General features: G+C 44.9%; 11 protein-coding genes, 1 long non-coding RNA gene and 1 other non-coding gene across 25 annotated transcripts; 7 read left to right on the forward strand and 6 right to left on the reverse strand.

Moving 5' to 3' along the window:
* Window positions 1–1,258: 1,258 nt before the first annotated feature.
* senp2 (SUMO specific peptidase 2) lies at window positions 1,259–9,359 on the reverse strand. 3 transcript variants are annotated; one of them, XM_018726208.2, is made up of 18 exons: window positions 9,056–9,359; window positions 8,563–8,618; window positions 8,262–8,374; window positions 7,477–7,561; window positions 7,180–7,237; window positions 6,931–7,093; window positions 6,522–6,631; window positions 5,742–5,827; window positions 5,535–5,592; window positions 5,393–5,435; window positions 5,182–5,304; window positions 3,639–3,794; window positions 3,330–3,461; window positions 2,865–3,068; window positions 2,678–2,757; window positions 2,493–2,577; window positions 2,309–2,404; window positions 1,259–2,195 (listed from the first exon to the last, which is right to left on the reverse strand). In XM_018726208.2, the coding sequence occupies exons 1-18, from the start codon at window positions 9,226–9,228 to the stop codon at window positions 2,133–2,135; spliced, it is 1,884 nt and encodes a 627-aa protein (XP_018581724.1). In that variant the 5' UTR covers window positions 9,229–9,359; the 3' UTR covers window positions 1,259–2,132. The 3 variants fall into 3 exon arrangements, with proteins under 3 accessions (XP_018581724.1, XP_018581732.1, XP_018581715.1); XM_018726216.2 differs by having other exon boundaries at window positions 5,182–5,271; window positions 6,931–7,096; XM_018726199.2 differs by having other exon boundaries at window positions 6,931–7,096.
* Window positions 9,360–11,828: 2,469 nt separating this feature from the next.
* c14h21orf58 (chromosome 14 C21orf58 homolog) lies at window positions 11,829–16,684 on the reverse strand. The gene is made up of 7 exons (XM_018765881.1): window positions 16,628–16,684; window positions 15,029–15,086; window positions 14,467–14,540; window positions 13,287–13,460; window positions 12,607–12,721; window positions 12,167–12,315; window positions 11,829–12,050 (listed from the first exon to the last, which is right to left on the reverse strand). The coding sequence occupies exons 1-7, from the start codon at window positions 16,682–16,684 to the stop codon at window positions 11,829–11,831; spliced, it is 849 nt and encodes a 282-aa protein (XP_018621397.1).
* Window positions 16,685–30,821: 14,137 nt separating this feature from the next.
* On the reverse strand, window positions 30,822–33,020 carry hce2l2 (high choriolytic enzyme 2-like 2). Its single transcript, XM_018766179.2, has 9 exons — window positions 32,955–33,020; window positions 32,793–32,844; window positions 32,572–32,637; window positions 32,284–32,421; window positions 31,919–32,036; window positions 31,508–31,686; window positions 31,333–31,414; window positions 31,121–31,245; window positions 30,822–30,862 (listed from the first exon to the last, which is right to left on the reverse strand). Exons 1-9 carry the CDS (start codon window positions 33,018–33,020, stop codon window positions 30,855–30,857), a joined length of 834 nt encoding a protein of 277 aa, XP_018621695.2. The 3' UTR covers window positions 30,822–30,854.
* A 718-nt stretch (window positions 33,021–33,738) lies between these two features.
* trnak-uuu (transfer RNA lysine (anticodon UUU)) lies at window positions 33,739–33,811 on the reverse strand. Its single transcript has one exon. It is a non-coding gene; the product is annotated as a tRNA-Lys (tRNA).
* A 2,584-nt stretch (window positions 33,812–36,395) lies between these two features.
* Window positions 36,396–47,524, reverse strand: atg9a (ATG9 autophagy related 9 homolog A (S. cerevisiae)). 4 transcript variants are annotated; one of them, XM_018726124.1, is made up of 16 exons: window positions 47,414–47,524; window positions 46,182–46,229; window positions 45,737–45,888; window positions 45,586–45,629; window positions 44,917–44,981; window positions 44,568–44,717; window positions 44,320–44,461; window positions 43,265–44,013; window positions 42,530–42,683; window positions 41,769–41,948; window positions 41,181–41,411; window positions 40,557–40,798; window positions 39,553–39,670; window positions 39,213–39,417; window positions 38,690–38,835; window positions 36,396–38,569 (listed from the first exon to the last, which is right to left on the reverse strand). In XM_018726124.1, the coding sequence occupies exons 3-16, from the start codon at window positions 45,837–45,839 to the stop codon at window positions 38,561–38,563; spliced, it is 2,538 nt and encodes an 845-aa protein (XP_018581640.1). In that variant the 5' UTR covers window positions 45,840–45,888; window positions 46,182–46,229; window positions 47,414–47,524; the 3' UTR covers window positions 36,396–38,560. The 4 variants fall into 4 exon arrangements, with proteins under 4 accessions (XP_018581640.1, XP_018581650.1, XP_018581658.1 ...); XM_018726134.1 differs by having other exon boundaries at window positions 45,737–45,911; XM_018726142.1 differs by lacking the exon at window positions 46,182–46,229.
* Window positions 47,525–48,352: 828 nt separating this feature from the next.
* Window positions 48,353–58,964, forward strand: ankzf1 (ankyrin repeat and zinc finger peptidyl tRNA hydrolase 1). Of its 3 annotated transcripts, XM_018765497.2 has the most exons (16): window positions 48,353–48,479; window positions 49,260–49,391; window positions 49,523–49,650; window positions 50,752–50,854; window positions 50,993–51,204; window positions 51,330–51,439; window positions 51,751–51,904; window positions 52,229–52,451; window positions 52,757–52,867; window positions 52,955–53,167; window positions 53,754–53,867; window positions 55,090–55,366; window positions 55,470–55,581; window positions 55,695–55,862; window positions 55,988–56,058; window positions 56,315–58,964. In XM_018765497.2, the coding sequence occupies exons 2-16, from the start codon at window positions 49,271–49,273 to the stop codon at window positions 56,439–56,441; spliced, it is 2,244 nt and encodes a 747-aa protein (XP_018621013.1). In that variant the 5' UTR covers window positions 48,353–48,479; window positions 49,260–49,270; the 3' UTR covers window positions 56,442–58,964. The 3 variants fall into 3 exon arrangements, with proteins under 3 accessions (XP_018621013.1, XP_018621031.1, XP_018621022.2); XM_018765515.2 differs by lacking the exons at window positions 48,353–48,479; window positions 49,260–49,391 and adding an exon at window positions 50,551–50,626 and having other exon boundaries at window positions 49,609–49,650; XM_018765506.2 differs by lacking the exons at window positions 48,353–48,479; window positions 49,260–49,391; window positions 49,523–49,650 and adding an exon at window positions 50,423–50,626.
* Window positions 58,965–73,968: 15,004 nt separating this feature from the next.
* On the forward strand, window positions 73,969–163,972 carry LOC108918451 (unconventional myosin-X-like). Its single transcript, XM_018725704.1, has 41 exons — window positions 73,969–74,289; window positions 100,429–100,527; window positions 117,351–117,509; window positions 120,661–120,848; window positions 121,445–121,579; window positions 121,743–121,867; window positions 122,280–122,293; window positions 122,510–122,594; window positions 123,845–123,948; window positions 125,080–125,209; window positions 126,247–126,365; window positions 127,849–127,995; window positions 128,287–128,387; window positions 128,962–129,028; window positions 130,297–130,389; window positions 131,192–131,260; window positions 132,256–132,338; window positions 132,506–132,614; window positions 133,319–133,399; window positions 136,049–136,173; window positions 137,449–137,563; window positions 144,158–144,264; window positions 145,915–146,247; window positions 146,993–147,020; window positions 147,306–148,121; window positions 149,606–149,729; window positions 154,528–154,771; window positions 154,861–154,956; window positions 155,222–155,315; window positions 155,460–155,515; window positions 155,706–155,848; window positions 155,990–156,184; window positions 156,430–156,587; window positions 157,236–157,359; window positions 157,905–158,202; window positions 158,567–158,774; window positions 158,962–159,098; window positions 159,225–159,348; window positions 160,406–160,882; window positions 161,488–161,679; window positions 162,055–163,972. Exons 1-41 carry the CDS (start codon window positions 74,269–74,271, stop codon window positions 162,157–162,159), a joined length of 6,228 nt encoding a protein of 2,075 aa, XP_018581220.1. The 5' UTR covers window positions 73,969–74,268; the 3' UTR covers window positions 162,160–163,972.
* Window positions 163,973–165,444: 1,472 nt separating this feature from the next.
* Window positions 165,445–170,267, forward strand: LOC108942298 (pituitary tumor-transforming gene 1 protein-interacting protein-like). Its single transcript, XM_018765529.1, has 7 exons — window positions 165,445–165,567; window positions 166,797–166,849; window positions 167,649–167,757; window positions 168,091–168,193; window positions 168,522–168,587; window positions 169,134–169,180; window positions 169,828–170,267. The coding sequence occupies exons 1-7, from the start codon at window positions 165,447–165,449 to the stop codon at window positions 169,869–169,871; spliced, it is 543 nt and encodes a 180-aa protein (XP_018621045.1). The 5' UTR covers window positions 165,445–165,446; the 3' UTR covers window positions 169,872–170,267.
* A 3,197-nt stretch (window positions 170,268–173,464) lies between these two features.
* Window positions 173,465–177,723, forward strand: LOC108942489 (small ubiquitin-related modifier 3-like). The gene is made up of 4 exons (XM_018765890.2): window positions 173,465–173,609; window positions 174,486–174,614; window positions 175,551–175,622; window positions 176,334–177,723. Exons 1-4 carry the CDS (start codon window positions 173,589–173,591, stop codon window positions 176,394–176,396), a joined length of 285 nt encoding a protein of 94 aa, XP_018621406.1. The 5' UTR covers window positions 173,465–173,588; the 3' UTR covers window positions 176,397–177,723.
* Window positions 177,724–178,121: 398 nt separating this feature from the next.
* On the forward strand, window positions 178,122–187,153 carry ube2g2 (ubiquitin-conjugating enzyme E2G 2 (UBC7 homolog, yeast)). Its single transcript, XM_018765258.2, has 6 exons — window positions 178,122–178,316; window positions 179,509–179,544; window positions 180,132–180,177; window positions 184,116–184,234; window positions 185,748–185,888; window positions 186,073–187,153. Exons 1-6 carry the CDS (start codon window positions 178,274–178,276, stop codon window positions 186,183–186,185), a joined length of 498 nt encoding a protein of 165 aa, XP_018620774.1. The 5' UTR covers window positions 178,122–178,273; the 3' UTR covers window positions 186,186–187,153.
* Window positions 187,154–196,027: 8,874 nt separating this feature from the next.
* LOC108918594 (thrombospondin-type laminin G domain and EAR repeat-containing protein-like) lies at window positions 196,028–203,611 on the forward strand. The gene is made up of 11 exons (XM_029258076.1): window positions 196,028–196,247; window positions 196,699–196,920; window positions 197,526–197,616; window positions 197,699–197,855; window positions 199,093–199,227; window positions 199,580–199,812; window positions 202,108–202,297; window positions 202,490–202,722; window positions 202,926–203,104; window positions 203,191–203,292; window positions 203,458–203,611. The coding sequence occupies exons 1-11, from the start codon at window positions 196,075–196,077 to the stop codon at window positions 203,609–203,611; spliced, it is 1,869 nt and encodes a 622-aa protein (XP_029113909.1). The 5' UTR covers window positions 196,028–196,074.
* Window positions 196,857–206,119, reverse strand: LOC108918602 (uncharacterized). The gene is made up of 3 exons (XR_001964858.1): window positions 206,053–206,119; window positions 198,078–198,140; window positions 196,857–196,912 (listed from the first exon to the last, which is right to left on the reverse strand). It is a non-coding gene; the product is annotated as an uncharacterized LOC108918602 (long non-coding RNA).
* Window positions 205,588–220,789, forward strand: usp40 (ubiquitin specific peptidase 40). Of its 6 annotated transcripts, none has more exons than XM_018726004.2 (31): window positions 205,588–206,330; window positions 207,282–207,349; window positions 207,498–207,611; window positions 208,080–208,244; window positions 208,338–208,484; window positions 209,056–209,199; window positions 209,308–209,436; window positions 209,625–209,729; window positions 209,823–209,930; window positions 210,026–210,305; window positions 210,506–210,587; window positions 210,735–210,906; window positions 211,122–211,206; window positions 211,340–211,410; window positions 211,499–211,851; window positions 211,972–212,128; window positions 212,233–212,293; window positions 212,461–212,514; window positions 212,617–212,705; window positions 212,934–213,020; window positions 213,162–213,198; window positions 214,095–214,159; window positions 216,374–216,448; window positions 216,606–216,729; window positions 216,810–216,889; window positions 217,111–217,229; window positions 217,345–217,410; window positions 217,523–217,733; window positions 217,988–218,083; window positions 218,229–218,323; window positions 218,945–220,789. In XM_018726004.2, the coding sequence occupies exons 1-31, from the start codon at window positions 206,126–206,128 to the stop codon at window positions 219,060–219,062; spliced, it is 3,762 nt and encodes a 1,253-aa protein (XP_018581520.2). In that variant the 5' UTR covers window positions 205,588–206,125; the 3' UTR covers window positions 219,063–220,789. The 6 variants fall into 6 exon arrangements, with proteins under 6 accessions (XP_018581520.2, XP_018581547.2, XP_018581502.2 ...); XM_018726031.2 differs by having other exon boundaries at window positions 218,948–220,789; XM_018725986.2 differs by having other exon boundaries at window positions 212,461–212,705.
* The last annotated feature ends 976 nt before the right edge of the window (window positions 220,790–221,765 follow it).

A 221,765-nucleotide genomic window follows, 5' to 3' on the forward strand; every position in this document is an offset into this window, starting at 1 on the left:
ATACCCCCTTCCTGCACAGAACATAATCAACACATCCGTGACAGGTGTGCCTTGGCAGCTCTGTTTTATACACAAAAGCAAGCTCCTGTTTTTGGTCTATTGCATCAATTGAACTGTCTGCTCAACACTTCAACTTGCAAGGATGACTAATAGTAATTAAGGATGATGAAGAAAGAGTGATTCCCCATGAAGATTTCATCTGGAAAAAACTTGGATAAATGTAAACAAGCATGAAAAAGTGTCCTACTAGACTTACTTCCAGCTAGAAAAACTCTCATTACCCAAGGAATCAAAGGGTCTTCAGTACACACACACTAAAGGGTAAAAAAGCACAGCATAAACTGTCAATAGGTAAAATAAATGAGATCATTTGTTACATTCCTAAAACCAGAAATTAAGCTTGTTTTTCCAAGAGAGTATTTTCTTCTCTTCCCACGAGCCATCTCACAACAGACCTTAAGGTAGGAAAAACAACATAGCACAATGTAAGTGCAAGCAAATCTGGCCTAAACAGAGTATTATGCAACTGGTAGGTGGACAATATTTCTTTAAATGTTGCCTTTTAGTTACAAATGCAGTGTTAAGTGAGAAGGGGGAGAAAAGAAAAAAAAAAAAAAAAAACCAGGAGCACTTAAGAGTTTTTATTTATAAAAATTCAAAACTTGCATCAAAATTTACAAACTATGGTGGCTAGAAGTCTGATCACTTCCACTATAGAGACATGGAGTGAAAGTATTTTGGTGTGCAATACAGTTGTATATACATACTGTATATATGTACACATTGCAAGAGACTGGAAAGTAGAACTGTGGTAGGAATTGGGTTAAATGTGACTGGCAGCTTAGCAGTGGCCACCCTGTCCCAGCTCCTCCTGATAATTAAGACCACTGTTACTTAAGTGGTCAACTAGATCTGGAATACAAGGCAGTTTGTCTGTAGACAATAGAAATAAGAGTGGGGGGGGGGGGGGGGGGAAGAATCCTGTTATGAAGAGCTCTCTCTAATGACTATTAAATGTATTGTTTTTTTTTAAAAAAAAAAGGGGGGGGGGGGCAATCCTGTCCTCAGTTTTAGTACCCTTTTTCTGTAGTGCATAACTTGGGCTTGTTTAAAACCTGTCAGATCTGTTCACCCCCTTCTACTTCACAATATGCAATTACAGAAAGATGGTGAAAAGTGTTACTGTATCATGCCACTGTAGTCTTAAAGTGTCTCTGCACATTAAAACTAAGCATAACAGAATGTACAAATGTACACATTTTTGAATATCTTTAAATGCAATGACATCCATTTGTTTTTATTAATTTCAGTAATGTTCATGTACACTTCCATGAAGCCTATGGAAAAGCATCACATTGAACTGCTGCCTGAATTCACAAACACGCAGAGGATGAATGAAACTGCACCTCCGCAATACGAAAATACCTCTTCAAAACAAGAGCAAGCATTAACTTAAACCTTGATTTACCTACACATTTATCGCCAAAGGATACTAAACACGGAAAACAAGATAACCAGCAAAATTTTCAGGTGTTTTGTGACATGCTAGTCCAGTCAAACCAACAGTTCAATAACAGGTCTATGAACATTCAGTTAAACTATAAAATTAAGTACTTACACAACAAGCTTCATACAGCTCAATTATCAATGAGAAAAAAAATAACACTTTGTGAGTACACTGTCACCATACAATGTTCACGTCACAAGTGTGTACGTATTGATGTTGGGGGGAGATCTACACACATTTCACACAAAAAGTATATTGAAGAGTCAAGGCACATTAACTAAATCTGGCCTGAGGCACCAAAAATAAGCATCAGCTGTAAGTAAACCAAAATATATATGTATATATGCAGTTCTCAAGTTTAAGAACCTCACCCAGAAGTAATTTTACAAAACCACTCATTTACAATTGGTTCAGTGTTATTCTCTCCTCCATTCACATTCATATTGTTCCATAGCAACTTTACAAGTGGGAAAAGGGAAAAATATGCAAAAATAGCTTATCATTTTCCAGGTGTTGAGATCAGTATGTACAATTTTAGAGAGGATGCAAGGGTGAGCAGCTGACTCGGCAGTCCCTTGCTTTGGTCATACTGTTACTGGTTACGTTTCCATGGTGATACATCCTCTTATAGCAGCCGTTGGTTAAGGATTTCCCAGATCATCCTCCTTCGGAAATAAGGCACATGACTCTGAAGGAAAAGAGAATTTAAAAAACAGGATTACAATGGCAGCTTCTTATGAACAAGAAAGTCCGCTAGTTCAAAGGAATGAGAAGTTCCCCTGAACAGAAGAAAATTAATACCTGAGTAAAAGTGAGAGGTCTGCCCTGGGAAATGTAGTCAGCATATTTACAGACGAAGACTCCGCAATCACTGCCATTGTTCTGTTGAGGAATCTCCTGTAAAGTAAGAGTACCTGAGTACCATGGGAAACTAAAAACCTGAAGAGGAAAATTCCACTATTTTGCTTTACTGCATCATACTAACCTTGGCACTGAAACTGGCTGTCACCCATTTGGAGATATCCAAGTCTTTGCCATTCTTGATCTTAAGCTCTTCCTTCAAATAAAGTCTGAACCATAAGACCCAACCCAATGAGTTCAGAGTAACATAGTAAAGAGTTGCATAAACAGCCAATGGAGCCTTCCCCAACAACACTAAAACAAACTTACAGCAAAAGCTTGCAGATGTCGTCATGTTTCTGGCCCATGGAATCATAATACATCACAGACTTTTCCCTGAAGTCGATCACCTCGAGAATGCAAAGCACACACCCAAAATGCAATTACTTCTCTCAATTTTACCTGCCTAAACAACGGCGCTGTTCTGACTGTTTATACACAAGCAGAAGTAACTTACAGAGAGGGACCAGTGGACTCCCATGTGCAGCGGTACCACAATTATTTCATACTGGAAGAGATCCACTGCCTTGGTCCAGCGGCGCACTGCTGCGTGGCCACCTCCATGCAGCTTCGGGAAGAAGAACGTGTTGAAGGCATACACCTTCCTACCCCTGCCTTGCTCGTTGCGGCACATCAGCAGGTTCATGTAGAAGTTGATCACCTAGAGTGTAGTAAAGAGCAAGCATATTTACAAACTAGTGAAAAATCCCAAGCTAACAACTAGGACAACAAAGGGGTTATTTTCAATCCTGTAAAACAAATGTCATTTCTGAGGACCCCTTTCACCCATCTCTGATGTCTTCCCAATATGAACAGTTAGGAAACAACATTCTACTTCCTTCATGACAGTTACATATGTCCTGGCTCTTGTAGGAAATACTTTCAGATCATCTGTCACTCCAACCTCAGCAGGAATGAGTACCTCATCATTGAGCCAGCCTCCATCCTTCAGGGTGGTCAGGTCCCTCTGAGTGATTCTCAACTTGAAAGCACTGCTCAGCACCAGGTTTGGGTCCTTCTGCACTAGGGCCTGCCTTACCTCCTGCTGCATCTCCTGCCAAAGGCAACACATACCATCAGCTGAGCAACTTTGACTGACTGCAAACCATTTATACTTGTAAGACAGCCAATGAAAACTGCAGACAGACTTTAGATATGGTCTGACAAAACCAGCACTGCATCAGGATGTGCAACTAAGTGACTGCAAAGGCACTAGGCTTCGACAACTGACCTGGGTCAGCCTGGGAAACTCATCAGAGCTGGAATAGCTCTCTTGGACTGGCTGTTGAGTCTTGATTGCAGGGCAGGTTGGGGTCACAGGCGCACAGTCCACTAGGTTCAACCGGGCTGCCACTTCAGCAGACAAGTCCACGTCGACAGGCTGTTTCTGATGAGCAAGACAGCAATATCTGAGATTGCACACCTAAAGGCACAGAATGCCTTGGTACAGCTAATGACCATGCAAGCAGAGTACACACTGAAAGCATCAGTATTTCAGTTTAAATCTCTCAGTATCTTGGGGGAAGAGAGGCCACCTAAGCTTCATAAAAAATAAATCTTTCATTTAGGACAATTTGTGGGTGTGAAGGAAGCAGGACCAAGACAGCTGACTACTTCAAATAACTAAATGTTTTAAACACATTACTGTATACAAAATAAAAGCATAGGGCATTCAAGTGAGAAATAACCAAGGGCTAAACATGCATTTGTCAAATGTACTGCTGCACTGTAGTAACTATAATTTAAATTTTTTTTTTAAACCTTAGAATTTGTGTAGACTGAGAACACTGTACATCAGGCAGGATAGCTAATTGCTGTTTAGAAAAATGGGGAAAATGCTTTAGGCTGGCTAACAGTTTGACAAAATATAGTGTAAAATGCAGTAGCTATTTTTTGTGGCTCTTGAAACATTTTCCACACCCACTCCTAGACAGCATTGCTCTCTTAAGTATACCAAAAATTGCTTGGAGTTTGGTCAGCCCTCCAGCAGAGGTGAGATAATGAGAAAGTGGCATCAGCTGCACAAGCTGCTGCTGATTCAGTTATCAAGGTGGGCAGCAGTCAGGCAAAAATATTCCACCAGGTCTTCCCCATTCTGGTCATCTCGGCCCAAAATCTCATGACAAAAAAAAAGTCTAAAAACTGCTCTTTGCATTTGCTCCATATGAATAGGCAACCATGAAAGTTATCTGAAGCACCTGGAAACAACCACTGCCAATACATTTGCATTCTAGGTGGATAATTTGGTGTGGCTTCTTGACAGTATCAAAAAGCACCATTTGTGGAAATTATCTTCAGTTTAGTTTGCAGATTTTTGGGTAAATGGATAGCAACTGACATCATTATGAAATTATCACTCTCCTTACACATGCTGTGGCTTCTTAAAATTTTTATTTCTGTGCTTTAATTTTTTTTGCAAGAAGCTGAACAGTTGAAAAGGAAGCAACTATTTCCATGGTACTCTAAAATGCTTTAGGTTTTTAGGAGACATACAGCAACAGACTGGTAATATCAACTTTGCCCAGGAAATTGTTTGACCCAGCTTTCAGCTCATGTTCAGACCTTAGTGAAACCAGTGGCAGCTTCTAGGTATCCTAAGAGCCTGCAACCTCAACCATAAATAGAAAAGAATGGTGCATTAGATATATTCAGCAGTTAAATCAAACTTTTTACCAAGGAGTTGTATTTAAAAATAATTAAAACCCTAGACACACACACTGCACTGGTAAGACTGGACCAGAGAAACCCTGAGAAATAGGGCCAGAGGGACTCACCCATGCAGTAGTTTCATGGCTCTTTGCAGCAGAAAGCAAGAATTCAGTGTTGGATGACCTCTCTTGGTGTCTGGCCAGCGTGTCTTCAGCCTGCACGCAGACAGCACCCTGGTCATGATTCTTCTGAGAAGCGGGAATCCAAGTGGTCACAATGATGGATGTTCTCCTGTGCGGATGAACTCTGCATACAGCAAATAGGTAATGTTCTTACCGTTTCTTTTGCAGATCGAGGGCCCACTTTCTCATTTTCTTTTCTGAAAGTAGAAAAGAAATTTGTGAACAACCCGTGGCGGAAACAATCCAACTGGACAAAAGAAATGCTGCTTTTGGTGTGATCACATGAAAACAATTACCCATTTTTACACAATTCAGCTGAGGAGGCCCCTCTCCACACAGATGCACTTGCATTTGCTGAAAAAAACGCAATGAAGAGGGGGGAATACTTTTCATTTCACAAAAGGCTCCAGGAAGTGAAACATTTTACGTTTGGTTCTGTACTTATGCAAACAGTTTCATCCCCTCCTTTCCCAACCCAAAAACTCTTCCATGGAATATTTTACCTCTCAAAGGACCAGCCTTGCCGGCGATAACATCATGGGTTCTACTGAAGAAAGCTGGTCTATGCATTTCAGAAAGAAGAGGCTTTCTGAGGGTAGAGAAGCACAGAAAACAAATCTCATCAAACCAGGAATAAAATGAGACTTCTCATTAAGCACAATAAAACAGAAGGAATATCGTTATGCAGAATACCATCTTCTACTGAGGCAAGACTGCGCTCCATTGCATGCATACAACAAAGAATCCAGGAGAGACAACACATCAGCCCCCTTTCACAAAGATGAATGTTCTATGATGTGCACCACACATTTTTCTTAAAAACACAACTGAACTGAGTCACAGACAGGAGGAGTATACTGGGAATATGCAAATGCATTCAGATAAAGTAATACAGCACCAGGGCTAAAAGTTAAAGAATTTAGGAAGCAAGCCCATGTAGCATTAAGAAGCTCTAAAATAAAAATGGGACTGAATTTTCCAAAGTTTATTACAATTTTGAGGCATATCCAACTGCTAATTAATCTGAATAAAAAAAAGTTGTCAGTCACATTTCTAACAGAGACCTTCTGGGGTACAGTTCCTTACCAAATAAGTACTGTATGAATAATCAACAAATTCTGTATCTTCATGAGAAAACATCTGAGCTGCTATTGAACAGGGGTATAGAGTGGGGCAAAACATCTTGTTAAGGAGCTTTTGAACAGTTGAACATCATTCTGCTAAGCATTTTTGACATACACACACAAATTCCTTGCACACTCATTCTGATCAACAGCACTCACATAATTGGCGGTCGTGTCTGTGCAAAGGGCAGAGGCTTGTTCTTGGAGTATTTCTCCGACACCATCTCCACAAGGAGTCTGTATCGTTCTCTGTCAGTTTCTTTCAGAGCCTAAGGGGTAGAGAAATATTTGTATAAAAATTATTTTGTATGTCTACCTACAGTTGACAAGAATTTTACAAACAATAACATTAAAAAAACCATTTCCAGCTTAACTTCAACATGTGCAAAAACTTCATTCATAAAGCTAGATAATCACAATCCAGAAAGCAGACTTGTCAAGAACAAAACCTCAGCCTACCATCCCCACACTCAAACCAACATCAAGGTCAATTCAGGCCCAGTATCATCAGGCCTACTTGCTACAACACATTACACCACAAGTCAATGACTGACAGATTCTAGCTCACCGCCTCCACAGTCAGACAGGGTTTCTGGCTCCAGTTTGATGGGGGCACAGCAGGTGAATCTACACTGCATGGGGTTGTGTCATTCAGGGTGGAACGATGGGGTAGGAACTGAAGTGACCGCCGGTGGTCCTTTCCTTTGGTCCTCTCCACAAACATTCCTGTCCTACTGTACAAGACAACCTGAGGTGGATGAACTTGTCCAGCTTTTAGCTAATCATTTTCTGACGTCATTCATGAAAGAAAACTTACTTAGGTTTCCTGACCAGTGCTCCCACTTTACCATTGTACCTCACTTCTCTGGGTTTCTCTGGGGGGGGGGAGGGAAAAAAAGCTAAGGGCCACCCCAAAAAATGCAAACTCATCCGATTCAGACCATAACATGGAGCTGAGCACATCATCTCGTTTACATGTTTCCACAATGTTATGTTATGGTTCACATTTTTCCCTATATAGCTCGATGTTCTCTCATTCCCCAAACGTGAACAACTCTGAATGCAATCTGCATCAGCATTACAACACACAAACGAGACATCAACGGTAACTTACCCATCTTCATTTCCACATAAGTTATCCACTTGTTCAAGCCGTTACCCTGGATTTCATCAACTCCCAGCAGCTCCTCTGCAGGAACCTTAAAGATGATTTAAATATTGGTTATCAATTAGTGTTTCTTCAAGAAACATGGTTCAAGTAACAGCCCTCTACATTTCATAATAGTACAACAGGGCCACACCACAATATAAATTCAGAAGAGCACCAAGAGCACATTAATACCTCTGTCCATTTAGTCACACTCCCTCAAGAAGGAATAAGTTAAATGTAACTGAGCAGATTTTTTGTGGTAATTTAAAAGTTACAATGGCAACTGCACCATATTTTTAATTACACACTGCAAGATCTTATCTGATAACACCAATCCATATTCAGTCTTAATTTCTACATTTCAAGTAGACTAAAGCGGTTTTACCGTTTTAAACAGTCTGTTTTTGCATACATTTATTAATTTAGTAGATATTTTTTTTCAAAGCAGTGTATGTGTCAGAAAACACAATGGGGGTCAATGCATACTCAAACTGATTTTATGCAGCATAAAATGAGAAATATATAGAAAATACAGTGGTGTGGGTGCTGAATACACTGTCCTGATCCAAGGTCAGGTCTTTTGTTAAGTCATTTTTTTGCCTTTTTTTTTTTTTTTTTTTTTTATATATTTTCCATTGCAAACATTAGAACAAGAGACAACAAGGCAGCTAACCAATAGATATTCTGACTATGCCTGCATTTCAAATAAATACATACAATAAACATTTTCAGATCTCACACACGCACACCTGGTCTCTGGTACAGGCACTTTGACTCTCCGGAGGTGTGGTAAACGGGCTTTGCAATCGCAGCAGTCCTACGACTCCGGAGAAGGTCTTCTTAACAAAGCTGACCACTACATCTGAACAAAGATGTCAAGTTAAACAATGTCTCCTCCATCCTTCACTGAGGACACACACACCGTGGACCATCAAATACCACCAGTGTGTAGGCATCAGGAACAGGACATCAAATGTTTACGGAAAGAGTGGTGTGTCCCTCGGTAAGACAAAACAAAAGTCACAAACTGTATGTATGATTTACAAATACCTTTTCTGGGCCTTTTTACCTCTCGGTGGTCAGGTTTGAGGTCAGGTGAGTGGACACTGCATGAAGCAGCCAGATCCAAAGGGGAACATGCAAAGCAACAACACTCACATTGATGATGATGGTGTGTTAAAAAGAACAGTTCCTAAAAGCATGACAACGATCGAATATGAAAAGATCAGAATAGCTCCTACACATAATCAATCAATGAAACCTGGAACCACTGAAGCTCCGCCCACCCGTCGCTACAGAATTTAACACCGAATTACGGAGTTAGACTCCGCACACCTGAAACAGTTAGCTAACATCTCCAGTCGTCATGGCTACCACCTCTACGCTGTCAAGTAGGTACAACGTACAAGACACGTGTATCACTGTTTACTTATCAAAAAACAACTCATGAAAAGAGCTTCATCATGATTAAATTTGTAAAGTCCAATTGAGCAGCCCAGAGTTAGCCACGTTAGCTCTTCGGAGACGGAGGCCCCGCACCGACCTCTGGTAGTTCCGCTTAGCCGGCCTGCTGGGGGTCTCCTCCTGCCGCCGAGCGTCCGGACCCGCCGCCCTCGACAACTGAGGGCCGCGGGCCCCCTTGGAACAAGCGGGGGACTTGAGCTCGGCGTGAGGCGCAAACAGCGAAGATATGCCGTCAACTATCCATTCGTACATCCCAAAAAGCCAGGCGAAAGCGGGCAGCCGTTCGCTCGTCAGGGCCAGCTCTGTTTCCGAACCGCGGCGGCGAAACCGGGGAGCGCAACCACCATTCGGGTTTCAAAACGTCGTACGCAGTGCGACGCACAACTACGGCGACAAGCGCTCTAGCTGTGACGTCATCGCTGCCCGTTCCTACGCATTGCACGGAGAGCGGGAGCGCCTCTGCGGTTGTTTTGGCTTTTCTCGTAGCAGTCGCGTGCAGCGCTAAACAGTCCGAATGGCGCATCACGTGTGTCGAGTGCTGATTTTTCATTGGTCGCATCAGCATATCCTCAAAAGTCACTCGAAACAGCACTGGAATGCGTAATTTCATTTAACCTTTCTTGGTATTCATTGAAAAGGCAGTCAGTCAGTAGGAACGTATTAAATGAACTTTATTAAATATTGCAGCGGAGTTGTTACAAATCGCCTTAATTAAACACACTGAGAACACATAAAACTTGCTTAAAATGAAAATATCAGCTTATGATCTTAAAATCTCTAAAGACTCTGACTCTTAGAGTCCTAATTTTAAGAATAAAATTTTAATTTCTTAGTATTAAATGAATTAGTAGTAAAATATTACATGCGGGGGTGCGGTGGCGCAGTGGGTTGGACCGGGTCCCACTCTCCAGTGGGTCTGGGGTTCGAGTCCTGCTTGGGGTGCCTTGCGACAGACTGGCATCTTGTCCTGGGTGTGTCCCCTCCCCCTCCAGCCTTACACCCTGTGTTGCCGGGTAGGCTCCGTGACCCCGTATGGGACAAGCGGTTCTGAAAATGTGTGTGTGTGTATTACATGCATTGTTTATCCTGAATCATTATGTTGTTAACATTTATGTCTACCATGATTCATAACGCCACCTGGATGCAGAAGCCAAGAGGATGCCTGGGGACAACTGGAAAAACTGTCCCAGGACGGAGATGCCTGGAGAGCCCTTGTTGTTGGCGACCTATGCCCCAGGAGGGGTAGTAGGCATAAGTAAGTAAGTATAATAAGTCATAACATTGTAAAAATTAACTTGGTTTGTAACCGGTGCTGTTTGTGACAGTGTCAGCAAACAGGTGTTCAGTATTTGTTTAATAACAGTCATTAAGTTCTTGTAGGATTTACAGCTCAGCACAGGGCACCAGAGGCCAGAGAACTGTAATAAAAAACACTATTTTGTCTTATTGCCCCCCCCCAGGAAGCTGGCAAAGCAAACCAATTCCGAGCTCTTCCCTACTGAGACCATCTCAGGAGAAATTAAAATATATTATTACTCATAATACCTATGAAAATACCACAGAGAACCTTCTTGATATTCAGCATACTTGTAGTAACTCTTTACACAGGGTCCCAGTCATCCCAAGCCAATGACTGTCAGGAGCTCTGGGGACACACCCCATCTCATGGACTGATGGCCACACCTGGGGAAAGACTCTTCAAGATGAATTATGGATGGACCAAGTGCAGCCATTCATGTTTAAATGATAGACATTTTCCACTGGTGTCAAGGTGTTTTATTTATTATTTAGAATTTAAAAATCCACCAGTTGCTGTCACATTCTGGTGTTTCAGGTACATTTGTAGAATTGTCTTCAATATACTTTCTGGTGGGAGACCCAGTAAGTCTCTGGTGTGGAACCTGTTTGTCCTTAAAAAGAGGTAAGAGCAGAAGCAGGAAAAAGGTTGTGCAGTATTGGAATTCTGGAGTTATAACTTATATGGACAATAGGTGATGCATGTTACAGCACTAACATTCAAGCACACTGATATTTTTGCACACCTCTTTCATACAAACCATCCTTTAATGTTTTTCAGCTTGTTTTTCAACATTTCTGCTCTTTATTTAGCTGACACCTTTTGTCAAAGTTACAATTTTAGATATTTATCCTTACAATGATTTACCCATTTACCCAGCAAGGAATTCTTACTGTCAGTTCAGGGGCAGTACCTTCATCAAGAATACACACCTGTGTTTCAGTTTTTCCCCACCTTGGTGTCAATATGTATTAAACTTAAGTTATAAATTACTAACAATTTCTTTTTGAGCATTATCTCCCTACAGTAAGACCTGAGGAGGCCAGCCAGCCATTACAGAAGCACCCCATGCTGACTGAAAATAACAACCCGCCATGATGGACGAGGCATGCCTTACTGAACTGGGAAATCAAGCTACCATACAGCAACAATGCTATTGTTACTTGTAATCTGACTTAGAAGTCCTATTTAATGTAGAATGTCCAGGAGGGGTGGGCAGCCACTGGCACTTGGACCCCCAGAGGTTTTTTCTCCTTCGACTTTCCTCCGTGGCCAGTAGGCATACTTATAGCTTTATAAAAGCATTGATAATGTATTATGCTAGTCTGTAGTTTCTTTGTTTCCTTGTCTGATGCATGTTTCTTTGCTCTGTGCCTGTGTTCAAGTGCTCTGTGTCACTGTGTAAGAAGAGCGCTCTATAAAAATAAATTGAACTGAAGAATATTACAGCAAGAGTGGGGATATAATAATTCCATTACCATACAGTGATCCACAAATATAAAAATTACTTTGCTTACCAAGCCTTTAGATTATGTAAAAACATTACAACATATCCTTACATGTGTAAAGGTGGGAGTGTCACGGGGCTCTTTATGTGATGTACACTTGGCTGAGATGACACTTCCTGGCCAGCTAATGGCATCACCTGGGACCACATGGCATAGCCAGCCAGAGGAAGTGGTGGTGCTACTGCAGGGCTGTAGTGATGGTGGTGATGAACAGAACTTCCTCTGCATTTTTCCACCCTATGAATAATAGGGGCAACTTGGTACTTTTCCTGTGTTTTTACAAGGAGAAAAAAATAACAAACAGTAGTAAGCAGTATAAATCTAACTGAACAAATATAGTTTTATATTGATGAACCAATGTTTGATTAGTAATGAATTTACTGACTTGATAAGCAGTGGACTGGTGAGTTGGGGTAGCTTGGCTAGCACCCCCTACTGAAGAGAATGCCAGAGGTGGGATAGCCTTCAGCATCATATTGTGCATAATGATCTGGTGCATCTGGGCATTCTGCATCAGCATGAGCTCCACCATATCTGGATGAGAAGGACAACACACTTCACTCAGCAGCCTTTAAACACACCAGGAACAATCCATCACACAGTGATATACAAACAACCTGCATTCTCACCACCAAGTCTGAGGAGCCCATCACAGTACCTTCTTTCATGAAAACATGTAACCTTCATAAACAAAATTTAACCTCAAGGATTATGACCAATATAGTACTTTAAGTACTATATACATACTCCTGAGTGGAAACAACATCGGATACTCATGCTGGCATCCAGTTTGAACTGCAGCCCTTGGCATAAATGCACAATTACCTTCTTTGATACTCCCTGATTTGCTGGCTGGGAAAGGCTGTGGGGGTGGGATCTGCGTTATGAGGGGCTGTTGTTGTGGCAGTTGCTGGATTATGGTCGCTGGCTGCCGCGGCACCTAGAAGATGGACAACAAGCTCCTTCATCAGCTGTAAAGGATTTATGTGTTGGTAATATTTTTTGGCCCTTATCACCACTTAAAATAATTCAGGTCTCAGAATTCAAACATGTTGTGTTCTTGTGCGAGTGTTTTTTTTTTACGTTAAACGACACACATATACACACACATTTTCAGAACCGCTTGTCCCATACGGGGTCACGGGGAACCGGAGCCTACCCGGCAACACAGGGCGTAAGGCCGGAGGGGGAGGGGACACACCCAGGACGGGACGCCAGTCCATCGCAAGGCACCCCAAGCGGGACTCGAACCCCAGACCCACCGGAAAGCAGGACTGTGGTCCAACCCACTGCGCCACTGCACCCCCCCGACACACATATAGGTTCTATTAATTAACCAGGTTAATTAGAAGGGAATGTGGGCAGGCTGAATGTAGCTGTCTGTTACGGAGACCAGTAACACAAATGGGAAGTGGTCGCTAAGTGAATGCATCAGTTGCTTCACAAGTATCAGCCCATCACAGCACAAAATATGCATAATGTTGCTATGTCAGAATGCTGCTCACCGTCTGCTGGAGGATGAGAGGAGCCTGAGGAGGGGTTTGTGGGAGTAAGGGGACAGCAGGTGAGGGTTGGTAGAAGTGTAGAGGTAAAGGAGTTGGGAGGGAGTCCCCTCTGTGCCATCTGTTTGCCCCTCCCCATGTGTGTGGATGGCTCAGGTCTTCAAATAGATGTTGCTCCTGCAGGGTTCACAATCACATACAATTATACAAACACATGCAGAATTATTAAAGTTACAAACTAACATGTATCCAGGAAAAGAATTTTTTCTCGTTGATCTTTTGTCTGAATACACCAGTATCTATGCAATAACCTTTAGCATTCATTCTCAAAAGCAACCCATGATGATTTACCAATTTACATTTACATTACATTTACATGTACATTTATTTCTTTACCAGACGCTTTTCTCCAAAGCGACTTCCAATGAGCTCTATGTAGTGCTATCAGCCCACACACCTTATTCACTAAGGTGACTTACACTGCTAGATACACTATTTACAATGGGTCACTCATTCATACATCAATGGAACACACACTCTTTCTGTCACTGACACACAATTTATACAGCCTGGTCATTTTTACAGTATCAGTTCAGGGTAAGAACTTTTCTCACGGACACTACAGCAGGACATGGGATTTAAGCATGCTCCAGATACCAGGTGCCAGCTCTAACCACTGAAATTAGAAAATCCTTCATTTTCGTGATCGGTATTGAAATTCAAGTCCAACAGGACCTTCATTATGTAAAGCTTGTAAATACAAGGCCTTTAAAATACGTGTACATATCTAATACATAAAACTACATAAAATTTTAAAAATGTAAATTCAAGGTTATGACAGTATTATTTTGCTCTGGTCATTCAAACATATTAATTTCTGGATGCACAAGAGTATTTGAAGTACATCCATGTCTAGCAGCTCTTTGCATGAGCAGGGAATTTACTCCAGGTTTAAAAGCAACTGTGAACAAAGCACAATGTCTGTTGTGGCATGTTGCTTAGCAATGCTTGCCAGGAAAATCCTTTCTTTTGCCAGTACGCTATCAATAAGACTCATGTTCCTCAACAATAACAAATCTGAAATACAAAGCTGATTTTACGCTGACACATATGCCAGAAAAAATGCTGTAACATGTTGAAAAAAATATTATGACAAAATAACAGGTGCTGATTAAAATAATACCTTCAGTTCTTGAAGCAGATCATTCTTTCTTCTTAGAGCATTATATAAGGTATTCTCGTGGTCACCAAAACTCCCTTTGCAAAGGAGAGAGTCAATAACAGCACAGCTGCACACTGAAACTCTTCGGCTGTGCTATACAGCTGTTTATATAGAACATTTATTCCTGGAATACATTGTTAAAACCACTACAGACTCACAATATTTGACCTGTTCTTCATTAGCATGTAAGTGAAAACATTAAATTCAATTCAGATCAATTCAATTCAGTTTTATAGAGAACTGAACAAGGCTGTAATGTTAAACAAGGTTACAAAAATAATACAAAATTATAGACATAATAAACATAATTAATAATGGAGAAATATATAATATCCTTTCAACAAGGCTAACCCACTCAGCTTAAAAACATGATTATTTTCCACATCCGTCTGCTTTGAAAGAAATGCCTTTAACTGTATAAAAACTACATCTGTATTTTAGAAATGATCTAGACAGAGGTAAAAGGCGGAATTCTGTAAGATGCTGGTAGAGATGCAGAGACGAGAAGGCGCAGGGCTCTTACATGCGGAGGGGGCTGTTCCTGTTATTCTGTCAATACGATCCTTTTCATTGCTCACCCTCTGTGAAAGACAACAAGTAAAACCCATGAAAATATCACGGCATTGACTGGAATGGAGAGGCACCTGCCTGGAAACAGGCTTCTGTGCTCAAGCAGCCAAGGCAAAACCAATCACTGGGGGTACTTGGTAACGTGGTGGTTGGAGCTACTGCCCTTGTCCCAAAAGGTTGCAGGTTTGAATCTCATTTCCAGCTGTTGTACCCTTTATCAATGTACTTATGCTAAGTTGCTCTATTAAAATTATCTGACTGTATAAATGGGTAACTAATTCTGAATAGATTAACATTGAAAGTTACTGAAGAGAAAAGTGTCAGATAAATCTAAGTGGTGATATTTGTGGGTATAAATTCAGAATGTAAAGAGTTAGGTGATCCTTACTACTTTCTAATAAAAAATAAAGACTTTTATTAAAATAAGCTTACAAAGCTATGTAATGTGTGGAACCACACACACACACACACACACACACACACACACACACACACATACACACACACATTAGCTGAAGCTGGTCATCCCGAGTAGGGTCGTAGTGAGCTGGAGCCTAAACCAACAATGCAGGGTGTAAGGCTGGAGGGTGAGGGGACACACCCAGGACGGAACGTCAAGCGGGACTCAAACCCCAGACCCACCAGAGAGCAGGACCTGGCCAAACCCGCTGTGTTACTGCACCCCAGTATTCTGTATCATATAAATATGAAGTATTTCTGTATACATCTGTATGTAAATATGAAGTATTTCTATGACAGTATCATATACATACTTTGAATTAAACATATAAAATATATACATACTTGGTGTATATACAGTATATAAAATAAATTTTATAAATGTTTTATATATAAAGTGTATTTCTGAACAGCTGATGCATTTCTTTATTGATAAATTTCTTTATATCTGTGGCAGAGCTTCTCAAACGCTACATCACTGGTGGATCTAAGTAAGGAATACACAGTGGTTATGGGTTTACACTGCTGTCAGTTGCATTTTTGTATATTAGTTGTAGCACTGCTTGAGTCTGCAGTCCTCTTGTTGTTTGTTTACTACTTGCATATGGCGACTGTTTTGTATATTGTCATTGTCCTTTATATTGTATTTCAAGTTTGGCACTGAACCACAACTGCTTCCACTATGCTCATACTCATCTCATCGTCTGAACTGCTTGTCCCATATGGGGGCGCGGGGAGCCGGAGCCTAACCCGGCAACACAGCACGTAAGGCTGGAGGGGGAGGGGACACACCCAGGACGGGGCGCCAGTCTGTCGCAGGGCACCCCAAGCGGTACTCAAACCTCAGACCCACCAGAGAGCAGGACCCAGTTCAACCCACTGCGCCACCGCGCCCCTTCTCCACTATGCTATATACTGGAAATAAAGAGTGAAAAGAGTAAAAGTGCTAAAGCGTCATAAGACTAAGCATGACCCAGTCGGTAAAGAAAACAGGCAGCGTGTTTCTAAGCACCGTGGTCTCCACATGTGATTAGACAGTGTGGTGTTGTCCTCTAACGTTGCTGCAGGAAGGATGAGACAGACACAGAGTCACCTTCTCCAGCAGCTTTAGCCTCAGCCTGGTCATCTGATCCAGCATGGGGTCGACCATGGTTGAGTGGACGGCACTACGGTAGCGAAGGCCTCGTCCACACAGCCAAACGGTTGTGTTACACTGCAGAGAAGTCCATGGTTATGGTTATGGTTACTGTGAGTGCAGTCCAGAGTGTAATGGGTCCCTTGGTTTCCAACCGGCCGTATGCGTGTCTATCACCCTTGGTGTGTTGCGCTGATTGTTTCCATGGCACACCCAGCTCACCTGGCTGGTTCCCACACACCTGTCTTCCTCAGAGTAGCCTGACCATTTATTGCAATGTCACAGCAACCTGCCCAAACAGGACCTTTCCAGACAGGAGAAATCCTGCCTTAAACTGTGTACATTCTCAACACCGAAGAATAAAGGGTTTTATTCAACAGGCCCTGAGTTATTCACACATGGGACAGCTGGTAGTCTAGTGGTTAGAGCTGCTTCCTTTGGACCCAAAAAGGTCACAGGTTGGATTCACACCTCTGGCCGTAGTACCCTTGAGCAAGGTACTTACTACTTCGATCCAGTAAAGTTACCCCCAGCTGTTGTAAAATGGATGAATAATTGTAACAATGTTGTAAGTTGCTTTGGAAAAAAATGTCAGCTAAATGAATTAGTGTAACATGGGACACTCTAGTGTCGATGGTATTTATAATAATTTAACTATTCACTGAAAACAAGAAAAAATAATCGCACTTCGATGAAAATACTCCTAAAACACCGCACTCCTCGCTGCCTCGCTGGCCAGATAAATCGTGCAAGTCGCTCGCGAGGGACGCGGATCGCCTCGTGTCGCTGCGTGCGACGCCCTAGAGATGGCGCCAACAGCGCGCATGTTTGCGGTAAAACTATGTATGTGTCTGTGCGAGAAACACTGCGTGTCTCGTTGAATCACGAACAAAATGAAATGGCGGTTCATTTCAAACTCTCTTCCACATTCCTACAGACCTACAAAACGAGCCTTCCTAGAGAAAAATCGAATTTCTGAATTTCATTACGGTGGGCCTGCGGTTTGAGTCCCGCTTGGGGTGTCTTGCGAAGGACTGGCGTCCCATCCGGGTGTGTCCCCTCCCCCTCGAGCCTTGTGCCCCGACCCCACTCGGGGCAAGCGGTTTCAGATATTGTGTGTGTGTGTGTGTGTGTGTGTGTGTGTGTGTGTGTAACAAACCATTCATAGACGAGCAGATACATGCAGACACCCCACAGACCTCTCTTCGCTCTTTCACATATACCTGCTTGGTGGTCCCGAGCAGAAAAGGTAAAGCACGGAGGTTCTCGGTTCTGGCCCCGTTGTGCACGCATTAACCTTGTCCGAAAGAGGTTCAAATGGGAGCCTATGGTGTCTTTTTGAAAATCCGAGCTGAACTGAAGTTCAGAATAAAGTGGGATCTGATTGCCTGGGGGCTACCACGAGGAAAAGGACAGATGGAAAGGCCTCGTGGAAAAATGTGCCTGAAGTGAAGCTCTGAGGATGGACGTCTGCTTTATGGAACTGCATTCTTTTAAAACATATTGTACTTCTCTTGTATATTTATTTTCTTTTATATTTGTTTAATGTGTGTGGCTTTTACCTGTATAGTATTTTATTCACAGTTATAGTAGTCTTGTTTTATTAGGTTTGTGCACTTAACTAATTCATTCTTTTTATTTGTGTGGGTTTTACCCCTATAGCATTTTATTTACAGATTTTAATGGCCATGTTTTATTAGGTTATTCTGTGCACTTCTAACCTTTTTATACACACACACACACTTATGTGTCTGTCTGCTTTGTATTTATTTGTCTGATTTTAGGTTTTGGGGTATGGTAAAGTTTTATACTGCAATTTAGAGTATTTTATGTATTTTGAAGGATTCATGTATGTGACATGATGACTTGGGTTGAGCTGCTATTGGGGGACAGTCCTTTCGTGGGTATATTGGTGTGGGGAAGACATGGGTCAGTTATATATTTTGAAGCCAGGAAGGGGGATTGTTATGGGAAAGACTTTGTCACTGTCTTGACAATATATTTTATGTAATGGCTATTTAGTAAGTTTTGTTAACCAACTGTAGGAAAAATGGTTTTGGGTTTGTTTGATTGTGGATTTTTTTATGTTTGTTTTTGGTTGTGTATTGTATTGATAACTTTAGTAAATAAAGTTTGAATTTAAAAAGAAAAAATAACGACGTCCTCCTCTCACTCAGAACTGCCAAATCTCTGTCCACGTTTGAAAATTTGGTCTTAAACTCACCTCTTCCAGACTCACTTCGGCCATGATCTCTGACTCTTAAGTTCATGTAAGGTGTAAATGCTCATGCACTATAACTAAAAGATCATGCCCGAATAAACCTTTATGCAGCTACAGTGTACATAAATGTTTATATGGATGTCAAAAGATACACACACACACACACACACACACACACACACACACACACACACACACACACACACACACACTTTCAGAACCGCTTGTCCCATACGGGATCATGGGGGAACCAGAGCCTACCCGGCAACACAGGGCGTAAGGCCGGAGGGGGAGGGGACACACCCAGGACAGTACACCAGTCCGTCACAAGGCACCCCAAGCAGGACTCGAACCCCAGACCCACCAGAGAGCAGGAGTGTGGTCCAACCCACTGCGCCACCACACCCCCATGTCAAAAGATAGTAGGAAGGTTATCAGGAATCCTCAATATTCTGCTGAAGTTTTATGCAGCTACTCCTGTGATGAGCATTGGTTGGTTCATATAGTGAAACAAACTAACTACTTACCCCTCCGCAAACCGCCACCTTACTGAGGTGGAGGGGTTTGAGTGCCTGAATGATCTCAGGAGCTATGTTGCCTGGGGCTGTATGCCCCTGGTAGTGTCTCCCAAGGCAAACAGGTCCTGGGTGACAGACGAGACAAAGTGCGGTTCAAAATCCCCTTATGACTATTAAATCAAGGATCTCGTTCACCCCACCCGGTATGGGGTCACCGGGGCCCCACCCTGGAGCCAGGCCTGGGGGGGGGGGCTCGCATGCGAGCGCCTGGTGGCCAGGTCTATGCCCACAGGGCCTGGCCGGGCTTAGCCCGAAGCCATGACGTGGAGCCGCTCTTCGGTGGGCTCACCACCTGCTGGAGAGAACATAAGGGGCTGGTGCGTTGTGATTTGGGCGGTGGTCTGGGCCGAGTGCCCGACCGACCCAAACCTCGGACGCCAACTCTGGCTTTTGGGACTTGGAATGTCACCTCACTGGCGGGGAAGGAGCCTGAGCTAGTGCAGGAGGTTGAGAGATACCATCTAGATATAGTCGGGCTCACTTCCACTCACGGCTTGGGTTCTGGAACCACTCTTCTCGACCAAGGGTGGACTCTCCACTATTCTGGCGTTGCCCAGGGTGAGAGGCGGCGGGCGGTTGTGGGCTTATTAATAGCCCCCCAGTTCAGTCACCATGTGTTGAAGTCTAAAGTACCCGGCCTTTTTAGAGTCCCTGGGGGGCGTGCTGGAAAGCGCTCCCACTGGGGACTCTGTCGTTCTACTGGGGGACTTTAACGCCCACGTGGGCAGTGACAGTGATACCTGGAGGGGCGTGATTGGGAGGAACGGCCTCCCTGATCTGAACCCGAGTGGTGAGTTGTTATTGGATTTCTGTGCTAGTCACGGTTTGTCCATAACAAACACCATGTTCATGCATAAGGGTGTCCATCAGTGCACTTGGCACCAGGACACCATAGGTCAGAGGTCGATGATTGACTTTGTAGTCGTTTCTTCTGATCTTCGGCCATATGTCTTGGACACTCGGGGGAAGAGAGGGGCTGAGCTGTCAACTGATCACCACCTGGTGGTGAGTTGGATTTGATGGTGGGGGAAAAAGCTGGACAGACCTGGCAGGCCCAAACGCATAGTGAGGGTCTGTTGGAAATGTTTGGCGGAGGCCCCTGTCAGAGAGGTCTTCAACTCCCACCTCCGACAGAGCTTCAACCAGGTCCCGAGGGAGACTGGGGACATTGAGTCCGAATGGACTATGTTCCACACCTCCATTGTCAGGGCGGCGGTTCGGAGCTGCGGCCATAAAGTCTCCGGCGCCTGTCGCGGCGGCAATCCCTGAACACAGTGGTGGACACCGGAGGTAAGGGATGCCGTCAAGCTGAAGAAGGAGTTCTATCGGGCCTGGCTGGCTCATGGGACTCCTGAAGCAGCTGACGGGTACCAGCGGGCCAGACGGAGCGCGGCAAAAACTCGGGCCTGGGAGGAGTTCGGTGAGTCCATGGAGGAAGAGTTTCAGTCGGCCTCAAAGAGATTCTAGCAAACCGTCCGGCAACTCAGAGGGGGGAAGCACACACACACACACACTTTCTGAACCGCTCGTCCCATACGGGGTCGCGGGGAACCAGAGCCTACCCGGCAACACGGGGCGTAAGGCCGGAGGGGGAGGGGACACACCCAGGACAGGATGCCAGTCCGTCGCAAGGCACTCCAAGCGGAACTCGAACCCCAGACCCACTGGCAAGCAGGACCCGGTCCAACCCACTGCGCCACCGCGCCCCCAGGGGGGGAGTAGTGTTCCACCAACACTGTTTACAGTGGAAGTGGTGCGCTGCTGACCTCAACTGAGGATGTCCTCGGGCGGTGGAAGGAGTACTTTGAGGATCTCCTCAATCCCTCCGACACGCCTTCCGTAGAGGAAGCTGAGGCCGGGGACTCGGAGGGGGACTCGTCCATTACCCTGGCTGAAGTTGCTGAGGTAGTCAAAAAACTCTTTGGTGGCAAGGCTCCGGGGGTGGATGAGATCCGCCCCGAGTTTCTCAGGTCTCTGGATGTTGTGGGGCTGTCTTGGCTGACATGCCTCTGCAGCATCGCGTGGAGTTCGGGGACGGTGCCTCTGGACTGGCAGACCGGGGTGGTGGTCCCTCTTTTTAAGAAGGGGGACAGGAGATTGTGTTCCAACTACAGGGGGGATCACACTCCTTAGCCTCCCTGGGAAAGTCTATGCTGGGGTACTGGAGAGGAGAATCCCACCGATAGTCGAACCTCGGATACAGGAGGAGCAATGTGGTTTTCGCCCTGGCCGTGGAACACTGGACCAGCTCTATACCCTCACTAGGGTGTTGGAGGGTTCATGGGAGTTTGCCCAACCAGTCCATATGTGTTTTGTGCACCTGGAGAAGGCATTCGACCATGTCCCTCGTGGCATCCTGTGGGAGGTACTTCGGGATTATGGGGTTCAGGGCTCATTGCTACGGGCTGTTCATTCCCTGTATGACTGGAGCAGGAGCTTGGTTCGCATTGCCGGCAGTAAGTCAGACCTGTTCCCGATGCATGTTGGACTCCGCCAGGGCTGCCCTTTGTCACCGATTCTGTTCATTATCTTTATGGACAGAATTTCTAGGCGCAGCCAGGGAACGGAGGGTGTCTGTTTTGGTGGGTGCAGGATCTCGTCTCTGCTTTTTGCGGACGATGTGGTCCTGTTGGCTTCATCGAATCAAGACTTACAGCGTGCACTGGAGAGGTTTGCAGCCGAGTGCGAAGCGGCGGTGATGAGAATCAGCACCTCCAAATCCGAGACCATGGTTCTCAGTCGGAAAAAGGTGGATTGTCCCCTCCGGGTTAGGGGGGAGCTCCTCCCTCAAGTGGAGGAGTTTAAGTATCTCGGGGTCTTTTTCACGAGTGAGGGAAAAATGGAGCGGTATGTTGACAGACGGATCGGTGCGGCGTTCGCAGTAATGCGGTCATTGTACCGGTCTGTTGTAGTGAAGAAGGAGCTGAGTCGTAAGGCGAAGCTCTCAATTTACCGGTCGATCTACGTTCCTACCCTCACCTATGGTCATGAACTCTGGATCATGACCAAAAGAATGAGATCGCGGATACAAGCGGCAGAAATGAGTTTCCTCCGCAGAGTGGCTGGGCGCACCCTTAGGGATAGGGTGAGGAGCTCAGTCACCCGGGAGGAGCTCGGAGTAGAGCCGCTGCTCCTCCGCATCGAGAGGAGCCATTTGAGGTGGCTCGGGCATCTGTTCCGGATGCCTCCTGGACGCCTCCCTGGGGAGGTGTTCCAGGCATGTCCCACTGGGAGGAGGCCTCGGGGCAGACCCAGGACACATTGGAGAGACTACATCTCCCGGCTGGCCTGGGAACGCCTTGGGGTTCCCCCAGAGGAGCTGGAGGAGGTGTGTGGGGAGAGGGAAGTCTGGGGAGCTCTGCTTGGACTACTGCCCCCGCGACCCGGCCCCGGATAAGCGGAGGAAGATGGATGGATGGATGGATGGACTAACTACTTAAGAATCACACATCTGCAAGTATCTCTTTCTCCTAATGTAATGAACACATTGTATTTACTATGAGATGTACTATGTCGCTTTGGAGAAAAGCGTCTGGTAAATGAATAAGTGTAAATATATTGTAACGACCCCGCGTTACTGTTTTAGGAGGGAAACTCCTAAATGTAAATAGTTGCATTATGGGGAATAATGTGAAATGTGGGTGTGCAACCACTGGGGGCATTTCGGGGGAAAATGATGGGGTGACTGTGCCTAGGAGCATATTAAGAGAGAACCAGGGGGTGCTAAGTAGGCTAGGAAGACTGATGGAAGTCTGGCTTCTTAAGCAAAGGGGGTCCTTGGACCAAGAGCGTTAATTTCCTGGTGTTCAAATAAATTGTTCATAATGAATACTTTCTCTGCATCTTTTTTCACCCCATCCAAACCCACAGTGCTGCATGCTACAATATGTATCCATACAAATATGTGATTTATATATATAAAAACCATTAAGTACATCTCATATGTATGTTTCATTAGACACACAAGAAAAAACACATCTATGTAAATGGGTAATTAATTGTTAGTACTAAGGGACTGAGAATAATGTCAGGTGAATGAACTCGTTACTCTAAAAGAAAAACATTGGTTAGCTGGCATAGCCGAGCATGCGTTCGATTGTTCGGCACAGTCCAGCAGGGTCCTTTTAATCTCAGGTTGATTGCATGTGACCAAGTGAGGTCAGCTGATTGCTCTCGAGTTATTTCTGGTTTAGTGCTCGCTGGAGGTTGCCTACATTTTTTCCCATTTAACTTGTATGAAAGAGGAAAAAATAACAACCGGCTTGATGAATAGTCACTATGACAACCTCTCTCCTCGAGTGGAGGAGCTGTGGACCTCAGCAAGATGTGCGGCAGTTGGAGTTGCGCTGCTCGCCCGATTGTCTGACTGACGTGTGCCACTGTGCTCCTCTCCGCCAAGGAGCTCCTTGTGTGGCTGCTTCTCGAACCTGGAGTGGGGTGACAGAGGGGGTGGCCATAGCCGTGTACCTGTCTGACTAGCTATCAAGTGGTGTCAACTTTGGGGGCTGGGAGGATCGCACGGTGCAGATTGTGACAGAGAGTAGCCACCAGGGAGACAGATGAGAGGTGTGTAATGCCCTCTGAGTTGAACCTACTGAACCTGTGTGAGCTCTAACCCGATTAGGGGCTTAAGCAGGTAGATGAAAAGTGGAATTAAATGCAACTTCCTGGGCACGCCATCTCTGCCATCTGGAGCCCTCGCACCGTTGGAGGACCCCCCTTGGAGATGCTGCTGAAGATGCAGAAGGTGATGAGAAACTGGGGAAGAAGTTCACACCACTGATGTGATGCCAGGAGAAGATGTGGAGATAGACTCAAAGCTTCCAGAAGAGACTTTTGAGGGTGGTCAACAAGGCAGCCACTGGAAGATCTGCGGAGATGCTCTTCTCTTATATCTGTGCTGAAGTTTCTGCTCTGTTGAAATTCTCGATCTTTCTGTCAAAGAATTCTTTCCTGGCTGTGATTGTTCCTTCCTTTAGAGCCGTGACACTAAGTCCATCTTTTTAGCTCCTCACTTCCCCTGTGGGACCATGCAAGATCCTTCTTCTTTGCATGCTGCTATGGGAATATTGTGAGGCTTGCTCTTTTTCAACAGGACCTCCTTTGAACCTTGGACCCTGTTGCCTGTTTCCCGTTCCAGCTAGCATGCTGATTCTTGGGGTCTGCTACCTGTTCCTGTCCTACCTGTCCCTCTACCTGTCCTTCAATTTCCTCCGCAGCCTTCTTACGCTGGACAACGAGAAGCAGAAGGTGACGGCGCGCGTCCGCCGCAAAAGGCGACGGAGAGGGAGGACGCGGCTGTCCACGCGGATGGCCTTCCAACGCAAGAGCACCCACTAGTGATGCATGCCTGGCCAACAGAGTGCAGGATGAGACAACCGAAGACCTGAAGAGGTATTGCCATGGTTCTCGTCCTTCAGCAGGGCTGAACGCACCACTGTCTGTGAGTAACAATGATTTGAAATAGACAAAAGTACGAGAGGCAAAAGTATGCGAGAGCACAACATGTCTTTTATCAGCTGTCAAATAAAGTACAGCTATGGCTTTTCAAAAATGAGCTTCTTTGAAACCTTGTAAAATAGAAAAGATAAAACTGTCTTGCATGGAACTTCTTCAGTAGTAATAGTATATATATATATAATATACTGTATTACAATAATATATGTATAAATAAGGGGGGCGCGGTGGTGCAGCGGGCTTGGCTGGGTCCTGCTCTCTGGTGGAGGCCAGCTTGGGGTGCCTTGCGACAGACTGGTGTCCTGTCTGGGGTGTGTCCCCTCCCCTTCCAGCCTTTCACCCTGTGTTGCCAGGTTAAGCTCTGCCTCGCTGCGACCTTGCTTGGGACAAGTGCTTTCAGACTGTGTGTTTGTGTGTGTGTGTGTGTGTGTGTGTGTGTGTGTGTGTGTGTGTGTGTGTGTCTGAATAATATATAAGGTCCAGGTCCGGGACAGTGTAAATACTAAGGCATGTGGTAGTGTAATGGCTAGAGCTATTGCCTTTGGATCCAAAGGTTGCAGGTTTAGTCCCCATAACCAGCTGTAGTACTTTTGAGCAAGGTACTACCCTTTAATTGCACTAGTACAATTTCCCAACTGTATAAATGGGTAAGCTTGTAATAATTGTACCTTTAACATTGTAAGTGGCTTTGGAGAACTGTATCAACTAAATAATATAATTAATAGTATATACTTAATATGATGTGATATATCAAGTAATACATAAAATATTAAGGAATAAATAGATATGATATATCGTATGATATGATGTATCTTAAATGAAATATATTGAATTATACGATACGACATATCGTCAGCATTTTGAAGTGCACATAGTCTAAATCCTTTTTTCTATTACTCCATTATTACAGGACAAGCTAAATATCATGATCAAAGTCGTGATTTTTTTTGTCACTCTATCGTAACCTGAATATAATTCAAGTATTTCACTCGTACACTTATAGAGATCCATTAGAACTCTCTCTAACTGTATGTTGAGATGAAGAATGTACTAGAACTATGTAAGAAGAGTAGGGTTATAGCTGTAGAGAAGTGCTTTCAGGTCCATGTCTCCAAGTGCCCTTGCGATTGTGTGTCTTTAACTGTCGTGTCCTGCTGCCCTCAACAATGTCTGTGTACGAGTGCTGCCCTCAAATAGGCTCTGCAAAATCAGGCTGCTTAGACACTGTCCAAAGACAGACGTTCTGTGCTCCCATTCGACACAAGTGTGACTGTGCATCCCCGATGGATTGCTACTGGGGACACTGATACTTCACCAGGCCCACAGAAAGCTGGAGAGCAGCTCAAACTCAGAAAATGCCATGGAGGTCTCAGGTTTGCTCTGGAGTTTAAGGCAAAGTTGTGCCCGGTAATGAAATGCAGTCCAAGAGCCAGCTCTCCGTTCTGGAGCAGCGAGGAAATTAACTGTCAGCTCAGCTTGACACCCAAATGGTTATGAATCAGACAGCCAGTGAGGTCACTGGTCAGAACACCCTGAAGCGGAACTTTTCCCATGAGCAGAACGAACACTATTAGTCAGAGATGAATAAGAAGTGACAAAGAGCTTGAGAAACAGCCGCAATGAGGGAAGCAGCATCAAGACCAGCTGGTCTCAGGTTGAATGTGTCCACTACAGAGGACGACTACATGCATGAAGCAGTGGAAAGGTGACGCATCTGGAGGCACAGCTTTTACATCTGGAACTGGCTTGTTGCCTTGGTGGTGGAACATACAATAATTTTTGGTGCTGGGGTGTTCTTCTGGCCAATGTTCCAGCGGAAATGTGCTTTGGGAACTCGTCTGTCAGGACAGAGGAACCACTGAAAAGGATGCTAGTTAAAGTGGTGTTAAACTGAACATCGAAGTGACACCTGGTGTTTGGGATTGAGAGTCTTATGAGCAAGGATTCACTGCACTGATTGTGGCTCTAAGTTCTATGCCACCTGCTGATTTTCATCTTTTTTTTTTACAAAAATCTGCAGTACTTACTGACTCAAATTAGGTGGGATGGCCAGAAGGCTGCTCTGAGAAGGCAATGCACCAGGTCCTGACTCCTAAAAGCCACTTATAAGTCCCTTTTCACTGGGAGTAGCAGTTGGGACCTTCTCTGGGTGTTTGCAGTCTACAGTTCTGCCATCAGGTTTCCAATAGAGTTTATGTGAAGAGTTCATTCTGAATTCTGCATGTGTCATCAGGCATCATTTATTAACAAACCACTTGATCCTTTCATTCCTGAATCTGAAATCAACAATTACCAAAATATTACATCTGCAATTAATCTCAACAATGAATGCATTTACATTTATACCAACTAATACTATGTGTATCTGAAGTTAATTAATTCTTACGTTCTTAATGCATATCATATGTATGCCTCTCACTTTCATCCAAGTGACTGTAAGCATTTCCTTCTCAACTACTTTGACAGGGTAAAACAGAACGCTTTGCTGCTTCTGAAAAAAGAACGCCTGCAAATTGGATCAGTCTAGAACAAGCTGTGTTGGACTGGACCCTGTTTTCACTCTTTTGCAGTGATTCAAGTCTTTTTCCTTACACTTTTGTAGGAGAGAGCTAAACTGGATTATTTCTGCTAAAAATACAGTACTTTTGTCATGTCTCGAACCTCAGCATTAGCGCTGAATGGGTGTTCACGTTTGGGGGTGGTGGTGCAGATGACATAACGGCCTGAGTGCTGTTTCTCTGTGCTGCGTCAGGGAGAAAGTCACACATTTAGAAGCTGAAGGCTTAAGTGAGAGAGCAGGGCAGATGACGGCACTGAGCCCTTGGAGAGCCGACATGTACCCAGGAAAACACACTTCCTGTGCGGCACCTGTGCTGTTGTGAGCATTAAAGTCAGCTCTATTACAAATCAAACATTTCCAATAATTTAGTTTTTCCTCTGAAAAATACCTGAATGAGGATTTGTAAGAGAAGAGTTCCCAGTGTCCTTCACCTTCGTCTTGTGTCCAGATTTAATAGCTCATCCGACAGCTCTGATTCTCAAGAAGATGATTGGATTAGCAGAGCCTAAATGCCTCTGTCTTCTTTTTGTGCCTGTTTCTTTCTCCCAGAGAATGGAACTCTCAGTCCCCTGGGGATCCCCAAAGAAGAGTTGAGGGTGACAAGGTAATGCCCCGCTGGTGGCCAAGGAACATATCCCCCAGTAGAGGAAGATAGAAAAACCAAGAGGGCCATTGCCAATGAGGGGTCTTGGAGTTGGTGTGTGCTGGGCCTTTCGGGAAGACCGAGAGCCTTGGAGGAGCGTGTCACGCGTGATCTCTAGGTGTATCGACAAATTCCTAATTTTTAAAAGAATTTCTTACTATTCATGAAACAAGATTCAAAATACACTCATCATGTTCTCACCTTTTCACACTTTTACTGCATGTTATCAGTTTAACCTTTGACCTATCACATTTTTGTTGCTCTAAGTAGTACCAGACCTTGTACTAATTGGTGTTACTACCCAATTTACCCATTCATACATCTGGATATTTAAACTTGAGGAGTTTGCTGCACTCCAGAGCCAGACATTAGCCCCTCAATTGCCCTCAAAGTTAGAAGTCTGTGTTCTTAACCACTTTAATTCCTGCTGGGTATGTGTCTCTATATGCAGAGAGCTTCTGGTGTTCCAGAAGAAGTACCTGCTGGTGTTGGAGGGGTCTCATAAAGGAGATGAGGCTGCTGTGGGGGCAAATCCACAGTGCCACCTGTGTGCACGCTCATCGGGGTCTTCACAGTCACTGGTAAGACTGTCTTCCCATCTGGGCCATAATGTTACAGAACCAGACTTGTAACCAAATACCAGTCCAAATCCAAGCCAAGGGTTGCAGATGTACAAACAAGTTAAATTCCAAGTGTTAGCCTGGTAATGGAATGACTGACTGCACTTCTGAAAAAAAACCTCCTTTTTGGTTTCCTAGAGATGTTCACACTGCTGTTGACATTCCCTGCATCTGCAGGGTTCCGACGTGATAGAGTGATGAACAACAATGCCTGTTGCTGTGGTAAAAGCCACAGGTAGGAGTTGCATGGATGAACTCTGATGGACAAGGATCCACTACAGTGACATCAAGATCAGAGCAGGGCAGGGCATGTGAGATTTTGTATTCCACCGCATTCTCCCAGGAGATCAGTTCCCAGCTATTTGTGGACCCACAATGGTTTCCTGTTGAAATTATTATTATTTATTCATTTAGCTGATGCTTTTCCCTGCCGCCTTACAAGTTCAAGCTTCTTAAGATTATTTAATAATTTATTCAGCTGGGTAATTTGTGCAGTATAAATTCAGAGTAATTACCTTGTTAAAGGCACAATAATAGGAGGGGGGATCTGAACCTGGCTCCTTTGAGTGCAAAGTTGTTTAACCTGAACAGGAGCTTAAAACCTTCAGGGTCATCCTTCTTGGTTTTTCAAAGCTTAATATCCAAGGCTGGAGCTAAGCCAGCATCATCCAGCATCCAATGCCAACTTCACCCAGCAGAGTGTGGTCCGTTAAGATACTGCTTCTCCTGTTCTGCCAGGACGCCCTCAGAAAGCTTCGTTCCTATCAGAGACAAAGGGGCTGTGTGCAGATCACACCTAAGGTCATCCAGATGTGGATGACACACAGGTATGTGACAATGGGACCTTTCTTGATGAAAAATGTATCATGACCAGGGATTTAAGGAACACAACTTTTTAGTACCCACTGGGTTATTAAGTTTATAATACCAGCTGAAACACATTTTGTTACCACTTTACAGGCTCACCTGCAGACTTCCTGTGCCATGGAAAATGAGGCCTGCCTTAATAGCTTCTTGTCAAATCTCTTATTTTAATCACTATGACAGAATGTTTCACACTTTGTATAATTTTGTGCCCTTAATTTATTTGACCAGAATGTGCTAAAACATCTGTATTCCACTGAAGCCATGTTAGTCATTTTGTTACAACTTCAGTTTTAATAAATTCCATTGTATTGTGTATTATGGGTACTTGATTTTTTTATAACCGCATATTTATATTGTTATGTAATGTTTTACATCTGTGTAAATATAACCTTTGTTCTACATCAGTAATCAGTCCTGAAAGGTGCCATGCAGAACAGAGTTGTTTTCTTGTGTGTTTTTAATGTCATTGTTCTTGTGTGTTGATAAACAGATGAGTCATACAAATTTTCCGCCTGTTGCCACATCTATGCCCGCCTTCCCTCCTGCATGCCTCATTGTTTGTACACTATTCACGCAATCCATCAGCAGGGTGCAGTGCATGCAAGCGCATGAGAGCTCTCTCTGGACCGGAGTCTTGTCCACAGCTAGGTAAGGTACACGGAGAACAGGTAAAGCTAGTTAGAGTTAGTATGTATGATAATGCCATCTGGGTGACTCAAGAGTGCACTTGCACTGGCACACATACTGCTGTGAAACATATGGTTTAGTCAACCAAAATGTGGTCAGACTATTAGTAAGAGGAGATGTGTGTTCATACTAGAAGGTATGCACACCAGTGTATACATCATTATAGTATTATGTAACAGTTTTGGTATCTGGTATATTAGAGTGAGTTCTCTGTGATGGACTGGCACCCTGTCCAGGTTGTACCCTGCCTCACTCCCTTCTAGGATAGGCTCTGAAATACCATGACCCTGTATTATCCAACAGGAGACTGGATGGATGATATTAGAGTGAATGAGAGGCCTTATGCATAATTCTAGTGTGCAGTCTGAGGATTTTTACTTTGTTAAAAAACAGACAACAACCTGAGTTTGGAGGGAAAGAGATTTATTTGTGATTTCACATTTGTGACATTGTTCTAAGGCTAATGAGAAGGACCCCTCAGTTCAACCCCCAGCTCTTCAGGGTCATCCGTCTTGTTATCGCTGTGTGCCTAGTTGGCATCTAGTCCCTTGTTCACACTCCTGTTTGAAAGAACAGAAAAGATAATCAGACTGAACAAGTCTGCAGAAAATGACTTGGAAGATCTGAACCGTTCCAGCGCACTCTAATCCAATCCATAAACTGTGTTTATGGTCATTTCTGGTCAAGGCAGACTTTTCTAGGTAGAAGCCAACATCTACATTTGTAATGGATATTTAGATCTAAACTTCATGAACCAGAAACGAGTCTCTTTATCAAATGAAGCTTCTTATCAATTTTGCATGAGGCATGCAACTCACCGCATTTGTAGAGTTTGTTGATTTTGAATTTGTCCAATTCGCTGGGGCCGAACCTTTGACCCAGCTGGGCATTGGGGTTTTTCTTTGGGAGGATGGTAGGGTCGCCATCCTCAGAGTAGGCATACCTTCATGAAAAAGAAATCCATCTGAAGTTCAGAAAGGGAAAGGCATTCTATTTAGCTAACCATCACACCTTGCATATCTTTACTTACTTTCCAAAGTGCATGATGGACCCATAGTCATAAGGAGTGTCCAGGTTGCTTGTTCTGTACTTCTCAAAGTTCTTCACATGCTCTGTTGGAGTTTTGCATACATAGTGAACACATCACATCTTTATACAAAAATTCACTCAGGGACCTTAGCATAATGTGTGACGTCCTTGCTCACCTTTCCAGATGTTGGCCCACTGGATTGTGATGTATTTGTCACGGTCTGCCCGGGAGTGCTCATGCACAAATCCCAGGGCATGCATGAGCTCGTGAGCTGTGACCCCAGATGTGATGCAATCGGGGGCTTGCAAGGACAGGGTCTGAGCCCCACCGTGCACCCCAAGGTAAGACCAACACCTGGATGATGCAGCATACACACAAACACACACAAAAGGCAATCAGGTACAAGGTATGGTTTATCACTGAATTTGAGATTTCTTCCTTAACGGTAATCACATCTGACTCTTATTTTGCTCAGTTTACACAAGCAATATACATCTGAGCATGGCCCGTATATTGTGACATTGCAGTACACTGAAAATACTGTTGTCTCCAAAGCTTACACTCATTGCAAGGATAGGTCTCTTACCCAGACTTGGGCTGGATGTCCAGGTAGTCTACCTGGTGGGTCCAGGGCACAAAGCGTATGCAAGTGCCATTCTCAATGGACTCCATTCCATCCTGGATTGTCATGCGGTCCAAGTCAGCTGCATGGAGGGAAACACAGAATATAAAAGCTGAATGAATAGGAGGGCTTTCTAGCAGTCAGCTTTATAATGTAGGCTACAAGAATTCTTCTGAAGATTCCCAACAAACCATAAAAAAGTTCATAAATACTTTCTGCATGTCAGTTTTATAATGCTTGATGTAGGGAATTGCTCTGAAGTTTCTACACAATGTGGATGGATGTGAACAACAGAGAAATAGAAGCCCCTCCCAGGGGGCAGTGCTTACTGTACTCTGGTGACAGCATGTATGCAATGTACACATGACCATCCACAGATTTGGGCCACAAGCAGCTCCGTGCAAAGCAGCTTCTTGAACCAGACTTGGACACTGCAATGTCGCCTTCCCTAAAGCCGTCACCCTCCACTGGGTAGGAGGACAAGCGCAAAGAACACCATTGTGTCCTGAGTTAGAAAGTGCCTGATAGATATATTGTCTTTAAAAGCAAAAAGCTGCTAATTTAGGATGTCTTAGAATCAATGCTATAGAGAACTGCACCCAAGGCAACAGACTTACCTCTGAACTCATTTGCCATCATGATTTTGTCCATTGCAGTCATCTCATTTTGAAACAAGTATTCTTCTTGAAAAGCAACATGCAGTAAGAAAGTGCGTAAGAAACTTTTACATGGAATTTTAAAACACCAGTGTTCTATACATTTTCATTCCTAAATGCAGTAGCATATTGCTAGTGCCTTCTCTTTCCGTAATGCAATACGATGTAGAGTTCTGACAAACCTGACAGTTCCCGTTCAAACCTCTTTCTCGTTTCATTCATCCCGGGATGACTCTGAAATAAAACGCGTTCAATCAAAGGCGACAGGCTCGGTCACGTTCATCTGTGCCGAAGGCTTTCTCAAAAGCTGAACCACCACTGGGAATGTTACTTGGCACACTCACCAGGATGGGTATGGCCCAGGTGTGGGCTGCCACGCAAAGGAGGACGAAGGTCACAGTGGGGTCCATCGTGGAGCTCCTGGCAGGTTGCTGTCTGGTTCTGCTCTGTCTGCTGTGGCCCCTTATATACTCCACTCGTCCATCTGGACACTCATGAGTAAACGGTCATCAATAGGCAAATAAGCAGGTAGCCACAGCCAACCCAGCATTTGGTAGCATCCAACACTTTGTGAGATTAGCTACCTCTCCGGATGACGCTGGCTGGTGTCGCAAGCGGCATCCTCACCTGTCCCCTGTACCTCATGACAACAAGTTGCAGCGCCAGTGCTGGGACACACTGCAATCTAAGGCTTATCATGCTTGTATGTCCACTGCAACAACCTACTTTTTGGTGCTGTGACTGCGCTACTGCATTTCAACCTGCACACCAGAAGCATTGCTTTCCTCCCTCTTAATCATCAGTCTGGAGTAATTTGCACTTAGTTGTATTCAGAGCTAATAATATTTGTTTGCACTTTAGTTGTGTTTGTGATAAATCCTGAGTCATGTACTTGGGAGGACACACGATCGAATTGTGTGATCGCGTACATTTATAATCAGGTAATGGGCACCCTGCAGGCAGCTCGCGAAAGTACAATTTCAGGCACACTTTTTAACTGCAAATTTTTTGACCCTCCATAAATACACGAAGTGTACTTTAACACAAAACGGGCGCAGCAGAGATGTGCAATAATGTATGAGATCACAGGATAACGTATGACTTCAAGTTAAAGAAAGAAAAATGATTCGCCCGAACAGGGACTTGAACCCTGGACCCTCAGATTAAAAGTCTGATGCTCTACCGACTGAGCTATCCGGGCTCTGGAGAAGATGCTCTTCTGGTATGTAGTCAATGTTTAGTACTTTTATGTGTGGCATGAATGGTTTCTTTCACAAATATAATAAATGTTATCTTAATTAATTACCAGAAACAAAGGTAAACCACGGGGAGTATTCGCTGATCTGAGTCAGCTTTCACTTGTTGTGGAGCAAAACAAAACACGTTTCCGTCATGCCGAGTCCGTTTTTCTTTTTCTTTTTTTTTCTGGAAAGAAACTAACTAGAATCACACGTCTGCAGCTATGTATGTTTCTTTCTCCTAGGTAATGCACACATTGTATTTTCTATGAGATGTACGTCGCTTTGGAGAAAATCGTCTGATAAATGAAATGTGTAAATGCTTTCAGTCAGTGACAGAGTTTAGTCGAAATATTCATTGGGCAACGGTGCGTAGCCAACGGGCTTCACACTTCAATTTTTGGAACAGCGTGGATTATTTCTACTTTTTATATCAAAATAAAGGTGATGAATTCATTTTTAACTAGTAAACCTTAGAATCAGAACTTCGCCTGAAATTCTGAACGAGCCGGTCGCTCGCACGAGCGGAAAAAGGGCGTCGCGCGCTAGTGCCGCTGCAGGTCGTCTTGCGCAGCGTTACGTGGGCCGTTTGTCTAGCGCAATAAATGAATGAATGGATTAATATGGGGGAATTCACTTGCAGCAGCATACAAAGTACAACATACACATAGTATATGCGTACATATACACACTTAAGGAACCGCACATGTAAATAAGTAGAAAAATAGAAATGCTAGCAAGTGAAAATCAGTCGACAGAATAAGCATGAACTAACAACCGAAATGCACGTTTAACAGTTGTTTCACCGTGAGTAATTCAAAGGAGGAGTCGCCATTCCGCGATGTCAGGGTGACATAAAGCCAAGGAAGCAAAACACCACCATGTGTGTGTATTGGGTCACATCAAATTCTGGTTAATGCTTGATTTTAAAAAATAACTTACTCAGCAAGAGTGGACATTAATATCTACCTCCTCAGGGCCACTCCCTGTTGTCAAGATGTAGCCAGCAGGATGAAAATGAGACATGATAACAAAACAATATAATTATATGGTCAAACGAACATTATAAATCATAACTACCCTAGTGTTTAAATGTAGACTAAGGGAGCAGGAAGGTGACCTGTCCATGATAATTCATTCTCTTAGGATCCATGTGATGACAGGAGAGTCACCTGCAGTGGATGGACAGGTGTGTATCAGTCCATGTCATCCTACACACCCTGTGACCCCTGACCAGAAAGACCTCGAGGAACCAAGAGGGACCTACGAATATAACTTTCTGTGATAACAACAATAGCATTCTAGACTTTGTTTTCACACAGCCTGTTTTTTTGCTGTGGGAGACATAGGCCTATCATGCATTTGTATAAAGCTCATACTTTGTTGCCATGAAGTGCCAATGTCTACCACATATATAAAATACAACCAGAATGTTCTGGCCCTCATTTGTGTCCTTAGGACTGAAAGGGCTGTGTCCACTGTCACTGCGACTGAGTCCATCCATCTGGTAGTTTAGTCCACCCTTTGCCTGAGGTGTCGAAAGTATGATCACCTCAGTCTCATCATTTACATTTATTCATTTAGCTGACACTTCTCCTCAAAGCAACTTGTAGTCATGTTGCCATTCATTCTACTGAGTAATTTCTCTTTTCTTACTTGTCCTGGTCATGGTTGCAGTGGTCTGGACAGATCCCAGAATAGATAAGCACAAGGCAAAGGAGGTTCATCGACGGGCAGACACCAGTCCACCACAGGGTAGCCACATGCACCATTACACACTATAGGCAATTTGGAGTGTTCATTTCTTGTAAATTGTATGTCTTTGGACTGCCAGAAAAAACTCACACAGACATGGGGAGAACATGCAAACTCCACACACACTGAGCTAGATTCAAACCTACATGGGAAAGCCCAAGCACTACAAGGCAGCAATGCTAAACTGGGTAATTTCAAGGGAAGTATTCTGGTCAAGGGTATTACAGCAGGCAGTGGGATTTGTACCCACAGTCTCCATATGCGGAGGCAGTGACTTCAACCACTGTGCTTCCTGTTAACCTATTTGTTCTACAACATCCATCTATTTTTCTGTCTCTCCATGGTCTCTTCAGAAAGCCTCCTTCAGCACCACAGTTCAAAGTAGTCTATTTTTTCCTGCTTTGTTTCTTCAGCATTCAGCTTTCACATCCATACAATGCTACAGAAAACACCACTGCCTAAATAATTCTGATCTTTGTTCCTGCAGAAATATCAACACATCTGGCCACTGTTTCCAGATCTTTCACTGAAACCCTGCCAAGTGTTTCTTTGGAGAACTTCTTCACTGTAGGGTACCTTGTTCTTCATTATTGCTCCCAAGGGGCTAAAAGCGATCGAGGACTTCCATGTCCTCTCCATCAACATCAAAGTTTGCGACTGTATCCTGTAAGCCATACTGTACAAGTACTGGTTTACTAAAGGCAAGCAATACATAACTTTCTAAACTTCTTAAATACTTTTTACTAATGGATTTACAACTGTACAAAATGTATAATACAAAGAACTTCAGCCTATAAAAAAGAAAGAACCACAAATGCATACAGTATATGCACAGTTCTACTGGTCTTCACGCTTGAACCATTGAAACTAGTGGAATCGGGCACATGGTAATAACAGACTATGATGACCTACTACTCACAGTCATGCATTTATCTTGGGAACATTTGAAACGACACACCAAGAAGTTGTTTCCAGTTGGAACAGGATAGCAAGGGGAACTGGCCTGTACACAGAGTAAGTTCACTTTTTGCATTTCTTATTATTGAAATGAAAAGAAGCAGAGGAGAAAACCATTAAAAAACAATCCAGATCATCATAAACCACACTGAACTACAGGATCACTGAACAAACCCCACTCAACACAATCACCTGGTGACGCTTGTGCGGTACATGATTCAAGCCCAACATCCCCCTTTGCAGCAAAACAAATGACTACAAGGCAATTTCCACAGCATCTCTGCTCTGCCTTTGCACACTAGTTTTTCCATCTACACCAGTTACAAATGATAGTACCCCCTATGCTTAGCTCAACCTTATTTTAATTTGGAAGTACATTGTACAGTTTAAGTCACAATAATTCACTATAAGCTAAATTCTTTTGGTTCTTTGATTTATAGTAACATAAAGTGCATTGATTTATATGTGTGCAAAAAGTTAGGAAGGCAGGTCCATACTCAATGGGTGTGGAATTATGTGCTGCTTTGAATGTATTTTGTGACTTTTTAGTATTAAACTGTAATCATATAGAAACATCTGTGTTAAAAACCATCCTGTGGTTTCAAACTAAACTAATGCTGGAAATGGGTATAATATGGTAATTGCCCAGATGTTTCAATGACAGGTTCTGACCTTAATATTCCTTCTCAAGTTCAGCCATATGTTCTGTTCTGGTTTAATGAGGAATAACTCAACTGCTTACCACAGAAATTAAAAAGTATAATGCATAACTCACAACATCTTAGCATCATGTAAAAAATACCAACTGATATGTGATGAATTCTTTTCAGATTGGCCTTTTAAAAGCAGGGGCATTAGAATTGTGCATTTTTTAACTAATTTAGTCCTTTTAACACTAACCCTATATATTGGAGGTGCAAAAAAATGAGCAACATGACAAAACATCATATGGACTAAAGAATACTGTGCTTGCTTATCATGAGAATGTCTTTAAACATCCACACTGTAAAGAGTCCACAAGCCAAGCCAACAGTAAAAAGCTAGTCAAAAGAGATGTGATTATGAAAAATACACAGCTATTATCTCACGAACTTTATGTTTTGCATGTGAAGCTCAATTCGTTGTTCATTTTTACACAGAAATGTGCCTGCATGTTATCCTTCGCCTAGTGGGTGTTCCTGTTTGTAGAAGTTTTTGCACATTTCTGTGCAAAGTTACAAAGAGAAGGAACACCAATACTACAGACTCAAGCAAAGACAGAAGTCACCTAAAAGAACTAAAAAGCTTGTCAAGTGTGACAGGCCAGGCGGGCAGAGCACACACCGTGTGGAAATACTCCTGCATCTGGCCCTTTGTAATGCTATCCGTAGGCCCGCTATTACAATGACAGTACTCGTTCAAACATGAAAATAAAAAGAGAAAAGCAAACAATACCAGGCATTGTACAGTGCCTAAATAGATCTGTAAATATTTATAATTGCATTCATATTATAAATATTTATATGTCATATTTCTTTAAAGTATTGTCAGTGTTCCTTCAAAAAAAGAGACCCAGAACCACATTGGAGGAGGACAGTTATTCATATTGGGAGGGAGAGGTTACTGTCTTGGTGCTCAGCAGTCGGTTCCCACTGTTGTAATTTATGGTCTGCTACCAGAGACTGTGAAATAAGATGAGGTACAAAGACACCAGTGTTATGGCCTCTGTATCCTCTTTGCTGATTCCCTGGTGAAATTGTAATTGGCTGTAATGACCATGCGTCAGTCTGTACAGCGCTGGCAGCCGTGTTTGGATTCTCCATGAGATGCCATATTATGACGGGAAAATCGCATGACTTTCGGGGTTGGTGTCTCATGAGGTCGGATAATGAATGCCAGGCGGCAGAGCAGGAATTCATTGCGTTCAGTACAAGCTTGTTCTGTGATGAGTTTACGAGTGTCAGTTCAACAGGAGAATGTCCATTTGGAGACGTCGGCAGTGGATCCCATCATGACATCAGTTATGTCACCTGTAAGGAAAAAGGCAAACATCATTAACAGATGTTTTAATACCAGAAAGACACTGTGCAGATATGATTCAAGGGCCACCTGTCAGCCTGCACGGCCCCAGTCCTCCCTCAGATATAGACCTTGTGGATGTGCGGCGGCAGCTCATCCTCAGAGCCCTCCTCAGGGACTGGGTCGTGGAGCCGGCTGGCCTGAGCTTCCTCGGCCCAGCCGCCCATGGGTATTCGGGAAAACCTCGCCATCGGCCTGGACCCCCCGCTCAGAGACTCTGAAGACACAGAAAGGTGTCAAAGGTATCAGGGAAGACAACGGCAGACCCCCAATGTAGCCCTATTCCATAGGCTCATATACAGAACTATACATTTTTCAGAGTAGATCAAAAATCTAAAACAAGTTATACCCAGTTAGCCGGTATGGGAATGGCTGCAAGTCATTCTCTGACCCACTCTGTAATATGTCTACAAGTATACAAAGATATTGTATTAAATTAAAAATAATATAAGCATTGTATTTAATTTAGTTCTGTCTTGAATGTATTGAATAATATACATATAAACTTCATGACCTGACGCATTTCATATCCAACCAGGTTACCGTGTGGGTGCTTTTCAGCATCTATTCAACTATTCAGCCTGCAGCTGATACCTGTGGTGCCCCCATAGCGGCGCTGAGCAGTGTTGTGCAGCGGTGCCCCCTCCTGTTGGGGCGTTCCAGCGCAGGGGAAGGTGTTGGAGCGGGGCAAGTTGCGGGGTGCCTCTCCATCATCTGGGATGCCCTCGCTGCTCTCATCGCTGTCCTGTCTGTGCCAGGTGTGGCGCGATAGCTGCCCCCGTGACTGCTGCTTGTGGAGCTGCTCATGGGGTGGGCCAAGGGACAGATGTGAGTTCAGCCCACAACACACTGCACTGTAACTGCTCACCTCCTTTGAAGAAAAGCACGTTTACATTTAAGAGAGGAAACCATTATGGGAGCTCATAGCTCCTACCTCGTGCATGTAGACGGCGTGGATGCTCATCTCTGTGGACGCATATTCTGAGAGGACCATGCTGTTCAGCTGGCCCTCCCAGGCACTGCTGCCAGAACTAGCAGTGCGAGCATCTGTTCTGTGTCACAAAGAACAGGAGGGCATGAGGAAGAGCATCGCCATCCATCCGGAACAGAAGGACATGTGGCTCAGTCAGGTGCAACGTTCAAAAACGTTACATATAACCAAAAAACTGCAGCTGAGAACTGGTTCTTTGAATTTCAACATGCAGCTGTGTTATTTGGCTCAGACATCTTACTCAGCACCTTTCCCGAAATTCCAAACATCACACATGGGCAGCAATCAGAAACTACATGATAACATTTTCGTGAAAATACAGTACTGTGCAAAAGTTTTAGGCATTTGGAGAAAAAAAGCTGTAAAGTGAGAATGCGTCCAAAAATAATGCTCTTAATTAATAAACTTCCTACAAAGCTTAGTAACCATCCATCATGAAGAACTGGTTGGCATGGCGGGCTTGGCCAGGTCCTGCTCTCTGGTGGGTCTGGGGTTGGAGTCCTGCTTGGGGTGCCTTGCGATGGACTAGCATCCCATCCTGGGTGTGTCCCCTCCCCCCTCCATCTTTGTGCCCTGTGTTGCTGGGTTAGGCTCTGGTTCACCGCAACCCCCCTTGGGATAAGTGGTTTCAGACAGTGTGTGTGTGTGTACTGTCTTTCTTTAACGACATACAAAACCCTTACTATAATACTGTAACTTTGTGCAAAAGGAATGCTTGGAAATCTAAAATATGCTCTTTCAATTGACACTAATGCAGAAGACATTAAATAACCATCTAAAACAAATATTTTTGTGAAACATCTAAATGCGTAAGAGTTTTGTACAGTACTGTAGTTCCTGATTGGCATGTCAAACAGTACAATCACCTTATTTATTGGAAACTCAAAACAAGCAGTTGGGTTTTTGGAATGCACAAGTGTGTAAGGTAGAAGTACAGGTTCTCTTACCCTGACCCAACCATGGCTCTGCCCCCACCTAGAGCTGCACTGTCGCTCCGGGGCAGACGGGTGGAGGCGTAGCTGCTACGAAGGTGCTGGCTCGTGCTGAGAGGGGAGAATGAGCGCAGGGCAGAGGCTCCATCAGCCAAGCCTACATCCACAACGTGGTTGGTCATAGAGGCCTCCCGGCCCAAATTGAGTGAGGCCAGAGAGGGGGGTCCGACTAGGAGGTTGGCAATCAGGCTGTGGGGCTGAAGCACAAAGATGAAATGAATCACAGAGCTGCACCTCATGCCAAAAGGGGAGCAACTGATCACCAAGTCCATGATATGACTGAGATGAATAAACCAATACACAAACACAACAGGAGTTATTTGGTGATGCTTTAAACTTTAGCATAGTTAAGGGATTAGACTGTATAACACATATGAACTCAATGTTGTCACTGTCATTCTGATTAAAATAAACAAACGTACGTGAGCCACAAAGAGCTACACTGATGCTATTTAGCTGGTGCAGTGGTTCATACAATGGTGTTACAGAAAGCAGAGTGGAAGATCAGCCCATGAGACACAAATGCGTCTTTCAAGACAGCGTTGAGAAGAAACGGTCATGAACATGTTAAAACCACACCTCTGACTCAGACTGGATGGAGGAGAAGATGTGGTTCTCGGTAAGAATGCCCTGCTGCCCACAGATGGCCTCCCGATGGACCTTCTCCTTCAGTTGGCTGATGAAGTTGGTGCTCTCACGTGGAGGCTGCCAGTGTGGGTTCGTGATGGCAAAGTGCATCAGAGACAGCTCCGTTTTGCCATCCTCTGCCTGCTGGTAGATGGAGGCCTCGGTCTTCCCTGCAGACATCCACTGGCAAGGAAGGAGAAGAAATCGCTCTCAACACCTGTATAAGAACTGGCCAATCAATACAGCGTAACCATGGCAACAAGAAAAAATATATATTTCCACTGTACATCTGTGAAGCACTCTGAACCATTAAGTACATGTTTACTACACAACATAGAAACATTTCTGATATGATGCAAACAAAAATTTATTTTAGGCAAAGAGTGCCTTGTAAAAAACAAAGTACTAGTACTTTCAGCACCTGAGTAGTTTTTGTACTTTGAGTGCTCTTTCACAGCACAATTTACTGAATAGTGAATAATGACTGGCTCAGGCCGACTTCCATGTCAGCGTCAGTGTCCCTGCTCCCTGAGGACTCACAGCGGGGTGCCCGTGCTGACGGACGTCCATCTGGGCAAAAGAGCAGGTGTCCCCGACACCCACCACCTCCACAGTGAAGTTGCGGAAGAAATCGATGATCTCTAGGGACTTGCGGCGGAGGCAGAAGATGAGGATGAAGGGTGTGATCACGGGGCTGAGCAACTCCTCCATTATAAACACCTGCGCAGGCGGAGAGCAGTGAACGTCGAGGTGAGGGAGCAGGAAGACCTCTATTCTGGGTGGAGTAAGGGTTTAAAAGATACTACGGCCAGCAATAACCAAACAAGTTCATTTATAAAATACAATATAAACTAATGTAATAATTGCATGTCAAGTAGTGAAATTGGTGAAGTATTATTGTTATTAATTATATAGCTAATGTTTTTCTCTGTTTAGACTTACAATGTTAGTTACACCTACTTACAACGATTTATCCATTTATATAGATGGGTACTTTTTTTTTTTTTTAAACTAGATCAAGAGCCTTAATCAAGGAGACTACAGCAGGAAATGGGATTCCAACTCAGGTCCCTCAAGAGGACGGCGACAATTCTAACCACTACGAAACCTGCTGCCCAGCATTAAACAATGAGAAACCAGATCTTCTCTACAATACATTATATTAAGCATTGTGCGTTAACTTCTTTGCAACACTTTCCCAGGTAAGTAACTTGAGATGTTGTCGTGATACAGAATCCAGTCAAGCAAGCGACTCCAACGGGAAATAGCCAGCCCTGATCCTGAGTCCTCCCGACACTCACAGCCTTGTACTGGAAGAGCTGGGCGAACTCATCGCGGGTCTCGTAGCGATGGGCGTTGCCCTGCCAGTGGTCTGGCATGTAGTGGATGTGTGCCAGGATGACCTTCAAGAGTTGCTCTGGGCAGAACACCAGGTGTTTGTCTGGGATGAAGGAGCTGCAGCAGAAAAACCAAAATTCAACAATGAAAGAACACACACACACACACACACACACACACATTTTCAGAACCGCTTGTCCCATACGGGGTCACGGGAGCCTACCCGGTAACACAGGGCGTAAGGCCGGAGGGGGAGGGGACACACCCAGGACAGGACGCCAGTCCGTCGCAAGGCACCCCAAGCGGGACTCGAACCCCAGACCCACCGGACAGCAGGACCGTGGTCCAACCCACTGCGCCACCGCACCCCCCCCAATGAAAGAACAATAAACCGTATTTGCTCCACACAAATGACCTGAGCTGCCAATTGTAACTTTTCAGGATATAAACCCAAATGCATCATACAATTCTTCCATAGCAGGTTATGGTCAAACCATCAAAACATCCATAGTTTTTTAGTCTCAGCACATTCTCTTTAAAAATTGAACTGTGTTGACATCCTTGAAGTGACACAACCTTTTGGTTATTGTCCTATGTCCTGACTCCTTTCACTTCAACATCACCCCTGTCTCCATACTATAGGGTCTCCAACCTATCCTCACAGATAACTCTTCGATCCCTGGAGTCCCGCTCCTCACCGGCAGACGGTGATACAGACACCCAGCAGCGTGATGCTGGTGAGGACGTGCTCCACAGCCAACACATCCTCATCATAGATGGTGAGGGCGATGAGCACAGCAAGGATGGAGCCAGCAAAGAAGGCCACATTCTTGGCCACTACGGTTAGCAGCGGAGACATGAAGCAGTTCATGTACTTGGAGGAGGCCTTGTAGCCTTTGCTGAGGCGTGACATGAGCTCATGGTCCAGCTCATTGAAATGGCGCAGGTAGCAGCGGCCATACAAGGACCAGCAGCGTGCACCCAGGCTGCCCGGCTCCCGCTTGATCACCTCCGTGTAGCTGAAGAAGGCATAGAGGATCTGCCAGATGAGGATGACGGGGCATAGCAGCAGGTTGGCCACGCCGATCCACAGGATGCGTGTGCTCAGCTTGTCAGCCAGCTCCAACCGGTTACTGCCCCTCTTGTATTCTGGCTTGAGGCTCCACTCGTTTTCGAAGAGTGAGCCAGGCCCCCAGAAGAAGATGAGTTCAAAGTTATATTTGAGCCCACGGGTGTAGAACACAATGTCTCCCAGCAGGGGCGCACGGAAGCGGACAGGGAGCAAGGACTTGTTGACCATGGCCACCATGTAGTTCTTGAAGCGCAGGATGCGATGGTAGATGTCCAGTTCAGTCAGCTCCTTCTTGTGGATGCATATCTGGTGCTCCTTCTGGATTTCCACGATGCGCGCCTGCATCTCCTGCCAGGTGAAATACGGCAGGTCTGCCTGGTTGGGAGAGCAATCAATAAGATGAGCTTCATTTTTTTGTTTCTTCCTGATGGCTACAAGCCACATGAGTCTTGTAACAATGTGGTGTCCACGAGATGATTTCATAATATGCACATGTTCAGGTCTTCTTAGTATTTCTCACCTTATTGAAACCAGCAGTGCAGAAAAAAAAAACTGGTGAAATATTGCTCTGGCAATCTAAGTTATATGTATCATTAAACAATCAATTAGATGTGCCTGCGACTCTCACGGACCCACACTCTACATCTGCTGAGGTAGATGAGCCATTAAGGAGTGACTCACCATGGACATCTTCAGTGCATTGATGTAAAAGGAGCGAATCTCCCAGTAGCAGCAGATATTGTATATGAATTTGATGAGCCGATGGAGCCAGAAGACCCCAGAAATCACCAAGATGAAAATGACGAATACATTGTCACGGATTCTGAAATGGAAAAACAATGGTTACACAAAAAAAAATCTTCTTCAGGAGAAATGCACAGAAACAGGGAGGAAACGTTTTCAAGCACAAAGTGGACATGCAGCCTTACCGAGCACCGCAGACATCCACAGGAAGGAAAGCGTCTGGAAGCGTGACCTTAGAGGAGTCTGTGTGGTTCACCAGTTTGTTGGCAAACAGGATGTCGTAGTCCACACAGTTCACCAAAAACACAGTGAAGGTAACTACAAACACCAGTTGTCTAAATATAGAAAACATATTGGATTGTGTTATTACTTCTCAGCAATTGTAATATATCCACATCAGCATTTTAAAAAGACTGTCGTGTTCTGTCAGTGCAAAGCAACTACTGATCAAAATAAATACCAAATAAAAACAGTCACTGCAATCATTGTTATTTCTGTGGTCTGAAGCTGGTATCACATTATTGTCATACTCACACAAGTTCAAATATTTCCCCAAGCAGCATACAAGTGAAGCCATTTTTCTGGTGCAGATTGTAAATGTGTGAAGTGTTAAGGAGGAAACACAAGTTGCTGTACTGTGCTGTACTTCAAATGTGTTTTATTTTCAATTCTTATTAAATTAAATTGATGAAATTTCAATTTCACAGAATAAAGAAGTACATATGAAAATGAGAACCTCTATTATATACATCATATGTATTATTATACATATATACATTGTATATATATGTATATTATATATATTATATATATATGTTGCCATTTACCAACATTATAATTACTTGCTAAAGACTGGCTTACAAATTGTTACTTTCTAGAATTACCAGGAGGGGTGGGCAACCACTGGTCCGTGGACCCCCAGAAGTTTTTTCTCCCTCAACTTTCAGCTGGGAATTCTTGTTTCTTTCCCCGGTGGCCAGTAGGTATACTTGTAGCTCTATAATAAGTTCTTCATTATGGTAGCCATTAGCTGACTGTCTTCTTTGTTTGTATCAATTTTTCTTGCTGTATGCCTGTGTTAAAGCGCTCCGTGTCACTACGTGAGAAGAGCGCGCTATAAAAATAATAATAATAATAATAATAATAATAATAATAATAATAATAATAATAATTTTTAAATGGCATCAAACACTGAAAGGATATTCTCTGAAAGAAAAGGTCCAGATTCTCTATATGATGCCATTGAGCTGAAAGAATGAAAAAAAAATTAGTGTTGCAAACCACAATTTTCAGCCAGAAATTGTACAGCACACGTTATGTGTGTCAGTTGTGTGTGCATGACGACACGTCTTACATTTGGACCCCTCCGGTACGTGGACCAGGAGGTTCTCCTCTCCAGGTGGAGAGTCGTTGTAGGAGGTCTCGAGACGCTGGTATTCCGTGTCAAAGTGGGCCATCGCAGAGCCTGTTCCAGCATCCTCTGACAGACAATCCCAGTTCTACTGCCTACACACAGATGACAGATGGTGCTGTTTGGGAGCAGAGAAAGGAAGGAAGATCTCCCAGCCATGACCAATCAGAACTGTCATTTGTCTGTTTGATCTTTAATGGATTACTGGAAATAACAGTCTATCATATATTACCTGTACCATGTATGTGAGTCACTGAGTGTGTGTGATTGCCATGCATTAGACTGGTGCCATGTCCAGAGTGTACCCTCCCTTTTGCCCGTTTGTCCGGCCTGGACCACCCCTACATTGGATGGATGGATGGATGGATGGATGGATGGGCAGACATACCAGTGCACTGTGTTACCGGATCCCCCAGCTACTTTCTCCATCAATACGCTGACGGTAAAAACAAAAAAATAACAGCCCCTTTTCATTAAGCAGAAACATGCCTAGTGACACATTAACCACACGACTGCTCCCCTCACTACAGGTTAAATTGTGCTGTAAATGCCATCTTTTCAAAGATACAGTCCTGAGAACATGCCAGATGATTAGTAATATCATCTCCACATCCATTCTGTACATACGAAAGAACACGGTCAGTTACAGCCCTTCGTTTACAGGCATTAATGCGAAAAAGTGGCGGGGGAAGGCACAACCTAAGTGATCATGAGCTGTTACCAGCACTACACTGTAGCAGTGTAACGATACTACAGTGTCACATTGGATGTAACAGTGGAGTGTAACAGTGTAACACTGCGATACAGAACAGAACAGAACAGATTACCCGTGTAACAATGAAACCACTGCACTGGTGATGATGATCATGACAGGTTGGTGCTATTGCGGGGAGGTGTGTAACTGACTGAGGCGCCTGCTCTGCGCAGCACGCCATTTGCGTAACACACAAACATTCGGACATGTTACACACACGTTACGACATCGCGGCCTTTTACTACGGACAGAAATCAGTGCTAAACACTACAGCTTAAATTTCAATCCTCCCTCATTATTATTATTATTATTATTATTATTATTACTACTACTACTATCATCGCTAAAAAATAATCAATAATAATAATAATAAATTATTAGTATTATATTGTTATTATTTTTTATTATTGTTGTTACGCGGTGGATCTGAGAAACACGTGAGAAGGAGGATCGGGACGATTTAGTCATATGTAACCGAGGATGCTGTTAGACACCTGGATTTCCAACTTCGTAGGAAACACATCCAGTCTGATCACACACGTTACACTGTTTCAAACACACGTTACTGCATTCGTGAACATGAACACACACACTGCGGCAAGCGAATACGTTCCACATTCCTTCCGCCCAGACCGGTTAAGACTACCGTATACTATGTTTTCAAAGATACGAGGCTAACCCTGATGGCGGCAGCGATGTATAATAAAGAGAAGTGTATTTCTCAAGTCAACTTGTCATATGACATATTTTCAATTAGCTCACGCCATCGATTGAGGTAAACAAAAACGCTGCATTATCCCGCATCCATGTTCTAGAGAAGTACGTCTGCGCGTGGAATTATACAACTACACCGCATTTCCGCTTACCTTGGTGATCACAAAAGATGTGACTGTCACAATAGGGGACGTTAACTAGCTTGTTTTGCTTTTGTCTCCCATCTTGGTGAGGGGACGTTTTGGTTTCATTTCTTAACATTCCCAAAGCTGTCACTCATCACTGTGATCGACAGCAAGTTTGACCAACTAGAGGCGGTGTTTTTGAAACGTTTGCACGAAAAACCAATCAAAGACGAAGAGGAGCGTCTGATCCTTCTGTGGTCACGCCTTTTAAAAGGACAGTAGCAGGACGTTGACTTGTCTGAATGGCGATCGTTTTATTGGCGCTCTGCTGTCAGAGTAGCTGATATTAGCCTTATCAGACTGTGCTCGTCGTACTCGTCTTTGGAACGAACGCTCCACGTTTAATATGTTATCGCAAAAAACCTATTTGAAATGGTTTGCCTTGGACCTCAGACATTATTGTTTGCTCGCACAGGGATACTCTTAGTTTTACTAATTATAATAATAAAACATGAATGTTTTAGTATAATATACTATAAGCTCCGGTTCCCCGCGCCCCCGTATGGGGAAGTGGTTCAGAAAATGTGCGCGCGTGCGTGTGTGTGTTTTAATGTAATAATAAAATTATGTAATGTTTCTAGGACGGTACTCCCAGCACATGATGATCTGACACAGAAATTGGGCGTATTTGTTTCTAGGCCTATAACGAAATAAACTGAACATGTAAAATGCTTCCATACAAAAAAATGTGACAATAAGGGAACAGAATCACACACACACACATTTTCTGACGGGAACAGAATCACGATATCAATAAATGGTTATCTGGATATTTTACGTGAGCTGCATGTGACAACACCTGACAGGCGGAACACGTGACGACACCTGAGTTACGGGGAAAACGCGTTTCGATAAAACTAAGTGCTTAAAGATCCCCATCGGCTTCCGTAGCGGGACTGACTATCCCAGATGTGACATGTGGTTAGGGAGTGAATCATGGTGTCCGACTGAACTTGTCACGTTTTCGTAATTTCAGACGTGACATGTCGGCAGTGCGAACATGTGCTTGAAAATCTGAGAAGCCTGTCATACGGTGGGTGTTGTCTTGTAATATTAAGCTCGTAAGCCAACGTATGATTAATAAAATTACACGTGTCACCAAGCCAGGTTCATCATCGTACCTCACGAAGTGTAATCTCTCCTGCTCCAGTCAGTCAACAAAATTTGGGACCGGAACACTGCTCGTATCGTAATTTGTTATGTTTTGTAACTCCAGAGTTTCCACTTGTTAGAACTCAGTGACAGAATACGACCCGCTCGATCCATTCGAGTGAGTATGTAAAAAAAAAACTTGAATAACACTTTTTATTTTGCTAATTTTAAAGCTGCGTTAATTTTTAAACTAATTATTCAATGACAGGCAATGAATTAATTAAATGGGTTGTCTCCAAAAACGTCTTTCAGCAACAGTTTCATTGTTATTGAGCGCTCAGGGGCCTCAGGAACACCGAGCACGAGCTGTAGACACCATGAAAATGAGTTACATTGAGGCGGTGGCGCACGCCCTGTTCTCTTTTTGTGCTGCACTTTACTGCCATCTATGGGCCCGGTGGGCGAATGCAGGTCGCGTTCACTGCAAACAATTTTGAGAATACAAGAGTGAAAAAAGAAAGCCTATTATTAAAAATGAATAAGCTAGAAATACTAATGTGCACATATTTTAAGCATTCATTACACAAGTGGGAAGCGTGGTCATTTCCATGTACAAACGGTTTAATAAGAGAAGTGGTAAGTGGTGTGCACATGCTGTTGGTGGAATGTTACCTATGGAACGCTTGTGCTAATTGGCCGATGTCGTGTTCCACATGTACAGGAGTGTTCACCATGACTGCTATACCTGACCATCGTTCGGTGTTTGACAGCCTCCAGGACGAGACTCTCCTGGAGGGCTTGGAGGAGGTCTTCTGTACAGCAGGGCTTCCTTCACCTGCTTTTTCTACAAAAGGTGCCAAAGATTCATGCTCCCATTCGATGCCTGTCATGCAGAGTGTCAGAGGCCCCGAAAGCCCTTATTGACAGCAGAAATATTTTCTCAGCTTTTTCAATGTTCTGCATAACTCTTGTTTCACGCTACAGAAGTGCGTTTGACTGACAGGGAAGAACAGTTGGACAAGAGCCTAAGACAGGGCCTGGCGCTCGGAGAGGTGTCTGAGAAGATGTTCTGCTCCATCTGCCAGTGCCCATTTGAGAACAGAGAGGAGCAGGTAAGATGGAGCAGAACCAAAGGGCCTGACTGGAGTGTGGAGATGTTGCTCTGCTCATACTCAGCTGCGCAGTTGATACTTCCATCCAAAGAGATTTGCATGGTGTACAGTTGGAGACTTTTACATAACAGGAGACAGTAATTGAAGGCGCTCAGGGTGATTTTACTGGAACAGTTTAGGGTACAGACACCTCCACTTACCTAAATTTGACTTATGTAAATCCAGATTTATGTAAAAAAAAAATAAATAAATAAAAATCCTGGCATACACGTTATTTATGGATAGCACTCTTTTACGCGAAACATCTGGAATATGTTATGCGCAAGTCGGCGTAGCCAAAGTAGGAAACTGCATCTTCCCAGTTCCCATGTGTTTTGAGCCGTGAATTCATCTCCTTGTGTTAGTGTAGTGCTTTTTTTCCCCCCATCTTTTTTACGCTTTTCATTATTCACAATGCCTGGTGGTAAACGTGCACTTGAGGAAAACAAGAACCGCCTCGCAAGCGTGCAGCAATGGATTTGGAGGTGAAATGGAAAATAATAAAGAATGAAAGTGGACTAAGATTATCCTCTATAGCATGGGAACCAGGTTTAGCCGTATCGAATGTAAATACGATAGTGAAGGATGTTGTATCTATAAAGGAGCACGTGATGATGTTGAATGGTGGGGAAGGAGAGGGACTCACGTAACTTTTGACTTACGTAAGGGGTTGAAGAACGGTCTATTTGCATAAGTCAAGGGGTGTCTGTACCTTGCTGAAGGGTACTACAGCTGGAGCTGGGAATCAATCCTGCAACCTTTGGGTCCAAAGGCAGTAGCTCTAACCACTCTTATGGATAGCATTACACATGTACAGGCCGAATACATGTATTTGTATGTTTAAATGTATTCCTTCAACAGGCTCCTTTCTTCAGACATCATCCTCAAGAGCACTATATTTGGAGCAGGGAGTGGAGCTTGAATCAGCAGCCATCAAGTTTGTTTTTTTTAACTGCCACAGCAGCCATGCGAATGTGCTTGTTGGCCATTTTACTGCATGCTGGGATGGGGAAGAATGCAGAAAGTGCCTTTACAATTTGGTCTCCTTGGGGTCTTTCGCAGATGGAGCACTACAAGCTGGACTGGCACCGCTTTAACCTGAGGCAGAAGCTGGTGGGCCGGAGCCCAGTCACGGTGGAGGATTTCGAGAAGAAGACGAGTGCAGGTGACACTAGCGCTTGGCTGAGAGCGGAGAGAGCTGCGATCGGGAGGAGTGCTTGAGCTGGCACCGTCGTGAGGGGCTCATCACATACTTACTTGGATTGTGTAGAAGATAATTGATGCCTGCTGCCGATCCTTACAGGAGACATGTCTAGCATCTCTGGCTCGGACTCCGAGGGGGGGAATTATGATGCCGACTGGGGATTTGGTGACGATGACGACTCGACCTCTGTGGATGCAGAGAGTCCTCCTGAGATGGACAGTGGCCTCGGACGGCTGACCAGCAGGGTGCTATTCCGGAACTCTCAGGGACAGTACCTGTCTGTGTTCCGCTGTGTGCTGCACAGCAAGAAGGTAGCTGTGACTAGATGTTTCTGAGATGTCCAACACTTCTCCATGTTGGTAATGGGCAGAAAGAGAATTACATCAGGTCCACACTGGGACTTATGTTTGGCCTCGCTGCTTTGTTTCTTCTTCAGCTGGACCCTGTGGGAGACCTAGCCATCTCTTTACTGAACATCAGCAATAAGTCTGTGTGGGTTGTTCTGATGACTGGAGGGGGTCACTTTGCTGGGGCTGTTTTCCAAGGGTGAGTGACTTCACTATTAGTATTTTACTTTTGCCAGGTGTTTTTTATTCAATTCTATTTAATTTATTCTCATGAAGTGCTGTTGTCAACAATGCAACGCAGTAGTATACAGAAGAACACGTACGGTGATACAAGTGTGAGTAAAGTGTGAAGGCAATTTGCTAATGTACTGCTCTAAAATATGCCATCTGGCAACTGAGGAAAGAAAAATAAAAACTCCCAGGACAAGGAACTGTTTACTGTTTCCACCCACTCCTTTCCTACGGAAGAGGAAACATATCAAATGGGTTTCTCTCACTCTGGTATCACAGGAAGGAGGTCTTGCAACACAAGACGTTCCACCGGTACACGGTTCGAGCCAAGCGCGGTACAGCGCAGGGCCTGCGAGATTCCCAGAATCGTGGCCATGCGCCAAAGTCAGCCGGCGCAGCTTTGCGCCGGTACAACGAGGCGGCCCTTGTCAAGGTAGGACCGCTGTTAAAACTGAGCCTCGAGGCCACTGTCCTGTGTCTCTGTATTTAGGTGTCCTGTTTGTTAAAGCACATTCCTTTTTTATTATTTATTCATTGGAAGAAAAAACATCATTTGAAAGTGATTTCATGTTAGGTTTTAACACTATGCTGTTTACCATGATTTACCCATTTGTACATCTGAGTAATTTGTACTGATCAGTTCTTGCAAAGTACCTTGATCAAGTGTACTACTGCGGAAGCAAGATTCGAACCCATGTCCTGTGACCGCTATGTCAGCTGCTGCTTTTACTCTTATCCTTTCTGCTGTCCATCCCAGGATGTTCAGGAGCTCCTTCAAAGCTGGTCAGAACACCTCAGGGAAGCCAGCGCCATCTTCCTGCGCATCCCCAGTTACAACAGGGCCATGTTCTTCGGAGTTCAGTCGCCCCTCCTGAGCAAGACCGACCCCCGTGTGCGCACACTGCCCTTCGCCACCCGACGCGCAACGTTCCGTGAGGTCAAACGGGTGCACGAGCTCCTGTCCACGCTGCATGTATATGGTACGCCAAGTCTCTATTCTCCCCCTCTAAGGGGGGCTTAAAAGTGCTCTGGGATGCTTTTAATTTTTTTTAAAACCTAGACATTTCTGTCATATATCTAGCTGTGTGTGGACCAGGAGAAGTTTGGGTTAAGTACTCAGCTCAGGGCTTCTACAGCTGGGCCTTGTCTTCTTGCCCTTGAATCTTTAACCTTCAGGTTACAACTCTGTCCGTAGACGCTGTAGTACCTGCTGTCCTGTATGATGCCAGGTGTTTCTGTACAAGGTGACTTTTTTTAATATAAACTGCCAACTTTCCTGGAACAGGAAGAGACACCGAAGTCTCTGAGATCTTAAGTTCTCCAAAGAAAGTATGGAAGGAGAAAATCCCCAGATCAGTCCCACGGACACATGCGGATGCTGGGCAGGAAGTTACAGGTGTGTTTTCCGAGCGCAGGTTCAGTACATTCAACCGCTTCCACCATTTACAGCATTGTCCTCCCTCATGACTGCTGTGCCTTGCAGCACCCAGGGTGGAGAATGAGGAAAGGAGCTCAGAGGAAGAGAGTCCTGCTGTGGACCTGGAGGTGGTAGAGGAGACCCTGGGGACACTGGATCTGCGCGAGTTTGAGATTTGTCCCCACAGGAGGTGCCAAAAGAAGAAGAGGAGGAGGAGGAAGAAGAAGAAGAAGGAGGAGGAGGAGGAGGAGGAGGACAACCCCAGATCCACAGGGCAAGGTGATTGAGCTCAGAGTAGGGTACCGGCACCGGGCACTCGCAGCCCAGTTAAGTTAGGGGTCGGTGCCAAGTGATGTTCCTCAGGAAGAGGTATTTCTTTTATTCATTTAGCTGATACTTTTCTCCAAAGCGACTTACACTGTTAAGTTTCTTACAGTTATTTACCCATTTATATAGCAGGGTAATTTTACTGGAGCATTTGCTATTTGTATTATTCTCTGAGCTGTATGTGGAGAGAAGCATTTACTGAATGAATAAATTTAACACGGCTGGTGAGAAGATTCTGCTAGTGGGCGTCACTAGCACTTACTGTTCCTGTGCTGCTCTAGGGCACAGTATATTTTAGTACCCTGGCTGGTAAGCGCTATAGTAATGAACAGGTATTAGCCCTGTATAAGTGCTTCGAAGACAGTTTTATTCAAACATTTTCAGCTGATTTTCCTCCCTGATTTTTTTTTTTTTGTATTTTGAGCATAGGTGGTTTGGAATTGTCATCCTTTTCCTAGCCAGTACACGCCACTGCAATGTGTGTCCAGTTATGGAGAGCAGCTCTCAGTTTTCCCCTTTGCTGTGGTGATGCGTTCAGAGCCTGGGAGTGAGGAGCTGGAGGCAGAAAGTCCAGGGTTCAAGGAGAAACAGGTGGAGGAGATGCGCAGAAGGCGATCCAGGAGGAGTAAGAAGGCCCCGACTGCAGAGAAGGGTGAGACCCGTGGCTGTCGGGCTTTGGGAGAGTAAGCAAAGCACCTAACTGGACGGCTGTCCAGAGGGAATGAAGAGTGAACAAACAATGTCAGTGTGAGTGTGGGGGAAAAGACAATGATTTAATGACCGTTTGTAAGGAACGTGATCAAGTCCATGTCTTCGGAAGGACTCCAAGAAAATGCACATGCATGTGAGATACCTGATTTATCACGGATATCCTCTCATATAAACCATAAGGTCATGTTAACAATTAACATGCATGAATGTTACATTGTACGATGGGCTTTGTTCTGGTTTTTACTAATGTTCCACGTTGTTCTTGTAAAAGTAATTGTAATGTAGAATAATTAAACATTAATGTAGTATACAAGTATTGTAATTGTTTCTATGCTGTAATATTTTTTTTCACTGAACATGCAAATTTTTTTTTTTTGCTTGCTAGACATTTTATGTAAGAAGTAACTTGAAGGAAATCACAAAAGAAAAGTTTTGCAAACAAAATTCAGTTGCTGCTGAACACCCAAACACTGACTGAGACTCAAGCAGTAAGAAATGTAGCGCCTTGCGGCAGTGTGGTAGCCAAAGTTATCGTATAGCAGATGGAGTGGTCGTTGATAGGCAGGGTTCGAAAATAATACAACTGAGTTGATGGAACGGCCCTCGTAAGTCCAGGCTGTCTGGAATCACGTCATACTCGAGGACCGCCTGTGTATGTACAGTCATGTGAAAAATAAAGTACACCCAAGTACACCTCAACCCGATTGAAATGCTGTGGCGGAACCTTGAGAGAGCTCTGCATAAACAAATGCCCGCAAACCTCAATGAACTGAAGCAACGTTGGAAAGAAGAGTGGGCCAAAATTCCACCACAACGATGTGAGACTGATAATCACAGAGAAAACGATTACTTCAATTTATTTCTGCTAAAGGTGGTTCTGCAAGCTATTGAATCATAAGGTGTACTTAGTTTTTCACACATGGCTTCTCCATTTTGGCTTTATTTTTGTTAAATAAATCATGACATGGTGTAATATGTCATGTGTTATTGTGCATCTGAGGTTGTATTTACCTAATTTTAAGACCTGCTAAGGACCAGATGATTTTTTTTTTTTTTTTTTTTTTTTATGTCCTGATGCGTAAAACCATAGAATTCGAAGAGGGTGTACTTTCTTTTTTACACGACTGTATAACCGTCTGCACTCCCTGTCTCTCACATCTTAGACAATCAGTCTGGCCAAGGAGATGACTGGGGTTACGCACTGCGTGACGCTTTCTTCACGGCCTGCAAGGTGGGAGACCTGGAAGCTCTGCAGCGCCTCCTCCAAGACTTTGCTGATCACCATCCAGGGGGTGGCGACCCTGGCACTCTGACCCTGTCCGACTTCCTCAACGCAGAAATCGACTACTCTGGGTTCACGCTATTGCATGTGGCGTCGGCGGCTGGCCAGAGGGGCGTGGTCAGGCGGCTGATGGATGCCGGCAGTGACCCGGCACACAGGTACCGCCTCTCTCACCTTGATCAGTCTTTTCACGACCGTGGATATGAATTTGTTGCTTCCGGGTGTATCTGTGTGCAGACCTATTCACCCCATGTTTGACAGGGATAAAAAGGGACGGACTCCCTACGCTGTGGCGGCCGAGAGGGACACCAGGAACGAGTTCCGCCGGTACATGGCTGAATACCCTGACAAGTACGACTACAGCAAAGCGCAGGTACGCAGAACATGCGTATCACCAAATGCACCGCACACCTGTGCAGGCTGTCTGGTGGCTTCTGTGAAACTTTGGGGCTGTACGACTGTGTCGAGGTGTTCTGTGCATCTCAGGTCCCGGCGCCGCTGACGGGAGACATTGAGTTGAAGAAGGCAGAAAAAAAGCGAGCACAGAAGGCAACCAAGAAGCAGAGGGAAAAGGAACAGAAGGAGGAGCAGAGGAGGGAGGAAGCAGAGCAGGAAGAGAGGAGGAGGTTCGCAGCCCTCAGTGATCGGGAGAAGGTAACGCGTGCACGTATGTGTAAGAATGAAGACTGCTGTAAACCGGATTCATATCCCACTTTGCCAGCCTAGGTCATCCTGCGTTTGACCTTTGACCTTTGACCTCACGATTTTTGTTTCCACAGCGGGCCTTGGCAGCGGAGCGGAGGCTGGAAGAGCAGCTGGCCTCAACAGGCGGCACCATTTCCAACATCCGGTATGGCGTCCCAACGTGGAACCTTTGCTCTTTTCCTTTCAGTCCTTGTTGGCACATTAGCTATTGTGCTCTGGTGTACCGGGGTAGTGTACAGTGTTGGTGTATTTCCTATTAATCTAGTGGTACTTTCAATCATGATGTTTGCTGTCTGGTGTCCTACACGTGGCCTTGTGCCTCAGGGTGTTTGCTGTAATTTAGGACAGGATTCCCTGTGTTGAGCTGTGTTTCTGCCACCTCCCCACCTCTGTGCCGGCAGGCGCTGCTGGTGGTGTGGTGACTCCCTGCTGGGAAAGGTCCCCTTCCACTACCTGGACTTCTCCTTCTGTTCAACCTGCTGTTTACAGGAGCACCGCAAGTCCCAGTCGTCCAGCACCAAGCCTTGACCTTTGACCTTTCTGATTATGGACTGGGTGGAAGCTGACAAAGAACAGCATGTGGTCAATTCCTCTTTCAGACTTGACCAGTCCCTCAGTGAGCCACAATATTTATTTTTAAGTAAAAATGATGTCTCCCATTTGGATCAGTTTATTCACAAGGTGCTCATACATTTAATCGATCTACTCAGGGTCTCTCAGTGGGGGGGTAACTGTCAGAGTGCCTCCTAGAGGAACATGTGGAGCTTGATATGAGGAATTGTCCATCTGTACCAGCAAGTTTAATGAATAGTGCTATCATGTATGATTATTCATAAGTAAATTGTGTCTTTAAAGTAATGCTATGTTCAGTTTTGTGTAATTTTTCTGCCATGTTTTTTTTTTTTTTTTAAATGTGTTTCACTGGAGCTAATCATTGTTAAAGATATTAAGGGGAAATTCCTTTGCGGGTATTTACCTTGATTCCCCCCCCCCCCTTCAGCTTGCAACATTCAGGTTACGTCTTCACACACACATTTAACTGTTATTCTAGTTGCTAGTATGTAATGTTCAATGTCATCTTCATCTTAAAGGTATGTACTGGGGATGAAGGAGACAGTTAATCACTCACCGTGACATATTTAATTTGCTGACATCTACAGTAATTTTTTAGTTGCCTTTTCACTGTATTATAGAACTTGTAGCCAGTGCAGTTAAAGTTAATTTCCCGGTAACAGTGGCTTTTTAGAAAGGATTGGGCACTGCATGGTGCTCCTACAGCCAGTGTGGGGGGTCATATTAAAGCAAATATGTTGCTATTAGTGCCTGATTCTCATAAGATATAAATGGAAAAAATGGAGGACTTGCATGTTGGTTGAATGCTGCAGTGGTTTGATTTTTCTTCACGTGGAGACAAGTCAGTGTTTTCAGGTGATGAAACTTCATGTTTATGGAAAGCAGTCAGTCATTTTCTGTATGACGCACTTTCGCTGTATCATTCCCTGAGGGTCAAGTGCATGGCTGAAGGATATTCTATAGGTTCAAATTATTAAGAGGAACGGAAGGAAGAATAAAATGAACTTTCAGATAATGGACTATAATGATTGTGAAAACCCTAAAGTGCAGTTCTTTAAGGTTGTGTTCATAAGAGAAATCCTCTGCCTTCTCAGCTGGCTTCTCTGTTGCTATGGAGACTGCAAAGTTGAACTGATTGATTTAGTATTCCAGTCATGAGGACTAAAAACTTTTTCTAGTAATTAAGGTTGTATATCTTGGCTGTATAATGGGAAAATATCCTTCTGAGGGTTTGTTTTTAAACCTTAATTCTCTGAATGTGTGGGAAAGAATACAGCGAGCTGTGAACTGCAGGTGCAGATAAATACAAGGCTTCTCCTTTATTGCCTATTCATTTTACTGACACCTTTCTCTAAAGTGACTTACCTTGTTTACACACCAAGCTTGTGATGATGTACCCCTTTGTAGAGGTACGCGGTTTTTGTTAGTTCAGGATAATGGCATTTATCAAGGGTACTACAGCAAGAGTGGGATTTGAACGCAGGCCCTTTTAAGTATAAAGCAACAGTTCTAACCACTGCTCTATCTGCTGACATCTTGCTTATAGGATGTAAACTCTGTGCCCAAGTATACTTTTACAGACTGCTTTTACGGTTTTTCCCCACTCTAGAAAGTTTTGCCTTTTGTTGATGCAAATGGGTTATTAAATTATGACAACTTTAGTATAATCTTGTGTTATGTCATAATTGCAGGATATGCAGTATATCTTTGGTGTTTTGTAGATACTTTGTTCCCTGCTACTTTCTGTAAGGTAAAAATGAGAATTGGAAGCACATCAGCTGACAATCTAATTCTATAGAAATCAAAGCCCCACGTTTTGAGAACATGTATGATTTTTGGGATCACATGATTCACCTGTGAGAGTAGTAGTGAAAATGGGCTCTTGCTGGGCACCGTGAATACAGCTTACTGTTCTAGTGGTGCTTCATGAGCCCTATTGTTTTCATACTTTTCCCATTTCCAAAAACCAATGGTTCATTTTGCAGTGAACCAAGGAAAAATTATATTTCAGCACTGATTTTTGGGTTTTGTGAACAGGTGAATAGCACAGATAATTAAGTGCTGCTTGGAGCAATGAGGCCATGAATAGTTGGGAGTGGACCCCAGTGGAGAAGGGAGGAAGGCACTAGGTTCAACACCCCTGTCCTGCACAGAACTGGTGCTCTACTGCCATCCTGTGTAGAATCCAGGGACTGCATGATGACTGAAGGGTGTTAACCGCTGTCTCCTGCTACAAGATGTGTTCCTCCCTGGAAATAGGGGTTAATTATGGACTCGGGGGTTCCAGGTTTCTCAGCTCCAGGCTGGATGGATGGATGGACGGACAGCTGACTGAAGGCTGTTCTGTGGACCATGTCTCCAGCACTCCTCAGTGATGTAACGATGTGTGTTTCCCGTGCCCCTGCTGTGACCGCTGCAGGTCCGTGTGCTCGCTGTCTGGCCGTACGGTCAGATTTCCTGTGTTTCAGAGCCGCACAACACACATGGGAACTGAAAGAAGCTTTGATGAAATAGAAGATGCTGTTTTAAAGTTCTGCTTTCTGCTTCCTGTTTCAAGTTTTCCAGGGTTTTGGATTTTTGAAAAAGTCATTCATTTGATGCTGATGTTTACAATTCCTTTTTAAAAAAAAAAATATATATATTATGTGTGTGTATGTGTGTGTGTGTATATATATTATATATATATATATATATGTGTGTGTGTATATATATATATATATATATTCCCTCCCTCCCCAATTTGTAGACCAATATGGGTATTACTTTATATTTGGTAAATCAGTGTTTTTTTGTAACTGGGTGTTTATAATTGGTGTATTATGTATTTACGTAACTTTTCCAAAGTGACTCACAATGTTATGTTTGTACACTAAGCTACTTTACAATGATTTACCCATTTTTACAGCAGGGTAATTTTTCCAGTTTTAGGGTATCATAGTGGTAGGTAGGACTGTAATGTGAGATCTTTATATTGAAAGGTCACCGTGTTGAGCACCACACTGCCTGCTGCTCACATTTAAGTGTATTTTTGGGACTCAAACCTGCCACCTCCCAGTGAAGAGTCCAGTTGTCTATTCACTGGACAGTTTGCTGGCTCTTGTATGAGAATAGTTTGGCTTTTATGTATGATTTCATGTTCAGGTCTACATATGGAGTTCTGTGGCCTTCCTGCAAGGCCTGATGGGCCAGAATTGCTTCCTCAACAAATCACAACTAGACAGTGCAGCACTGACACCAGGACAGAGGGTCAGAGTATGTCTCCAGTAGATGATCTCTGGAAGGCTGCTCCTGTATAAACTTCAAGTTTCTGAGTGAGTCAGTAATGCTAATAAAGGACCCATATTAGATGGCTAGTATGTTTCATGTGAGGGCAGCATGGTGGCATGGCAGGCAGTGCTGGTGCATCACAGCTTCTCGGTCGTGGGTTCAAATCCAGCTCAGCCTGTCTGGAGTTTGCATGTTCTGGCTATGTTTGCATAGGTTTCTTCTGTTACTCTGGTTTCCTCCCACAGACCTATGAATTGGTGACTCTAAATTGCCCCGTGTGTGTTACACCAATCTACTGTACAAACAGTGTTTAATTATTGCAGGTAGTTTAGTGCACTGAATCTTGTTGCTATGAACAAAGCTCTCAACTAAATACTAATTAATAAATTTTTACAACACTTGTCAGGGTCACTTAGGCTGTTTTATTTAATAAGGTGATAATGTAGTGAGACAAAGATGAGCTTTAAATAAAATACTGATTCAGCAAATCGTGTTAAAACTTTGACATCAGGATGTTGCCACTTCTGATGAAGCAACAGCGCACAAAAATAAAGACAAAAACTCCCCACTAATGAAATCCTATTTTATACCCATGCTATACTGCATTTAAATAATGAGCACTAAACAGATTTTTAAAAATAAATATTTATTCCAATAGTTATGTACACCACAGATGAACATTAATGTTCTAATGACACCTCAAGACAAGCCTATGTATTGTCTCTAGTTATACTCATATAGTTAAAAACAATACATTTTTATGGCCATGGCTCTGATACAGTAACACTCTGCCCTTCATCATGTATGTTTTCATCTGTCTAAACTGAGTGTGTGTGTAGTGGGGGTGCTTGCTCTCCTGTAAACACAGTGAAATGCGGATTTGATGCAACATGCCATGCTGTGGAGGGAGGTAGCTGTGACAGCTGGCAGAACTCAACAGGAAATATAAACACACACACACACACACACACACACTGCACCCCGAGCTGGATGCCACAGTGCAGGTGGAGCATCTCCCATTGAACAATACACACCACCCTTTACGTGTGTATTTTGAATGCAGAGATGTTTCAGCTAACATTACAGATACCCTGGCTGTCCCACAACCTCTGCGTGTGTGTGTGTGTGTGTGTGTGTGTGTGTGTGTGTGTGTGTGTGTGTGTGTGAGAGAGAGATACTGGTATAATGCCACCTGCTTGCTGTCTGTCCCAGGTCAGGGAGGACAGATCACAAACTAAACCTCAGCTCTCGAGGGGCTTCTGCTCTCACTGCTGCTCTGATATTGTGACCTGGTCCCTCGCATGGCAGCGGAGCATCGACAAACCAGATCTGTTCAGTGTTTCTTGACAGTGTTTTCTTGTTTCAGTGCTTCCAAGGTGATGATTTTAAGGATTTTTGTAATTCTGAAAGTCTGCTTTCTGGAACCCAAGCCAAGGTGATATGCTGGAAGAGCGTTTGTGTTAATGGGCTCACTGTGTCAACAGAAGAGAGGTACCCTAGTTACACCACTTCACCCCTTCTTGGACAGTTTCATCAAGGGCAATTTGTGTCAATAACCTCTACTGTCAGAATTATGGAATGTAAAAACTGTATCATCTGTGACAAGACTGGTGTCCGATCCAGGGCGTACCCTACCTCACACCCCTTGCCTCTGGGTCAGGCTCTGCACCACTAGGACCCTGCATTGGAAAAGCATTTGGTCAAACCAGTATGTAAAAACTGTGTCCTAACCAGAGTTCAAACAAGGGAGGGATTATTTTCATAAACCCCACTAAACGAGACTCAGCCAGCAATTTGAATCTGCACCAGCAGTCAGACTGAACCCACGGGGACTCGGGCAATTTCTGAGAACCGTTGTTATCATCCTTCCCAGCATGCTTTGCTGACCAGGTTAGGTGCCTTCCATTGCAATATCAGGTTGTTACCATGGCAGCCAATACTGTCGGGAGTCTTGTGAGCTTCATGGCGAGAGATGGGGCGGGGGGGGAGACATCGGCAGGATGAAGTCATCCCCCTAGAGTGTTTAATTAAATTCGACGAAAGCCCCTCCCTCACACCCTTGCCTCGGGCGCTGCAAGATCGTACCTTTGAGGCGTTTCCCCATTATTTCAGCCTTGTTTTCCAGACCAGTGCAAATGCACCACGTAACACGGATTCTCCTGAGCCGCTGGGGCTGGAGCACGTCACTGTCCTGCCTCATGTGCACCGTCAGGGTTACTGTGGACCAGGAAAGCAAAGTGTGAGCATCAAACCTTCCATGTAGATATAGAACTAATGACATGTGCCAGCGAGGGGCTTCATTTCACCTTCCAAAGACACTTTCATACCTTGGACCACGATAGCTGTAAATATGAGTAATGCATGGGAGTCCTCTGGTCACGTCTCTCTGAGGACACATAACCCATCCATCATTTCTTCATGTGGCATTTGGTGAACAAGTGTGATCAGGAAATGATGGGCCATGTCTCCCCAGCTCTTCTGCAGCAGTTCCCAGAGATGTGGGACCCTTGTGTGTTGCTTTGCTTTCACACTTCTGTCCAGTTCATCCCATACAGGTGTTGTCCAGCTGGACTCACACTGTCCACTGGTGCTGCATGTCGCTGTACCCACATGAAGCTGCCCACCCTTGTGCCTAAACCCCACTTCCTCCTTCAGGTGCCCTACAGCGCTGATCTCCCCATGAGCATCTGCAGTGTCCCCCAGACCCACTGAGGAGGGGATCGTCTGCCCTCAGCCGAGGGTTGGGGGGGGGCAAACACAAGCTCCTCAGGGCCCCAGTAAATAATTAACAGAGCTCAAATTTACCACATCATTGCATATTATCTGGCAAACATATTCAGCAGGTGCTAGAAGCAAAATTCAGGGCATGTGAGGTTTTTTAAAGACATGGTGTCCTTTAAATAGCAGTAAATTTGTTTTATCTAAAGCCATTTCTGTTTTCTCGCTTCATCAATTGGCACTATTTTTTCCAACAGTGACACCCAAGATATTTTTATCACCATTTGTTTCTTTTCTTAACTCTTGTGTTTAAAGTGTTCAGGGAGAAGTACTGTGGTCTCCTCTGTGTTCCTGAGACAAATAGTTCAAAACCATTTCAAACTCTGCATTTTTACACTCTTGCAGTTCCCACTTCACTCTGCGAATAGACGTCCTGTCATGTACTAATGACTCAGTGCTTACCTTAACTGCACCCGCCATTTTTATTCAACTAAACCTATAAGATCTATATAACAGAAAACTCATAGACACCTCCATGGTCTTGAAGTCATTGTCATCGCTCATGTGAGCAGTCATGTGAACGCTACAGAATCCAATGGAAGCAGCTCTGTGAAAACCAGATGATCACCGATTACAGGCTTTGCATGTTACTGGAGGTGGTCTTTAAGTGGATCGCACACCCGCTCCGTGTCCAAGGCTTAGATGGAGGACCTTCCGGGTCATAAACCAATAATTCACACCAAGAACTTAATGTCCTCTATTCCTGCCTCGCGGTGGCCCGGCGGGCTTGGCTGGGTCTCACTCTCTGGTGGGTCTGAGGTTCAAGTCCTGCTTGGAGTGCCTTGTGATGGACTGGTGTCCTGTCCTGAGTGTGTCCCCTCCCCCTCCAGCCTTGTGCCCTGTGTTGCCAAGTTAGGCTCCGGTTTGCCACAACCCCGCTTGGGACAAGTAGTTGTAGACATTGTGTGTGAATATATTCCTGCCTCTTCAAAGAATTAATTATACTCTTACATTGTTCACGGTCTTTGTTGATGTTAAGGCAAGCTAATGTGTGGATATCTGAGTTGCACCTGCTTTTGGCCCCAAGGGTTGCCGGTTCAATCCCCGCTTCCAGCTGTAGTGCCCTTTCCAGACCTGGAAACCAATTCTGTGGGATTGCAGTCCCGTCTGCAATTGACTGCGAGGAGATAGCACTTCCTGTGTTCCCACATTAGACTATAGCCCTGGATGTTGTCCCATGGTTTCCCATGGTCAGCACAAGCATGCTCAAGTTCCTTGTGATCCCCCCCAGAGTCTTTATGATGCCCTGCTCTGGGTACAGGACACAGGGCACACTTATCCAGGTAGTCTGTGCACTGTGAGCTGTGTTTGTTCCCACAGCCAGCATTGGTCTCAAAACAACATGCTGTGGTGTCTATGATCATTGCAGGGCCCACACCACGGACTGTCTTGCACTGGTCATAGACATCACAGTGTGCTGTTTTGAGATCAATGGTGGCTGCCATGATGAATGGGGTGTTTCTGTAGAAACAGGTGTGTGAATTATACACTCTGCTTGTGTCCCCGGAGTCATGGGATCATCTGGATGTTTTGGGGAAAATTGTCAATGTTTTATTTCAACTCTGACCTTCTTGAATGGTGAGAAACCCGTGTTTGGTTAGACCAGGGATACCCAACCCAGAGGGCTTTTGGGGGTCTGGGTTTGTTTTGACATCAACTCTAAAATGCGCTATTGAAGTAGTTAATGGAGCTGTATTGTAAGTTATGTCACGTTCATGAATGCCTGACTTGTATCTGAGATGAAAAGTGAACAATACTAAAACATGTATGACAATGGACAAGGAGTCCTGTCCATTATGAAACACTTTTGTGCCTATTTTTTTACCTACTCGCATGAAGGGTCTTTCTGTTCACGTGCAATTTAGCTGGAAACACACATGAAACCTGTCCAAAGATATAAGTCACATACAGTCTGATCTGGGGCCATAGTTCTATCCACAGCCCTGATGTTGTGAGGTCATCAGTGATAAAATGAAAAATGTTTGTTTACGTGTCCGAAGTGTGGGGGTGCCTGTATGCAGGCTAACTTGAAGTCAAGAGTAAAGCATCCGGTTGATTTTTACCCGAAAATTCCAGGCCTGCTCTCGGAGGAGATACATGTTTGAACAAATAACAGAGTAAATAATCCATTCAGAAGAATTTCTGAGACATACTCCGGAACAGTACCATCAACAGGAAACTCCCAAACATAGACCAGTGGGAAGGAAAATGTTGTATGGTGGGGAATATGTAATGTGAAAAAATAAAGTTCACATTTTTACTCTAAATCTGTCAAACTCTATGTGTAGATCTAAGAGCTGGAATCTGAGATCATACATGGAGGTACAGAGAGGTGCTCTTCCGTCTTCCTGCTGGTTCTGCACAAATGCAGAACACTGCAGAGCTTCCTCCTTCTAATTCTCACATCGCACCTATCCTCCACCCTACTGCTGGGAACAACAAGAACCTGCACAGGTCGGTCTTTCTTTCTAGTGAAACATGTCAACATGCACTGTAGAGAACAGCTTGCTACAGTACAAACGTATGTAAATGGTGAGATGGTGATGGCTAAGGCATCCAATAGGACAGTAGAAAAGCCTTGCCCTTCTCTGTCTGCACTGACTCTGCCATCCCCTTCCTCAGGGTGTCCCAAAGTGACCTTGAGTCTGTGTCTGTGCCTCAAAAATCCTATTTTCAGTGCAGCCAATGGAATTTGATCTAACTGACCATGAGGTCATGTGACTCATTAACCGTATCCTCAATATCTCCTAAGAGGGGTTATCTGGTAACCTTGAGTTGATAGCATAAAGGCATTCTGGCTCCCTGTATCTCTGCTAGAGACCCAGACTTTGTTTAGAGGATGGAAATTGCTATCTGTTGTATAAGCTAGGGTTTTGCACAGATCCTGGAAGGAGATTATTGTTCCACAAACATTATTAGAAATGTGTTATTTCTCTGATTAGACTGACATAGGGATCGATCGTTTTCAGAATGAGGCCCCCAATGGAACCAAAACAAAGCTCATTGTCGGGAGGGTACGTCACATCTTTGCGATGAGATCTTTGCGTTTTCACTGGACAAGGGTAGCACTGAAACAACTACTGTGCATTCTGGGAAAGACATCCACAAATGAAGCCCTTGCTTGGTTTACATTTACATTTACATTTATTCATTTAGCAGACGCTTTTGTCCAAAGTGACGTACATCTCAGCAAAAGTACAATTTCTGCATTATATTAAGAGAAGGAGACATAGCTGCAGACATGAAAGCCTCAAGCAAACCTAATTTGTTACCTACCACTTGCTGCACCGAGGTTCATCGTTTGAGTAGATGCATAAGACACAGGATAGACAAATCTCGATACCCTCCCACCAATTTAGTTTTTTTTTTAATTTTATAAATATTATGGTTTACAGAGGAAGGGGAATGCAAAGCAAACATATGTCAGTTGGTATGGGCTTAATGAGAAGGTCACAGCCAAACACTCAATCCCTCATTGTTCTGACTGGTCTTGCTGACGTCCATTGTCCAGTCATTACTTTCCCTTCCATTCTTCAATCTGCTCAGACCTACAAGTGTCATTCATCCAAACCATAGCTGACCCAACTAGCAGTTATTTTGCAGGTGAAGGTCTCAGTTCTGCCTCTTTGTCTGTGGCTGACTGCATGATGTTCTTCCTCACATTGATTCCATGGATGTCTACTTTTCATTTGTCATTGATTCCCCTTCTGCACCCTGACTCAAAACTTCTCAGTCCCACAAGCTTCATCAGGTCTTTCCTTACATTAACAACTTTATTGCTCTAGTTTTTCAACCTTAGTTCCCACAGCCTGCTCAGTTCTATTCAACTCTACTCAATTTAACTCATCTAATGCTTGCACTGTATAATGCCCTTTCCAACAAGTGATATAGAGCAATATACCCTACCAACAGACCCCTATTTTGGTTTTCACAGAAACACATTGGAGGCCAAAGGTGATGTTCCATACTGTCACAGGATGAGTGGAAGACATGAGACACTAAGACATGAAGAAACATCTAGTGTTCATCTCTCTGTGTTCATCCACATCAGCTGTTATGGAAGATGCTCAAAGGTGAGTGGATATTGTGCTGTCCATATGCAATTTACAGTTCATCCCTCCCCTATTTGCATTTGCATTTCATCCCTCACAAAGATAAAGATTTATGAAAGCTTTTCTAATAGCTTGGCTGTCTGTGGCCTTGTCGAGCGAATGAGGTCATCTTCTCATTTCCTGCAGCCACGATCATTATCCTGGTGTGTCTGGTGGTCGTGTGAGCAGCTCGTGGTCCTGGGTGAGTCCATCTCATCAGGGTAGAAACTGCTCTGTACCCGCCATTGTATATTTGCCTCCCAGATGTAGCAATTCTTTGACTTTAAGCATTTCCTCACCTGTAAGCATTCTGACACATTTGCAAAAATAAGGAACTATGTCACATTCATGATTTGCCCTTCTATTGTGACAAAAGACTACTTAAAATGACACACATGGCGAGTCGACATGAACCTGGGCAGACTGTTAATGAGCCTTGTCTGTTTCGCCTCCTGGTCCCTAGAGTCTTCTGAACAAGATGGAACGCATCTTATCGACTATTCAAGAACCCCTCATTTTAATAGTCATCTAACTGTGGAGAGCGAAAGGAAATGCGTCTGACTGCCATGTACTACAAGGTGCTTAGAGCTGCCCATGCCACTGTGTGGAAAAGGCATGAGATTGAGGAGAAGCATGATGGTAGGGGAATGTTCTGGAACTCCCCCCGACCCCTCACTCTCCCACAGGGTTTGAGCTCATCACTGATTACCACCGGGGGCTATCGTGCCCATTCTTTGTTTGTTTACATAAGAGAAGTCTGTGGGTAACAGATGGACTTTTTTAGGGAGGCGGGGGGCTCGATGTGTGGGGGGGTAAGCAGTGTACAGGGTCATTAATGCTAGAATATCAAGTGGCTAATTAGGAAATGAGCTCCATACTTCCTCCTCTTTAGAATCTTCTCTGTGATCCCTCAACACACACACATAAATAAAGAACAGAAAAAAGCCAGTCTCAGTTTTTACCCTGATGCACAGGGTCCTCAAAGACACTGGGGCCACTCAGTCAGGGATGCTCTGTTTCACCACATAAATTCTCAAGTGAACTATTTCCCAAAAGCCTCAGATCCACAGTTAACTCAATGGCTACATTGCTTCTGGAGGCCAGCCACTAGCCCTTGGAGCAGCTCACAGGTTAGCTGCAAGGGATGCATCAGCCAGAACACAGAGGAAACCAGTGCTGCACTGACCAGCCATTGGGTCTGCAATGAGCTCCAGCACTGATCACTGATCACTTTAGAGTCCCTCAACAACACCCTAGAGGGGTCTCACCGGTTGTGTTCTGAGCAATTGACATTTCTTCTATGCTCAGGGGTTCTAAGCTAATTAAAGTGAGCTATAAAATTCACACCTTCCTCACATTTGCATGTCTCTTAAGGCCAATGATGATTTAAGTAATGGTTTGCATCAGCTAATTTACCTTTTGGCTGCAGGACAGACGGGTGATGTGACAGAGCTCAGAACTGAGTTTAAGGGAACTTAAATTCCTCTCTTGAGATCTGCTCCTTCCCTGACCTTTGTGATCCTCTCTGAGCAAGGTATGACAAACGGCCTGCGGCTCTCTTCTCCTCCTTCAGCACCTGGCTGCATCAGCAGACCTGGGGTGGTGTCAGCTCTGAGGGGCTCCAAAAAAGCACCATCGATTTCAATTTTTTGTGCAGTGAAAGCTCACATTGCAGAAAACATCACTCTGGCACTCAAAACTCCTAAAATAGCCTAGTAACACTGAAAAAAGGTTGTATTTATCACCCTTTCATAATAATCAATAAACAACTCTTGGATAGCCCTTAGCAATAAGTACACAGAGCATCTATTTTATACAGAACATAAGCACAAATGGATGTGGAGCACAGAATAAAGGACTCTCTCACTTTCTCCTAAAAATATGACAAGAAAAGCAAGCACTGGTGCAATGACATGTTAAATTGTTTAAATTTTTTACAGTAGCTCATTTAATTGGTCATTGTAGTTTTCGTCTCTGTTCCTCAAACTTCCTCTCCAGGATGGGGAAGTTAAAATGGCATAGAAGTGCTGTTATATTTATCCATTTAGCTGATGCTTTTCTGCAAAGCAACTTCTACTGTTACTCAACCTACAATTATTTACCCATTTATACAGCTGGAGCAATTTTTTAGAGTAAGTACCTTCCTCAAGGGCACTCCGGCCAGAGGTGGGGATTGAACCTGTGGGTCTAAAGGTAACAGCTCTAACCACTACACTACCAGCTGTCTCTCTTACTGCTAGACTGGTTGTGATTGTCTTTTTGTGCTTTGATGCCACCATCTCTAGTGCTGAAGTGTCTTTCCTAAGTGGAGTTCCCCCATTTCCTCAAAAGCATGTTACAGATAGGAGCCGCATGGTTGACGAAGAACATGACCCTTGGGAAAGCTCTTCAATTATAACCAAAATAATATATTAATCCTCTGTTTTCATCGCTCACTTTTAAGCCCTGATAGTTTCTCTATGGTTAATTCTGGTATTTGCAGATACACCCTTACTCGAGGTATTTGACATACAGTACATCACTCTAGTAAAATATTTTCTTGTATTAATGTTCAATTGATAGTCCACATGAAATGTTGCCTCACAGCTCCTGGGCTGAGGGTTTGGAAGTGGGTTTGAATCCGGCTCAGCCTGTCACATGAACTGATGTCCTGTCCATGGTGTACGCTGCCTCACGCCCTGTGCTGTATAGACTACCATAGGCTTCACTGTCTGTCTCTCTAAAACCTCCCGGAGAACTCAGCTGGCTGTTCAGTTGCTCATGACCAGAGCCATTGAGAAACTGTGGATGCCCTTCTCAGTCCTTCACCAAGGCCACTAATCACCGTGTGTGTGTGTGTTCACTGCACCGCGCGTAGCAAAGCCTGGGACACTACCAAGGAGGAAGTGTTTCACATCCGTTTATAGTGATGCATACATCACAGCACTAGAGAACTGCTTCTTCTCCTGGGAGACGGAGGAGCCAGAGGGAAAACCTGAGAGACGGAGACCTCAGCACATCACCAGCAAGGTGCCTCTCTGTCATGCTCCCTCAGCGCAACAGGGATCACCTGCGGCTGATCAGGGGACAACCGCATAAAAGGGCGGTCCAGAGGTCATTCACATGCGGAACCTTGCTTCAACCCTACTCTTTGCTCTTTGCATATAATCATTGCCCTACCTTTCTTCTTCATTCCTCATTCCTTGTTCCTCCAGAGCCCTCCCCTGTTCTCCCACCTCCTCTCCTGCCCTCCTCGTGACTTCACGGATTCCACAATCTCTTGCTTATCTTTTGGATTAGGGCTTTTGGATTCCCCCTTTGGTTTTGTTAGTACATCGGCGACCTTTGGCTTGTTTTTTGACTACGGTACTTTGGATTTCCCTGTAACACTCCCACGCTCCGCGCTTAGGTCTGACAGCTTCCTTCCGGTGCGCCAGCATGACACTCTCACTCCCATAAATCAACACTCATTAGATTTCCTCCCTCGTCAGTGACCCACAGTGGACACAGAGGCCTCTAATACCTTTCAGTGGAGGCCAACCCACCTGGGAATGGACAAAGTGACCTAATATGTGATTAAGACTTGGCGGCATCTGAAATATGATCGGGCTGGGGCTGAAATCTGTCATTGATTTTCTATTGCTGATTGGATGCCAATGCAGGGAACTGGGAAATAACCTTTATTGTTGGAGCACAGTGCAATTCCAGCAGGAGCATCACAGAGGACTCCAGAGACATGCTGAAGGTGAAGTTGACAAAGGTCAAAAGTGTAATGAAGAGCAAGCATGCAATTATGCTAATACTGTTAGAAGTTATCAAGAGCAGTGGACAGCATGCCAGTGAATGAGGTAAAATTGTTGTGATATCCTTAATGAAGCTGTACCATAGAGCAAGGTTCTTAAAATCCATGCAAGTTGGAGATGTTTAACTGCAGAAATGAGTTTAGATTAATACATTAAGATTTGAAAATCACTGGATGAAAAGATCTGCTGAGTAAATAATGAAATAAGATAATGAGGTGTTGGAATGTTATATGACTTTCCACTGACTGTGATGGAACAGCTTCATGGGTGGACAGCAGTGGATTGCACAGGTGGTGAAAAAACTTTTAATATAATTCAATTCCATTTATTTACATTTACATTTATTCATTTAGCAGATGCTTTTGTCCAAAGCGACGTACATCTCAGCAAAAATACAATTTGTGCATTACATTAAGAGAAAGAGACATGGCTGCAGACATGTGAATCTTAAGTAAACCTAGTTTGTTACCTTCCACTTGATGGACCAATGTTCATCTGTTGAGTAGGTGCATAAAACGCAGGATAGATGAATCCTGATAACCTCCTACCAATTTTTTTTATACTAATAATAAGATACACAAAATCACATACAACGCTGGAGTAGCGGCTGTATAAAAGCTTATCTGGGGATGCTCATGAAGTTACAGTGCATGAACATTTACACTGTAATTCACACAATTATTTTTATAGAGTGCTCTTCTCACACAGCGACACAAAGCACTGAACAAAGAATTGCAGCCATAATAGAAATAAATGGGTGGGTCTACATTACATTACTACAACTACATCATTATTAAAGCTTTAAAGAAGCCTACATGGATAAAGGGGACAAAAAAACACTCCCAACTGCAAGGCAAGGGAGAAAAAAATTTCTGGGGGTCCAAGTGCCAGTGGCTGCCCACCTCTCCTGGGCATTCTCGATTAAAAAAGACTTTTAAGTCAATTTACAGCTATTTACAACATTGAAGCTAAGTGCTAATAACTTTATGTCCCGGTTCACATAGGCACACCTCATCCACCATGGCATGCACTCAGTTTCTGTCAACATGGAGTGCTGGTATGACGGCCAGCTTCCTCAGGTGTCATTGTTGAGAAACAATGCTGAACAAGATAGAAATGGTTAGTGACTGATGACATAATGAGATTAGAGAGTTTTATACAGAATTAAAAAAAAACACGTTATACAGAATAAAAAAAAAACACAGCAAACAGGAATTACATTGGTCATGGATATACCAAAGTGAACATAAGTCTTAAGCTTGGATTTAAAGGCTTTCCAACTGAGCAATGTGCTCCTGGGCTAGTTGCTGGTTTAAAGTATATCTGCTGACATTAGTAGTGAATGTACATCCTAGCAGCAGGTCTAAAATGTTTTGGTCATTTTTTAATTTCCAGCTGCAGCTTTCAGAGGAATTCAGAGAAGACCCTTCTGTTCCAGTCTGTCTTATACCCTTGCTGTCCTTTCTCAGTGTACTGTCCCACATGACTTTGAGTGTCTCATCTGATGACCTCTGTGATGTGAAAGCCGTGCTGGTGCTGCACTGTGTTCTAGACCATCCAACTGGGCTCAGAAGAACACTCCCACAGAACTGCCTCCTGACCACCGGTTTTCACACTGACATGGACTGACTTTTTGAAGCTACTGCAGTCCAGTATCTTACTCCCTGATCACAGAAGCAATATTCAAACCTTGATTAGTCCTTTGCTAGTTTTTTTTAGTCTCATGACCCATTCTCTTAATGGACAAGAGGAACACACACACACACACACACACACACACACTTTCTGAACCGCTTGTCCCATACAGGGTCATGGGGAACCGGAGCCTACCCGGCAACACAGGGCATAAGGCCATAGGGGGAGGGGACACACCCAGGACGGGACGCCAGTCCATCGCAAGGCACCCCAAGCGGGACTCAAACCCCAGACCCCCCGGAGAGGAGGACTGTGGTCCAACCCACTGGGCCACCGCACCCCCGTTCACAAGAGGAACATTTACATGAAACTGAGACTGCAGAGTCTAAACTGGTGCAATTAGAAGTGAGTATATAAACATCTTTGTTATCATTATTTTATATTTTATTCAGCCTGGATACTCTGCATCAACATCGTGAGCAGTCCTGCTCCTGAGTCACACACTAGGCCACAAGACACATATTTAGGTGACTATGCTCCTCTGTGAGGTCACCCTCTCTCTCTCCCTCTCTCTCGTATTTACACTGAACCCAGTGTCATTGACGGTTGCAATAACAGTTGCCCTTTAGACTGATCTTTGCATCTACAAAGTCTTCTCTCCACATAAAACACCTCTTCTGTCTATATGTGTTAGGAGTGACATCTTGCGCAGCCATGCTGCTACCATGGAAACATGTTTGGAAAGGAGGGTGAATCTTGAAGCTTTGCCTACAATCCAGTTTGAATGGTTAGACCTCACCAACTGTTTGACTCCTGAGCTCTGAATCTGACTCCAGTCACATGTGTTCAGGGCAATTACAGAGGGTGAGTCCCCATGACTATGAGAAGGAGAAATGTCTCATAAGGGCTTTTGTGGCATCATATAAATATTAATGTATATATTTTACATTTATTTATTTACCAGATACTTTTCTCCAGAGCAGCTTCCAATGAACTCTATGTAGTGTTATTAGCCCACACACTTTATTCACCAAGGTGACTTACACTGCTAGATACACTACTTACAATGAGTCACTCATCCATACATCAGTGGAACACACACACTCTCTGTCACTCACACACTATGGGGGAACCTGAACAGCATGTCTTTGGGCTGTGGGAGGAAACCCACACAGACACGGGGAGAACATGCAAACTCCTCACAGACTGAGCAGGGATCGAATCCACGTCCTCTCGCACCACCCAGGCACTGTGAGAACGCAGCGCTACTGACCGTGCCACTGTTATCATATGGGACACCTGCTCTGTATATTCACTTGGGAATAAATTCAAAAAACTGATTTTTGATCTGGGGCCCTGCTCTTTGGTGGGTCTGGGGTTTGAGTCCTGCTCGGGGTGCTTTGAGGACGGACTGGCGTCCCACCCACGCTGTGTCTCCTCCCCCTATAGCCTTCCACCCTGTGTTGCTGGGTTTGGCTCCGGCCTGCCGCGACCCCGCTTGGGACGAGTGATTGTAAACAGTGTGTGTGTGATTTTTGATCAGAATTAAAGGCCACAATACCTCATGATATAACTTTTATTATGGTGGTGGAGAATGTTAACGGTGAGTTTTGTGATTATGATGGTAGTGATGCTGAAGTTAAAAATCAGGAGCATCACAATTTGTTAGAAATTTGATCAGAAATTTTACCAGTAGTGCTCAGAGGATGAGAACACAGATATAACGGGACCAATTAGGCTTGAACGTTGCGGGCACACATTCCCGTTACAGCAATAACAGCGTACAGAGCAACTGATGATTGTACTGATACTGCACAGAAGGGGCGTGGCAATGGGCGGGGTCTACACGTTGGGCCCCGCCCTGTCATGTTAAACTCTCAGGTCTGGGCGGTAAGCGCAGGATTGGTGGAGTAGTGCGGTATTCGAGAGGCGACCGAGGGAGGCTGCGGGGACGCTGTGCGCGTGACCATCGCGAGTGGGATAAAAAAAAAACATCTATACTTTGTTCCGTGTCCACACTGCTGGCTCTTCGAGCTTTTTCTGCTTTCAGTTTCTGGCTCAAATGAGAAAGATGCGGGTGGGAGGTCCCGTGCGCTAGGCTCGTGGATGGGAAACACCCGAAAACCGGACCGCAGACCGGACCGCACGCGCACCTGCACCGCTCGGCACGCGAGCCTCGGCTTTACCGTCGGTTGAAGGAAAGCCTCGTGGAAGAGAAGCGGCTTGGCGATGGATGCTTTCTTCGCGGAGGTACAGTAATAATGAGAACCGTGTATTTGTGGACTGATATGGTGAAATTGATGAGCAGCAACGATAAATGGTATACAGTACTGAGTACTAGTACTGTTCATACTGCGGTGTCCGTGTCTCGAGATGACGCCCCTTACCTGCTTCATCATGCCTCTGCAGCTAAGACAGAAATACTCACTTAGGTTGATGCTTTTCTAAATATTATTTCGCACAGTTATATATTGTCTTTCCTTCCAGTGCAAGTGGTTTTTGTGTGCATCTTCTCTCACGCATGTACACCTTCCATTTTTTAAATGAAAACCTGTCCCGTGACAGCTGTCATCGATGCTGCAGATGCGCCGCTCATGTACTGGATCGGACCGGGGATCGGGGGCGCGCGAGTCGCCTTGCGTCGCTGTCCCTGCCTCGCGACCGCGCTGTCCGCGCGCGTTCCGCAGCCCCCGCGCGGCCCGTCCGATGGGGGTTCTCCGCAAGGCAGCGTGCGGGTCCACGCGCTGCCTGCTCGCGACATGGGAGCGGCCGGCGGGGGCGAGACGGGCAGTAAAATGACGAGTTAATGACAGAGAGGGATGAGGGATCGATAAGAAATGCTTTGCAAATGCCGGTTTGTCACCCAAAAAGGTGACTCTGACATGGTTCTTTCTCGTGCCATTTAAAAATAGGGACGAGGACAGCCTCTAGCCATGAGGACTCTGGACGTTTGGCAGCAGCACTACAGCGCTGATGGATTTAAATTACAAAATAAATGTGCAGATATATGTGTTTACGGCGCGTGACCCAGCCGAGACTTCATGTTGCAGCGCGCGGCATTGACTCTTTGCATTGACTCATTGCGCTCTGTTGTGATGGCATTCTGATAATCAGTGATTTTTTTATATAAAGCACAGTTGATCAGCTAGACCCATCTGACAGAAGAGAGAATATTCATGCTCCCCCATCCCCCTCTCATCCTCAAATTGTCATTTGACAGACTGGACACATAAAAAAGAGGGTCTCACCTCGGTTTACACCAACATCATTTGTTTCTGTGGAGCCACAGCCCTTCCAGATGCAGTCCCCAGTGGGCTCTTTTTAATCTCATTTACACCCACACCCATGAACTGGGAGGTATCTGATGGAGGTGATCAGGACAGGTATCTGTGGTAATCAGCTCCCTATGAAATTATGCTCTCCTTGTCCACATTTATCATGCTTCCCACACCTTGCAGATAAGGTGACAATATGACCATGAACTGAATCGAGATCCCCCCCCCACACACACACAGTGTAACTGTCCTTCTGCCTTCCCCAGTCAATCACACCTTGACTCCTGCAGCAGGAATCACATTTATGATTCCTCACAGTCCCTGGCCACTCTCCTGCTGTCCTCTGCAGCTGGTGTGTGCTGTGCGAGGCCGGGGTCTGGATGACAAGCAGCCATCTCACACACCGACACAATGCACAGAGAGGGTGGGGCTCTGAGCTCTGCCCCCCTGCTCGTGAGCAAATTGCAGATATCGGCTGTCTCGTGCACAGTCCCCATCAGCACGCCTGTGAAACATCACCTCGTCGGCTGCGAAAGCCTACCGCACCTCCCAGAGCCATTCGTCTGCGTACTGTGGGCTTTGAGCAAAGCCCGATGGTCTCCTGTTCACCTGGGTCTTCAAGCCCGTTATGTTTGGGTTTGGCAGAAAAAAGTGTTATGCACAACCTGCTGAATTTGGTGTTAATGTTGGCTTTGAGCTTTGATCAGATTATTGGTTCCTTACACTGTACAAGAAGGCATATGTTTTGATCCTCTTTCTTAACTGATTCATTTTCAGTGTAATGCGGCAAATATAGGTGTGCAGCAAATTACATTTTGGAAAAATAGCTAAGAATGAGCTTATTTCACACACATGACACTGTATATAATAGGATTTCAACTGTATAACTGTAGGGCAGAGCAGAGGCAATGGTACTGTACTTGGGACCAGAAGATGGTAAGTTCAAGTCCCAGGAGAATCCCTGGTATTGTACCTTTAAGTGGAACCAAGCCTGAAATTCTATGATAGATGTCCAGCTATATGAAATGGTTCATGTTTAAGATGTGCAACAACAAATTATTACTGGGGAGCAGGGAAGAGAAGAGGAACCTTGTGCATGAACTGGGGATGAGTGAAGAGGTTCAGGTCTTTGTGTGCTTTCACCACCGGGAAGATGCTGAAGCACCCCCTCCCCCGCCCTCATAATTCTAAACACTGATTTCTGAATGGGGCCTTTGAAGACGCAGCAGAGACAGGGACGCTGTCCTCCAAGGACATCTGCAGCTCTGGAGGAACAGGGGCTCCAATCTGTGATGCTGGCAGCCCCGTGCGACACAAGGCTGAAAGTGTGTGTTAATACATGGAGAGAGGTTGGCTGCAATCTGTGGCACGCCCTCTCCCCACATCAGGCGTGACTGAAACAACCTATACTTTGTCCTGGTGTGCAGCAGTAAACGAAATTGCGCAAATGGACACAAATCGCTGCTCTGCCAAGGAGCTGATAGAGCGGGTGGCAGAGAAATGACAGGATGACTATTACAGCTGAGGTCTCGACGCATTTGTCTGCTTAATTCATCTCGGCTGAAATGAAAGCTCAACGAAGTGGTGCCGACTGGGGCAGTTATGAGAAGGCCACATTCTATTAAGTGAGGACTTCATTTTCATTTTCACATGGTTCCTTATTAGCAATGCATACACAGATTGGGATGTATAGTACAAAACCAGATCTGTAGCCTGTTGGTGTCAGAGAAAAGGTGCCAATGGCTGCTACGTGCACAGCTCAAGGTACAGGTCCTCTGCCTTTGTGGACAGTTCCCTTACGGCTCACTAGAGGGCACCGGGTGGTGTGAGGGAAGCTAGTAGGTTTAGCTACTTCGCACCTCATAGGCGAAATGTGGTTAAACCTTCATGTTGTCATCCCCACTTGGGGCCACGAGTTCCCCAGCCAACTTCTCAAAAGCTCCACCTGCGGTTGCCTAGGAGATTGTACACTCCTCCAGCTGGCGACAGCACTCTTGCTTGGCATGGTGTGCCTTGATGAGTCATCCGGACTGGTGCCGGGGATGTGGAACACCGCGCTAAAGATGGAAACGAAAAGAATGGAGGTAAAAACGGACACAACCAATCATGCCCCATCATCTCCACCCTAAACCTCTTCCTACTGTGGTCACTGTCTGATTCACCACAGAAACACCCACTGAGCCTGGCCACCCTTCAGTGGCTGTTCTGTGAGTGACCCTGATTCTGAAACCTTCTGTCACTACGGTGCATCCTACAGAGTCCAGAGGCACACTAATTTAACCTTTTGGATGAATATCAGGGATGGCCAGAGGCTTTTTACAGGCGGCTGTGAGTCAAAAAGCTGCTGCAGGCAGAAGGTACGGGGGTGGGGACACAGAGAGCACAGTGCATTTCATTCTTTTGATTATGCATATACATTCATAGGCATGCATGAGAAAAGGCTGGTTGGGGATCTTTTGTGACTTTCAATTCAGTGAAATGCAGTTCTACTGCCAAACCTGTCGCTTGAAGTGTTTGTCAGACTACCATGCAGACGGGATTATTTTTGGCGCGAGAGAGAAGCAGCACTGCTCAGTCGTGGAGTGAACATACCCCACCCTGGCCATCTCTGCATTGTCTGCGTCGACTGTGCTCACTGTGCAGCCCAGGCTGGGTCTACGAGGCGATGCAAGGCTGGTTCCAGAGGAACCGCTCGAGATGCTGACCTACTTTCTCTCTCTGCGGCTTGCTGTCTCCTCCCGTCCTGCTGCTCTCGGACACGGTCCAGCTCCAGGCATCCACAAGAGGAGTGACACCTCCCCGGAACCCTTTACAATGGACAGGATAGCACTGGAGCCTGTGATTCTGCCAGGGGAAATACAAAATTGAGAAGCTTTTAATAGAGCTAGGATTACATTATTAATTTTCCTCACTGGTGCCCTGATCCAGGGTGCTGTACACAGTGTCGAGTTCCAACATTTCTGCAGTCGGGTGTTTTCTCCAGCAAACTGGGTTAAGTACTCTCCTCAAGGGCACAACTGCATTTCCTCTCTCAAAACTGGCCTCTTGGAGACTTGGAACCATTTCCTGAACCCAGACATGACCTAATGGCCTACTTCTGAACTACGTGTGCTTAGAGTTGCTGTACAGTTACAGTGGCCAGCATACAATTAGTTGTCATCTGGTCGGGAAAGTGCTCAGTGCATTGTGGTGGCCTTGTGTGTGTCCACCTCCTTTGCTTTGGTGACTGACAGCTTCCAGATGGGTACCTGAGTGAGACGAGAACCGCACGATTAAGCAGTGAACAGGACCCTTTCTGTGCTACAGTGAGATTTTGCATCTGTCCTCAGAACAAAAGAAGACAACACCAATATACATCTATCATCAGTGCGTCGTGCGCATCATCTGATAGCTCAGTGTTCTGCAGGACATGAGCTTTAGTTCCCACTGTTGGTTTTAGACAGCAGTTGAACGGTTGTCAGCACGCTGCAGAGAACACAACCACCTTTTGGCAGTTTTTCTCAAATGCCGTGAATGGTTTGATGCTCTTTAGAGGGTCAGCGGGGCCTCTGGATGTGGCCCTTGTCCCTGTAGACTAACTCCAAGTGCTGATACTAATGGCCATCATTATGTCCTTTAGTTCCTGTGTTCTCCGATTGCATCCCTTACATTTGAACCCCAAGCCCATTTCTGGGTCTCAGCAGAATTCAAATCCTCCTGCTGTTCTGCGTGCCCTCCATCGGTCTCTTATTTCCTGTTGTTTCTGAAGATGATCCTCTCCAGGGAGTCCAGGAGCACCAACCCCCACCGTGGGTATCCCAGTCTGGCCTGCGGTGCTTCTTCCACAGGACTCTCCTGGTTTGATGTTGGGTTTCATTTCATGCACACGGCCCCACGTTTACTCTTATGTTGACACCATCCTGGGGAACTCCATCCCTGGTGACACCTATGGAGAGATCAGATGCTTGCACTCCTCTCTCAAAGTTCTCTTCTCTGACCTCCTGCTTTCTCACAGTGTAAAGACAATGCAATCACTCTCTCTCCCTCATCATCCTCCTGGATGGTCTTGATGGGAATGGTAGAACATTGGAAGATTAAATTGTCACTTCTCTGAACCAAATCCATGCTGCGAACCCCTCTCTACTTGTTGTCATCATTGGGGACCAGAGAGTTTAGAGAATCTTCTTGACTCTGTTGTATTCTTGTGTTCTTTACTTCCCGAATTCCTCACTGCTTTAAAATAGACAAAATAGTGCAACTTTGAAGTGCTTTCATTAGAACTAAGTTTTCTACCAACCAGCTTGATTCCCGTTTCCAGGCGGTCATGTGAAGGGATCTGTCTTAGAAGAAGACAGAAGGTTTTTAAAGGGTGTTACAGATGCACTAAAGGGGGTCAGAGATTCAGTGTCTCATTAACATGAAGAAGGAGTGTTTGAAATCCAAAAGCACAACAGGAGTTTGATACAAGAGGACAGAGAGCGCACTAATTAACTCACATTTGTTGTGAAGCCAGTCCATGTGGAATAATGGGTTATTAACCCCAGTACAGATGCAGTTTTGCCCTATTCAGTATGATTTCCATAAGACTCATAAACAACACCAAATATGAGAGCAGAAACCTTTTTCTTTGCTCAGCAATCCTGACACTTCCTTCTCTCTGTGTTTGTTCCCAGGGCAGAGTCTCACAGGGTTTTTGTTGATTGGTTTTATAGGTCTAGACTGTAGAGTAAAACAGGTTTAGCACCCTGGATGTGCAAAGGATCTGATGTAAATGTGGTAAATATTTAGTTGAAAAATGGTCCACAAATTTGTGCTCTGCAAGTCTCTGTGGATTCATAATGGTGTTAACGGTGATTTCTCAAGTTGACAATGAAGTGTGAAAATCGGAGACAAATGAGAGCTGAAGAGAAGAGGTTCTCTGTCTGATGACATGATGTCAACTGATCTTGAACTTTGACCTCCAACTGATCACTGATTGATTATTAGGACTGATCTTGAAATTCAGTTTTGTGAAAGGGTACAGCCCCAGTCCTTTCCTTTGGTCACTGTGACAGTTTATGGCTTCACACCTCTCCCAGAAACATGGGTTGTAGGACAGTTACTGACTGGATCGAGTCTTCATGGCTTCCTGCCAGCTAGATACAGTTGAATGACAACTGTCAAATGTAGAGCAATGATGATTAACCTCTTCTCCACTGTGATCACACACATGATCCATAGGCACCCTGCTGCAATACACTTTGTATGGACAAGAAACACAGCAACATACAGGAGGAATGTATGGCAGAACTTATCATTATTCTCCCCCTTTGCGCGCGCACACACACACACACACACACACACGCACACACACACACACACACACATTTGCAGAACCGCTAGTCCCATACAGGGTCACGGGGAACCGGAGCCTACCCGGCAACACAGGGCGTAAGGCCGGAGGGGGAGGGGACACACCCAGGACGGGACGCCAGTCCGTCGCAAGGCACTCCAAGCGGGACTCGAACCCCAGACCCACTGGAGAGCAGGACCCAGTCCAACCCACTGCGCCACCGCGCCCCCGTTAAATGTTAACTATTTCAAGGAAATGTTCACATCCGATATATTAACACAACAACATCCCTGCAATGTACAGCAGAAAATGTGATCATACTTATGTTTCTTGGTTTTCATATGCTGTAGCAAAGTGAGAAAACACATCTCAGAGAAATTCTTTGTCATCTTGATAGCAGCAATATCCCATTGGTCAGCCATAGCCTCTTAATGAGAGATCTGTGTTTATTTCTGCTCTTTCTACTTGTCTTTGCGTGTTTTTATGCCTTTTTTATCACATGTTATATACGATATATATATACATATATACACACACACACACATTTTCAGAACCGCGTGTCCCATACGGGGTCGCGGGGAACCGGAGCCTACCCAGTAACACAGGGCGTAATGCCGGAGGGGGAGGGGACACACCCAGGATGGGACGCCAGTCCGTCGCAAGGCACCCCAAGCGGGACTCGAACCCCAGACCCACCAGAGAGCAGGACCGTGGTCCAACCCACTGCGCCCCCGCGCCCCCTACATATATATATATTTACATATATATTGCTCAAGATGGCAATGCAGTAGCATGCAGTGGCCACTTCAGGTCCTCAAATACAACCCATGTCCTGTGTATTTATTTATTGTCTTGTACTCCTGTTCTGTACTGCACCATGGTCTCCAAAAAAAATGACATTTTGTTCCACTGTATACAAGCTATATAGAGGAATGACAATAAAAACAATTTGAACATGAAATTGAACTTGATATATATGTCCGTTTTTGCATTCCCACTTGGATTTATATATATATGTATATGTATGTATACATCATATGTTCCGTTCTTTGGTTCCCATTATGGTAATTTTCCCACAGTCACGCAAGCCTGCTGAAACCTTGTGATTTGTCACTGATGAGTCCCCTTCCCCCATGTATCCATCAAGGCCATGCGAGATGGATGGCCTGCATCAAGCTATCAGACTCAACACTGTAATTACATGCACTCCATTACAGGTGCCAAAAAAATGCTGGCCTCATCAAGATTGTAAGCTTGACCAGCAGCTTTAGAAAGGAATGATTAACAGTGCTTCACCGTGTTAATAAACTGACTCCTAAAACAGCTTTGGATTAAAGCAAGCGGCCATGGTGTGCAGTCTCCTCAGGGTCTAAGAAAGCCACTGTATCCCTGTTCTAGAAGCTTCCGTTTTCATCTCCTTTCGTTTCGCCGAAACAAGGGCCGTCATGGCAAATCTGTCGGAAAAGTGTGTACGGTGAGAAGAGCTGCAGGTCATTTTCTCATGATAAGAACTAAGTCGTAGTAGCGTCCCGTTATCAAAAGAAGCTTCAAGTTAGATAAGAGGATTTGAAGCCAGGGAGCCACACTGGCGTGTTGTAGGCTTACAGTTAAAAGGGATATTTTTACACAACCTTAAAAACCAGAGAAAATTCTCAGCGTTGTCTCTGTGTAAGGGGTGGCAGTGATCAGAACCTCAGCATGCAGGAAGATGGATTATTAGTTATCTGCACGTTTGGTTTTCATGAGGCCAGCAGTGCAGTCTAAGAAGAACATCAAAGGTCGCTTTCCCACACCGGAATGCAGGATTGTTCATTTTCAGTCTGAAATAGTCAGCACACAACCTCATTTGTGTGTGAGTTATCGACTCGTGCAAATCAGTTATGGGCCGTTCCCAAATCTGACAAAAACCAATTAAGATACTGGAATTGGCATCAAGATTTTGGTTGGTCAAAATCTTGGTCAAAATCTAGTGAAAGGTGAAGAACATGGAAAAACTGAACCATTGTCCAATGCAGGGTGCAGGGTTGCAGTGGTCTAAAGCCTATTGTGGCAGGACAGGGTGCAAGGCTGGGGACAATATGAATAAGACAACAGTCCATCACAGGACAATTGCACACACACACCATGGACACTCATTTTCACAAACACATACACACACAATGGACAAATTAGAGTTACCAGTCCACCTGAAACACATCTTTGGACTGTGGGAGGAAACCAGAGCACCTGGAAAGAACTCACAGAAACATAGGGAGAACATACAAAGTCCAAAAACACTGACTTGGTTCCATATCAGAGTCCACAGCCCAGGAGCTGTGAGATGTCAGTCCGCTACACCATTGTGCCAGGAAAGTGTTACATTTCTGTAGTTTTGTCACATTTCAATGCTTCATTGCTCTCTAGAGGCATCTGCACTGATTTGGATGGGTGCCTGATGGGCAACAGAATAATAGCACTGAATTGATTTAGTCTTTTATGTGGGTTTGTGGTGGTTTTGGAGTGAAGTATTTTAGCAAGACTCATGGTAAGTGTATGACAGAACTAGGTTAAGTAAGTTGTTTTGGTGTGAGGGCTTTCTGGAGGGTGCTGTCGATGGTGAGAAGATATTTAAATACGACAGACAGAAGACAAAAGTGTCAAAAGGCGATGAGACTAAGAATTTTCTTTCTGATCACATGTAAAAAAAAGTTTTTTTTCTTAAATCCTGCAACACTTCTTTGCTTTGCCGCATTGTAAATGGCGAGAACATTTTTAGGACAGTTGCCTTACTGTTTGAAGGTTCCTGGTTTGAGTCCCCCATGTACTGTAGTAGCCTTGATCAAGATACTTAGCCTGAACTGATACAGTAAAAATTACCCAGCTGTATAAATGAGTAAATCATTGTGAAGGTGCTTACCTAACATTGTAAGTGTTCTTGCACAAATAAAGGCACGGTTTTTGTAACAGAACCAGGAACTGATGCATTCCCACGGCTGCTCAGAACTGGGACAGAGGTGTAGCGATGAGCCAAAATTACATGGAAGATTAATGCGTTGTAGAAACTGGCAAATAAGATACACTCAGACTCAATCATTATCAAGCCGTTTGAATTGAAAAGGGCATTTTAGGTGCTTTCGCAGCTCAGCTCTAATGATCTGAGTTCTCAGTGGCAACATAACATTGTTCTTCAAGCAGACTGAAGAGATCTTCTGTCTGGAGTGGCTTCTGGTGCTGCAACGAAGGGCTTTTACTGGCTAGCTTGTAAACTGGTAACATGTTACGAGCTGAGAACACACAATGGTTGTGCTTGTTGTTTTCTATTGGAATTTTGTAAAAACAGAACTTCTGGAGGGAAGCGTTACATTGAATCCCTGGCTAAGCCCAGCCATCTCACACACACACACACACACACACACACACACACACACACAGACTGAAACCGCTTATCCCGAGTGGGGTCGTGGTGAGCCGGAGCCTAACTCAGCAACACAGGGCGCAAGGCTGGATGGGGAGGGGACACACCGAGGATGGAATGTCACCTCGTCGCAAAGCACCCCAAACAGGACTCGAACCCCAGACCCACCAGAAAGCAGGACCGGACCAAATCCACTGCACCACTGCACCCCCCTGCCCAGCTGTCACTCATATATATACCACATATACCGTATATTATGTATACACAAATTATAAAGGTCCCCTAAACTTGATATTCCCATTTGCACGGTTTTCCACAAACCCAGCCCACCTCCTCATCTCTTTTGTCCTAGTGTCCCAGCTGGAGGGTTCAACAACCTCAGTGGACAGTAAGCGCGAGACCCCAGCAGACTCCAAAGAAAGACAAAAAGTACACTAAGCATTCACCCAATTGCTTGATCACAGCCTAATACTCGCAACCCCTGAACAAAGGTTAGATGCAACATGTTATAACAATTCACAGCACACTGTGGCCTGGTGTGGGGTGGCGGTGTCCACATGGACAGGACTGAGGCACAGGACAGCAGGTTTTCCACACAAAACAGGCGCTTTATTTACAAACTGATCCAAATAAGGGAAATGAAGCCCCTTTAAAGGAGATCCAAGAACAGGCAATGAAAAGCAATGGGACAAATGGCCGGTACTAACAGCAACCCCTGGGAGCCCCCCTGCTCCCAGCCAGCACAGTCCCAAAAGTCTCTCTAGTCCTCCGACCAGCTGCCTTGATAAATCCTGGCTAATGAGACTTTACATGCCAGTAGCTGGTCAGCACTAACTTGTTAAGGGGGGCAGGCAGTGGGGAGCTGTCAATCAAGGCCCTCCCTGCCCCTTGCCTGGGGATCCACACTCACCAGCATACTCCCTTTTCACTACAGCTATACGTAGTCCTATATACTTAGTCACACTACTGAGATTCCATGTCTTCCCTTAATGCAGTCCTACTCTTCAAAGGAAAGTTCTCTTTTGCCAAGCATTCTGGGAACAATCCACGTGTTGTTTGCAGGACCCATTGTCCAGCCATCTGTCTGTCAGCCCTGGGCCAATCACGAGCATCTGTTGATCTGCAGAGGAGGATACTGCTCGTGGAATTCCCGCACTGCGTTCCCATGGTGGTTTGCCTTTCATATGCCATCGCCCATCACGAGAGTCGTTGGGGACAGTCAAAGATACGTCGTACTCATGGGCAGCTGTGGTGCTGTTACCATGGAGACGCCAACAAATTGCCTCTTTGGTGTCACCAATGACCTTGGATTTCTGGCGTTGTTGCAACACATGATACACGAGTATTTCTTATTTTATAATGGGAATTTTTTCAAGAAATTCTCCAGTTTTTGAAACGTGTCAAAACTGTAACCAATATCACTTTAAAATATTAGTAATTGTTTCGATTTCAGATCAGTAGTTTCACACTGGTGAGCTGTTCCATCGTATTGGTACTGTAAACTTGTGTGTGAAAACACGAGCACAGATACAGATACACAGCTGGACTGGAGTAAAGAGTACAGAATTTCTGTCCTCTGACAAGATTTGTGTGTCAAATATTAGGTGGTACAACATTATTTTCTTTTTTGTAGCTTTTTCTCAGTCTCACTCCACAACATTAAATACGTCTGTGAGATACTGTGGTGTTCATTAATTACATCAGTTTGTTTTTACTCACAAAACCACAATTCACGATACACATATATGAAATATTTACAGCTCCTTCTATAATCTGCCAATTTTATTACGGGTTTATTTATACCAAATACCCGTGACTTCCTGTTTCCATGGTAGCATGAGAGATAAAGGCATTTATTTGCTGGTGACGGTTTATCTTTGAAGGATTAACACAGAATAGTTGCGGCGGACTGGCGTCCCGTCCTGGGTGTGTCCCCTCCCCCTCCGGCCTTACGCTCTGTGTTACCGGGTTAGGCTCCGGTTCCCCGTGACCCCGTATGGGACAAGCGGTTCTGAAAATGTGTGTGTGTGTGTATGTGTGTGTGTAGTTGCTGCTGGTTGTGGAGGGTTTTTTTTTTTCTGCCAGATTTAGTACAGTAGGTTACATTTTCTGTATCAAAACCTTTGAGCAATTGAGAATTGCTAATGGTTCTCCAGTCTAGTCAAGTCCGGCACCAGCTGGGAAGCGCTGGAGATGAAGGAGGATTGAAGAGGCATCCAGATTCTCCAGCTCCATTGTTGGAGCACATGAGAATGTCACTCTGTGTCCTCTTTCTTCCCATCCAGCTGGAGCTGTGTCATGCCAGTCCAGTCTAGAGAGACCTTGTGTGTACAGAACAAAAAGATACCACCCCCCGATTCATTGTGATCCATTGTCATAATGACACTGAGGTCACCATGTCACTACAGTGCCCTTATTAGATCCATATCAAAAATATTATTTTTTAATACTCAGCACATTTCTACTGCCAAGCACTCACTCACTCACTCACTCACTCACTCACTTTCATTAACAGTTCTTGTCATTTTGTAGCCTTTAGCACAGTGATTGAGGTCTTGGGCACGTACCTGGGAGGTTGCCAGATCAAGGCCCTATCCTATGAGTAGTACCCTTGGGCAAAGTATTTACCTTGAGTGGTTCAAATGAAAAATATTCAGCTCTATAAATGGGTCAAATGGTCTGAAAATCCTTCTGGAACTTATTAGACAGTGCTGCGTGATCAAACCAGTGAAATATTGTAACCTTCTGGCCTTCAGCCGTTGCTCTATGTATGTGGTCATATTTGCAGTTTCTCACTGTACTGTCTCTGTCCACATTTTGGTTATATACTAGACAGATAGATAAATAGATAGATCAGCTGATATACAGTAAGTCACTACGGGATAAGTGTGACAACTTAGCAATAAAATATTAATAATAATGTCGTGTCTGCTGTGCTGTGGTGCCCTGCTAAGAAGTGACCTGTGTATAGTTGAACTGCTAAGCTCCATAGTTGGGAACAGTTGTGTCTTTTGTTTAACGGGATTATTTCAGTAATGAGTTGCTTGTGGGCGGTGTTTTTTGTGGGATTTCACTATTTAGTAAATGTCATTTTGTGCCGAGAGGGTCTCGTGCTCTGTGTTTGGTTTTACACCATTGCGGATTTACCAACCCTTTATGAGAAGGCTGGCTTGGGGTATTAACTTGCATTGAAAGAGTATAGTTCCTGTTTATTTTATATTATATATTATTTTATTCACTCTGGATGTAGCTCTTTGCCACCTTTTTGTGCTAACAAATACAGCTTTATGTTGTACACTTCGAGGTCTCCATTCTCCCCATCAAAATACATCACTATAGTATTTACATTTACATTTACTCATTTAGCAGACGCTTTTCTCCAAAGTGACATACATCTCAGAGAATACAATTTGTGCATTACAAATTATTTCTCATTGTCCCGGACATTGTTAGGGAAATGCATTATAAACTGTATTCATACTGGTTGCTAGATATATGGAGTTAGTAAAGGAAAAAATACCATGTAAGGATGTGAAAGTAATGAAGTCACTCTTACCGATGGAGAAATTAAGTCCACATTAGGCATCTAATGACCAGTTGACAAATAGCAGCAAATTTGCGGTTGAAAAGGCTATGAGTCCAATGAAAACACGCAGTTTTTTTTGGTCACCCCACATGACACACTTTCCTAAATACAGCTCTTATTCCTCTAATTGCCCCACCAGCTGGAGGGGGACCATTGAGGACACTGATGGCTGTCAGTAGACTTGATTGGAGTGGCACCTTTGGAGCAACAGCGGCTGCTTCCGATATCTTCTTCCAGTGTGTGATGTAACATGTGTACCAGTGTTAGCTGTTCTATGGTGCAGGTGGTAGCATAGTGTTTAGAGCTACTTTGGACCCAAAGGTTAGAGGTTCAAGCCTTAACTCCAGCTGTAGTACCATTGAGCAAGGTACTTACCATAAATTGCTCCAGTAAAATTACCCAGATGTAGAAATGGGTAAATAATTGTAAATACTATTGGGCGGCACAGCAAGTAGTGCTGCTGTCTCACAGTGCCTGGGTGGTGCAAAAGGATGTGGGTTTGATCCCCACTCAGTCTGTGTGGGTTTCCTCTGGGTGCTCTGGTTTCCGTCTACAGTCCAAAGACATGCTGTTCAGGATCTTCCATAGTGTGTGAGTGACAGAGAGTGTGTTTCACTGATGTATGGATGAGTGACCTGTTGTAAGTAGTGTATCTAGTGTATCAGTGTATATGTAGCAGTTAATGTTCTGTCATACATTTCTGACATGGTGTGCTGCTCCATAGGAGTTTTTAGCCTTTTTTGAGGGGCTCAGAAGATGATACAGTGCTTCAGCAGTCATCAGTGGTCATCCCTGTTGATGGCTTTGTCAATGAGGAAATATTCGTGTCTGCTGATAAGAAGTGTTCTTGGTTATGTGGGTATGATGATGGAAATCACTGTTCTGGAAGCCAGGATGCAGAAGGCCACAGGCTTACAGGACAGATTATTAATGCACTGACCATGAAGCAGTAAGAAGGCATGTCACTGCTGTCTTACTTCAGGCTCTGCTCTGTGTGTGTGTGTGTGTGTGTGTGTGTGTGTGTGTGTGTGTGTGTGTGTGTGTGTGTGTGTGTATGGCCTGTGGTTCACATCAGCTGGAACATTCTCATCAGGTCCTACTGTATGAGTCTATCTACCCTCTTCCACATTTCCTGTCTGTCGTCTTGTGAAGACAAACAGTATCAGACTCGCGTCTCAGGGCTGTGGGAGGCACTCAGAGGTTCTCACAAGCAGTGAGCCGGCCGATGTGGGTCATGCTTGCGAAGTCGATCCCAGATGGTGGTTAGTCCACATCTAGAAGCGCAACAAAGACACAGATCTTCTTCCTGGTTCCATCACTGTGTCACATTCCTGGGATACCTTCCACATTCCTCCCATGGCAGTCCGTCTCTGGAGGCTGATGAGACAGGAGAGATGTCCATCAAGCTTTTACTGGGCAAATCTTAGCTTATTCATATTCTTTCACAGTCATAATATGAATACTTTCTAAATTGCTGCCAATCGAAAAACTCGGTATATCATGTTAGCTTTTCAGATACCATCTTGCAAAGCATTAAATACAGAATAAGACCACAGCAGTGTTTAGAATTAAATTTGGTTGAAAAGTTGACTTCGAGGTTCGGATCCAGGATTTCTGAGCAGCAATTTCTTCTCTGATGAGCATCTCTCTGTGATTCACTGAGCGCTCGGATGCACCAGGAATTTGGATAATGATGGTTTGTTTTGTCTGATGAGCACCGTGTCTTTTTGGGTAACTGTGACTCACTACCTGTGCTCCAGTGTTTATGCTCTGGTCCCTGGGAAGAAAAAGAGAGCTGCTGCTATTTACAGGCAACAGGTTACCAGGAGGGATTTAAAAATAGATTTTTAAAATATAAATCTATACAATCTATTTAAATAAAATGTATTTCTGTTGCAACTATGGAACATGATGTCATCTCAGCATGACCAAACAGAAGAGGGGCCTCTGTATTTGTGGCTTGATGGGGTTCACACTCAATCAATCTGTAGAAAAGAAAAAAAATGCAATTTATTCTGTGCGATTGATAAAGTGGCCATTAAGATGATTAGTTAATTCTGCAGCATTAAACAAACTACACTTTAGAATCACACGTCTGCATCTAAGTGTCTCCTTCTGCTAATGTAATGAAAACATTGTATTTTGTATGAGATGTGTGTCACTTTGGAGAAAAGCATCTGCTAAATACATACACACACTGTCTGAAGCCGCTTGTCCTAAGTGAGGTTGCAGTAAACCGGAGCTTAACCCGGCAACACAGGGCATAAGGCTGGAGGGGGAGGGGACACACCCAGGACGGGACGCCAGTTCGTCACAAGGCACCCCGAGCGGGACTCGAACCCCAGCCAAACCTGCTGCGCCGCTGTACCCCCCTTAAATGAATGCATGTACATGTAAATGTAATATGGCTTACAGCAGCCAGGATAGTTTGGAGAAAAACAAAACCACAGCAGTTTTTTTGTATTGTCCTCCTGCATTTAGCTCACATTTGCTCCGGTTCTTTGTCACATTAACTGGTTTTACATTAGTATTAGTATTAGTACTGGTTTTATACACTTTTGCCGTTCACAGTGGAGTAGCTGTGTACAATTTCCTACGAGATCAATAAAGTTTATTAAAGTTCTATCAATATGTCTATTATCATTTATGTATTAACTCTATTATGCACCACCTTGCTTTGAAAAATGTGTGTTTAAAAGCACATCAGTAGAAAGCTATTGCATGAGTGGACTGCAGTATTATTACTCTTAATAACAGACATGTCCTAACCCCCTCGAGGCAGGACTGTGCCGCTATGGTGACCATATGCTGATTGACTCTTTCATCTCCAGCAGTCGTCGCATCTCAGTGCAGAAAGCTCAGTTCAGCCTGAAAGAGTCATATCTGAGAGAGCATCGAGCTCAGGCTGTGCCATCCTAAAAGATAAACACTAACACTTGGCTTTATTCAAAGGTGGCCGGTATCCCACTGCGCCGACGGCTGGCCACTCTGCTGAATGAGGGCTGTAAGTTATGACCCATTGGAAAGGGAATAGCTGTGATTTACTCTGACCCTCAATCTAATTCACACATTGCAGCTCTCCTCTTATTTGTTATTGACCCCTGTGGAGATTGAGAGGTTTGCGAGCTCCTGTACACCCACACTGGCTGGCAGTCAGCTGGACATGAGTCAGCCAGGCACAAGAAAAGTTTCTTTTCTCAGGCCATCTACCTCATGAACAGCTAAATCCCCCCGAGAGTGTAAGCCAGTGCAATACACAACGCTATTTATATTTATAATTATATCTATTTATCACATAATATCTCTTACTCACATTCCCTTCCATTTGTATAGAACATACCTGTACATACATATAATGTCTAGTGACTATTTTTGTATGTTGAGTACTTTATATTTTTTATATATTTTTTATCCTTTATTCACATATTCTATCTTCTCATCTCTGTCTTGTCACTGTCATTCTGTCTGTGCTGTGGAAGTTTCTGTCACCAAGACAAATTCCTTGTATGTGTGAACATGCTTGGCAATAAAGCTCGTTCTGATTCTGATTCTGAAAGTGATCTTATTTACTCAGTATGTGATTCAGTGTATTACTACATTAATGTGTGTCTGTATGCTTTTTGAACGTATGTGTGTATGTATGTAAGTTATTATTTGTTCATTTAGTTGCCTCTTTTCTGAAATGAAATTATAATGTTAGGTTTGTACACTAGGCTGCTCACAGCATTTAAATAGCAGGGTAATTTTTACTGTGTTCTAGATTAGTACCTTCATCCAGGCTAGTACAGCAGGAGAGGGATTCAAATATGGGTCCTTCAAGTGCAAAGCAGTAGCTGATACCGGTGTGCCACCTGCTGCCCCAGGTGCCTGTGTTAGTGAAAGTATGAATGTATGTATGTGCAAAGTGTGTGTGTTTGTGCAGGGGCCTGCACACGTGTGTCTGAAGTGTGTGTGTATGATCATTAAGTGCGCTCCAACCTCAAGTGAAGGCACAGGCACTGAATTGGAGCTTATGAACTGCCTGTTTTGACATTTTAAAATGCACCCCTCAGGCTGCTATCCACACAACATTCATGGCCAGCTTTTTGCAAGGGGGGAGGGGGCATCTGAGAGAAGGGGTTAATGTGTCTCTCAGGATTCTGCTGCATTACCTCCTGCTGCCCCCCGCCCACACATGTATGTTGTTTTTGTTTCGCTTTTGTTATGTTCTGTGTTCCGTGACCGGGGCAGTTTGACACTCCCCTGCACCCTCCCCTCCTTCCATTAGCTGATTTCTGATCAGCTGCTGCCTCCATCATTAATTCATGCTCCTCTCCGCTGGCTGGCTCCTCTGATCCTGTAACGTGGCAGTTCGTGGAGACATAATTTGCAGCCGCTCACATCACACACGTGCCACATGCGTGTAATGTGACTGCATGAGGAAGTTAATTGAGTGCCATTTTATATATCTGAAATCATTTAAAAGTGTAAAACCCTCCTCTCCCTGGATTGTGTGTGTGAAGGTGGTTTCAGATTAGAGGGGTAGCCTGCTGGGGGTCTCCAGGTCTCATTGAGGTGAACGCACATGGGGTTGCGTGTGTGTGTGTGTGTGTGTGTGTGTGGGCTGTGATGGTAGAGTTGTTGGGAGAACTGGGTTTAGCTGGATTTACTTTGGAATTCTTCATGGTGCAGGACTGGTGCACCTGCAGCCTTTTGGAAAGTTCAATGTTAATGTCTCAACAGCTTCACGTGTTTTAAATTCATGCTTTACATCTAGAAATGAACCCAGAAGGAACTGATTTAAGTAGCTAAGCAATCATCAAATTCCAGAATTCCAAAAAAATCACAGAATTATGTGTCTCATAGTACATGCTATTATTTCCTTAGTAAGTTACGTGGCTAAAATCAAAAAGGGTGGGGCTGGGATACTGAGAAAATTAGGTCTACAGAGCAGTTCTTTTGGTTGTCTGAACTGCTACACTTTTCCTTATCTTGCAGCAGTGTATGACTTGTGTAGCTGTTCGTAGTCGAAATTGGATTTCTCATTTTTTTTAAACGATTTGTTCACGTTCAGGTCTCACTTAGAGAAGAGGTATGGGATTGTGTATAGCCTGAAGTAATCCCACATTAACTAGGGGATGTAGCTGTGGGACCAGTATTAAGGACAAATTAAATCACAGCACTACAGCAATTTATTTGTTGCTTAGCTGATGTTCCTATTAAAGGCAATTTGCAGTGTCAAACCTATTTAGCATTCAAGATGTTTGTACTGGTGTAATTCATAGTAAGTACCTTGATCGAGGGCACTAGAGCAGTAGCTGCGGTGGTGTAGCGGTGACACAAGTCCATGACCTTAACCACAACAAGATCTGTGAGGAGCCCCAAATACACTGAGATCTGGATACAAAGCTACGGGGTATTTGGCTGCCTCTAGATAGTAGTCACACTGGTTGCTCTTTTTATCTGCATATTTTTAATTTCTCCAACAGTACTTCTTTATGCACTGTTTGATGTCTGCTTTTTAAGACTCAATAGCCTGAAGTGGCTTTGTTGCATAATTCACAGAAAAAAAAACTAATTCAGATGTAATTCATTTGAGGAACAAAGAAATTAGCATATTTACAAAATAGTGTAAATTCAAAATATTCTATGGGTTCTTTATTGTATAGTTCATTTCATACAGAGTTGATTTAATGCCTTTTATTTTGTTAAAAAGCTATACACATTGTCTGAACCATTTGTCCCATACGGGGTTGCAGGGAGCCAGAGCCTAACCTGGCAGCACAGGGCATAAGGCTGGAGGGAGAGGGGACACACCCAGGATGGGATGCCAGTCCGTTGCAAGGTACCCCAAGTGGGACTCGAACCCCAGACCCACCAGACAGCAGGACCCGGCCCAACCCACTACACCACCACGTCCCCCCTACTAAGCTATAATCTTATTTAAAAATTGTGCAGTATGTATTTCATTATGTGAAAAAAATAGATGCCATTGCACCCTTAAATCTCATACATAACTTGAACTGTTGTATAAATAACACATGAGCTGTGTGGATCTTAATTGACTTGTCTGTCATGTAAATGATATGATTAAACAAAAGAAGACAGATGACACTCCAGTTTGATTATACAGACGTTCATTCAAGTGTTGCCTTGGTTGTGGTTTTGTTGGAAATCACATGATTTGTTAGTAGAAGGAGGGTGTTGGATCGGTGCTCTGTCTTCTCTTGACTTATATGAAGGACATGCATATGGGGATTGGATTTGAAAGAGGATTAGCTCTGCAAGATATCCAGGCAGAAGCCTCTGTTCACCTGGCAGATCCATAGTGGGTAAAGAGGGAGTCCCTGCCTTATCTCAGTCTGCCTGATGGGTCCTGCACTCCCATGTCCTTACACCTAGATGGGAAATCACAGTCACTTTGATCTCCAACCTGTCCACCGACATCCCACTCCATGAGTGACACCTCCCTCCTCCCAAAGTCTTCTTCACATGTTTGTCATGTCCGAGGGACACAGATACAGCTCTCCCACCCCCACCAGCGTTAATCTTTGTCGACTTTCTGTGTTCAGTCAAGTTCCCTGTGATAGACCTTAGGGGGGTTTTCAAGGTTCTCCTGCTTGCAGCCAGTGGTTTCTGCTCTGATCTCCGCAGCTGCCAGGCACTCAGATCCTCCAGGCTGCCAACAGCTTATACAGGTCCTGAATGAATCTCTACACATCTCTGCTGTTGCACTTAACCTACATTTCTATAATCAAAATACTGTGGATCAAAACACTTAAAATGAATTATTAAATGGAACCACACTGACATAGACATGACATATCTTGTTTTACCGTAGCCATTAAGAACGTGAACCTCTAGCCTGAAGGTTGCACTAACTGCTGTAGTACCCTTGATCAGAGTACTTGCTCTGAACTGATACAGTGAAACATCCAGCTGTATAAATAGAGCAGGAATTGCTGCTAAACCATATATTAATAATAGTAACATCACTAACCTGAAAATTTCTGTGTTTTTATGCTGTTCATATCCCCATTAGCTACATAGCTACATGGCCAGATTGACAACAAAAATAAGATGAAAGAGCGGCAAAATCACTACTGTTAGTCAATGAGAGTCCAAATGCAGGACATTCCTTAGAAAGAGCACAGATACATGACTCTGTATCTCTGCTTTGTATATCATACTTTGTGATTATCTGTGAGGGATGGGCTGATTAGAGAGGGGGTCATTTATAATACAATAATAAGGCAGACTCATCTGGAACCTTCATGCTCCCGGGGGGGCATGAAAACCAGGAGGACCTAGGATGGGGGCAAGTGGAGGGGTTTCCGTGTTGTCAGGATAATGTGATTAACAGTCTTGCAGTAAATGGAGAGCTGGAATCTCTCTGAACTGAAGTGTGAACAGCTGCTGGCAGAAAACTGCTTTACATTTCAGATTTATACTCACCGCACTGCTGTGCATAAAAAAAAAAAAAAGAGCAAAAAGCCTCTTGTCCACCAAGGACTTCCTCTGGCAGCCTGGTAGCTGTGGTCAATGAGCCCATTCCCCAGAATACAGAGACCTACCAAATCAGCAGCCAATCAGCCAGGGAACTAAAGATCAACCCATGTGAACTATCCAAGCTACTTAACCTTTAATTGGATTTTTGATTATCAGATAATGAGTATTTCTGTGGTTACCTTGAACGATGTATCTAGAGCATGAGGAAGAGGGGAACGGCACTCCACATTAATTTTTTGCTTTTAATGACTCTTTTATCCTAAGCATTTACAGACATCCCTCAACTTACGCAAATAGACCGTTTTTCAACGCCTTACGTAAGTCAAAATGTCAGATTCCCTTTCCTCCCCCACCATTCAGCATGGGCTAGCCTACCATACTCTAGGCATTTGTTGCAAACACGGGTATAAAAAAATTACACAATATCATGCTCTAGTAAATGTCAAGGGGTATGGTGGCGCAGCAGGTTTGGTTGGTGCCCACTATATGGTGGATCTGGCTTTCATGTCCTGCTTGGGGTGCCTTGCAATGGACTCATGTCCTGTCCAGGGTGCTTCCCCTCACCCTTCAGCCTTGCGCCCAGTGTTTCCGGAACAGGCTCCAGCTCAGCACGACCCTGCTCAGGACAAGCGGTTGTTGGCATTGGTTGGTAGTAAATGTCAGACATACTAGATGTCTGTCATGTTATTGTATAATATATTGTTATTTTCATGCTAGCTGTTCCTTTCATGTGCTCCTTTATACGTATAACATCCTTCTCTATCTTATTCAGTCGATACGGCTGAACCTGGTTCCCATCCTATAGACGATAATCTTTGTCCACCTTCATACTTTCTTATTTTCAACTTCATCTCCAAATCGATTGCTGTACACTTGTGAGACAGTTCTCATTTTCCTTCAAGTGCACGTTTACCACCAGGCATTGTGAATAGTGAAAAGGGTAAAAAATATGGGAAAAAAGCACTACACTAATGCAAGGAGATGCGTTCACGGCTCAAAACACACAGGAACCAGGAAGATGCAGCTTCCTGCCTTGTCTGGCTACGCCGACTTGTGCTTAACGTATTTCAGATGTTTTGCATAAAATAAAAGCACTGTCCATAAATAATGTCTATGTCGGGAATTTTTTACAGAATCCGGATTTTACATAAATCAAATTTACGTAAGCTGAGGGGTGTCTGTATTGTATTTGAATCATTTAGAGAGCTTGGTATTTTTGCTGGACTAATTCAGGATAAGTACCTTGATTGAGTACAGCAGGGTACTCTGGTACCTGAGCTCCAAACACATACCTGAATATTTCAGGCTTACTCCATAGCTGAGTCTACATGGTAGGAAGTTTTAACAAGTTGGCGGTAATCTGAGAAAGTAGTGGACTATCAGATGCCTAGAGTGGCTAAGGTTGCCAAGTTCCTGCGTTAAAGAGCAAGCAGCTGCTTTCTAGGCTTCACACACCAGTGGTACCATTGGCCCACAGGTATTTCTTGTTCTTCCCTTGACCTCATCAGTTGTTTCATGTATTTGCATTCCTTTTTAAACGCTATGCCTTCAGCTTCTTTTAAGACAATGTGAAAGTGCTTCTGTGGAGTTGTGTGTCTGTACTGGTAGTTGCCACACTTGAGCTTACTTGGTTGCTCTACCATGGAGTACCAGAGCACAGGACAGTAAACCAGTTATACAGGTAAATAGCAGTCAGGAATGGGCTGGGTTTGTGGGTTAATCACACTGATGGGCATGGTAAACATCCCTTCAGTGCCAATCCCTCCATCCAGACCGCATGCCTACAGAGCTAGAAGCTGGGGTAAGTTGGGGTAAGATGGAGTAAGCTTGGGTAAAGTGGGGTAAGCTGGGCAGCAAATGTCAAAAGGTCAGTGACTCCATGGAAAGAGACAGTGTTGTGACACATCAGCTAAAAGGGAATGGTGTCCTTAGCTTCCACTAACCTTAACTCCACAGCCCTCTACCCCTGTTCTGATCCCAGAGTCAGGTCAACAGGAGATAGAAACCTCTCCTTTTGTCTAATCCCAATGTTCAGGGCTGTGTAGGAGGCCTCCAAGATTCCTTGTGCAAGTTTTCCCTCCATTCACTGCTTTAATTGGCAGCCAAGACAGTGAAAATTGCCCCAGTTGTCACAAACAAACCCTATAACATGGGAATCAGTGAAGCATTCAGACCCACAAATCACTAGTATCATCACATTCATACTTGACGGGATGCCAGTGTCCAGAGGTGAGGAAGATATCTTAGGTTCCTGCAGAGTAAGGCTACAGTGTTAAGGGGAATGCAGTCAGATCTTTGGTATTTAGGGTTCACTACACCAAAGAACCTGCCACTAACTTCTTACAGTAACCCAAAGAAGGTGTCTGAATCCAGGCTGTCCCTATTCATGATACGATTCTACGAGCCTGCACTCTGCAAATATATGCACTTGTATCCACTCAGCTGCTCTGCCCTGAGCGCATCTGGCACTTCTCTGCACATCTGCGATCATGACACATGACGCTGCTGGGGAAAACATGGTGACACTTAAAGAAATGTAGTCTGTCCTTCATTTTTGTGCAGGTAAATTACTCATCTGTAATTTAACACAGGTATCCATGAGCACAGTCTGATGGGAGGTATGAAATCTTGACTTTGGCTTTTTGTAGCTTGTTACACTGGTGTTTTAACGTACTGGAACAACAAGAAAGTGTCTTGCTCATCAGTTGACCTGGAACCTCTAGTGAAAACCTTCTTTTGTTTCTATACGCTTGGCAGGCACCAGTATTGTATTTCATGTTCTTCAGATTGCTGCTGTGGAATTTTCTGAATAATTTATGTTGCAGCTGCAAAGAACCTTTCAGGTCCAGCTATTATAACAATCATTCAACATGGGCCTGATGTTCCCACTTCTTCCCACAGATACTGGTAGTTGCAATAGCACTTGTGTTTCCCCAGTCCCCTCCATCTGTGCTTGAGTCCCACTCACATCTCTCTATTCCCATGTAGGTCCATTTGGATCAAGGTATCATCTGAACACGCACATATATAATCAATTCGGCATGGAAGAACATGCTGTTATTTGACTATGGCCATGAGGGGAAAGGCACCAGTTGCTTCATGTATGGTGTCCATCCATCCATCCATCCATCCATCCATCCATCCATCCATCCATCCATCCATACATCCATCTCATTATCTGTTCAGTGCTGGTTTGCAGCTCTCTGACATCTATCCCAGATGCATGGCACACTGGTCAGTGTACATCCAGAATTCAAAGCCAGGGACATCATAGTGGACCTGGGGTGTTTTTTTGTGCCTCTACAGCACCATGTTTTACAGCCCTTGTTTTGGTGCTGAAAGGGTATAATTTATCATAGAAGTTTTCAGTAAACAGAAGCTGTAGAAGTCAGCCTGAAACTGTGACTCCATCACTTGGATCATTCCAGCACCGCAAATAGCACCAGGATTAATCTGAAACTAAAAGAGGACTGTTTCGTCACTGTGGTGTCCAAAGTTTATGCGACACAATATCCTGAGTGGCTAGAATTTCAGAATCCTTTTTTACATTTACATTGTTATTCTCCTGCCCCTTTGCACAAGTTTAAATCTGCATCCCATGGTCACATCCTTTGCCTTTGTGTGCAGCTGTTGCGAAATGGTTGAATTCACTTGAGGAAAAAGGAGCCTGTGTCTTTTTGTGTTTATGGGGGTGGAAAACACTTCAAAGTGGAGCCTGTAAAGAGACGAATATATTTGTGTTTTTCTCTCAGCACTGCGGCAATGCAGTGCCCTTTCCGAGCTTTTGTGCTTTGAACCTCATATTCCTCCTAACTCTGCTCTTCCGAAGAGCCCACACTGTGAAAAAACTGTGAAATTTTCCTCTTTGCTTCATAACTACCTACAGTATATTGAAATTTTTTTGGTTTAAACAAAGCCCTTCCAACATTTTCCATTCATTAGTCATGTGGTATTGACAGACTGTCATTCCTTCCTACATCGTCTTCCGTCCCAGCGCTTCCTGGAATTGGCTCTTAAGTCAGCGTGACTGGCTGCTTGGATTGATACTGAAAATGGATGGAGCCTCATTTCTTACTGTGTTCAGCTTGCTTCTTACTACTGTGAAAGACAACCTATTGTTAATAGTTAATGAGGATCGGTGTCCGTGACCTCTGACCACATATTGGATTTCCCTGTGGAACCGAGGTCTATCGATCCCCTACACGCCACCTCAGCTGGCTAACATATATGATGCTGTCCAGTCTGGCGGAATAGAGGGTCTGTGAATATTCATGAATCTGAGTGACTTTGAAAAGAGTCAGCTCTCCAGGTGGGGAAATGTAACACCGTGCTGAGAAGATGCTGGAGCACGACTGGGTCACATTCTGAGCACAGGGGGCAGGTGGAGGTCACAAATCAATCATGAGACCCTGTGTCTGTCACTGTATGGTACAGAATTGCTACAGCTCTTCACTATTTAACCAAAACCACGGCAACCAACAAATTATAGTCCAGCTGGGAAAAGTAAACAAGTAAACTGTCTGAATCCATAGGCACACACAGAGCTTTAACAGGATTATGAGGGACATGATGGGTGGGAAAGGGGGCATTATATAAAACCTGGTGTGGAGAGAGGAGAGCAAGCACAGCGACTCAAGAGTTCCCAATGTTGAGAGGGAAATAATAAGAACTGAACAGGAGATACAAACATAGCATGGAGTGGCAGTGATCTGGACCCCACCTCAGCAGGAGTCCCTTTGTGTGTCTATGGGAAGAACATCTTTCCAAACTGGGCTCTCAGATTGGGAGGCCCCCAGTTTACTAACGTTTGTGTTGAAACCAACAAGCAAGACTTCCTTCAGCACTCTGCCATGCCATTTCTGTGACATCACATTCTGTATTTGGAGAGGTGTTAGAACTTGGTGCGTCTGATTACATTATTCACCAGTAGGGTAATTCCTCTCTAAACCAGGGTTCCCTCTGAAGCAGCTTGAATGTTCAGATCTAAATCAGTAATTTTGGGGAAAAAAGACACAGAAGGTCTAAGAATGAGATTGTCTTTTCTTACATTTATTCATTTAGCTGTCATTTTCCTCCCAAGCAACTTACACTGACTTACCCATTTATACAACTGGGTAATTTACTGTATCAATATGGGGTATGTACCTTGTTGAAAGGTGCTGCAAGAGGAGGTGGGATTCAAATGTCCAAGAACAAAGGCAGCAGCTCTAACCACTACATTCCACTGGGCAGTGTTCTTTCAAAGGTGATGTCTCTCACTGTAACTGCCGCTCTGAAGCTCCTGTGTGACTTTCTTGCACCCTCACCAGCTCTATTTGTCCACCATGTGTTGCAGGGTTCCCGCGTCTGGGTGTGGCACCAGGAGCAGCTTCTGCCATCTGTGGTCAACTCCTGCGATGACCGCTCCCTGGTCCTCAGCTCAGACTATGGAGAAGTAAGTGCAATGTTTTGATGGCAATGGAGATTGCAAGGGGCATAATGCAACAAACAGAAAACACATCCAGCTTATTACTTTATGTACAGTACCAGCAGATAGTGTAAGTCAACCTGGACAACACCTGTATGAGATGAGCTGGACAGACGAGTGGAAGCAAAGCAACACGCAGTGTCCTACATCTCTTGGAACTGCTGCAAAAGCCTTGAGAATATGCCCCATTTCCTCATCACACTTGTTGACCAAAAACCTGGTGAACAGGAGTTAGTTTTCAGCAAGTGGACTCTCACTTTCCATGGGTCCTGTATATTTGGTTGTTTATTTATGTCTGTGTGTGTGTATGTGTCCTGCCCTGTCTTTTCTCCACCAGCAGCAGGCATACATGAGATGGCCACATTTGAGAGGATAGGACTGGTGCCTTGAACAGAATAGAAGGAGGGGGGTGGGGTTATTGAGAGAGCAGTGATGTTATTTAACAGATCTGATCATTTGAAAATCTGATGTCTTGCCAGCACAAAGTATGCACAGTGTTGCTGATTCCAAACACTCTTCTACTCCACTGGAGAGTGTATTCAGTTAATGTAGGATAGGCTTTGGTCCATAATCCATATCATATTCCTCAGAGAAAAAAAGAAAGAAGAAGAATGTATTACATTTTGTTCAGTTGTGTGAAGCTGTGAGGTCACATTATAATGGTGTAAAAATGCATACAACTGTAGAAACACGTTAGAGTTTCTGGGTCATTGACAGCCCACCAGATAGAATCAGAAGAATGAAGAACTGCTTTGGTGTTCTAACTGCTGCGTTCACTGCTAATAATGTGGGGTCTGAGCTTGGCCCAGCATTGGCCATGGGAACATGTCTTTGGATGTCAGAGAGTCTAGCTGTGATTCAGATGACCTTGTGCTCCATGGAATTGAGATGATTAGATATGGGCACCATGTCCTATGCGCGACACCATAATGTTCCACACAGGTCAATCCTTCTCAACCACTGCTCAAAAGTGCAGTGATGTAGAATCCAAAAGCCCATGAATAATGGTGGGGTTCTTCTGGCTTAATTACCTGGGTGGGGGTGTTGTAGCTTGGAGTGTTGGCTCTCCACCTCTATTCCACAGGTAAGGTGATGCTCCTCTGGTTGACTGCCAGAACTAGACTCTTGCAACTGTACACTCCTCCTTCGCAAAGGTACTGCTGCACAAAGCACATGCTTTTAGTCTTGGTCATTCTCCCTTTTCCATTCCGACGAGCATTTTCCCATGTCTTCTACACGGGAAAAGGCCACTTAACTGACACCTATTAACCATGTCCAGGACTCTTTCCAGTGGGCTAGAAAATAAAGTTTTACTAGAAATGGGGTGAGAAGTAAAATGTTTCAATGTAAATCTTGTTTTTATTGCCCCAGTGCACTAATTAGACTCTTGTTCCTCTGACCATCAGACACGGAGACAGTATCACAAGTTCAACATCGCAAAGGATCAGTGTTTCCCTGTAAATCAGATGTTGCTGATGGGCAGCAGGTGTCAGAAGTTCTTAGCATCATCACATTATAATCAAAAGGCTTAGGTTTGAATCCCATTCCCTGCTATAGGACCCTTGAGTGAGGTACTCTAAATTGGTTCAGTAAGAGTACCCTGACCCATTCTGGGTGTGTCCTCTCCCCCTCCAGCCTTGCGCCCCGTGTTACTGGGTTAGGCTCCGCTTCACCGCGACCCCACTCAGGACTGGCGGTTTCGGACAGTGTGTGTGTGTGTACCCTGATATATATACACACACACACACACACACACACACACACATTTTCAGAACCGCTCGTCCCATACGGGGTCGCAGGGAACCGGAGCCTACCCGGCAACACAGGGCGTAAGGCCGGAGGGGGAGGGGACACACCCAGGACGGGACGCCAGTCCATCACAAGGCACCCCAAGCGGGACTCGAACCCCAGACCCACTGAAGAGCAGGACCCAGTCCAACCCATTACGCCACCGCGCCCCCCTGTTGGAGAAGTACTTCTCTATAAATCCAATGTTAGATCACTGCTTCTAGCTCATCCATAACTGAATACACATACAGTACAGTAGCTGCCTATGCTTTCTGTATACACCCTATACATATGAAGTACCTTTTGCTCTTCAAAATGCATCTCATACAGAATACCTCACGCTGAGGCCTGACATGCACCACAGGGATCGACAACCCCGGGAAGCGAGAGGGAATGTGATGCTCTTCTAAAATCCCTGAGGCTCAGGAGTTGGTACATGTGCGGAGTGTAGGCATGCTCTGACACCTCATCCCTCCTTAGGCTGATCTCACGTCCACATCGCCTGCAGCAAGACGCTACGCAGAATTGCAGCGGGTTCATATTTTTACCCTTATGTGAGCACAGTGCACATGGACCTTGCTTGGACTAAGCAGGGCAATTAGAAACCACACCACTTTATTAGCATGTGGCTCAGCACCCAGATGTCTGCAAATCCACGCATTTAACAGTGGTGAGACACGTCTGTGGTGTTGTCCATCATGGAGGGAGAGAGCGGTGCTTGTGACCGCACTCGACAGAGCAATGGACCTAGCTCTCTCCTCCCTCCTGGAACCCATCCCTGACTGCTCACTCTTGTGGGCGTTGCCATGGAAACGACAGCAGAGTCAACGTGGCAGCGAATCTGAGTGTCCCCCCATTAATCTTTGCCAATGTGTAAACCAGCAGTCTCCATGTGTCTGTGGTCAACTCCCATGACAGCCTTTCTGCCACTGGCTGCAGTGCATTATGGGAACTCACAGGGAGGCATAGGGGAAAGGAAACGGTTTTTTTTAAATTCCGTGTTCTTTGACACGGATGTGTGCTCAAGGTGGTGTAGGCAGGCATTACGCAACCCAAGCAGTGGCTGTAATCGGGCTCCAATTCAGCACAGTGCTAGTAACCTGACCTTACCTGTTCATCATAACCAGCAGTGACCTTGGGGACAAGGGTAGATCAAGCATCAGTGTGAGAAGCAGAACCCGTGTCTACCTTGTCAAATCCTTTTTTTTATTTTAAGATGAGCAACAATGAGTCACAGTGATATGCAGAGATAGAAAAAGCAGCAAAACAGTAATACTGGAACTGCAACTGCAAGTAAAAATGAAGGATTGCAAATAATAGTGTTACCTCAGAAGAGATCAATTGCCATTGTCCAAGTCGATCATCCAAAAGTATGAACCTATGAGTTCTCATTCAGATCATAACATAATTTTATCTGAAAGAAGGAAATTCATCAGTAAGGTTGTCTACATATAAATGTGAGTGTAGACCACACCTGTAATATGCTATTAAGAGTAAACTACCTTTTCAAGTTGAATCGTTATTGTTATCTCTTCAGGGTTTATTTGGAATATGTGAAGGATCAATTTAGATTTTGGAACTGCATACATGATAGAAAGTCGTACAATGAACATCAGATGTTACACTGAGAATATATAGAGAAAATCTTAATTCACTACCTTTCACAACTGACCTCACAGTTGTCTCATACACAGAAATATGAAAACGCAGTATTTCAGGATGTGTCTGTATTGAGGTTGAATGTTTACTATATCATGGAACATGAGTGTGTAAATCATCTATTATTTACAGCCTTAAATTAAAACTTCAACCCTTAGAACTTGTTTTTTTTCTCTGCGCTTCACCCTGCCTGTCTTTCCCTACCTTTTATATCTCTCTCCCTTCACTCTCCATGGCTGCTTCCTCTCCGTGAATCTGTCACTTCACATCACCTTCAGGGCTTCAGGAGATGGGGGTTATGGGCAGGCATGAGGGTGCATGCAGCTGTTCCTGCTCTTTCCTTCCACACCTTCACTGTGCTGCACCATGGTACCAGTGTCTCATTTCACACAGGGCAGTGTGCAGTAACACGACGACTCTCCTACTGCAGGACTCTTTCAAGTGTTTCCTGCCTCCCTTTGTCTCTCTCTCACTCACTCTCTCTCTCCCAGAAGTCTGTCTCTTTGCTCTCTCAACTGGTGCATAGTTGACCTGGTACTTTGGGGCACAATCAACCTTATTGTGCAGTGTCATGTTTTGAGCAGGTATAGCTGACTGAGAAGACTTACTGTGGGATCGATTTACTGTCATAAAATTTCATTTTTACACATAGTGCAGATGCTGCTGTTAGGTAATGTTATCGACATCTCCTCTAACTTCATTCTTAGTTATAGATGGTGTTCACCACTGCTGTTGGGTTGATGGTGCTGCCCACCACTGTTGGTTGGATAGGAGATGGTGTCCGCCATTGTTGGTTGGGTTGAAGGCTGACTCTCCTTCTGCTAATTATGTTGGTGACAGTTTCCACCACTACTGGTTGGATAGAGACTGGTGTCAACTACTTCTGCTGGGTTGATGATGATGTCCATCAATATTGGTTGGCTTGATGACAGGCTTCACTTTGTTGGTTAGCTTGTGACAGTGTCCACCACTTTGTTTATGTTGATGATGGTATCCATCACTGCCAGTCGGGCACCACTGCTGGTTGGGTTTATAAACGTGTCCTCCACTGCTAATCAGGCTGCTGTTTAGTTTATAAGGAGGAGCTTTCTCTAGCTGCTAGGTGGTCCTCCCCATTCAAGGTTAAAGAAGATGCAAGAGCACACATGAGATCAATCTTGAAAGCAGAATTGCTAAATAACAGCATGGTAAGGAGACTTAACAGGTAGTCAACGGCTGTGTCACTGAAAAGCAGCCAGCAGTGTACACCACAATGCATCCTGGGAAAGAGCAGCAGGATGCTGTGGGTGCTGGGATGAATTATTCAGAACTTTAGCAGTGTGAGGTGGTGCTGATGACCTGTATCAGTGCTGTGTGTTTCTCTAGTAGGCTGTTTGCACATGAGTGCTCTCCACTTCTTAGAAACTGAGGTTCTTCGCTGCTTAGGGAGCTCTGGTGGATTTCTGCTGCAGGGGTTGTGTCTTTGCTTCTGACAGCTCAGCAATACGACTTTGAGCTTTTTCCAACCGGCAAAACACACACAGCACACTCTTTAACACAGAGGTACTCACAGGCAGAGACACACGTAGCCTCTGAGACACACAGAAACACACCCGTGACACTATTACACACATAGATTCTTATGGACCCAGATATAAACAGGCAGAAACACACATTACATTTACATATTCAGCTAACGACCCATACAAAGAGACTATATAGAAGCGTTTACCCATTTTTACCTAATACGATTTACCCAGTTTTTACAGTCTCAATTAGAACCGAGGTTCTTCAAGCGCAAAGCCGTAGCTCTAATCACTACCCGCTGTACCTACACACATACCCTAACTCATTCACAAGCATATAAAAGACATGGCACACACAGTTACACAAATCAGCACAAACATGTACTCATGGAGACAGACAGCCACACACAGGCACACATATAAATGAATACAAATGTGTGTGCGTGCTCACACATATCCATACATGGGCTGTGAGCAGATGATCCACATAGGAATAAGTTCAGAGGAGTGCACATGATACCTGCGTAAAGGTACAGAAAGGCAAAGGTGATACATGGGCAGAGAGGTAACATCACTGTTGAAGGAAATTCAAGGTGACTTATTCTTCCTGTGCTTAATATAGCACAGCCAAAACAGTTTGTGATTACATTTCAGCTATGCGAGCTCTTTTAGGCACTGATCTGGGAAATCTTTAATGCAGCTGTAAGTGCTGACTGGGCACTGAAGCTGCCCATTCCCTCCTGTCTCCTCCCCCTGCCTTCACACGCTAACTGAAATGTCCCCATCGGGTTGTGCACGCGTACGCTTGCCGAGATCACGTGGGCCGCCCCGGCACTGTCACTCTCCCGGTTTGACGCTTAGCGACGAGAGATGAGGGCTGAGGAGGCTTTTCACTGGGAGACACCAAGAGATGCGTGACCTACATTTCGATAGCTAGCGCCGCAGAGCCGTGCCTCCCTCATCCCCATTACACAGAGACATTCAGCCCATCCTGCCCCCACGGGCCGCTTTTCCTGACCCCCTGTCTCTCATAACCTGCCTTCCTGGCATCTGAGATCCTTTGAGCCATCATGGCATGGTGTATTGACACCAAATGGGCCTCCAGAGACCAAACGAGCCACAGGTCTGAAATTACTCCGCTATCTTATGAGCGTCTGCTGAGATTTTCCACAGTCCGCTTGACACCATGAATGCTAAACTGGCTCCTCACACCGAGCTCTGCTGCGTGTTTGTTTTGCACAACATTCGGCTGAAATTCAATAATTATTTCACAAAAAATTGCATGCAGGACTTTAATTTTATTCCAGCATGTCATTTTCTGAAGCCCCGTGAATGTAGGTCAGCAGTGCTTTCAGTCTAAAGTGACAGGGCAAACTGCTAATTTGTCTTCACATTCTAACTACATGCAGAATGATGGCCTGAGAAAGCCAAATTGTGTGTGCGCATGTGTGTATCTACATATTGTCTGGGTACACATTTCTACATGCGTGGCTATGTCAACATGAATGAATGTCCAGAGAGCAACATTTATTAAAATGAAGAAACTTGATTCTAAGAATAAACTGAGAAAAAAATGATGTACTGTTGTATAGATAGATAAGACCCCCAGGGGTGTGAAGTGTCTTTTAGCCTTTTCTTCTTGCCTGCTTCAGTACTTTACTCTCTTTACTTTACTTATGTCATCCAGTGCATGGTGGTTGAACTTACAGTGTTCTGGCCACAAGTCCAGTTCCATGTCCAGTTGACATTGCACAAGCTGTATTATCACAAGAACACATCGCTCACATAGTTCTTATCCATTCACATCTGCTATCGTGAACGTGGTACAGTGCATTGTCTTGGGTTTCAGATTTGTGAAGTTTGACTACACAACAGCTTTTATGTTGCATATTTATTCCGCTTTTTCTTTGTGCAGCACTTTTACTACCAATTAAATAATAATCAAGAGAATTAAGTGCGTGTCATTCTGGAAAGACATGGACTTGGGTGATAATCACATTGGCCATAATGCTGCACTTACTGTTCTTGGCTTTCACTTCTTGCTTCATTTGATTTTCCTTGGAACAAATCTAATTTGTCTGCTCAAGTTTACTGCTCCAGTGGCCCTCCTGGGCTCCAAAGTGTCCATGTCTTGATCAATGTTTCTGTGTCTGTGTGTGCAAGTTTCTGGCATGCATGAACATGCGTGTGTGTGCTTGTTAAATGCACCACGAGTGCCAGCAGAAGATAAGTGCAGCACAAATGAATCCTCAAGACATTAAATCGATGTTCAAAATGCACAGTTTAGCAGCCTTCTGAAGAATAAAGTGTGAAATATAATAGCTATTCCAGGGATTTATATTTATTAAATATCATACATAATTCCAAACAAATATTCACAGCTGGTCTTGAAAATAAATTGCCTGTGACCTTTACCCATCCATCACTGAACTTGTTTTTCATATCGGTAAGCTTCTAATAACATACTTCATTAAAAATCACAGTACGCATAGTAATGAAAAAGAGGATGGAACACAGGGAATGGAAAACATAGGATGAAGCACAAAGGATGGAAGATAGAGGACAGAGCACAGAGGATTGGAGAAAGAGAATGGAGCAGAGAAGATGGAAGATAAGGCACAGAGGATGGAAGACAGAGAATGGATGATAAAAGATGGAGCTTAGAGGATGAGAGATAAAGGTTGGCGCGCAGAGGATGGAATGCAGAGGATGGTGTACAGAAGACTGTGGGAATGGAGAGAGTCTGACAGCCAGAGTGGAGTGGGTCTGAATGGATTAGGAAAAAGAGGGAGAGAAGAACTAGAGTGGGATATATTCTCAGAGTGATAGAAGTAAGAAGAGAACATGGAATATGGTGAGGGGGATACAGGAGGGAGGGGGTAGGGCGAGATAGGTAGGAGGGAAGAAAGGAGAGCAAGTGGATTTCGGAGCTGAAGGGAAGAGAAGATATGTGCACGTAAACTTGCCAACTCCTCCCAAAGGCATGGGAATGAGCCGGGTTTGGTTTTCAGTTTTGGGACAAGGAAGGGCAGTATACCGACAGGGTTTTATGGAAACTGCCATTGTGACACTCTGCCCGTCCCCCACACCTCCTACAGTCACACATTGAGTCAGTCTGCGGCATAGCAGTGAGACCACAACCTCCTCTTGGTTCAACACCCATCGATCAATCGATCATGTAGATAATGGCAAGAGGATCAATGGAAGACCAAATGGATGTTTGCTGTAAAATTAGCATATCTTGTAATTGAGTATGCTGGTTTGTGGTGGGAGATTAATATGACCTGGTGGACATGACTGTGACTTTTTGTCTGAGTGTGTCAGACATGTGAGTTTGACTGAGCTCTCTAAGATGTGATTGTAACCCCGAGCTCCATGTCAGCATCAATGAGCTCTATTCTGCATGGTCAACATTCTTCTCATTGATACTGTAGAAGATTCTCTTAATTTAGTTTACTGCGACATTTTCCAGACAGCAGCAGCTTATTAAAAAGGAACGCACTTTGGCCCTTGGGGTAGATCGGACTGCACAGTTATTATATTTAAAATTGTAAAACAGAGAAGGTTGACTAGCAAGAAAATATAGAAAATGGAGTTTCTGCTGACGTATTATTAATATACAGAGTGTCCTGCTCTTGCTTGTGTGTTATATAAACCCCGTTGGGTGAGCATAATGACTTTGTCCGTACATTGTAGACCATCACTTAGCAACCGGGGATGATGACTCAAGCATCTGGCTTTCTGCCAGACAGTTATGGTTGCTAATGGTTCATAATGGGTTGTATGTACCTGAGATCAAGGCATACTTGTTCAGAGATGCTTTCAGATCTCCATTGCTGCCCTGCCCCCATTATGTGAAGCACTTGTGAGAACACTAATTCATTAATTAATTACTTAATTTTATATTTAATGTGATGGCAGGTTGTTCAAATTGTCAAATTATTAAATCGATTTGGGTTATTCAATTAAAACCAATTATTTTAGAGTCTATCAGCATCCTTGCAGATGCCTGGTGAGAGTGCCCTTCTTTCCATGGGTGTAACTTTCAAATACAGCCCCTCTGCTAGGATGGCTTGCGAGGTGTTTTTTTCGTGGTGGATCTCCACCAACATCAGTATGAACTGAAACCACAGGAGATGGAAAAGAGGTTTTCATTCTGTGGAACTGGGACAGGGCTCTCGGTTGCTCTTTTTCCACTCAAGTGGAACTGTTATTGCTCTTGTGGAACCTGAAGAGAACACAACCAAACGTAGACAGTTACGCTGCATTATTTATTTGCCCTTGCTAACAGTTCTATTCCCAGCTGGGGATGTACAGTACAGTTTAGGTAAAGGCAAAGTTCCCTCTGGGGATTTGAAGCTACAACCTTTTGATAACACAGTCAAAGTCTTTTCCACAACATCGTCTAGACCTTAAGGCCTCTCCCTGTATGGGGCTGTGAGATTTTTGAGTTTGTCTCTTTGTACAAAGTACAAGGAATACTCATCACTTTTATGGAATGCTTCCACAGGTAGCACTGCAGGAGCTGATGTTTGCTGCATGATGCCAGCTGTGATACTGTGACCCTGGGAACTGCTAATTACAGTTTCCGCTTCTCACCCAACTCTATAAAGACTTTGAGAATTTATACAAAGTCACTGTAACCAAACGCATGTTGGCCTCATTTAGAGGGGGAGGAGTAGCTTGCCTTCCAGTACATTCTTCTCATTATGCTGATGCAAGTGACAGGGGCAACAGAGACATCACTTCCTTCCCCTTCCAATGCAGAGCAGGGGCAACTGTGGTAAAGCTTCTCTGGGTGGCCTTGTGGAAATGGACAGATGGACACCACAGCATCCCACCAATATCTCGATCACATAACAGTAGCAACACATGGTTGTGTTGGTTTTAGGGAAAATAAGTTGAGAAGGTCCTTCCAACAGAGTCTGTCCACAGCAATAAAGCAAGTTATTTACCCTCCTCAGTTACAGGCATTTCCAGCTCAGTGTGCACCCCAAGATCGAAAAATCAGTCTGCACTTCAGGACCAAGAGATTCTAACCAACATTTTGCCATGGCTTTGATGTCAGTATGGACTTTAAAGGGACTTTAATTTTATCGGAATTTCTTTTTACACCATTTTCACATAATTTTCAATGTTCCCAATGCCCTAGGTGGGCATTTTCAGGCATGGGTCTCATGTTTGCAGAACAGCTAGCATTTTTGGTTGCTGTAGATACAGTATTTGGAACACACTTTGTGATTTCTATTGAAACGGTGTAATGTGATTTCCATGGGCCCATTGATCATGGAGGAGACCCTCTCCCGCTAATGTCACTGATCCTAGGAGGGGGATGTGGGACACCTTTGGCATCAGACATATTGAATCGCTTATGCTGATGAGCTGAGCTGTAACCCTGAGGTTCGAGTGGAAGCTCTTGAAAAACCACTGAATTTATACAGTATTTTTTCCTCTTGGCTCCTTTAAGTCAGATCTGTTTATTAAAGCGTACAGTTAGCCCCGGAGGAGTGTGAATCCTGCAACATCTCCTGGCCCTCTGATCAGATTAGGGAAGGGAGTTCCAGTAATGGTGCTTAAAGCCAAACACTCCTCCAACATTCACACACACACACACACACACACACACACACACACACACACACACAGCACAAAGTCCATTAACACACACACAAAGACACAGACACAGAATATATAGTGCATAAATCAGAATCAGAATCAGAATCAGAACGAGCTTTATTGCCAAGTATATTCACACATACAAGGAATTTGTCTTGGTGACAGGAACTTCCACAGCACAGACAGAATGACAGTGACAAGACAGGTGAGAAGATAGAGTATGTGAACAAGGGACAAAAAATATTTAAAAATATAAAGTACCCAATATACAAAAATAGTCACTAGATACAAATGCAAGGGAGTGTGAGTAAGAGATATGATGTGATAAATAGTTATAAATACAAATATAAATAGCATTATGTATTGCACTGGTTTACTCTCTAGGGGAGAGATTTAGGTGTTCATGAGGTAGATGGCCTGAGGAAAGAAACTTTTCTTATGCCTGGCTGTCTTGGTGCTCAGTGCTCTGTTGCCCCGGCCAGATGGCAAGGGTTCGAAGAGGAAGTGGCCTGGATGTGAGGGGTCTAGAATGATTTTGCTAGCCCTTTTACTGACTCTGGACGAGTGCAGTTCTTGGAGAGCTGGGGGGGATGTGCCGATGATTCTTCCAGCAGTCCGAACTATCTGCTGCAGTCTTCTGATGTCTGACTTCGTAGCTGAGCCGAACCAGACAGTTATAGAGGTGCAGAGGACGGACTCGATGACTGCGGAGTAGAATTGCATCAGTAGCTCCTGTGGCAGGTTGAACTTCCTCAGCTGGCGAAGGAAGTACAACCTCTGCTGGGCCTTCTTCACAATGGAGTCTATGTGGGGCTCCCACTTCAGGTCCTGTGAGATGGTGGTGCCCAGGAACCTGAATGACTCCACTGTTGTCACAGTGCTGTTCATGATGGTGAGTGGGGATAATGCTGAGGTGTTTCTCCTGAAGTCTACGATCATCTCCACTGTTTTGAGCGTGTTCAGCTCCAGGTTGTGATGACTGCACCAGACAGCCAGCTCTTGGACCTCCTGTCTGTAAGCAGACTCGTCACCATCCCGGATGAGGCCGATGAGTGTGGTGTCGTCTGCAAACTTCAGGAGTTTGATAGAGGGGTCTTTCGCGGTGCAGTCGTTGGTATACAGGGAAAAGAGCAGTGGGGAGAGCACACATCCCTGGGGGGCTCCAGTACTGATTGTGCGAGTATTGGATGAGAATTTTCCCAGCCTCACTATCTGCTGCCTGTCTGTCAGAAAGTTGGTGATCCACTGACAGATGGAGGTGGGCACAGAGAGTTGGGTTAATTTGGACAAGAGGAGGTGTGGGATGATGGTGTTGAAGGCTGAGCTGAAGTCCACGAACAGGATTCTCGCATAAGTCCCTGGTTTGTCCAGATGTTGCAGGATGTAGTGCAGTCCCATGTTGACTGCATCATCCACAGACCTGTTTGCTCGATAAGCAAACTGCAGGGGGTCCAGCAAGGGTCCAGTGATGTCCTTCAGGTAGTCCAACACCAGTTTTTCAAGTGACTTCATGACCACAGACGTTAAGGCGACAGGTCTGTAGTCATTAAGTCCTGTGATTTTGGGTTTCTTTGGGACGGGGATGATGGTGGAGCATTTGAAGCAGGAAGGAACTTCGCACATTTCCAGTGATCTGTTGAAGATCTTTGTGAAGATAGGGGCCAGCTGGTCAGCACAGGTTTTTAGGTAGGCCGGTGAGACACCGTCTGGGCCTGGTGCTTTTCTTGTCTTCTGTTTGACGAAGACCCGACGCACCTCCTCTTCGCAGATCAAAGGTGCAGGAGGGGGGAAGGTGGGGGTTACTGGAGGTGTTAATTGATTCGTGGAGAGAGGGTCTGAATGGGTGTAGGGTGTGAGACAGGGTTTATCAAACCTGCAATAAAACTCATTCAAATCGTCGGCTAGTTGTTGAGTTGACACGGTGCCAGGGGGTGGTGTCTTGTAATTTGTGATGTCTTTCAGGCCTTTCCACACCAATGCGGGATCGTTGGCTGAAAACTGTTTCTTCAGTTTTTCAAAGTAGTTTCTCTTAGCCACTCTGATCTCCTTTGCCAGTATGTTTTTGGCCTGTTTATACAAGACTCTGTCCCCATTCTTCTAGGCGTCATCTTTGGCCTGACGAAGCTGTCTGAGTTTTGCAGTGAACCACGGTTTGTCATTGTTGTATGTTAAACGAGTCCTGGTAGGGATGCACATATCCTCACAGAAACTGACATATGATGTTACAGAGTCTGTGAGCTCACCTAGATCGCTAGCAGCAGGCTCAAAAACACTCCAATCAGTGCACTCGAAGCAGGCTTGTAAGTCCTGCTCTGCTTCCTCAGTCCATCTTTTAAGTCCTTATTACAGGTTTAGCTGATTTCAGTTTCTGCCTGTAGGTCGGTATAAGATGAACCAGACAGTGATCAGAGAGCCCCAAAGCTGCCCGTGGAACAGAGTGATATGCATCCTTTACTGTGGTGTAGCAGTGGTCCAAAATATTGTCTCTGGTGGGACCTGTAATGCTGTCTGTGTTTTGGCAGTTTACGGGAGAGATTTTTGCTTTATTAAAGTCCCCGAGAATGATTATAACAGAGTCCGGGTGTTGTTGCTCTGTGTCAGTGATCTGGTCGCCCAGCTGTTGCAGCGCTGCGTTCACGCACGCTTGCGGTGGAATGTAAACACTTACGAGAATGAACGAGGAAAACTCCCGCGGCGAGTAGAAGGGCTTGCAGTTGATGAAGAGCGCTTCTAGGTCGGGACAGCACATCTTCTTCAACGCTGTTACATCTGTACACCACCTTTCGTTGATGTAGAAGCATGTCCCACCGCCACGTGATTTCCCCGCTGATTCCGCGTCGCGATCCACTCTGAACAGCTGGAAGCCCGGCAGATGTAGCGCGCTGTCCGGGATGGCTTCATTCGGCCAGGTTTCCGTGAAGCACAGAGCAGCAGAGTTTAAGAAGTCCTTGTTTCTTTGGGACAGGAGGAAAAGTTCGTCCATTTTGTTGGGTAAGGAGCGGAGGTTCGCCAGATGGATACTAGGCAGCGCTGTTCTAAAGCCGCGCTTTCGGAGCTTGACAAGCGCGCCGGCTCGCTTTCCGCGCTTGCGCGTCTTGGAGCGCTTGGAGCGCTGCACCTCCGACTACAATGTCCAGCAAAACGTCAGAATAGTCGAAAACCGGTAAAATGTCGGGTGGTGTGTACTGCCGAATGTTCAGCAGTTCTTCCCTGGTAAAACTGATTGTCGGAGTATAACTAAAGACAGGGCAAACTAACAAACACAGTAAAACAACTGTGGAGCTCCGCACCGAGGCGGCCGTTCGCGGCGCCATCGTGATAGAGTATCGTCTAAATCTATCGTATAAATAGATATACACTCACATGTCATTAAATGCAAACAGACTCATGCCTGTGGTTTGGAGTAGTTCGAAAGCCCATTAGAGGATCTGGACACACAGGTGTTACAGTGGACTGTTAATCCCCCTGCCCACAGTGGGCTTGTTTCTCCTCAGTCCTCCTCCCAGTCTCTGCTCAATCACAGCTCGTCACTCCAGGGTCCTCATGTATGGAAAGGTTTGACAAGCAAGATGTTCTGCATGGAACCTCTCACAAGAGGCCCAGGGATGATTGCTTTGTGGTTTCTGCTCATCCACATCTCATCAGTACTTATGGAATGGGACCGGACTGCCTGCAAACTTGGTGTATTATCATTTATTTATTCCAGGCACCTGGTAGAAATATGTGCGTACTCTTTTCCTTCAGTTTAGCAAGAGTGGGTGGGAAGTGCACTAATTATCTGTACCAGGAGCCCAGCTTCTCATCTCCTTGGACTGCTGCATTATTTAGCAGCTCAGCAGATGCTTTCATCTACAGCTGCCAACAGAGCTATGCAGTTTTACTCTGTTACCCATTTGCACAACTGGGCATGTAACATTTTAGGCTAAGTGCTACGATCCAAGGAGTTCTTCACCTGGTATTTAAACTTACAACATTTTTGGGACTGGGACAACCCCTAAACCAAGATGACATCTGCTGTCTCCATGTCTATGGTGATGAATACCTGGCTTCCTGCTCTTAGGTCTTCCTTCTTGACCATGCCAACCCTAGTGTCCTCTGGGGAAGAAGTGTTTTAAGCATGTGTGCTGATTGCTGCTCTCTTGCCCACACTCTGACTACTAGTACATGACCATGGCATTCATGACGGTCTTTAGTAGCGCTAAGAGCTGTTGCCTTGGAAACAGAAGATAGAGGTCAAAGATTCTTGTTAGATTAATGGTACACAGTGATAATGGTACACATAGAGCACTATTAAGGACTTTAGGTTTACTCATCTGAATTTCGCCCAAACTGTATGGCACTGCAGCTGAAAAACTAACATTACCAAAAGCTACGGTTAAGTGCCATTGAGTTGATGTAGCCTCTTAAATAATATGAATAGGGTGCTTCCAGAATGTTCTGTCCTCCTTTTACATCCTATCTGTGGAAAGTTGTATAGCTACAGTTGTTGCAACTGAGTCCATCCATCTGGTTGCTAGATGTCATCGTCCTCCTCCAACTTTCTCAAACAGTACCACCAATTCGAGAAAATTTTCCGATGATGTGTTCGAAGTATGACAACCTCAGTCTTATCATTTGTGCTTCTAGTAAGAACCTGATCCAGGTCTCCTGCAGCACCACAGTTTAAATAAGTCCAGGTTTCTATGGACACAATTTGTTTGGGCTGTACAATCTTATTTCTGAAAAACAGCTTGTTTGTTGTAGCTCAGTGAATCATGCCAACTACTGTATTATCACACATCTAAACAAATTATAAAATATGAATTTGGATTTTGGGTGTCTAATGCCATGTCTAAGGTATGTAATACAAGTTATCTGTCCATCAACATGCCAAGTAGTGCTATGAGTCTCAAAAGGTCAACTTGACAAGCAATTCTGGGCCTCAGCATCAGGGAGGACCGAGTCCACTGCTGTAATACAGTATGGGTCGAACAGTGCTCCTCAGGGGCTCTTCTTGCTTTTGAGTTCCATATGAGGGCCGACTTTATTCCCCATGCAGACTCACTGCTAGGCACCTCTAAGCTTTTCTTCTAAAGGAAGGATTTGTGTCAGGCATTGTGGCACACAAACATGCCTTATCGTGCGAACACAAAGCTTCCTTACTGCAAAGCCTTTTACATACTTCTGTTGGTGGTTTGAAAGGAACCACATCTTTTTGCAGAGACCCCTTTCACATTATGGCAGTATAAGTATAGGAGAGGCTGGCCTGTGGCCTCACTGGGTGTGGGTGGCTTGGTGCAAGGTCCTGGGGGCACATTTGTCTGGTGCAGCCCAGGTGTGTTTGCCAGGGGAAATATCCCAGGTAAATGTGAATAGACTGATGCCATGTTTTTAAGGTAAACAAAGGGCAAAGGAATGTGTTGTGCTTCCAGGTATTAAAGGCTCAGGCATGGACAGGCATGGAAATATCTCAAGGGAATCTGAGGGACCTGGAGAGGAAGGACATTGGAAGGTGAAAAGGAAGTTACGCCCAAGCAGGAGACAGACCCAGCAGGACTGCCGGAGTGTTTGGGCTGTAGTGCCTTTATTACAGGGATAAAAAAGAAAACATCTGACTAAAAAGGTCCAGGTTCAAGACCTTACCAGGCACCTGCTCTTGTGTCATAGGAGCTTAGATGGTGGAGTTACATAAAAATGATATGCTTTATGTTGAATATAAGAGAAAAAAATGTTAAAAATTATTAACCTTTATGTAACTTATACCTTTACAAACACACACACACTTTCTGAACCGCTTGTCCCATATGGGGTCGCAGGGAACCGGAGCCCACCCGGCAACACAGGGTGTAAGGCCAGAGGGGGAGGGGACACACCCAGGACGGGACGCCAGTCCGTCGCAAGGCACCCCAAGCAGGGCTCGAACCCCAGACCCACCAGAGAGCAGGACCCGGTCCAACCTACTGCTCCACCGCGCCCCCCCTTTACAAACAGTAAATTGCAATGTGAGATTTGCATATTAAGATGCTTATAAGTATTTGCTCATTTATACGACTGGATTTTTATATTGAAGCAATTAAGGGTAAGTATCTTGATCAGGAGTCCAACAGCAGGAGTAGAAATTCAAACCCAAGTCATTCGGGTGCAGTGCAATGGCATTAAACACTATGATAACCACTGCGTGTATGCGTGTAACTGCAAAGACTGAAAAGCATCCTACTAACCCTCTGCCTCTGTGCCTCTCAGGTGATCTACCTGCAGATGGAGGAGGTGAACCGGGAGAAGGTGTACCCCATGCACCAGACCAGCGTGGATGGAGTGGAAGATATGTCCACACTGGCAGAGCTGCATGAGGCCGCCATCATGCACAACCTCCACCTACGCTACCAAAAGGACTGCATCTATGTGAGAGCGCCATCTGCTTTGCAGTCCACCAGTCCCTCTGCAGCTTAGAAGCCTGTCCACATCATTTGCAAACTCTTTTAGCAACCTAACCAATAGTAGAGGAAATGCTCGCATCAGAATGTCCATGAAGAGACCCCTATCAGTCACTGACTAGACACTGACTACATCCTAACTTGATCTGGACTGGATAAGAAGCCATACTTATCCCATCCAATCTTCTTGACCCTTGACCCCCTCAGACTTGCAGATGGGAGCATGACACCATTCTTCCTTGAGCTCTGACTGGATATGCTGGAAGAAAAGTCAAATCCCTTTTAACTTTCATTTACCAACTTAAGATGGCAACAACATAGTTGACCTTCGCAAACCAATAGCCTTTTGTACCTGTTTCCATTTCTCTGAAAATGACCCAATCCTTAGTAGTTGTTGTTCTTTCGCAAGATCAACACTTATAGCCATCTGCATGTGACACAGCCATTATTTTTAAACTATCCAGCCTGTGTCAGCTGCTATAAAAGGTCCATTGCATGTGACCCCAATGCCTTCTGTATGTTCACACATGATTGCTTGTATCTCATAGATGAGTTAACTGACTGTGCTGTCTGACTCTGTAAATGGATGAGTCTGATACATACTGTATTTTAATTGCTGCATTAAACTGATTCAAACACATTTAGCTCCTGCTGAGGAAATACAGTTAATTCCACTTAACAAATGACATTCTGTACAGTTAACAGAAGGCAGTAAAACAGCTGGTCTGTTCTTGTGCAGGTATGGGAATTTGAAGTACATACTGCAGTTTATCCTAACCAAGGGATGATCGGAGAACCAGGTTAACAGTGATGAATGGAAGTGGTGTACACTGTGTTGGCTATACTGCCCCACTGTGGGTAAAAGAGATAAAAGGTGTTTCTATAAGACCCCGATGAAGACCCACAGGTGTAGTAACCCAGAGTGTGAAGGTGCACATAACACCATGCTTCCTTTGTTGTGCTCGAGATCTATGTGTGCCTTAGCGGACAGACCAGACAATTGCTTCTCCATCACCCCAACTGCACCAGCCCAACTCCCCACCAACACACACTGCACCTCCCTGTGACTTGAGCGTCAAGGTCATCTTCAAATTGGCATATCCATGCGATCAGAGATCACAGATTGCAAACTGAGGTCATTACATCATAGGATCAGATTGCTTCTCAATCACTGATTCGGGCAGTACAAACCAGATGATTACTGGCTTTTTTAGGAAAAAAATCTAATCTCATTTTTGTGGGTTTTTTTGTAAGCTCCTTAAGTTACATTGTAACACCCGCTCCTTAAGTTACACTGCAGTGTATTTCCATCACATTTATAACCACCCAAAAGGTATTATCACCTTCCTGATATGAGGCGGTTTCCCCAGTGGATTAGACACAGACAAATGTGATAGAGCTATTAAGTAGTAATGATGGAAACGCAAATCAGCTGCTACACAAATCGATTGCCAGGGAATGTATTACATTACATATAAGGTGTTTTGCAGTAAAACATGCAATGTTTTATTCGTCGAAAGCAAGTGGACCTGAAGGTAATCTACACGGGAGGCCACTCTTTTTATTGTTCATTTATTATGGGTTTTGCATCACCATGCAATCAAGATGCTTTTTTTCCAAATATGTATTTTCATTGCTGCTTAATTATTATTGTTAATTTACCCAAATAATTTTCTTTAAAGCAACTTACAGTTTTTAGGTTTTTTTTAAGCAATAGGGGGGTGCGGTGGCGCAGTGGGTTGGACTGCAGTCCTGCTCTCCGGTGGGTCTGGGGTTCAAGTCCCGCTTGGGGTGCCTTGTGACGGACTGGCGTCCCGTCCTGGGTGTGTCCCCTCCCCCTCCGGCCTTACGCCCTGTGTTACCGGGTTAGGCTCCGGTTCCCCGTGACCCCGTATGGGACAAGCGGTTCTGAAAATGTGTGTGTGTGTGTGTGTGTGTGTGTGTGTGTATTTTCATTGCTGCTTAATTATTATTGTTAATTTACCCAAATAATTTTCTTTAAAGCAACTTACAGTTTTTAGGTTTTTTTTAAGCAATAGGGGGGTGCGGTGGCGCAGTGGGTTGGACTGCAGTCCTGCTGTCCGGTGGGTCTGGGGTTCGAGTCCCGCTTGGGGTACCTTGCGACGGACTGGCGTCCCGTCCTGGGTGTGTCCCTTCCCCCTCCGGCCTTACGCCCTGTGTTGCTGGGTAGGCTCCGGTTCCCCGTGACCCCGTAAGGGACAAGTGGTTCTGAAAATGTGTGTGTGTGTGTGTGTGTGTGTGTGTGTGTGTGTGTGTGTGTGTGTGTGTGTGTGTGTGTTAAGCAATACATAAAGATTTACCCATTTATATAGCTGAGGAATTCCTACTGTATCAGTTCAGGGTAAGTACCTTGCTTGAGGGTACTACAGCAGAAGTAGAGACTCAAACCCAGATCCTCTGAGTGGAGGGTTACAACACTGACCACCACAACACCAGCTGAGTTTATTCATGATGCAACTTAGCTGTCCCAAATGTGCCAAGGATTTGTGAAAAATATACATTTCCTGACACCTAAAGATGCTTCAAGACACCATAAAAGTACTGCTGCACTGCAGTAGGTGGAATCCAACTTGCAGCATAGCATGTTGTAGTGTAGTGGGTTTGGACCTGACAGTGTAATGATTTAGGGCCCTGTTGTGTGGTGATTTATGTTGTGATAATGTAGGGGATTAGAAGACAAATGGTTTTAAACTTGGTATCATATTGATTTAGGACCCATTAACATAGAGTGTAAGCACGTTTTAGCGTATAGATATAGATATAGATATACAATCTGGAAGAGTTGTGGTTTAAGACCTGGTGGGCTTGTGATTTTAAACCTGGGCAGGAGGTCATTAGTTATAGATTTGGGCACTGCTCTCTACCTTTAAGAAATGTATGGGGAATTACTGCAGAACCAACAACCAGCTCTATGGGTGCGTGAATCTGTAACAAATTGTGTTGCTTTGACACTGTGGTGATTGATGCCTGGTTGCGGGCCTCAAAGGTCAGCAGTGTTAATTCCACAAGGGACTCTGTTGAAATGGCTAAACATGGAAGAAGCTGAACCATTTTTGATGAAAGAATGATGACAGTAATGTGACTCCCACCCTCGGCAGACCAACATCGGCTCCATCCTGGCAGCGGTGAACCCCTACAAGCAGATCGCTGACCTGTATGACCCGGATGCCGTGGAACTCTACAGCCAACACCACTTGGGAGAGCTTCCGCCCCACATCTTTGCCGTGGCCAACGAGTGTTACCGCTGTCTGTGGAAGAGGCACGACAGCCAGTGCGTCCTCATTAGGTGAGCTGGGGGTCCCACCACTGGGGGTCGTAGGTTCACGTCCCAGAGGAGCCCTGCTATTTTACTTAGCTGACATTAGCATGAGTAAAACCTTCAGCTGTGCATAAACCATTAGATTGCTTTCTGTGTGAAACCTCATTTGTGAGGAGCATAAATAACAGAGTGGTTTTTCACAAACTGTGCTTTAGAACACTTCCTTTGCGTTCTCAGTATGTCTCCCAGCGATTAGACCCCACAGGCATGCCTGCCTATCGATCGGTAGGGTGCAGTTCTCATCGATCGCTGCCTGGCAGCACTGATCTCGATGGTGCTTTTCAGCTGCATCCGCCTTGTCCACCTGTCTGGCTGATGGACGCGCCCCCCAGGGCAGACCACCACACCGTCCATCAGTCTGACATGTAGCTGTAGAGCGATCTGATTGGATAGGACAGTTGGGAGCGAGGCCTGCCGTTGGCGCTGGAGAGGACCTTTCTCCATGTATTTCATTTGGAAGGATGATTTAAGATGTGTCAGTGTATGTTTTTGGTCCCTGTGAGGACTCAGGAGAAAAGCTTTGGGAGTGTTTGGAGGTTAGTGGCATCCCTGTATGTCCACAGTGGAGAGAGCGGTGCAGGGAAGACGGAGAGCACCAAGTTGTTACTACAGTTCCTGTCCGTCATGAGCCAGAACTCGGCCGGAACCCCGCCTTCTGAAAGGAGCACGCGAGTGGAGCAGGCCATTGTGCAAAGCAGGTGAACACACACATACACATACAGATACAGACATCCACAGAGGCAGACACATTTGAAAAGTGAAAAAGAGACTGTCTGGGATCCTAGTCTATTTGTGTGTGTGTGTGTGTGTGTGTGTGTGTGTGTGTGTGTGTGCACACGCATGTTGTCTGTCTGTCTACAGCCCCATCATGGAGGCCTTTGGCAACGCGAAGACTGTCTACAACAACAATTCGAGCCGCTTTGGCAAGTTCATCCAGCTGCACTTCTCCCAAAACGGGAATATCCAGGGCGGCAGTATCATCGACTGTATCCTCCTGTATCTCACACACCAGCACAAACACACACACTCACAGCCATGCAGGAAGCAGCGGGCACATGTGCAGACACACGGGCACACGCTCATGGGCACAGACCAGAGCACACATCCTTGACCAGTTACTGCAAAACCAACATCTGGTCAGTTGACATCAGGGTAGTAGCTATGTTGGTTATCACCATGGCGATATCATCAGTTATCATTGTGGTAGTTACTGTCAGTTATTATTATTCAGTTCACATTTATTGTCATTATACAAGTTTATCAAACTTCAGTGATCCTGGTAGGTACCATCAGGTCAGAGTATTCCATACAGACAGACATATGTTAATTCTGAGAAATTCCGAAAAGCCACATGAATACCAGCCTCTTAGTTCCGTTTTCTTAACCCGCTTCCTCCAGATCTGCTTGAAAAGGTAACCTTCTTCGCCGCAGTGTCCCAATGGCTTTTCCCAGCATGCCGCTGTCCCAGAGTTCTTTTCATCTCAGAGCTTTAAGGATGTTGGAAATGACTGTGCTGAAAGACTGTGGCCGGTGTCACTACAGAGAGGGAACCCAGACCACGGTGTTTCCCAGGTCAGGGGACATGAGCGATTATCGATTCTACTCAAACGCTTTGATCTCCATTGCAGAACCGTGTGGCGCGTCAGAACCCGGGGGAGAGGAACTATCACATCTTCTATGCATTGCTTGCAGGTGCTGACAAGAATCAGAAGGGTGAGTCCCATGCATTGCCCCCCTCACATCCCCCACCCCGACGGTGTGGTCAAAAAAATGATTGAAAATACTTCCATGCTGAGGGGGTGCGGTGGCGCAGTGGGTTGGGCTGCAGTCCTGCTCTCCGGTGGGTCTGGGGTTCGAGTCCCGCTTGGGGTGCCTTGCGACGGACTGGCGTCCCGTCCTGGGTGTGTCCCCTCCCCCTCCGGCCTTACGCCCTGTGTTACCGGGTAGGCTCCGGTTCCCCGTGACCCCGTATGGGACAAGCGGTTCTGAAAATGTGTGTGTGTGTGTGTGTGTGTGTGTGTGTGTGTACTTCCATGCTAAACAACATCCTTCACACACATGTTGTGTCTCAAATAGCCATCTAACCACACAGGGTTGAACTCCGGTCAGAATCTGCTCAGTGGCGTACACTTTCTGCTTTGTTAGCCTCCATATCACCTGCCCACAGAATGAATGCGCTTATCTTCTACTAGAGTTTTACCACAGTAACCACAACAGCATCGATCCAGTGAAATAGGCCATAAAATAAAAGACACTCAGTCCAATGACATCAGTGCCCATTAAATACTTTACATGAGCTGATGCTGTTAGACAGTATTGCTTCACCTGAATTTTTCATTATCTTTAATCTATAAAGTTTAATCCAGGTTTCTTTGCAGTTGAAAGCCCTTTAAATTGGGCTTCATTATGCAGACCTGAAAAATAAGGTTGATCATTACCAGCCTTTGAGAAGTGTGGCCCTGCTGTATGCTGAGGAGATGATCTCATTGCCCCATTCTTTTTATCACTCTGGGTTCTTTCTGTCTATTTTTTGTACGTTCACCATGAGACAACTGCTACAGACATGTCTGTCCAGCTATGCAAATCCTTTGACTCCAGTCATGTGACTTACAGTTGTCCCACATGGTCCTTTGGCACCCGTTAATTCACTTGACAGCAGTTGCTTGTATTTACATATGTTCATTGAGCTGATGCTTTTCTCTAAAGGAAGTTTTATACAGCTGGGTAATTTTTAACTGCAGTATTTCAGGATAAGTACCTTGCTTAAGGGTAAGTTGGAGGTAGGATTCAAACCTGCAACTTTTGGGTTCAAAGGTAGGAGTCCCCTGTTAGTTGGTGCCATGGTAAAGGCACTAGGGTCCCAAGCAACTGGGAAGGAGCATTTTCAAAAAAACTGAAGGGTAGTGCAGCATCTGCACCATCTTCATGGTTGTAACTGGCATCTCCACTGTTCTTCCTGGCAGAGATGTACTTCCTGGAGGAGCCTGAGTGCTACTACTACCTGAGCCAGTCGGGTTGTGTGAAGGACAGGAGCCTGGATGACAAGCAGCTGTTTGACAGTGTCATGGTGCGGGCGCCCTCCGCTAAGGGCAACTTCATTTCCTGGGAATCTACAGCAGATGTTTCACTTGTTGCTTGATGCACGGTGTCCTCCTCCTCCCCTGTCCCCCATTTTGCTTTTCTCCTCCTGGTGAAGGATGTATGGTTCATTAACTTTCTTATTTTAAACAGACTCTTTCCACTGAGGGACACATATGCTATCGTTTGTTATTCTGACAAGAGATTGAAACTGGGAGGGAAGAGGCAATTAAATTGTCTATTTGGCCGTGACTGATAAAACATTTTCCCACTAGAGGGCGAATTTGTTCACGGTGTCTCTATAATTTCTGTGGAAACTGGAATGAGATTTAGTTGGTCCTGACTTACAAACGTTTTGATCATAAGCCCTTTTTGGCTGGTTTACCAACTCAGATAATGAGCCAGGACATCACTCGATATGCCCACAGATACTTTCATAATTGCTTGTCCTTGTTAGGGTAGCGGTGCTGCTGAGACTCTCCTGCAATCATTAGGAACTAGGGTAGGAGGGGTGTACCTGGATGGCACACCAGTCCATTGGAGGATAATCATACATGCAAAGACAGACACTATGGACAATTTAGCGTCACCAGTTCCCCTGAAACAGGTCTTTGCACTGTAGGAGGAAACTGGTGAGAACACAGGAAGAACATACAAACTCCACACAGACTAAGCTGGATTCAAACAGTCCAGGACAGATAGTGATCACGAATAGCAAGATCTGCTTTTAACTTTTCCAAAGGATGGAGAAGATGTAAAAGAACCAGAGTGAAGGTGAACAAGCTGTAGATGAACCTATAGCTTCCACACCACCAGGACTGAGCCCATCAGTGAAGTACTGATTCTCCATCATCCTCCACCTCCATGTAATAGCTCCTGCTCCGAGCTGATGCATAGCAGTGGTCTCTGCTCGAAATTAAATCACTGACACTGTTTATTAAATTTCTTATGATTACGCATTTATTTCTTATGCTTTTATTGGGTATTAGCTCTAGGTCCCAGTTAAATCTGCCACTCGACAACCAGCTGTATATCTTATCATGAACAGGACACACATACTCCAAAGACATGTACACGCTGGAGGGTCTGTGATGCCCCACCCCCACTTTTTCCACTGCAGGAGGCTTTAAAGGTCATGGAGTTCACCGAAGAGGAGATCCGAGACGTCTTCAAGCTACTGTCAGGGGTTCTGCAGCTGGGGAACATCGAGTTCATGACAGCAGGAGGGGCACAGATTGTGACCAAAGGAGGTGCCTGTCCTTCTCTTGTCCTCCCACTCTCACTCATCCATGAGTGATACCCACACCACAGAGTGTGCTGCTGCAGTGTGTGTGTGTGTGTGTGTGTGTGTGTGTGTGTGTGTAAGACTTGTCACAGCAAGTTCACTTTGACGCCAACAAGTCCTGACCCCGTTTCCTCAGAGATGGGAATGAAAAAGGACTGCTGGTATCTGGAACATTGCCAGGTATAGAGCACTCCTGACAGATGCCACCGAGACAAGCTTGGCCCATGATCTGGAGTACTGACTTCAGCTCATTGAGTCAGCATTTGAGCATGGGATCAAAGATAAGCCCTTGACTCAAATCCCTCCAAAATGATGTGGCTCGGACTGACCCAAATTGACCCGACCTGGTGTCGCCTGAGTGCAGGATGACTGAGGCCAAACCAGCCTAACCACACACACGCACACACACACACACACACACACTTTCAGAACCGCTTGTCCCATATGGGGTTGCGGGGAACCAGAGCCTACCCGGTAACACAGGGCGCAAGGCCGGAGGGGGAGGGGACACACCCAGGACAGGACGCCAGTCTGCCGCAAGGCACCCCAAGGGGGACTCGAACCCCAGACCCACCGGAGAGCAGGACCTGGTGCAACCCACTGCGCCACCACACCCCCCCAGCCTAACCAACCCAGTCAAATCCGGTCCATTCTAACCCAACCTAACTTCCCCAACTCAATGAAGACTGACCCAACCCAGACCAACCCAACCCACCCAATCCACTTCAGCCCATTCTGACCCAACCCAGTCAATTCTGACACAAACCGTCCTTCCAAATTCAGGTGATTCCTAACTTAACCCATACCAAGTCAACCTAACTCATTAAAACTTGACCAACCATGAATGACCCATGACAATCCAACCCAACCTAGCTGAAGCTCTCATGTGAAATGATTAGCCTGAGCATCTTCTAGCAGATGCTGCAGTGTGCCTGCATCCAGCTCTGTTCTCCAGAGTGTCTGCATGTGTTTTGTGTGTGTTTCCTGCCTGTTTCTTTGCAGTTGTCAGCATTGTCAGTGACCTGCTGGGCCTGGACTCCTTCCAGTTATCAGAAGTCCTTACCCAGCGCTCCATGATCCTGCGAGGGGAGGAAATTTGCTCCCCACTTACCGTAGAACAGGTGGGGACCGCAGCCTGTTTTTCATCCACCTGTATCCCAGCCTGTCTTCATAATACCCGCCCCCCCCCCCATGCCCAACTACCTTCCTTTCCCATCACAGCCTCGTCCTGCTCAAAACTGTGAGCAGAGGACAAAGGATATGGCAGCTCTAGGGACATTTCACAATTTTTGAGCGTGACTCTTCACCCTTGTCTTCAGCTACCAGCTGAGTGAACCCACTCCCACCAGTAGGGGGAGTCTAACATTTCAAAGAATATAGATATGAATCTTGCTCTGTGTTTTTGTAATGCCTCACAATCCTTTCACGGTAAATTTAGTGTAGTGAATCCATCATCCTTTGTTCTCCTTTGCTTTTTGCTGTCTTCAGCACAGGTCCGGCATGAAAAGAAGTGGCGTTAAGACTCCCGCAAACTTTTGTCAACCCGTGACATGCAGTAAATTAGCGGGAGAGCGTAAAGTTGTGTCTCCTCGGGGTCACGTGCAGAGCTGTGCCGAGCAGTTCGACCTGCCTGACACACGCTCCTGTTTGACAGGACGCAAGAAGCCTTTTCTTTTCTGAAACAAAGGTTCCCAAAGCAGGGTCTCCACAAGGAACCGCAAACTTAGCTCTCCCACTTAATGCAGTGTATTATTCTGGCTGAACAGTCTCATGAGGAGTCTCCAGCTGGGTCAGGCTTTTGAGTCCTGCCCAGCATTCCCCTCTGACCCCAGGACAAATGGGCATTCTCTGAGTCCTATGAGCATGCTCCTGGAATGACCATCACTATTCAAGACCTGGATACTGAATGGTGAATTACAGTCATAGCCTCCCACCCAGCCACCATCTCCCAAGAGCAAGCCTCACCGTCGTCCTGGCAACAATGCCTTTCCTCTGTCCATCTGATTCACCCATTTGCTGGCGCTCCAAACAGTCACCCAGTTGAAATTATTATTTACTAGCTTGGGTGTGGTCTTTCCTGGGGTGTACTTCTGTAGCTGGCATTGATGGATAGACGATTGACGGAGGCTCCGTGTAGTTTGACTGGCCACATGCATCCATATCTGAGTCGGGGGGGCATTCGACACCATACTCTGAGTACATACCTGACTGGAGGGTGACAGAGCAGTGGAGGAGGTCAGGGAGGAGGCACTACAGAGGGGCTCACCTGTCTTCCTGCTTTACTGTTACCCCCCACTGTGTCACTAGGGGCATCAATAGGAATGTAATTTAACTGAAGGCTACTAACTGACAGAGTGGTACACAGCCCAGCATTGTTACTGGTGTTCCACAAACATTGACAAGTCATTTTTGTCACTTGCCACTAAAACAGGTTTGCTGAGGTTTACCCATAACCTCAAACACAAAGACAAGCACAAACATCAAAACACACCAGACATGGATGTGTTTTTACAGCTTTTACTTTACTGATGAAGTGGTTGTCAAGAGCTTGAATTGCAAGATGGTGCTTCATTCTAATGGCATCGTTGGCATCATGATTGACAGGCTGTGGACTCCCGCGACTCAGTCGCTATGGCACTTTACTCACAATGTTTCTCCTGGATCATCATGAAGATCAACCAGAAGATCAAAGGGAAGGATAACTTCAAGTCCATCGGAATCCTGGACATCTTTGGCTTTGAGAACTTTGAGGTGAGGTGGACCAGAAGTTTGCTTTGGTATTTACAGAGGCCATAAGGCTGTATTATGTGACCTGCCAGATTTAAAAAAAAATACTGAATAGAGAATTATGCTGTGATTTCTGACAAGGGATGCTGTGAACAGGCTTGGAACTTTGCAACTAAAATTCAATAAAATAATAAAGCGGAGTAACTTCAGTTAAAATAAAAGTGAACATCATAATTTGTGGAAGTCCTGCTTTTCAATAGCTGAGCAAGTGACTGAGTAAAGGAACAGCTGTCGTGACCTCAAATGGTCTCCTAGGTGAATCGGTTTGAGCAGTTCAACATCAACTACGCCAACGAGAAACTGCAGGAGTACTTCAATAAACACATCTTCTCCCTGGAGCAGCTGGAGTACAACCGGTGGGTGACCTAACCTCAGGACAAACTCAAAGTGATCCAGAACACCAGTTCAGCCATTAAGAAATTGAGCAACATTGTGTTTTTTGTATAGCTCCTTTGGTAAAATTCAAGGTTTTGGTGAAAGTTTGACACCATTTACTGAAGAGATAGACCTGCTGCTGTATGATACCTGCTGAACTCTATGTCTGGGTATAAAGAAGTGAGTCTAGGTGCTGAGGCCTTCAGGATCAGGGCAGCTCTGGGGGTGTAATGCGAGGAAGGCACTGGGGATATGAGCTCTGTTGTGGGAGTGCAGACTGATGTTTGGAGCCAGTAGTGTGAATGGGATGGTTCTTTCCCAGACAGTTATCGTCTTGTGTTTTAAATCTGATTGCTACAGGGAATAGCAAGGCCGGTCACCACTCATTAAGTCACATGAATAGGGAAACAAGACTGGCATTGTGGGCTGTTTCCATTGTGTGTGTGTGTGTGTGTGTGTGTGTGTGTGTGTGTGTGTGTGTGTGTGTGTGTGTGTGTGTGTGTGTGCAAGTAGTGCGTCTCTTCAGCAGCTGTATGTCTTGTGCTCCTCCCACAGAGAGGGTGTGCACTGGGATGCAATAGACTGGATGGATAATGCAGAGTGTTTGGACCTCATAGAAAAGGTGAGAGACCCAGCGAGCAGCGCAGACAAACTGTAATGGTTCACAGGAACATTCTAGAATGTCCACCCAGTACTGATAAAAGAACCGGTTCTGGACTGGTACTGAGATCAATTCACGAGCTTTGGTGAGCCCAAAAAGATGCACCACTAGGGAATTGTAATCCCTAATGCATATAAATGACCTTTTCTGTAATGATGTCATATTTTGGCTTTGACACATATTTCAAAAGTAGTGAAAGTTTTAAGTATTTATTCATCAGTGTATTTAAGGAATTACACACACACACACATTTTCTGAACCGTTTGTCCCATTGGGGGTCGCAGGAAGCCGGAGCCTAACCTGGCAACACAGGGCGTAAGGCTGGAGGGGGAGGGGACACACCCAGGACGGGACACCAGTCTGTCGCAAGGCACCCCAAGTGGGACTTGAACCCCAGACCCACCGGAAAGCAGGATCCTGGTCCAACCCACTGCGTCACCGCGCCTCCCTGTTATTTAAGGAATTATTAAATTGAAATTTTGCTGTAGTTTTTTCTAAACACAAGTAAAATGGTTTTCATTTTCCTTGTACTTCTGTGTCCAGGGCCCTTCATCTGGGGTTCAGGGACCACTTGGACATCTGTGTATGGGCTCTAGAGGGTCCCTGAAGAACAAACCTGCTTTGAAAATAACACAATATATCAAAAAATTACCATGTAATTAGGTTTCACTGTAAATTTCTAGTAGGGGGTGCGGTGGCGCAGTGGGTTGGACCGCAGTCCTACTCTCCGGTGGGTCTGGGGTTCGAGTCCCGCTTGGGGTGCCTTGTGACGGACTGGCGTCCCGTCCTGGGTGCGTCCCCTTCCCCCTCCGGCCTTACGCCCTGTGTTGCCGGGTAGGCTCCGGTTCCCCGTGACCCCGTAAGGGACGAGCGGTTCTGAAAGTGTGTGTGTGTGTGTGTAAATTTCTAAACAATAGTGAAAAAACACTACATTCAGTGCAATATCTTCCTTGCGATTACCGGCATTTTTCTAGGAGAGGTCCTTAGCTTTCATCAAGTTCTTAAAGCTGTCTGAGGCCTAGGAAAAGCTTGAGAGCTTCTGTACTAGTATAAACAGGGTACAGATATGGGTAGCAAAGCAAGGTGTTTAATCCGCTGTGTAATTTTGTGGAGATTAGTCAAAGGTAGGTGTCCCCAGATGACCCTCGCTGCTCAGAACCGGTTCAGTCACTTCCCTGGTTGTGTCACTGCTACGATCTGAGCCGTTCTGCCTCTCTTTGGCCCTTTAGAAGCTGGGCATGTTGGCACTGATCAACGAGGAGAGTCGCTTCCCCAAGGGCACCGACTACACCCTGCTGGAGAAACTGCACAGCCGACACGCTGTGAGTGAGGCGCTCCATGCGCAGGCAGAATGCAGACATGCACACACATACATACACACACACACACACCTCACGCTAGACACACACCCGCAAATGTGCACACATATAATGCACGCAGAAACATAAATGTGGGTGTGCAAACAGAGTAACACCACACACACTCGTGTTGATAAGCTCTTTAATGAACAAACATACCTTTTTCTGTGGCCTGTTAAGCATGTTCAGAGCCTGGGGCTGTTGGGTGATTCAGCCCTATGGGGGTTAATCCCTTCACAGCCCTCAGGGAAATGCCTCCCTCTCATCTCCCTCTTTCTCTCTCTCTCTCTGTCGCTCATCCACGCCCCCACGGCCGCTCACACGCACACAGGCATCAGAGAAAAACGAGCCGCATCCCACAGGGCCGTCGCCCACAAAGGCCACGAAAGCCAGGCCCTCGCCGAACCCGCAGACGGCCCACTGAAAATATTCAAAGCCCTGAAGTGGCTCAAAAAGCCGTTCTGTTCTGTCCTGGACGGGCTCTCTGTCCTTAATGCAGATGACCTGGTGTGAATGTGAGCCTTTGTGCTGAACGTTGGGGACGCCGAGGAGCCAACAGTTGACCTTCTAGTGCTGGACGTCCTGGCGTCCCTGATCTCGCCCTTAACACAGCACTTAGCAGTGAATTTATCATTGTAACTAATCCAGAGTTCGGGTCCAGTGTGACAGGGCACCCAGGACACACAAGGACTGCTCACGCTGTGGAGACCAGAGGGTTTGGGTGTCATGGTTTCACGCAGGGTGCTCATTCTTCCTGTTCCCACAGACTAACCCCTACTATGTGAAGCCCAGGGTCACCGATCACCAGTTTGGCATCAAGCACTATGCTGGAGAGGTGAGTCAGTTCAGGTGCTCACAGCGCAGTGTCCATTTAATCTGCCGTTCGTTCGCTCCCACTCCCCCGTAGAGGTGAGCCTGGTCCCATATTCATCTGCACCACCTCGTTCTAGAGCATTCCACCTGTTTCCGTTTCTTCATCAAGTTCGTTTCCTGCAAGAGGTGATGACGTGCCTCTTTTCAGTAAGACGCATATAACCAGTCCAATCGCAGTCCTTCAGATTGTCCATTAGCCATATCCTGGATGAGGAGCGAAGGAGTTCAGGTCGAAATTTCAGTTGACCAGCACTCCTCAGAGTTTAAAAGTATGAACACTTTGTATAAGGGATGACATCCTCCATATGAATAGGAAATCCACAGATAGGAGCGCTCTCCCACGTCACACTGTGTGTCCAGACCCAGGGTTCAAGAGCCAGTGATGCACCTGTGTGGTTTGTGTGTTCTGACCTGGGCTCATGTGGACCCAAGGAACAGTGACGCATAGAAGCCAACAATCACTGTTCTGTGCACTCCCCCTCATAGAAACACACAAAGAGACACAAACGTACACACACACACACACACACACACATACACATACACACACACACACAAGACCCTTTGTGTAAGGCACACACAGAAGCCCTGGTTTTCACAGGTGTGATATTTATAAAGCATTGTGTTTTTGCTGACGGTGGAGCCCCTATAACCGGACCCCTTAACGGTCCCCACCCGCCTGCTGTTGGACCCTTGGAGGGGAAGGAAATTCTGCAGGGAGGGCTCATGTGGGACAGAACAGTTAAATTTAAAACTGATGAATTAAAATGGCTTTGTTTAGAAATGTACATGTCACAGCCCCTGGTGGCCATGCAGAAGTTCATCTTGATCTTTGACGATTTGCACTGCATGCGCCGAGACCGAACCCTGACCACACAGCGAGCAAGCAGACCTCAGGAGGGGAAATCATTACATGTCCTGGTCCTGAGGAGCATGCCCTGTGTCTTTAACTGCCAGGTCTTGTATGATGTGCGCGGCATCCTGGAGAAGAACCGGGACACATTTAGAGATGACATCTTGAACATGTTGAAAGACAGCAGGTGAGCAGCGCTAATGACTCTTTGGCCGCATGGAAAAAAACAAACAGAAGAGTGAAAAAGCAGCTGCAGCTCTTAATGCCTTTCTTGAAGTACTGGGCTTTAAGCTAATGAAGTCACAGGACTGTGTGTATGTGTGTGTGTACATGTCCTTTGTGTGTGTGTTTCAGGCTGGACTTCATCTATGATCTCTTTGAGCGTGTGGGGAGCCGGAGCAGTGAGGAGACGCTAAAGATGGGCACTGCCAGGCGCAAACCCACAGTCAGCTCCCAGTTCAGGGTAAGTGTCACAGAGGATTGTGGGAAAAGTGGGAAAGTGGATCATGCACATGTGTTGCACACATTGCATACTTTTCTAGGGAATGTGGCACAAGCTTTTGGGTGTAACTCTTACCTACATCAAAGATGAAAAGAATCATAAAAATGCCTCTAGAGAAAGAATGGAACCAACAACTGATGGAAAAGATCAATATAGCTGCCGCTGGGTTGGTTTTGACAAAAGGTATGCTTGTAAACCTGAAAAGCAGGAAGGGACTGGTCAGCTGTGACAATACAGTGACTGATTTTAACATAGTGTGTGTTAAGAGCTGAGTCCTCAGTATGTCGCCACGCATGCCAGTAAAAGGAGACGTGCGGGCAGTTTCTTGCTGTCTGCCCCTCCTTGGGATGGGTCACCCCAGAGCATAGAGGACACATCCGTTCAACATGGTGTGACAAAGCTGGAGCTCGAGATGCCCTGTCTGGTGTTTAGTGGCAAGCCCATGGGTCTTGGTTTTCACGCAGGCTGACTCATTTCATGAGCATTGGCATGTGGACATGGTAATGAGCATTGAGCTGATGGCTCATCACTGGCTGCTTGTTTCTCACATGATCTCAGAACTCATCTGGCCATATTACCCTTCCTTTGTAAGCGATCTCACTTGCCAAAGGAGTTTTAAATGCTATTTTATTGACGCTTTATTGACTGTTCTTTATGTCTCCCAGGACTCCCTTCACTCTCTGATGGCAACCCTGAGTGCTTCAAACCCTTTCTTTGTCCGCTGCATTAAACCAAATATGGAGAAGGTGGGTTCGGTAAATAGGTTTGGCTTAGTCTGTGTGAACTTCACATGTTCTTTCCATGTTTGTGCGGGTTTCCTCACACAGTCCAATGATGTGTGTTTTAGGTGAACTGGTGACTCTAAATTGCCCATAATATGTGTATAACTGAACAAGTATGTGTGATTGTCCTGTGATGTGCGTACCATGCTTCACACCCTGTGCTTCCGGATAAGCTCCAGACTACTGTGACCCTGCAACGGACAAAAAGTTATTGGTAATGGATAGGTATTTGTCCACTTTATTCTTCATTATTCATGCATAGGCATACACTGCAGATTGCTTAAAACACATACACTCCTACCTGATATATTTCTATGTCTGTGACATTCTTTCTGTATATATTGACAATAAATGAAATTCATTGTGTGAAAGAGCTCTACTATGGTAATGCTCAGCTTGTGGCCTTTTGGACTTCTAGCTTTATTCAGTCTCCATCCTCAGGGGTTCTCATGCAGCAAAAAGTCTGCAGTTGTCAAATCTGCTTTTCTCCGATACTTGTTGCATCGCAGCCATGCTGATGGTCTGACTCAACACGATGAAAATCCTGGAAACAGCTAAATGTGAAATTCCCATATCTTAGACCATTCCAAGAGTGTGGCAGAGTGATGAGAAGGACAGGCTGTTCCGGACTCTGTGGAAGGAGTCTCTTTGTGCTCTCCCTGCTGCCTCTTCAACAAAAAAGAAAAACAGGGTCGGAATGTCAAGATAAGACAGCGGTGAAAGCACCAAGCTTGAGGGAATGTCTCAAAGACACCCCCAGTACTCCAGCATTATGTATGCTCCATTGTTCTCCGTTGTTCATTGTGTTTTAATGAAGCCTTTAAATAGGCTGAATATATCAAAGTTGGGCAGCCTCTGGGCTGTGGGTTAGGATGTGGGTTCAAATCCGGCTAAGTCTGTGTGGAGTTTGCTTGTTCTCCTTGTGTTTTCTCTGAGTAAACACTTTTGTTTACTCTGAGCAATGTGTCGCTTTGGAGAAAAGCATCTGCCAACTGATGAATACATGTAAATGTAATGTGAATGGGTTTCCTCCTGGGGCTCTGGTTTCCTCCAATAAATTACGTTACAGTTACATTTATTTATTTAGCAGACGCTTTTCTCCAAAGTGACTTCCAATGAACTCTGTGTAGTGTTATCAGGCCAAACACCTTATTCACTAAGGTGACTTACGCTGCTAGATACACTACTTACAATGGGTCACTCATCCTTACATCAGTGGAGCACACTCTCTATATCCAAAGACATGTGTTTCAGTTCAAGTGTTAACTCTAAATTGTCCTTAGTGTGTGACTGTGTGAGTGAATGAGTGTATGTCTTTGCCCTTCAATTGACTGGTGTCCACTCCAGGGTGTACCCAGCCTCATAGACTGTACTTCTGGGATAGTCTCCGGACAACCGCAACCCTGCATTGGACAGGCAGCTACAGTTCCTTGTTTCTGAAGATGCTTTAGGCAGAGTTTTCCTCACCAGAATTCAGTCTGACTCCATGGCTTCAATATGGGGTTTTACAATCACAAATCCAGCTCTTCTGTCAAGTATGGCTGCAGTTGCTCTGCTTGTGACCGCAACATAAATCCCTCTTCTGGTCCTCGTCCCTGGGCTGAAAACATCAACAGGCTTTGATTTTCCAGGGTGGACTTTGCCAGGCAAGCGCTAATCCCTGGGAATGAAACCCATCCACATACACCTCTACCCACCCTGTCTCTCTGCTCCTGCACCCAGCCCTTCCAGCAAAGTCCCCAGCAGGGATGAGATTAAATGCATGCTGTCAAAGTGCTGTAATCACGAGGATGTACTGAGGGAGGCCAGGTTGCATGATGGCACCTGGTGTTCTGGGATGACTCAGGCACTGCTGATGAGAAAATGCACGCCACACTGTGGTCTCCTGGGCTGATTGGTCGGGCCAGGTGTCCAGGCGATGACAACAGTCTTTGGTTTGGCGGTCCCTTGCTCCGCACCAACGGGGGGTGGTTGAGGGGTTGGCAGTGCTCAGCCAGCAAGAAAATGTTTGGAGGAATTCAATGATGCCACAGTGTGATGAAAAAGCTGAATCAAAACACACACATACACACACACACACACACACACACACACACACACACACACACACAGACCATGGATTTGTTCCTTAGAGCTGCTAAAATAATCTGGTTTCTTATTTTCTTTATTTGAGCACAGATGAGCTAAGGCAAAGGAAAAACAAATAAAAAGAAAGCTGTGAAAATTTTATTGTCTTTCATAATTGACATAATACTGTTTTCCACCAGATGCAGGTACTGGTTCTTAGGGTACAAGGATATTGTAAAAAATAAAGTGCAGGGGACTCAAATGGCTTCACCTGATTAATTCTGTAAAGTGTATTTCAGTTTTAAGCCTTACCTTCAATGTAAGATATCAGTTAAGTCCTAGAATAACTCTCATAAAATCGCTCTTATCTTCATAAAATCTGATTAGTTGAATGTAGAAGTGATTAAATGTAGGACAATTTTAAATCCTGCCTAAGAAAATCATTTTAATTTAATAAAACGGCCATTGTATTCAAGATTAATCTTAATCCTTCTCCTCTGTTCTCCCGGGTGCCATTGAAATGAATTTCTCTCATTTGCACCGTAGAATCCAAACAAATTTGACCCAGAAGTGGTGCTAAACCAGCTCCGGTATTCCGGCATGTTGGAGACAGTGAAGGTTCGTCGGGCTGGATTTCCTGTTCGCCGAACGTTCAAGGATTTCTGCAGCAGGTGAGAGACTGTCCAGTCCAGCCTTTCCAGAAAATATCGTGTCCTTCGCTTAGTGACAGTCTACGTAGGCTCACCTTCATCTATTTACATATCATATTGATGCTCTTGGGGGCACGGTGGTGCAGCGGGCTTGATCGGGTCCCACCGTGGGTGGGTTTGGGGTTCAAGTCCTGCTTGGGGTGACTTGTGATTGGTTGGCATCCTGTCCTGGGTGTGTCCCCTCCCCTTCCAGCCTTGCACCCTGTGTTGCCAGATTAGGCTCTAGTTTGCCGCTACCCTGCTCGGGACAAGTGGTTTCAGACACTCTGTGTGTGTGTGTGTGTGTGTGTGTGTGTGTGTGTGTGTGTGTGTGTGTGATTGGTGCTCTTAGTCATCAAAAATACATTGCTGCTTTACTTGAATCCAGTCCAAACACTTCCATTTTCTCAGCATATCTGGAAGCCTGTACTAATAATTCTTAGGTTTTTAATACAAATAGATTGTAAAAGCCACTTACACTGAATACTATGTAGTGCTACTAGCCCACACAACTTATTCATCAAGGTGACTTACACTACTTGATACATATAAACTTGTTCACATATACTCACATACACACACACTTTCTAAACCGCATGTCCCATACAGGGTCACAGGGAACCAGAGCCTAACCCAGCAACTCAGGGCATAAGGCTAGAGGGGGAGGGGACACACCCAGGACAGGACACCAGTCCATCACAAGGCACCCCAAGTAGGATTCGAACCCCAGACCCACCAGAGAGCAGGACCCGGTCCAACCCACTGCGCCACCGCACCCCCCTTTCACATATACTCACTTAATTAAAGTTTTAAAAACACTTTTTGTACAGTAACTAACAGATTAACTTGTTCAAATGAATCAGTGTATTACTGCTGAAATTATTCAGGTAATGACCAAAGGGTAAAGCTACACAGATTGCACTGAGTTCCAGACCCACTAGTTTACCAGTTTTATATTTACATTTATTCATTTAGCTCACACTTTTCTCTGAAGTGACTTACAATGTCAATATAGGCTACTTACAACTATTTACCCATTTCTACAGCTGGGTAATTTTACCTTGCTCAATTGTATTACAACTAGAGGTGAGGCCTCCAGGTGATGAGGTGAGGCCAGTAACCTAGTAACTTGCATTAGGTGTCCATCGCTGCACCATCCATAGACACAATAGCCATGGGACTGTGTCTGCCCTGCTGAATACCAAAGTGAGGGGGGTCATGTAACAGTTCCACTTCCTGCACTTACTCACCTCACAGGTACAAGGTCATCCTGAAGGACAAGGCCTCCACTGGAGATGATAAGAAGAGGTGCACAGACCTGCTGATGGCACATGACAGGGCCAAGAAGGAGTGGCAGATGGGAAAGACAAAGGTAGAGACTTCACGGTTTCTAATTTGACACTTTTACAGAATGGGTACTGTGACAAGAAAGGGTGGAGGGTGTATCATTTACTCTGACGGTAAAAACTCTCAATGAGTCACCTGAAATTGAAGTAAACCTTTGTCTTTTAGTGAGGTTTTATATATCATAAAAGCCATCCTCTGCAGTTTTTTAATGTTTGCGGTCTTCATTGTAAGAATAAGGAAGATTGTATTTTTAAAGTCATGCCAAAAAAAAAAAAAAACTGGCATAACAATAAATTCATTGCATAATTTTTCAGTTGTTTTCAGAGTAAGACAGAAATACAATACATATACAGGCGTTCCTGACAGAGTTTAAAGCATATTTTCGCTGCATATCGATTGATGTTTAATGCTATGAATTTCATTTTAGGTAAGGAGTATTTGAATTTTCTTTTTGCAGGCAGCATATTTACCTTTTTTTACAAGAGTTGCTCTGTGACTTTTAGACGAATTTAAATAGTTTAAGTCCCTTTCAGGCACTGCGTCCTGGAGCCAATATTTTTTCCCCTGAAATTGGCCATTGGAACTCCGTAACTAGTCTTTGGCAATTAGACTTCAGAGAGGCCATCACGAAAGTTCAAATTCTTGCGGTCTTGGCCCTCCTATGTTTCTTTGCATTGGCCGAGAGCAGGGGAATTATAGGACTGGGTGAAGAGTCCGGAATGTTATAACATTTTAAAGAGAAGCTAAAAAATATGTATGTGAAGTTCTGTTCACTTGTTTATAGTGCTTATAAAATTATCCAATTTCCACTGACTTTTTCACAGAATAAACTGACCCATTTTCTCTGTTTTTTATGTACAAGCTTTCACTGCTGTTTTTCTACCAACATTGCAGTTTTATGGACTTTTATATAAAAAGAGCCTCCCAATGGAGGGACTTCCCAAAATCAGAGCCATTCAGGTTTCCTAGAAATTGTGCTGGGTCCCATTAGAAACTGTACAGATTCAATAAGTGCTTTTAACGGAGTGAACTGATGTATGAGTCTTCATTTGTTTCCAGCCTGTATTTTTTTAAACTGTTATTAAATAAAAGCTGTACAGGCATGCATTGCTTAATGACAGAGAACCGCACTGAGAAATGCGTCGTTAGGCGATTTTGTCGTTGTGCGAACATCGTAGAGTGTACTTAAACGAATCTAGATGGTATAGCCTCTACCATAGAGTGTACTTATACAAACTTAGTTGGTATAGCCTCAATGCAGTCAAGAGACACGGTAAGCACGAGATTTATGGTGCTGCTGCAGGTGTAACACAGCACACTGTTTTACAGTAAACTTTTTTTATAAGTAGAAAGAGTACACTGTAAAAACACGATCAAAACTACAGTATAATAAATACATAAACCAGTAACATACATGTTTATTATCATTATCAAGTATTATGTACCACAAAAAATTGTATGTGCTATACTTTTATTCAACTGGCAGCACAGTAAGTTTGTTTACAGCAGCACCACCATGAACATGTGAATAACACGTTGTACTACGACATCGCTAGTCATTAAGAATTTTTAAGCTTCATTATAATCTTATGGGACCACCGTCGTATATGCAGTCAGTTGTTAAGTAAAACGTCATTAAGTGGCGCATTACTGTTTGTTAATTATATTGTTATTGTTTTTTTCTCATGAGGCCTAATATAAACATCAGCTGTCTTTATTGGCCATAGCCAGTAGGTATAACCAGCTGAACATTCCCTCCACCTGACTGGTCAGTTCTCTGTATAAGGCGTAGCCTATCAGTGTAGCCATCTGAACATATCAACCACCTTATTGGCTGGTGTGTCAAAATGGGATAGCTAATAGACATAGCCAGCTGAGCACACCATCTCCCTCATTGGTCAGCTCTCTAGAGCATACCCAATTGGTTGCCCGCGAGAAATGCCATCCACCCAAATGGTCATCTTTCACAACAGGTCACAGCAAGTCGGAATAGCTAGGTGAATATTTCATCTAGCTAACTTGTCAGCTGTCAGGATAGAGCCAGCTGGACAGGGGATGTTCCATATTGGTCAAGCTTCTCACTGTGGGATAGCCAGTATGAATAGCCAAATGAAAATGCCTTCCACCTTAATGGTTAGCCCTCTATACAGCATAGCCAATCAGTATTTTTTAATATTAATCAACAAAATGTACACAAAAATGTAAATTCCTAAGACTCTGACCTTATGTTACAGCCAGCTGTCTCACAGGACATAGCCAATTAGTAAAACCAGGTAGATGTGCTGTCTACATTATCACTGTGGTCTCTATTTAAGGCATAGCCAAAAGAATATATCCAGCTGGACGTACCATTTGTATACAGGTCACAGTCAGTAGCATATCACTTCTTCTAGCAGTCTTCAGCATAGTCACTTCTTCTAGATCTCATTATAAACTGTGTATGTACTTTGACTTGACATTAAGTGCACATAAAGTGCAAACTGTAGACTCTTTTGAATTGTTATGTGTTTTCCTTATCAGTTCAAGTATAGCCATTCTCTTCATAATCTGTGCTGAAACGCAACAATCTGCCAAGGGTCATCTCTGATGCACTGAAAGCCTTGAGAATGGTTGTATGAGCAGAAGTACTGACAGTAAATATCTAGAGAGACGTCTCTTACATACGAGACTATGCAAGTCATATTGTCTTACCCCTGACCAACTTTTTAGCTTTGTTGAACCAAATGAATTTTCTCAAAGTATCCCAACCAGCTCCTAACGGTGGAGTACAATTACTCAATTATGGTTTTGGTATGTAGGGGCTATTAGAAGTTTTGGCTCTCTGACAGTGACCAGAAAGAGTTTACGAACCAGAAAATATTGTGATGAGGGTGGCTGTTGGTCACGGACACCAGAAGCATGTCCTCGGAGCTTGAGCTCCTTGGACTGCATGCTGTTTATTGACACACATCTGCTCATGCCTTATTTTCGCAGGCATTGTTCTTTTTTTCCTGTTTCAGTCCTGTGGCCACAGTCCGAAACAGTCAGATGGGGATCATAATAAAGTGTGACTAAGAGTCACTACCACAGAGACAATGATCCTACCGTGGCCTAGTGAATGTGCGGCAAATCATGTGTGAGTCAGGGGTGTGAGTTCAGAGAACAGGGCCAAAGTAGGGGGGTGGGTTTGGAGCCAGATATGCATTGTTAAGAGCAACCTGGGGGGCTGTTTTCTAGTTTCACTCCTCATTGCCTCTCTGCTTCACTTTCTCCCAAGGATATGAAGGTGCAAGGGTTTGCGGTTTCGGGTGGGGGTCTGTCAGAGGTCATCTCTGCTGCACTCTGACCTCACGGCCTGGCTGACTCAACCCCAGGCTCAAGTCTCCATGTAAGAAAGGAAGAACCGACACCCTGCTGCTGGAATCTGACCCTGTGGCTCAAAGACCTTAAAACAGAGTTCTGCCTTTAAAACACTGGTCGACTGGCAAAGTTTCAGACCATGAATGATTAACTCCTCATGCTTTTCCTCAGCGGACCGCTGTGTCAGACCTTATTCAGGCAGTCCGCTCTGGGTTGGGTCAAGGTTTTAGTGTAGCTAGTAAAGGCTAGATACTTCAGTGTCATTGAGTTCCTAGAAGCTAATTGGAACCAGGATCTCTTGTCATTTCTCTATGGATCTCCAGCCATCTATATCCCTACATCATTACCACAGACAACCTTGTGAGGCTCAGGTCAAGGCCTTCTGATAGAGAGTGTGATGTGTTCCCTTGGTGACAAACTGATAGCAGTTAGTGGTTCAGTAAATCAATCACCAAACCTCAAATAATCATGTAAAAGAAAGACAATGAACGTGTTGTATGTGGACTTTGTAATAAAATTACAGGGTGAAAAAATAAACACATTATACCCACGCATAGGTACACCTACATGTTTAAACACTCACAGATCAACATGGGCAAATTTGCATGAGCTCACACAATTTCTAATACATACACAGTCATCCACACAATGGTACACACTCATGTGTGCACACACACATACCCACACCCACAGGAACACAGGTCATCCTTGGCTGGTTGTCCAGCTGTAAAATGGCTCTATTGTTCTTTGCGGGGGTCAGCGCTGTGCGGCTCTGCTTTGTGTCCAACGTGTTGGCAGTTCTCAGGCTGTCCAAGGTCAGTCGCTGTAACCCCTTCATAGCCTGGGCAAGTATCCACCGCTGTCACCTCTTGAACCCGTACCTCTGAGCAAATGTTCATGCTGGAGGCTGCATGAGGAGATCACGTAGGGTGCTATCGCCATGCAGTCCACTCACATCCAACAGCAATGAATTTGTCGGTGTATTTTCTCTTCTTACTCCTCCCCATTCCTCGTAGCAGCTCCTCTTCCTGCATATCAGTGCTGCCTCTTCCTTTCAGAACTCTGATTTTGTTTGGCCACTGTTCAAGCAGATTCAAGAAGCCAAACCACTGCTCTCCAAATCTTAATACCAGTTAAGCAGCTGCAAAAAGATCAAAACCTTCCACTTTGTGTTGAACCGTGAAACATTTTTATACTTGAAATTCACAACATGTGTATGAATCAATAGACCTTGGATTTTAACATTCATAAATCACACAACCAGCTAGGAAAGATTCAAACGAAAGCTTTCATTTCATCTGTGTGCCTGTCCAGAGCTATGTCATGGGGTGGCTGGTAGTGTAGTGATTAAAGCTGCTGCCACTGGACCCAAAAAGTGGTGGTTTGAATCCCACCACCTGCTCTAGTACTTCAAAATAATTACCATGAATTGCTCCAATAAAAATTACCCAGCTGTATATATTTGTAAATAAGTGAAAGTCACTTTAGAGCAAAGCATCAGTTAAATGTAAGATGCCTGAATTGTTACTATTTGGTCTGTAGATCAAACCAAAAGAAATACATGTTGTCTGGAATATGTTCCTTGGTTTTGTGTGCTACCTAAATTTAGATTTTTGTCCCCATTTTATGGAGAAAGTCATGTCGAATGTGTGTAGTCTTGAGCTGCATAGATTGATTTTAGTGTTGCACAGTTTTACAGCGGTTCTCACTATGCTGGTTACCACAGAGTGAGTGACCGGGTGTAAATGCCAAAATAGGACATATATAATGGATAGTTATATGTCTTGGCCATTATTTAAAATTAATTATTTTTTATGTTATTGTTTTTGATGCTGATCTATGGAAGACTGAGAACCTGTCTGAAATTGGATGATCCTGAAATTTCACAGACATTTCCAGTGTGTCACATTTCATCAGTCATGTATCTGTGTTTTCATGTGAGTGTGTATTGAAATGGATGTGCTGCACTGGGGACAAACAGAAACGAGAGGGGTCGAGCTGTGTGTTTGAGGGGTGAATGGGGACTGATTCCTGTCTCAAAACAATCTGTGTGTAATTATATCCCGCTGATTGTGTGTTGAGGAAGTGTGTTCCCAGGATCTGGGTTCGGGGGCTTGCGTGGGCCAAGGGGAAGGATGTGGACAGGGAGATTTCCTGTATGGGACCTGCGCCAGGCAGAGCTACGCGTCATTGCTTACGGGAACATCTGGGCAGAGGGTGTGGCATTGTGTGTGTGTGTGTGTGTGTGTGTGTGTGTGTGTGTGTGATTGGTGCTCTTAGTCATCAAAAATACATTGCTGCTTTACTTGAATCCAGTCCAGTCCATGAGGGGGCCCAGGAACTCTCCCTCCTTGCCTGGCACAGACCCCTCCAGGCATGTCCATTCTTCATACAGAACACATTCCATCACCTATGTGGGGCTCACAAACAAAAGCAATGGCGCACTAAGTGTAAATAAGGAAGCCGTGAATGAAAAGTATGGCCAGATGAGTGGTAAACACGGGCTAGATGTGTATCGTGCAGCCAGACATTGTTCTGTGACAGCAGTTCAGTGCTGGCATGTTCTGCAGTCTGAAGCTGAAGTGTGGCGGTACTGGCATTCCTCTGTGATTGTCAGATGCAGATAAGAGGCCCCCCTGGAAAACACCCAGAATACAGCTCAGTGTGTCAGCTTGCTGAGTGAGGTCCGCGTCCTGTATTGTTTGTTTTAACTGACTCGTTGTGCTGCGTCAGGCTCCCGGGACGAGCTCGATTCATATCCCCTGGAATGGATTTGGAGAGGAGGAAGCATGCAGCAGGACTATTGTGGTGGCAAATATAACAGTGCATAGCTCTGTAAATGTGGTGGTATGAACCTCGAGCACTTGCTTTCTACCGTGGTATCAGGCAGGCGAGGGTTAAAGGTGTGCGCACGTGTGTGTGTGCGTGTGCGTGTGCGTGCATGTGTGTGGGTACAACTCTCCAATCCTCCTGCCTCCTTCCTGAGAGCATGGAGAAGGGGTGTGGCTTGTTCTTTGGACCGGGGCCATTCCCAGACTACGGCCCTCCACTGCGTGTGTGTGTGCCCATGCTCGTCAGTGGAGCGGCAGGAGGAGCATGAGCAGGAGCCTTCAGCACAATGACACTCTGCAGCAAGACTCTCACCTGCGCTGTGCTCCATGCTCCTGGGGCATAGCGTGCTCCCTCGGTCCTCAGACACGGTGCATTGGAAAAACAGCCTCCAGCTGAGAGCTCACCTACCTTGCTTCATTGTTCCACCCCCGGCCCCTGGGCCGTGCAGGTGTTCCTGAAGGAGGCGCTGGAGCAGAGGCTGGAGAAGGAGCGGGACGAGGTGCGGCGCAAGGCAGGCATGGTGATCCGGGCCCACATACTGAGCTATGTGGCAAGGTGAGCGGAACAAGCCCTATTCTCTCTCTGTTTGTGTGTGTGTGTGTGTGTGTGTGTGTGTGTGTGAGAGAGGGAGAGAGAGAGGACAGAGAGAGAGAGAGAGAGAGAGAGAGAGAGAGAGAGAGAGAGAGAGAGAGAGAGTGTACCAGCGCATGTATCCATTCAGCCATCTATATGTGTGTATATGTCTGGGCATGTGAATGGTGAATGTGACTTTGTGTTTGTGTGTGTCTGCATGTGCTTCCTCACATGTCTCTGTGTGTCTGCCTGACTGTGTGTGTCTATGCTTCATCTGTGTCTCAGGGTACCTGCCTCGATGTTCAAATTCACCTGTATGTGCATGTGTGTGTTTGAATGAATACACACTGCTGGTGTAGGATAATGTTCAGGAGTGTAGCGGCTTCCTGTTAATCAGCTGTCTTTCAGAACAGCGGTCGGATGCCACTGAGCAGCCAGCTGTGTTTACCCACCTCCGGAGGACGGTCACTTAAGGTCTGGTTTTCGCAATGAGCCGCAGCCGTTGCTCTGGACATGGTGCTAGACCGTGGGGAAAAGTGGAAGTGGCGCTGGAAGTTGGTGATAGTTTTCCGACTGCCACACTGCTCTTCTGCAGACATTACAGAACCGTGGCTCCTGCCAGAGATACCGACCTCTTTGACCAGGGAATGAACCATGTTACACCGCATTCAATTTGTTATTATTTGAAGGAGACGATAGCAGAGCCAAACAGTGACATTTTATTCCTCTGTGGCAGTTCGAGAGGCAGGGCCAGTTACAGTTTCTCTCCTGCCTCTCTTGGCGCTCCCTCAACACCAGGAAAGGCTGATCACCCTCCCACTAAGGGGGTGAGGTGTGACGGTTAATATGATGTCGCCTAGTTCACAGCGGTAGTTTCAGGAAAGTGTCAGATTTCAGACCGTGCGAGAGGGTTAAGAAAACAGACGGGGCCAATAAAGCAGCACAGAATGCAGAGTGGCCACCACTCAGGGAGAAACAAATGCACAGGCAACCTTTTCTTCTTTGAGCTTGTGCTTTAGTATTTAATTCTAAGGGTTAACCACAGCAGATGGCCAGGCTGTTCGTGAATCGCTCATGGAGACGGAAGCATTTTACCAAATATCTTTATGGAATGATGAAAATGAAGGGAATTTGCACACAGATTTGTGGACAGCAGGCAGTATCTGTTCCCTCTTGAAGTCACAGCTGCAGCTAAGCAGGTGGAGTTCATCTTTCCAGTGGTTACCTGTTATTGTTTTTTCATTTAATGAGCACATTTCTCCAAAGGAAGCTTCAAGGTTTGGCTCTTTACAATATTTACCCTTTTATACAACTGGGTAATTTTTACAGTATCAATTTAGGGTAAGTACATTCATCAAGGGGACTACAGCAGGATTTGGTCCCAGATGCTGCAAGTGGAAGGTGACAGCTCTACCCACTACATCACCCACTGGCCTTGTGCTTGAGCTACTTGTGCTTAAGCATTTTTGAGCAAAGGTTGCTGTCACCAAGGGTTTTGGTTCTTATACCTTTTACATTGTGACAAAATTAATGGATTACTGATATCCAATGAGTTTTGCTTCTATTGTTAAGCATATCTTGTGGGGCCACTTGCCTTTTTTCTGTGACCTAACTCTATGGTGCCCCCTGCAGGAAGCACTACAAGAGGGTCCTGTCCAGCATCATCACCATCCAGAAGAATTATCGTGCCCACTACTGGCGGCGAGTCTTTTTGCGCCTGCGTTCAGCCACTCTCGTCTTCCAGAAGCACCGGCGTGGACAGCTGGCCCGCAGCCACTGCCACCGCCTGCGTGAGGAGAAGAGGAAGAGGGAAGAGGAAGACGATAGGAGGCGCCGCGAGGAGGCGGAGAGACTCCAGTGTCTGGAGCAGGAGAAGTTGGTACTAAAGAGGCAGCAGGAGGAAACCCAGCAACGAGAAGCTGCCGTGGAGAAAAAGCCAAGTGCCGCGGGAGCTGGAGAGCCAAGGTATAGCACAAATGTATCCAGTTTGTTTCCTGTTCCTCCACTTCCTTTGAGTTCATTTACTTTTGCTCTACACTATATCTATGTGTTTCCCATCAGTTAACATCCTATTGGCCCACTTCCTGTCAGTTCATATCTAATTGCTCCTCTGCTTGTCCTTCTTTTTGCCGTGTTTGCTTCCTGCTCATCCACTTTTTGCCGGTCCACTTCCAGTTAGTCCATTTTCTATTGCTCTGCTTCCTGTCAGGTTATGTTCCGTCAATTCACTTCCTGTTGGTCCACTTCCTGTTAGTCTGCCTCCTATCATTTCAGTCCCTATTGCTCTACTTCCTGTTAATCCACTTACAATCAGTCTACTCCCTGTAGGTCCACTTTCTGAGTCAGTTTCCTGTTCGTCTAGTTTTTGTTGGCCTACTTCCTGTCCATTCATTACCTGTCAATCGACTTCCTGTCAGTCTGCTTCCTACCATTTTGGCCCACTTCCTCTCAGTGCACATGCCATTTCATTTCTTATCACCCTACTTCCAGTCTGCCTACTTACAATCAGTCTACGGCCTGTGGCACCACTTCCTGTTAGTCAGCTTTCTGTCAGTCTACTTTTTTATTGGTCTACTTCCTGTTATCCAGCTTCCTGTAAGTCTATTTATTGTATTAATGATTTTAATCAGATAATATTAACAACACAGGTAAACGAAGTACTGTTCCAACTTGCAGCACTGACATCTGTCATGTATTTCTCTCCAAACAGGAATAAAGTGGGTGCAGATTTTCTCCAGGTACGTGTTCATACATTTTTCTGAGGATTTAAAGCATGCTTTACTTCCAAAAATGTCTTATACAGGTTGTTTGACACCGAACACTGGCAGCAAAATATACAGTTATTCACAAAGGTGTACGTGACTCATGTGTCATTAACTGTGTACATTTCTGACAATCAGACAGACCCTCTGGATGGGTCTGAGCAAAATAAGATTTTTTTGTGACATAATCTGGTATGTATTGCTTTTTGATGCTCATTTTCTCATGCTCACTGCCTCCTGACTTTCCCACCTGGTCTGCAGGTGAGAATATCATTGACTCGCAGCCCGAGCCCTCACACCACCGAAGAGGAAAGGAGGCAGATGGAGGAGATACTGAGACTGGAGCGGGAGATTGAGCAGCTGCAGAAGCAGCGGGAGGACGGCGTGTCACAGCTCTGCGAAAGTTCCCGGGCCGAGCTGCAGCAGAGGCGCGACGCCGAGATACGACGGTTGAGAGGTGAGGCATCGCGGGTCGCCACCCAGTTCCTGGACATGCTGGACTTTGGAGCGCTGGAGCCCTCCACCTCCAGTGAGGAGAACGTGCAAGACATCAGCAAGACCACTGGCCCATCTGCCCTGGAGGATGTGGACGAGGGCCTCCGTGCCAAGGATGGGCGCATCCCGCTTCCTGATTTTCCACCACCGGCGGAGGGACCCGTGGACCAGGAAATGTTTAATAACCTGCCACCTCCTCCACCTGCTTTTGCAGAGGGCATGGTGTCCCCTGTCCCTGCAGCTGCAAACATCTCTCTAGCTCTCAACCCCCCTGCCACCTCAGACACCCCGACACCCCCACCTCCCCTTCCACCCGCAACTGCTGCCAAGGAAGACGAGGGTCCCGATTATGAGACCATCGACCATGTACCGCCTGAAGGCCTGCCCGACTCAGAGGAGCCTATCTACAGCAACCCCCCAGACGTGGATTCTGACTATGATCATGATGAGTTTGATGAGGCCCAAGGCAGCTCCGGGGATGCCGGTAGCACCAATGATGGTCACATGACGGACGAGGAGGTGCTACGAAAGTCCACCTGCACCAACCACAGCCAGGATTCGTACCGCGGCAGCTCCGACTCGGTGAGTTACACTGGGGTGCTGCATACCCTGCAGTCCCAGTCCCTTCGCTGAATGACACCCAGGGTTGCATCCTCCTCTCCCCACAATGCACTGCTGGATTTAATTGCAAAAAAGGGGCACGTGTGTGCGTGTCGCTAAAGCACACGGCATTCTTGTTTTACCTGTATTCCGAATGCAGCACCATGCCAACTTTATGCAACTACTCATGTGATGTACATTGATTCATATGGTGGAAAGAAACAAACTAACTGTACTTAAGAATCACGCATCTGCATCTAAATCTCTTTTTCTGCTAATGGAATGCACACATTGTATTTTCTATGAGATATATGTCGCTTTGGAGAAAAGCGTCTGCTCAATGAATAAATGTAAATGTAAATGTAAACTTTCTGATGGGCCTCTGAGTCCTGCTCCAATGCTGGCATCCAGCCAACCGTCATTCAACCTACGGAAGTTGTCTGTTACACCCTTATTTCTATCTTCTTCCTGGCTCCAGCTTTAATCATCCTAATGAGATCAACCTATAGCCGTCGTCACTTGTTGGTGAGCTAATTCCTTGAGTTTTGCCCAAACCGCATTCCCCAGCCACATTACCTGAGTCACCAGGGGGCCCATCATTTTCCTCCACTTAACACTAGATACACGGCACAGGCGTTTGTCGCGTGCCCGCCCTTCTGTGTGGAGACTATGTGGTGGGGTGAGCTCAGGTTGAATATTCTGGCAGGTATTTCAGCCACACTGGCTTGACTCTGCCAGTCTGAGCGTCAGATCCCAGACGCTGTTGTTGAATCGCCTCGGGAGAGTGGGTGGGGGAGCTGTCGATTCGGTGCAGGCTGAAAGGCGCTGCTCTCCACCTTCCTGATGCCCCAGAGGCAATAATTAGCCACTTTTGTCTCCAAGAACACACACATGCTCAGAACTTGTTTTGTTTGTTCTGGAACCCACATGGCCAGTAGTGATTTGGGGAGCAGGAGCAATGAAATAAAGCTCTGGTCATCAGTGTGATGAGGTCATGCTGACATACTCCCAACCAGAGCCTCTTAGCAGAGAGCCACCGGCTGTTCTGACCCAAGGCTATAATGTAAGAGCCGTCCCAGTGTCACCATAGAGTGCAGCCGAGACTAGCGTGTGAGCATGTAATGTTGGAAACTGTTTTTCTTCATAGAATAAAATGTGTGCATTTAGCTACTACTTGGTAGGCACTATTTTCAAAACCAGCTTCCTCACCTTACAAGTCTGCACTTAATCCATTCATACATTGGGGAATTTGCTGGACTGGATCAAGTGCCATAACTGGCAGGGTAGAACCTCAGGATGCTTTCCTAGGATTGCACCCAGTAGCCTTCCGATGACAGATACTGGCATGAGGTACAGATCAGAACTGAAACAGCAGCTATTGGTTTGAAGCGTATTTTGGGTTCTGGTTCCAGAATTGATGATAGAAAATGGCCTTTCTCGCATTTCCTCTCCCATGACCCCCCCAGTTCATTGACAGTGATGATGACAATGATGGATATGTGGACACAGATGAAGAGGTATCCAACGGGAGAGTGAATTTGTTGAATGGAAATGGACCTCCGTACTTCCACAGCTACCTCTATATGAAGGGTAAGGAATCCTGCACCTTAGTACCCTCAGTCCCTATACTCCTATCAGAAAGTAAACCCTCCAGTCTCCTGCAGTTATGAATACCCTGATACACCCTGTTTACTGAGAGCTTGTAATGCCCTTCCCTGTTACTCATCGCAAGAAGTATCCTTTCCTCTGCTCTCCTGCAATATCAGAGGTGTTTAAAAAGTAGCCTTCAGTATTATTTAGCAAACCAATACGGAAAGAAATTGTTTTATCTTTTGGTAGCTATCAGTACACCTGGTGGTACATGATGCATGGGGTAGTTCTCTTGTCTCAGCTCCTGGGCTGTGGGTTCCAGTCTGGTTCTCTCTTTCTGGAGTTTGTATGTTCTCCATGTGTTCACATGTATTCCTTCTAGGTGCACAGACCAAAGACATGTTACAGGTGAACTAAAATGCCATATATCAATGTGAGTGGGTTTGCCATCCAGGGTACATCTTGCTTCTTGCCCTATACTTTTAGGATAAGCTCCAACCACTATGACCTTATATCAGCCAAACAGCTATTGATGATGGATGGATGGATGGATGGATACAGTGTTTCCCATCGGCAGTATTTTTTACCTTGGAGTTACCAATCGTTCTGCTTTACCTGTCAGATGAAGGTTCCACACCTATTTTTGCAAAACTGGTCTCCGTCTCCAGGATTACCACCTAAACACAAAAAATGTTGATCTTCATTACCCTCCCCTTTTACCTGTACCACATAAAGTTTTCATCGAGACACAACAAACTACAAGTTCAGATCAAGTTTATAGTAATCTGACCTGCATTTTCAGTATCGTGTCTGGCATCTAAGCTGTGACGCTTGATTTCCATCACCTTGTTGTCCATCCATCCATCCATCCATCTTCCTCCGCTTATCCGGGGCCGGGTCGCGGGGGCAGCAGTCCGAGCAGAGTCCTCCAGACATCCCTCTCCCAGCACACCTCCTCCAGTTCCTCTGGGGGAACCCCAAGGCGTTCCCAGGCCAGCCGGGAGACATAGTCTCTCCAACGTGTCCTGGGTCTGCCCCGAGGCCTCCTCCCAGTGGGACATGCCCGGAACACCTCCCCAGGGAGGCGTCCAGGAGGCATCCGGAACAGATGCCCGAGCCACCTCAACTGGCTCCTCTCGATGCGGAGGAGCAGCGGCTCTACTCCGAGCTCCTCCCGGGTGACCGAGCTCCTCACCCTATCCCTAAGGGTGCGCCCAGCCACTCTGCGGAGGAAACTCATTTCTGCCGCTTGTATCCGCGATCTCATTCTTTCGGTCATGATCCAGAGTTCATGACCATAGGTGAGGGTAGGAACGTAGATCGACCGGTAAATTGAGAGCTTCGCCTTACGACTCAGCTCCCTCTTCACCACAACAGACCGGTACAATGACCGCATTACTGCGGACGCCGCACCGATCCGTCTGTCGACCTGCCGCTCCATTTTTCCCTCACTCGTGAACAAGACCCCGAGATACTTAAACTCCTCCACTTGAGGGAGCAACTCCCCCCTAACCCGGAGGGGGCAATCCACCTTTTTCCGACTGAGAACCATGGCCTCGGATTTGGAGGTGCTGATTCTCATCCCCGCCGCTTCGCACTCGGCTGCAAACCTCCCCAGTGCACGCTGCAAGTCTTGACTTGATGAAGCCAACAGGACCACATCGTCCGCAAAAAGCAGAGACGAGATCTCGCGGCCACCAAAACAGACACCCTCCGTTCCCTGACTGCGCCTAGAAATTCTGTCCATAAAGATAATGAACAGAATCGGTGACAAAGGGCAGCCCTGGCGGAGTCCAACATGCACCGGGAACAGGTCTGACTTACTGCCGGCAATGCGAACCAAGCTCCTACTCCGGTCATACAGGGAACGAACAGCCCGTAGCAACGAGCCCCGAACCCCATAATCCCGAAGTACCCCCCACAGGATGCCACGAGGGACACGGTCGAATGCCTTCTCCAGGTCCACAAAACACATATGGACTGGTTGGGCAAACTCCCACAAACCCTCCAGCACCCTAGTGAGGGTATAGAGCTGGTCCAGTGTTCCACGGCCAGGGCGAAAACCGCATTGCTCCTCCTGAATCCGAGGTTCGACTATCGGTTGGATTCTCCTTTCCAGTACCCTGGCATAGACTTTCCCAGGGAGGCTAAGGAGTGTGATCCCCCTGTAGTTGGAACACAATCTCCGGTCCCCCTTCTTAAAAAGAGGGACCACCACCCCGGTCTGCCAGTCCAGAGGCACCGTTCCCGAACTCCACGCGATGCTGCAGAGGCGTGTCAGCCAAGACAGCCCCACAACATCCAGAGACTTGAGAAACTCGGGGCGGATCTCATCCACCCCCGGAGCCTTGCCACCGAGGAGTTTTTTGACTACCTCAGCAACTTCAGCCAGGGAAATGGACGAGTCCCCCTCCGAGTCCCCAGCCTCAGCTTCCTCTACGGAAGGCGTGTCGGAGGGATTGAGGAGATCCTCAAAGTACTCCTTCCACCGCCCGAGAACATCCTCAGCTGAGGTCAGCAGCGCACCACTTCCACTGTAAACAGTGTTCGTGGAACACCGCTTCCCCTCTCTGAGTCGCCGGACGGTTTGCCAGAATCTCTTTGAGGCCGACCGAAAGTCTTCCTCCATGGCCTCACCGAACTCCTCCCAAGCCCGAGTTTTTGCCGCGGCGACTGCCAGAGCCGCGCTCCGTTTGGCCCGTCGGTACCTGTCAGCTGCTTCAGGAGTCCCATGAGCCAGCCAGGCCCGATAGAACTCCTTCTTCAGCTTGATGGCATCCCTTACTTCCGGTGTCCACCACCGTGTTCGGGGATTGCCGCCGCGACAGGCGCCGGAGACCTTATGGCCGCAGCTCCGAACCGCCGCCCCGACAATGGAGGCGCGGAACATAGTCCATTCAGACTCAATGTCCCCCACCTCCCTCGGGACCTGGTTGAAGCTCTGTCGGAGGTGGGAGTTGAAGACCTCTCTGACAGGGGCCTCTGCCAAACGTTCCCAACAGACCCTCACTATGCGTTTGGGCCTGCCAGGTCTGTCCAGCTTTTTCCCCCGCCATCGAATCCAACTCACCACCAGGTGGTGATCAGTTGACAGCTCAGCCCCTCTCTTCACCCGAGTGTCCAAGACATATGGCCGAAGGTCAGAAGAAACGACTACAAAGTCGATCATCGACCTCCGACCTAGGGTGTCCTGGTGCCAAGTGCACTGATGGACACCCTTATGCATGAACATGGTGTTCGTTATGGACAAACCGTGACTAGCACAGAAATCCAATAACAACTCACCGCTCGGGTTCAGATCAGGGAGGCCGTTCCTCCCAATCACGCCCCTCCAGGTATCACTGTCGCTGCCCACGTGGGCGTTAAAGTCCCCCAGTAGAACGACAGAGTCCCCAGTGGGAGCGCTTTCCAGCACGCCCCCCAGGGACTCTAAAAAGGCCGGGTACTCTACACTGCCGCTAGGCGCATAAGCACAAACGACAGTGAGAGACCGTTCCCTGACCCGTAGGCGTAGGGAGACGACCCTCTCATTCACCGGGGTAGACTCCAACACATGGCGGCTGAACTGGGGGGCTATTAATAAGCCCACACCAGCCCGCCGCCTCTCACCTTGGGCAACGCCAGAATAGTGGAGAGTCCACCCCCGATCGAGGAGAGTGGTTCCAGAACCCAAGCTGTGAGTGGAAGTGAGCCCGACTATATCTAGACGGTATCTCTCAACTTCCCGCACCAGCTCAGGCTCCTTCCCCGCCAGTGAGGTGACATTCCAAGTCCCAAAAACCAGAGTTGGCACCCGAGGTTTGGGTCGGCCGGGCACTCGGCCCCGACCACCGCCCAAATCACAACGCACCGGCCCCTTACGGTTTCTCCGGCAGGTGGTGAGCCCACCGAAGAGCGGCTCCACGTCGTGGCTTCGGGCTGAGCCCGGCCAGGCCCCGTGGGCATAGACCTGGCCACCAGGCGCTCGCATGCGAGCCCCCCCCCCCCAGGCCTGGCTCCAGGGTGGGGCCCCGGTGACCCCATACCGGGCGGGGTAAACGAAAGCCTTGCTTTTTCCTTCATAAGGGGTTTTTGAACCGCGCTTTGTCTCGTCTGTCATCCAGGACCTGTCTGCCATGGGAGACCCTACCAGGGGCATATAGCCCCAGACAACATAGCTCCTGGACTCATTCAGGCACTCAAACCCCTCCACCACGATAAGGTGGCGGTTCACGGAGGAGTCACCTTGTTGTGTTACGCTATAAATCTGGAACCCTTGATTGGCTTTCCAGTGATGCTGGGAGAACTCAAGGAAGATCAATGTCAGTCAGATGGACCAGAGAGCAGATGTTGTCTCATATCGTGCTGAATCCTTTGTGAGGAGTTACTTATTTTTAGTAAAGAGGCTTTACCACTTTGTGACAATTTGTCAGAGAAGAACTTTGCAAGCAGTAGATTATATAGATTGGTATTAGGGAGGGCGCGATAGTGCAGCGGGTTTGGCCTATACCTGCTGTGTGGTAGGTTTGAGGTTTGAGTCCTGGTTGAGGTGCCTTGTGGTGGACGGGCGTCCCATCTGGAGTGTATCCCCTCCCCCTTCACCCTTCTGCCCAGTGTTGCCGGGTAGGCTCCAGCTCACTGCGACCCCACTTGGGACAAGCGGTTGTGGACATTGCATTGCATAGATCACTTTTGGCTGGCAATCCATCAGTGTTCCCGTTCTCTACTGGATCGTGCTCCTCTGGGGTTTGACAAATCATTGACAGTGAGACCAGTCGCAGGTGTCTTTTGTTAAATTTCTCAACCATCCGGCCCTTAGGTGGTTTAATGAACCCATGGCGTCGCCGCTGGTGTGTCCTGAAGGACGAGACATTCATGTGGTTCCGGGCGAAGCAGGAATCTCTCAAGTCAGGTTGGCTGTATAAAAAGGGTGGCGGATTATCCACGCTGTCCCGGAGGAACTGGAAGATGCGTTGGTTCGTGCTCCGTGAGTCCAAGCTCATGTATTTTGAGAATGACAGCGAGGAGAAGCTGAAGGGAACCATCGATATTCGGACGGCTAAGTAAGAGTCCTTCCATCCTTGTTATGCATGTGTTTGCAAGGTATAGTCTGAAACCGAGACCCTCCAGTTGACCATTGATCTGTTTGCAGGGAAATTGTGGACAACCATGAGAAAGAGAATGCTCTAAACATTGTAACTGAGGAGAGGACCTACCAGGTGTTTGCAGAGTCCCCAGAGGATGCCAGGTATGTTCCTCTTGCTCCCAAATTATACTTATTTTGGCCTTTGCATACAAGACTGCCTACGATATTTTTGGAAGATTAATAAAACCTTTGCTGGGCTGAATTCAGGAATGCAGTTTGAAGTGTACATGTGATGGCAGTACCTAAGACAATCTTCTGTTCCCTCAGCAGACGATGGGAGGAAAACAGGCAGCACTTGCACAGTGTAGCTCAGACTGCATGTTCCCTGTTTTTCTGACCCCATCCTCTCCACCTTTCCTGTCCCCAGCGGCTGGTTCAATGTGTTGAGTCGGGTACACAGTGCAGCACCAGAACAGCTGTTGGAGATGCAACATGAGCAGGCCAACCCCAAGAATGCAGTGGTTAGTTTCGCCTTCCTCTCCTGCTAGCTTAAGTAACATGTACCTTAAGGCAGTTCTAACCAGTACTAGTTGGCTATGAGGCAGGGATATACCTCTCTATCTCATAGTATTCAAAGCCTGTTTCTTTCTCCATTTGTTTTGAAGGGAACACTAGATGTCGGGTTGATAGATTCAGTCTGTGCCTCGGACAATCCTGACAGGTAAGACTCCATCTAGCGGCATGTCAGAGAAACTGTAGATGCTTTAGTTATGCAATGGCTTCCTTATTCCAATCTAGGGAGCTAATGTAGAGATATGAGACACAGCTTTTGTCTGACCCAGTAGTTCTATGTGTCATAGAAACATAGTTATATGCCTGTTCTTAACACTGGAGGACACATTTGTTTTCAGGCCCAACTCCTTTGTGATCATCACAGCCAATCGGGTGATCCACTGCAACACAGACACACCAGAGGAAATGCACCACTGGATTAGTCTCCTGCAAAAGCCAAAAGGCGACTCCAAGATCGATGGGCAGGAATTCTTAGTCAGGGGTGGGTGCAGCTTTCGGCATGGGGACAAATGCTAGAATGGTGGTTGGGTTGGGAGATAAGGAGTTCAGGTGAAAGTACGGGGTATCGCTTCAATGTGGAAGTATCTTTGCCCTTTCAATCTGGGGGCTTCTTTTTCCTTAGGCTGGCTGCACAAGGAGATCAAGTCTGGGGGGAAGAGTACTTCACTAAAGCTAAAGAAGCGCTGGTTTGTACTGACCAACAATTCCTTGGACTACTACAAGTCGTCCGAGCGCAGTTCCTCCAAACTGGGCACTCTGGTGCTCAACAGTTTATGCTCTGTGGTGCAGCCTGAGGAGAAGGTTTTCAAGGAGACCGGTAAGTCCATACCTGGTGCAGAAGATTATATGTGCAGAGAGGGATCATAGGTGCTAAACCTGTGCTTTCATCAGTGGATTTTGCAGGGAGTTAAGGCTGGTAGGCAGCTGTTGCCTTATTTACTGGAGGAGTTATTGATATTAATAACCATCAGGAGCACATTTTTCATGTTTTCATGTAAATTACTCTTGAAATGCAGGTACAGTAATTTCCTACAGAGGTGCTCAGCACACTGTTTCTTCCAGGCTACTGGAACATCGTTGTCCACGGGCGGAAACACTCATACCGTCTATACACTAAGATGCTGAACGAAGCCACAAGGTGGACCTCTGCCATACAGGGTGTCATCGACAGCAAGGTTCCCATTGAGACCCCCACCCAGCAACTGATCCGGGACATCAAGGTACAGCTGCCCAACCAAAAAAGTAACCTTTGGTTCAATGGCAGTAGTCTGAGTGACCAGGTGGAGACCTTGTGTTCTCTCCATCGTTCATGTGTGCCATATCTCTGTTGCAGCCTTGGAAACGTGTCCCTTTGCAGGCCGTATTTGTGGACAGGGAGATGTTGTAGCTAAGTGAGGTACAGCTCTTTGTGTGTGATCTGCAGAAGCAAAACCCCTCTAAGATGTATTAGGGTTGTCTCACTCCATATCTCTCAATGAAGTGGTTGCTGAGAACCCCAGGTTCAGTGCAGCACTATATTCTGTTATGGTGCCATGATCGCGAAAAACCTTTAAATAACTTATAAAATGACTTAAAAGTGCTGAACCATGGTTCGACACTGTCTGAAGATCATTCAGTCACATAATCAAGTAGAAGTAAGTCATTATGTGTTTGAGGAATTTCTTGTTCCAGAGGGATCAATCATGGCACCCTGGTTCTCCTGTGATTGACTCTTCTCTGTCTTTGACACTGAGAATGCTTGTGTGAAGTGCTTTTCTGTGTGTGAGCTCTACAGAATGTTGATCCCAGAAACTCAGTCTTGTATAACGCTGACTTTGACAATAACGTTGGCTTTTCCTCCTGTCCATCTCCTCAAACTCCGGCTCCAGGAGAACAGCCTAAACCCTGAGGCTGTGGAGCAGACGTACCGCAGGAATCCCATCCTGAGATACACCCAGCACCCCCTGCACTCTCCCCTACTGCCCCTGCCCTATGGAGAAGTCAATGTCAGCTGTGAGCATCTTTTTCCCTCATTCCAGCAAAATGACCACAGGCCACCTAATTAGAAACAGTGGCCCTGGTTGCATCTCTTTAATGTCTCTGTGCAGACTGGCCCTGATCTACCTTTGCCTTCTCACTTTCACTTGATCATGCTTATTGTTTGGGGCAGCTGGTGGTGTAGTGGTTAGTGTTGCTGCCTTTGGATCCAAAGGTTGTAGGTTCTGTCTCTGGCTGTAGTACCCTTGAGCAAAACACTTACCCTAAATTGCTCCAGTAAAATTACCCAGCTGTCTAAATGGGTAAATAATTGTAATCTTAGCATTATAAGTTGCTTTGGAGAAAAGCATCAGCTAAATGAATAAATGCAATGTAAATGAGATATAACACAAGGTAGTATAACATGCAGCAAGGTCTTGGACACATTCAATAAATGAGGAGAACCAGGCTCTTCCTTTCTTTCTGCCTGCTTTTCTCTTGCTGTCTTTCTCTATGTACACCCCTGTAACCCTAAAATTCTGTTTATATAATAACTCTCCGCCTCCATCTTTGTGTTCCAGTGCAAAAGGAGAAGGGCTATGCCAGTCTGCAGGACGAAGCTGTGAAGATGTTCAACTCCCTCCAGGAGATGGAGACTGTGTCGGACCCGGTGCCCATAATCCAGGGAATCTTACAAACATGCCAGGACCTGCGACCACTCCGTGATGAGGTTTATTGCCAGCTCATCAAGCAGACCAATCATGTGCCACAGTCCAACAGCCCAGGCAATCGGGCACACTGGCACCTGTTGACGTGCATGAGCTGCACCTTCCTGCCTAGCCGCGCCATCCTACGCTACCTCAAGTTCCACCTGAAGAGGTGCGCCCACTCTGTCAGCATATTCATCTCCAGCTGTACTACTTATCTGGGTCTATATCAGTATCTTAGTCAACAGTTCCCTGCATTTTTGGTCAGGAAATTCTCTGAGTCTATGAGCGGCTCCAGCATCATAAGGACATTTGCAATGGGCAATTAACCCTGTGCAAATGAAGATGAATTCCCAATTTGAATTTTTAATTAATGCCTCTTTTTCCTAATCTTCGTGAAATTTACCTTTTTAGTTAAACATATTTTTATCAGCTAATGGATAAAAATCAGGAGCCCCATTCCCATGCCAGGATTCAAATTGCACACTTCCTCAATTGTGGAAGATCTCAGTGTCTCTGTACATGTCATTCCCCAGGATCAGGGAGCAGTTCCCTGGGACAGAGATTGAAAAGTACGCCCATTTCATTGGCGAGTCACTGAAGAAGACCAAGTCCCGGGAGTATGTGCCCTCCCAGGAGGAAATTGCTGCCCTCCTGACGAGACAGGAGATGACCACCACTGTGTACTGCCACGGAGGAGGATCGTGCAAGATTTCTATCAACTCTCACACCACTGCTGGCGAGGTGTGCCTCAACCACAGGCTAACTTGTCTGAAACAAATCAGAGGGGAAACACTGTGCCAGTTCTATTTCAACCATGATATCATCCAGACTTCTTGTCATGCAGACATGCAGCATCGCAACACGCTTTCTCTGAAACCACCAACCCAAATCCAAACATTTTGCAATGTAATTCTTCTGTGGTTTTAAGGTAGTGGAGAAGCTCATCCGAGGTCTTGCTATGGAAGACAGCAGGAACATGTTCGCCCTATTTGAACACAACAACTTCACAGACCGGGCTGTGGAGAGCCGCATCATTGTTGCTGACATTTTGGCCAAGTTTGAGAGGTAAAAACATGGTGTAAGAGTTCCTTGACTGAACCTTGCTTTCTGTTTTTTCTCAAAAGTAGAACAGTGTTGGCTTCCTGGAAATTCTCATGTTATTCCTCATTGCTTATGTTGGCATTCAACCAGGCTGGCAGGCAGTGAGGAAGAGGAGGAGGAAGGACAGTGGAGGCTTTACTTCAAGCTCTACTGCTTTCTGGATGTGGAGAGCATGCCTAAGGAAGGAGTTGAGTTTGCCTTCATGTTTGAGCAGGTCAGTTCTTCCATGTGCATGCTGTGCTCACAAACTATTACAGCTATAGAAAATGGACTGACAGAATAAGAAATGAAAAAGAAAGAAGACACTACATTCTACATATCAAATATTCCCCCATGCCGCCTGACCCAAAAATAAATACATATCTCCCGTTATCTGGTGAAGTCTGGAAGAAGAATACGATTACGCATTCCTTTTAGTAAAGACACCTTTTACATTTGATTTACATTTATTTATTTAGCACACAGTGGGGGGTGTGGTGGCGCAACGAGCTTGGCTGGTTCCTGCTCTCTGCTGGGTGGGGTTCGAGTCCTGCTTGGGGTGCCTCGCGACGGACTGGCGTCCCATCCAGGGTGTGTCCTCTCCCCCTCCAGCTTTGCGCCCTGTGTTGCCGGATTAGGTTCCGGCTCTCTGCAACCCTGCTCCGGGCAAGCAGTTTCAGACAATGTGTATGTATGTATTTAGCAGACGCTTTTCTCAGTAGCGTCTTCCAGTGAACACTATGTAGTGTTACCTGGCTGTATAAACGGACATTGTAAGTCGCTGGAGAAAAGTGTCAGATAAAGTCAATATAATTAAAGAATAGTACTTGAATGCAGTTCAAGAGCATGCAAGTTATGAAATTCAAAATTCTTTCATCTATGTGTTGGAAAAACACATTTACATTTATTTAGCAGATGCTTTCCTCCAAAGCGACTTCCAACAAACTCTATGTAGTGGTATCAGGCCACACACCTTATTCATCAAGGTGACTTACACTGCTAGATACACTACTTACACTCAGTCACTCATCCATACATCAGTGAAACACACTCTCTCTGTCACTCACACACTATGGGTGAACCTGACACCATGTCTTTGGACTGTGGGAGGAAACCCATGCATACTCCACACAGACTGAGCAGGGATCGAACCCACATCCTCTTGCACCACCCAGGCATGCCCCCTTTTAGTCATAACTTGTAGTGTTTCTTCAGTAGCTATTTCACATGCTGGATTTATCATAATATGTGTGATTGTGGTTGTGAGTTCTCTGTAACTTTGTTCTTCACAGGCCCATGAGAGCTTGATCAGCGGTCACTTTCCAGCCCCAGAAGAGACCCTTCAACATTTGGCTGCCCTGCGTCTTCAGTATCTTCACGGGGACATGGGCCGAAGTGGCTGGAACTTGGACACTGTCTACCCTGTGGGCCGCCTGCGAGCCCGCATCCTGCAGTCCACTAAGGCAGGCGGAGCTGGAGTGACTGGTGCAGGTGTGGGGTCGGGTGGCCACACCCTTGAGCGAAGACGCACCAGCTTCCTGGACGGCACGCTGCGGCGTAGCTTCAAGACAGGGTCCCTAAAGAAGCAGCGCGTGGAGGAGGAGCAGATGTTGGAGATGTGGGTGAAGGAGGAGCTGTCTGCCACGCGTGCCAGCATCATGGAGAAATGGTCTCGGCTTCAGGGGCTGCCGCAACACCAGGCCATGCTCAAATACATGGCCATCATTAAGGAGTGGCCAGGCTATGGGTCCACCCTCTTCGATGTAGAGGTGAAAGTCACAGAACAAAAGAATCCTTTTGTCCATTTTAAATAGCAGCGAAATCATACAGGTGTTAAGTTGCTAATAGATTTAAAGAGCAGTATGGGCATCAAGCCTTATATAATTTAATGCACTCCTCTGTATAAATGAGCCATGAATGTTTCTCATTTAGGGGGTGCGGTGGCGCAGTGGGTTGGACCGCAGTCCTGCTCTCCGGTGGGTCTGGGGTTCAAGTCCCGCTTGGGGTGCCTTGCGGCGGACTGGTGTCCCGTCCTGGGTGTGTCCCCTTCCCCCTCCGGCCTTACGCCCTGTGTTGCCGGGTAGGCTCCGGTTCCCCGTGACCCCATAAGGGACAAGCGGTTCTGAAAATGTGTGTGTGTGTGTGTTTCTCATTTACAAGAACAATCGGTAGAGCACTGGGCTTAAGACCAAAGGCAATTTTTACATGTTATATGTCTTTTTTGGAAATGTGGGTAACACTGGATAAATTAAAAATAAATGTGTTATTTTTGGTAATGTTATAAGTAAAACACAATATTAGGATCTTTTACTGAAATTAAGTCATAATGAAAAGATGAGGTGAATGACAGCACTGTGTGTAACTCTGCCTACAGTGTAAGGAAGGAGGCTTCCCCCACGACCTGTGGCTGGGTGTCAGTGCAGAGAACGTGTCCGTCTACAAGCGAGGGGAGCCCAAGCCCCTGGAGACCTTCCCTTACGAGCACATTGTCTTCTTTGGAGCACCACAGCCTACCACCTACAAGATCACCGTAGATGAAAGGGAAATGTTCTTTGAGACACCGCAGGTAAGACACATTCACTGTACTCCACATGTTCTGGCTTTTTGAAGTTCTTGACATCAGAACTACTAATGTACATCAATTCAATGCTATTAACGCATTTGCAGTGGAGTTTTACTTTTCCAGAATTGCAACTCACTTACTAGAGTCAAAGCAAGGGCCTCCTGGTTCCCATAGCTGGGTCTTAGACCTTTAAGCCCAGCAAATTAATGTTCTTACCTGCTGATGTGTGGTTATTGTCATCATGCAAGTCCAGTCCTCAGCTGAACCATGACCAGATGCACGAGGGTATAGGACTCAGAAGTTCTGTTTTTGCTGTTAAACAGAAAGCTAAGAATGTTTCTATCTGTTTTCATTTTTTTGTTTTTTTTGCAATGGCAGGTGGGAGAAATCACCAAGATCATGAAAGCCTACATCAACATGATTGTGAAAAAGCGATGCAGCGTGAGATCTGTGTCGAGCTGTGGTAGTGCCTGGATCAGGTGATCTGCTGAGACCAGTCGCCATTCAGCATCCTAAGAGCATCATAGAGGGGATTATTCTGTGTAGACAAAGATGTACTGAGCATGGAAGACACTAAAACACTGAACTGACTGGGAAACATATCCAAATAAAGCAAGAAGGAAACTCTTACCTTGTTTGAGCAACAGACTGAACAATGAGAGACTGATGGGAACAAAGAAATCTTTGCTACACGTCAGAGACTGTGGCAAACAATTAGCACATTTTAATGTATTCTGTCCTTCGTACAGGTTGATGTTTGTTTTTTAAATAAGTAAACAAAAAACCATTTCAACAAATGGAGCACAAAAGCTTAAACAAGTCCGTTTTTTTCCTGATTACTGCCAAAACTCTAATGAAAGAAGCAACAAAGCCATCTGCTTACTTGACTCCACCAGTCCATCTTCGATGCTACATTGCGTTTATGGCCATATGGACCAAACTATGGACGCCTCTCGCACGAGATCCGAGAGCCTTTAGTTCCTAGTCGTTGCACTTCACTCTCAGTGCCACAGGACCACATGTTCTTCTGGTGTGCCAGTGTTGCAAAGCAGCCTTGTGTGGGGCAGGCATCCCGTGACTGTGTCCTCACCAACCTTCTCTCCACATACACCTTCACCGCTGCATCTTTCTGTGGATTCATGTAGGCCTCTGCACAATGTGTGGCTAGTATTATGGTAAATATCAGTCTGTAGTCCTTAGATGCAAGAGCTAAAGTGTAGGTCAAACACCCTTACTTGCACCTGATATTTGTATTGTGCTCAGAACCAGTAGACCATTAGACTGTTATCTGTACGAATCCACGTGTTCTTCATTGCCATGTAATATCATCTGCTGCATATACAACGGGCTCCTTCGGGTGGGGGGTATTGCAGGTGTTGGGAGGAACCTGTGAGTCTGGATGCAATAGGGGGAGGACCATTCCCACCCCTGAATCTTGATGCCTTAAATGGTCTCGCTGCTTATGAATCCTAAGTGGCATTCCTCCTGTGGGTCTGTTGTTTTAGTCATCAGCATAGGCCATTCTACCGCACAGTGGAAGTCGAGCCAAACTGGTAGTCTGTAGTGATCAAGCACTAGGAACAATTACTGTACTTTCTCACCCTTTTCTTCAGTAACAGGGTTTTTTGTGCAGGCAAAGATACAGTAAGAGTGACAGTCAGCCGTTTCTATTGAACAAATTGATCAGCAATTTACAAAACCCTGAATCATACCATGACATCGTTCACATGATACTTGTGAATCCAAATGTATTTGTAATACTCAGTTCAAGTCTCCAGTATCTGAACAGTACTGTGTAATTTGCTGTTAGACATTCAATTTTTTTTTTAATCGTTTGCGTGATGTGACTGAGAGTTTTGAATCTATTGGTGGAACAGAACTATTGGTGAAAAAAAGTGTTGTTAAGAAACAAATGTAGCAGGGTACCTCTTGTCCTGGGGGTTTGTTATAGATGTGTTTTACAAGAGAGGATCTACTGGTCGGGAGGGGCTGGTTGGGGGGGTATTTATTCTATATCTTTAGGTAACTATATTCAAAGGAAATGGCACTTGGTAAATAGATCTTGCAGGGCAATGCAGACATGGGGATACTGTATGTCTGTGTGTCACCCATGATCACGATGTGTGGACCTCGCACGTGGCACCTCCTCTCCCGTGTCTTAACTACTGTTACACGATGAGTCCGGACGGCTGCAGGCAGCCACACCGGCCCAGAATGTACGCATTTATTATTGTTATAATCATAAACAAAATTGTGCTTGTTTTAAAAGAAGAGAGAAAGAACAGATTTTTTTGTAACTGGCTTTACAAAATGCTTTAATAAATTATTGGATTTAACAACTTTTGTCTTGTCTGTTCATCCAGTAGGCTACATTTTATCCCATGCTCATTAATGAATCAGGAAATGCACCTGAAAAATATAAACGTAATTAAGTTTGCAGGAATTCATGTGTAAGTTTTATTAAAATTGCAGAGTGTTGAATGCAATACAAAATGCATTTTATTTAATTTTTTATGTCATTCAAACTACAGGATGGTTTGAATCTTACTAATCAGGTGGATCTTACAAGGTTCTTTAGCAAGGTGCCCTCTCTGGCCTACAGTCTTTCTCAACATGTGTTCCTCAAGGCTTAGTGCTTGGCTCTTTACACTTTTCCACTCATACCACTTATTGTGGTACAAGTTATGTGTCATTGTCTCACATTGTCTTCAAGACTGTAATCCTAGACCAGTAGCAAACTCTCCATGAAACCTAACAGTTTATCTTACCCGCTTGATCTGTCAGACTATGGGAATAACAATAAACTCAAGTCTCTGCTTCATGGAAGCCATAACCCAATCTTCGAGACAGCTCCTCTATAGCAAGTGTAGAATCCTCCTGTACCTCACACCAGTTTATTGAGCTCTGGATACAAGCCACAACAATATTTTGCCTTTAGTTTCAGCAGCTCCCTCCTGTCTTTGTGTTTTAGTCAAACCTCTTCAAGTGATAGCAAATGCTACTGCATCTCCCCAAGCTGAAAATTCTAATTACAGCCTACAAGACCATCGAAGGATGAGCACTACACTCCTCCATCTCTGATCACACTTGCATGGTGCAAAATCTAAAGTCTGTAGGCTCTCATTTTTGGCTCCAATGTGATACAACAAACTCCCTCAGAACTGCTGAATCCCTTCCAGCGGCTTGGAAAAAAGTCTCAAAACCGTGTCTTGAACTCCTGACAGTAACTTAAATGTGTATAAGACCATCTGCTATGATTATGTATACGATGTCACCTATGTAGGCAGCTCAGCTGATGGTATTTTAATGTGTTTGCGTTGAAATGCTGCGCCTGGGCTGCAAATCCCCGCGTCTGTCTCTCAAGATCGCCATTCGGTGTTGAACTCGCTTTGTTTGTCAAGTTTCTGCAAGGCGAATGAACGTAAATGCGGCGCTGCGGTGTGTTCGGGAGTTACTGCGAAGTCCTGTTGTCATGTCCCTCTTCAGCAGACACACCCAGACTTTCACAACACAAACTGAAATAGTACCCCCCACCGATCTGTGTGGTAATGCAGTAGAAAAGGGTGAAGTCACATGAGGGACTGGAGCGTGGCTCCCTCCCACTGGGGCGGTGGCGGTGGACTGGACGGAGATGAGGACCTGGAAGAACTTCGAGTTGAACTTGGAGAAGTTGGAGGAGAAGCTGTACTACTACTAGCAGTTCTCTAGCGATCGAGGGGTTTAAATTGCGTCGCCAGCCGTCGGCATCATTGTCTTTCCATGCCATGGGGATGATGGGGGAGATGAAGCTCCGGACTCTTCGATTGCACGACTGCTGTTCCGCGCCGCTTCTCCTCGTCGTCACCTTCTTTTTCTTGTTGACCACGACGGTCCCTCGAACCTCCGCTGCTCGTGAGTCAGTCCTTCTTCTCGGTTCAAACGGCGCGAGTAAAAGAGTGTGTCAACTGTCGTCCCGTTGCGTTGGATAGTTGAGCAGCTTTGGGAGAGGAGCTGCTGCTAACTTCTCGAGCGGATGGCAATGAGTGTATTATCGTAATGTGTCTGAACGTTGAAATGTTTGCGTTCCTTTGCTTTGCCGCCTTACACAAGTGATCGAGTCACTGACACACCGTCGTACCGTAGGGAGCCCATGATGCGGTGCTTGTTGTCGTTATTAATGTTTTTACGGTAACTGCTTAGCGTTATACCCCCCCCCCCCTTTCCCATGTGGTGTAATAACCTAGAAAAACTGAAAAATGCCCCACCTAACTGCACGTAACCATTGTTTTGTGTTGCCGAAAACAAATGAATAAGAACAGGCGCGCGCAGCCTCCCTTTCTCACCAAAACACACACACACAATGGAACATTGTTGATTCAACGCTAGACCGGCGTAGACGCCATTAAGATGCTGACAAAAAATATGTGCAGCACTTTGCTGCTGACTTGTACTGACAAAAAGATTTATTCACTTAGAAGCTTTTCTGAGCTTTCAGGCCAGGGCTGCTTTACAAGTTCTGGTAACCTTTGAGTTGTGCTCTGCCATATATCCACATATAAAATGTCACGTGACCTTGGCAACCTGCCTCACTTGGTGTCCTAACCAGGAGGGAACTGTGGAACGACACATTGCTCTCGCATCTGCTCTTCACCTCAGAGCAAAATAGTTCAAATTTGATGCTGTCGTGAACCAGCATTTGCGCTTTGCCAAAACAAGTGTCTGTCCTGCACTTCCGCCTTTTGGACTTCCGTCCATCTGTTTTGTTTATGTATTTTGGACACTTTTATCTCACACGAGGTACAGCTCAGAATGAACTAAAGTTGATCCAAGGTTGTTCGGTACGGTTTGTTCCCTCGTTCACGTGTGGTATTCAAATAGCTACGAAAAGGCAAGATATATGAATAGCTGAGTCATAGATATTATGTAACAGATGGTGATGGGTGCAAAACAGATTGGAAGAGGTCTCAGAATCAATTTTGGAAAGGGATTCAGCAGTTCTGAGGGATGGAGGGAGTTCATTACCCCACATCAGAGCTCTAACTTTGCATTTGGTGGACTGGTGACCCTGGTCAGCAATTGAAGTGATAGTCTCATACTGTCTGCCCTTTAACCCTGTGCTCTGTTCCTCTCCCCATGGTCAGTGTGTGCTGAGAACTCCAACACAACCTGCAAGGAATGTCTGAAGAATGTGTCGGTGAGCAAAGAAGGCCAGTTGGTTAACAGTTTATTAACTGCCAGGTCAGGTTTAGTAAAACACTGAGGGGAACCCCTGTGGCGATCACATGACCATTTCTAACAAACTAACTGGATAGCAGCAAACCCAAGGAGGCTGACTACCTGATGGAAAATATACCCTGTTTTTTTGTGAGAATCAGTGTTAAACTGATGCTGGTAGTAAATGCAGGCTCACTAATGTAGACCACATTGAAACTGGTATATCTGGGACAGCTGGTAGTGTAGTGGTTAGAGCTGCTGCCATTTATTTATTTTTTATTTTTATAGAGCACTCTTCTCACACAGTGACACAGAGCACTTTAACACAGGCATATAGCAAGAAAAATTGATACAAAGAAGACAGTCAACTAATGGCTACCATAATGAAGAACTTATTATAGAGCTACAAGTATACCTACTGGCCACTGGGGAAAGGAACAAAAACTCCTAACTGAAGGCTGAGGGAATAAAAAACCGCTGGGGGGTCCACGGGCCAGTGGTTGCCAAGGCCCTCCTGGGCATTCTAGAAAGTAACAATTTGTAAGCCAGTGTGTAACAAGTAATAATGATAATGGACCCAAAGCAATTGAAGTGATAGTCTCAAGTCTGATCCCCACCTCTGGCTGTAGTACCGTTGAGCAAGGTACTTACCTTAAATTGCTCCAGTAAAGTTACCCAGCTGTATAAATGGGTAAATAATTATAAATACCACATTGTAAGTTGCTTTGGAGAAAAGCATCAGCCAAATGAATAAATATAAACTTGCTCGTTTCTATTAGTGCTTGTGGTGCAGGACAACCAAGAAGTGCCTGGATTACCCTGTGAGGACTGTACTGCCGCCCCATAGCTTGTGTCCACTGGCTGAGGCACGATGGGGGCTCTGCTGGGGTAAAACTGTCTGCTGTTGCTATTCTGGGATGAGAGGAGGGGGTGCAGACCTACAGAAGCTTGACAGGCTGAAAAGTCTTTGAAAAATAGTTCTCGGTTGATATTTCCCATGATGATCACTGCAAATCTTTAAATCGCACAGAGTAACATTTTGAACCTTAGAGAAGTCATGCTCACGCAACACCTAATTTTGCAAGAAAATTTCCAAATAAACAGAGTTTTTTCCAAGCTTTGGACTGTCTTTATAAGGGCAACTTTTTCTGGATATGATATATATTATGAAGTCAAATTTTTAAATGTGGATAATAAACCTTCTTTTTTTTTTATTTTTAGTAAATTTCCAGGCCCTAATAATCACCATGGCAGTTATTGGTGGAGTTATCATTATTGCCATATTCATATGCTGCTTCTGCTGTTGCAAGTGTAAAAATATTGGGTGAGTTTTGAGTTAAAAACAGCACTCCCACCACACACACACAAAATAATAAATGTATCTACCGTGTGTATACCGTTATCACCTTGTAGTGAACCCAATATTGTTAAAGTTTGGACAAACTCTGAACAAACCTCTGTCCACATACTGCTGCTTGATATAACACATTTTTCTAACTCATGTTACAGTTGGTTTGCATTAAAGATTGTTTTTGACTGATGAATTGAACTGCAATTCTTTTATGCTCTTTTGATGAATCCTTACTATCCTAACTAAACCCATTCCTGTATAAGTAGCCTGTTGACTGTGACATGTGTGGTATTTCTTTCAGGTCAAAGAGGACAGAGACCAAGATGGAGATGCAGGAAGAGATGAGGAAGGCCCGTCAGATGGAGAGGTGAGAGCACTCCCCAATGGTGTCCCTAAGGCATTGAGTGCCCTCCATGCACAAATTTACACCTCCTGTCTTGTGTTCGGAGCAACACGGCAAAACCAGACACTGATGCAAGAGACCAGTTTGTCAGGGCTGAATTTTAATTTCAAGTTCAAACTTGCAAAGACCCTCATGTAAACATTCGCAGAAGATGTTTCTCCTGAGGTTGACACAAAAATGGTTGAATCTTAGGCCTCAGTTGTATATTGTCCAGTGTATTTGAGTACATCACATTCACCTCCAAATCACACAGCATTAAATGCCTGATGATTCTCTAAACTAATTGGTCTTCTCTGCTTTACCCTTAGGGGCCAATCCAATTGTGTTTTTGAGAAATAGAATAAATGGTATTGTCAGCCATTTTCTCATGTATGACATGTAGAACTGCATGGTTCTGTTGCTCGCATGGGTTTGAAATTGTCATCATAGTGATCTTCCCTTTTCTATGGGAGTTTGGGAACATGTGTTTATTGCTAAGTCACTGTTCTGTGTTTGTATACAACCCTGTAGGAAAGCGGAGATGAAGGAGCGACACGATGAGATCAGAAAGAAATACGGTGTGTACCTTGTTAAACAAGCTAATATAACCCTGTTGTAACAACATGAAACATTGCCTGGTGCTCACTTATGGAAAAGTCCAGCTGTATCCTGCAATCCAGCCCAGCCTTGACTGCTTCCTCTTTAAAGTGCCAACTGTGGGGGAGTGCTGGTGTGTGTTTCCCAGATGTGTGATCAGCAACTGGTGACTGTGTGTTATATGTGTTGGCAAAGAGCTGACACTGCACCCTTGGAAGGAACACACGAATTGTGTTAAATCAGTTGTGACTGACATCTGGGGACAGCCAGTAGTGTAGTGGTTAGAGCTACTGCCATTGGATCCAAAGGTTGCAGGTCTGATCTCCACTTCCAGCTGTAGTAGCCTTGAGCAAGGCACTTACCCTAAATTGCTCCAATAAAATCACCCTGCTGTCTAAATGGGTAAATAATTGTAACCTTAACATTGTAAATTGCTTTGGAGAAAAGCATCAGCTAAATTAATAAACCTGAGTGGTCAAGAATTTTGAACTTCCCTCTACTTGGCTTTGACGAGTGTAATTATACTAAATCAATATACTGTAAAATTCTGAAATTGTGTGTTAACTTACTTGGCCTCTGTTATGAGTAACAGAGAATATAGTAAACGATATTCATGTTTTTCCCCTAGGTCTGGCTAAAGAAAATCCCTACAGCAAGTTTGAGAACAATTAAATATGTCCTGCTCTGAGGCTCCTGAAGACTTATTCCTCTTTCAGCAAGATTAAAAATACTATCCATACCAATGATGTCAGGACCACATTGTTCCATCAGATATTAGTGAGTCTGAGTCAACGTCTGTTGTGAAGGACAATGAGGTGGAACTGATAACTGGAAATAATGTGTATAATCAGTTTAATACGTGTTTTAACATGCAGTGACTTAACCTTATGTATTTTCACAATTTGTCCTGGGGGATTCTTTTTTCCTTAGTTCATTCAGTGCCCTGGACACACAATTATTTGGCCTATCCCTACTACCAGTTGTTAAAGTAATATAAAACTCTGTCAATTTCCAAGACCTCCTGCAGAAATAAAGGGAGAATCAAATAAAGCTGCCTTTCTAGTCACAGTAACTTGTTCGCTTGCAGTATTTAATGAGCTCAAAGTAACCTGTTGGCTTCATTCCGGGGTTCATCTAGATGATTGTTAAAGCCAAAGCAGACATGTGGTGTATACTGCATTCCAGTTCACTATTTTGGTTCACTCTTGTTTGCTGTATTGCTTATTACCTGCAAGTGGAGGAAAGTGTCACTTCTGTGCCATAGTCTTCTTCCTAGATGGAAATCTGCCAGATTCTGCAAATGTGTCCTCAAAATGTACTTTAATAGGTCACATTTGAAAGCAATCAGTGAGTTTATGCTAAAAATTATTCAGAGTCTGGGAGGCAGTAGGCTGGATGGGTTCATGTGCAATTTATGGGATAAAGATTCTGAATTTTATAACCTGTTCTCTCCACAAGTAAAAATATTGTATGTACTGTTTATGTATTCAACATAAAATGTAAAAATACCATTTTGTTACCATTGTAGGGATTTTTGAGTAATGTAAAATGTGGTAACTCTTTTTGCATAGTGTCAAAACAGTACATTTGTTCCTAGGGACAGTCATTTATACCAACATATGCCTGTTGAATATCCACAAAGAATTCAGTCTAACACCTTGACCTAGTGCACAAGAGTAGTTCTGTTCCCAATATTTGTGCTGGTAATATTTAGGTCAAAGACTGAGCTTCTTAACTAACAGGCTATCTGCTACCCAGCAACTCGTATCAAAGCTTCTTTGTGAAACAATACCACAATCTCAGGGCACTCTCGCTAGGAGAAAGCAAAAGGGTATAAAGGATTTTTAGCTGTGCAAATGTTGATTGCCCTCTTATTAGAAATTGATTACATAATTTGGTTGTCTGCATGTGCTGAATTTATACTGAACACAAGCAATAACCCATAAAGTGTTGATGACATACAAAAAAAATGAGATTTTCTCCAGTGGAAATGTATATACAGTACATAAATTGTACTTGAAAGAAATGCGATGGGTGTGCTTGGCTGTATTGACATGACTCATTTTGTGGAACACTTTATATGCATGGGGTATATCAAAAGATTAAGGATTCAGATTGTTTATGGTTTTGGGTACCACCAATGTCTTCTTTCACGGAAGCTCCAATGGTGGACTCGGCAACCCCACCTGACCTGAGGTGTGAGCCCTCCAGTAAACTTTAATACAGTACTAAGCTCATAAGCATCACCTGATAGCTACTACCACCGTTTAATAGAATTCCTGAATGTAATGTTGATGTAATACAGCTGTTCCATGCATTTATACTGGTAGTGTTTCAAATTTTGCTACTTTTATTTCTGCTTGTATTTTCCAAAGATAAACTGTAGAGGTTCCACATCTTAAAGTGGAACCCAGTTTGTATAGGTTCACGTGGGTTTCCTGCAAGTGCTCTGGTTTCCTCTCGGTCTAAAGAGGTGTTTCAGGTGAATGGGTGACTAACTTGCCCATTGTGTGTCTGTGTGTGTGCGCTTATGGGTGTTACAATTGCTCTGGAATAGATGGGCTAATGATTGTAGGAAGTAGTGTTTAGTACATCTTGCACTGTAAGTCACCTTGAATAGGCTAAACAATACATGTTAATTGTACATTGCTTTGAAAAATTGTCTGCTAAAGAAATAAAGCAAGTTTGTGGACTTTAACTTTTCTGATGAGGAAATGTAAAGTGTGGCTTTCAGTACCTACTTCCTGCAGGAACTGGTTTGTTTTACACAAAGTGATTTATACTGTTACTTGATATTAATGTATTTTCCAAAAGCTTGAGTATATCAAAATGAATTTAAAGTCTTTATTTAATTCTCAAATATATACATGAATGTCAATTTGTGTGTTTCTTCCATCTACTGCCACAAGTGTGCCTATCTTCAGGAGTCTAAACTTTTTATCTTTATATACTTGATCTTACACTTGTTTTCTGGCATTTATTCATTATTTTTATGTACTTATTTAAAATATATTTTTACACCAAACTTTTTAGATTTCTAAATATTTGTCACCTTGTTTATACTTACTGTTCAGACAGTCTTTATTAATAAAAGTTAAAGGTTTTCTAGAAATGTATACAAACGGCTATTTATACAAGTGATACCATATTCCCAAATGGATTGAGAGTGCACCGTCCTGTTGTATCTTCCCACTGGTACCTTCATTTGTGCCACAACAGCTTCTCAGCTTTGGTCCTGAGGTGATGGAATGAGCTTCTGTCCCCTCACAACTGCTTAATCCCTTCAAGTGTTTAAGAAGGATTGTTAAACTCCTCTCTTACTGACCCATTTCTCTCCTGATCTCCTAACATCTACAGAAGTTAGTGCAAGACTTTGCTCTAATTGTCACTGTTATTTGCTATTTGAATTCCACTTCTACAGGGACCTACTGAAATAATGTGCCAGCAAAATTCAATTAATTTTTATAGAGCACTCTTCTCATGCAGTAACACAGAGCGCTTTAACACAGGCATAAGGCAAGAAAAACAGATACAAACAAAGAAGACAGTCGACTAATGGCTACCATAAAGTACTTTTATAGAGCTATAATTATGCCTACTGGCCACTGGGGAAAGGAACAAAAACTCCCAACTGAAAGTTGAGTGAGGAAAAAACCTCTGAGTGGGGGGGTCCACGGGCCAGTGGTTGCCCACCCCTCCTGGGCATTCTAGAAAGTAACAATTGTAAGCCAGTGTAACAAGTAATGATATGGTTGGTAAAATGGCATCTTGGATCCCCAGCTCGTCATGGAACATCTCGATTGTCATGGTGGACATCACCCTGTCAGCACGGATTCGTCTGTCACCACTGACCGGCCAAAAGGGTGGCGTCAGACAACAAGCGGTGCTTTTAATCATTGTACTTTGGAGAAAAGCATCTAGGACATGTTATGACCTCACTGTATGTCCACTTAACTCCACTCTTTTAAAAACTGATGCCACATGATGATGTGAAGAGGGTTTCCATCGCTCAAAGTAACGACGTTATAAATCAAATGGAAATCTAAAGAACGTCGATTTAACTTTAATAATTGTCTAAACCTGATTTCCAGATTTTCGCTGAAGAGCTGCATTAAATAACTGAATTCTGGCACACTTCTGATACTAGTGCCGTTCGTTATCCATTTTCTAAAATGTCTGGATTCCAGGTGCGCGCGACCTTTATTTTTTCCCATGCGCGCTCACGTTTCCACGCTCCCGAGAAAATAACACGTGACGCGATGACGGCCAATCGGTTTGTAGGAACTGCGCGCGCTCCCGACAGCAACGAAGGACACGAAGAGCTGCGGAAAGGTGTTTATCTTCATAAATTTGCTGTGTTTTGGTACCTCCGAGTCAAATTTGACAGACATGTCCGAAGAGAAGCCGAAGGTAAGAGACGAAGCTCTGTAGATATAATATAGTTCAACTGCAAACGGTAACGAGCCGGCGGTGCGCAGCGCCCTCATTTCTCAGCGGGGGAGAAAACGAAGGTTAACGTGCTGTGCGCCATCCGCGAGTTTACTTTTTTGCATTAAAACCCATGTTCTAAGGCCCGTCTCCGGTTCACTGTGTAGCTGTGCTGAAAGTGCGCCGGGGTTTGCGTGTTTCTATGTGGCGCTTGTTTTTTTGCGCTGTGGGATTCAGAGGCGTCTTACGTAGTTTCCGGTGGAAAACGCCGTGGCTCGTGGCTCTCATACGCTATTTACGTAACTAGCTGCGCATTCCGTGGAAAAGATATGCAATGTAGATACAAAACTAACTAGTGTACAATTGTTTCTCTACAACAAGTGTTACTCGTTTTGGGGCGCTGAGTTTGTTCGCTGAAATTAATTTGATGATAATGATATGCCTGATTATTTTTTAATCTTTGAGCGGCTGTCCACCCGGGAGTCGCTAACGTGTCACGTGATCGGTGCAATTCAGAATGAACGTGTTTGGCTGCAGTTTGGTTTTCTCTTCCCCTGGCTTTCCATATGAAAGAGACGTTGAAGCGTTTTAATCTTTAAGAAGGTCTCCTTTCTACAGGATCTGCATGCAACACAGGTTATTAGTGTATAATTACTCTTGTTTTCAGATGTCCTACAGTAAATAATGACATAAATTTGTTCAGTTTTCTTTCTGTATTAACTCATGGGAAGTACCTTACTTGATCCAAGAGTAAGAGAGCAAATGGAGTAGATATGAACCAGGAACAAATAGCCATAAGTGCTACACCTCCCTTGCCACCCCAGTTTTAACATGCATTCCCCTCCTTTTGTTTGTCAGGAAGGTGTGAAGACGGAGAACGACCACATCAATCTAAAAGTGGCCGGCCAAGACGGCTCCGTTGTCCAGTTTAAGATTAAAAGGCACACCCCCCTCAGCAAACTAATGAAAGCTTACTGTGAAAGACAGGTGAGTTGTTTTTGTGCTTGTCCCTGTGCCATCTGCGAATGTGCGTCTATCAGGAGGTTGCGTACCTGTGTCATACCTACCAGGTGGTCTTATTCCATGATGAGTTATTTCTGAGACCAGGTTCAGTAACATATCTATTAGACAGCTTGTTTGGCTATCTATACAGTACCGTTGATACCATGCAGTGACAGTGTGTGTTATGTTTTTTTACTGTGCTGTAGTGCATGGTATTGTTTGTGCACAGTGTTGACCAATTACCACCCTGTTGTTTTTGTACTGTATTAATGTATTAGCAATACAGCCCCTTAAATAGCCTCTGCCAAAGTATGCATTGTGCTGAACTCAACACTGTGACCTACACAGAATAAAAATTTCTAGTAAGATGAATGTTACTTTTGTATTACAGTGCAAATCTGCACTCATTTTTTTGACTTTCTCAGAAAACAATCTATTACAAATATTTTATTTTTCATTTTTGAGAGGCCATCACATAAAGATGGTCTTCAACGCCAGAGTGAGGACCGCGATTTGTTTTCTGCAGAAGTTTAAGACTGTGGAATTGGAGAGAGCATGATCTTTTGAATGTGCTTTAAGCGCGCGCGCGCACACACACACACACACACACACACACACACACCCCCATTGTAAGTGATTTCAGAAACCTAAGGTAGTGTGACAAATTTTCACTCCCACCTGTTTTTTTTTTTTTCCCACATTTAAGGCAAAAAAAAAACCACATATTTAAGTTAATAATAAGTCTGTTTGGGTGATGATTAGCGTACTGCTTATGCTATTAAATTGTTCATATGTAGGGATCAGGTGTGGTGTGTGAATTACTCAAGATTGATTTGGCTTTGGTGTCCACTTTCATTTTTGGAAATGTCCTTAATGATGTGGTAAAATACAAAGTGTGATTGTTTCTTTTTTGTTTTATAGGGTTTGTCAATTAGACAGATTCGATTTAGGTTTGATGGGCAGCCAATCAACGAGACGGACACTCCTGCACAGGTCAGTATACGTTAAAAAGCACCTGCTGTTTTGTAGTTTCCTTCAGCAGTATCTAATAGCTCTGTGTTGAAGAGTTTGAAGATGCTATTAAGATACAATTTTAAATGGTTTTGTTGTTGTTCATTTATCTGACACTCCTTCACTGGGGATTGGAGCAAAAGCCTGCAAGTATGGGAACCACCAAGAAAAATAAGATTCACAGTCAGAGTTTTTACTTGTTAACTATATTCTTGTATAAACCAATCCATCCATTATTAATAGCCACTTGTTCAGGGCAGGGTCATGATAGTCCACTGTCTGTCCCTGAAGCATAAGATGTGAGGCGAGGCAAGGCCAAATGTGATGCTAACCCACCAGAGAGAGGACAGTCTCTCTCTCTCTCTCTCACTCTCACACACACACTCTAACTCATGTACACTGACAACAGGCTGTTTAGACTTTCAGATTTATCTGAAACATTTGTCTTTGCACTGTGGGAGGAAACCCTTGCAAATACAGAACATGTAGACTCCATATACTGAGCTGGGTTTGAACCAGTGTCCAAACCCAATGCCTAGGCACTGTGTAGCACCAGATACACCCTCCGCTTCACCCCTTTTCTTTTAGTGGCACAGATGAATGATTACCAAATCTCATGAGTGGCCCTTACTGTCTGTGTTTTTGGCTGGATTTGTCTTGGTTGAAATGTGACCCAAGTTTACCTTTTTGCAGCTTGAGATGGAAGATGAAGACACTATTGATGTATTTCAACAACAGACTGGAGGCTTCTGCTGAAGACAAACACTTTGTAGGAGGCAGAAGGCTGTGGACCCTGAGAGCATCAAATCTTTTTTTTTTTTTTTTTTTTCTTTTCTTTCCTCCAGATACTACATCAATATTATTTATTTATCTCTTTTTGACAACTCTACCCCTACACGCGCACTGGTTCCGGCCAGCACACACTGCAGTTTGTATGCAAGAAAGGATGAGGATTTACATGGTACAGAACCAGCTCAGACTGTTGATAGTTAGGCTCCCACTACCAAGAATATTGCACCAATGGGGGTAGTTTGAGGTAGATCAACCTGCTGATGTTTTGCTGGGTAGTAGGGAGTCAAGAGATTTGGAGAAAGGGCTGTTTGGATGTTTGTGGAGCTCTTGAACATATTTAGTATAACATGCTGTATATTTTTAATTCTCACAATTTTTATGTGCACTGGCAGAATAAGATATAGTTCTGTTTGTGGGTTTTTTCTCTTTTTTTAATATGTTCAAGAGCCTGGTGTGCCAAGCAGGAGTGGTCTGTTTAATTTTATATATATATATTTTTACATACATACATATATATATATGTATGTATGTATGTATATTTGTGTGTTGTTTGGAGGAACAGCCTGGTTTCAGGACCAAGTATAAAGTGGATAGTGTTCTCAATATTGATTATTCTAAGAGCCTGAGTTTTGTTTTTAACGTCTTTTTGATATTGCCCCCTCAATAAAGATGAGGGGTGTTATGAACATTTAAAAAGCAAATCCGGTTATGTTGCTGGATCAGTTTTCCACACTCTGAAAACCTGGAAAAGAGAAGGGAATGTTCCCTGACCTCAAATATTGTTAGCATTTTTTTTTCTTCTTTTAATCTGAAATCAGAGGAACTGTATTATCGATCTGCATCCTTTGCGTGTCTCCACTTCAGCTCCTTGCTTTTCAGTGTGGTGTGTGGAGGGGAAGGGGAGAGGAGCGGGTGTGAAAATTTGTCAAGAGTCTTATGTTTCTGTACTGATTTGTACATTTATTCGTTTTCCTTTACTGCTGCATACAATAAATATAGTTTGGTACGCATGTTTCTTTCCTCAGCTTGCTTTCTTGATCATGTCTCAGTCTGAATTTGCTTTTTTAGGATTAAGGACTATACCTGGACAGACTGGTTGCTGAGATGTTTATGTAATATACAACAGACCTAGCAACTGTTGATTAAAGTGGGTGTTATGAGAGCAATGTGTGTCTGTTGGTTGGCTCATGCATGACAAACTGCTTTATTTCTATTATCATTCACTCCCAAATCAAAGCTTTTGAAATTCTTAAAGTTTTTGCTTTTATCAAAACAAAATAAAAGGAGAGCTACAACCACTATGTTGTCTTTGTTGTTCAAACACAGTTGATGCATTTTAAATAGGGGTTCAATCCAGATGTTTTTAAGAAGTCACTCTGTTCCAAAAGAGTTGAGGCAGTATTTCACACTACAGGTTGCCTTCTTTTGGCTGCCCTCCCGTGTACAGTGCAAAGGTATTCTGGTCCTTAAAGTATTTTGCACATTACTTGATTACTAAAGAAACGCCAACATCTTCGTCCAGTTCCTAAGTGTTTTTATTGCGCTGTCACATCCTCAGCGGGGACGCGCAATTTCGGTGGCGTCAAACATGGTGCAATGTGGGCGGAGTGTCGCTAGGTGATGCTGTGCTTCCTCGGGCCGCAGCGCATTTAGGGAACTATGTCTATTTGCGCAAACGAATTACGAAACCGGAAGTGGAATCGTGTCCCCGCGCTGTGGACCTGTATTCGTGTTATTAAGGCAACCTGTATTTCCGTTCTGGTGCTGAACTATAATAGACGCCTCGTCGGCGGTGGAATTTCCTGTTGCTTTTCTTTAATTTTCGATAACTTTAGTCAGCGATGGCGGGTACGGCGTTAAAGAGGCTCATGGCTGAGTACAAGCGTGAGTATTGGCACTGTGTGTTAGCAATGAATGTACTGTTAACTCCGAGCTTTGGAACAGTCTGGCAGTGTGTGTTTTTTTTGTTTCCCCGTTATCGTTAAACGGTTAACTCTTGTGAAGTTGTGCGGCGCCTGCGTTTAGAACATTTTTTTCCATTCAAATATGAAATGTTCTGTCTGACTGGAGCAGCTGCTGGTCGATTTGAATCATGCGGAGATTTGAGGTTATATATATTTCGTGAGGAAAACCCATTAGTTAATGATTAAGTTTTTTTTGTCTTGATTTCCGATTCGAAACCGGCGCGAGGCAAACTTCGAGGTGACCTGCTGATTGACGTGCGCCTCCATCCATCGCCTTGCATTAGAAGCAGCAGCGTTTCTCAGTATATCACACAGCAGGCTGACTTTCTTTTCTTCCATGAACAGTGTTGCATTTCATCGCAGTTGGCTCGTCCAGCTTTACTTAAGCTGCAGTTGTTGTGAGTTGTCAGATGCTGTGGTCCAGGTTGTCATGGAAACACGTGCTGCCTCTCTGAACCGAGGAGCCTTGATGCTATGTTTGTGGTGATGAGAAGTCTGCCTACATGTCATTTATGCCAGTAGGTGCCCTGTGTGTTATAGGATTAAGATGAAACAATGAACTGATCCCTTTATATGGTGCAGGATCCATCCTGCATGGAATCATGAGAAGAGACCGCCCGTGTTGTGTTCTGGAAATGGGAAAACAATCATGGTCATTGCTGCATCTCACCACACAGCAGTATAATTTACATGTTCAGCTGGTACTGTAGACAGTGTAGTAATTAGAGCTGTCTCCTTAAAGTCTGATGGTTCTTGGTCCAAATCCCAGAACTGGTGCAGTGGAAATGCACTAAGAATGCTTTTCTGTCCAGTTCATCCCATCCAAATGTAGTACCGGGGTGCTCAAACTTTTCCCTGGGTCTGCAAATCACCTTGGTCAAAGGTGTCAGTTACACTTATTCATTTAGCCGACGCTTTTCCCTAAAGCGAAATTAAGGTAATTGCAATTGTTTACCCACTTATAAAGCTGGGTAATTATACTGGAGCATTTTTACAGTAATTACCTTGCTCAAGGGTAAAACAGCTGGCAGTGGGAATCAAACCTGCAATCTTTGGGTCGAGAGAGAGGCATTTTGCAAGTCCCTTTCTAATGACTTTTCTTCCTCACACAGAGCTGACTCTCAACCCCCCTGAGGGCATAGTGGCAGGTAAGCTTTGTGATAACAGCTAATATCATTCAGTGTTTATATGTTTTTTTTTTTTTTTCTTTTTTTCTTACCCCCTCCCTGTTAAATTTAGATTTGCTGTTTTGTGTGAAAGACTGTGATTGATGGTTAATGAACTTCTCTCATTTTCATGGCACTGGACTACTACCATATACTCTATTATGGAATGTGACCACAATAAAGATTTTGCAACACCGAATAAACATTTAGTCAACCTAAGGATCAGGGCAACCTGGCAGTATGCCATATGATCTATTATTCACAAATCCATAACCTTGATGGGATGTATACCTTATTGAAATACATTGGATGTTGAATGATATGTTCCACTTGCACACATACACGCCCATATGCACACACATCATCTGAAACCGCTTGTCCCATACGGGGTCGCACCCAGGACAGGACGCCAGTCTGTCGCAAGGCACCCCAAGCGGGACTCGAACCCCAGACCCACCGGAGGGCAGGACCCGGTCCAACCTACTGTGCCACTGTGCCCCCCCTCTATGTTCTGCTTGCAACACTGTCAGTTTGGTTGCACCATGTGATGTTGTTTCTCTATTTCACAGGTCCCATTAATGAGGAGAACTTCTTTGAATGGGAGGCTTTGATCATGTGAGTGTTTGTATTACAGCCGCCAAGCTGGTTTTCCAGACCGAACACAGGTCTAAACCCTGTAGCTTTTTTGTTGTACTTCAACAAAGGTGATAAAGAATTTTATTCATCTGGAAAGAAACTGAATCATGATCCAGCACCATACATACAAAAAAGTCACGATAAAATAGAGTGGAATAAATAAATGTCACATTGAGATGTGTAACACATGCAAGTAAAAAGTGCTGATAGTTCAGTACCACCCTGAGAGCAAGATGTCATTATAGAGCCTAATGGCTGTTGGCAGGAATGACCTTAGGTAACACTCTTTGAAACAATGCTGTCTGTTTGTAACGTTTCAAAACATCAGAAACAATTGTTTTCTTTATTTTTACAAGTATAATTTTACAGTTTCCACGCTCTGTCGCCTGTAGCAGTCGCGTGGCTCTGGCCCAAAACAAGAGGCTCAGTCACGTGGCGCTCCGCTGCCCATGCTGACATGCACAGTTTCTGTCACACTAATGCTCCAATGACCCTGAGTGCCCCTGTCCAGTCCAATGGGCATCGGTCTGGTTATGGAAGCTGTAAGCGTCTTTCTGCTTGCTCAACCAGAAAAATGGGCTCTTTTCCAGGACCGCCATTTCTCAGACTGCGTTTTGCATCTGAACTGTGCTGTTGTTTGACCATGACTGAGGATGCCTGGGACGATATTTACTGATGTGAGGGTATAGTACTCCTTGAGACTATTCAGCAGCCTCTGCTGTTGCTAGCAGTGACAGATGCTTCTGTTGTTGATGTTGCAGTAGTTTCTTTAGTGAATGAAGTTATTAGTCTTTCTGGTAGATGTGGGTTGGGTGGTACATACGCAGTGTGTGTGTCCCAAGCCCCTGAGGGATTTTGTCATATGCAGGATTACAAACCACTGAGTTTGTTGAGTAAATGTAAAAAATTCAACCCCAAATATTGCAGGGGGAGATGATGCTGTTCCAGCTCAGGATGTTGTCATGTTGAATTAAAACTGTCCCTTTGTGCTCTGTGTATCACAACTAGTCGAGTGTAATACAAATAAATAAAGTGCAAACAGTGTTAGCTGACAGTCTGGGCTCTCACACATGTGTTTGTAACTCTAAAAACTGTGTGCGCATTTGGATGTTGTGAGGCACAGTGAGCACAAGGCGGCGCCACACATGTTCCTTACACCTCTTTGAGTGTGTTACATCAAGCATCCATCCAGCGTGTATCCTTGGCATGGCTGTTAATGATTTAAATATTACTGGCTCCATGTTTAATTCTTAAATTCTGCATGGTGGTGCATCTGTAGTAATAACACATAAAAGGAATACAAATGTAAGCCAAATGTGCTGATTTGCTGTACAGTATCACTGGCTTGGTTGGCAGTGTGGACTCTGCCATAGACCTATAATTTAATCTTTTTAGCTGATGTTCATTGTCTTTTGTGGAGTGATTTTCCAGGCAGGTTTTTACCAGTTAAAATTTTGGGCAGCATATTCTCCTTTGGCTCCAGAGTCCACACAGTACAGTTGGTGTCCTTTTGTAGCTGGGGATGCCATTGTACTGTATCTTTTTTGTCATGTAAGTTTTGCTCGCTGGTGTTTTGTTTTCTAAACATGTTCTGGGAAGTGTGAAGTGTCTTGGAGCAGCATCATTATCCATGAGACACAATGCAGACACACATGTCTTTGACTTAAACTGCCTTTCAGTGTAATGTGTAATTTGTGACCCGGGGTGGTGATCTGTAATTGGTTTTCTGCTCCCACCAGACACTTTGTACTGTTGCTGTGCTTCTGTTTGTCTTGGGATGTTGCCTTGGAAATGCTGAAATGGGGTTGCTTGGGCAGCAGGTAGGGATCCGTTAACTCCATTCCTGTGCTCTAATCCCCACTGCATCAAAGGCACAAAGACTTTGTGCTACATGAAGGACTAAGAGAACCTTCTCAGAACAAGTTGGTGTGTAAATAATGTTTATGGATCATGTGTTCTGAACCAGACTGCGTGTTTCAGCAGAAGAATGAACAAGTTCAGAGTGGAAATTGCTGTATGATCCAGAGTGATGTAATGAAACAAGCAGGAGGTTCAGACCCTTGCATGTAACAGACGGCAGTAGCGGAAATCCTCATTGTCGCCATCTTTCTGGCTGATCAATCGATCAATCCAAGAGATAGGGGTTTGTTTGAGTGCTGATCACAGGCAGTCAAAACAAGGAAGTTGAGAGTTGGCTTCCTGTCATGTTGTGGTCAGGGCTGAAGGGAAATGAGATGGCTGAAGTGATTTGGCCCTGTGTTGATGACCATTATGCTGATAAAACTGATTGATTGGCTCATATCAAGCAAACACTCTCTTATATTTGCCTTTTAAATGCGGACTGAGGACTTTCATGTGGCACCTGACCCACACTTTGGCTTCTTTCCCAGCAACATTCGTGGTTTGTGAGCTGTGAGGCGGCAAGCCGTGCTGTCAGAAGCACTTTGTTCAAAGACTGGCTGATCGACAACAGAAAAACCCACATTAAGTAACTTTTACTGAGGCTTAAAGAGATTCTAAAGATTCTATTATTTGGTTATTTTTTAAAACAGTCCCTCGGTGGGTGGGGCTTCAGAAGAGTAACAACAGAGTGTGCACCTGTGGTACCTCCCTACCCCCTGGTTTGGAGCAAGTCTCCGTTAACCCAGAACCACCCTGTCTGTCCTTTGGCATCTGTGTGGCCCTCTGATTGGGAAGAGAGCAGAACCCTGAAAAAAAAAAAAACACACACACACACACAGTGAGCTGTGTGTTTCTTTCTGGGTCAAAAACTGCGGTCAGCCCGAGTGTGTTCAGCACTACGTGTCCTAGTGTGTGGCTTGCGTGCAGCCTGCCTGCATTGAGGACAGAGCGTCTCGTAATCCCCATTAGAGGTGGGTGTGTTACCTTTGAACCAGCCCCTACACATGTGGAAAGTAACCTCAGGAAGGAGCAGAAAAAGGACTCGGTGTTTTGCCTCCCCCCACTTATGGTAAATGACAGAATGGAGAGTCCACACTGAGCCCTGTCCTCTGTCTTTGTGAACACTTTTGTCTTTTTTGACACCGAGGAATCTAGCTTCAAACTCGGGCTCTGAAGGGTTTCCCTCAGTTCTTTCTGCTGACTTCTCAAAATAGGTAGCACAGTGGCACAGCGAGTAACGCTGCTCTCTCAGCACCTAGATGGTGGTGCGACAGGACATGGGTTCAATCCCCGCTTAGTCTGTGTGAAGTTTGCATGTTCTCCCCGTATCTATGTGGGTTTCCTCCGAGTGCTCTGGTTTCTTCCAACAGTCCAAAGACATGTTGTTCAGGTTCTCCCTTAGTGTGTGAGTGACTGAGAGAGTGTGTGTGTTCCACTGATGTATGGATGAGTGACCCATTGTAAGTAGTGTATCTGGCAGTGTAAGTCACCTTGGTGAATAAGGTGTGTGGCCTGATACCACTACATAGAGTTTGTTGGAAGTCGCTTTGGAGGAAAGCATCTGCTAAATAAATGTAAATGTGTTTTTCCAACACATAGATGAAAGAATTTTGAATTTCATAACTTGCATGCTCTTGAACTGCATTCAAGTACTATTCTTTAATTATATTGACTTTATCTGACACTTTTCTCCAGCGGCTTACAATGTCCGTTTATACAGCCAGGTAATTTTACTGGCGCAATTTAGAGTAAGTACCTTGTTCAGAGGTACTATAGCTAGAGGTGGAATTCAACCCTGTGAGGGGTCGCAAGCAGTTCTGATATACCACGGTACCAGCTGCCCTCATAATAACAATACACATAGAAATATAGGCAATAATTTTGTTTTCTCTAATGCAAAGCTGTACAAGGAGATGATCTATACTAATACTTATTTTAAAATGCAGGCTATATGTGAATGTATCAGCTGTATTGATCTGTGATAGTAAAGCACATCATAATCCCCTCACCCCCAGGGGCCCTGAAGACACATGCTTCGAGGGAGGTGTGTTTCCTGCCATCCTCAGCTTCCCCTCAGACTACCCGCTGAGCCCCCCGAAGATGAGGTTCACCTGCGAAATGTTCCACCCCAACAGTGAGTACGACTTTGTCCCCCTCCATCTCGACACACTCCCAGCCCCAGTACCCCTCACACGCCTCCTTTAGATGCTCCTGTTTCCGAGCTCAGCAGCTAGGAAGCAGCAGGAGGCAGGAGAGCCTGCAGGAGCCACACATCAAAGCCTTTTAGCAAACGGACAGAGAGTAAAGGTGCTGTTTGGGTGCTGGTAGCTACTGTTGTGTTCCATACCTTTTGTCTGTTTCTCTTTTGTGTTACCTCCCCTTGACACTTGGTGTGGAAGTCTGACCTGTCACTCTGCGTTAATCAAATTTCCATCCTGTTAGCCGTGAGCAGTCAAGGCGTAGCCTCCTCCAGATCGGAGATGAAACACTCCCTTGGCTTGCCATGCTCATCACAGAACCCTCCTTGACTCAGAAGCCAGTGTCAGCAGTGGTTCTTCTTTGATTACTTTTAAGGTTTCTGGTGGTGTTTTTATTCAGAAACTCCTTGTTTGTTATTTATAAAGGCTGCAGTGAAGCACAGCAAGGCAGTTGGACATGAACAGTTGTTTTTGTGGTGTCTGGGGGTAGAGAAGTCCTGTGTGGCTTCCTGTCATTGGCAGCCCCTCCTGTGTGGGAGTCATGTTGAACAGTACCATGGGGTCTGGCTGTGGGGGACATGGCTGTTCAGCCACATGTGACTCCACTATCCCCTGCTGTTCGTTGTCTGAACTCTGGCCACTGCATCAGTGTGCTTCCGCTGTCCTGGTTTCCCCTGCCCTGATTTACTGCCCTGGTTGTTATGTTCAACTGGGGTGGACTTGACGAGGGATTATGAGCGCGTTTGTGTTGGTCAGGTGGAGCAGATGCCCCCATCGCCCCAGTTTTGACATATAGAACAAAGCAGCCTGTTCAGCATGTTGCTGTGCGTTTGAGGCCCCTGTGTCTCGGGGTGGTGGCTGTTTGCTGTGCCCTCTTGGTCCAACCGTGCTGAAGGAAGTGGTCCCGGAGATAAAGTGTGGCTCAGGAAACTCCTTATCGCCCCGCATATAGCAACAAGGACATGAGGTGCTGCACTTATCTGTTCAGCTGAGCATTTGGGTATGGCAAGATCCCTGTTCCAGACTCCAACAAGCGGCCAAGCGCTAGCGAGAGGTGCTGTCCACAGTGGGGTAAGATAAGGCCAGAGGTTGTGCTTTGATTCTGTGTTGACCGGACTCTTGTTGGGATTATTGTTGGGTTTTGGTCTGTTGTTGGAGTTGGACAGAGATGTATAAGTCCTGCTACAACCCCCTGAAACCTGCCTTCTTTAGGGGGATCACCTCCTGTGGTCTCTTCTCCCAGCAGCTGATGTTGGTGGTTATGTGATGGGCTACAATTTCAAAAATAGCCCCTCCATTTTTAAACTGGATGCCACTGGTAAGCTCACAAGTGCCCAGCTGTGATCTTTATATAAAGCATCAGCTTTGGTAGAAATCTTTTTTTTTTTTTTTTTTTTTTGTGGTTCTTATAGCCCTGTCTGTCCCTGGTTTTCCCCTCTTCCCACCCAGTCTACCCAGATGGCCGTGTTTGCATCTCCATCCTGCATGCCCCCGGTGACGACCCCATGGGCTATGAGAGCAGTGCTGAGCGATGGAGCCCTGTGCAGAGTGTGGAGAAGATCCTGCTGTCTGTCGTCAGCATGCTGGCTGGTGAGTGTTGGGTCCTGATCCACCTGGGAATCTGTCCCAGAGGTCAGCCTCGTCCCGCGAGTTGACACAGGTTTCTGCGGCCACTGAGGATCGGGTTTACGTCTGTAGCCAGAGTGTAGTTGTGGTGCACGTGGGCATGGTATCTTGTCCGACATAATGAGTGTTGCTCTTCTCTTTCCTCCAGAGCCCAACGATGAGAGCGGAGCCAATGTGGATGCTTCCAAGATGTGGCGTGAAGACAGGGCTCAGTTTTATGTTCTCGCACAGCAAATTGTCCGCAAGTCCCTGGGGCTTTAATGGTCCAATCCTTGACACCATGTCCCAGGTTTCCCCCTCCGGGTCTTGGACATTCATCCTCTCTTCTGCGTGCCTGTAATCTGGAAGGCTCTGGAGAGAAGAGAAGGCTTTCGGAACTGTGATGACAAAGGCCACAGAGACATTCTCTCCTCTCAACCCAAAACTTTTTCTCTACTTATGCTGTCTTGCAACCAGCCTCGGGTGTTTGTGTTATGGATACAGAGTGTGTGTGTGTGTGTGTGTGTGTGTGTGTGTGTGTGTGTGTGTGTGTGTGTGTGTGTGGGAGGGTATTTGAGTCCTACGTTTAGTTTGTGAAACAGTTTATTCTTGTGTGCTCACTCTCTCCTTGAAGCACTTTAATTTTTCCAAAGGACACTTAATAGCAATACATCAGTATTCAAAACAACCATCAACACATATATTCTGGAGAGGTAAATGCTGAGTTATTATGAATTACTGAATTAGTGTGACCTTATTGAGTACTGATTATGCTACTGTTTGTGGAGGGCAGTGTGTATTAGTTGAATAAGAAAAGGACAGACGGTGCAGGAAGTCAGCGCTCTGCGATGTGCTTCTCGTCCCTGCCACTCTGTGTGCACGTGTTTATGTACTTGTTTGATTGTTTGTCTTCTCAAGGGGAAGCAGAGTCCACATTGCACACTCAGTCTCTTAGATTGTTTCATGCATTGCTGTGCTTCCAAGAGGGGTGTTATCAATTATGTAGTTTTAAAATGCAAATTCATAAATTAACAGAACAGCTGAAACCCCAAAAAATAGACTCTACTTGGAAGTTTAAAAAGTTCCTGGTAAGATGCAGTGGTTTGTGTTTTAGTCATAATTCACAGGTGGTTAGAGTGCAGTGTTTTTCAGTTGCTTTGTTTATTTACCATATGCTTTTTCCATCATGTGGGGTCATAGGAGACAATCACATGGATGGCAAACCAGCATGATCCTGTACATTAAACATCCCCATCAATAAAAATATGAAATGATTTATAAACCAAACTGGTCTGAATCTTCATTGCTGCTTCTTAAAACACACATTTCTGTTCTCCTGACCTATTCATGCTGCTGTGCTGTCTTTGCTTGCTGAGGATGTCCTGATGCTGTCCATCATATCCAGACCTTGATCCTCACTGTAGATGCTACTTTTGGTGGCTGTAGCTCTTACAAGGTGATTCCCTGTGGTTTTGGCACAAGATTGTTCACTGGTAGTTTTAACAATGAAGCAGAAGAAGATAATCCTCTGAAAGATGTTTTCGCTGGAAAGTGTTCAGAACTATTCCTCTTCACCTATAACATGATTGCCTTTGGGGAATAAGAGTTGTTCTTTCGATTTGTGTCCTCTCTAGCTGCACAGTAGGTACCGCAGTGCTTAAGAACAGATTGTTGGTTCGAGTCTCAGATTGGGAGCAACTGTAGAACCCTTCAGGGAGGAATTTAAGTTACTGTTCCAATAACATGGTAAGTAGCATTAACAATGTTGTTCTTTGGCCTTATGACCCCCACCTCCCCATCTCATTAGCAGTCAGCGCATGGCCTGCTTTACTTAAAGACAAAGCTCTTCATTCCCGCAATACTCTGTGTTAACTGTGCCTGTCGTACCATGACGCTCATTTTGCTAATGACTCCATACTGTGGGTTACCTACAGCTGCTGGAGGTGGCTAATTACAGGCTGGAAATGTCCTGAGGTTCCAAGGGAATGAAGATGTGATGTGAAAGCGAATGGAAGAGTAGAGGCTCTGCGAATCAAAGACCCGGCTACTCTTCCACCAAGGGGGTGAAACGAACATGATGTGTTCCTGCTTAGCACCATCGCCGCAGTCATATTTCACACGACTAGCACTTATTGTGACTTCTTTTTGTAGAATGAAGATGTTATCTCAAATCTGAATAGGATTTTCATAAAAGATATTATACGCACTCGCACGTCTGTTTATTTTGTCAATGAGCCGTTAGCAAGATCAGTGCCTTGCTGGTGATGTATGGGAATTTGTGTGTAGCTGCGTTACTGTAGAAGTCTGATCCCCGGTGTTATTTATGCCTGTTGATGTGTTTTATTGCTTTGCTCAAAGTTTGAAGGAGTGTTACAGCAGTCCCCCTGCTGATGTTCACCTGAACACACCTTCCTGATAGAGGAACTCAGGCCTATGGATGATTAAAGGGAAAATCCCCCTGCATGAAGCAAAGAGAGAAAAACCCCCGGGGCCCACAATGACCATGGCTGATGGGTATATGAATGATTTGCATCCTCAGCTGGGAATTAGAGCCCAGATTCGATTCCATTGCAGTGGGCACCCTCAGTACGCCTGCTCAGATAAGCCACCTGGACGGCTCCAAAAGCAGCCTTGCCGCACGGCATTGGCCAGGAAAGGATGGAGAATGGATGGTTTTGAGTGGGTTTGCACAAGGAACAAACAGTGGCCTTACACTGAGTACGTGCTACATACCAAGGACATGCACACACTGAACATGCTTGGAGAGACCTCTTTGGACAGTTCTACTCATGGTTTAAACTGAACAATACTAGACTGTTCAAGACATGGTGCTCCAGTCCTGCAGTATTGGACACCTGAATCCAAAGTTGCCTTACTGAGAGGATGCTTTGATATACAGACATCCTGCTGAGCACTGAAGTATTTGTGGTTTGGGGGGAGATGCCTGAAAACCTCAGGTGTCCTAATTAAAGGGAGCAGAATTTGTCTGTGGTTTTCTGTTCCCTCCTGCCTCTTCGCATCTCTGTCCTTCCAGGCATCTGTTTCACTCTGCTTTTCTTCACCAGCAGCCTTTGGGGTACAAGGAGACTGAAAACAAGGCAGGCCTCTAAGCCCATCTTGTGTTTTGTTCCCTGCTGAAGTTTTCACACAGATGCTTGTACACGTATTACTGCATCCACAAATCAGCCTCAATGTCCAATTCCCCCTTGCACCCAGGGAGCAATGCCATCACCATTTGCACAGCTCAGTCTGCAAAGGTCACCTGAACTTTTACAAGTATTGACAATGTGAGGAAATACACACACACACTTTCTGACCTGCTTGTCCCATACAGGCTCACAGGGAACCAGAGCCTAACCCAGCAACACAGGGCATAAGGCTGGAGGGGGAGGGGACACACCCAGGACGGGACTCCAGTCCGTCACAAGGCACCCCAAGCGGGACTCGAACACCAGACCCACCAGAGAGCAGGACCCGGTCCAACCCACTGCACCACCACACCCCCTGTGAGGAAATATTAAAAAAAAACAAAACTTGGAGAAAAATCAATGGACTCCTGTTCTGGAAATAATTCAAAAATAAACCTGCAGAAAAATCAATGAACATCTGTTCACAAAGCACCAGTGTGTTTCTCATATATTTTTGCTACTACAGGAAAACCATCCAGAAAATCAATTTTAAAGCTTTTTGTTCGGTGTTATTAGAGTCTGCTTTCTTGCTGATAAAGATCTGGCAAAGGCATAGCACACCTTCCTCATCCTGCCCTCACTGGTTTGTCTCTTTGCTCTGAGTTGTACTCCTAGTCCAGCCTCAAACCTAGGGCTCAGGTCAAAGTGGACCTACTATGGGGAAGTTCCACAGGGGTGTGGTAGTCTAGCCTGGATTAAAGGGAAGAGCTCCAGATTCTTATGATGAAAGAGCACAGCGGCAGCTCTCGGACCCCCTCAATGACAGAGGAGCAATCTCTGCTGGCATATTTGTGTCGATCACGGTTCAGCAGAGCACGCTGGAAACAAGTAGTCCATCGGCATTCTCTCTAGAGATGAGGGGAGGCCATCGTGAGACTGAGCTACTCAAATCCCATTGGTACAGTTTAATAAGGCCCCATTTAATACATAATCTATGGACAATACTAAGCCACCATAGTGTTTCTTCTACTTAATATCAACGATCTGTTCTGTCATCATAGAAAATAGGATTGAGAAGTTTGAAGACTGCCGATTACAGGTGGAGATGTGGAAGCAGTGAGCTGTGCTGATTTGTGAGTGGAGAAGTACAATGAAACACCAGAACCCTGCCCCCCCATGCTGAAATAGAAGCTCCAAATGTTAAGATCGGCCATTGGGGATTGAACTTCATCAAGGGTCTCGGGTACCACAGCGGACCTTGGCAGCAGGGAGACACAACAAACCAAGCTCAATTGTGCAAATACACAGCAATTCTCTTCTGTTCTCATGTACAAACATGCCCAAGGTCTTCCTTGTGCTGACGGTAAAAGGAAAACAGGAGTGAATGAGCAGCCAATGTCCAACGAGGGCCCAGAACAACAACACAAACCTCCAACGCAGCTGCCAGCATCACCATGGAAACCAGATGCTTGTGGATCCCACATAGTGGGGACTGTAAGAATGAGCAGGTATTCAGTACAACTCTTGAGCTAAGAAATGAACGAAAGCGGGAACTGACTGAAAAGCTGCTCTTCAGTCTCTTGGCACCAGGAAGGAAGGGACCCTGATCAGGGCTACGCCTCACATCCTGACGCTGGAGCTTAAAACATGACGCTAAAGCCTCTTCTTCCTGTGTAAACGGCGTCTTCCTTTCTGCAGGGAGATGTTGAAAGGCTCCGTGTGATCACACACATCCCCTTCCCACCCCATTCCCATGAGCTCTCTCCCAGTCGCGCATCATCTCCCCGTCAGGTCTTGTCATTCCGTCGCCAGCGTGTCTTCACCTGGATGAACGGGATCTGACTGGAATGTCACTTAAAAGTCAGAATGAACTTTCAACCGCTCCTTCAGCACATCGCTTGGGGGGCCAAACCTGCACACAGGGTGAAATAATTTCACATCTCACTTGCTTGATTTACGTTCCACCCTGATTACTTAAATCCATGATGCTCTGATACTAGATTTTTGCAGCCAGTGTGGTTCAAAACTTCAGTACTGTGTTAGGTCCTCATTAGGAGTTACTCCAACATAGCAGAAAGTGTGTCCTTTCTCCCCTCTCACCTGATCCCTTTTTAATGTTCCAGATCCACCAGTGATTCTTAGGGAAGGATTTTATGGTATCAAATTAGGCACAGAGTCAAGAATGTAACACTGGAACATCTTCATACATCTGTACATCCTGTCATGTGGTTTTGGCTATAAAGCCCTCCTCGTCTCTCTCCACTGGCTTCCTGTAGATGCCTGCATCAAGTTCAAGACTCTGGTTATGGTCTAAAAGACCATCAATGGGTCTGGTCCCCAACACCTGCAAGACCTGATTCCTCAGTACACCTCAACCAGACTGCTACATTCCTCCACCTCTGCCTGCTTGGTGGTCTCATGCTCAGAAGGTCCAAAATCAAAAGCACAAAGGTTTACGGTTCTGGTTCCGATGGTGTGGAATGACCTCCCTCTCTCACTCAGAACTGCTGAATCTCTCTTAACATTCAAAAAGGGTCTCAAAACATAACCCTTTCATACTCACTTTTCCCCTGTTCTTATAAGTCCATGACAACCCTCTAAGCGTTGATGTTTAATACTTTTTAATAACAATTCTTGTAATAGTGGAAAAGCCTTTATGCACCTACTTGTGTGATGTACGCTGGTTCATACGGTGAAAAGTAACAAAATGACTCTACTCTAGAATCGTGTCTGCATCTAAATCTCTCCTCCCATTGATGTTATGTACTTTTTATATTGTTCTCTGAGACCCTGGGTACCCCACGCTGCTGCATGGGACAAACAGTTATTGATCATGGATGGATTAATGAATAAGTTTTTTGATCCAAGGAGAGGCTGGAGACTGAGGCAGGGCTGCATGGGTTATAATTATGGATTCCATGTGGAAAGAGTGGGAGGAGAAATGATTTTCTTGACGTGCAGTTTAGCCCTAATTTAGCATTTGTTTGGGCCGTGGTTTGTTAACACAGAGGTGCGCAAAGCTGATCCCCAAGGTACCTGAATAGCTGTTCTGAACGTGAGCTGAAGGAGCCCCTGCGGAGATGGCGGTGCCCCCTCCACCAACAGGTTTTGTTGACAACCGCCTAGTGTTTGTTTGACAACAAAGGCATTTAATCTCAGTTTCTGGCTAACACAGCTGCAGCACAGTGTCGCAACCGTGCTGACAGATCGACGTTAAGCATCTACAACACTGTTCCAGTCTTTCGGGCCAATTTGGACATTAACGACAACGTTCACCCCCTATGGTGGAGCAGCAGGTCATGCATCTCGCAGATCAGAAGCCACTCTCTGCTTCTCATCCAGGTGAGAGCACTCCTGTAAAGTGGGTGGGCAACCTTTGGGCACGTGACAATGATAGGAATCCATAGGACTGGGGAGCTCAAGGCGGTGGAGGCACCTCGAAGGGAATCTGCTGTAGGACAGGTTTCTTCTCAGGTGGGAAATTCCTGCTCCTCCCCTCCCCTCACAGCTGACTTCTTCCCATTTAAACAAGTCCCAGGGCGCAGCACCTTTCCTTTCGGATCATTCCGGAGCGCAGCTCTACTGTCTCTCCTCTCCCTCAGACGAACAGGAGGGCAAGAGAGCGGCCGCAGGGTCTCCGGTGAGGTGCCAGGGGCATTGTGGGAAAGAAATACAGCCCGAGGACCCTTCAGAAGGCTCAGAAATGAGAGTCGAATGTATATCTCCGGATTAAAAAGAACAAATGACTGCGAGAAACAGCAACAGAGACAAGGCAATCTCCAGATGAGGATACTCATCTTTTATATTCTGGTTCATGATTAGACTGAAAGAAGTGACCAAACAAGAAATACCTGAGGAGCAAACAGAAGGTACTTAAAAGGAGCGTTTGGTCACGGTGCTGCGATCCCTTTGTGGACGACACACACCTGTTCGCCTAAGAATAGTCTCTTCCTCTTTGTCTCTGCGGCGCTTGAGCAGAACCAAACCCAACCACCGCACACTGAAGACATGAGGGACGGCGCCAGGCCACCCAGGGCCGCTTCCGATCAGTCGAGCTTCCTCTGAATGGAGCGCCGTAAGAGAGACCCCTGATGTGGACGCCTCTGGTGGTCACCCTGCTCCTTCTCTCTGGGATCAGCGGGGGTCCGGCAGGGCCTTGGAGACCATGCACAGGTACAACACCTCTCACACCTGCATCACTCACCTGTGCCCAGCACACCTGCCTGCCTGTCTCATTGCCACTGACACTCACGTGTGTAAACTGTGATTGCAGCTTTGGGTGCTGTGCAGGAGATCTGCCGAAAGACTTGGACAGACACCGTTGTACTCGTAGCGTTACGCTGTCTCTCTCTCTCTACTACCGTAAAGTGAAGATGAACCAACACTAACGTTTGACTTGGTTCCCACTATGATATATAAATAGCAGCTACCAAAACAGCAACATGATAAGGCTCACACTCTGCTACTATTTGTGTCTATTACCAGATAAGATCACAGTAAAATGACTAGTGTTGGATAATCTCCCAGGCAGTAAAATCAGCTTCATGGGATGTTCATAGAGTGTAAGTTAAAAAAAATACTTAAAATGTATTTTGAAGTAGGAAGGTGCGGTGGTGCAGTGGGTTGGACCTTGTCTTGCTTTCCGGTGGGTCTGGGGTTCAAGTCCTGCTTGGGGTGCCTTGCGATGGACTGGCATCCTGTCCTGGGTGTGTCCCCTCCCCCTCCAGCCTTGCGCCCTGTGTGGCTGGGTTAGGCTCTGGGTCACAGCAACCCCTGTATGGGACAAGCGGTTCAGACAGTGTGTGTTTTGAAGTGCAGTATTTGATGTGAGAAACATTGTGAGGTCACACAGGTATTGCTTTAACATCAGAATAAAGCCATAAGGAATCCTTGAGGAGCGAGTCACAGCTTGCGTGCTGTGTGTAAACCATTAAAGCAGAGTTTTACCCCACAAGCCCAGGTTAGAATGTTAACAGAGTACACTCTCAATCACTGCGAGATGAAAGGAAACATGCTCCTATTAGCTGAGCAGAGAAAAGAAGTGTGGTTTAGCATTTTTAAAACACTTATTCGGTGCCAAGGCTTTATATAAGGCGATCTCTTTAGATTTGCGTTTTTTTTTTGGTTTACGGACCGCAAGTGCTGAGAAGCCACAGGCCAAATGGCGGGGTCATTCTTCCCAGCGAAGCTGTGCTCATAGGATGTCAACCAACAACGTGATCAAGACTAAGATCTCTGATGGTGCAGAGTGTAGAGCGTATGTCATTCGAGGGGCTGTGTGACCTCCTGGGGTTAGTCCCAAGGAAAGAAAGGGGTCTGGTGGTCTCAGAGCCAATGCCTCCTGATGCCTTAGGGTAAAAACTGGCACACCTAAGCTCTCTCTGCATTACAAAATACAAGAGAAATGACAGATGAGGTTCACGTGTGTCTGCACATTTTTGGGGTCAGCACTCAGTCTCTTTCTATTTCCACTGTGTGGGACTCACAGCCATTCTGCCAGCCCAATAATTCATTTTAATCTCACATGAAGAGGCCACAAATAATAATTATACTGTGGTTCTGCAGACTGTGAGATGCTGAGCCCCTTTGCTGGCCATCAAAAAAACCACAATTTGCTCCTTTAGAAGAGCCTTAGGCAATTACTAAAATAGTGGCAATGACAGCTTTAGGACATTTTTGGCTTCTATATTGGTGGTATTATTGAAAAGGCTAATGGAAACATCACTTACTGAAAAGCCAGAACTTTTGAAAAATGCAAAAAAATTAATTTTTCTTTTAAACGGTAGTATTACCACATAAAGTACCTGATGCATAAGGTGTGTCCTCATGGACAGCAGGTACTATAATGGTCAGTACTGCTGCCTTTGCACTGAGAGGTCGCAGGTCTGAATCCCACCTCCTGCTGTAGTACCTTTGAGGAAGGTCTTTACCTTAATTTGATAGTGTAAAAATTACCCTGCTGTATAAATGGTTAACACACTGACAAGGAGCTTGACGTTGTAAGTTGTTTGCAAAAAATCATCATCTAAATGATGACGCACCTCACGGTGCTGTAGCTGATGTGACTAAAGCTGCTGATTTCTTCACTTAATCACAGGTTCCTTTCTGAGCGCACAGCCAGAGCGCAGTGTCTATAGTTACAGCAACCATGGATTTTGACCTCAGATAAATCAGTATCAGCTGCATTGCCAGTATTGGAGATATGAAGATGACAGCGAAGCTGCGGTAAATGAAGGCACCCAACAGGCTTTACAAGACAATGAAAGCTCACAAAAGCTTGTACACCTGTATGTACACACACCTCTGCCTTTGTAAAGGTGACTGATGTTTTTCCCATAAAAATCCAACCCATAAGATGAGCCGCCCAGGAGCCAGCATCTCTTCCCCATCTTAGAGGAAAGCATTTTTGCTGAAAGATAATCTCCACATGTTCCCCGCCCTTCATTTAATCTTTTTATTCCACCTGCTTTGCATGAATAAGCATTTGCATTTCCAGAAATGGTTCAAAATATCCATCAGGGCAGATGAATGAAATGCGGTGATGTTACACTATGAGTGTACCCCAGGTAAAGGACTCATTGGGAGCTCTTAGACTTTCCCACTTGAACCTGAAGTGCAACCAAAACATCTTACTTACAAAGGGTTGTAAAAATGCGAACAATGGAAAAATACTGCATCATCATATTCATGGTATTACTCTGGTATCACCTTCGGCACATACTTTGCTGCTGACATCTCAAAACAGTCTACTTATTATTGTGCACAGGTAGTGGGAAAAGACTAAGATCGTTTGTTACTGAGTCATCAAACACAAAGTAGGTAATTTTCCTCTATCGAAGCGAACATAATTAATGAAACTGTTACTAATGACAAAAAGACTGCGTCCTAAAAGAAGAAATAGCTCTATCAACGTCCTCATTCCAGAGAACATTCTAATGATTTTGCTAACTAATTAATATGTTCCTGCTGATGGCGACACTCATCCCGCAGATCTGCTGCCTCTCGACTTCCTGCTCCGAGTGCTTCCTGCGGGGGGCCGAACCATGCCTGGATTGCGGATGGTCCAGGAGCGAGGGGCCCGGGGCCTCCGGCTTTCTGGGGCCAGTCGGGCTCTGAGCTTCCCGGCCTCTCAGCTCTTTGTCAACTGTGATTTCTTCCCTGCCGAGTTCTCCTTTGTGGTCACGCTCAAGGTCTCCAACGTTGGTGCCAAGGTGAGGTCTATGTTCCCACGGTAGAACCAGCACAAGTGGTCCCTGTTAAAGCTGGTCAAGGCTGATCCAGCTGAAAGTATCTGCCACGCAGACGAGTGTCTGCTGTTGTTGGCTCTTTTAGTCGAGTAGTGAACGTATGATCTGAAACAAATCAGGGCCAATGCAGTGTTTAAAAGCTGAAAAAATAACAGAAACCCAATTCATTCCATTATTTACACTTATACTTAGAGTTATTCATTTAGAAGACACTTTTCTCCAAAGCGACATACATCTCAGAAAAAATACAATGAGCGCATTACATCGACGTTTGATATAATGTACGTATAATGATGGATTTGAAGTCTAAAGGTAAACTAATCTTATGAAAGTGGTGCCCCTAACTGAGCCATTGGTGTGTCTTTATGGAGCACAATTAAGAGTAAATGGGGAAAATCTTTGCACTCGCTTCCAGAGGAGTGAGTATCTGCTGTCGCTAGTGGAGCAAGCCTCGGACCGGCTGCTGCTGGGCCTGCGTCTCGCCCCTGAGAGGCTCCACCTGCTGGTGCTGAGCCCCACAGGTCAGCGCCGGATCACTTTCCGGGATGTACAGCTGGCAGATGACCGGTGGCACACGCTAGCCCTGGCAGTCACAGGCCGCCACGCCACCCTCACCGTGGACTGTGGGACCACCCTGGAACAGTGAGTACCACAGATGGGGGTGAATGTGTCTGAAGAGTCTTATGACAAACATGACAGACATCAGCTCCTTCACTAAACAAGTAATGTGTAGTTTAGAGCTCTCATCCTGCACCTGAAGAACCTGGGCTCAAATCCCACCTCTTGCTATAATACCTTTAAACAAGGTATGATCCCTGAATTTCTTCAGTAAAAAATTAACCAGATAAAAGAATAGATAAATAACTAGTCACTTTGAATAAAAACATCATCTAAATGTCTGACTAACAAAGTAAACCCTTTTCATTACAATTAGATTCATTTTGTGGTATACAACAATAATGTGTCACTTAAATTGTCCCTAGACTGGACCAGCATGAGATGATTTACAAGGTGAATGGTTGCGGTGCTATGTGGTTGTACTCATTATGGAGGAACAGCCATGAGTAGCCAGTCTCATCTGAATACAGGAAATCCTCAATTTACAAACTTCCAGCTTACCAACTTTCTGAGATACAATACGCATTTGTACAAATGTGAAAAACTGTCTTAGACTGCCTGAGATGAAGGCACCTGCTAAACAAATGAACAACGTAAAAGAACACTTTGTATGTTCTCCCCTTCGATAGAGCCTACCGGATGCCCTTCCCGATCACCCTGAGCACCGAAGGATCCAGGTTCCACGTTGGCAGCCGCAAGGCCTGGAGAGGGCTGTTCTCAGTAAGGCCTGTTTCCCAAATTCCAGCTGTTGCGTGACACAAAGGGCTCGACACGGCCGACTCACACACTTTGTCCCTCACAGGGTTTGATGCGACAGCTGGTTCTGTTGCCCGGGTCAGATGCCACGTCTCGGCTCTGCCCCTCATCAAACCCCCACCTGGCCATCCTGTCTGTGCCCCAGGTCCTTCTGGCCCTACCCGTCAAACCAACTGGAAACGAAGTCCTAATGAATCCATACGGTGAGGGTGGGCAAATGAGTGGGGAAGGTGGAGAACTTCAACAGCATTAATTACAGCTGCTGCTCTCTAACTCTGAACCTGACGGTGTTGAGCCCCTTTTCCTAAGAGGGCTGTTGTGTTGGAGTTGTACATTTCTGACTTGGGTGATGAAAGGGAAAGGATAATGTTTCCATCTGACAGGCTGTGCATAGGACTAAGAAACCTAAAGGCTTTTCAGCTCACCAGGGTGTTGCTGGATCTGGATACGAGGTCAGGATCTCAGCAGCGGTTCAGTAGATTGTGTTTCTGTAGACGGACAGAGAGACAGACTCATGGAGCACAAGAGCATTGCCAAGGTGGACACATTACATTTACATCTACATTTATTCTTTTAGCGGATGCTTTTCTCCGAAGCGACGTACATCTCAGAGAAAATACAATGTGTGCATTACATTAAGAGAAAGAGACATAGCTGCAGACATGTGATTCTTATGTAAACCTAGCTTGTTACTTTCCACTTGATGCACTGATGTTCATTGCTCGAGTGGGTGCATAAAACGCAGGATAGATGAATCCTGATAACCTTCCTACAGTTTTTTTTTATTATAAAGTACACAAACATTTACATGCAATGCAGGAGTAGCGGCTGTGTAAAGGCTTATCTGGGGATGATCATAAAGTTACAGTGCATGAACATTTACACCATACAAGAACTGGAGAGATCTTGGGCGAAATGGGTCCGGAAAAGGTGAGTTTTCAAACTCTTTTTGAATGTAGACAGTGTTTCAGCAGTTCTGAGTGAGAGGGGGAGGTCGTTCCACCACAACAGAGCCAGAACTGAGAACCTCTGTGCTTCACTTTTCGTGCCACCAAGCGACCAGAAGTAGACGAGCGAAGGGGTCTGGCTGGGGTGTAGCGGTTGACACGCGCCTTGTTTCTTTTCTGTCGCCTCTAAGTCAATAAGGCAAATTCAGGCTGCATTTCTATCACATTCCTAAAAATTGATTAGCTGGCTGATAAGATCACAATAAAACAGTGCTCCATTATACCTGTTAGGGCAGTAGGCAGTCGGATGGTTAAGAAGCTGCATCCTCGAGCCTGGTACTTAACGTGAATTGATAAATGAAGGTATTTGGGCCGCAAATATTAACAAAATCTTAACTTTTCCATCCATAGAATTTCATCTCGCTGTTAACTACACTTGTTGCCCTTTATTATGGTCTTTACCTTCTCATCTCTTAATGTGTTTTGCACACAGAAGCAAAGGCACATGTGACCATGGGGATGCGACCACCACCTTGCAGCAAGGAGGAGCAGAGAAAGCTCTGGTTTGACACCCTGGACAAGGGACTCTTCCTGTGTGACGGGTTGGCTTGGGTGCCCATGTTGCAGAGTGAGTCCTTTCCCTCACTCCGCCAGCACGGGGGCTCTATGCAATTGATACTTTGGACCTCCATCATGCACTGTAAACCAACTCTTCCTCTCTACATCCAACCACATTCTAAATCTGGTGAATTTCCCTTCACCCTTTGTTACCTCTCAACTGCTCCTCACCACCTTTATCTCCCTGCTGTATGCTGGTCCTGAGCCATTATCATAGCTCCTGGTCCACAGAACAGAAGCAGATGAATTATTGGATTCTCCTGATCAAGAAAAGATTGAAAGGAGTACTTAACAGTTTATTCCTTTCAAGGGTTTACACACAGTGCACAATCCCAGTACTTCTACTCTATGTACTTCACCAGAGAAGGAGCGGCTGGACTACGTGGAGGACTACCAGGACCTCTACACCCGCTCTGAAACTTTTGACATTGAGATTTTCCACATCCCGTCCGTGGGACTGTTTGCTGCCACAGCAAACCGGGAGTCCAGGCCGGGGTCAGGGATATATAAGTGGACAGACGGGAAATTCAGACTTTACCAGAACATCAGCACATCTGAGGCACTGGCCTGGAAGTTCTTCACTGTGGGCAACAAGGTGAGACATGGGATGTTGATTCCAAACCCAGTTATCATAATCCATGCTCCCTTCATATTGCTTGGTGTCTTACCTGTAAGGATCATAAAATGTCTTAGTATCGGCATTTTCCAGAAGTATTGGTATTTCTAGTATTTCCAAAAGTATTCCAGAATGGGACAGCTGGTAGCTTAGTGGTTAGAGCTGCTGCCTTTGCACCCAAGAGATGCAGGTTTGAATCCCACCGCCAGTTGTAGTACTCTTGAGCAAGGTACTCACTTAAATTGCTCCACTAAAAAAAAAATTACCCAGCTGTATAAATAGGTAAATGTTTATTGGTAGATTAACATTGTAAGTCTCTTTGGAAAAAAGTGTCAGCTAAATGAATGAACAGAAATGTATGACAACTAGGGTAAGAAAATATAGTTACCACATGCACAAAGAACAACACATCCAGACTCCCCTCCATACATTATATATACAGTCATGTGAAAAAGGAAGTACACCCTCTTTGAATTCTATGGTTTTACATATCAGGACATAATAAAAAATCATTTGGTCCTTAGCAGGTCTTAATCAGGTAAAGACAACCTCAGATGAACCACAAACCATGACATATTTCACCGTGTCATGATTTATTTAACAAAAATAAAGCCAAAATGGAGAAGCTATGTGTGAAAAACTAAGTACACCCTTACTGCTTCCATAGGAATTAAGAGGGTAAGTAGCAGGTAGGTGCTGCCAATCAATGCCCCTGATTAATTGCATTAGCAAATGTGACCACCTCTATAAAAGCAGAAGTTTTGGCAGTTTGCTGGTCTGGAGCATTCAGGTGTGTGGTAACACAATGCCAAAGAGGAAAGGCATCAGCAATGATCTTACAGAAGCAACTGTTGCTGCCAATCAATCAATCAATCTGGGGAGGGTTATAAGGCCATTACCAAACAATTTAAAATCCATCATTCTACAGTGAGGAAGATTATTCACAAGTGAAAAACATTCAAGACAGTTGCCGATCTTCCCAGGAGTGGATGTCCCAGCAAATTCACCCCTAGGCCAGACTGTGCAATGCTCAGAGAAATTGCAAAAAAACCCAAGAGCTACATCTCAGACTCTACTGGCCTCAGTTAGCATGTTAAATGTTAAAGTTCATGACAGTACAATTAGAAAAAGACTGAACATGTATGGTTTGTTTGGAAGGGTTGCCAGGAGAAAGCCTCTTCTCTCTCAAAAGAACATGGCAGCACAGCTTAGGTTTGCAAAGTTGCATCTGAACAAACCACAAGACTTCTGGAACAATGTTGTTTGGACAGATGAGACCAAAGTGGAGATGTTTGGCCATAATGCACAGCGCCACGTTTTGCGAAAACCAAACACAGCATATCAGCACAAACACCTCATACCAACTGTGAAGCACGGTGGTGGAGGGATCATGATTTGGGCTTGTTTTGCAGCCACAGGACCTGGGCACCTTGCAGTCATTGAGTCAACCATGAACTCCTCTGTATACCAAAGTATTCTGGAGTCAAATGTGAGGCCCTCTGTCCAACAGCTAAAGCTTGGCCGAAATTGGGTCATGCAACAGGACAATGATCCCAAGCACACCAGCAAATCTACAACAGCATGGCTGAAAAAGAAAAGACTCAAGGTGTTGCAATGGTCCAGTCAAAGTCCAGACCTCAACCTGACTGAAATGCTGTGGCGGGACCTTAGGAGAGCTGTGCATAAACAAATGCCCGCAAACCTCAATGAACTGAAGCAACTTTGTAAAGAAGAGTGGGCCAAAATTCCTTCACAACGATGTGAGAGACTGATAAAGTCATACAGAAAATGATTACTTCAAGTTATTGCTGCTAAAGGTGGTTCTACAAGCTATTGAATCATAAGGTATACTTAGTTTTTCACACATGGCTTAACCATTTTGGCTTTATTTTTGTTAAATAAATCATGACACTGCGAAATATGTCATGGTTTGTGGTTCATCTGAGGTTGTGTTTACCTGATTAAGACCTGCTAAGGACCAAATGATTTTTTATTATGTCCTGATACTTAAAACCATAGAATTCAAAGAGGGTGTACTTTCTTTTTCATATGACTATAGGTTTGGACCACATGCTTCCATGCATGTGACAGCATCTTATGGTCTGCTCTAGATGTATCTTCATAAATGTCTTTATACCAGTATATCTTCATAGCAGTGGGGGTTTTAGGTATGCCAGTGTAGCCTTATTTGACTTACATTGAAAACCACCCACCCTTGCAGCTTGTTTTGTGTAAGTTTAAATCTCTTTACTGATGTGAATGTTTTGGGCTCAGAGGTTCCTGGTGGTGGCAAACTCAAGAGAGGACTCTGAAGGTGGTCAAGAGCTGTCCACCATTTACAAGTGGAGTCAGCAGAGGCAGAAGTTCCTGCGCTACCAGATACTGGAGACCTACAGCGCTCGTGACTGGGAAGCTTTCCACATAGGGGATGAGGCCTTCCTTGCCGTGGCAAATCATAGGCAAAGTGCGAACATGCATTGTTATTTTAATAGTTTAAATAGTTTTTCTTCATAGACCTATTTTAAATAAGTAACAAAGCAGCAGGTTTAAGTATCTCACTATAAAAATATCTTAAAATTTCAAGAGTGAAATTGTTCACTTGTTTTAGGGAGGTGCTGGTTAGGTCTCACTGAAATCCTGCACTTTTACTCTGCAGATGACAACAACCATAATATCAAGAGTGTGATCTACAAGTGGAACCCAGGCAACAGGGTATTTGAGATCAACCAGACCATCCAGACCTCAGGAGCCTACGACTGGGAGTTCTTCACAGTGGGGCCTTACAACTTCCTGGTGGTGGCCAACACCTTCAATGGCCTATCAACACACATAAACTCCAACATTTACATTTGGATGGATGGCATGTTTCAGCCTTTCCAGGCTATTGCGGTGAGACTATGACCATAATGTTATATGATCCTTGTGTATGAGCCCAGGGGTGTCACATGATCATATGATGTCATAGAATCATGGCAATTTAAGCTGAAATTCATGTCTGAAATGCTTGAGGATCTTACTTCCGTCAGTGGATCAGCATCAGGTCCACACATACATATACACATGATCCAAATTTCTGCTCTTTATCCATGCAGACCCAAGGAGCAACAGACTGGGAGATGTTCCAGATAGGCAACAGGACTTTCTTGGCAGTGGCAAACAGCCAGATGCTGTATCAGAAAGGTCCCAGCCTTTATGCTCTCAACTCCACCATCTACGAGCTCAGTATGACCACAAAAACGTTCCTCAAGTTTCAGGACATTGGTACCTACAGGTAAGCAATGCAGTACGATCGAAAAAAGAAACCATTTCAAACATACTTGCCAGAAATCCCTAATCCTCTCTGGTGTTTCACATTAGCGCTGTAGACTGGGAGTTCTTTTCAGTGGGAGATGAAAAATTCTTGGTGGTGGCCAATTCATATGATGGGAAATCCTACTCTTTGAACAGCATTATCTACAGGTATGGGCCACGACACTCCTCTGTAGAACCAATTATTTGGTACAGTGCTAAAGACATATTAGCTACAGCAAATGATAATAAACAAGAGATTTAGAGAAATGAGCAGTTGGATTTTCAGTAATCTGCTGCAGAGGGCTGTTGGTTATTTTTGTTTTGCATTGGCAGATGGCAGGGATATGAGGGCTTTGTTCCCATCCACCAACTTCCAACCACTGGCTGTAAAGACTGGGAGTTCTTTAAGACCACAGAGGGCTCCTACCTGATCTACTCCAGTGCCACAGAGCCGCTCTCCAAAGTTTTCAGGCTGAAGACATATTGAGGCCACATAAAGGATGGAGTCCATAGGAGGACAAGGGTTGTAGCCAAACTAAGATTTCCTCATTAAAATGAAAGGTAGTACTTCCAACACACTAAAGACAAAACCAAAAAATGAATGACTTCAATGTTTCTAGCACAACATAGAAGCATACTGCATAAGCCATGGTTATTAAAAGAGCCAATCGGAGATAGAAGGATACATCATAATTGCAAACCAAAGATCTTTTTTTTACATTAAGTTTAAGGCTATATTTTATAATCACTTTGGTCTTTATAGATATGTGTAAAAGATAGCAAACAAAACTAAATAAATACGCTTCTTTTGCTTTTGTGGCCAAATTAATGGATTGGATTATGTCCACTGCTAAACATGATTACATATTCAATTATTTAATTATCACACTTGAAAACTTTTGAGAATATGTACATAACTAGGTGTTCAATGAGACACATTTTATACATCCAGTTCACTTATTTATGGGAATAAAAAACATAGCTATTACTATTATTAAATATTTATTTAATAAGCATTTATATTTTAATATTTCTACGGAGAGTACCTTAAACTGGTGCACTGGCATAAAACTATTCATGCTAGCAGGCATCAAGTCAGGAAGAAAGAAGCACACTCAATATGCAACACACACACACATTTTCAGAACCGCTTGTCCCATACGGGGTCACGGGGAACCGGAGCCTACCCGGTAACACAGGGCGTAAGGCCGGAGGGGGAGGGGACACACCCAGGACGGGACGCCAGTCCGTCGCAAGGCACCCCAAGCGGGACTCGAACCCCAGACCCACTCGAAAGCAGGACTGTGGTCCAACCCACTGCGCCACCGCACCCCCATCAATATGCAACATGAATTTAAAAATAAAATGTATAAAATAAAGTGTTAGTATTGGAAAATGGCATGTAAACAATTTGTCTTGTGTAACCTACTGTTTTTGTAAGGACTTTGCGTTGTAGGGTTGGGTGCATTAAAAAAGTATATTTTTAATTTTGCTAACATCAGCATATAAAATATTCAGTTAAGAATTTCAGGCTAATAATCAGTGATGAGTTCTACTAATGATGGTCAAGACAAATTTGGACATCGGGTAGCGTGGTGATTAAGGATTTCTCATTCAAGTCCCAGGAGAAGTTCTACTGCTGCAATACTGGGAATTGCTTGACTAACTATATTCAGCTGTCTAAACATGTAAAACTGTATGTTGATTTTGGAAATCTGTAATAATATTTCTTATTGTGACATTATTCCGTCCATTACTGAATTTCACTTCTTATAAAACACCATAGGAGTTGCCAGAGATTATATACTTGGAACAAATAAGGTTCCAGCCTTAATCTTGTCAATGTTGTAGAAACTGAGAAATACTTTGTTTTGAAGGCTACATCTGGTCAGTGCAATTATTTAACCAATAAACCACATATTGCAGTCATACTAATACTGTATTTTATTTTAAAAGTCTTAAGTATGACATTTATTTAGTTTGTCTCAATATTGTGTGGTAGTTGGGGCTACTTTTACAGGAAAACTGGGTGAGACGTGTAATTCCTATATGTGTCATTATATTACGAAAATACATAATTCATGACAATCTTAGCTAATGAGAGGATTTACAGATTATTATTTATTTGTCCTGACCCTGCAGCAAAACATATTGTGAAAGGGCTATCTAAAAATACCCAGATCTGTTTTTGATGTTCATTTATCCCGTTGTACTGAGATGAAAATTTTTCTTCCAGATTCATACATACCAATACAGGATATATTTTAGTAGCAGACGGCGTGACAGGGTGGTGTTTCTAATATCTACCAGGATAATCTTGAAGACCTTTACTTCGACTACAAACTACGAGTCCCATAATGCACATCGCATCACTTGAGATCTGTAGTTTATTGCTGTACGTGTTATAGACGAAAGATGGAGGCGTGAACATGAAACAACGAGTCCCACAATGCATCGCTCGACCCCGTACCTGGTAAAGCATGGCGGCTTAGGGTAAAATTGATGTATTTACATTTGGCGTTTCGACAGCTAGCCGCTTAGGTTGAGCAGAAACGAAAGTGTCGGGCGAGCTCGGGAAAGGCCGTTAGAAATGAAAGTTGTGAGACACGCTGGGGCGACGTAGCAGACTAGCTTTGTTTCTGTGCGACACATGAATTAATTATTAGCTGCGTTCACTCAGCGAGGCGATGCCGGCGATGTGCGCGAATCGTTAGCCGGCGGTGTCAGAGTCAGTCAGTGTTCTTCCCTTTTCTTCGCGACACGACGAGCTAATAACACGTAACAGAGATGGCTGTTGTTTAGAAAAACGGGGCCATGTTTAGCGCTGTACAGTCGGAATATCCCAGGCTCACGCTCCCGAGGGCTGTAAACCGAGAGCTGGGGAAGACAAAGATGAGATAGCAAGGCGAGGGGGAGCGCGCCGCTTACGTCACGTTCCATACATCGCTTTCAGTCAGTGGAGTGGTCCGCTCGAGCGTTTCCAGGGCGACCGCGAGCCGCCATGTTCGGGAATCTCTTCGAGGAGGACGAGGAGGACTCGTCCTTCGTGCTCCCTGGTGGCGGTGGTGGGGTCGAGCCCGGCAGCAAGAAGGCCGAGCCGCCGGCGCCCAGAGGAGCCCTGAACCTGAGCGGCCTCCAGAACCAGGGAGGGACGTGTTACCTCAACTCCCTGCTGCAGACCCTGCTCTTCAGCCCCGAGTTCAGGGGTCAGATCCCACCGCCGCGTGTTGGACACACTGACTGACACTCCTCTCCTCAGGGCTGAGCTCGGACCACGAGATGTCCCCAAACAAAAAGTGGGCCTGCAGGTGGCGTGGTGGTTGAGGACGTGTGCTTGTAACCTGAAAGTTGCTGGTTCGCATCCCTCTTTGTCCCCTGCTGAACGAGTTGTTTGCAGACTAAGCAGAATTTATGGAGGAAACCATTTATATATCTGTCAGTAAATAAAATATGTGAAAAATTTTCACGGGATGGACCAGTTAGCAGTTGGTATTGGATAGGAGATCACGTTTTCATTTTCTGTCTTTTGAAAATTAGTTTTATGTAATTCAACATGTCGGGTGCGGTGGTGCAGCAGGTTTGACCAGGTCCTGCTCTCTGGTGGGTCTGGGGTTCAAGTCCTGCTTGGGGTGCCTTGTGGCGGACTGGTGTCCTGTCCTGGGTGTGTCCCCTCCCCCTCCAGTCTTGCCCCCTGTGTTGCCGGGTTAGGCTCCGGCTTGCCACGACCTCACTTGGGCCAAGTGGTTTCAGTCAATGTGTGTGTGTAATTCAACATTAATAAAATCTAGTTTTGCAAACAAAATGAGTTACAAACAGACTTTCTGCCCCAGTTATGTATGTTAGTCAAGCAACTGGTGCCCTTCTAGTCACTTTGAATAAAAGTGTCTGCTGAGTAATTGATAATAAGACTGGAACTTTATTTGACTTTTTTTGGATTCAGTGCTCACAGGAATGCTGGAATCGTTTTATTGGGAATTGTGTCAACACAGCACATTTCAAGGCTTCACTGAAAGTCTCTAGGCTCACATTTTTTCATACACCCAGACCTCTTTTTCAGCTCAGTCTTGAATTATTAGTGATTTGATAATTATTTTATCTAAAAAAATTGTTTTGTGCAATGATTTATGTGTATTTTCTTGTTTTTTTTCTTTTTTCAGAAGAGCTATTCAGTTTGGGACCAGAGGAATTGGGCTGCTTGGAGGACAAGGATAAGCAGGAGGCCAAGGTGGGGTTGGAAGAAAGGAGTCATCGTCACAGTGTTCATGTTCCCACCCGTGAAAACCATCACTAAACACTTGATTCTCTTAGTGGTTTTCTGTGTACAGTATCAGGTGGTTGCCTCTCATTTTGGCCCTGTTTTTCTGTGTCCACAGGTTCGAGTGATTCCCCTGGAGCTGCAGAGGCTCTTTGCTCACCTGCTGCTGGTGGACCAGCAGGCAGCTTCCACGGCTGACCTGACGGATAGCTTTGGGTGGACCAACCGTGAGGTACCTGCTGGCCACGTCCCACCCCATCCATCCTGCCCCACCTACCTGTCCAGATGCATCAAGACTGCATCAAGCTGACATGTGATACCAGCTTTGTGCTAAATGGACTTTAACCTTGCAGTGGTGTGATTCTCCTAGTTTGCTTATTACTGATTATTATTATTGTTGTTGTGTGAGGTGACTGGCTTCACAGTAGAAGTCAATTAGAATAAAGCCTCTGCTTAATCAAAGGTTGTCAAGGTGAGGTGTGCAATAACAAGGGTGAAAGGGAAACTAATTTATTTCACTTCCTAGGAAACTGATTGTTTCCATGTGCCAGTAGCTTGCTTGGTAAAACTTTGATAATTGAGAATTGCAATCTTTTGCATTTCTCTGGAGAGTGTTTGAAGGCTTTCGATAGCTATTTACCACACTTAGCTCAAACAACATGATGCGGTGCAGCGGGTAATGTTGTATTTGTGGCCCCAGGAGAGCAGCCAGCATGATGTTCAGGAGCTGAACCGCATCCTGTTTAGCGCTCTTGAGAGTTCGTTGGTGGGAACCACAGGGAGCAGCCTCATCCACCGCTTGTACCACGGCACCGTGGTCAATCAAATCGTCTGCAAGGTGTGCGGCTACCTCAGCGAGAGCCAGGTGAGTCCTCACCCTGTCCGTCTGTGAGGAGGTACCTCAGGTGTGGCTGAACTTCCAGCTCCAGCATCACTTTGTATGGACCTCTCTGTCCAGGAGGACTTCCTCGACCTCACTGTGTCTGTGTCTGGCGTGAGTGGCCTGGAGGAGGCGCTGTGGAATATGTTCGTGGAGGAAGAGATGTTTGAGGGAAATAACCTTTACCGCTGCAGTCGCTGCAATGTCCTTGTTGAGGCTGCCAAGGTTGGTGAGCAGTGACACTTGCAGGTCTCTCTGTCATATCCATGTGCCGGATGAGAATCTGTGCACCTTACTGGTTGCAAGATCAGGCTTGATGTTTGGACTTTCAATGGTACATAAGAATTTAAGAACTGCTTTTCTAACACCTTCAGACTTGTACTGCAGTAAAAGTTGTTTGCAAATAAAGCTGAAAGCTGTATTTGCTTTCAATAATAGTGTTTTAGCAAATAAGAAAATATAATAGCAGCAGTTTGTATTAGGGACACCAGGTAGGATATGAGCAGTTGGTAGCATAGTGGTTAGAGCTACTGCCTTTGGACTCCAAAAGTTGCAGGTTTGCGCCTCACTTCCAGCTGTAGTATCCTTGAGGTACTTACTCTAAATTGCTCCAATAAAATTACCCAGCTGTATAAATGGGTAAATTGTTGGAAGTAGCTTACTATAAAAACCTTGTATATTAAATTGCTTTGAATAAAGGGCACAGTGAAATGAAAAAAGGTGAATGTTTATTTAATGTGAATTTGACAAAGTGTCATGACTGACTTCCTCCATCTGTCTTCCTTCTGCTGTCCAGTCTGCCAAACTGAGGAAGCTGCCTCCATTCCTGACTATGTCCCTGCTGCGTTTCAACTTTGACTTTACCAAGTGCGAGCGCTACAAGGAGACAGGCCGATACACCTTCCCCCTCAGCATCAACCTAAAGCCCTTCTGTGAGCAGGTACCAAACCACGGTTTCAAGTCCCAAAGGTGGGGCATACCGCACGTCCTGAGGGGTAGCTGTCTGATTCAAAGCGCTGGAGCTTATTCCTTTTATCTGCTTACGCAGGCCGAGCGACCGGAGTCCGAGTACACATACGAGCTCTTCTCTGTGATCATACACAAGGGAGGTTGCTACGGCGGCCATTACCATGTGTACATCAAGGACATTGACCAGCTGGGCAACTGGGAGGCGCCGGTGAGAACTTAAGCCGGGTCTTACTGAAGCAAAGAGGACTATTTCGCTTAATACTTTAAACGCTGTTACGGTGCCTTGGTGGAAATTCCTCATAAATGTTGTGAAGGTTTTTATGTTGCAGCTGCTCTCCAGGAGGGACGTGTTTTTAAGTGAGGGTCATGTGCATCTCCCTGCTGGTGCTCCTTCAGGAGGAGGAACTGAAACCCAAGTTTGTGAAGAAAGAGGCACAGTTGTCTGAACCAGTCCTGGAGAAGGAGGACCCTCTATCTGTCCTCATAGCCATACTGTCTCAGGTTGGCCTCCTCCACAATCTTGTTCTCCACGTTCCTGTCTCTCCCAGCCACCCACACTGGCTGTGACACATGGTTGCCATCTTTTCCAAACAGGAAGAATCCAAGAGCATCCTTGTTGACCAGCTGGGTCAGAAGCTGTTGGACACAATCGGGGTTTCATGGAACAAGAAGTTCCGCAAGCAGTACGGGCCCATTGGGAAGGTCGGTCAACGGAGCACAAGCCACTGCTTTAGCTTCCTATTATTACTAGACCATTGGTCTTGGATGCACTGGCAGCTCCTCTTTGTCTCTCCCAGTTTCTCCATAGCCACTCAGATGTGTTCATGCTGGTCTCCAATGCCACGCGGGTTGCCCTTAAGTCCACTACTCTGACTTTGGTGACAGACACCAGTCTGAAGAACCTCTCAGTAAGCCACGAGTTGGACTTGAAACCTGCCGACGGTCCTCACTGGTTCGACCTAAACGACTCCACCGTGACGCCCATACATGAGAGGGACATTGAGAAGCAGTTTCAGGGCAAAGAGAGTGCTTACATGCTGTTTTACCGGAAAGCAGAACTGTGCAGGCCTGAGGAAGGTACGTTTGTGTGTGCACGCATGCTTGTGTGTGTTTGTGCGCGCCAGCTTCCCTTTTATTGGGGTTCTGGAACAATGCTTTTGCTGATACAACAAATTTGCTCATCTGTTTATACTGTTCAAAGAGTTTTAAACAACGACAGCTAGTGACAAAGGGTGTGTCAGTTTGATAGCTGGGCTGTTGTGTCTTTTGCCGAGCAGCCAAACAGAATCCTAGCTACAAGGTGCCTCCACACTTGCTCAGAATGGTCCAGGAGGAGAATGCCCGGCTCCGGCAGAGACGGTAAGAATATGTACTGGTGGCCCAGAGACCTGAATATACCGGTATGTTTTTTTTTTTTTTTTTTTTGGTACTGCTAAGATGAAGAAGTTGAATATAGTTATATTTCTTTGTTGTTGTTTATTTGTTCATTTGTGTGATTACCTGCAGGGAAGAGTTTGAATCCTCCACCAACACTGTGGAGGTGCATTTGCACCTGGCCCCCCATTATCAACTGGAGAACGGGGCTTTGTGGCCCAAGGGCTCGACCCAGGACAGTACCCTTACACTGAACTTTGACCGACGCAGGACTGTTGGGGACTTCAGGCAGGCCATCTACCAGGTGACATCATCTGACATCATCTATCTCAATGCTTTCAGTCCCTACTTATCCTGATACTTGTCTGTCTGACTCATATTGACAGTTGTGAAAAAGTTATGTTGAACTTGATGAAAGCAGAGCCACAGGACTGAGAAGTTATTGCATTTGTTTGATTTGTTGTTGAATTTTAGAGGTAGCGATCTTTAACCTGTGATTTTGGTCTTGCTGTTATCCAGATGCAGGATACCTGGGAAGGAGACATGGCCCTGACTTTGGCCAAGAGCCTGCCTGCTGGACTGCACCTCTATAACACTCTCACAGGTTTTTCATCACCAACAGAATTGCAAAATCCTCTTTAAATATCTTGACTCATTTATATAAAATCTCAATCTTTAGGTGTTTTGAGAGTTCCTGAGTGTTTGTTTATAGAAGCATTTTGTGATCTGCCTTTCAGATGATCAGCAGTCTCTGTTCAGTGCTGGTGTGACCAATGGCTCTGACCTCTTTGTGTGGAATGGCAGGGAGGTGAGTAAGTTCCACCATACTTTGCTTGGCCCGTCTGCAGTGACTCATGCAGCTCACGTCTTCCATGATCATCACACCCCCAACACAGGTATGTGGCACTTCAGTGCAGATGGGTTCTGAGTGGGAACCAGTCCTGCTCACTTTGCTACGGGCCTCCAACGGGGCTGAGGAGCAGGGTGGAGCTGAGGATGCATCAGGCTCTGGGCTTCTGCGGGTGATGCGGGGCTTTCCTGGGGGGACCACGCTGGAGGTGGTCTGTGAAGCCCTGGGTCCCGAAGACACCTTGCTGTGCCAGGAGGAGAGCCAGCCAGGCTCCAGTGGCGGGGGTGCCAGTAACTGGAGAGTTTTTCCCCCTTCTGAAATGCACAGAACCCTAAAGGAGCTGTCACTAAAGGATGGTGACACTCTGCTGGTGCTTGAACCCCAGGTTCTTGATACCAGGTGTGTATGGACCACATCAATGGAGGCTAGAACATTTCCCAGCTTTTGTAGACCATACTGAGTCTCTCATAAATATTAAATCTGTGTGTTTTTGCCCCGGCACCCTCTCCGTCTCCATAGCCTCTTTAGCCTGAGGGGTGATGTCGTCACTGTGACAACCCCCTCGGACTGCCGCTGGCTCCAGGTTGAGTTTCGCCCCCGTGGGGACAGACCAAGGGAGGGAAAAGAGAATGGAGAGGAGAGAAGGAGGGAAAAGATCTCTGCCTCTGGAAACATGGTAAGTTGTGTGCTGTCCCTCTGCTTTGCCTCTGCATATAGAGAATACATTGAAAGAAAGTTTAAGCAGTATGATGATGGTGTGTGTTTGGTCTCCCTCCCCAGCTGCTGTCTGAGGTGAAGCAGAGTGCCATTGAGCAGCTGGATATGCAGGAGCAGCTCATAGGTTTGCCCTGCTCCACTCGCCTGTTGCAGTGTGTCACCCAGGACTGGCACCTGTGTTGTCTTGGAAACGCCACATTTACATTCCTGTATTTTCCAAAATAAAATCACAAGTTTTTTTTGGAATTGAGCATTTTCAGTTTACTTTCTACTCGGTCTCTACTTTGACAGGTGTGGAATGCTGTCTGCGGCAGGTGGACCACACTGGAAAACTGCTGCCCCCATGTAATGACTCCACACTTGTGGTCTTTGTAATCCCTGGAGTGACTGTTGCTGCTTTTACCCCATTCTTTGGCTTGAGTGCATTTGTATCTCCAACCCCCCCAGTGCGTGAGGACCTGACTGTGCGTGAGGCTGGGGTTAAACTTATGACCTCTCTGTTCCTGTGCCGTGGAGCTGCCCCCGGACCAACGCAGGTCAGTGTCATCAAGCCTGGGTTTCAAGGGCTGAAGCAATTAAGAGTTTGATTCGGAACCTTACTGATCAATGAGGTTGTTGGCAATTTGGGTATGTTAGTTATGTTGACGTATCGACAAAGCCCCAGTTCTACAGTAGATTATTATGGTCACCCTCATCGGAGGAAAAACAGATTAACTGTCCTCTTACATTTCTCTTGTTTCTGCCAACTCATTTCTATACCACAGCTGTTCCTCTATTTCACTGTGAGTTCTGGATCCAGCACTGGGGCTGAAATGGAGATCATGGTGGAGGAGTCCATCACAGTGAAAGAGGTAAGCAGGAATGGTGATGCATCTCTGTTTGCAAGTAAGTGTGCCGGTGCTGCGGTATTTGTACGGCTAACTTATGATGAGTTGAAAAATGTTGAATAAAGATGTAAGAAAGCATCTAAACGGTATCCTGTTTGGTTGCAGTGTCTGAGACTGATGTTGAAAGCAGCTTGTCTGGAAGGTAAAGACCTTTTAAATCAATACTACTCTGTGGCACAGATGGCCAGCCATGTGAGAAAGCAGAGCCGTGATCCACCTTGACTACACTAAATCCTCACGTCATGAGCAGTCAAGTTACAAATTTTCAAAGTTACAAACATTTGAACTTCGCTGATTTATTTTCTGTTTTATTCATCAGTCTTACTTTTTTATTGATCTATTTTCCACCAATTTTGTTCCTTTCGGAATAAAAATGACAGACAGTAAAACTTGTCCCAATAGAAAGTATTTGAGAGGCCTTATTTAATCTTGCATCCAGTGTTTACAGCCCCTGTCTGGTGTTTGTGAGTGTTGGATATCAATAACAGGATGAGGGACGTGTTTATTGGATAAATCAGTCAGCACTGAATAGGAGCTTCTGGAGACAGCATCTTTTTATTTTTATTAATTTTAAAATCTTGAAACTCCAACTTTATACAAATATTAAAAGGAAAAAGACTATTTTTACTCGTGCTGTATGCATTATTTTTAGACTATAATCTGTAAATAAATTGAATGACATCTGTATTATTAAGATTTTATTTAGTGTGTAGATTATAGTTAAGTTACCGTTACCAGATGCTGGCAAAGTTTGGACATGTTTCTGGGGTGAATCTGTAAACAGTCAGGATTAGTAAGAGGTTGTAGAGATGTAGTTACTAAAAAAAAAAAAAAAAATATCTGAGTATTTTGATTTATTATAGCTTTAACTGAGGTTTTTGCAGAATCTAATCCATAAGTAGATATCTGTTTTAAGAGGCTTTTTGATTATGACTTTTTGGTAAAAGTGGATTTACAGACAAATCAAGTTGTGAGGGAGCAGCATACATTGTGTCCTATGTCAACTTCTTCAAGTAACTGGCATGTACATCTGTCCAGGAGACTGGTGGCATCTGAGGAAGATGGACTGGTGTGAGGAGGTGGGCGACCCACTCATGGATGAGGTGAGAGCTTTAACAGTGAGGAATGTACTGCACATATCAGCCAGTACCTGATTTGCATTGGTGCTTCAGAGGACACAGGAGATGCATCTTATGAGGGACAATAACTTGGGCTTTATGGAATAATAACTAGTTCTCTGTGGAATAGTAGCACTGAAACTGATTTTCATGCATTCCAAATAGATATAGGGTTTTTTGCTTTCTAAAACTGTTAATTCAGTCACATACGTCATGTAAGTTATTTTCCAAGTTTCTACAAATGTACACTTCTACCTCATGTTAGAAACATCCAAGTTACATATTTTGGACATATAAACAACTTGAGATTCAAACGGAATTCTGTCACCTATTGTGTTTATAACTTTCGATTCATTCAGTTTATTTTTATAGAGCACTCTTCTCACGTAGTGGCACAGAGCGTTTTAACACAGGCATAAGGCAAGAAAAACAAATACATCAGAACAAATAAGACTGTTGACTACAGACTATGATAATATAATTCTTTTATAGGGCTATAAGTATGACTACTGGCCACGGAGGAAAGGAACAAAAAGTCCCAACCGAAAATTTTTAGGGAGGAAAAAAAAGCTCTGGGGGTCCAGGTGCAAGTGGATTTTAAGACTGATACAGACGGGGCATTTTTGACAGTAAGGGGTAGACTATTCCACAGTTTAGGTGCTGCATAATTAAAGGCAGGACCTCCTACCAAGGTCTTATTAATCATAGGTACTTTAAGGTAACCTGCATCCAATGAATGAAGATATCGTCCTGGGTTATAAGAATCAACAATTTCACAAAGGTAAGCCAGAGCAATGCCATGAACTGCCTTATAGGTCAAAAGTGGGATTTATTATTTTTTTTTAAATTTTACATATACTATATATATATCTATCTATATGTGTGACGGGGTGCGGTGGCACAGCGGGTTTGACCTGTGCCTGCTCTCTGGTGGGTCTGGGATTCGAGTCCCGCTTGGGGTGCCTTGTGTCAGACTGGCGTCCCGTCCTGGGTGTGTCCCCTTTGTTGCCAGGTTAGGCTCCGGCTCGCCGCGACCCCGCTGGGTAAAACTACCCAGCTGTATAAATGAGTAAATAATTGTGAGCTTGTAATAACTTTAACATTGTAGGTTGCTTTGGAGAAGAACGTCAGCTAAATGAATAAATGTAAATAATCAACACTAAATGTAACCAGGAGCCAATGCAACTATTTAAGTACCGGTGTTATATGGTCGTACTTCTCCACCACAAGTACCTCTGTTTTACTAGCTTTTAGAAATAAAACATTTTTACTCATCCATAGTTTTATATTGCTGAAACAATTAACTAAAGACATCACATGTGATGGGTCATCAGGCTTAAATGAAACGTATAGCTGTGTGTCATCAGCATATGAATGGAAACTCAGATTGTGACTGCGAATAACGTCACCCAGTGGTAACATATACAGTGAGAACAGTAATGGACCCAACACAGAGCCCTGAGGCACACCATATCGAACCATAGTTGCGATGGAGGAGATGCGGTCATCAGATTTCTATACAAACTATTCACGAGTAGCTAAATACGAGTCAACCACTTCAGGACAGTACCCCTTAGTCCAACCACATTTTTAAGTCTATTCAGTAGGATACTATGGTCTACAGTATCAAACGCAACACTCAAGTCCAGTAACATAACAATAGAGATCTGACCAGCATCAGAAGAGATGAGGATATCATTAACAACATGCGTGAGCGCCATTTCAGTGCTGTGACCACTGCGGAAACCAAACTGAAATTTTTAAATATATTATGATGATTAAGATATTTTACAATTTGGGAAGCTATGATCCAGTCTAAAGTTTTGGATAAAAATGGTAAATTGAAGATGGGTCAATAATGACTTAAGTTATTACAATCCAGATCCAATTTCTTTAGTAGGGGGTCTAATAATGGCAACTAGCACAAGTGTATTTTTACATTTATCGATATATTATTTCAATTTAGTTTTGAAGGAACAAAAGAAATCTCCCAACCAAAATGCAAGGGAGAAAACCAAACACTCTGGGGGTCCAAGTGCCAGTGGCTTCCTGCCTCTCCATGTCTTTGTAGATTTAAAAAAAGATTTTTAAGTCAGTTTACAGCTCTTTATAATGTTTCTGAACGCCAGCAATGTCAATATATAAATCTCATCCTGTTTCTGATGGTGAATCTTCTACTATCTCCTCCCTTTTTCCCAGGATGCCTCTCTGACCGAGTTGAAAATTGGTACTGGCGACACTTTGGTGGTAACTGAAGGACAACTGCCACCTAAGGTAAAGACTGCTTGTAATCACTCTAGTGTGGTGGTGGAAGTGTAATGGCCATGATAAGACAGGTGTGGTTGTTGCACCCAGTGCAGCAGCTTCACACTGAGGGGTGTTGTGGTCCTTTAAATTTCATGGTATGTGTGATCTTATTTCTCCCACCCAGGGATTTCTCAAGCTGCCCATCTGGATGCTTGGAGAATCTGATGAGTCCTTTTGCCAAGCAGATGCTAAAGGGAACCATGTAATAAATGGGGTGGGGAACCAGAGAGAGGGTCTTCCATCTGCTGGTGAGACTCAGCCACTGAGGCCAGGAAGGTGGGCTCGCATGGCATTTCTGGAGCCTGATGGTCATTGTTGTATTTTGTAGATGGGCTTGGAGGACCAGGGCAGTTTGCGGGCCATGTGGAGATTTCAGTGGAAGCCTCTTTGGACGATTTGAAAATTCAGGTGAAGATTTTATTGGCAGCTCAACAGAGAGTATCTTGGCTCCAAATGCCACTTTTACTTGTTTCAACTAAGCTGGTTATGGAGGATCTTTGTTAGGAAATTGTCACTTTGTCATTTAAGTTTGAATAGAGCACATAGATTCATGGATGGATAAGACAAAATGCTAAATGTTCAAGCTGTTGAAGATGAGCTGATGTTTGCGTATCTCCTGGATGTGGCAGGTGTTGACTCTGCCCATCCTGCAGGATCTGTGTGTGCCTACACCAGCCTTCCTGCGTGTTTGGCTGCTAGAAGGACGGAGACCCAGCAGAATCCTCAGAGGTAGACTGCAGCCCCTCAAGTAGGTACCCTTCTTATCTCTCGTGGCTGTTATAGACCCAGATGTGTGGGTGTCTTTGATCCTTTTGCTACCTCATCTTGTCCATCATCATTGCTCCTCTTCATGTTTTCTGCAGGAAGATGAAGCTACGCAATGGCATGGAGCTGGGTGTGCAGCGGCTCTTGAAAGAGGAGGATCTTGGGTAGGTTGTTGTCATGGCAAGCTGCTGAATGAATGCTGCACATTGTAAAGGCATGTTACTCAAAAACTCCTCCTTCCAGAACTTCTTTGCAACCTTTAGTCTTACCTTTTAGGCTGAAGGAGTTGCTGTTGTGGGTGAAGATTGGGGTGCCGGGGGAGCGGAAATATTACCCCTCTGAGGAACTGGTCTGGGATGCTGGCCGGGAAGGATCCCCCCGCAGTCTCCGGCAGGCCATCGCTGCCCAATATGGCCTGTCTGCTGACAGCCTCCACATGGCTAAGTACTGCCCTGAGAAATACACCTGGATGGCCATATCCAGCTGGGTGAGGAGCCATGGAAAGAATGGGCATCAGGGGTGTAGTTCTTGAATTGGTGGGTTTTTCTTTTTAACTTGAAGGAGTTTTTAATTTAAATTCTGGATTTAGGCCCAAAAGAGTCTGAGAGGATCTCTGTTGTGCAAACTTTAGTAAATTGATCAATCAGTCAATATCTTTACTCAGAATCAACATAATAACCAAGAGGGTCAGACTGAAAATCTTGTTTGCTGTTGTTGATGGCAGCTTTTGTCCTTGCTCAGAGTCAGCAGGTCTCAAAGCGAAAAAAGAAGAAAAAAGCGGAGAACCTGTATGGAGCACCATTTCACCTGAAAGATGGTGACATCATAGGTGTCAAGGTAACATGAAGCATAGCCAGGAGCTCTGTTGCCCCTGATATTGTAAGTTTTATATATTGCCTGTTTCTTCATGGTGTTTTTTTTTTTTTTTTTTTTTCTTTTCTTCTTTACCCCACCTTTGTCATCCCTGATCCGATTGGAGCAGAACCTGTTGATTGACAGCAACAAGGACTTCAGCACCTTGGAGGACGAATTAGAGCAACAGAGATTACAACAAGAAGCCGAGGGCCGGAAAAGGGGGTAGGTCCATCTGTCTGTGTCCTGCTGGGGAACTCCATTGCTAGCAATCAGCACTGTTTTTCCACTCTGTAGTTGCTTGTACCGAAGGAAGGTTGTGAACACCTTATGAACACACTTGGAATGGGAAGTCCATTTGTAACTCCATTTGTTACTGGATTTGAATTATTTATGGGTTAGGTATTTATTTTAGCCATAATAAATAAAAATACTTTGTAAGACTTTTTATTTAAATGTTAATTTTGAGCTACATATAAATTTAAAATGACTGAAAATAAAAATACCTTCTCTTTACAACATTTTATTCAGTGCTGATTGTGGACCAATTAATTGATTGAATTAATTGATCACCAACTATATGGAACACCAGACATAAGCTGTAAACACTTCAAGTGATTCAAATTAACGTGCTTGGAAGCTCCTATGCTGTATTTTACTGTCAGCTAAAGACAAGATGCAATAATGCAGATTGCTTTTGCTCTGCAACAAACAGAAAGTTTAGGAAATGGGTGAGTGAAGAGCATGCTGTTGAAAATTCGAAAGCCAGAGCAACTGCTTTGTGTTCCTGATCCTCCTTTTATTAGCTTGTCTTGATGCTGAGCAGAATTTCCTGTGTGTGTCCAGCAGGGGACAGAATGGCGGTGGAGAGCCCAGTGTGGAGGTGACAGCTGAGAGGAGAGGTTCAGGGAAGCAAAGGAAACCGGAAGTGGCCTTGTCAATCAACGTGGGACACTTCAGATAGCACCTGTTGTCGATCCACAGACATATTTTTATTTATAAACATATACATGATTCTCCTCCATATGCCAAACCGATCCTACTGCCTGTGGCCCGGTTTCGTGTTTGGAGATCGGCTTTGTGTCTCAGGTAGAATAACTAAGAGCCAGAATAAGGTGTGCTTTAAAAAAATACAGATGGGAGGGTGTCTAGTGGGTGGGGTTCTTTAGATCATGTTAAGCACAGATCTTGAGAAGAGGGTGATTATTTTTGTCACTTGGCTCTCTGAGGTAGTGTGTTTTCATATTGATGCAGCTGAAAGCAGTGCAGGTCACACTGTTGTCACAGCACTGGGTCCGACTCCTGCTCACTCTGTAACTATGCAAATTGTCTCTGCCACCTCTGTGTTGTGGTCCCACTTTCCCAGAAGGGTCCCGTGTGTGTTCACTGCTGGCAATGTGTCATGTGAGAAAGCAGTACTGACCTTCCCACTTTCTGATGGAGAGGGGAGCATAGTGTTATAATGTAACTGTGGTCAGCCTGAGTCCGTCTTGTCCTACACGCCTAAGAGTTGAGCTGTCGTCTCGCAAATGGCAAAGCAAGTAAAAATTGGTGCCCTCGGCCTTTTATTAGCAACAAAAACCTCAGTGTACCTAGACAGTTGCAAACAAATATGCATCAGTCTTATTGGGAAAAACAAATTAATCAGAACAATGATAGCTGAACAATTGATAAGAAGTAAGCATTTAAGAGCTGATCACTGAAGTATGCTTGCTTGGACAGTTTTAAAGTTAAGTAGTAAAAAGACGCATTAAATCCTGTTGCATTCATGCCAGTTGGAATACACACTGTATGCTGAATTTCCAGAGAAAACAAAAAATGAATACTTGCAGTGATGTTTATTTGGATACTGTCATATTGCTGCTGATTTGTTCCTGTTGAAAGGGATATGGTTCCAAATATTTGTAGAGGAATTGACATGTGTTGTTCTGCATTGAAAAAGCTTATTTTTTGTTAACTTTGGAAAAATGTCAGGTTTGGGTGTATATACACAGACATACTAAGGACACTTTGATGCCCTTTTTTTATATGGAATCACCTCGGAAGAACGGTGCCTTACTGAGAAAGGCCCGAGATACACCGCACAGACCTCAAACTCCCTCATATTTCCTCTGCCCTTTTCCATGACACCTCATCTTTCTGAAAGGACACTGACAAAGAGCAAAAAAACCTGTTATACCATGTGTTCCCAGTAAATCAGAGTAATGGTTTCCTTTAGTTCAAGATGAAGTCGGTGTAACTTATCCTTGTTTGAATTTGGGAACGCATGGGATCATGTTTGAACTACTCTCTTTAATGATTCCTAGAAGTTTTTCTATTTCAAAGTACAATATGTCTTCCCTTCATTTAACCCTTAACTCCTTTCTGGTGAGGCTTTTTTTTATGATCCCTGTTATGTACGAGATGACAAAAAAGATGTGCATTTATTGTCTCAAGGGACAGGAATGTAAGTACTGTACCTCTTAGGATTTTACAGCAACACCATGATAAAAATGTGTTAATGGAATAGGTTTTTGGAGAATACTGTAATTACTGGTAAAATTGTTTTATTTTTTCATTGACAATTTCCCCCTAAAATGCTTGATTTATTGGTCTGGGTATGTGAAGCAGCAGCAAAAGAACTGAAGACAATGTTTTTTTTGTTGTTGACAGATTTGTATTATACATGAAGAAATAAATACTGTTAATATTGCCTTTCCTTTTACTGTAATGTTTTCCACACACAACTCAATCCATCTGTAATGTGACCTAGAATATAAAATGTAACCAGAAAAATCTGTTCAGAATTCCAGTACCTTAGTTTCTGAGAATAAATACAATCATATTTAACCACCTTTCTTGTAGAATAATAGCAAGACTTCTATATAAATGCTCCCTGGGAGTAATGCTTTGCATCCACATCTAAAAACCAACTCATCATTCTGCTGTAGAAAGGAAAAATCAACCCATGTTGGTGATTCTGCTTGTTCAGAAATAAGTAACTCCAAAATATAGGGAAAAAACCGAGCTTCTTGCAACAGCAGGAGCCATATTACATATTCGAGAGGTCCCAGCTTTCGACACGTTCACTGAAAATACAATTTTAATTGTATTATGTAATCTTTTTGAAAAATGGAAATGGCAGAAGTGATGCAGCTGAAGTAGAAGTTTGGGTCATGGAATGCACACATCCCCATGGTAACGTAGCTGTGAATGCTCTTTAGAATTACAAAAACCAGTTGGGCCTTTTTAAAACCATCTGTTATATTCTGACTTGGTTATTCTGACCGGTGATTCACTTCAAGTTTCTAAAGGTAATTGTGCCAACCTAATGCCCAAAAGAATGACTAATGTTTTTCCTTAGCCAGGCACCGCTCTAAGTGACTTAGTATGTGAACCTCACATTGTACGTTGCTTTGGAGAAGACTGCCAGATAAATGAAGAATAGCGGTATGACCACAGAAAGCTTTATCAGGCATAACTAGTTCAGGCAGGGCTGAGCAGTTTGGAACACAAATTAAAACTCAGATGGAACCATACCAAGTAAAAATGGAAAAAAAAACAGAAATAACTGACATAAACTGATAATAACCAGGACTATAGTGCAGTGGGTGGTGCTCACCCTCACAGTGCCTGTGTGTTCGGACGTAGGGTTTTTTTTTGCTAAAATGTGAGGGAAAAAATGAGA

The sequence above is a fragment of the Scleropages formosus genome, chromosome 14 (assembly GCF_900964775.1).
Source record: "Scleropages formosus chromosome 14, fSclFor1.1, whole genome shotgun sequence".
Taxonomy (NCBI): Eukaryota; Metazoa; Chordata; class Actinopteri; order Osteoglossiformes; family Osteoglossidae; genus Scleropages; species Scleropages formosus.

What these genes read in the sequence shown, in the direction of transcription:
- LOC108918594 (XM_029258076.1), top strand. Translation starts at nt 196,075, where the DNA reads ATGCCTGGATTGCGGATGGTCCAGGAGCGAGGGGCCCGGGGCCTCCGG. An exon ending in TGTGGGACCACCCTGGAACA is followed by an intron (nt 196,921 to 197,525) that starts GTGAGTACCACA and finishes CCCCTTCGATAG; the next exon opens with AGCCTACCGGATGCCCTTCC. An exon ending in CGTGGCAAATCATAGGCAAA is followed by an intron (nt 202,298 to 202,489) that starts GTGCGAACATGC and finishes TTTACTCTGCAG; the next exon opens with ATGACAACAACCATAATATC.
- hce2l2 (XM_018766179.2), bottom strand. Translation starts at nt 33,020, where the DNA reads ATGGACCCCACTGTGACCTTCGTCCTCCTTTGCGTGGCAGCCCACACC. An exon ending in GTTTGAACGGGAACTGTCAG is followed by an intron (nt 32,638 to 32,792) that starts GTTTGTCAGAAC and finishes TTGCTTTTCAAG; the next exon opens with AAGAATACTTGTTTCAAAAT. An exon ending in GTGGGCCAACATCTGGAAAG is followed by an intron (nt 31,415 to 31,507) that starts GTGAGCAAGGAC and finishes AAACTCCAACAG; the next exon opens with AGCATGTGAAGAACTTTGAG.
- ankzf1 (XM_018765497.2), top strand. Translation starts at nt 49,271, where the DNA reads ATGACTGCTATACCTGACCATCGTTCGGTGTTTGACAGCCTCCAGGAC. An exon ending in CGAGAAGAAGACGAGTGCAG is followed by an intron (nt 50,855 to 50,992) that starts GTGACACTAGCG and finishes CGATCCTTACAG; the next exon opens with GAGACATGTCTAGCATCTCT. An exon ending in TGCTGGGCAGGAAGTTACAG is followed by an intron (nt 52,868 to 52,954) that starts GTGTGTTTTCCG and finishes TGTGCCTTGCAG; the next exon opens with CACCCAGGGTGGAGAATGAG.
- LOC108942489 (XM_018765890.2), top strand. Translation starts at nt 173,589, where the DNA reads ATGTCCGAAGAGAAGCCGAAG. An exon ending in TGTCCGAAGAGAAGCCGAAG is followed by an intron (nt 173,610 to 174,485) that starts GTAAGAGACGAA and finishes TTTGTTTGTCAG; the next exon opens with GAAGGTGTGAAGACGGAGAA. An exon ending in AGACGGACACTCCTGCACAG is followed by an intron (nt 175,623 to 176,333) that starts GTCAGTATACGT and finishes ACCTTTTTGCAG; the next exon opens with CTTGAGATGGAAGATGAAGA.
- senp2 (XM_018726199.2), bottom strand. Translation starts at nt 9,228, where the DNA reads ATGTACGAATGGATAGTTGACGGCATATCTTCGCTGTTTGCGCCTCAC. An exon ending in GAGTCCACTGGTCCCTCTCT is followed by an intron (nt 2,758 to 2,864) that starts GTAAGTTACTTC and finishes TGCATTCTCGAG; the next exon opens with GTGATCGACTTCAGGGAAAA. An exon ending in CAGCCAGTTTCAGTGCCAAG is followed by an intron (nt 2,405 to 2,492) that starts GTTAGTATGATG and finishes CTTACTTTACAG; the next exon opens with GAGATTCCTCAACAGAACAA.
- usp40 (XM_018725986.2), top strand. Translation starts at nt 206,126, where the DNA reads ATGTTCGGGAATCTCTTCGAGGAGGACGAGGAGGACTCGTCCTTCGTG. An exon ending in TAAAGCCCTTCTGTGAGCAG is followed by an intron (nt 209,200 to 209,307) that starts GTACCAAACCAC and finishes CTGCTTACGCAG; the next exon opens with GCCGAGCGACCGGAGTCCGA. An exon ending in TCATAGCCATACTGTCTCAG is followed by an intron (nt 209,730 to 209,822) that starts GTTGGCCTCCTC and finishes TTTTCCAAACAG; the next exon opens with GAAGAATCCAAGAGCATCCT.
- c14h21orf58 (XM_018765881.1), bottom strand. Translation starts at nt 16,684, where the DNA reads ATGGTCGACCCCATGCTGGATCAGATGACCAGGCTGAGGCTAAAGCTG. An exon ending in ATCTGCTTCAAGAACTGAAG is followed by an intron (nt 13,461 to 14,466) that starts GTATTATTTTAA and finishes TGAACCCTGCAG; the next exon opens with GAGCAACATCTATTTGAAGA. An exon ending in ACCAGTCCACTGCTTATCAA is followed by an intron (nt 12,051 to 12,166) that starts GTCAGTAAATTC and finishes GTAAAAACACAG; the next exon opens with GAAAAGTACCAAGTTGCCCC.
- LOC108918451 (XM_018725704.1), top strand. Translation starts at nt 74,269, where the DNA reads ATGGATGCTTTCTTCGCGGAG. An exon ending in TGGATGCTTTCTTCGCGGAG is followed by an intron (nt 74,290 to 100,428) that starts GTACAGTAATAA and finishes CATGTGTTGCAG; the next exon opens with GGTTCCCGCGTCTGGGTGTG. An exon ending in GGCAGATGGGAAAGACAAAG is followed by an intron (nt 137,564 to 144,157) that starts GTAGAGACTTCA and finishes TGGGCCGTGCAG; the next exon opens with GTGTTCCTGAAGGAGGCGCT.
- atg9a (XM_018726142.1), bottom strand. Translation starts at nt 45,839, where the DNA reads ATGGCCCACTTTGACACGGAATACCAGCGTCTCGAGACCTCCTACAAC. An exon ending in GTGGATGTCTGCGGTGCTCG is followed by an intron (nt 44,462 to 44,567) that starts GTAAGGCTGCAT and finishes TTTCCATTTCAG; the next exon opens with AATCCGTGACAATGTATTCG. An exon ending in CCGCTATGGGGGCACCACAG is followed by an intron (nt 38,836 to 39,212) that starts GTATCAGCTGCA and finishes CTGTGTCTTCAG; the next exon opens with AGTCTCTGAGCGGGGGGTCC.
- LOC108942298 (XM_018765529.1), top strand. Translation starts at nt 165,447, where the DNA reads ATGATGGGGGAGATGAAGCTCCGGACTCTTCGATTGCACGACTGCTGT. An exon ending in CCCTCGAACCTCCGCTGCTC is followed by an intron (nt 165,568 to 166,796) that starts GTGAGTCAGTCC and finishes CCCCATGGTCAG; the next exon opens with TGTGTGCTGAGAACTCCAAC. An exon ending in AATGTCTGAAGAATGTGTCG is followed by an intron (nt 166,850 to 167,648) that starts GTGAGCAAAGAA and finishes CGTTTCTATTAG; the next exon opens with TGCTTGTGGTGCAGGACAAC.
- ube2g2 (XM_018765258.2), top strand. Translation starts at nt 178,274, where the DNA reads ATGGCGGGTACGGCGTTAAAGAGGCTCATGGCTGAGTACAAGC. An exon ending in CGAAATGTTCCACCCCAACA is followed by an intron (nt 184,235 to 185,747) that starts GTGAGTACGACT and finishes CTTCCCACCCAG; the next exon opens with TCTACCCAGATGGCCGTGTT. An exon ending in TGTCGTCAGCATGCTGGCTG is followed by an intron (nt 185,889 to 186,072) that starts GTGAGTGTTGGG and finishes TCTTTCCTCCAG; the next exon opens with AGCCCAACGATGAGAGCGGA.